General features: G+C 43.6%; 3 protein-coding genes and 1 long non-coding RNA gene across 11 annotated transcripts; 2 read left to right on the top strand and 2 right to left on the bottom strand.

Annotated features, from left to right (window-relative positions):
* Window positions 1–10643: 10643 nt before the first annotated feature.
* On the bottom strand, window positions 10644–16419 carry LOC133369965 (uncharacterized). The gene is made up of 3 exons (XR_009759043.1): window positions 15669–16419; window positions 12351–12588; window positions 10644–11043 (listed from the first exon to the last, which is right to left on the bottom strand). It is a non-coding gene; the product is annotated as an uncharacterized LOC133369965 (long non-coding RNA).
* On the top strand, window positions 15786–119381 carry ZNF609 (zinc finger protein 609). Of its 7 annotated transcripts, none has more exons than XM_061595801.1 (11): window positions 15787–16353; window positions 23300–23406; window positions 35347–36228; window positions 99816–100041; window positions 107600–107687; window positions 109320–111696; window positions 113554–113920; window positions 115351–115526; window positions 115854–116058; window positions 116323–116401; window positions 116972–119381. In XM_061595801.1, the coding sequence occupies exons 3-10, from the start codon at window positions 35479–35481 to the stop codon at window positions 116394–116396; spliced, it is 4263 nt and encodes a 1420-aa protein (XP_061451785.1). In that variant the 5' UTR covers window positions 15787–16353; window positions 23300–23406; window positions 35347–35478; the 3' UTR covers window positions 116397–116401; window positions 116972–119381. The 7 variants fall into 7 exon arrangements, with proteins under 7 accessions (XP_061451788.1, XP_061451785.1, XP_061451784.1 ...); XM_061595802.1 differs by lacking the exon at window positions 15787–16353 and adding an exon at window positions 22036–22262; XM_061595804.1 differs by lacking the exon at window positions 23300–23406 and having other exon boundaries at window positions 15786–16353; window positions 115977–116058.
* Window positions 119382–121503: 2122 nt separating this feature from the next.
* On the bottom strand, window positions 121504–142545 carry OAZ2 (ornithine decarboxylase antizyme 2). Its single transcript, XM_061595807.1, is given in 6 exon segments — window positions 121504–123050; window positions 124815–124900; window positions 130148–130323; window positions 132308–132388; window positions 132390–132465; window positions 142325–142545. Coding segments are annotated over 6 exon segments (570 nt in total). The 5' UTR covers window positions 142345–142545; the 3' UTR covers window positions 121504–122919.
* A 39647-nt stretch (window positions 142546–182192) lies between these two features.
* RBPMS2 (RNA binding protein, mRNA processing factor 2) lies at window positions 182193–236003 on the top strand. Of its 2 annotated transcripts, XM_061595537.1 has the most exons (8): window positions 182193–182539; window positions 217401–217478; window positions 220582–220620; window positions 222043–222105; window positions 223500–223650; window positions 224892–225040; window positions 233916–233983; window positions 234695–236003. In XM_061595537.1, the coding sequence occupies exons 1-7, from the start codon at window positions 182486–182488 to the stop codon at window positions 233976–233978; spliced, it is 597 nt and encodes a 198-aa protein (XP_061451521.1). In that variant the 5' UTR covers window positions 182193–182485; the 3' UTR covers window positions 233979–233983; window positions 234695–236003. The 2 variants fall into 2 exon arrangements, with proteins under 2 accessions (XP_061451521.1, XP_061451522.1); XM_061595538.1 differs by lacking the exon at window positions 217401–217478.
* Window positions 236004–238695: the final 2692 nt, after the last annotated feature.

Below are 238695 nucleotides of genomic sequence, written 5' to 3'. Positions count from 1 at the left end.
GGGCAAAGCTTAGTTGCTCCCTTGATGGAGCTTTCTGGATATTAGTTTTGCGGTGAGCCCCAGGATTTCTTGATGGGCTTCCAAACATTTGGAGGGCAGGCCTCTTTGGAAGTTGCTTGTTACTTCTGCGGCAGTGCACAAAGGAACTGCCTTTTGGGTAACTCCAGTGCTTGGCTTTCAGGGTCTTGCTGAAACTAGCACACCCTAACGACTGCTTTCCGTTTGGGAAGCTGCTGTGGAAACAGCTTCCCAGTTTTTCTGGAGTGCCCCATGAAAAATGGCCCAAGAGGAGTGTTGGCATCATTGGGCACCTACTGAAGAGCACACCCTTGCAGGGGCTGCTGTTGCTGCTGTTCCCCCCCCCTCGTCCGCGTTACCCCCTGTACACTGCCACCAATGAGAATGCAAGCAGTGACCAGAGTGGGGAGATAGAGCAGCATCCTTGCCACACCCTCTCCCCCTTGGCGGTTATGGGTTAGGGACACAGAAGGAAAGGGGCAGCAAATGGGCTGTAGTGATGGCGGCAAGGAGGAGGTTGGCCTGCTCAAAGTCACGCTACCTCATGCCACCCCAGACACAATAGGCAGCTGGCAGTGATCAAGAGTGTAACCGTTGACACACTTTTGGTTTGTGTTGAAAGCTGTTATACCCACATCTCCGAGTAAAGTGTGCAGAGCTGGCCTTTGTTCCTTGCAGAGCCACTGTGCTTGGTCTTATTTCTGGGCACTCTGTTCTGTGCCTGTGTACTCTTGTAGCATCCCTGCTTATCTTAGAAAAAGGCCATAGCTCGGGCAGAGTATGTGCGTTGTCTGTAGAAGGCCCCAGGTCCAATCCCTGGTATCTCCGGGTAGGACTGGAAGTGCTTCTCTGCCTGAAACCCTGGAGAACTGGTGTTCTCACCAGGCATCTTATAGAACTCCAGCTGGTTTCTCTTGCCCTCCTCCTAACTGTGCAGCCTCGACAGTTGTCCCTATTGCCACTCTACCAGAGCCAAGGTTTGTCACCGATGAGGATCATTAAAAGTCATCCACTGCCACTGTATACTTCCAGTTTTCCTCCCAGCTCAGCATTTCTGCCAGGGAATTGTTTTGAGAACTTGTCCCATCTTCTGCCTCCAAGTCTTTGCATGCCTTTTTGCCTCCTCTTTGTTCATCTACTTACAGTTGATCTTGTTTTCAAGCGTACGTCTACGAGACCCTCCTTCTTTTGTCTTTTTCGACACATTCCGACACTCCTCTCTCCAAGGTTCCTCCTTTGTAAAGACCCTCATTTGGCTTATAGGTGTCTTGCCCTGCAGTGTAATTCTTGGCTTTCACCTGTTGAGCAGGTGTGGGCTGGAACCATAATTGCCTGGAAATCCCCTGCATGTGTACACAGCTGATACATGCAAAACAGTGCTGCACTTTTGTGCTAGTGGCAGCCTAGCATCCCACGAGAGAAAAGTTGCTGCTGGAGCCATTGCCTTTCAGAGGGGATGGGAAACTGCCCAGAACACAGGTGGGAGACGTGATCTAGCACCTCCTAGTAGCAAAGGGGCGGATTACTTCTTCCAGTGTGTTTTCTTTTTCTTTGGTAGTTCCATTTTAATCTTGAATGATCCAGTCCTTGAGCAACGGTGTGTAAAAAAACTCTTGGAGTGTGTCCATGTCCCTGTATTCATATGACACAAGCTGGGATTGCAATGTTGCTGTTAATTTCTACCCCAGTTTTCTGTGTAAAATAACCAAAATGGCTTAATGCTTAAAAAAAAAAACCACTGACAGGCAACATTTTAAAATTTAAAGTAGCAAGCAAGCATTTTGAAAAATAGCTGGCACGTTAGACGTCAGCTGGGATAAAAAGGTTTTCAGTGACAAAAACCGGAAAGAAAGAGAACGTGATGGATCGCTGCTGTGTGAGTATTCCAAGGCCCTGTCTCTTGTTCCCATCTACCTGACCTTGTGTACTGATGGTACAAGGAGCTGCTTAGGCTCTCCCAAGAGGCTTGCCGTAGACCAGGTGCTGTTCCTCCAGGGCAGATCCCAAACCTTGTTCAGCCTGTGGGGACATCGGGAACTTTGGGAGAGTGTCATGGGTGCCACCAACAGCTGGTATAGCACAGAAGGGAGGAGAGCCTGGCTGAGAGTCCAGAAATCCCTGCTCGTGTCTCCTGGGTGTCAAGGGCCAGCTAAAGATCACACCCACAGTGAGTGGTTCGGGGGTTACGTGCCCTGCCACCTGTGCAGCCATGGGCAAGCTGCATAGTCCCAAGGAGCCCAGTTGCCCCCAGCTGGCAGTTGTGGACAAGGAAGGAGGTGGCTTGTGCAGCTGTGGCAAGCTGAGCAGGCCCTAGCCAGCTGGGGAGGACTAGCCTCAGAGGGAGGCAATAGTAAACCCCCTCTGAATACCGCTTACCATGAACACCCTATTCACAGGGTAGCCATAAGTTGGGATCAATTTGAAGACATTCCATTCCCTCCCATGGGTGCCACCACAAAGTGGCTGCTGTGGGGCATGGCAAGCTAGATCTAATAAACAAGAATGGATCATCAATTTGCATAACTTTTATATGAGCTCTCCCCTGAACCACCATGAAAAGAATACTTGGTTTCTATTGACTCTGCAATGGCACAAGAATACTGATTCAAGGCACAGATCTTTATGAATTTTACATAGGATGCTAACAAACTCACAGGTTGCAGAACACTTCTGTAGACGTAGAGGTGACCTATGATTTTATGGTGGGTGATAATGGTGGGGAATCCCTTCTCACTTCCTCTCTTGGCTCTATGTACTTTTCAAGAGATTGGTGTAAGGAGACAGAGGGCAATACAGAGGGTTTGTGGATGGTTTCAGATGTGGTGCCTCCTGCCTCAGTGGCACCAGTGGAGACCTCCCTTGGCATCCACAGTAATTTCAGTGATTATTATTATTATTAATATTATTAATTTATCTTTCATGAGGCATCCCATAGCAATACACAATATAATAATGTTAAAAGTTAAACATAATTGCATGTATAAAAACAGTTTAAAACATACATACAATCCATACATACCCAAGACAGATACCATCTGGGATAAAGATTTTAGAAGGCTTGTTGAAAGAGGAATTTCTTCAGCAGGTGCCAAAAAGACAATAAAGAAGGCACCTGTCTCACATGCAGTGGGATGGAGTTCCAAAGGGTAGGTGCTACCACAGAAAACATCTGATTTTGACATCTTGCAGAACGGACCTCCTGGTCGGATAGTTCCTGCAGAATGCCCTCTCCTCCAGAACACAGTGATCGGTTGGGTATACAGCAGCTGAAGCAAAGGAACTGGCAATCCCACCCCATGTATACGGTCTGCCTAGTAAAACATCGCAAGGCGTCACCCTAAGAGTCGGAAACGACCTGCACTACAAGTGTGGGGACACCTTTACCTTTATTCCACCCCAGTGTCTAGTCAAGCACATTTTGCACTAGCTGCAGCTTCCAGGGCAATCCCATAGAGCCCCGCTCATGTCAGCAGTCCTGCCAGCCAGAAACCAGCAGGGAGAGCAGGATGTGATGTTCCTATATATTAGTGTATATATGGTAAGTGCTGGTTGTTTAGAGTATACATGGTAAGTAGTGAAAGAGGAGGGGGAGTGAATGGGCAATAGAATGCTTGATGATTGGCTGAATGTTTAAAATGGCTGACAGTATAAATGAAAGGATGACAGGTAAATCTGGGGGAATGTGAGGTGGTGAATTGTGGAATCTGGGGAGAGAAGAGAAAGAGTGGATTGCTTGGTGGGGTTTGAGAGAGTTGTTTGTCAGGAGAGAGTGAAGAAGGAGGGAGGTGGAGTTCGGATTAGTATTGAGTAAAACCATATGCTTATGTGCCTTAAGAAGAAATCCTGTTAATCTTGTTAGCTTTGTTATCTTTAATAAATACTTAATTTGGTTTACCAAAGGCCTGATCCTTGGCTGGGGTTTCACAGACCAGAAGGGAGGGTAAGGTAATGACCAAGGCTGAAGGGGAACTGTAACAAATGGTGGCAGCGGTGAAGAGAATAACAATACCAGTATTCAGAGTCTCTGGGAATACTAGTATTGGGACGTTACTGGTGGTTGCCTAGCAGGGGGATCTGTTGAGATCTGTGCTAGAGCGGGGAGAGAAATCATAAGAGAGAGCGGTCCGGACTGGTGGAGTCCCTGGTGGTGCCTAGAGACAGGCAGTAACCACGAGCAGGTAGGAACCTGACAGGGAGAGCCAGGGAAGGACGCATCACACAGGACTCAAAATATTCCTTCCCTTGACAACTGCTCTTGCTCCACACCTCATTGTGACATGGGGGGGGGGAATCATTATGCGCACACAGCCTCCATCCTCAGCAACATGCCTTCCCCAGTCTGTGCCACAACTTACCCAGGAAGGCAGGAAATGCCTCTTCCAGAATTCTCCCACAAGACTGGCTGGAGGCTCTCTTGTCAAAGCCCCCACGCCCTGCTGTTGCCAAGTGGCAATACAGTGTCTCGTGGACACCGATATAAGCCTGTACAGCAAAGGAGCTGGTTTGATGCACTGTGAAATACTGCTTTGAATGCGGCTTGGAATAAGTATCTGGGGTTTTGATACCTCCACTTCCAGGAACACTTTTTTGATGTTCTTGTGGTTTATTTGGATATCATCATTGTTGCATTCCCTCCTCCCCCGCAAGTAAGATGGTCTCTGCTTTAAATAACCAGGGGGGCAGTGAAAACGGAAAAGATCTAAACTTGGATGAGATGGAAGAAAACAGACTGACCCAGGCAGGTAGGGTGATGTGGAGATCAGAGCTAGAGTTTGTCCTCTGGCTTTTACTCTACCCCCATCTGCTCTATACATTTAAAGCAGTATCATGCCACTTTAAACAGGCATGGCTTCCCCCAAGCTTGAAATATGTGGAACTGAAACAGCTTAACTTTGGCAGATCATGCCCTCAGAGGATCATTCAGAGGCCTTCCTGAAAACAAAAGTCTTCAGCCTGTTTCCTTCCCACTGGCACCCCCCACCCAAAAAAAAACAGCCTAGGAAATGGGGCATCCTTGAGTAAGGAATTCCATCAAATGGGGCACTTTGCAAAGTTTCCCAACAGATGTTGGGATGCTGTCAAATTAAGTAGGATTACCACATGTCCTGCTTCACAAAGGACAGTCCTCGATTTGAAGGATGTCTGGTTTTAAGACAAGAGTGGGGAACCTCAGCACCCGGGGGCCAAATGCAGCCCTCCACATCTCTCTGTCTGGCCCTTGAGACTCTTCCCCACACTACACCCTTTGCAGCCTGCTGTTGCAAAGGTGTTTAAAACTTTTTTAAATGTTATATTTTAAATTGTTGTAACCCACCCTGGAACTTTATTTATTACATTTCTACCCCGCCTTTCTTTTCATGATAGAAACCCAAGGCAGCTTACATATGGTTCCCAGGCGGTCTCCCATCCAGGCACTGACCAGACCTGACCCTGCTTAGCTTCAGTAGGGAGCTGGCCTTATGTGCCTTCAGACCATAGCCTGGGACCTTTATGGTGAAGGGTAGGTAATTAATGATACTGTATGATTATTTTGTATTGACTTTGTATCAACAACATACATAAGAAAAGATAAAAATAATATTTGTTGCTTCTCCCACTGGCCCTGCCTGCCACTAGCATGTGGCCACTGGGAGGTTGCCCACATGTGCAGCCCTCAGTCTGAAAAAGGCTATCCCCTTTTTTAAGATAAAGAACCCTATGGAAGGAGAGCAGGAGCCTTGGAGAACCCTAATAACCGTGAGCACCTGGACGACACGTCGAGTAGGCATACTAGCCACCTGGTCACAGTCTTCCCCTCTAGGGCGAGATGTATTTTTATTTACATTACAGTAATTCATTTTCTAAATGTGCACGTATCCTTATCTTTTAGCAGGTGCTATTTTTATGCAAATCAGTGCCATGTGGGGTTTTTTATGATGCATTTTCTCTCTTTCATTCTTTTCGCAAAGTGTAAGTAGACACCCTATGCTCTTCTAGGACATTGGCGGAGCAAATAGACGTTTTGCTAAAGTATCTGCTGTAGCACAAAGCACATCCACCCGTGTGTTTAGAAGCTCCATATCAGGATCAAAATCTATTTGGCAGTTGATGCTGTTTTCAGACTATCAGGAAAGACTGGAAGAATCACACAGGAGAGATGCCAGAAGGAGAAAAGTTATCTCGCAAAACGTTTCCAGGGAAAACAATCTGCTTGGATTCCCCAGGATTTGAATTACAGTGTGGAACTACAGAACAACAGGGTTGTGTTTTTTTTAAGCTAGAAAAGGAGAGAAACGGGAGCAGCCGCTCACTTGCTGTGTTGTTAACATCCTCTGTCTCCCCCAAGAAGAGACGGCATCTTCTGAAACAGAATTCCCAGGAATGGAAAATAGATTTACTAGAATGATTAATGGACAAAGCCCCATGGGCAAAATAAATTCCTTAGCAAAGTATTTTCACAGCTGGGAACCAATGTGTAGGCATCTCTGCCTATCTTTCCACGGTGTGGGGACTATATAATGGCTTGAAAAATCAGACTGATCAAGAGCCGGAGTCCCAAAGAGGGTCCCAAAACAATCAGAAAAAATATTATTCTCAGTTTACAGTAGTACCTTTTTATAGGTAATCTTCTTTAAGCTATAGAAATGCCTAGTATGGTGCGTTGGGTAATTCCTTGAGAAGCACAACCTCCAGAACGCCAGAACTAACATCAAAGCCACATTCTTCCTCCCTTCCTCTCTTCTGATCACTTGGGATGAAAGGAGCCTGAGCTCATCAGCTTCCTCTGCAGCCCAGTCAAACCCCTAATGGAGTTGGTTGAGTATGCTCAGCCAGCCCGGGCCTCTGAACCAATCAGTGGATGGGATGTTTGCCAGGTCCCTGCCTTGGTGGGCCAAAGAGAAGCACCTTCCCATAGACATCTACTGCCAGGGATGTTCCCCTGAGGCATGCGGGCCACATGCGTTCAAGTGGCCTGCTATGGTTTTGATACCCGGCACGTTTTTAGGCAAATGCAGGAGTCTCTGTCACTGTCCTGTCCTGTCCCCAGCTCCAGTAAGCACTTCTGTTCTGCCTCCCCACTTTTTTATCTTCTTTGATCCTTTTCTTTCTAATTATCAACAAGAAAACAAAAGGTGGGTTTTTAATAATACTGCAGAAACTCAGTAGCATAACAACAGGGACATAATTTAATTATAACAAGGCTCTTCCCAGTAGTTTATTACCAGCCAAAAAATAATAATGCTGTATTTCTGTTTTGCAGATGCATATTTGTTCTAAGTTTGCTTTTTAATTAATCTCCATCTTGTAATCTGGAAAAAAAAGTTATATATTAGGAGGAGGAATTTTTTTTTAATCTGCTGATAAGGAGGAAAAGCAAATAGACATGTAGTACAGTAGGGCCCCGCTTTACAGCGCTTAGCTTTACGGTGCTTCGCTAATGCGGCGGTCTCAATTAGGTGCAATTAGACTAAAGCCCCACTAAAGCCTAAAGTTGTTGACTAAAGCCCCACTCATACGGCGCTTGTTCCGCTTTTACAGCGGTTTTCGGGCATCGCATGCCATTCTATTTATTTATTTATTTATTTATTTATTTCATTTCTAGACCGCCCATAGCTAATAGCTCTCTGGGCGGTGTACAAAACGAGATTAAAATACAATAAAGAATAAAATCAGTAACAGAGAGGAACACATTAAACTAAATCATTAAACATAAAACATTGAACATTAAAATGCCTGGGAGTATAGCCAGGTCTTAACCTGGCGCCTAAAAGAGAGAACCGTAGGCGCCAGGCGTATTTCCTCCGGTAAGCTGTTCCACAATTCAGGGGCCACCACAGAAAAGGCCCTAGATCTAGTAACAGTCCTCCGGGCATCCTGGTGAGTTGGTACCCGGAGGAGGGCCTTAGAAACTGAACGAAGTGAACAGGTAGGTTCATAGCGGGAGAGGCGTTCCACAAGGTATTGCGGTCCCACACCGTATAAGGCTTTATAGGTCAACACCAGCACCTTGAATCTAGCTCGGAAACAAATAGGTAGCCAGTGCAAGCGAGCCAGGACAGGTGTTATATGCGCAGACCGATTGGTCCTTGTCAACAGCCTGGCTGCCGCATTTTGCACTCGCTGAAGTTTCCGAACAGTCTTCAAGGGCAGCCCTACGTAGAGCGCATTACAGTAATCCAATCTAGAAGTTACCAGAGCGTGGACAACAGAGGCGAGATCATCACTGTCCAGATAGGGGCGTAGTTGGGCTACTAAGCGAAGGTGGTAAAACGCATTCCGTGCCACCAAGGCCACTTGAGCCTCGAGAGACAAGGAAGGGTCAAAAAGGACCCCCAAACTACGAACCTGTTCCGTCAAGGGGAGTGTAACCCCATCTAGAACAGGATAAACATCCACCATCTGAGCAGGGAAAGAACTCACCAACAGTGTCTCAGTCTTGTCTGGATCTATTCAATGAGTTCCGCTTTTCAGCGGTTTTCGCTTTTCAGCGGGGGTCCGGAACATAACCCACCATATGAGTGGGGCCCTACTGTACTGCCATTTATTTATTTATTTATTTATATCCTGCCATTTTTCAGTTACCTCAAGAAACATATAAAGTTCCCCTCCCCATCATCCTCACAGCAACCCTGAGAGGTAGGTTAGGCTGAGAGACAGAGATTAGCCCAAGGTCATCCAGTGAAGTTCATGGCTGAATGGAGACTTGAACCTGGGTTTCTCTGGTGTTAGCTCAATGCTCTTATTTTATCCACTGCACAACATGGGCTATTCTCTTCCAATGCTTTGTCCACAGCTATACTTGTCTGAAATTTGCTTGTTGGTTTGTCTCCAAGTGATATTTTAAACTCACAACAGTGAGCTCCTGAAGCATTCAGAAGAACCTTAATTTTCTCCATGCGATTTAGAGCATTGGTGGAACATGATGGGATTTCATTGTATGGAAAATGTGCTCCATTGCCTTTCTTCCTTAGATCACAGCTCATGGCAAAGCAATACTTGTGGCTCTTGTGAAGCTGGGCTGTTGGTTTATAGTTTTATGGATTACTGCCTGTTCCATTAGTTTTCTCAGATTCTCCACAGTCCTATACACACCCCTTTGCAGGAAGCAGCCTGAGGAGCGACCTTAGCACATGCATTGCATGCAAAAGATCCCAGCTTCAATCCCTGGTTACATTTTAACCAGAGCAGGGAAGAGAGTGCTTTTTATCCCCACTGTAGCTCTGGGCTGAGTGGAAAGGTTCAGATCTCCTCACCCACCCCAGCTCTGTGATGGGGATGAAAAGAGTGCTATCTCTGCATGATATTTCTCCTCAATGGCATCGCTGATGGTAAGATAAAATTGGATGAGGGGCTGGCAGGCCACTGGGGAAGGCTTGGTGGGCCAAATTAGGCTTGTGGGCCAGCTGTTCCCCACCCCTGAGTTCAAAGGATCAGGTTACAGAAAGACCTCTGCCCAAGACCCTGGAAAGCCACTGCCAGACCAAGAAGACAATTCTGGGCTGAACAACAGGCAATCTGTCTGACCTGATATTGAGCAGCTTCCTCTGTTTGTCTGCACCCTCTAGCTCACATGCTATATTTGCTAGAAGAGAGCTTGAGACAGAGACCTACTACAGCCTGAAAGTCAAAGAGCTGATCTGCCAATAAATTACTCCGTGACAAGTCCTGCTGTGCACTGCGCCACAGGTGATTGTTCGGCACTAGAAGCTGGCTGTGATCCCTCTAGGCCACTGATGCCTGCTCTCGACAGCTTGCGATTGTTTTCCTCTGAAATGTCCAAAGCGCACCATGAGCCAAGCCAGTCATTGTCACTTCCCCCATTCACGTAGCTGGGAAAATCCATTTGTCTCAAAGCAAACAAACCCATCGCCTCTTTTAACTTTTCCTGCCTTTCCTCCCATAGCACTAGGAGCCCAGTAAGCACAGCACCTGGCACAGTGGAGAAGGAGGCAGTGATGGCCTCCAACCTGGATGGCTTTGAAAGAGGATTAGATGCATTCATGGAAGATAACAGTACCATAGGCTACTAGCCATGATGGCTATGCTCTGCCTCCACAGTTGGAGGCAGTATACTTCTGAATACCAGTTGCTGGAAACTGCGGGCAGGGTGGGTGGAGAGTGCTCTTGTGCTCAGATCCTGTTTGCGGGCCTCCCATGAGCAATAGGTTGGCCACTGTGCGAACATAATGCTGGACTAGATGGGCCACCAGCCTGATGCATCAGGCTCTTCTTACGTTCGTAATGCGAGTCATCTCTTGGGCATGTGGATGAAGGTGATCCTTAAAACCAGGAATGGGGAATTTGCACCCCTCCGACTATGGCTGGAGTCCACTTCCCACCAACCCCAGCCAGCATGGCCAATGGTCAGAGATGATAAGAGTTGTAGTCCAACAACATCTGGAGAGCCACAAGTTCCCCATCCTTGCTTAAAGCAATACCTACAAACTTTGGATGATGTGCAGTACCCAAAACTTGCAGTTCTTTAATTGGATTGCTACCCTGGGCTGCTTTGAGAGAAAAAGCAGGGTAGAAATTCCATCCATCCATCAAGCGAACAACCAATCAACAACTGTTGTTTTTGATGCAGGTGCTCTAATATGGAAGCATTTATTTATTTATTTATTACATTTATACCCTGCCTTTCTTTTCATGATAGAAACCCAAGGCGGCTTACATTTGGTTCCCAGGTGGTCTCCCATCCAGGCACTGACCAGACCTGACCCTGGTTAGCTTCAGTAGGGTGCTGGCCTCATGTGCTTTCAGACCATAGCCTGGGTCTTTGAATTGGATTTGCAGTCTGAAACATTAATATACAAAGCCCTGAACGTCTTGGGTCCAGGGTACCTTAGGGACCACCTGAGACCTTATGTCCCAGCTCAATCACTGAGGTCATCTAGAAGAGCACTGTTAGTTATTCTCCATGTTACAGAGCCCTGGTTGGTGTCCACTAGAACCCAGGCATTTAATATTGGTGATCCCATGCTGTGAAACACTTCCAACAGAGATTCAGCAGGAACTCTTGCTATCTGCTGCCCTGGGCTCCTACTGGGAGAAAGGGATATAAATCTAATTAATTTATTTCCAGGTGTCTCTTGAAGACTTCATTTACATTTTCTGATCAGCCAGTCATTTTAATTATGATTTTATACTGTTTTTATGGTGTTTTATATTTTATTGTATATATTGTTGTACATTGCCATGTTGTATTGTATGAACTGGCAGTATATAAATATTTTATGAATAAATAAATAAAGTAGGTCTCCCATCTCTGAAATCTGACTGATAACATCAATGGACAACCCATGGGTGCAACCCACAAACTTGTGAGATATGCAAAAAGTCTCACCAAGGGAAGATGGGAGAAAAGACAGAAGAATTCTGTACAATATAAACAGCTCCTCAAGCTTCCAGACTGCTGGCCCCTTCATATTTTTCCATCTAAAAGAGCAACCAAACGTTCTTCAAAGATTACAGAAGGTTCATCCAAAGGAGATTCCTTAAAGTTCCACAAAGACTATAGGAGCCCACCCAGATCAGACCAATAGGGTTATCTAGTCTGGTGTATTTTTCACAGTGGTCAACTTGATCACAAACTGGAAATGAGGCCAATAGCTCTACCTTGCCCTTTTGCTGCCAAACATCAAAAACAAGTCTGTGCATGCTGTAAATTCTATTGTCTTTGTGAAAGTTATCATCTGTGTAACTGACCCTGAGCTTTAGAATAAGAAACTGATTGCAAAGAGCAGAAATGTCCCTCAAAGGATTTATTCAGTTTCTGGCATGAATGTTTGGGAGGGGGGTTATGTTTGTTTTGTGAGGAGCTGTGTGTTTGAGATTTTTTAAATAACTGAAAATAAATGTTTTTCAACTTTAAAACAATGCATTTGCTTTCTATTTTTATGTAAATCATTTAATGTGTTTTTATTGCACCTATTGTGTTTATTTATATATATTTATTGTAAACCACTTTGAGATATTTGGACAGTAAGTGGTCTATAAGTGGAAATGATAAAAATAGCCCTCTCTCCCTGTTATTTTCCAGCAGCTGGTCTTCAGGGGCAGTGTGGTATTTCAAAGTTCCTCAAAGATTATAGCAGATGGAGTTTCATATATTTGAATATTCTCACTTTCTTTCTCTCCTCCCTCCCCCCGAAAGAAAAACTGCATATCTTCTAGAATCCGCCAGTCAACATGGTAAGGCCAGGTCTATTAAGCGGCATCTCACAGCCTCATTATGACAGAAGCCACCAAGTCTCTTCTCCCATTTTTCTTCCACCAGAAGTGCCACAGTTCGTACACCAAAGGAAAAATCTATACAGCTCGGGACCAGGACACCTGAAAGACCGTCTTACCTCTTATACACCCAGTCGATCTCTGCGCTCTGCAGGTGAGGGCCTCCTGCAGATACCATCTTATCAGGAGGTCCATTCTGCACAACATAGGAAATGGACCCTTAGCGTGGCGGCACCTACCCTGTGGAATTCCCTCCCCTTAAATATTAGACAGGCACTGTTACCTTTTCAGTGTCTATTGAAGACCCTCTTTCAACACGGCTTTTAAGTTGAGACCTTATCCCAGTCTGCATCTGTGCTGAAATGGGATTTTAATATATTTTTAAACCTTTTTAAGAAAAGATGTCTTGAAAGCTTTAAAAAAAATGTTTTTAAAGATGTTTTGCTTTAATGTATTTTAAAGTCTGTTTTTATGATGTTTTAAAGTGTTTTTAGTGCTTCTGCTTGCCACCCTGGGCTCCTGCTGGAGGAAGGGCGGGACATAAATCAAATAATAAATAAAGAAATAATAAATATAATGGCAAAAGAATTAGTTTCATTTTGTGCTGCAGCTGGTGTTATTGAGAGGCTTTTGGTTTTTGCAGGGAGGCACGTAGAGGGTGCAATCCTGTACCCACTTCCCTGGGAGTAAATTCCATTGAACTCCGTGAGACTTATATCTGAAAGAACAGACATTAACAGGATTGTGCTGTAAGGCCCTAAATAGACAATACCCTGCTTATTGTGTGTATTGTAGAAACCAGAGCTATACTGCTCCATGCTTTAACCTCCAGACTGGTTTGAAACATTCAGGACAGGCCTTGTCAGACTTCGACTAAAACAGCTACAACAGGCCAAGACAGCCTTTATTGTGAAATAAAATATACTCTGAAAAGCTCTCCTAGCAGCTATGAAAGACATAATGTTCTGCAACCTGAAGGAAAGCTAAGCCAGGACTAATCCAGAAGTCTGATGAAGTTCTTGAAAGGCCATAAATCTCCCCTAGCTACAAAGATGCGCATGCGGCTGTGGGTCAGGCCTGTGTTGTTCCCTTTACAGGAATAAGCAGTTTTATTTATTGCATAACTGGACAGAACAATCTAATCAGCAATCATTTCTTGTAAATCATGCCATAGCACAGAGAGGGTGAGCTCTCAGCTAGGCAATGCTCAGAGCTGATGGTTCCCCTGCTGCCTCCCCCCCCCCATTCCAGTTTCAGGTCTAGAACAGGGAGCACAAATGCAGTGAGCAGCACATGGTGCAGTGTAACATGACATACTTGTGCTGCAGTTGCCACAGGACTGCACTCTGCTCCTTCATGGGGGAAAGGGTTGCTTGTGAAGCTCCCATTTATTTTAATAAGGCTTGTGCTGGAGAAGTTCCTGGTTGACCGAGCCCAAAGGCAACATAGACATCAAAGTGAAATGTCCCTCATTATGTTACTAATTCCTTGTAGAATTAAGCTGTATTTACTAAACCCCCCTCATGTTTTTTATGTTGAAGTATATCACATACAAAAACCATTAATGAAAAATACATTCAAAAGAAATAACATATATTAGCTGCTTCATTACTCGCTTCTGTGCATAATGATGCTCTCTATTACCACCTGTCTACATGTGCCATGCGGTGGCATGCATAGGTATTTTACAATAGTAAAAGAACTGTGCTTAAACAGGACAAGAAAACATTGTCACAATTGGAACTAAATATGCGACCTTACTGAAGAAGAATAATCCTTCTTGCTAAATAAAAGAGGTTAAAAAATAATAAATACAACAATATTGCCCTCAAAGCATATAACTTACAGTGGCCATCTTGAATCTTTATGATTTTATGCCTTCTACATTATTTTTGTAAGCTGCCCTGAGTGCTCTATTACAGGGTAGAAGGGCAGGATAGAAATATTTTAAATAAATAATAAATAAATAATCTCTTAAAAAAACTCCTTTGCACTTGAAATGTAGATGTGTTAGCAATATGACTGCAGTGTCCCTGCAAAGCTGGTGCTTTTTTCATGTTTTGTGAATGATGACCAGTGTAGGCTGGTGTCCTACCAGGAAAGGGAGACCTGGGACCCCCCAGATGTCGTTGGATTGGTGGCTGGGGCCGATGGGACTTGGAGTTCAATAACATCTGGAACCCACAGGTTCCCATTCCTACTATATACCATCGTAAGCACTACTTAACATGCCTAATGGCAAGGCTGGCCCTTGATGTACCGTGGTACAATATGCAGGCCTTGGGAGGAGGTCTTAGACCCCTTACTTTTTTGGGAGCCAGGTCGCAGCAGGGTCCCTACGTCTCCAGTGTCTGATGAGCCAACCAGCATGAAAGGGGAGCGTGTTGGCCATTGAAAAGAGTCCCAGTGAGTATCCATTGCAAGCAAGCCTTTATTGGTTCCTAATTCAAACAGCTAAGACAAGTTGTGGAGAGTGAGAATTCTGTAATTGCAGAAGAGATAGTGAATCATCAAGCAGTTTGGTAGAAGCAGGAGATAAACATGTAGACATTGAATTCAGTAATTCAAGCAATTTCTCTGACAGGGAGAAAAGACTGTCAAATGGTGACAGTGACAGAGAAGCAGAAAGCAGTATTCAAGCCTGGCCAGATCATTCTATAATCATAGATGGGGGTGTGCCTGTGACTATTATGAAGGGAGCCTACACTTCTGAATTTGCTACTACGCTACTGGAAAATATACCGCCACGTTTTGTAGCAGTGCCGCACCCAAGACTTATTTCCAAGAAAGTATGGTTAGAATCAGGCTTGATCTACATATTCAGATGAATCACATAGTAAAGAACTTTAGAGCCTATTTACTATTTTGGACAGCAGAATTTCATGCCCCCACCCCCCACCCCTGAAAGTTCCTACTTGTGCAAAATAGCTTCCAAGTTTGGAGTTCTTCAGGCTTACCTATATTCAGAGTCAAATCTTTCATCATGATTAATCCCAAAGAACACTCTTTTCCTGGTTTTACGCTCATAATAATCACTAACGTGTATTATTATTAATATTACCATGGTTGCAACACTGAACTGATTAACTGCTTAATCAACTAAAAAAACCTTTTAAGCAACTAAAAGGTGTTCCCAACTAAATCAGCAGCAGTGAAGTCCTAGACATGTTCAGAAGCAACTCACACTATCTTCATTAGGTCTTATTCTCTATGGTAAGTGGCTTTTAGGGTTGCAGGCTAGGATTCCCCTTCATCTAGTCCGGGGAAGGAGAACCTGCGGCTCTCCGGATGTTTCTGGTTTACAACGTCCATTAATCTCTAACCACTAGCCATGCTGGCTGGGGCTGATAGGACTTGTAGTCCAGCAACATCTGGCTGCCCACAGGCTCCCCAGATCCATTCCAGCTCGTCAACCTGCTAATCCTACGCCCGCTTACTTGAGAGTAGCCCTCCTCCTTGTACTCCGTGGGGCTCACTTCGGAGCACACCTGCCTTGAACAGGGCGGCGCGACTGGATTCCTCCGAATTGAAGGGGTCGCGGAGTCCAGGCCGCCTCCTGCGGACTCGCTTTACGCCTTTGGAGCGGGGAGGGGGCGTTTCCTCTCTCTTTCCTCCTCCTCCTCGTGTGGGGAGTTTCTTCTTCCCGTCGTCGTTTTACAACTCACCCTGTCTCCTTCCCCCTCCGCCGCCCCCAATCCGCGCCCTTGAGTGAGGCTCCATGCTCCAGGGTTTCCTTCTGTTCCCAGGAGGAGCGCGTGGACAAGAAATCCTCCTCCCGGGTTTTCCCTCTCGCTCTTTAATCCTGCCTCCGCGTTTTCTTTCCACCCTCAGATCCGGGCTTCTGTGCTCCACGCTCCTCAGAGCCCCTCAAGCTCTCCCCCTCCCTCCTTCCTTTTCTGGCGGCGGCGGCCGCGCTGAGGGAGCGCCGAACTGAGCCGAGCTTTGGGATCGCGGCAGCGGCTGCGGCGCGCAAGCCTCCCCTTCTCCCTCTCCTCAGGCACCAGTGGCGGCGGAGATGATGATGGCGGCGGCGGGGCCGGGCCCTTAAGGCGGGGAGGTAGAGTAGCTCCATGGAGGAGGCGGCGGTGGAGGGGCGCGCCCGGCACCGGCCGGAACCCGAGGGTAAGTCTGAGGAGAGAAAGAGAGAGAAACGCGAGAGGCGGCGGTTCTATGTGCGGGGCTGGGAAGCAGGGGGGGTGGAGGTAGGAGAAGCGAGCGCGCTGGGGCTGGGCTCCTCATGGCGGCACAGTAGGCCCCGGCCTGCCTCCTCCACGCTTCTTGTCAGGCAGGAGGAGCGAAAGTCGCCTTTAGTTTGAGGGGGGGAGGGGAAGGAAGAGAGAGGGGGAGGGGACTCCCTCCCACCTCCCCGCCGCCTCCAATCCGAGAGGCTCGCGACCCCCTTGTCCTCCCCCTCAAGTACCTGCCAAAGGGGGGAGGAAGCAGCACCAGCACCATCTCTCTGCCCCCCCCGTTTCTTCTAGGTTGGCACGGGGTGGGGGTGAGGGTGGGGGTCGCTGCCCCCTCCCCTTCTCCCCCTCCCCTTCGGAGTGCACGGCCAGGTCACAATCTCCAGAGGGATTGCCGCGTCGAGCCCTTTGCATCAGGAACAACAAAAGAGTCCGTTAAAGAGATTTAAGAAAATGTGGTGGTGGTGCAAGCTTCCATGGGCTATGGCACCCTTGATCAGGTGCATGAAGCTCCTGTCCGGGCACTTGCACAAAAGGCGAGCTGCGCCTCCAAGCACACCTGGGTCCTCTTCACGGCAGCACCCAGCAACCATGTATGTGGTAGCTCAAAACAGAGAGATGGACCTGCACTGGATGTTTCTGGAGAACCACAAGATCAGAGAGCGTGCAAGTCCAGAGAAGGGGTTAACCTGTTCTGTCGGTTGCAGTGAATGCATACGTGCGGACACACATGCAGGCATCCTTGTAGCACTTATAAAAACTTAAGAGGGATGAATTGTGGCAGAAGCTTGCCTCAGTGAGAGCATGCACAGTGACTTGGCTTCCTTTATGCTGATTGTAGACCCTTTTGTGCACTGAGGGCATGGCTGGCGTCTGCATGAAGCATCCTTAGCCAACTTGCATGTGTAGTCACACATTTGATTAAAGCCAGCTTTGTGAGTTCATGTACCTGTGTGCTGTGATCCCCTGTCATTTGGGGGCGTTTCACAATGACCTACAGTTTCATTGGGAGCATCATGGTCTACTCTTGAGCCGTATTCAAAGTAGATCTATGTGAACAGCAGTTTTGTGTGCGTGGATGTTCCATGTACAGCTGTTGTGAGTTCTGGAGCCATGGTAGGACTTCTTGGAGCCTCTGCAGTTGTAGGGGCAGTATGAAGCATCCTGATGCAAGTGATGGCGACACTTTTTGTGTTGACTGTGCATGCGCAGGCCTGCAGTAAGCTGATCCTAAACACTTTGAAGGTAACAGTGTCTAGGGGCTGCTGTGATGTTAACTGGCAGCTGATGACTCTGTTTAAGCATATCATTGAAACACATTGTGTCAGTATGGAATTTCTACCTAAAGTGTTTTGTCTGACTGGGCATCCAACTCAGAAAAGTTACCATTTGGTAGTATGGTCATTAGGTGATGGTAAACCAGTCTAAGTCTATACAGGTAGTCAAACTTTAGGATAGCATATATGAAGGTATGTTGGAATATTATATGTTGCATACATGACATCTGTTTTTGAGAGAGCAAGGCTGCTTCCAATGTTCTGTTCCCTAGTGGATGTTACTGAGATGCCCTATTTGGCCTGAGAGATAGGTCAAAGTATGCTTGATGTATCTTTGGGCTCTCTGCAGTGTGAGTGATGGTCTTGAAGACTCCTTGCCTGGAAGAAATTGTTACTTGTACTGGGTGAGTGGTTAACTGTAGGCTGGCCACCCATGTAGTAAAAACATGCTGTTGCTTTCAGTATTTCTTTGAACTGTAGAAAACTGTAGATGAATGAGTTGCCTCACTGTGTAACTTACATGTCAATTGTGTTTATGAACAATGGTGCATTGAGAACATGGTATTCAAACCTGTCCTATTCCTGCGGTGTTTCTAGATGTTCTTGCTGCTTCTGTCTCTGAAGTATGCCTGTCTCTACAGTGGGACATGACAGCTCCTTAGTGGTGTCTGGATGGAAAGAAGTGAAGGCAGCTTAGCAATTGCTGGCAGTTATAAGATGAAATGAATGGGCGGGTTGAAATGGCCTGTTAAAATTAATCCAGAATGGTCTGGGTCTGATACCTACTAGGTGCTTATATTTTTCTGCCTACACTTGGGGCTACTTGAGATGGCTATTTGACTGGTGCAAAGACTGTCAAGCTTTCTCTCTTCTGTGCAGTAGTCATCGCTGTGTACCGCAATGTAAAAATCATTTAATTTATATCCTTCACAGATTTGTGGGCTCAACACAGGTTATAGTAAATCCTTCTAGGAATGCATGGATTGCGAACCCCTGCAAGAGATTCATAATCTTTAGGTTATGCTGTAGCCATAGGTAAAAGAGTAACCATGAGTATTTCCATCAAAGCTACTGTTCTCAAGTTTAAATTTGTAAAGTAGGTGGTTGTGATGCCAGTAGCTAAAATCTTACGTTGCCCTTCTGAGTTATATATAGATGTGACCATAATGGAGATCTGAGCAACCTATTACATAGGTTAAGTGACATTTAGCCCACTATTCTATTTCTGCAATTCTAAACACTTTTCCTCTACATTTATTAAGGCATTTGCCCAGTTTAGCATTAATAGTCTGCTTTGTTTTGCCCAGGTGCCTGAAGTGCAGATCAGACCCGCTAGTATTTCTAGGATTGTGTAGGAAATCAACATTACATTAGCTGTCTTTTAATCATTTGGCTTAGAAGCAGCTGTCGGGTTACATATTAGTGTCAATAGTTCATCAATGTTATGCTTGAGTTATTAGAAATTCTGAATGAATGATGTCTATGTGGCTGGGTGACAGTTTCAGGTTTGCCAGTTCAGTTGAATCTTGGAGATTCTTTGTTTCAAGGCAGATGTAAAGAATTCTGTAGCTTTGTGTCTTGCAATGTCCCCATTGTCTGAGATGAGAAACTGCAGACCTTGGATGTCTAATGGCCCTGCTGATTGTCTGGCAGTCTTCCATTTTCTAATAAATATGAAGAGAACTGTATCTTGTTTTTTAAAAATGCAATCTTTGGTTAGCTCTTAATTATTATTCTTGTGTTTAGTTTTCCTTATTAGGATTGTTGAAAAGGTTGTCCATATTTTCTAGGTTCTTGTTTTTATGCTACTACTGTTACTGATACTGGTTGTGGTTGGACAAACTTGGCTTAATGCTAAGATATGAATGAGCCTTTTGGTCACATGCACACAGCCTGTTTTGAGCAAGTGAACTAGGCCGGATATGAAGTCAACTTCAATCTGTGTTTTAATATCCTAGCTTGTTCTAAAACCATTATGATTTACTGGTTAAAATAGAATGGGAAACTACAGTTAGTGGAAGACTTCCTGGTTGGTTTGTTGACTTTCGTGAAGGGGCTTTGTGTGTGGCCAAAACTCTTTAATATCTCTGCTCACTAAGCCAAGAGAATGATCATCCAAAAGTGGCGATTATTATAGATACTTTGTAACCTTCGGTAACGATTGCTAATGCTTATAATGTATGAAAACTACATCTTCATGGTGAGGTGCAATGTGTTCTTGTGTATCTTTTCATTACTCTGGCACAGTAAGGTTGTTGGTGTCCTTTTATGCCTGTATCTGACTCCTTTTGCCTCAGTTATGTGCTTATACTTTAAAGCGTGGCATATAGTGGGTTGCAGTTTCCCCATTTCAATCTGCTTGTAAGTACATGTTGAAACAATTATATAAAATGGCATCTGATTCTTATTCCTGAAGATTTTAATTCTAATGTAAAATAACTTCTCTAAGGGTTGTAGAGGTGATGTTTCAAAGCGCATGGGTAGTATTGGTAAATGTTCAGGAGCATCTGTACAGCTACCTGTTCCATATGTCTTATCCTGACATCAGACTGCTCCTGGGCAACACACTCCAGATTTTGCAGATGCTTGGATACCAGTTCAGAATAAAATGTGCAAGTTAAGCAACTTGATGCAAAGTAAGCAAATTCTGATCAAATATATTGCTGTATTTAACTTCCAGGACTCTAACTTTCAGCGTACTCACGGTGTGGGATTTGAGGGTGGGGGACCGACTATAAGAAATTCTGCCATTATTAGTTGGGGGCAGGCATGCATAAGATGCCAACATAAGAGGTCGCTGTGTTTTCTATCAGGCAAAGCAATCTAACTTGCGGTTGGTGGGAGCAAACCCAGCAGAGGCGGCGCTAGAGGAAAGAGCTGCCACATCTAGCTGCCGCTCAGTGACCTCTCAGCAGGGAGGGCACAACAGAAGGAAACATGTTGTCATTATCAGAGCATACCAGCTGCCATGCTGGAGGGTTGTGGGAGGGAGCCCCTCTTCCAACATACCCCCAGAATGCCCCTTTTGCAGGCCTTCTGCTGGGTTCCCTTACTCCAGTTTGGGCTTCCCTGGCAGACCTCTGGTTCAGCTAGGATGAGGGACTTCTGCTGGCCTAGCTGGAACCCAGCTGGCTCAGCCGGAGGTCTGCCAGATCCAACTTCCCTCAGCCCAGCATAAACAGCAGTTGGATTGTGCTCCCAGTAAAGTTCATTGGTGCTGGAACTAAAATATATATTGGTTCCCAAATATAAGCCATACCTTGGGGTTATTATTTTGCACTATAGGCCAACCTGCTTGTATTTATTTATTAAATACCTTTGTATACTGCTGTTCAATAATGTTTTCTAGGTAGGTAGGTAATAGTCACAAGGATAAACATAATAAAATTAAGAACCACAGCAATAAAGCATTTCTATTATACTTTAAATGACCTGGGAAAATAAAGGTTGTCTTTGGGTGTTAGAAAGATATCAAGCTGAGCTTTGAGAGAATATACCTAAGGTAGGGTGCCACAGTGGGTGCCAGTCCCTCTCTCCAGCCATCATATGCCTTGCCTTGGAAAGTCAGAGCACCCTGTGGAGAACCTCCTAAGATAACCTTGGTGTACAGACAGGTTCATGTGGTACTATGTGATCCTGCAGAGACTTGTAAACTTTGAAGTGTACCTCTGTTTCTTGGTGATAAACTATTTGCTGTTGGGATGCTTCTGGGTAAACATTCACCAGGAAGTCATGCTGAAATATGTTGTTTTTCACTTTGTGTAGCACTCTTAGATCTGTGTATCAGGAGTGGGGAACTATGTCTAGCTGGTAGGCCAGATTCCAAAATTCTCACACACACCCCAAGGCCACTTTTGATAGTTGCCAGATATCATAATGACATCAGAGGATTGACATTTGTCAAAGTTCAAATGAGGTTGCTGTAAGTAGTGATCATCTCAGCAGTGGTTATAGCTATCTCTTTTGAAGATGCACTTTCAATGCCAATCAGCTGATAGGCACTGGGGATGTGCCTCCAGAGAGGCTTGCTCTGGAGAAAGAAATACTCCATTTTAAAGTAAGGATTTTTCCTCTGCAGAGGTATTGTTTGGTTTCAAAGCACTTCCTCTGTTGCTTTGAATCCAAATCCAAACCGCTTCTTCCATCTCCCTTGGCTCCACTAGGGATGGGGAACTCCCAAGTGCAGCTGATCTCATCAAGGCTCCCTGTCAGCACCAGTCAGCTGATTAGTGCTGACCAGGAGCCCTGCTTGCAAAATAACAATTGGGAGCTCACTTTAAGCTCCAGATTTTTCCTTTATAGCCACTTCAGTACCTGTCCCATACTTAATGTAATGTCAGGTATGGGGCAGGTGGGTGTGATTTGTGCCTTGGGGGCTTAATTATGCCTGTGGGCTGGAGGTTCCCTGCCTTTGCTGTGTGTAATCAGTGATACAGCCGGGGTCTCAGTTAGTTTCTAGCATAATGGGCCCCAGACTTGTTGAGAGTGTTTTCTTTTACATTTGAGCGTAGCAGAATTAGAATATGCCTTCTGTCTCTGTCCTGCTGGAGCATACTTAAGATTTCAGGTGAGCTGCTGCTTGAAAGAGTTGAGAATAGATCATTTGTTTGAAGGTGTCTGTCTGGCTTTATGAACAGGTTCAAGCTGTCTTGCTCAATGAAGGGGTGGGGCCTCTTGTGACCTTTGCAGAGGCAGGTGACAGTTTTAACTTAGACCAGTTGCTTTTACATGTTGAAGAACAACAGAAGCTTACTGAAGAGTAGTCCTCTGTGCTTGTTCAGTGGGGAGGGGGGGCAGGAGGCCTGGGCTGGAACCAGGTGATTGCTCGGCTACAATGGAGGCTGCTTTTGTTTGTTTGAAACCTTTTGGTGTATGTACTGTAAGATACAGCTCTTTTGTCATGCTTTTCTCTCCATGAATATTCCCACTTCTGAGCAAGATTTAGCATATCTTTGGAGACTCACTGAAGGATCTGGATAGATACTTCGAAGTCCTTGAACTCTGAATGTATGTGTAAGAGTTTTTCCCCACAAAAATGCCTGAAGACAGACTCTTCTCCTACACACCAGTCTCCAGGATAATGTGCAATGAATGATTGGCTTAAAAAAATAAACACAATTGGCAGCTGTTTGCCAAGATTTGCTAATGTGTTTTCTGTTGCTTAGGACAGCCTTTGCTCAAGTGTTGCCCTGGTGGAACCTGCACATGCAACAAGATATAATTCTCCAATAAACCCCTTCAGCTGCATATTTTAATAGACAAGTTACCGTGTTCAGTTTAAGAAAGGAACAAATAAATATTAGCAATAGTGTGGTGGTGGAGGATCACACCTCTGGGGCCAGTATCAGTTGGGGATCTTGATCAGCACAAAGAACAGCGTTCAGAGGGTTTTGAGATGGGTCCTGGATGTTGCTGATAAGGTTAAAAGGGGAGATAACTGGAAGGGAAGGGTTTGGTAGAAATAGCACTTAAAAAGCAGTAGCCTTGCCACTGGGCACAGTCCTGCAGTAGATCAGTTCTGCGGTCAGGGCATACTACTGAAGGTTGGGCTGTGTGCTTCCACAGTAATGTGCACACTCTTTCTATTTATTTTTGTTCTTTAAGGTTACCAGCATTTCTCTGTGAATCTAATGGAGCCTGTTGAAGAAATCGCCTCTTGGCTTGCGTTAAGCAGAGGTTTCCTTGGGCCTGAGAAATAATCCATCCCTGAAGTTAGTATTGATTTACACTAAGAAATGTCACTTGGTTTCATGGCAGTGTTTGTTCTGGATCACACTGCCTTCTTTCTCTCTTTCTTCTCGCACGCACGCACGCACGCACGCACGCACGCACGCACGCACGCACGCACGCACGCACGCACGCACGCACGCACGCACGCACGCACGCACGCAATTTCCCCAGTAGGAGCCCAGGGCGGCAATTCAATCCAAAAAGCTTTTCCTGTGCCAAACTTGCCAAAGAAAGGCGTTCCCAGAAGGTTTGGTGGAGCCAGTTAAAAGACCCATTTAATTTTGTCAGTTGCATATTGGCGTTACTTGTGTTTGAGGTCTTTGATAGGTGTACGGAACAACCTCTGCTTTTTCAGCAGGTTGAAAATTTAAAATCTTGCATGTATCAAATTTTGACACAGGGAAAGTTTACCATCTTTCATGACAAGTAAGATAAATAAAAGCTGTACACTTCAGATGAATGAATAATATGTAATGTACTTCCACACACACATCTACATTAAAAAAGTTGTGACTACTCTACATTTTTCACATTTAAACACCTCTTAATTTCATCTATGGAACTATTTCATAGTTGGTCACACGGAATTAGTTGGTCACACGGAATTAGTATTAGTTGGTCACACATTTTTGCCATTACAGTAGGGCCCCGCTTTACAGCGCTTCGCTTTAGGGCATTTTGCTAATGCGGCGGTCTCAATTAGATGCAATTAGACTAAAGCCCCAATCATACGGCGCTTGTTCCGCTTTGATGGTTTTCAGGCGTCGCGCACCATTCTGTTCAATGAGTTCCGCTTTTCAGTGGTTTTCACTTTTTGGTGGGGGTCCGGTACATAACCTGCCGTATAAGTGGGGCCCTACTGTATTATGCTTCTTAAATAATTATTTATAACGTACTATTCTGTCTGGTCTCTCTCTTTTTACTTGTGTCATACTGAATGTGTATTAGGACTAGCTGTATGCAGCTGTGCTGCATGAAGAATAAATTGTGATATAACAGTCAAGCAGATTTATTTCATATACATGTTTAATTTCTGCAATATGCATATATTGCAAAACTCAGAAGAGGTTGGCTTGGATGAAAAAAACCTTAGTTCTAGTGTGGTATTGACATATGGGAATAAAAGCTGTGGGGAAAATGCAAGAAGTGGTGTTTAGCACACAAATCATGTTTCTAAGTACTAGATATCTTGCTTGAGGTTCTCCTTCTCTTGGTAAAACCAGGGAGAAGATGTACACAACAAGTACCTGTGTAATGAATAGTGTGTTTGTGTGTGTGTGTGTGTGTGCGGGGGGAAGAGAACAAAAAACATTCATTCACAAAACCCATGAAGGACAAGGTATGGGTTATGTACTGTAACTAGCATATCATATGGAAACTGCTTGAAAATGTATCTACTTCTTTAATCTACCATAAACTACAGTTGTTTGCTCGCCGATAGTTCAGGTTCCTTAGGCCTTACCAGCGCTGTCCCTAAGTGTATGTTCTCTGGACTATGTATTTAACCCTAAATTCCACTGCAGGCATTGGGAATTTTCCATGAATTTGTGAGACTCACTGTCAGTTGTGATGCTTTGGCAGTGATCTGGTGTGGACTGCTCATTCACAGTAAGCCATGCTTTCTTTCAGACTATGGCTTACTGGGACATTTACACAGGGCCATTATAAGCATTGTGTGCAAAGAACAGATACTTACACTGGATACCTCTGGTGTAATACATTCTGTGCCTGGACATGGCGGCTCATGCTGAATCATTAATTGTGTGCAATGGGGCATGAGCACACATGTTGCCATATGTACCATACTTTTAGAGTGGTGGGTTCCCATGCAAATATGGGACTCTCTTCACCTGCCCTACTGTATAGGAAAACCAAGTGTATCCTGTGAACAGGAGCTAAAGCCCTTCCAGGCATAGTATGCAAATAGCAGCCCTGTGTGTAACATCACAGAAAGGTAATTGTCCATGCTTTCTATGTGGAGATGTTTACATGTCTGTTCATAAGTGCCTGGTTATAAATTTCTGTGTAATCTTTTTTTAAGTTGATGCCACAGATGTTACAGCCGCTGCCTGTGTATGATTACAGTTTCCTTGTTAAAATAGGGGTGGTGATGAAAGCCCTTCTTCATCCCTTTAAATCATTTTGGAGTGTCAAAATTGTTTCAAAAACCTTTAAAATGCCACATATGTACCTGTGTGGTCTCTTTAAAAACACATACATACATGTTGATTTTATGGTTACTTCTTGGAAGCAGCATTTCGCAATCCCATATTGGTATGCCAAGTGTCTCCTTTTATCTGGGAAATGTCTTAAAAGGAGGAAACAACACTAACTTCTGTTGCTTTTACTTGAAGCAGAAGTGATTCATGTTACTCTCTGCACATGAAGAGTACATGTTGCTTTCTGTCACAGTGATAAACTCCATATTTGAAGAAGTAATGTGTGGAGCAACCATTTAGCATCTTAAGATCTTGGAAAGGGCAGGACCTATACAACCCCAACTCAGGGAGCTGCTGAATCCAGATTAGAGGGTTGTTTCAACACTGTTGTGGGCAAACCTGCTGCACTGGGGTGAAAGTGTAACATGAATCTTTTCACCCCAGTTTCCAGGCTCTCACATGACAGCAAAAGAAAGATTGCAAGTACAGGTAAATATTCTGCTGCCTCATGCAAAGCCCCATCTACTTCCAGTATGTCTTGCTTAATTAGCTATTGAACGAGTGGAACTGAGGCCATTAGCCAATAAAGCCTTTCATGTTTAGAATCCATTTTTTTCTCCACTAAGGGCAGCAGGGCTGCCAGAGCTGCCTATTTGTTGTTTCCCTGGGGAGGCCTTCAGTCCAGTCTGTCTCCTCCCCAACTACAATGTGGCCCAAGAAGGAGATAATAAGCCATGAAGCAGAGAGCCTCAAGTGTCCTGTCTGAGGATCCTGGCCATGAGGTCAATGTAGAGGTAACTCCCAGGATAGTCTGAGGCTGTTGTTCTGTAGGTGTGCCACTGAACCTGGTCACATTGTTTGTTTTTCAGAGGTTGAAGTTAGAGGTGTTGCTCATGGCTCACTTGGATTGATCAGTTATGTAGTCTGCCGTTATCACGGATGCTTTGAAGTAGGTAAAACAAATTTAGTAACCTTGTAATAATTACTTTCTCCTTGGTATTTACTGGTGTGGAACAGGCATTTACCTTCAAATCCCACAACTGTACTAGGTAGCCACCCAGCATACTAACGTTGCAGGTGGCTCATATTGTTCCCAACAAGGCTCCTTCCCTCCCCAGTTATTTCAGTAGTGGAGCTGAAATAAGTTTGGAACAAGTGTTTTGCATAAATGGACAGGGAGGGAGGGAGGGATGGAGCGAGCCTTGAATAATATTTTTCATTACCTGGTACCTTGTGCTATAAAAAAACTTTATGTGTATGGCCCCGATTGCTTTGTTTTCATTGCCTTTGTATCTTTGTATATTTCCAGTCTTGTTTCTTGGGAACTCTGATTTAAATTCAGTTGTAGCATCTTTAAAAAATACAGGTGGCTCACTGAATCTGATCAGTCTTTTACTACTGATCACACAGACTAAAAATCAGACCAGCCATGAAGTTCTTTTGATTTTTTTTCTCCCACATTTCTTTGCTGCTGCTAAATATTGTTGTGGAGACCAATTTGAAGAGACAAACCCAAAAACACCTTTAATATTTGGATTCTGATGCTTCATTTCAAGCATTAATAGAAGACAGTACATACAATAGTTACTCAATAAATTGCCAACACTGTGCCTGTGGAAGCATGTATTCCCATAGAGGCCTTCTCTGGTGCCAGAAGGGTCCAGTCCACCCCCCCACACCTCTTCCCCCTGCCTGCTGAAATTAAGACTTGAAAGAAGCCTACTTTTGTAGCCCATAGAAGGCTTTTTTCAAGCCTAATTGTTGCTGGGTGGGATGTGTGTGTAATGTGTGAGGTGATCTTCCTGGAGATTTGCACCTGGGAAGAGAAGATTAAGTTTTGCCTCTCCTGCTGCACTCTCCAGGAAGATCACACACCACACCACACTGCTACGGTTCACATTGGGGAGGGGGAGTAAAATCACTTTTTCCAAGCCTAATTGCTCGGGGTGGGTGGAAGAAACAGTGAATATGTGTGTGTATTGTGGTAGTGCATGCATGGTGCCCAGAACCATTTTTCCTAGTTCACAAATGTGCTTGCACTGTGTTTTACAACATTTTATATTCTGGCTATGCATCAGTATTGTAGAGAAGACCTGGGAGTGGGGGGAGGCATTAACAGCACTATTCTGTTGTCTAATACTGTCTGCCTAGGACAGGCAAAAGCTTTTTCCCTTCCCCCTGCCAGCAGACAGTTCCTTGAACTGAAAGCAGCTAGTTAGGAAGCTCCTTTGTGCAGATTTCTCTTCTCCTCTTCTGGCAGCCAGCTGGCTTTCATTCAACATTGTTTTCATCATTGGAGAGAGACAGAGGAACATCTTTAAAAGAAAGCTACAAAAAGATATAGGAGACACTTTTTTTTTTTAAATCCACCCTAACCAAGGCAGCTGGAGGGAGCACAGCTCTGTAGTGTGAGGAGCTAAGAGCGCTGCAACTTCCTCTGCAAAGCAAGATGCATCCACCTGGGTTTAGAGGTAGTGTATCGAGGAAAGCCTTAGGCTGGCTGCCAGCAAGAGATGGTGGGGGGAGCAGCTCCAGAACATAGCAGCTGCTCATGTTTCTGCTCTGACCTCTGGAAAAGTTGGTACTAAATGGACAAGCTGGGGTTTACCAGAGCTGGGTCCTGGGCTACAGGGATTTATTGTGGGCTGCTCCCAGGTCAGGTCTGCTATATTTTTCTTACTGCGACACTGCTGCTTAAAACTTGCCCTGTTCTGCTCCAATTGCTGTGATTGCTCCTGACATTTTCCCAAGGGCTGTCTGGAGCCATAAGGCACATATGCTGTCTTGGACTGATCCCAGTAAAGTGGAGCAGTAATCTGAAATCCTTTTACCTTTGCCATGCTCTGGAGCAGTAGTTGCTTGGTGCTGGAGATTTTCCACTGTTTCTGCTGTTCCTCAGTGCAGGCATTCCTGAAAGTTAATCAGGGTGAAAATTGCAGTCACTCATGTCTGGAAGCAACCAGAGGTTAATCCCAGAACTCTGCAGATTTGAACACATTGGTAGGAAACATTTTCTTTATATGCACTGAATTTTCCTTTGGGTGTCCAATCATTCCCAGTTAGGTTTTCTCTGCGTCTTGTTTCATTACAAAAGGTCAAAAGTAATGCAAGCTGTCATGGCTAGCCTGGGAGCAGCCACTGTGTGTTAAGGCACAATGAGCCCTTTGCTGCATGCTGATCTGTGTGCAGTGCTTTCCTGGGTGTTGCCTGGTGAGATGTGTTAGAGATGTTTTGATAGGGGCTGTGAGTTCAGAGTGAACTGCAATGACATGGCTCCTTATTGGAATGTAGATGTAGTTTATAGAGGTTGCAGCCCTTAATAGAGCTGAATTATTTATGTTGGGCCACTCACTACATGCACGCAGTGTTTCCAAGTGAGAAGCAGTTTCCGTCGTATTTCTGTTCCAAGACTTCTCTTAGAATTGCCTGTTGCAAGATTGCCAAGTGGACAAGTAAATGCATGTATTTTCTGTTGTGTGTGGATGAGTTCTGTGAGGCACAGAGGAAGTGGAAAGGGGCTTATGCATTTGGACTGGGTGTTTTCCATCTGGTGTTCAGATGCCTTTATTTCTTTTCTCTCTAATAGACACTGGAGCAGTGCACCAGCAGCTGAAGACTGAGCTATAATTGCATAATACAAGAACAGGTTGTTTCAGCTATTTGCCTAAGTCAGTGATGGGCAACACAGTGCTCTCTGGGGTGTTCAAAATAATCTTTGTCCTTTGGCCATGCTGACTGCAACAGACAGGAGTTGCCAACAACATCTGGAGGGTATCCCATTGGCTACCCGTGGCCTTAGACATCAATGTGGGGACGGTTAGGATTTAACACACATTCCAGCTATAATTTTGAACAAAGCTGGATATTTATTGGGGTTTGTAGTATAAAAAAATTGAACTTCTGAATTTATTAAAATGGTTGCATGCATGGTTTGTGGTCTTTTTTGTCACTTCCAACTGACACAACTGACTCTGGCATAGTGCATTTACTATAAAGCAAGATAAAATGTTTATAGGATTTTCTGTCCTATATTTTGTTTTATGTGTATGCGTCTCTCACTCACTCAGACACACACACTCATAAACTCTCCACTCTCTCGCACGCATCTGGATGCAGTCTCTGTCTTCAATTAGAAGTACAATGAAGATTGTCTTAGTCAAAGCATCTCCATCTTGGTTGGAAAAGTTCCGTCTTGTCTCCTACATTCCTTTGGGATAAGACATGATGATGTGCCAGATTTAAATACTTTGTTTTTATGTACATGTGGATTGTTTTAATCCCACCTAAGAATCTGAGGAAGGGCAGGATACAGATTTGATAAATATTAATAAATAGTGTATATACTTCTCTGTACTAGTGCTTTCCAAACTTGTTTCCCATGGACCACTTGAGAATTGCTAAAGTCTTGGTGGACCACTTAATGATTTTTTTCCTGCCTGCTGTAGCCATTGCAATGTACTGTGCTAAATGCTGTATAATATTGGATTTTGATTGCTGCTTTTATTTCTAATATATTGCATTTATTGTAGAATAGAATTCAAATTGTAACTGTTCTTCACAGACACGCTGTGGACCATCTTAATGAAACTCATGGATCACAGCTTGAGAACTCCCGCTCTATAGAATTTTGCAAGAAAAAAGGCAAGATACCTGCCCTCAAGGAGATTACAATTAAATTTGGGAGTAAAGGTGGAGATAGACAAGGATAACAAGGGATGAATGTATATGCAGTTCCATGGTTATAGTTGGGGCAAGGATTAAGGTTCAATAGTGATGCAAGTGGAGTTGAGAAATATTTGTCATTTGAGAGCCATCAGGTTTACCAAAATGAGCAGCATTGCTTGGCAGCTGCTCATAGAGTCAAATTAAATGTTTTGCTGCCATAACAAAATGGATACTTAAAAACTGATACCTGATCAAAGGAGCTGAGCTGAGAAAATGTGTACAAAGGAAGCCATGAGGATATCTGAATACTTGCCAACTCTAACATTTGATGAAGCTATAGCGTAGTGGAAGTTAGTCTGTCTTTCAACATGCAAGTGTTGTCTCTAGGTGATATTTATGGCTGAAGCGGCCTGGTAATCACTGGTGAATAGCAGAAGCAAGTTTAAAATCAGTAACAAGATTTCAGTCTTCTTGGCCCTGCACACAAGAAGAATTTGTGGGGTAGTCCCATAAAAGTTCTCATGGTCTTTCCCTCTCCTCCCCTGCTAGGTTAAATCCACTGCATTGTGGCTAGCCCTTACATTCTAAAGAAAGGCCTTTTATGCCTTCCCCTGGGAGCATCCAACAGCTTGTTCGGCCCCTTTTGATGTACACTTGGAAAGCCTTGCCCTGAAGTGTATAGGCTGACCACAGTACTGTGTGCCTGATAGTGTACTGGTGGCCTAACATAGTTTTTATAGGGCAGCTTTGCATGCTGTTCTGTGCATGTGCATTGACATCTTTTCAGTGTCAAGTAAAGGTGAACCTTTTTTTCCAGGAATTTGACAGACTGAGATGATGTCTGTTATTAGTATGCTGCCAGAGCGTCCTGTGGCTGCACCCAGGTGGTGGTGTTCTGTGGTTTTGTTTTTATAGTATGATATATTTGTTTTTGTTTTAACACGGTTAACACTGGAAACCTTTGGGTATCAAACAACTAATAAATCAGATAAATAATGTGAGACCAGCAGGATTGCTCTCTTCGTCTCATAAGAATAGTTTTTTGTTTTGGAGTAATAGTGGTAGGTTTGTGTGGATCGAGGAGTTGTGTAACCACTAGTTAAGATGAGTGTAAGGATGCTGTTTAAGTCTAGTTAAGCTGCTGGTGCAATATGTATAGGAAAAAATCCAAGCAATTTTGGATGTATGCATTAAAATGTATTAAAAACATTATATAGTATAAATGCATTATATAACGTAAATAAATGCTTCTGTCACACTGACTAATGTAGAAATTTGTCTTCTGGAAATCTTCTTGAGACATTCAAGTTGCCTCTTGGTGTAGGTTGTAATTTTAAGTAAAAGTTGTGAAATTTAGTTATTGAAAGTAAGGCCTGTACTAAATCCCAATTTGGGCTTTGATTGCAATGCATCATTTTTCTGTGGCCAGTGTGTATGTGTTTGCTATGGGATTTAACTGCCCATTATTAGTCTCATCAGTAGTGAACATTAGAATCTGTTTGCTCAGTCATGGCTGAGGCCTTGTTCTTCTTCATCTGTCAAACTCCTTACTTACGAAGGAGTATAGAAACATCCTCTCCAATTATAATTTATAGCAAGGACAAAAGTACGGACTTTGGGATTCTATGAAGATGCCTGCTATTTCTCAGTATAACTTATTGTAATATAACTATAGCCCCTGATGTCCACTTCACATTTAATTAGAAAGCTTTATACTTTTCTCAGTACTAAAGCTTTTCCGCATGAAACCAGAGTAGTCTTCATGAGTTGCAAGAATGTATTAAATGTGGGAGGTGATGAGCTGCTTAACTTGGTTTAGGGTTAGGCTGTCTTCAGAGGCCTTAATGAAGTAGTGTTCAGATGTGTCAGTAAGGATAGGTTATGCCTTTATTCGCTATCCAACAGTGCTCCAAAACAGGCATCTCTCAACAAACTATTGGCTCCCAAATGACTTTTCATATGGCATAAACGTTCTGTTGAGCATGATATTTCCTGTTTCAACTTTTTCAGGAGAAAAAGGGGAATTGCATGAGGCTGGTGGTGTTCAAAGAGCTCTTAGTGTGTGAAGGCTAAGGGCTGCTTGCTGTTTTGACTGTGACATGCTCCATATTTGACAATGATAAAGGGAAATGAGACAGACTGATCATTATATGCCTCTAACCTTTCTTCAGACTAGGCCATGTAGGAGAGAGGTTGCCTATGATCTCAGCTGGAGAAATAAAGGCTTAGTGACAGTATCTTAACAAGTCAGGCAGCCAGATCATTCCAGGGAGGCAGGTAGCACTAAGCTGTGGGTTAGTGCTAGAGGGAGTGGACAGCTGACTGCAGCTTCTGAAAGCTGCTGCAGATTCCACAGTTGTGTAACATTCTCCTGATTCTGCACTTCCTTTACTGTTTAGATGAGAAGTCACTTTAAGGGGAAAAAAAATCCTGCTCAAATGCCAAACCTTGGTTCTCCATAATGACCTGTCAGGGAGCAGGTTGTTAGAAGTAAGGAGCTAGGGATTCTCTAGACAGTAGATTGGAAAATAGGTTGGCGACCTTAGCCCTTCAGATGACTTAGTCTTTGGCATGATTCAGTGTACCTGTTTCTGCATATATGCTGTCAAGCTGCCTTTTAAGCCTCTTTTAAAATCACTGCTGGCTTTAAGTGCTTCCCATATGTAAACATGCAGATCATCAGTCTCTTGTGTTCAGCATGGAGGAGCAGAAGACAAAAACACTTAAAGGAGAGCCACAGCTGGCGGGGCGGCCATTGGTTTCACAGGAGCACCTGAAACTACTCGCTGCTGGGGAGAATGCTGTTTCGTGTGTTAATTATCTCTTGTAAATATAATTGCCATATAGTTATCTTGTGGGCTGACTGGCTTACTACTTTGTAGCCTCCAGGGAAATATCCAGTGTATTGAATCTTCATGAAGATACTGTACCGTGTTTGATTGCTTAGTAATTGTAGCCTAGCATAATGGGGGCAACCATGATGCATTCCATGCATTACTGCTAGTGTATCATTGGCCTTTACATGCTGCTTGTCTGCATAGCTCTGCCTATCCTTTCTCCATATGAACCTGCCCAGGCCATATTCCATGCATGCCTTCTCCAAGGGATATTTAGAGGGTATCAGTAGAGAATGGGTCTTTTCAGTTGTATTGTGCACTCATACACACACACATGCACACACATGCGCGTGCGTGCGCACACACGGAAGCTTACATGGCACCAACATGTCATCTTTTTGGTGCCAGGGCAAATACATTTTTATTCTTCCAGGCGCTTGGGCAATAATACTGTTGTAGTTTTGCAGCTATTTTTTTGATGTTCATCCTGTATTGGATATGAGAGGATATTCTTGTTTTATAATTGACTATTGTGTATGGACACTTAGTGTGTAGTATTGTTTTACTGGATATACTTGCTGTGTATTTTTTTTATTTTACCTTTGTAAGTTGCTTTTGAGACTTACTCGGTTGTGGGAAGTGACAAATTAAATTAAGAAAAATAATGTAACTACTTATCTCTTGTAGCCACCAAACTGCATACATAAATTTGGGTTTTCTCTTCTTTCACTATCAGTCTTCGATAAAAATGTTGCTTCCTAGAGCATTGATTCCTACTTTCTCTCCTTATGGCTGGCTGTCCTTTTCATTGTGTGTGTATCTGCCTGTGAACAATTTAGTATTTTGCAATGGATGACCACAAAGCCGTATTCTCATGAAAAGCTGTGTAGCACCAACCTTTAAATACTTTATCGTCACCTCACAGAATAATTAGTTAAGGTTAGCAGGGTTCAGGAATATATACAGTTCTTTAAAAAGGAGAATATTTCCGTTTACTAGACCTTCTTGTTCACTTAAATGCTATTAGAGTCAAAATGACTCCCATCCCCAGGATGCCTTTGTCATAAGAGAGGAAGATCATTTCCTCACTATAAAGAAATGCTGTGATAGCTGAATCTAGTCACTAGTATATGATGGTGGTGTGCCTAATGAGGGTCTGTTAAGTAGCCTTCATGCAGAAGAGAAATGAATATTGTCCAATCCTTTTGAGCCACTATGTTTTTTTACATAAGAGTGTGAATAGTACAGAAGCAAGATTCTTAGCTTTAACAAAAGAATGATGCACACAGAAGGTCCATGGTTCAAATGCTGCCATCTATAGTCAAAAGGATCAGGCAGCGATTGAGGCAAAAGGCTTGCTCTCCCTGGAATCCTAGGGAGCTGCTGCCAGTCAGGATAGACAGTACTATGTTAGATAGGCAAACAGTCTGACTTGGCACCTTCCTTGTGAAATATTGGTTCCCTTTTCAACATATAAATTCAGCTTAAAATTATGACTGCTTTGGACGATGCCCAGTAGACAATTTCTTTCCAAGGCAGTAAGTAACTGTAGTCCTTAGTTACAAGGTATGCTTAATGCTTTGTCTGTTTAGGTGAAAATTCACTTTGAAGTGGGTGACATAGTAAGGGGAGGGAAGCTGGCCTCCATTTCCCTTACAATGAGTAGTGCAATTAGAATTGGTACCTCGACTCTGAGAGAGTCATGGAGCAGAGAAAGTTGATGTATCAGGGTCTAGTATTGGTTGAACAGTGCCAGCTGACCAAGAGCTTTGCAGAGATGCTGAAGGAGGAAAGGGATAATCCTTTGAAAGACTAATGTAAAAGATTTTCAAGGGGTGTGACAATGTAGGGAAGATTGACAAATGGCCCATTGCCTTGGTATCTTGAGATTTGTGGTTGTTTTTCTGTGGTGGTGTGTTCATGCCCATTATTAACTTTGGTGCCTTAATTTGTTCATAAAGAAACTGGTGTGGGGAGGGGAGCTGCACTCTACTATACTTTTACCCCTAGTAAATATATGGTATCATTTTACTGATTTTAATGTCAGCATTGGGACATGGCAGTGTAGACCCCGTGACATTAGTGTAATGCTAAATGAGGAGTGCAAGTCTGGGAGCAAATAAGTATATCCTCAGCTTATCTGCATGTCCATCCTTATGTGTCTGCATGTGAACATCTTCCTATATTTGTTTGTATACTGGCTCTTGGTCCACTTGCTGAGTAACTGCAATGTAATATCCGTTCTTGCTTTTCCTTTCAGCAATTATGTTGTCACCTGGGCGCACCTTGATAACTGGAGGCTTGAGAACATAGCTGAAGCTGCTACTTCATACCCAAAGGCTGAGGGAGCAGACAAGAGGCTTGAACCTTGAGGTGGGTCGTTAACTCTAAGATGTCCTTGAGCAGTGGAGCTTCCGGAGGGAAAGGAGTGGATGCAAACCCAGTTGAGACATATGACAGTGGGGATGAATGGGACATTGGAGTAGGGAATCTCATCATTGACCTGGACGCGGATTTGGAAAAGGACCAACAAAAATTGGAAATGTCAGGCTCCAAGGAGGTGGGGCTACCAGCACCGAATGCTGTGGCGACACTGCCAGAGAACATCAAGTTTGTGACCCCAGTGCCAGGTCCACAAAGCAAGGAAAGCAAGTCCAAATCCAAACGGAATAAGAGTAGCAAAGACAGTGGCAAGGCTGCCCCAGGATCCTCCCTGTTCACTCCAAGTGAAGGGACCAGTGGCAAGAAGGAGGTTCAGGGGCGACCAGGCGATGGCGTGAACTCTAGTGGCCTGGTGGCTGCCATTGCCCCAAAGGGCTCTGAGAAATCAGCCAAGGCTTCTCGAAGTGTGGCCAACTCAAAGAAAGAGAAGGAGGTGGGTTCATCCAAGAGTAAGAAGGAAAGGAGTGAGGGTGTGGGTGCTCCAGCAGAAAAGGAGCCCAGTGTACTCCAACCTCTTGCCTTGGCTGTTAGGGTTGGTCAATATGATGGTGGCCAAGGATCAGAGCCTGTTGCTGCTGCTGAGCAGCTTGGAAGTATAGCTATTGACACAGGATCTGCGCTCAATCCTTTGGGAGTTAAGACGGAGCTGGAAGATGGTGACAATGAGTGCCGACAGCTAAAAAAAGTCAAATCAGAGAAGGTAAGATGTGGACTGATGGCTGGGCTTGGTAGAATGCTGCTGCTGGAAATTATCTCCCCAGTGATGCCAACAACCACAGTGTTCTTCTCTGTTGTAACGAGCATGTTTTGCCCCATAATGTGATGGCCTTGTTGTCGGCCAGGAGCTGAAAATTAAGATAGATTCTTGCATTTCACTGGGAGTTGGCTGATATTAGTACCAAAGAAGTAGAACTGGGAAAGGATGAATCTGCTGCTAAACCTAAAGAGCTGATTTTGCTCTTTGAAAACTAGCAAAAATAAAGTATTCCGTGGAGAACGCAATGACTGTGATGTGTGAGGAGTAGATTGACCCAGGGTTTGCACAGCATGGAGATGCATCAAAATACATGTGGTTATCACATGTGTATGTGAAACGTGCAGTTTCCTACATGAGAATTATATCCATATAAAAATGAATATATGAAGTGGTCCTTGGAAACGTTATCTGTTCATAAGGAAACAAATCTCCATTCATTGTGTGACAATTTTTCTGTATGATCTTGTCCAGCAGAGGCTGTGAGACCTCTTCAGATTCTTGCTCAAGGTTATTTATGGAAGGAGTGGTTTTCATAAGGGCCTGGGAAGTTGGGTCACAACACAATTTCCAAATTTGTTGGCTACATCTATCTCCCATAGTTATACTCGCTTCTAGAACTCATGATTTGCTCCATGTTGGGTGCTTAGAATTGGAGAATCATCTCTTTGTCCATTCTTTTCTGCTCTTGAACCAGAGTTGGCCAGAAAGTAGTCCATAGTCACTTTTCAGTGGAACTCCTAAGGCCTGTTTCCCTGCATTTTTGTCAAAATAGAATTTAAAAATGCTGAATTGGTGTAGATGTTAGTCAGACACCAAACTACTTACCTTAAGCAAGAATTCAGACTCCAGATCCCATAACATAGATGTTATGTTCTGTTAAAAGGTTGTGTGCCCTCTTGCTTTGTAAATTTTAAAACAGATTGGACCAACCCCAGGAATTCTAATTAAAAACAGAAATGAGCAAAACTGAAGTCATCCTTGTGTTGGCCAACCTTTGTGTTAGACATCCAGCATTAGGATCAATTAGCTTAGTACAGTACCAAAATTAGTGATGAGATGATAGTACTGAGGAAATGTTAAGCTGTACTCTCTAATATACCATCCCAGAACCTGTGAGGTTAGAGAATAAATTGGTATATTTGGGTCCTGCAAGTAGCTGTGAAAGCAGTTTTGAGTGGGTCTCTCCTATTCCCAAATGGAATCCTGCCTTACTTGGATTATGTGGATTCAGGATCCTGTACTGCCTCCAATCTGCTTACAACACCTTAGAAACAGGTTGGACTGAAAGGCTTTTGAAAGTTGTTCAGTTGGGCAGAGGCTCTTGGCTACTGTTGTGTTCATCCTTGTAGTTTCTATGACAAATGCTTTTAAAGGAAAATTGGATGTCTCCTTGTTCTGCTGATTGCCCTGTCTAAGTACTGAATAATAAGTAGACAGCGTGGCTGTATTTTTGAGTTGCTGAGTAATTATCTCTTCCCAAGAGTGCTGCATTGTGCCACTTAACCATTCCCACCAAGGCCCTGTGCTATGAGCTGCTTTCTATGCTCACAAGGGTTAGAGAACCAAGTTCCTAGTCAGTATATGCTGATGTGATATGTATGATGGATTCAGAAGGTAGAAACACTCTAACCTGCTAGGGATGACATGGATGTGGCCACATATTGTAAACTTTCATTTTGCTTTGGGAAATAAGATTTGGCTTCTCCCATTGCACCCTGGTTGATCTGTTGCTAGCCAGTTACCAAACAGATTAATGTCTTGGCTTCCTGTTGTGTTTTTATTGTATGGCTTCTCTTTGTGGTACTGTAGGGACCTCTTCTGTTCTATGACAGTGGCTTATTATCTCGTTCAGGTGCTTGGAGAGAATGGAGTCACCTCTGCCAGAAAGAACAGAAGGAATTAACAAATAAAACTCCTTGGGGGGTATTGCAAGGTTTCAAACGCACACTCTATGCCTAGAAGCTTGTGTTGCAGTATAACATTATAAATTCCTGCTACTGCATCCTTCCAACATACCTATAATATACACTTGTCTGTAGTCAGATGCTTAAAACAATGAGCACAGATTCTGTGGAGGAAAGGAGCAGGGTTATGGATTGTGAATAACACTCCAATATTCATGTGGCCTTTTCAGGGCTTTTTCCCTAGAAAATGGTTATGACTAGTGACTTTTCACGGGTCAGATCTGTAAAGTTGATGATGCTGACCCTCCTGATTGCCCAATTATTTCTAACTGGCTCCTGGAAATAGCAAGGGCTTGTGTGACTCTCCAGCGCTGGTTGTTTGAGCTGTGTGACAGTTCATTGGCTCAATTTTGTATGTTAGAGATAGAAACTGAAATGAAGATACTGATGTGGACAGGAGGAAAAAAGAGTGACTACATACTTGAACAAGAATGAAAATATAAGACTTAGGTTTACAGCGAGGAGAGAAAAATCTGGAATGATTTTTTTTTTAAAAAAAACTTGTTTTCATGCTGTAGTGGATTGTTTTTGCTTTTAAAAAAACTATTCAGTGTTGATTTTCTCTGAAGATCTGTCAAGGTTCATCACCTTCGTATCATGGATTTCATGGCAAATGCTGTTTGCAAAGAGAGGAGATGTGCTCTGGTTTTAAGTGCTGCAGCAGGCTATTCATAGTTAGTAACTGAAATCTCTGCATTTTTAGGATACTAGTGTAAGCAGAAAGAAAAGCAGAAAACATGTATTTTCTTATTCTGTTTCCCATTCTGTGGGGCAGAAAGCACTTAGGTGGGTTTACACAGACTAGTATGTAATGAAGGGGGTAGGTGGTTTTGTGTGTGTTTTAAAAATAAGGGAAGAAAGAGGAGCTCTTTCACGTGACTATTTTACTGTCATATCACAGAACTAGCTTTAAATTGCTTTCTTGGTAATGATTGTAGATTAGGGATTTCTTGAATTTGCACCCCAATATTATACGTTATTTGTACACATCGAGAGAGACTGGCTTGTTTTCCTCCCCACCCTCACGTAACTAACTTGTTTGTGCAGAGAAAAATAATATCAACAAATGCATAATATGTGACATCTAGATTCCAAGACTGAGCCAGCTTCTGAAACGAATTCTAGAACTCTAAATTGGCTATCCCTGTCAAATTGAGCATGGGGCCTGGTCCTTCTCCTTTTTATAGTTGTGAAAATGGCAAGCATCAAGCCTAGTATGCTCTGTATGTTAAATAAATCCTGTATTTTTATATCTTTGTAAAATGGGAGCAGCAGTATTTGGAAAGCCCACCACTTTCAGGTGTTCTTGCAGAATCCTGCCTTAACCCTCAGTGAACATATACTAATGTGCAGATAGGTTGGGGAAAGAATAGCAGAAGGTGCTTGTGACTTCCTAAGCAACTTAATTATTTTATTTTATTGGCATCAGACTTCCTTTGCTAGGAAACTAATCAGGGCAGATTGGTTTAGCTCTTGGAAAGTTTGAGAATACAATGAAAGCATAGCATGGGATTAAAATCCATGCAAAAGACAAGTGGAACCGGGTGCCTGAGCTGGAAGTGGGAACAGACAGATGGCTTACTTTCCCACTGCTTTTATAAAATGTCTCTTCATGGTGAAAATTGGGGTGAGAAGATCTAGTATTTACAGTTTATTTGGGGGGGAGGGGTTGTCGCAGAGTTTATCTTCAGTAATAAGTGAAGTCCTTGGGTTTTGCAGCCATAAAAATTGCAGTGGGGGCTGTGGTGGGAGATTGATGAGCAGAGAACTATACCTCACTCTCTTCCCCCCCCCAAAAAAAAGGCTGGAAGCATATGTTATTAATACTTGACCTCTCCTCAAAATTTATTTATATAAAACTTTATTGCAGACGCTTGGCAAACAGCATAATGCACCAATTGGCTGTATGATGGGTGGCAGTGCGTAGGTAGCATTCATGCCTAAACCAGTGCTAGAATAGGACACATCTGTTGGCACCTGTAGGATGAATGTGTTTTCCAGATGCTATGGTTGGTTTTTCTTATTTGTTGCAACTATAGTTTTCTGAAGACATCAAGTTTGATATTATGCAGGAAATGATGCTGCTCTGAAAATGAAGGATGAGGAAATAGGCTTCAGTGGAGGCAAACTACATATATTAGCAAACAAACAAGGGCCTCCCTACACCATGTTTGCCTTGTAATGTAATTGGGTATCGTTCTGCTTTCCCCATCCAGCAGGACTCTTAAGGGAGGATGACGTCCACTGGGGAGTGGGGGAAATGGCTGGATTGGAATTTGCAGGGGAGACTTGGCAAGTGTGGGAAGAAATTATCTGCAAGCTCCCTCCTCTTCATATTTACATTAATTGGTAGACACCTGTTGAGAAGTACATGTTCATTGGTTAATTTTTAGTTCTGCCCTGAGTCCATTGTGTGTTATCTCTGCTGTAATCTGCCCTATTGATTACTTGCACCTTGGTGAGGAAAAGCTGTCTTGGAGGGAAGGTGCTTGATTTCTAAACGTAACGCCACTTCAGTGCTTCAGGTTTTTCCTTCTGTCAGCTTGCAGACTGTGCAGCTGGCAGCTGCTGATTCTCTGGCTGTGCTGCTGCTTTCTCTGATAATAGCACTGGAAATGGCAGCAGCTAGCCAGCTACTGTAGTGCTTGCTGGAGTGGGAGGTGCAGCCCAGCAGACTCTGGCAACTCCATCTATTGTCTGTGTTCTCTGCTGTGCCTGCCTGGTTTGATGCTTGATAAGTGGAGGTGTAGAGGTGAGCAGTGGACTAAATAGCTTCTCTGTTTCAGGTCTCCTCTGGTTTTGTTTTGGTTGAGCATTTATTGTTGAGGGTTAAGGGTATGCTTCTCTGACATTTGGGGTACTAATGTGATGCAACTCTGTGCAGGAAAAAGAGGCTTTAAGAAACCCCTTGTTGAGAGTGTACAATAGGCAGCATGTTCCAGACACAAGGCTCTGAATGCATCCTTTTTACTGTCACAGGCTGGGGAAATTCATCCAAGTGGAGTAATTAGATTGAGATCCAGGAAGACTCACCAAAAAGCCCAGTCTTGCCCGGTCTTCAACTGGGATTTTTCATTTTAACCATCTGTAAGTTATTTATAGGCTTGGTCAGACAGTTGCAGCAAGCCTCAACCTTGCATATTCCCCCTCTTCTATGTGTATGAGAGGAAGAAGCTTTCACAACAAAGTGTAGTTCCCATTATGACTGAGAATTGTGGCTTGTTTTAACCAAAGTTAGTTAAAATAAAAAAGGATGAAATGCAAACAAAAATGTATTTGCATTCAGACTGAACCACAATCTAATGCAACAGGCACTAGTTGCAGCAAGCCTTGGGCTTTCATGCTGTCCTCCCCCCCCCCTCCAGTGTGGCTGGGAGGACTACTTCGAAAAGTGTCCAAAGTGTTTACTTTCTGTTTTAGTTAACTGCATTTGTCTGGCTTGACAAATTTTGATTAACACTAACAATGGTCAAACTTCAAATCTGGATTATGAAGCTGAACTGTTTAACCGTAGCTAGTGTTAACTGCAGTTCCAGATCTTTTTTTTTTTCATTAGTTTTTATTCAAATTTTCAAAGACAAAAAAACAAAACAAAACAAAAACAATTAAACAATAAAATAAAATGTTGACTTCCGGTTTGTCGCAGATCAGTTATAAGTCTACAATATATAACAACCCTATCTCTAAAATTATATTATAAAATCACTTTCCTCCAGTAGTTATCTTAATTAATCCTCAAATCTCATAAACATTATTTTATTCTTTCCACAAAAAGTCAAAGAGAGGTTTCAATTCCTTGAGAGATATATCTTTCAATTTTTCTCCAAATAAACATGTCGCTTAATCCATCTAATTCAAATCTGTTAGGCCCAATAATTTCAATAGCCATTCTTCCATTATCTATATTAATTCCATCTTCCATCTTCAATAATCCTGTTAAGTCCAGTAATTTCAGTAGCCATTCTTCCATTATCAGTATCCCATAATAATCTTGTCATAGCCATAGTCCAAGTAAACATATCAATTAATCCATCTAGTCAAATCTGTTAAGTCCAATAATTTCCATAACCATTCTTCCATTATCAATATTAATTCCATCTTCCATCTTCAATAGTCCTGTTAAATCCAGTGGTTTCAGTATCCATTCATCCATAATCAGTATCCCATGATGATCTTGCTCTCATAGCCATAGTCATATAACAAGAGTCTGATGGGAATTTCCCCCATCACAAATATGTCCTTGCCATCAATTCTGAATATGTTGTTGAAATATTGTTGTAAAGTCACATCTCTGCTCTGGGTGCATCTCTGCTCTGTCACATATTTGTAGTTAATTCCATAAATTTTTTCTATGTCAAGCCCCATCACATCATTCCAGTCAAGAATTCTGAATATGTTGCTGAAATATTGCTGCAAAGTCATATCTCTGTTCTTCTTTTTTACAAAATGCACTGGCTCATCTCTTAAGAGTTTCTCCACTGTCACATATCTGTAGCCAACTCCATAGATTTTTTCTATGTCAAGCTCCATCACATCATTCCAGTCCAGAAAATTATCCAAGACATTGATAACTTTACCACCAAAATCTTCATTAATTTCTTCAGAGACAACGTTGAATTCCAAACAGTAAACTTTATTTCTAACATCCATAAACTCCAAATCTTTTTCCAATTTCACATTTGTTCCAATCTCCAGGGCTTGTAGCTTCCCTATCCCATCAAACTCCTCTCTCACAGAATCCACTATTTCTTTAAGCTCCTGCGTCATTTTATTAAATTCAATTTTCATCTCCTGTCTACCCTGTCTTAGGGTTTGTTTCGTTATCTCAATCTCATCCATTATTTTCTGAAACATAATTTCTTCCATGGTCTCAATCACTTTCCTGGCTGCCATTCTTAAAACCACAGAAACAAAAATTATTTCAGCCACAATTGGGTTAATATTCCAGGCTTGCTTATATCAGTGTAGACAATACAGCCTGCCTTATCTCTATGTGTTCAGGAATACAAAACAAACTTAGTTCCCAACATCAAAACAATTAGTGGCGTCGTGAACAAGCAGATTCGTCAAAGTGAAATAGACCAAAATAAAATTAAAAAAAAAAATCCCCCCCCCTCCTCGAAATAGAAATCCCTCTTCCATTGGTATCTTTAGAATGCACCTCCAGGACAGCTTTTTGCGATAAACAAAGATAAGGTTTTTCGATTTCTTTCCTCCTTAATTTCGTTAGTGAAAGAGAAAAGCCATAACTCACCTAAAAAGTTCTTCACAGCTGATTCATTGACAAATCTCTTTTTTTGCTGCACCAATTTAAATCAAGTGAAAAAAGAAAAAAGAAAGAAGGATGCTTATCTGCCTGTTAAAGTCCGTTATTCTTTAAAGAAAAGATAAACGTGTCGCTGTAATCAGCTAGAGCTTGATGAAAGTCCGTCCGGCATTGCAGTTTGAACCTTCTCTCATAAATAAATGAAATCCAGTCCTCCCCACAAAAACAGGCTTTGTGGTTAATCTCTTATGTTTCTCCCTGCCCGGGAGAAAATCTTTACCAGTCAAAAAGAGCGTTGTGACTGATTTTAAAGCTGAAAAAGCTTCTTCTGAGACAAGAGCTCAGCTCAGAGGCAGCACAGGCAAAGCAACCCTTCCCGGAACTGCAGTTCCAGATCTGAGTGACACAGTAAACCATGGATAGCAAAAACTGACAGTAAGAAGCTTCCAAAGTCTTCCTGGCCACTTGGGAGGCATGATGAGTGATGACCTTACAACAGTTGGTTCATGTTGCAGTTTATATGTAATATAGAAGTAGTAAAAGGAAACAGCATCTTCTAGGTTAACTAATACTTTAAATTTGGTTTTCCACATGAGCTGTTGTAGCTAAAACATTCATCAGCTGCAGGAATGGATAGAAGCAAGGTGGGATAGTCTATTACAGACAGATAGAGTAAACATTGCATTTTCATTTTAAAGAGAATCTACCATACATCAGTTCAGTTCTGTTCCATCCACTCAGATAAGAATTGTTATTTTATATTTGTTATAATTCAGAAATTTTATTTTGTTCCTTAATTAATCTGTACTGTATAATATTTTAAGTAAAGGTTGTTAAATATATATATAATCTACCATATGACTGGTGTTAAATATAGCATGCAAAAAAATGGAATGCAACTACAAACCATGTATCTCTGTAATGTTGCAGAAAGCATATAGTCTCTGTTCAAAGCCAGGTTGACACAATCAAATTTCCATATTTGTTTTACACTCTCATATTACGTTTTCCCTTGCATTTATTTCTCTTTAGAACAGCTACTCTGAAGTGTCAGACTCATGCTGTAGCTGGGGAGGGAGATGGGGCCGCCACCATCCTTAGAGCTGTGCTTTGACAACCCCACTGGATTTTGGGTGAGGAAATTGTCATATCCCATGTGATCTTCGCCATGCCCCCTCCCTAGTAGGTTTTCGCCAAGGATTAAAAACGTGGCTGTTTCAGCGGGCATACAGGATTCCTAGGTAATTTTAGTTTATAACGTACAGATGTGGGTGGGTTGATTATTTGAAGACTGATGTTGGAACTGTATTTATATGTTGTATCTTATTTTAATCTATGTACGCCGCCTAGAGTGGCCGTTCATTCGGCCAGATAGGCGGCCTAAAAATAAAAATTTATTATTATTATTATTATATTTTTAATTTGTGACATAATAGACAATGACAATCTCCATTTAAAGAATGATAGCTTGTTTTAAGAACAGGAGCAATTTAAGAATAAAACCCTCTGAAAAATTCAGTGAATAAGGCAGGGTGAGCCCACAAAAGTTAAGACTTTCCCTGACTGAGGGTGGATTTTTCATGATCACAGTCGCTGTGTAATAAAGTTATCCTGAAAAGACCAGCCTGTATAGTAAGTAACATGATCCTTGAATAGTTAAATATTAGAACTTTTTATTGTGGGCTAGAGTTAGATTCCACCCTTTGGACTTTCCTTTGTTCCGTTTTTTCAGTCAGCAATAAAGTGTGTTTGTTTGCCTGCAGTAAGAAGTAAGAGTTTGTTTATTCTGCAGTTATAGTAATGAGCAGAGTAGGATTGAGTGCTTATTGCTAAAGGGTGAAATAAAGAGATAACTTATAGTGATCTGAAAAAATGACTACCTTAATTTACTCACTCTACTCACATTCATAGTGGCTGTTTTTTCTTATTTTTCTTTACTTGACTGCAAAGGATGAAAACAGCCCTAGAAACATTGCTGTGTACACTACAGTTAGTTGGCTGGCCACCTAGGCTGTCACTCAGGCCTAAATGTCTGGTATTCCCAATATATGCAGCTCAGCATGAGGCCTTTTCAGAGCTTCTGTATAGAAAAATCAATCCACCAACCGGTAAAAAACAAAATCTAGTTGCTTTCTACAACTAGTTTCCAATTGCTTAGTTAATCCTTTATATAGCAGCCAATTAAAAAGTTTCCCTTGATTGTCAAACAGGAAGGAAAATCTGAAGGCCTGAAACAAGACTAAGAAGGAGGGACTCTCGAGGAGTTAACAAACACACCCTAAAGTATTTATTTTCTCTTTGCCCTTCCCTAAACTTGTAGTATCAACAAGTTTGGTTTTTAGGTGGAATCTAAAACTGAGATACCTAATCCAGCATCAAAGCCAAGTTTAGGAGTCCACTGTAATTCATTTCATAAAAATCAGACCACAGGAGCAGACCACAGCAGAAAGGGGACTGTAGCTGTAGGCAAAGTCAAGTATTCCTGGGGATCTCTCAAAAAAGGGTGAGACAATTCAACAGTTTAAATGTCATTCATGTAAGTTAACACACTCTCTAGATGGAGGAGGAGTGAGGGGAAAGGTAACTGCCTTTCTCTTCCCCTTGCCTGGCCCTCATGTCATCTCCACCAGTGAGGAGAGGGGATTGACTGGTGCTGTGCACCTTTCCTGCCCCCCTGCCCCCCCAATTGCCCCACCTAACATGGAAGGCTACTACGTGGCTTTAGGTCCAAAATGCTTACCGATAGGCTGCCTAATTTTGTGTGTGGCTATCTTGATCTTTCCATTAAGTTGGGCTCCTTTGTCTGACATACATACATACATATTATACACACACACACACACACGCTGCCAGAGAGTACATGATATCAGGTTTATACCACTGGTTGATATGCAGGTATATGCACCTTGGTTGGGACCACTAATTGCATTGCTGCTGTTTATTAGATGAAGGGGCACAGTTGGCATTTGGGTCTGGTCCTTAGCTCCAAATCAAGTTCGTGTCTTTATTTACTTAAGGTTAGGGAAACGTCTATATGCATAGAGGCAAATTTACGGAGGTAAATGGAATGTAAGATAGTGGAACAGAAACCTGTACTAAAATTTTGATTTTGTCATGCTGGCTTTGGACAGAGGCGCAAAGTTTTATGCATATTACAGAAATACATACTGTAGTTGGTAGTTCTGCTCCATTTTTGCATACTGTACATAATTGCATACGTTTTCCACTTTGGATCATCAAGCAAAAGGCATTTTATACTCCCAGGCATTTTAATGTTCAATGTGTTTCATTTAATGTTTTTCATTTAACTTGTTGCTGATTTTATTGTAATTTTATTGTAATATTGTATTTTAATCTTGTTTTGTTCACCGCCCAGAGAGCTACTCGCTATGGGCGGTTTAAAAATGAAATTAAATAAATAAATAATAAATAAATAAATTTGGATAGTGTTGAGAGACAAATAAAACAGTAGGACCCTGTATGTGACATATGAGATCCATCACTGTTCAGAACATATTTTTCATGGCTCACATGGACACCAAGGTAAGTTATTCCTGGATCAAATAATTAAGCATACAGATAACCTAATAGTGAACACTGTTTATGAATTTTAACTTCTGACAGTGTAGGTTTGCTAAATCCTATAGGTTTTCTTACTTAGGCTGGATGTGAGAGTTACCTGGCCTGGAAGGAAAAACTTGGATGGTGAGCAAAAACATTAATTAGTCGACAGAGGGCTTGATCAAAAGGAACAGGCCTTACTAATAAATATTAATTGTAGTGTCATTTACATTTCAGCTGACACAGTTAGCGTGCTGGGAGTGAAGTTGGGTTTTTAAAACAGCGAAACATGAAGGCTTCCTCTATGGCAAATGGATTAAAAAAGTAAAACACAGATAATCTTTTAATAGTACACAAGTCTAACCTTTACATTGCAGGGAGAGTCACATCTCTTCCTCTGCTGGTGAAGACAGGAGGGTTTGGAGATCTGGTAAAAACAGACCCAAAATAATGGTGGTTCCGGATGCAATATGTATTTGGAATATTGTCCTCTCTAGCCCACTCATGCAGAGAGTTCAAGAATGGCCTGCTCCTGTATTTATTTATTTATATTTAAAAATATTTATGGCCCACTTTTCCTTGTAGCCCAAGACAGCTTACACAAATATGAACTAGGGAATTTAGTTTATAAGTTTTGATATAGTCTGACCTGATCTGCAACATCTGGATTACATTCCAGAACTTGTATTATCCACCAGCTCTCATTTGATCTGACTCAGTTCTCAGTTTTTTTAAAAAGATAAGGACATTTAGAAACATACATTTTAGAGAAAATAGTTTAAAAATGTATTTGAATCTATAACTGTGAACTTTTGTGCAGATTAAAAAAAAACTGGATTAATGTAGAAACAGGATGGGGCGGTGGAAGTGACATAAACAGAAAGTAACTGATGCACCCATTCCTCATATGAACTTGCCTGACTATTGATCATCATCTGAAGACCTACTCTTCTCCTTTGGTGGTGAGGTGATTGACAACTAGAGATGAGTCTTTAAAGTTATACCGCCTTGTCTCTTGAACTCCCTCTCTTTAATATTCTATCAGACTCCCTCTCAGATTGTTTGTAGGAAACTATTAAATAACTAAATACTTTTGTTTTTAGCTTTTAATGAAGTTTTATGTGTGGAATTGAAGTGGATTTGTTCACTGTTTTTTATCTGCTAATTTTGTGTTGATGGTTTTTATGTTTAGTCACCTCAAGAATCCTTGTGACTGAGAGGGGTTGTATAAATATTTAATATCATTACACGATACTCTTCATAGATGGTGTCTCTGCCAGAGAGCTGTGCAATGCTACGTCTGTAAGTTCAACACAGATCCCCGCATAATATCCCAACCTCGTGTAGTCAGACAGTAATCAGAGATCCTAAATTTTGTGCAAAAGTCTTTGATTCTAACAGCCTAAGCTCAAAGTGTTTTCAATTCCCATAGCTTCACTGTTGTAGTTAGTGTGTACTTGTAGACGTTTCTGTGAGCAAAATGGTATGTGTCAGTTAGTAGAATAACTAGCCCTGCTTATGCTGAAGTAAGTAGTAGCATATTTTCTAAATCCTGAAAGTAGTAGTATGATTTCGGTTAGTCAGAGCATTTTAACTTTGTAGGTTTGTCCTCCTGCTGTTGCTGTGGTCTCAGATGAGGTCTTGGTCAGGTGAAAGACTCAGTTGCACGTACTACAAAGGAAGGCATTCAAGTTGTAAAGATCTTAGTGCTGGGCCCCTTCAGTTAGGATGCTGATACTCTTTGCTGCTAAAGCAGTTGTGGGAAATCTTTGGCCCTCCAGTTGTTGCTGAACTACAACTTGCATCATCATTGGCCATGTTTGCTGGGGCTAATGGGAACTGCAGTTCAGTAACATCTGGAGGGCCAACAGTTCTCCACACCTTGAAAAGGTAGTGGAAATAGAAAGCAGGTGTGTCCTCTCTAGATAGCTGCTTCTAAGTCTCTTAGATGCTTTCTTGAGTCAAATGTTTTGTGCGTCCTTTCAAATAATTTGTCACCTATCATTTCTTGGAGTATTGAAATCCTTAGAATTCTTGAACAGTTTGGAAGTAGAAAGCTATTGTGAAATATCACATGATTGTAAGAGAACAGCAGTTCAGCAGTGCAAACAATTGACTAACCCTTTGCTCCACTTCCTATTCCGTGGAGTGGGATATATGGCATTTATGAAGAGGTAAGAGATGAGAGTCTTGGAAAAAGCACATCTGAGGTGAAAGAAAGCTGAGTATCCTCTTTCCACCTTGAGATGAGGCAGCAAGAGTAGTACCTTTGTCAGAGGCAGTTTTTTCAGCTGTCAACCCCTTCTAGCCAGCCACTTGCTACTAGGGCTAAGGGCCAGCTAGCTAAAGCAAGAGCATTATTAACGGCCAATGTGGCATGCTCATCTTCCTGCTGCATCCCACAAAGCAACGCCAGGTGGCTGCTATGATTGTAAAGGCACCAGAAGCCGCAAATGGGAACTGTATTGGTAGCCAGCAAATGATAAACTGAGATCTTGGCAGCTGCTAGTATCAAGGCTACGTTCTTCATTCCTCCTCTTTTTCCTAGCTTTAATGGTGAGGACAGGTGGGCACCGTCAGCTACCCTGGCATTGGTGCATTCAGTCAGTCAAGGAAAGTGAGTGGCAATCTATGGCAGCTGCACTTATGGCCCTTTTTCTATTTTGAAGGGCTAAAGCCCAGAAAACAGAGAGAGAGCCATAAGTGCAGAGGAATGGTTGAAGGCCTAGCAACGCATTTTGTTGGTTGTCTGATGATCAGAGGGTAATTACTACTCATCTGAGGTAAGTGAGTGACAAATTGCATGTAGTAGCTAATGGATGGCATCTGTTGGAGGGGCCGAAATGGCAGTGAGAGCTGTTATCAAGTTACCAGAGTATTTCCACACATAGGAATATAAGGATTTCGGTTCTAGGGTGGTTAGCATTTTTGAAATGTGCTCAGGGAAGAAGGGGACTTGGTGTTGAAGACTAATCTTAGTACTAGTTCTGCCTCTATGTAATAGTGTATATGTAAGATATATGCAGTAATGTATGAAATCTCCCAAACAAAACTTACTTAAGCTGCCTTTTATTATGTTTTTTATAAAACGCAGTTATGTGTGTACTAAACAGAAGTGTCCTGTGATATCTGTATAGGACAGCGGAGGGGTCTTCGTGGGCCTCCTAATGTTGTTGGACTCCGTAACCTGCATGGTCAATGATCAGGGATGATTGGAGTTGTAGGCCACAGGATCCACTTCTTGACGCGAATGATGGTTGTATTCATGGCTCAGACTGCTGTATTAAATTTCTAACCCACCCTTCCCCCAAAGGAGCCTGCTTGTGATGTTGTCAGTTTCTTAGGGTATGGTGCCTGTGCTGTTAAGCCAGTCTCAGCAGCATGGACCAAAGATTTCTGCCAGGTACTGGAAAGTGTACCTTGGTATTACAGCTCTCCAGCTGCTGCCATGTCTCTTGTGTCTTTCGCTGTGCTTTTCCCCTCTGAGCTATTGTCCTGTTCTCACCGGGCTACTTAAGGATGCAAGAGACTCTCCAGCAGAAACACAGGTGAGGGCAGCACAAGGCCAGTATCCAGGGTCAGTCCAAAGTCAGAATCCAGAGTCTACCTCTACAACCAAGGGGAACAAGCAAGAATTGGGGTCAGAGCAGTACAGGGTAAGAAGCCAAGCAGTCTTTAAACAACACAGGTAAGTGGCAAGACAAGAGACAGGTCAGGGTCCACAGGCAATCTTTAGATGGGACAGGTACAGAGCTGGAGTATAGGTGTTGTTCCAGCAGCCCTTCCAGCCTAGCATTGGGGTTTTTATGCTGGAGCGGCTGAACCACACCCCAAACCTCAGCTGACTCCCATTGATCACCTTCAGCCAGTTCTTTACTCCTGAGGAGTCCAGACCCATAGTCAGGCACTCCTCCGGATGAGCCAAGTCTCTATCTGGTGTTGGAGGTAAAGTCTCTCCCTTGGGTTTGAGGGCTGTTCAGCATCAGAGGCCGAACTTCCCCAGGTGCAGATGGCCCATCCTGGATCTCATCATAGGGACCTGGCCCCTCACCCTGAAAAGGAACGTGAGCCAAGGCTAGGTCCAAGACCGTGAGGACTCCCCTGGCTGGGACCTGACACCTATGCATGAATAAGCTCCTGCTTTGGCTGCCTTTGGAGGACATGCGAAATAGAGTGTTCATTTCCTTATCGTCCTCTGACCCATAGTACAGAGACTTCTATTGCAGGAACCAGGCAAGAACATGGCATACCACCACCAAGAGTCACAGAGGAGGAAATGGGACTTTCTTGCTTAAACCAATGGTGTTAGATTTTGACATCTTGCTGCCAGGGAGGGGGAGAGGGAGAGACTTTGATTATTAAATGTAGTGGGCAGAGAGATTTGCCTGCTTTTGACTCTGGAGGTTTAGAACAGAGCTTCCTTATTCTGATGTGCCAAATTTGGGAGTAGAAGGGTGCTGACAGTATTAATAAACCTGTTTTAAGACATTTTCTATTTTGAATCCAATTCTGCTGTTGCAAACTCCTCACTGTATCAGATAGTTAGCAGTATTTATTATATTTATATTTATAGTTCTGCTTATGGAGCCAACTTTCACTCAGTCTTGACACAGATTGATTAATGCATGCCTGCACTAGTTTCTATAATGCCATCAATGCACATGGCACTGTACAGAAAAATAAATGGGTAAAAATGAATAAAAACATGTCCCTACCACAAAGGTGTACAATCTAAGTAAAAATAAAAAGGGAACATGGGGAAAGGAAAGGGACTAAAGCAGGTAAGGAACAAGACAAACACTTCAAGTACACATACTCTGGCTATGGAGAAATATAAAACTATATACATTCGAACAGGGATAGCCAACATGGTGCCCTCCAGGACTATATTCTGACTGTCACTGATGGGAGTTTATCAACATATGGAGGGGAACACATTGGCTACCCCTGCATTTGAATTTTGCTTGTAATTGGAGAATAGGGGACATATGAAGGCATCTAAAGACTCATCGTGTTAATTCCAGTCTGTTCCTCTTTATTGGTGATGTGTGTAAATTCCCAACAACATGGATGTTTTTTGAGTTGCTTTTCTGATTCTCTGGACCTACTGAGACATAGAGGTGTCCATAGGTAATTGACCATTCCATAATCCCAACAGTTGGCTAACCTGTCTTTCACTGCTACTCCAGTCAAGTGTAGAGATTTTCCCCTCTAATATCATACCAAACTTTTTCCAGTGCTTTCTTTTGCTTTATTTCCAGTTTTCTTGATGGCCATCTCTTCTCCCAGCCCCTCCCAACATAGAATCATAGTTGTAGAGTTGGAAGGGGCCTACAAGACCATTGAGCCCAACCCCCTGCTCAGTGCAGGAATCCATCTTAAAGCATTCCCAACAGGTGGCTGTCCAGCTGCTTTGTGAATGCTGACAGTTCTTCTGCATAAGCAGTAAAAGTTCTGAATCTCTTCAAATTCCTCTTGCATAGTGAGCCTCATTCCTCTAGCTTACTTAATAATGCAAATTCTGCTTCGGAGGTAGAATGTATTTGTGGGCCTGGTGATTTAGAGTTCTATTCCAAACAAATAGCCATTGACCTTCTTCATATTTGCATACCCAGCAGCAGGGGAGCTATTTCCCTGTGGTGTGATTGTGATTCCAAGCTGCTGGGAAATAGGTGGACAGGGCTGACTAGTTATAGGGGGCCAACAAGTTAACTCAGAACTGCACAATTGCATTGGTGTTCCAGAACTTAAGAATTTAAAGGCTGGTTTTTCTTGCTTTGAATATTTTAAGCATGGCTTGGAGAAATTCATGGCAGACATTTGGCTGTCATTAGAAGAGCCAAGTACAGCACTCCTTTATTTTCCGTACAGTTTTGTAACTTGCTGTTTTACATGTTAAAAATGCAGTTTAGCAGTTTGGACTGGACACAGTATGCATGTTGTATTTGTGTGATGAAGTCATAAGAAAAAATTCTGAATATTTAGTATGCTCAAAATGGAGCTGCTTGCTTTCTGAATGACACTAATCATTGTCAAGGAAGGGCTTGATTTAGTTGTCTCATGGGAATACCTGTAATAGATGGGTTTAGGAGTATGCGGGGTCCAAGGCAAATAATTGCTGGAATATTAATTTATTTCTGTGCTGCTATTCAGGTAAAACCTCCTGGAGTAGCTAACAAAATATTAAAAATTATACTACCTAAAAATAGTACAACACAGTGGCAACTGACACAATATAACAATCCATGTTTACCTACTTTCCAAGAAGTGGAAGCCAGGGCTAACAAAAATAGGACATGGCTTGGACTACATTGGCATTTTTGAAGTTCAGAACAGATGCAAAGGGACAAGCTGCACTCAACCATAACCCTAAACTATGACTTAGTGTTATGTTCATGAGCCTTGGACTTGTGCACTCCCACCTCCCATGAGGAGGAAGTTGAAAGAATTTGCTTCTAACTGCATTTTGTCGTTATGTCAAAACGGGGACAAACTGTTTGGTTTAAGCCGGAGGTAGTGAATATGGTGCCTTCCTGATGTTGTTGTGCTACAGCTCCCACAATCCATGCTGGCTGAGGCTGATGGGAGTTATACCCTCCAGATGATGGACTAAATCTGGCTACCCCTAGTTTAAACCATGGCTTGCCTGAACAAACAAACTCAAACCCATGGTTTGTGATCCTTGGCTTATTTGAATACACCTTAGTAAAAATTAACCATGTTCCTGGTAACAGTAGTTAGTGGAATCAAGTGCTTCTATCTCCTCTTCATGGCTGTGGAGGAAGAGTTGGGAAGCAGGAACCTGCACATAATGCTAAACTGTGGGGTTAGCCTTTTGCTCAGCCGGGCCATAGAGTTATTGAGTGAGGCCTGATTGTCTCAGAAGGACTCTGCTTCCGATCCTTTCTACCAGTCAGGAATTGGAGCTAGGCACTTGGAGAGCAGAATCCATTGGGAATTTAATACATACAGGGAGATAAAATTATCTAGGTCAGAATATCGCAGCAAGTAAAATATGGAAATGGGAAGAATGGGTGACTTATTTGCATTTGCTGCCATCTCAATCCTACATGTTTTCTTACACAGTGATGGAAACTTGGGGAGTTGATATTGAATTGGTTGGGAACACTCACAAAATAAATATGAATAGTCAATCTTAGTCTGCACATGTTACTGCTTTCCATGGAGATTAATTCATTTAATTCCCCAAGAACATTAGTTGCCCCTTGGGGTGAACTCCACTTTCTTGCTGGCAAGAAATAGAACAAATTTTCTTCAAGGTGAATTCATGAAGGTGAAATCTTCTACTTTCTAAAGTAACAAAGCCTTTTAGAGTAAGATTTTTAAAATGAAAAATCATGTATTTAATGAGTGTTGAGCAAGCATCATTTGGCATTTTAGCATTGGGAACAGAATCTCATTCCTTCTTCAGTAACAAAGTTCTACAGAGCTTTCTATCCTTACAGCCCCACCCAGTTTTGGCATTTCTAATAGCTCTACCTTACAAGAGTTGAGTAGTGCAGGACCGTCACTTCCCCATCTCCCCCCTACAGTGAAACGCTAGGGCATGCATAATTTAAGCTTGTTTAGGCAAGCAGGATTGGCAAACAACTGTCTTCTCTCAGCCTAGTCTCAATGTGCCAGTTATGTGTTAATGAACACATGATCAAGTGCCACACGCTACAGCTTTAAGCTGCCTCTGGCCAGAAGGTTGAAATGGAAGATGAAGTGCTAAATTGTTTCCCACAATACAGTCTGTATCTTCAGAGAAGACCAAAAACTATATCTCTACCTCATGAATGATGAGTGGAGCCAAACATTTCTAATTCCCAAATAAAATTCTTGGGAGCCTTCATCAAATGTATACAAACTTGAACTTGGCAGAAGGAGTGGCCTGGTTTCACGCCACATTAAACCAGTTAAAAACAAACATGATTTCATGTGAATGTGGAATGTGCTGGTGCATGCTGCTGAAAAGTTCTTACTTTGCTCCTCATCTGCTCCTACTGCTACCATGATGCTAGGAAATGAAGCAGATTCTAGCTTGATTTGATGTCTGGACATGGATTTGTGGCTTTTTCTTCAAACCACAAGCAGTAGTCAAAGGACAAACCTTGGTTACCCCTCGTGGTTTGTTTGGAGAGAAACAAACCACAAGACAAGGTTTGGACATCGCAACAAGCCAGACTTTGACTTTTTTATTGGCAGTGTGGGGGAGGAGCAGAGTGAGAACTTTTCAGCTACATGCACCAGCATGCTGATCATTCACATTAAACCATTGTTTGCTTTTAACTGGTTTACTGTGACATGTGAACCAAGGCACTATGCATTCAAATGCGTACAAAATTGTGGAGCATTTGGGATCTTTCCAGCTTCAAGTGGAACTGCCCTACTCTGTAAATACCTGTTCCTCTTCCCATAACTTGAGATGTAATTTCTCTTAGAGGTACCTTGAGATCTTTTTGTTGTTTTTTCTACAGAATAGCATCACTTCCCTGTCTTTTGGGTGTTTGCCAGAATTGTTACGGCGGTTCTGTACCCATCTGCATCTTTCATTAGTATGCCCCTAAAGATATTGCATTGATGATTTAAAACATCTAGATATTCCTAGCAGTCATTAAGGCAGATGGCTTTTGTTCTGCTTTTTCAAGCCTGCATGCCAGCAGAGGTAATTTTGAAGAAGGGTATGATATGCCAGTAGATGGAAGTGGAAAATTGGTGGCTTTGCCCATGTCTGGGAAATGGGCCAGTACTAGAATAACACTTGGGTTGGCAGCAAAAGCAAAGCATTCGCAGAAGCAGCTGAGAGGCTCTGGCAATTTATTTGGTTCCTGATCAGAGAGGGAACAGCAAGAACACAACATAGGCAGTGCCACCTAAACAAGAGGGCTGCTATGGAGAGAGCCTTAGTTTCTGTCATTCTTTTCCATTATGACAGAGAAAAAACCTCCCATCAAATTCAGCTACTGAAGTTGTGATAAAATATTGGCTTTGGAATTGTATTGAGTCATCTGGGAATTGGGAATTGGGGGGCATCTGAATGCAGTGCCTGGCATAAAAATGGTTCCTAAATATGTGTGGCATTTTGGCGTGGCATTTTACAACCCACCCCTGTTCTCATGGTGGCAGTTCACCTAGTACTGCAAGAGGAGAAACAGACTGCCATGTTTTCCATTTTTCCTTTTGCAGCTTCAGAGCCTGAGTGCTTTGAAGCTTCAAGAGCTCAGTCTCTCTGTTTGGATAATGAGTACTTTTCTTTCAGCCACAGGCTGGGCTATTAATCTGGAAGGGGGAGAGTGTGTAATGTGTGTATGCCCATTTGATCACTTTGGAGGAAATGTGGGATGTAAAAGTAATAAAAAATCTGGGGGCTATTTCTGTTTATTACAGGTGACTGAATGAGAAGCCAAACAAAATTGTACGAATTTAAGGCATTCATATACCACCCTTCATAATATTTATACCAGAGTGATTTACAATGCAGATTTAAAACAATAAGACATACAATCATGTTATATTGATTCACTAATAGGCAAAAAACTTTGTGGTTTAAGAATGTACCTATAGCCTCAGATATTTCTATCAAACTTTAAAAAGCAGAGAAATTGGGCAGCTATAGTGAACGTACCAGGGGAGCGGGAGACTTGACTTCTCCTCTGAGATATTAAGATAGTGGCCTACAAATCTGTAAAAATGCAAACATAATTTGGGTTGGTCTTTCACAGTCCAATCCACTTCCTGATTTTTAAAGTTCGATAGAAACACCTGAGGGTATCGGTATGTTCTTAAACCACAAGGGATTTTTTTTTGCCTGTTAGTGAATTTTCCTGCTTTTTATACTGGAAGTAAGAAATGGAATCCTTTGCAAGTTTGCTGAGAATAGTTTGATCATTTGCAGGCTTATTGAATTCAGTGGGATTTACTCCTGTGCAGTCATGCTTAGGATTTAGATTTCACCAAAATTAAGCAAGCATTTCTTAGTGCAGCACTATAAGGTTTGCAAGATTTTGTTTTCAAATGTGGTTATGCGAAGCACCAGACTGGCGGGGTGGTGGTGGAGGAAGAGTATTGTCAGTTTAACACTGTGGAATGCCAAAATTCCATATGGGCTATAGATACAGCCATAATAATGGCTGTATAATCAGCATTCCTGTCAGTGATTGTTTTTTAAATGCATGAGTGGGTCCCGCTGAGTGGCCACCCCCCTCCATGGTACAGATATAGGGAAGGAGGCAGGTGTGGCCTGGCTGAGGGCAGACTGAATTTGATGGGGCAATGACCCATCTCTAATGGACCAGCCTTCACTGCAGCCAATATTATACACCTCAAATCTGTCAGGTCCCAGCCAAGGGAGTCCTCATCAGGAGGGTCCTCACCAGAGGAAGATGAGGAGGATCTGGTCTTGGACCCAGCCCTTGCTCAGGCTCCATCTAAGAGTGAGGGGTCAGGATCCTGCAATGAGGTCCAGGATGGGCCATCTGCACCCAGGGCAAGTTCAGCCTCCAACACTGAGGCCTGAACAGCCCCCAAACCCAAGGGAGAGACATTGCCTGATGCCAGGTAGGGACCTGGCCCACCTGGAAGAGTGACCGACTACAGGCCTGGACCCTTCAGCAGTAAAGAACTCCTTGGGAGTACAGGTCTCCTCAGGAGTGAAGGACTGGCTACTGGTCATCAATGGAAGTCAGCTGAGGTTTGGGATGTGGTTCAGTAGCTCCAGTATAAACCCCCCAGTGCTAGGTTGGCAGGGCGGCTGGAACAACATCTGTACAGTAATACCTCAGTTAATGAAGTATGTGCGCTCCTGAACATTACTTCTTTAACAGAAACTTTCTTACCAGAGGTAGGAATAACAAGGAAAGAATAGAGATAGGTTCCTACACCACAAAAAAGAAGAGCAGTTCAACATATTTGAGCCAACTTTTATTTATTTATTTATTTATTTATTTATTTATATTTTGATATTTTTAATGAAATATTGGTATACAAACATACCAATACCCATACATATATCCCACCCTTTCTCCCAGTAGGAGCCCAGGGTATATGGATATTGGTATATGTTTGTATACCAATATTTCGTTAAAAACATCAAAGAGGCTTACAGCCATAGAATAAAAACATTAAAAATACCAAAAAAAAAGGTCAACTGTTGCAAAAAAAAGCATTTTTATTCAAAACTAACAGTGCACGTATCTGAAATGAAACAACCAGGTCAGGTAAGCCTTGCGTACAGACCACTTGAAGGCTTCTTCCAAAATGCATCCAGGAATGCCGGCCTTGCTTTTTTTCTTTTATCATGTAGCGTCTTACTATAGCACTCTAAAGCTTTGAGTACAGTTCTCATCTCCGTACACTTGAGCAGACAGGCAAGCGCGCCCCCCCCCCGGTGTTTGGTCTCTCTCTCTCTCTCTCTCTTTTTCTCTCTCCTCCCCTACACTTGAACAGATTCATCTACACTAAACAGTGCTTCCAAGGCACCCAAAGCACTGTTTACTGCGGAGGTGCCTGCACCCATTTGGCAAGGAGTGTCATTCCAGCCATGCCTGAGGAAGCTAGCTCCAGCAGCACAATATGGAAGAAAAGGAGCCACATTCTTATGTCAGTATACACCCCCCTATGGCCCCCACACCCAAAAAAAGACTTTGTTAAAAGGAACTTCTTTCCTGAAGGGGTTGTTAACTGAGGTATTACTGTATTCCAGCTCTGTACCTGACCTGTCTAAAGATTGCCTGTGGACCCCTGGACCTGCCTCTTTGCCTTGCCCTTTATGTGCATTGCTTACAGACTGCTAGGCTTCTGATCCTGGACAGCTCTGACCCCCTTGGTTTTGAGGTAGACCCTGGATTCTGATTCGGAGTGACCCTGGATACTGCCCTTATGCTGCCCTCACTTGTGTTTCTACTGGGGAGTCTCTTGCTTCTTTAAGGAGCCTAGTGAGAACAAGACAAAGTCCTACTTTTTCTCTTCATTATGATGTCTGTACGTATTTCACAATAACTGGTTTAAGACATGAAAATCTACAGTAAGACATCAAATGAAGTATGTCTGGATTAGCTAGATCCGATGCATAAATTTGCTGAAGTTCTAGGAGCTCAATATGAGCCTGTACAAAAAAATACTGCTTGACTGTTAACCAACTAACCAAGCCACCCGGGGCTCCTGCTGAGAGGAAGGGTGGGATATCAATAAAATAATAAATAAAGAAATAAATAAAGCAACTAAAATTATTGGTACGTGTAACTAAGCAAAAATCAGTCTTGGGATATTTGTTTTACCATTAAATACTAGTAATTTCCACATTGCGGAGAGATCCATCTGCCACAATAAAATATTAATTACCTGAACACACAAAGCTCTTAGCGGAAAAGTAAATTTTACATTTTAACCTGACAAAAATTTTGGATTACGTGTATTTAAAAAGTTGCTGCATTTTACAGACTGACCAGGGAAAGAGAACTGTGAAAACAAAATGTTTAAACTATGTGTTGCAACAAAAGGGAGGATATTCTGCAGCAGTCACAGGTTGTCTCCCATCCAAATGCAAACCCAGCGCAGAAGATAGACCACTGCTGAGGAGCCATAGCAAGCTCTAGGGCAGGAGGAGCTTCTTTTGAGGGGTATTTCACTCTTTTTTGCTTTACTGAATTTGCCAGTCATTATTGTCTGGTGTGTTGTCCAAAAGTTTTTGTACTTTATTACAAACAAAATACAAAGTCACAGCTGACTAAATTCCTATCAATTATAAATGTTTTTAAAAATGGACATAAATTTGAAATGAAACTTTGCCAGTATTTTATGAGATGTAGTCTGCAAATTATGTGAAACTTCATAGCATCACTGAGGTTTACAGGAAGAATAAAAGTTGTCCTCTCTGTGACGTTATTAATTCAAATGAAGATGATGATTCTATTGCAGACAACACTTTCATGTAGTCACCCATCCATTTGCTTAGCAAATGGACTGCATTGGGTCCAAGCCAAACAGCTGTTAGTTGGGATTTTAGAACACTGGCCTACTTCTTACTGTGGCGCATAGTCACAGACTCCAATGTTTACTTAAATTCATATAAAATAAAGATTATTTTTTAATTTTAAACTTCTGAAGATGCAGCTGAGGGTATAAAGCAAGGTCACTGATATGTGTACAGCTACTCAAGGACCATGTCTGATTTTTAATGAATTTCTGTGAATTATGAGAACACCAGAAAATAGTCCACCAGGCTTCTTACATTTTTTTTACTCCCATTTTCACTTTAACATGTGGATTCTTGTGTGTGGGGGGAGTTGTTGCAGGGCTATTAAGCAAGCATTTCTTAGTCCAGCAGTATAAGGTTTATAATATTTTGTTTTCAAATGAGGCTATGGGAAGAAGCAGAATGGTGGGGGGAGGGGCAGTATTTTCAATTTAACATGGTGGAATGTGAAAAATCCATGCTATAGTATACAGCCATGACCATGTATGTATAATAGAGTGTTTAAAATAAAGCATCCTTCCAAAACTTAAAATACAAACCATTAAAATACCTGAGAGAATTAAAATGTCTTAACTCTCCACCAAATGATAATACAGTGGATTCCAGCCAAGCCACCTTGATGAGGAAATTCCATAAGTGGGATCCCGCAAACTCATCTTTGTAGCCACTGCTTGATCTCTGATGATAGTGTCATTCTGAAAAGGTCCTTAGTGGAAGATCTTGGTATTCAGGAAGGTTAATATGAGAGAAAGTGGCACTTAGGTATCTGGGTCCTAAGCCATGAAGGGCTGTAAAGGTTAAAACCAGCATCTTGAATTGGGTTCACTAACCAGCTTGGATCTTTCAGGACGGATGAAATATGTTCCCAGTGAACCATCCCCCAACCACCAAACTTTGCTCACAAATGCAAGTTCTCACAGGGAACAAGAACAAATCTGCAACAGAAAACAGCTAACACTAGGTTGCAACCTCCTCCTGCTCCTACATTTCACTGAAAATGATCTTGAATGCATGCCTTCTGAACTGCCCTTAACAGTCCCAGTGGGACATATCTCATAAGCTTTTGACCTCCAGTGACCCACTAACTGAATCACTCGGACCATTTTCATTGTCCCACAATGCAGTAGTGGCCCATGCTTTTTATACCATGTGTATGGAAATGTAGTTCTGTATTAAATCTATGTAACATGTGCATGTCTTTTTTTTAAAAAAAAATCCTGTTAGAACACCTAGGATCATTAATGCAAATTTAAACTGCATCTGCAATTAATCTCCAAGCACCAGGAAGGTATTTCCTGGTTGTGGTGGCTCTCGCTTGCCACCTCAGTGCATATGAATTTATAGATAAGAAAAAGTTCCATTTCACATGTCCCATTCAATATACTTTTTTGGTCCACCTTTCTATTTTTTATTCTCTTATATTTATTATTCTTTTATTGCATTTGTTATCTCTTATTTCCTTTTCAGATTAAAATACCCGAGGTGGCTTGCATCTAAACTTTGAAACAATACATTAAAAAGTAATAAAAACAGATGGGGTGCAGCAAATAAAACAGAAATCAGTAGTGGACTCAGGCATAATAAATTCAGATACAAGTCAGCCTAAAGGCTGGAACAGTAACAAAAAAAGTGTCATTGGAGCACCATTAGGGAGGAGGTCAGATAGATCTTTCGTAGCAGTCCGCAGCCTGGACATGGCAACAGAGAAGGTTCTTTTATGGGTTGTCACCAACAGTACTTAAGGTGGTGGCAGGATGCACAGAAGAGCACCCCTAATTGATTTAAGTGGATGGGCAGGATCTGTGGAAGGAGAACGTTCTAAGTATTTGGGTCTTAAGTTATTTAAGCTTTAAAGGTAATAACAATTATTTATCATAATCACTCTGAATTGTACCCAGAAGTGGACTGGAAGCAAGTGAAGCCTGTGACAAAGAATTTGTATGCTCCAGTACAATTTCCTAAAGCTTTTCCAAGAAAACAGGATTGTTATAATTCTTCCACCTAGTTGACACAGGTGCAGATAAAGAAAGCCAATGTTCACTAACTGCTGGTTTATATTTGAAAATGGTGAGTGCCCCTCCACTACAGGCTACTGGTGTCAGAGAGGGCCCATGTCACTTATGTCAAAAATTCATTCATTAGGATTCCTCCTCCCACTGTGGGTCCTCCATTTCATTTTGGTTTCACTCTTTAATTGAATAGCGTTAAAGGTTGTGGAAGGTCGATTGAGATAGTGACACCATCTGTGTTAACATTTTCATTACCTATCCTAACCTTTTAGGATAAAGAGTAGACTATACACAAGGATGAATGGAACACAATGATGACACAATTATATGGAAACCATTTAGGCTGTAAGCCAGGTGTGGAGAACCTTTGGCACTGCAGATGTTGCTGAACTGTAACTCCTACCATCCCTGGCCATTGGCCATACTTGTTGGGGCCAATTGGAGTTGTAGTTCAGCCAGAGGTTCCCCACTCCTGCTGTAAGTATTTAACAGTAATTGTCTACCTCTTGGAGAGTTTTCTGTGTAGCATGGAAAGTACATAGTATGCCTGTGTGGGGTGCCTTTGCTAGCTTTCTAAATGTGTGTTATAGGTCACATTTTTGCTCTTTGTCATTCAAATTTGGACATTAATTTCTTCTCATGAAGGTGGGCTCGTGGGGTAAATCTGGTATTATTTCCTAAATCTATTGTGGACAGGAGCTTTTTTACAGGCTACAGTTATCTAGCTAGGGAAACAATACTTTTTTGTCAGTGTGTTTGCTTGTTTATGTGTATATATTTTCTTGCCTTTGTATGTGCCAGGAACAGAAGTGAGCAACTGGAGTATATATGGTGCATGAGCTCATGAACATAGCATTTCTCACACTTCGTGTTCCCTGTTGAGACATAAGAATTAGCTTGTTCTCAGTGGCAAAAAGAGCTGTTTTTATAGTGCAGCGCTGCTCTCATAGTATGCCAAATGATGTGATGGACTCGGTCGGATTTATCTGAGTTGAAGCTTGATTTTCTTTTTCACCTGAAGAAATGAAAGGCCAGCATCTGGATCTCTGATGAGTAAACAGAAGCATGCAGTGAAATTGACTTAAAGCTAGTCTGTTTAACAAAAAAAAAAAATCTGATAATTGAGAAGGAAAAGTAGCAAGTAAGCCATTTGAGATAGCAGTGCTAGGTTTCAAGTGAAGGTGTAGCTAGTATGTACTACTTCTGAGTAATATGTAACCTGGGTTTTTATGTGCACAGGTATCTGGAGGGGAAAATGCAAAAAAGGGGAGGATGAGTGGGCACATCCTGAACAAGCTGAGTGTACTTGTGTCCATTTAAATCTAGTAGATCCAATCTTGAACACATTTCTTTGGAAGGAAACCTGTTTATGTTGTGCAATGTGTATCCATAAAAGGTCTGCAGTCATATGGATTCATTTTGAGTGCATATGCATTTTAATGTATTCTTTGTGGAATTTTATTGTAAGCTGCTAAAGGGCCTGGATCACCATTAGGCTGCATATAAATATGAATTAGACACTTGGAGATGTATTTATATCCTTTTGTAATCTACGTTCTCATTATAGAATGAGAAAAGTTGTGAATTGGGTCTGGGACCTTTACATATGCAAAGCATGTGTTGTAAACTGCTGAGCTGTGGCTTGACCCAGCTATGGATGGTTTGCTTAACATTTCCATTCACACGTACACCAGCTAGTAGCATAGGGCAACGTGCACAATGCACATTGTACAATATAATGTGGTGCACAGTGGTCAGAACATGCTTGTCCTAGAAACAACACACCCTTCAAAATTTGCACAGATCCCCTTAATCTCTATCATAATGCCGGTAATAGTGTGCCTACTCTTCCATTTTCAAGCCTCTGCTTAATCCTTTCCTGTCCTTCCTCTATTGATGCCCAGACTTACTTTCTTTTATTTTCTTCTGTCCGCTCCTCACATTCTCCATAGGCATCTTATAAGGACCTGTTTATTTCCGTTTTAGTAACTATTACTGGTCAAAATAAAGTTCCTTCCCCGTTCTCAGTCTGGGCTTAAAAGCCAGATGGTTTCTAAGAAACAGGAAAATACTGTAATTAACCATTTCCAAACTTTCTCTGTAAGCTCTGGACACAAAGATCTTTAAAACTATCTAATATATTGACAATTATATGTGAGGGTTTGCAGGGGGAAGGTTGAATAGATATTTCCTTTGTGTGAAGCATTTGGTGTTTAGTGAGGCCTGCAAATCTTCAAATGGGAGAGGGTGTTAAATTTTAATTTGACTGTCCATTTAATGACAAAACCTAAATGTCCTGTGGATTTGAATAACAACTTGCTTTAATCATATACCACATAGTTAGCCCTACTGTTCTTTGCACAGGGGTTCATCCTTTTGCATCTGTTTTTTGCTTTGGAATGAACTAGGTACCTGTTCTGTAGCAGGATTCCTTTTCACAGGTAAGACTGCGTTAGGTGAAAGAAATCCTCACAAGGTCTGTGGCTTGCTGCAAAGAGTTTCCATTGAAGTGTGTCCCTCCATTTATGGGTCTTTTTCAAATTCCAGCACAGACTCTTCTTTCTTTCCTATATCTTTGCACTTAGGAACAGCAATCCCTTTATTGGAAAAGTGTGTTTTACTCTTGGATACAAGATCATGGAAAAAGTCCTATTGAAACTATTTCCAAATATGTGTTATGTTAGAGCTCTCTGTGTTCTAGTTCTGGAAATGCAGGGTCCTTCCTGTACACTCAGCTAAGCTATGTGTTTACAGCCCTGTCACCCCCTTCCTCCAGACAGTTGCCAAGTAAATCTGTGTGTGGGAGAAAGCAAAAGGCAGCTTAGCTAGTGTTGGAGTAGTTCAGCAAGGGCCAAGCAATTGTCGAGAGAGAGAGACTGCACCAGGAGCTGCCTTGATGAAGGCCTAGGAAGCTCCATTTTGAAGTCTGAAAGGATCCCGCAGGGAGGGGGAGGGGAGCCAAGCAGCTCTTTGAGGTGGTGGTGCTGAACTCATAAATAAAAGCTGTTATGTGAGCCAGTAAAGCCTTTCCTCTTCTTTGGAGAGACAGACTGACCTGGATAATAGTTTGGAGGGTTATTGGAGGCTATTTGCTGTTCTTTTACTCAGAACTCCGGAGTCTATCATATGGTCAAGCATTTTTCTAGCAGGAAAACCTTTCTTCTTGGTATTAACACTAGAAGTACAGGAAACATATATGTGTTTAGTGTTTATGGCCCCTTCAGCAGTAGCTATTAATCTTCAATGCTTTGCAAGGTGCGGAGACGTTAGTAGCTTCAGGAGTCTGGACTCTGCTCCATCTTGGTGAGATAAGGGCTGGAATTCTAACAATTAAAAACCTGACCTCTTTCTTATAATCCTGCTGCATGTGATACTGTTTTCTCCAAAATGCACAGATTGGATGCTGAAACCTGGGAATACTCAAATAATAGGGGCAATTTCCCATATTTTCTTCATGCTCTTTGTTAACCCTTTTTACACACTGTTTTGGAAACTGATTAATTTTGTTTGGTGTGGGAAATGGTCCACTCAAGAGAAGGAACACCTTTCACATTTGGATTAACTCTTAACTTTCTTTTCTTAGCATTAGCCAGTGGAATACTGTGTATTTTTAAATTTTCTGTTTTGGGAGAGGATGTTTCAAGTGCTAATATTTGCATTGATAGTGGAGGGAAGAATTTTTCTTGGTATCTGTGTGTTTTCAAAACTGGAGGCACAGTCGTGTTATCCACATAAAAAGCATAATGTTCAAATTGCTTCTTGAAAGCAATAGAATACTATGGAGTAGTTGTTGTTTTTCATGAACAGTGAGAGGTTTTTGAGTAGAAGAGTTTGGGGTTCAAACATATTCCTGATAACCTCTCCTAATTGCTTCCCTAATGGCTTGAGCAAGCAGGACAATTGTGGGTGTTGTGGAATGGAATAAAATAGGATCAGACACAACTGCAGTAGGAATGGTGTCTCCTGATTTTGCCCAAGCTTCATTCTTCTGCTCCCATCAGCTTTATAGTTGACCCTGGAATCCTGAGACTTGGTTGACTTTGCTGAGGTGTGTAACAGGATCTCCATGAATATGCTATTGTGATAGTGATAGCTGGCATTTTCTATTGCGCCAATCTTTGAAATCAGGTTCTAAAATCTCGAACCTGCAGTGCTAGAAGCATTCAATGGGGTTTACATAAGCAGAACACTTGCTTGTTCTGCTATTCTCATGTTTCTGGTATAACCTCCCCTACCCCACAATTATTAATGCATGTGAAAAGGCCTTCAGTACTTCCATAGATGAAGATCAGTCACTATTCTTGAGTGAGAGGGAGCACCTGTGAGCTCAGTGATAGGGAAGTGTGGGGAGTAGAATGAACAGACTCTTGGTTACAATCTGTTGGAAAGGCAACTGGAATAGAGCACAGATAGTTAGAACAGCTGCTGTTGGGTCACTTTGTTCTAGGGCCAAGAATCTTTAGAGGCAAATTGATCTGTACTGGAACTGGACTGTAATTGTGTTTTAAAGATAGATTTATGATAATTGGCAGTAGGCTTCTTAAGTGGCCAGTGGAGCTTTCAATAGCTGGTTCCTTGCTAATGGGGAAATACTCGTTTTGCCTGGAGTGAAATTCAAATCTCAAGCGAGAGCGGCTCTTTAGATTTGTTTGTGTTTTTGCTGTTTCTTGGTTGGAATCTTGGAACTTTTGATAATACGCTACTTATTTTTGTTTTTAGAAATTCTGTGTCCTGGGGAAGGAGGGGGAAGGATGGACAGCCTACGAACTGATCTAGTTAAGCGAACAGTATTGCTGCCAGTTCATTATTTGGATAACAGTGTAGTCATACAGTAGTTAGCTATCCAGTTTTCATGCTGATACAGGAACTCAGGGAGCTGCTACCACCTTATCCTTTTCGATCCCTGGAGTAGGTGAGAATATTATGCTTGACTCATGCAATGCATGGGGCTCCTGACAACCATTTTTCTAATGTGTGTTATGTATGTAACAGGAGAACCAAGCAGTAGAGGTTTACATGGGCTTGGCCAGACCATCTGAACCTCCCAAGCATTAAGTGGCATTTGTAATAGCCCTGTACCACCTTTTAGGTAAAACTAAATGTGGTACAACAACATTATCATGCTAAGTTATACATTGTTCTAATGTAATGTTGCAGTCCTGAAGATCATGTTTTAATCAGTTTCAGGCGGGAGTAGTTATACTTGGAAGTTGCCACCATTTCTGTGTACTTTTTGGTGCCTGTTGAAGACCTTTCCCTTTCAGCAAGCCTATTAAGTAGAGACCTTATCCCAATCAACCTGTGTTGAAGTTACTTTTAAATATATTTTTAAAGTTGTTTTTAAAATACATTTTTGAGATGTTTTATTTTAGTACTTTATTAAAGTATTTTGCTTATCAGATGTTTTAGTGTTTTTGTTTGTTGCTCTGACTCCTTCTGGGAAGAAGGGTGGGATATAAATTTAATTAAAAAAACAAACCTAAATATCAGAATGGTTGCTACATTTGATGGATTACTGGAGCCTGAGAGAAGCACAGGAGATAAGAGCAGCATTTGAGCAGGGGTCAAGAAATCCCAGAGCTTAACTTTTGGGGGTAGAACATGTCCCTGTCACTTGGAGGGATAAGGCAGGGACACTTTTAAATAAATGGTTGGTGATAGTGAGTGGTTGATAACTTGCTTTTGGACCAAGTAGTTCTGTACTGAATAATGCTAAGAATTTTCTTAACACAGGAAAGCTATTTGGGGTAATGGAGCCTAGATATTTTGCAAAGAGCAAGTTATGCATGCCTAAAATTGGCATAGTCAACACTGGTGGTCATCCAGATCATTGTTCTATCTCACATTTCTTCCATCAAACTCAAGGCTATGTACATAGGATTTTGGATAGTCTCCCATGCAGGCACAGACCAGCCTCAGAACAGCTTAGCTGCTTAGATTATTTGCCTTTAGACCTTGGTGATACCATGTATCCTTAAATACGTTTTTTCCCTTTGTATGCTTGCTCTAAAACAACTGGCTTATCTTTAAAGTGCCTAGGTTCGGGAACATTTTTCCCCTCTGTAAATTGCCTTCTCACCTCTGATGCTGTGTAGTAATCTAAAGCGTGTGCTCCCATTGGCCCAGTAAACTTCCTTGGCCAGCACTATGCTGTCCATCCTCACACTTCTACACATTGCACCTTCCTTACTCAAAACAGACTCTGCTCTTTTCCTGCTGTCTCATATTCTTTTAACTTTCTACCTTTTGCAGCTCCTTTCATAACGCACAGGTCATTATCATTTTGGCCACAGTACTTCCAGCACCAAAGCTACAGCTAATCTTTCTCTTAAATCCATTAAGCTATCGGCTAACAAATCCCTCCTCACAGTTTTACTGCACAAGTCTTTGCTAGGAAAAAAACTTGGCTTCAAAACCAGGGATGTATTAGCCTTTCTGGGTACTCAGTCATCAGCTCCCACCCCCACCCACCCCCCGGTCTTTTCTATGCTTATGCTGTGTTAGCTGTCTGGCACAGTCAGTTGCTGGCTGGCCAGAAAGAGTGTGCCTCTAACATAATCTTAAGTGCCAGTGTTATCTCACTTTCCTCTGGGGAACGAACTGAAATGTTGAACTGTCCTGTTTCTCGCATGGAGTCAAGTTTGTCAATGCTCATGAGCTGCTAAAATGCAGTTTCTTGGGGCCTTCATGAAAAGGAAGCCTATCAAGTCTGCAGCATTCCATTTGTCCAGCCAGTTGGGTATTGGCTGATGAGTGATGGTGAGTTCTGATTTCTGGTAGAGACAGAAACTAGTAACTACTGACTTTGAAAATATATAAAGGAGAGCCACCATGTTTTTCTGTTCCTCTAGCCTTTTGTGCAGCCTGAGATCTTTGCTCACTGAGCATAGCCTAACCTAATTAAGCCTGTGTGACAATTTTCCCTTGCTGTTCTATTAAGACTACAATTCAGTGCTTTTAAAATCTTGCCCAGCTAAACTCTTTTCTGTCCCTGCCTCTTGGAAGTGTCTGGTTCTGCTTAACACCCAGCCTAATAAAGACTTTGTACTTGAAAGTTTACTTCCTAATAACAGTATTATCTTACTCTTACTAATGGCCATATAGTATTAGTGCTTTCTGATAACATTACTGGGTTCTGCAGATGTTGGGTCAGTCCTGGTCTTTTAAAGTTGGAGTGGGTTTCTTGGAAGAGATGTTGAGAACATTAATAGCACACCACATTTGAGAAATGAGATAACTTTGGGGTAACTCCGGATCTAAGTAAGGCCATTAACAATGCCACCCCACTGAACTATGACCCTTTCCCTGCTCTCCTACTCTTTATTGCTTTGTTCCTTGTAGTTAATGGTTAGAATAAGTGGTGAGTCAGTTGGCTGCATGTGTGTGCCTGGTTTAGCCAATTACACAAGGCACTTTAAAGGAAGTGCCTTGACTGGAGTTATGGATTCTTAGTCACTGCCCTTTATGATCTGCTGGTAGGGAGGAACTTGCCATTGTCCATTTACAATTCAGTTATCAGGATGTTGTTTGCTAAGCATATTGCCAGCACATATAACATCTGTTATGTTGAGGTAATTCCATAAGCTATGTAAGTTTTCTCCATAACATTTCTGGTAGTTTCTGTGGTGTTGCATGTTGAGGTATCAACAGCCTTTGTTGTTATGTGCCTTCAAGTCCCTGTGGCGACCCTATGAATCAGCAACCTCCAATAGCATCTGTTATAAACCATCCTGTTCAGATCTTGGAAGTTCAGGTCTGTGGCTTCCTTTATGGAATCAATCCATCTCTTGTTTGGCCTTCCCCTTTTTCTATTCCCTTCTGTTATTCCCAGCATTATTGTCTTTTCTAGTGAATCGTGTCTTCTCATTACATGTCCAAGGGATAATAGCCTCAGTTTCCTCATTTTAGCTTCTAGTGATAGTTCTGGTTTAATTTGTTCTAACACCCAATTATTTGTCTTTTTTGCAGTCCATGGTATGCGCAAAGCTCTCCTCCAACACCACATTTCAAATAAGTTGATTTTTCTCTTGAGCGTCTTACTCTTAGGACTTGGTTTGTGGAATTGTTAATGAGGTAGTATGTGAACATGAGTTTTGGATTCTTCCCATTGGATTATTCTTTATTTGTTAATGGAGTACAAAGATGATGAACTGATTGATATCTATGCCACTCAGAAGATCATTATTTGGTAGAATTGTGGTCAGAGTTGTGTGTCCTGTTCTCTCCACCCCTCCCAAATCTCCAGCTTTGGTTCTTTGTACTTTTAAATAGCTTTGTTGTACTTGTAAAATCATTTTGTGTTCTACTCTTCTGGGCGTAGCCCACCCACAGCAGCTCACAACATCATAAAATAGTACATATATAAAACAATATAAAAGACAATAGTGTTAACAAATTTTTAAAAACCAAGGGCAGTTTTCAAAAATCAATATAAACTACCACACAAGCACAGAACCATCTGTACTAAAATAACAAATTCTGAGAACAATCTTTAAGGGCCCCCAAAGAGAGGTTCTTAAGGCCCGCTTAAACATATCAACAATGTTGAGGTGATATGTATCTCTATAGGGAGGAAGTTGCAGAATATGAAGGCCACCACAGAAAAGGCTATGTGTCTTGGGCTACCTGAATTCACCTGACCAGCTGGAATGGACATACAAAGCAGAGCTTCCAAGGTAGATTTTAATAGGCAGCCTCATATTGGTGTAGGTGGTCCAGTTCTTAGAATACTTATATAAATACTACAACTGTCCAGCATTTATATAGCACACCATTTATTTCATTTATAACCTCACTTTCTTTTGTGAAAGCTGCATATATAGTTTCCTCACATGGTTTCTCCTTCAGGTACTGATCGCCAACATATCTGATTGGCTTCAGCATGGATGTTATATCAAGTGTTGTGTCATGGTGAAATTGAAAGGAGGCCTGATTCTTGTACGGCTTACATCAATCCAGAAAGTATTTTTCTTTGTTGCTTGAAGTATTGTACCTTGTTTTTTAGGCCACATCTCATGTGTTTAGCTCTTGGACCTTGCTTTGAGGAAGCAGCACCAACATCACAGAAAATAATTTGACCGTGCCAATTGTTCATGGTTCACTAGGGACTATGCCCATGTTGTCAACAATTGTCTGTCAATAGATGTGGAAAGGTCAGCAGGGCTTCCTGATAGTCTCCAGACTGGGGGAGGTGAAATGGAAAAAGCAGGTGTATAGATGGATTCTTCTTTTCTGTTTCCTGTCCTCAGTTGGTATGTGTTGGATGTATTTCAGATTTCACAGTATTGATGAGTTAAACAGCTCACAGGCAGTAGAGATCAAATTTATTCTAAAAGGGGTTAAGTAGAGAGAGGAAGATAGCTGATCCTGTTTTCCATTTGAAGTAAAATGAAAGGAATGTAGTAGTCTTCCTTTTCCTTTATTGGACAGGCTATGTCTCCCCTCTACTTCATATCTCAGTAGCCAAGCCAGAATAAGTGGTCATCAGGACCATGTACCTCTCCTTGTCCCTGAACATCTTGCTGTGCTTCTGCACAAGGTGAGGCATAAGCCCCTGCTCTCTTGTCAATTAATTAGATCTTGAGCAACATAATCCCCTCCTCCTTATCCGCTGTTCCACATTTAGAGCTGGTCTTCAGAACTGTTCTGCCCACCCAGACTTCCAAACTTAGAGCTGGAGAAGAGTGGGTGGGCAGAACAGTTCTGAAGACCAGCTCTAAACATGAATCAGTGGGTGGGGAGCTGGGGATTATTTTGTCAATAAGTGGGTGGTGGACTCTGTGCTTCTCCACTGCAAGCCCTAGCCTTCAGTTTGAAGCTGGAGAGGGAGGTGGGGATATTTTCTGTTGTTGTGCCATGCTGAAGCAAGGCAAATACTGTTTCTGGCAGTTTTCAGTGGAGATAATGAGCTTCCCTCCCCTTATTCAGGCAGATATGATTATTAGACAAGACAAGTTCCTGGGCTTTGGGGGTGGGCAAGAAATGGAGCTATGACAGACTTTGATTCCAATCTAATTAGAGCAGTGTAGTACACAACTAAGCAGGCAAAGCCTAGAGCATGGAGAAATTGCAACAGGTGCCACAAATGCTTGTAACACAGTAAAGAGGAAAGCAGCAGAAGCTATTAAACCATGAAGGAAAGAGTTAGCTGCAGTCTCAGTGAATCAGATGGTGGATGATTATTACAAATGCTTCCCTATCTGATATCTTCCCTTCCTTCTCACCCAGCTTGTTCTGTTGTGATCCGATATACACTTAGTCTTTGATTTCCTCTTTTTCAGGCTGACATTTGGCTCTGAAAAAGCCTTTCTGGTTGGAAGTAGAAAGCCATATGATGGTGTTTCCTTTTTGACAGAGGCCATGACTAGTGTGGAAAGCAGTGTCATAGACTGTGTTAAAAGGCTATTCAGGATCTAGAGCATGGATAGCCAATGTGGTGACCCCCAGGTCTGTTGGGCTACATATTGTGTTTCTTGTATTACAATATGAATACTATGGAATTACAGTTGCTACAACAGACAGAAAAAAACATTAAGTGAGCTGCCAAGACTCTCCAGCAATTTTCAAGTGGTCCTTGGGAATAAAAGATTGGGAACCATTGGTGTCAGGGTCTTAAGGGTCTCCTCTCAACGCACTAGGTTGGTTTCCTTCAGGGCATATTGCATGGTTTCTTTCCTAACATTCATCCATTACTGTTTACCTTCCCTTCTCTGGATCTCTGTCTACAACTACTGATGCAATTCAAGCAAGATGTGTCTGCAGTCTAAACTCTACTGTCATGTCTGCCTCCTGGTCTTACACAGGTTTTCCTTTAACATCCTGACTGTACGCTGCCAGTACCTAATGGTAGTGGGATTTGTTTTTGTCTATTTAAATGATTAGAACATCTGAAGCTGCAGACATGCAACCCAAAATAGAGGTGCCTCCTGTGGCTATAGGAGATTGAAGTACTGGCATTTTTCTGTTCTTGTGCTTGCTGCCTGTGCCCTTCTATCCTTCTCTGTTGATCTTGTGCTTCTTGAGCTGAGTACTAGTAAGGAAGATACTTCTAGACCAAAAAAAGCAACTAAAATGATAAAGGTGTTGGAGCACTTTCCTCTATGAGGAGACGCTAAACGTCTGGGGCTTTTCATGATGAATAAAAAGATAATTAATGGAGCTCTGTGTGTGGATTGCAAGTGGAGAATTATTTTAAAACTTCCCTTAATAGATTTTGTTCTCATTTAATAACATTAGCAGCCTCAGATTGCTGGGTGCTACACAAAAATTAAAAAATACAGGCTGTCTATAGGCTTGTAATGTAATATACATATACATAAGGAAAGAAAGTTGGAGATGGAAGAGGAAAATAAGCAAATTCAGATACTAATTCTTATTTAATGGCCAGACAGGAATAATCACTAAGGGAGACCGTTCTGGGAGGGGAGGTATCAAATTGCACTTGGGCCCAGCCAAGATGATGGCATCTTTCTTGCTGACTTGCATCTCCTCTAATGCAGACAAATGTAAGGGCTGAAATGAAACTGGCAGTAGAATAAATGAGAGAGTACTTCACACAATGAATAATTAATTATCACAGAATTCCATGCCCTAGGAAGTGACGGTGGCTGCTGATTTAAATGGCTTTAAAAGGGAATTAGACAAATTCATGGAGGATAGGCTATTGATGCTATTAGACATGAAAGCTAAACACAACCTCCATATTCAATGGAAGTATGCTACTGAATGCTAGGCATTGGGGTGGGTAGAACAGCACAGCAGGCAGGACTGTTGTCTTCAGGCTGTGTTTGTGGGCTTCTTGGAAGCATCCAGTTGGCCACTGTGGGGAAACAGGATGCTGGATGAAATGAACTCTTGATATGACCTAACAGGGTTGTATTGCTTGCTTGCTTTTTTATGTATTTGTGGAATTTCTAGACTACCCCTTCACAATTTGGCCCCAGGACAGGCATAAAACATCCTTAAAACAATAACAATAAAACCAGAAATACACAATACAAAATTAAAACTCAGTAAAATAAACAGTTTCATTATTATATGAAAGCTATTGCTCTTCAAAGGAGAATGCCCTTGATATTGAGTGGAAATGTCAAGGCATTCCAGTTCTACACTTGATATTGTTTGGTCTTTTTACCAGTGCCCATATATGGCAGTATGAACAAAGCAGTTTCAACCAATCAATGTCTTAGGTGAATGCTAAACTGCTTCATGCATGGGGAAGATGATTTCAGGATGCTTTTTCCTTTCTGTATTCTGCTTGCTGAGAGCTGGGTTGTCACGGGGAGTTGTTGTTCACAGGTTGATGGTATTTACCATAGACTCTGAGGGTCGCCTGAATACTCTGGGGGATTTTCTAGTGGATAAAGCTGACAATTCTATCAAGTCTCTTGTTTTGCTATGGAATTGCTAGATGAGGCAGGCCATCGACATGAACTCTCCTGACTGTCTTCTCTGATGCTGCAGAGCCTCTTTTGCTCTGTAATATTCCCAGGAGCTTTGGACGATGAGGTTTGGCCTGATGATGGTTGGAGTGCAAATGGAAGTAAATCTCACTGTGAAGCTAATTGAACAAGCATTAGAGCACATAATCATGCCTGTTGTGTGGTGGACCCCTTGGTGGCCCACTGTTACTCTTTTGCAATGCTCTTTGAGGATAAAATGACTGGTCTCTGTGGAGACCTTGATGCAGTTTTGAGTGCATTCAAGTGAGAAATCCAGTGCTACATATAGTTCAATTTTGTGGAATCCATTTCAGTTTATGCCTCCTGATGAGGTGGATATGGTACTTGCAGAAATGTGGCTGACCATCTGTCCTGTGGACCTGACCTCTTTTTGGCTGAGTAAAACTAGCCTGGGGTGTCTATGTGACCAGACACGTTTAGTGCTTATGTAGGGAAGAGATGCTTACTACCCATAAGGTGTTAGTAGTGTGCCCACTCCTGGGGGAAAAAGCAACCTTGGGCATCATTGTTTTAGATAACTACTGGCCAGTTGCTCAGAACCCCTTTTTGAGCAAGGCACTTGAGAGGGTCATGGTGGCACAACTGCAGCCATTCTTGGCTTTCGGATTGAATTGACATTGGTCTTTCTGAATGATTACTTTTATTGTGAGAGAGATTGGAGAGTGTGACCCTGTCACTCTTACTCAGTTTCTCAGCAGCTTTTGGTACCATCAACCATGGTATCCTCCTGGAGTGGCTCTGCAAGATGGGAATTGGGGGCAGTGTTCTTCAGTGGTTCCATTCCTACCTGCAGGGTCTGTTTCAAAGAGTAGCATTGAGGAGCTGCCTGTTAGCTCCCTCACAACTATGCTATGGGGTCCACGGGATGGCATATTATCTTCCATGCTTTTTAACATCTATATGAAGTTGAGTGCCATCATTAGGCTATTTGGAGCAAAGTGTCATTAGTATGTGGACACATGGAAAACACTTCCAATTGGTTTCCAGTGTTGTATGCTGTTCGTTTTTTTTATTTTTACAGGCTTTTCCTAAAGGTTGAGCTAATGCAAGGATAGAATCTGATTCCTTTTTTAAGAACTGTTTTATCTGTTTTTAATTGTCATTTTTTATTTTGTTGTATACCACTGTAGTATTTTGTAATGTTTAGTGATTTATAAATATTTTAAATAAATTTAACATCTGTGACATCTGTAAGTGTGCTGGTCAGGCAGACTTCTGGCTGTCTGGGTAAACAACATTCTTAGAGGGACTATATTCTTGCTGAGTCTGGGAGGTCTGTTTCATGTTCTCTGCTAATGCAGCCTCAGTCTGCTTCTGGCAAGTGTTCAGGCAGTCCACTTCTGTGCCAGTAATGCTAGCAGGCAGCTCTATAAGCTTCTCATCAGAAAAATGGTCTTAGGCAGAAAGGCTGTGAACTGCTACTCCAGTGCTACCTGTAGCAAAAATGGATGGGAGGGTGTTGGTGATGTGTAGTGCCTTGTATAAACCCCAAGATTAAACAGGGTGTCTCTATGTTTACCTGAGACAAGGTGTGATCTCCAAGAGGCCATGAGTCAAACAGGGACCCCCAAAGCCTTGCAATGCTCTTTATCAAAAAATGCTGCAGACTTCTTTTTTTGCACAAGCAGTAGAACCAATCTTATGGGAAATGCCTTTGATGAGATGTGAGAGGGGTGAAGGAGAGAACACCCCTTTATGTTACTTGGGTCCATATTTTAATAAGAGGGAAACTTTACTAGGATTCTCCAATTACAGTGCTTTGTTGGAGGGATGTTTTGCCTCATGTGCTTGTTGCACTTTTGCAAATTCTGGTTCTCTACAGCAGGAAGCGTAGAGTTCTGGTGAACTGGGTGGCATCCTTCTCTTCCTCCCTCCTTTGCCATCACTTTGCAACAATAATATATAACACCTCACCACCTTTCTATGTACTATGTACCTGTTCCTGCAGAGGGAGTGTAACCCCATCCAAAACAGGTAGCTGACATATATATCCCAGACAGTAGAGCCAAGCCCACAGAGCCTCTGTCATACCACAATTCAGTTTCTGTTCACTGGTCCTCACCCAGCCCAGTTCTGCTTCTAGACACTGGCTCTGGGCTTGCCCTTGATTCAAATGTCACAAAAAAACAATTGGGTCCAAATCTTCTAATGACCACTCTCAATGGCTTCATATAGATGGGGGTCAAGATAGTACCCTATGGAGCCCCATAGTATAGTTGCTAGTTTTAGGACTGGTGTTCAAGGGCAATTTCATTCAGTTTCATTCTTGTTGTATTAGCTTACAGTAGAGCTTTATCCCCATCTTCTTAAGTCTGGGACGTGTGCGAGCCTTATTTTAAGAATTAAAGTGAGTTATTTTATCTATGTTCAGTCAGCCCTGAGTTGTGTGTGTGCCCCTCCATGACTGCTAAAGTGAATTGCTTAAACTCTGCTTGTATTTGTTCATGATCACACCCAGTTTAAGCAGCAGACAAATGTATCTGTCCTCCTTTGTGTGTGATCATGAGACACATGTACCTATGGTCCAGGCAAACTGTGTGGTGCCCTGGCCCCATAGCTGTCAGTGTATCTGGTGGTGACAATGGCAGAGATGTTGGCCCCAGCATCGCTGCCCATTTGAGTTCTTCCCCAACCAAACTTGAACGTATCTTCACTATTGCAGGCAGAATGATGTTCATCAGCAGTCCCCCCCCCCCTGAGGTTAGCAGCACCAGTAGTGGGAGCACGCAGTGGAACATGTTCTCGAAACTCTGAATTGCCAGTGGATCCAAGTATACCATCTGCCTGCATTGCAGAAAGCAGCTGAGCAGGGGGAAGGTTCCAGGGCATTAAACTACCAACCAACAGCCTTAGAACAAACCTGTGCAGACAAAACAAGTTCCTGTTGCTCTGGAAAGAGGCAGAGTCCGAGCAGTCAGGCAATAAGAGCACAGGACGAAGTGAGACCTTCCTCTCTTAGTCTCAAGCTTCCTCTCCCATCCTAAGAAGCAGAAGAAGGTGCAGCTTAGTCATGTAACTATGAAGGATTTGGGGTGAGGAAAGCACAGGGCTACAATATGGAAGGTTCCAACACCAACCCAGATCACCAACCACATTGGTGAGATGTGAAGTGTACAGTAATAAACGGCAGAAGGAGCCTGTGTTGGTCAAAGGAAGTTTGACAGAAATAATTAGTCCACCAGTAACCTTCCTTCAAACTTGTTGGTGTCTCCATACATCTGCCAGTGCCAGCTCCCTGCTGTAGCGTTTTCTGTGTCACCAGGCACCTGACACCTGCCTAATCCTCAAATCAAAGCACTTTTCTACTCTGTGCAAAGTTCTACAGAGCTCACTCCAGTTCCCCCAAACAAAATGATAGGGAGAAAAGTTAATCATCTCCGCCACCCAAAATCAATTTTAAAGACTCCTAGAACAATATTCAGTCAGTCACTGCCTCTCAGCCTCAGAGGAAAGCAATGGTAAACCACCTCTGAATACCACTTACCTATGAAAACCCTATTCATAGGGTCGCCATAAGTCGGAATTGACTTGAAGGCAGTCTATTTCCATTTTTAAGTAGTTTCTGTTTTACCCCTCCCAAAATGTAGGCTGCCCTTGTAGGAGAAACACTGCAGCTATCTTGAAATTTGGTAGACTTCACCCCTCAAAGGATGAATATATCTGCAAATATCATCAGGCCAGAAATAAAGTTACTTTTTAAAAAAATGAACATTTAAATATAGCCAACAGAAATGCCCAAGGACATATTTACTTGCAATTTGTCAGGCTTTATGTACTTTGGAGCAACTACTGTGCTACATGCTACTGTGTTTATAAGTTTCATCTACTTATGTCCAAAGTAAAAAGAAAAAGAAAGTTAGAACTGTGTTTGACTCTTCATAATAGTGAATGGAAGGAAAATGGAGCTTCATTTGCCACAAATCAGATTTGATCCAGACCCCAATTCAAATTGGGAGCACCATGAAGCACTTCAAGACAAGTCGGCTTTTCCTGAAGTGCTGAATCAATACCAAGTTATGCCACTATACATGGCAAATGTGTAATCTGTAGTATATAATGTGATTTTTATCTCTGTACATTTCTTCATCACCTTATGTTGGGGAAGTGGGAGCTACTGGAGAATGATCCATGAAATCATTTTCTATCACCGACATGCAATCCTATTTTAGCTTCTCTAGGACTAAAATCTCTCTGTTCAGTGATATGAGGGAACTGTCTTGTAAATGCAGTTTGTCCACAGTTTAAGGCAGTCTTGCATATTTTGGAGGCCAGGAGGATATGAACAGCCCCCAGAAACTGCAAGTGAGTACACAATAGGTGGCAATCCATATAATACATGGCCAAGGGAATAACTTCCTTTTTGCATTTCTGCCCCTCACAAACCTCCAGAAAGCTAGTATCTTTGGCATGTTCGGCTGGATTTCCTTATGCACACACAGAAAATGAGACCTGAGGCCTGTAGTGCTTAGAAGCGGTCTGTCTGTTCCCTCCCTTTTTTCTTTTTGGTTCTCTTGTGAGTGACTCATCTCTACTTTCTTCTGCCTAGAATCCTTCTCGGTTGCTGCTTGGATGACCTCTACCTACATCTACGTTTCTTTTCAATGCTTTCCATGTGTATATGCTGATCACCACCATTAAGTTCTCCTTGTCAGTCAGTATTACTCTTTGGAGCTGTATTCTCAAAAGAATGCAAATTACTGGATGCTGTTTAAAGTACAGAATAACCAGACTGCCCAACCTAGAGATCTGCAGTGGAGGCCTTTCTTGTTGTCTCATTGTATGATGGGTTTAGCCCTCTGGGTGGGCATGCAAATTAGGGTCTTCTCTGTTGTAGCACCCTATCTTTGGAATTCCCTCCCCTAGGAGGTGTGCATAGCCCCATCACTGGCGCAGTTTCAATGCCATTTCAAGACCTCCCTTTTTACTTGGGTGTTTGGTGAGAATTAAGTGGAAAACCAAGTTGATTGACAGTAATTGCTGCCAATACTGTGTTTTAATTGGCGGATTATATTGATTAATTGGTTTTAATGTATACTGTGAACTGCGTTATGATATTCTTAGATGAAAGGCAGAATAGAATCATAGTAAATAATAAACTGAATATTCAGGGGGCATATTCAGGCATATGAAGAAGCTGTGACTCATATAGGTAGCATCACTTGTTTGGACACTTGAAATGCCCTCCATCCTTGTGGGGAGCAAGCTGGTTAATGCATTGGGAGTTTTAGGAAAGGCACCATTGGTCAGGAACACTGACATTTTCATGACAAGCAAAGAGGCTGCACAAACATTTCCCTTGGAGAACCTGTGCACTAATTTCCATAAAACTAATCACAGATGATGGGAGAATGATTTGTGAAGAGTTGTAGTCTTTGCCCGGGGAGCCCTCAAAGCATTGTATATTCATATGGGGAGGCAGCTGTTTCTTAACACACTTTGACTGGCGCAGCTCACTTAGAATTATTTGTTGTTGTTTTTGTATTCATTTCTCTTAAAAGAGACAGTTTTTTTAACATCTTACATGAACGTTGGTGATATGAAGAAATAGTTCTGCTGCATCATTGGGCCACTGTAAATGTTGAGATTACAGATCATTTATATCCTGGAAGGAGTAATAAACGTTATCTTTATTCCCAGCAACTTCTATGAAGTAAAGCACTTATGAGTGACACGGCAAAGCCTTTGGGTTTGAATCCAAACCTGATGTTGCCATGTCTATGAGCAGGAAGAGCAGCCAGTAGTAAATCTCTATACCTCAGCTATCTTGGATCAATAGGTGAATATGTATTTAGTTCTCATCAGTAAGCTGAATTTCTCAACCTGTTTCCAAAGCCATGAGACATTGCAGCAGGGAAGGTGTAAGGAGAGAGAATCCCTTCCCTTCCTAGACCACAAGATAGCCCACAGAAAAGGGGTGAGGAGAGAGGGAAATTATTAGAGTTGATTTAAGATTGAGAACTGAGACGTTTTATCCAAAGAGGTGCCATCCTTCACTAATACTGGCCATTCAGTCTCTTCCTGTTCCAATTGTATTTAGTGTCAGATGGCAGTAAAACCACCAGGAACAATTGCCAGGATCAATCTATTTCTCACAGTTCCAAGAAGCCCACCTCCACATTGCCAAAATGCACCTTTTCTTGTGCTGCTTTAAAATAGATTAAATAGTTGAATTATTTTCAAAGCTTGCTTTGAATTTCTTCACTGGTACTATTCTCAGTCATAATGGTGCTGGGAAATGGGGCTACATGCACCATACCCCAAGTCACTGGCAGCAGTGCCGGTCCTGCCCCTACTGCATCATAGGAGACCCCCATCTCCCACTCCATCTTGCTAGCTGCTGATGTAATCAAGAAGAAGTATGGGTCAATTCCCAGGAGTATTCCTCTAGCAGTGCAATACTGAGATGCTTCATAAGGCAATACAGGGCAGGACAACCTGAGGCATCTTTGCTGGTCTGAAGTACTTCATCTTCCCCATCTGAAATTGTGCCTGAAACACCAAGGAAAAGTATGGGTGTGTGGAATGTTGCTTATCACCAAGCACATCTGCTAAGCCATCAGCCTCAACTTCTAGTTTCCCTAGTTTGTGGAGTCTTAACTGTGATCTTAAACCAGCAATTTTTTAAAATCATTGAATTTCTCCATTTTTTAAAAAAAGAAAATGTATTAAAATATTAATGTCTGTTAAATGTGAAAGTAGCTGCTTCGTAATGATTCACTGTTGAATGTAATTAGTAGCTCTCAATTATATGTGTGCTGCCATTCACAATCCAAACAGTACACTGCAACCTGTTGTGAAAGATAGATATAGCAGACTGAAATGCAATTCTCAGTGAAAAAGATTTGGTCTAGAGCCTAACAAAAATGCTTATTTTAAATTGCTAACCACATGGCATCTTATTTTCGAAAAGAGAAAAAAGGAAAAAGTTTAAATCTCATTATGTTCACTAGGCTAGCATAGACAAATCTGGTCCAGATCTGGGAGCCAGGCCAAAAAATGACAAAGATTGCCTGTATGGGCTCTCTCTTACTCCAGATCAGAGGGGGGGGAATCAAAATCCCCCTCCCTTGTTAGAATCTGTCATACCCGCAGCACTCAGGATCCTTAACAAGTACTATGTCTGGTATGGAACTGATGCAATAGCTGTGCAGTATTTTCAGCTTATGGAGAAACAAACACCACAATCAAGGCATTGCCTGTGTTAAATGTGTGCAGATAAATATATAGAGCCCTCTATGTTCAGGAAGACTTACTTCAGTATATTCTTTTACCTCCCTACCCTCTCTTGATCGCTGTCTGGCAGACTGAACTCCCTTAGGTCTAAAACATTACCCGACTCTTGCTTCACTTGACTTCTATCCTCCCTGAGCATGAGAATGGCACTGGCCATGATAAGTAGATCCCATTGACAATGAGGCTACTGGGACACTTTACACCTACATTTTTAAAAAAAAAATCCTGAGCAAATCTTAATGAAATTTAGGCTCGTTAGGCTATGCACTTTTCTAGCTCTTTAACTTCTCTCTCGTAATCAGTGATGGGGAACCTTTCGCCCTCCAGATGATGTTGGACTCCCAACTCCCATCAGCACCAGTCAGCATGGCCAGTGGTCAGGGATAATGGGAATTGTAGTCCAGCAACATTGGGAGGGCCAGAGGTCTCCCATCCCTGCTCTAGACCTTGCCTAAAGTAACCTTTTTGAACTCTTGGGCACATTGAGAAATGTAAGAAACTGTCTTAGACATCAACACAAAATGACTGCCGGAGTTGGGCCTGACTAGTCACAAAATGACTGCCAAGAATGGGCTAACTATCAGTCAGTTCCTATTTGTTTAACTTTTGATCCACTCATTTTCTTTCTGCCAGCAACCCCTCCCAATACATACACACCCTTTCTCTCCCAGAGATGACAACTACAGCAGTGTATGTTTGTGAATCACATGCCATGTGTTTAACCAGTTCAGTAGTCAAACCACTGAACCACTCTGCCTCTCCGCTCTGCACTGTAAAGCTGGCAAGCAGTATAATCTAGTGGTTTGACTATTGGATTGATTAAACACATGGCATTTGGTTCACAGAAATACATTCTCACAATTGCTATCTCTCCATATGAGCTACTGTATTGGTTTGCTATTTGCTGTGAGATTAAATACTAGAATAGTATCCTCCTAATGAACTTCCTAACCTGGGGGAGGGGGTTCAGTCTGGAATGATCGTTTGAGGGGGGCAGGGTGTGTGGGGTCTTTGAGTGTGGGCAAGATACTATGTGTTGCGGAGGAGATTCATTGTGGAGCAGGATGTATAAAAATAATTTCAATGTCGGTCATTTAACTGCTACACCATTCTGTCATATAGGTCATGGGGGGCTGTGGGTTGTGGTCCCTTATGACAGTTTGTGAGGTTAAGAAATGTGTCCAGGCCCCCCAAAAGGTTGACAAGCCCTCATTTAACCACTGCATCATTGTGATATTTCATAACTAAAGGAAGAGGCATTGGGTATAGTATCCATAAGGTGGCTCCCTCTACAAACACTACAGTACTGGCAAAAATTTATCTTCACTTTTGCTTTCAGTCATGCACAGCACTCTTTGGCCAGAATTTGTTTTAATGAGGCAGGAAAATCATAAGAACTCTTGAACTGCTGATCAGACAGAGCTTCAGTAAACCAGTGGAAGTGTGGGCGCCTCAGCAAGCCTGAATAAAGTCCATCAGTAGTTTTCACCAAAATCAACAAGAAATATGTTATATGCTTTCTCAAAGGAGGGGAGGTTTCAGAGTGTCAGTTTTCAGCACTGTTTAACGCTGCTTCAGTGGAAATTTTTATCGTATCAGTTTCAAATTTGGCACATCAGTGATCAAGTAGATCATGTGTGCCCAACAGATGGCATTGTTGTAAGATATAGAATTGAGGTTTATTATGAGAGAACCTTATTTTTGCTACTTGTTTGAACAACAGGAGCACCCTGTGCTCCTATAATAAAGGTATTGTAGTAGCCCTGTCCAGCCCTGCTCTGCTTGTTGCTGCATCTTTCATCCCTCCTTTCTCCTTTTCCCTACTTGGGGAAGGTTTGAGACATGCCAGCTACCAACTAACCGCTTCCAGCAGGAAAGAGCAGAACCCTTTCCTTGGGGTTGAAATGCCAGGCTACACAGATCCCAGTTGGAGGTTTTGCTGGGCATATTTTTTCCTTTTCATTAGGTGTTTGGGGAATGCTTGAGAATGCTAGCTTTATTGTCACTGGCAGGAAAGACTCTGACCCCTCATATTAATTAATCGTACTGTTGGTTTAGACTTTTGGGGCTGGGGGTTCAATAGCCAGGCTGTCACAGACGCGATTTTGGATACTGTTAAAAGACCCTGACTATAACTTCTGTTTGTTTTTGGGTTCTTGAGTATAGATATGCACCTGGGGTGGGATCACTTGGGGAAAGCATGGGGGAGGCAGTTGCAGTGGTCCAGGATATGTGGGAGGTATGGTGAAAGAGGAGAGGCAAGCCAGGTAAGGGGCACATGACACGGACAGTTGGTGGTTTGCAGCTGTGGGCTCCTACTGGGAGAAAGGGTGTGATATATACAAATAAAGTAAATAATCCAGATAAGACTGAGGCACTTTTAGTGGGTGGTTCCCTAGACCGGATGGATGGGGCACGGCCTGTTCTGCGTAGGGTTATACTCCCTCTGAAGGAATAGGTTTGTACTTCTGAATCCACTACTGTAACTTGAGGCCCAGGTGGCTTAAGTTGTGCAAAGTGCCTTCCATCAGCTTGGGCTGGTGGCCCAGCTACATCCCTGTCTGGACAGGGATAGCCTAAGTTTTCTTGTCTGCGATCAGGTAGCCTCTGTGTTAGATTGCTGCAATGCGTTATATGGGTCTGTCTCTGAAGATGCTTTGGAAACTGCAAGTGGTGCAGAACTCAGCAGCTAAATTACTGACCAGGGCAGTTGGAACACATAAGACCAATTCTGGCACGGCTGCATTGGTTACCGATTAGTTCCCAGGCCAAATTCAGAGTGTTGGCTTTGATATGTAAAGCCTTATGTGGCGCAGGACCCCAGTACTTTGAGGACCTCCTCTCCCCACATAAACCCAATCCAGACCCTGCGTTCGACTTCTGAGGCCCTTCTCTGTGTGCGCCCTCTGGAGGAGGAGGGTGGCAACTCAGAAACTTCTCAGTGGTGGTTCCCCATCTGTGGAATGCTCTCCCCAGGAACGCATGCCTGGCACTGTTACTGTCTGTCTTTAGATGCCAGGTAAAACCATTTTTATTCACTCAGGCCTCTGCAGTTTAATTTTCTGTTTGTTTTTAGTCTGGTAGGGAGAAGCTGGATTTTGTTCTTATGTGGTCTGAGTATTTTAGGATGTTTTTATTGTTTTTATATTTGTTTTTATTGTTGTAAGTCACTTTGAGTTTTCAGTTTGGAAAAAAAAGAGACTAATAAACAATAATAGTATTATTTTGGTATTAATTTGTATATAATTTAGGAAAGTTGCAGCATAATTTCATATATTTCTACTTAGAAGTTTTAGCTGTACTTCTGGTTAAGAGTATAACAAAATGACAGCCTCATTGTCTTACCCTTAGATCAGGAATATGGCAACATGTAAAACATGAAATTAATATGAGCTATGTGGGTCACCTCTTGTTCTGTCTGTTCTTGTAGCAGACTGAAAGTCTGTGACAAAGAGGTTCTTCAGTATGTCTATGAACCAGCCAGGCTCATAGAAATAGTGTTGTGAAGTATAAACAAAATCCACATCCTCAGTAGGCTGGGGATCTGAGACAAAGCTTGGAATAAGCATTTCTTTCCTTTCCCACCTTGTGCTAGAGTAGGGATGATGATTGTGTGGTCCTCCAGGTGATGTTGGATACAGCTTCCATAATTCTTGTCTGTTGGCCATGTTGGCTAGAGCTGATGAGAGCTGGGAATTCCACAACACCTGGAGTGTCACTGGCTCCCTATCACTGCACTATATGAGTCTAAAATCCTGGTTGCTTGAGAATTATACAAAACTGGCTCCCCCCCCCCCAATCTCTCCCTATCAACATAAAATCTGTGTAATTATTAATTACATAATGCAGAATTTTTCAGAGAGCAGGTTTACATTGGACCCTCAGCTACATTTCAAGGTAACACATGCAAATGTCTGATAGTATTTGCATGCGAACAGGAAGTATAGAGGACACAGTAAAATATGGTCTTGGTTTATCACTGAAATCTGCAGCAATTTCCAGGCAGCATTTTTAGAAACGTACAAATCTTGTTTTCTGCATGCAAGATCTTGGTTCTTACATTTGCAGCACTCAGGTTTTAAAAGCTCTCATTGTGCATTGTAGTTGTTGCTCTGTGTTTTTTATTATAAATGTTTTAGTGTAGCAGCTTGAAGCACACGTGTAGTTATTAATCTGACGTGCATTTGGTAGTCTTGCACTTTGGAAATATTTGCTGAAAAAACAGTGTCTCTGCTACCTTGAAGGGAAAAAGAACATTGATGCATCAGGAACTCATTTCTTAGGTATATGAAAAGGCTGGTCTATTGACTAGAGCAAATGTGTGCTGAAAGAAGGCAGCAGAAGTCTTTACAAGGAAACTTGGCCATCACTTTCTGAAAGGGGCCATCAGTTGACCTGAGAGTCATCCCACCAGCCTGTCCTATATTTTCTATATTTTCATTATATATTTTGGTCCATTTGTTTTACTATTTTAAAATGATAATGTGCCTTGGCAGAAAGACAGTATTTAAATGCAGAGAGAGAAAGAGAGAGATAATGGTGTTTCTGTCTTGCTCTAATTAGGTAAAGCAGTAGTAGTGATAACATGCAAGTCAGCATGTTAAAGTACATTTCAGTGATGTCTGGGGAGGTACTGCTATTTTATATACTGGGTTGTATTCAACTAAGTTTTACTTAGAGTAGAACCATTGGCCTAATCAATGGATCTAAGAGAGTTGTTTATTAATTTAATTGGGTCTACTCTGAGTACGACTAGCACTGGATGCAACCCTTTATTTGCACAAATTGTTGTTTGGTGTTATACAGAATCCAGAAATGACCAGCTGCCTAAACAGAGAGATTATAGTCTCTGAAAGCAGAGCACTGATCGACTTGATGGCACATAACAACAACAAACAACATGGGACTGCTGGTAGGAGGAAGTGCAGAAGTCGGTCTTGCTCCTGAAAAGGCTCGGAGCACAAACTGTGGGGCTTGGGGAGGGGTACCAGCTTGATGAGAAGAGTGGAAGGCTGTCCAAATGAGAGTTGCATGGCAGCTGCATGCATCTGGCAAATTGGAAGCCTTAACTAAAAGGGCCAGGAACTTGAAGAGTGAATGTGGTTGAGGGCTGGAGTGTTTACTTTAGATGTGGGAGATCCAGGTTCAAATCTCTGCTGAGCAGTGAAGCTCACTGGGGAATCCCGATTAAATTTCTCCATTTCATCTATTAGGGTGATTGTGAGGCTAAAATACAATGCTGAAAGAAAGGCAGGATAGAAATGCAACTCAATTCATTGGGATATGATGCAGACACTTAAGAAAGGGTTACTTGATGGTGATGGATAATGACAAACTGAATTGCCAGGAGAAAAGGTAGAAAGGAGCAAGTTCTAGCTGTATTGCAACAGACTGAATTTATTTTAGGGACTTTGCTGATGAAAATAAGTGTGGTGGACGTGAGGTAACTTGACAGGAGGGAATACTCTTTTTGTGTACCTTTGTACAGACCATTCAGTAGCTGGGAAAGAATACAGGCTTCCTGAATACTACTCCAGTTCTTTTCTTCTGCATCAGAGGTCATCCTTCTATTTTTCCTATGCACTATGTGTACACCACAATGCATAATTAATTTATAGAATTTGCAGCAACAAGATATGGTGATGGCCTCGTTTAATTGGTTTTAAAAGAGCTTTAGATAAATTGGAGGACAGTTGTATTACTAGTCAGAATGACTATATGCTGAGGTCAGTAAATGGTGTTTGGGCTTGATCACCAGGAATTAATTCTACTAGCCACTGGACACATGATAAAAATGTTCCTGAGCCACATAGGAGCATCTTTGCTTTTGCTAACCTATGAATAATTCTGCATGGAAGCAGGCATGTTAAGCCTTCACAATTCACAGTCATCTGGCCTCAGAGCATATTCACTTGCCAGAATGAAAAACATCCATTTCCCTGTTGCGTTGGTGAGTGCTTTTGTAGAAGGTTGGTTTTATGGAACCTCCAGGATTAGTGTGCTGCTGAATACCAATTGCTGGAGAATAATAGCAAAAGGGAGTTGCTGCCTTCAGGGCAGGTGCTGCTAGCACACTTCGCAGATGCATCTCTTTGATATCCCCATTTGGCCCAAGCGGGATGCTGGACTACGTGAACCTTCAGTCTGACCCACTATAGCTGTTCTTATATACAAATTTGAGAATATATGTTTGTTTGCTCTCCTTCCATGTTTGCCCAGTTAGTAGCTCAGAACCGCATGAGAAACCAACTGATGTTTTCATTGCAACTTAAAATAAAAAGTAGTTCTTAGAGAAGAAATGAGAACAAGCAAACACTCTCCTCCATGGTACATAGATTGCAAGGGCTGGAGCATGCATATAATAACAATTTAGAGGCTTTAATATTTAATAGACTGGAAGAAGACGTCTCTTCTTGCCTGAGGGATAAATGGCTCTGAAACATCTTGTCTTCCCCACTTATCATATCTGAAATGCACACATCTCTTCCCTCAGAAACCAAGTATCCTCTAATGTCTTGCCATACCTGTGTACAACATGTGTGCAAACAATTGCAGCAATATACTGTTCTAGTGTGTTCTCTCTAGGTCTTTACTTGCGTGTGGCCCCATGTGGAAAAACCTTATTTGGATATGAAGCAATTATATAGGTATCAAAAGAGTTCTCAAGGACCTTCTCATGTCAGAGCTGTCCAGGGTTGATAAGAGATTATTTTTAATAAGAATTTTAATATGTTTATATCAGATTATAATGGTTTGGTGATGCTTAATTTGGTCTTTTGTGGTCATTGAGTTAAAAGACTGCTTCGCTATATAAAAACAAACCATTGCAGTGGGGGATAGGGGAAGTACCTTCCTTTCGAGTCAATTAATATTTGAAGTAAAATACTGGCTGCACACTGATCATTTGTGTATTTTAATTGACTAGATATTCCAGGCTAGGGACTGGCAAGCCATCGTAGTGGATGGAATCTAGTTCTAAGAAATGTCACCAAGTATTTCATCAGGATAATCCATTGACTGCCCTTGGTGATTTATCTCCTCTTAATTTACCTGAGCTCTGAAACTTTCCTGAGCTCCGAAACTTACTCATAATAGTACCTTTCCTCAAGTCATGAAGATTTGAGTATTCCAGCCACCCTAACATGCATTCTCATCTCAAATAAAAAGCACTAGTATGAGTGGAACAAACTACTAATCCATTTCTTCTGGACAGTTTGAGGGTGTCAGTCTCCAAGTAAGTGGCCTTGCTCAGGCACATGTACACAGATGGTTACATCTTTATTTTGAAACTTATTTATTAACCATACAGTATATGTGCTTGTAATTAGTTGCCATTCAGCTGTTGTCTATGGACTCTCCTTAAGCACACAACTAAGGGGTTAAGCTATCTTCATTTGAGAAGTGAGCAAAGTCCTTTCAGTCCCAAAACCCAAAATGCTTTACTGTAAGAAAAGGAAGAAATATAACATAGGAAACTAGGAGCACATAAAACCAATTACTCTGCACTTTTGTCTGTAGAAAATGGACCAAAGTAATATTTGTTTATAAAATAATTTATAAAACTAGGAAAAACGGGTTCTACCTAGAAACAGCTTTCATCAGAGAGGGAGGGAGGGAGACCATCACATGCACTGGAAATCTCTCTCTAGTGCCATGCAAAGCTCAACTTGAAATGGTTATGCAGCTTTTGAAATGTAAAATAGGTTTTCCTTCCCCCTTAATCCATTTGTGCTTCCACCAAGAAATCTGCAGTTGGACAGAAAAGTTCATTCTTCGTGCCACCCCTGGAGATGTCACATACTAGGGAAATATATTATATGAGTTTGGGTGTGCTTGACAGTGCTTCCTCTCCCCCCCCCCCAAATCCTCTTTCCAGTATTGGCTGATAAGGAAAAATGTCTGAATCAATATTCTTTATAAAATGTGTGCTCTCCACATATGACACTTAAGTTTAGACACAAGTTAAATATCAGTTGCTACCTGGATATAACCTGCTTCTGCTTAATTGTTATAAGAAGCTAACATCTCTGTGGGGCTGCCCTTGAGGTTGGTCTGGAAGTTGCAGCTGGTGCAAAATGCGGTGGTGAGACTGCTCACTGGGGCAGGGTATCGCCAACATGCCACCCCGCTGCTGAAAGAATTGCACTGGCTGCCTTCTAAACAATGTTTTTAACCCTTTTTATTTAAGATGTTTTTAAAGTTGTTTTGTTTTAATGTATTTTAAGGCCTGTTCTTACAATGTTTTAATGTGTTTTTACTGCCTTGGACTCCTGCTGGGAGGAAGGGCGGGATATAAATTAAATAATAAATAAAAATAAATAAATCTCAAGGGCATATAAGAGTTGGACATATTTTAAATGTTTCTTTGGACTCTTCTTCAAAAGGAGTTAAGACAAACATTTTACATATATATAACTCATGCATCTATCAGAAGAGTAAAGTGAAACATGAATCTATAGCTACCAGTAACTGTATAGGGCTTAGTTACCTCCAGTAACTAAGATATTGGCCCTGGCTGTTAGCCCAGCTTAAAAGAAGTCTAGACACCATGCTCTGGACACACGCACAGATGGCTGAAATAGTTCCTGCCTTGTTGAAAGCCTGCAAAGTGACAACTTACAGGTCATGCTGGCTAACTGGATACTGGCCCAAGCACTTGGCCTAAATTCACCCTGTCATCCAGAAACTTTGCAGCTGGTCCCTCCGAATCATATTCCTCCATAGCTTGATAGCCCCAGCCAGCCAGCAGTAGAGAAATGGTGGTAATTTCAGGACAGCAAAAGGGAATACCTTCTAATTTTGCTGTTTTGAGTAGCAAGTTGGAGAAAATAATTATACATTAAGGAACCACATCAGTGTTATACTTTTGGAGACCAACATAGTGTACACATCTTTTTATCCAGCCCAGCCCCACTCATCTTGCAGATATCCAACCCTCGGCTTTGCATTTCTCTAGGCAATGGGAATAGTGCAAAATCTGGCATTGCGTATGTATAGTTGTCGGCTGAAAGAGATAGATTCAGAGCAACCTCCATCAAGGGTACAAAGAACTGAGGGTAAACTATAGGCATCTCCTGGACAGTTTGATAGCCATTTTGTATAAATTAATTACGTATATCTCCTCCATGATGGAACTCCCTCCTTTCCTCTCTGATAGAACTTAAAAGTCATTGAAGATACTTTAGCATACCATGAAAGTCTTTTGAAGAAGGCAAGTTAGACCTGTGCCCGTGCAGAAAAATGGCTGATCTGCAATGCCTTGCTCTGCATCCATGCAGGGAGTGTGAGGAGTCTTCACCTTTAGACCAAGAATGGGGAGCAGAAAAGGAACAGATAGCAAGATGGGAAACATAATTTTCCATAGCTGCCTGCACACGGACCCCTCATCTTCACCAGAGTATTTTTTGGCCCCAAGTACAGGAGATGTTTCAGAGCTCCAAGCAGTCAAATGGATTCTAGGTTGCAAAGGGAAAGCATCAAGGGATTGCTTCATTCAGCCATACCTTTCCTGTGTGTTCGTGTTCTCTGAGATGCTCACTTCTCACCTTCACTACTTCTTTCTTCCTAATTTTGAAGGAATCAGTTTCCTACATAGTAAGCTAACCATCTGGGAAGCAGAATGAATTGTTTGTTACATCATGAAAAGGGTTTCAACTCTGACACTTGGCACCAACACAGAGCATCATTTATCATTAGCTCTGAAGTGAAAGCCAGAAAATTCTGGCTACTGGCCTCCTGTGATGGATACATTTTGGCCACAAAGGTGATTCTAGTCTTTCATGAGGGACACTGTAGGTGCTTTGTGCTTGCTTGTGAAATGTATTTGATCCAGCACAGCTCAAAGTTTGAGTAAACTTTATTTTTTGAGATGCAGCCAGCTCAGAGGTTTTTGCATTTGCCTTTTATTCCATGATGTTTACTGGCCTTTACTAGGGTTGATCTTGACAACTCTGGCCCTTTCAGTAGGAATAGTTGTGACTGCTGGAGCCAGTATACTTGCTAGAATTGTACAACCTGCCCCGTCTCACAGGCTCTGAGTGATTTCATGTTGTTAATTAACTGACTGGCTTCACTCCTGCAACTCTTGATTGTAAGAATCTTAATTCTGGTCTGTCCAGAAGGACAAGGAAAGGCATAAATAAATCTTGAACTGGGAGTTCAGTCCATATTTAGAGGATTGGCTGCCTTGCATCCTTGCACATAAGGAGAGAATAAGGCACTGGGTGGACCTGGTCCTTACTTCATCATTAATTGTTTGTTTGGAGCCAAATGTCATTCCCTAGATGCTAACATAAGCTCTGCCATCAATGTTAGAGGGCAGAAGTTGGTTTGTTGCTATCAAAGGGCACTTCTGATTGGCTTGACCTCTTTCTATCTTATTGGTACCAGTCTTCACTAAGTGCCCTGCTGATTAGTGCCTGGTACTTCTCAGCTACATCAGGCTTGGAGAGGTAGCTGAACAGGTCGATGTAAAGGCCTTGGTTTTTTCATTGACCATGTACTCATCTTCTTGGGGTATTCATTCTCTTGTTCCATTTTGATGTCTTTTGTGCTCACTCTTTGCTGGGTGCTCAGTCAGATTTTATACCTCTTGCTGAGTTGTATCCTAAACAGCATTGCTGAAAGTGATAAGCAGAGACTGCTTTGGAGCAGGTATGATAATGATAACTCTTCTGACAAAAAATATAGAGTGACTGCTTCTTGGGGGAGATAGTGTTTGACTAGATCACTGATGTGGAACCTGTGGTCCTCCAGATGTTGTTGGACTCCTGCTTTCATCAACTCCAGCCAGCATGGTCAGTAGCTAGGGAAGTTGGGAATTGTAATCCATAGTCCAGGAGCATCTGAAGGGTCACTAGTTCCTCACAGACTTTTTGATCTGATCTAGATACCCATTCCGCTGAAAACAGAATATAAAATGAACACTAATTGCAGCTAAGACTATGATGCTACACATTAGCATTATGAGACAGATTTCTTCTGTTCTTGGGGTATGCTGTTTGGAATATGTGCTGTTTAAGTTTGTTTGGTGAGACATTGCTTCAACCTCATGTGGCTTAGGAACAGTGTAGTCACTAAGGTTCAGTGTAGTGCTGTTGGAGTATCCCTGCTGTAGGGGAAAACATTTTACTACTTCCCATTTTACTACTTAGCGATGTCTGAACTCCAGAGTCCAGACAATAGAGAGCTAGGCATGTGGGCCAGATCATGATGCCTTAGTGTGCCAGGATGTTAATGACACCAGTAGTACATGGGTCAGTTGTAACTGCAGTATCAGTGGTGGAATCAAAGGAGAGGCTGTTGTGTCAGGGGGCCTGATAAGGATGTGTGACTGGGAGTTTCATTGAATGGTCTCCTTGGTGAGTTTATGAAGTAGCCGAGCCACTGCTGGATAATTGAGAATCAGATAAATATACATAGGAGTATATATCCAGAAGGTTTTTGCCTTTGTTTATAGTGTGTGGTGCCTTTGCTTTTATAGCGTGTGGAGCTGGTAAGCATTCTTGATTCCTAAGGATTTGGTACTTTGCCAACTTCAAAGAAGCTGTTGCTAACTAGCTTTGAGGATTTATGAGGCATTGCTTTAGCTCAGTTCAAGGTGACAGCCCTCTGCGCTCTCATATGCTGTTTTCTGTGGGCTGCTTTTACATGTTGATTTTTTTTCTTCCTTGGGGAAGAGCATGTAGTCTGTAACTTTTTTTTTTGCTTCTTAGGTATCTACACCAAGAAGCTAATTCATAACACAATCCCCTAATATAGAACATCTGTACGGCACTAGAAGATATGAAATCCTTAACCCTATTACATTAGTAAGCACTCTGTTGATCCCTCATTTTGGGATCAGATAGATCCCATTTAAGTCATAGTTTGTGTTTGTTGGGTTTTTTAATGAGATGTATTTTACTCCAGTTTAATAGGAAAATCCATAAATTGAGGACTAATGTATGTCAATACATTGTCAATTGAGGATTAATGTATGTCAATACAGGGATACTGTACAAGGGAGATATCTCAAGTCTGTGAAGACCCTGTGGACACACAAATTCCTGATATCTTAGTCATGCACTCTTCCCCTCAATTTTGTTGCAGGTAGTATGTCTCGCCTGGCAGTGTGCTAGCGGCATGTATGAAGTTATCAGCCTCTGAAAGTCACCCCATTATCTACTGGCTAACAATGAGAAAGGAAGCCTGCATGTCGCATTCTTTTACTGTAAATGATTGTCTGCATTTTCCTGCTAGCAAGTTGCTTTAGGGTTGTGCAGTATCTTTCCTGCTGGATTCAGTGTTTTTAAATTTATAGGATTTGAAAAGACTCTACAGAAAGTAAAAGGAAAGGGGTGTTTAAAAATTAAGCACCACTTGGTATGATGTATCTAAAATGTGTAACTAGGGAGTAATAAATTCTGAGTACATTGCATTGCTAGCATGCAAAATCTTTGTAAATACATGAGAGGTAGCTTTCTTTTCAACACATCTGCTTCTCTATGCCAGATGTGGTCTAAGCTTGGATGTTTCCACTATGTAATTATCTCCTCCAAGTTGTCTTGCTGCTGGCTTCTTTGAGTTAATGATGAGAACCTTTCCTAGGGACTGTCTACAAAGAGTGTAAAAGACTGGCTCCTGTTTTTTTTACTTGTGTCAAAATAATACATAGGTTTTTGGGATAAATGTTTGGAGTCTGCTTTATTTTTGGAGCACTCTCATCTATGGTGTTAGAGTAGGCAAATGATCTCACAATGTCCTAGGGTTCTTCACTTTGGTTTGGTGTTTGTATACAACAACATTAATTCTAAACAGTTGTAATGAAAGAATACTACAGTGAGGCAACATGGAAATATAAATATGTGAATGATAGTCTGGAAACGTAACAGTTTTTATTTTTTAATTCCTCATTATCTTTGCTTTTTCAGAAGCTCAGACACACCCCAACATGAAGTAGCTCCTGCAACCCCATGTGGTTTAATTGGTAGGGAAATGAGAATGTACTGGGAAAGGATCTCTGGGGAGAATGGCAGGGCATGGGGTCTGAAGGTGCCTGCTTTTACATGGCATATCTACATCTGCAAGTCTTTGAGTAGGAAGCCCTCATTCCTGCCTTGACTGTCAAGGAGTCCACAAACTTTGGCTGGTCTTGGTAATCAACCTTTGTTTTTAATAACCAGCAAGGTTGTGCCCTTTTGCTTCTTCCTCCACAGAGGCAATGGTGTTTTTGTCAGGGCTGTGGAATCGGAGTCGGGAGCAATTTTGGGAGGAGTCGGAGTCAGTAGAAATGTACCGACTCCGACTTCCAAATAAATTTTGATTGACAAGAAGCAATTTTGGGTGGAGTCGGAGTCGGACAGTAGAAAAATAGAGGAGTCGGAGTCGGAGTTGAAGGTTTGGTGTACTGACTCCACAGCCCTGGTTTTTGTGCCCATTGAATGTGTTTTACAGGGAAGAGCAGGTGGTGTGTGTGTGAAGGGGGTAATGACCCTTCTAAGCCATGACGCTGATTCTGTGTCCCAACCAAAAAACACACACCAAAGCCTGGCAGCATTTTGAAGTGTCACTCCTTTCCTACCTCTATTGGCAATGGCTCTTTTAAAAAAACTGCTGCTGCTCTGGTGGAGTAGATAGGATATTTTCCTTGATGATTGCCAAAATTAAATTTATAGTCACCAGTGGCAACTGCAATAAGTTTCCCATGGGGAACTGTTAGAAGAAATATGAAGAAATAGGAATTTGTACATTCTAGGTCCAAAAAGACTCCTATCACTGAGTGGGCCTTACATCCCTTGCTGTATAGTCATGAACTAGTGCCTGAAACTTCAACAGGTCTTGGAAGTTGGTGTAGTTGGGGATGGGGGAGATGCAGAGTTTTTGACATTCTAACGTACTGTCACTGACAGTGGCAGATGGACATATTTTTTGAAACTTGTGCTCTGCAGCCCAGCTTCTGCACTTGCCAATAGTTTTCATTGCATCTCTGGCTCTGGCAGACCATCTGTTTGGATCTTGAGCCTAGAAGGAGCTTTTGCACAGGAGGAGAACACAATGTAATTACTACCTATGGGGAGATTAATGATTCCCAGCTCTCTTCATTCCCCATCAGTCTGCCTCTCTTGGTTTATGTTGAATAAATGCTCCACTCTTGTTTGCAGCACAGTAACCTGAAGAGATGCAGAGGCTTGCCAATGAGAGATGAGTAACTCTTCAGGTGAAGCAAGGCTGTAATTTCTTCCTTTTCTCCTAGTACTTCCTCTGAAATGTACTCTGGTCAGCAGGGTATATTCTCTGATAAGCCTCTTCAGGAATTCTCTCTGATTCCTGTTCCTTTCTTCCCTCCCTTCAAAAGCTGCAGGGAGGATTGAGCTACACATGATTTCCCTTCGTTCTCCCTCAGTTCTTGTGCTCCGACATCTGATAAATGACACCACGTTCGTTCCACTGCAGAGTGAAATATGAAATCCCATAAAGCCACCTCACTTATTAGATGGTTCTCAGCAAGCTGCTTATTATGCACTGTGGCATAATGCAGATTACAAATGTGACCAAATGATAATTAGCGAAGCTGGAGTGGCAATTAGCGTTCTTCTGCTGAGTGCTGATTACCTTTCAAAGTAGAAAGCAGCAGCAGAATTTGCAAACCTGCAACTAACACCACGATGTGCCCCAGATTTGTCTCCAAGGATACTTTGTGGTGAAGCAGTTTCCATCTTCCAAGATGAAATGACTGCCCATGGTTCCTTGCCAAATATTTTGCTTTAATATGTGAGAGGAGGTAACATCTGTGCAGGATTAGAGAACAGGGTTTTCTGGAGCAGCTGGTTAGTTCCATTCTCACAAGCAACAGGTAGAGGTGTCCAGTGTCTTCTCCAGCAATGTGACCTTGATCCTTCACTGTCATTGCTTGGGACTCTACCAGTGAGCTCTTCAGAGAGCATCAGTCCAGATGGCAGAAATTCTGGGAAGTGTGAACCTACCATATTGAGGCGGAAGATGACATTCTCTCCTAAGGTTATCATCAGAGCTGTCACTAGAACCAAGGGTGAGGCTGCTGTCTCAATAATCAAATTCTCTGTTAGTCTGGATGAGGGGTTATGCAGCCACTACTGAAACCTTTTCTTGCACCTGTACTGCTTTGAAATCCTGGCAAATGCATAGTGGAAACCCGTTTCTTTTCCATCTCCTTGCAGTTTTAAGCAGAAGGCTCTTCCTAAGCTTGAAGCTAAGTGAATTGGCTTGATTCTACAATTGTAGTCATTGGGGTAAGGGCCCTTGCTTAGCAAAATGTGGGAGATATACATACCCCACAATGCGCATTAGGCTTGAGAGGGAAGGGAGGAGTCTCATGTTACACTGCTTTTGCCAGGAAATACCACAGAGATACAGCTCAGGCTCAAATGGCACACCCTCCGAAGCATGATTTACAGCAGTGATGGCTAACTTGTGCCATTGAGATGTTGCTGAACTACAGTTCCCATCAGCCTCAGCCAGCATAGCCAGTTGTCAGGGATGTTAGGTGCTTTGGTTCAGCAACATCTGAAGGGCCACAGGTTAAAAAACCCTGTTTTAGATGATTGTGAACATGTTTTGAGTGTTCACTCATATGCTCTCCCTTCCATTTACTGGTTTACTTAAACCATTTTGTCATGAATCAGGCAAACTATAGTTGGCACTAGCTTCCAAACCATGGGTTGAAGTAGATTGGAAACTATGGGTTGAAAGTTGACACTAACCATAGTTACCTGATGTTTTGAAGGGTTATATGAAATTAGCCTAACTGGTTTAATGTTCTAAGACTATGTAGGCAACAGCCTATGATCAGCTGTGTGTGAAATGTATTGAGAAAGTGGTAGGTATATATAAACCCTAGATTTATATAGCCTTACTCCAGATGTGCTTATTACCTGTGTGTAGGAATTTCCCCCCCCACAGGAGAGCATTTGTTGTGAAAGTGAGAGCTGAGGGCACTGGTACAATCAAGCTAAGGCTTATTGCTTCTGAGAGAACTAGGCCATAGGCTTTGCTATCTGCCTGGCAGATACATCCAGCTCAGTCACTGCAAATTAAACTGGCATCCAGTATTTAAACATTGATCAGATTGGATTTGCTTTGTTTGGCTGTCCAGAGCAAGGATGTATGCAGAATAAGGAGCCAAATGCAGGCAAGCAGGCAAAAGACACTCTGGGTGTTTTGTTCTGCTGTGTTAACATGACTGGAAGTGAAAATCCATCCCTAGAGCTCAGCATTGCCCACGTTCTTGGGCGCTGAACCTTGCCAAAGGGGAGGCAGCTGTTTCCCTCAGTTATTGCTTGGGCGATGGGGGACATTTAATAAGATTGTGTGCACTGAAGGGTAAAGGAGGGCTTTTGCCGCTGTCTCCTCCAGCAGAAGCGCTAGCTGACATAACAATCTCCCCTTCCCACCATTTTCTTACTCATCCTCTGGACACAATTCTACCTGAGAATTAAAGGGGGCTTCCTATATTTGAAATGATATTGTTCAACCCTCCCCTCCTGAGACTTTGTTCTGGGAACACTGTAGAGATGTGCTGGGTAAGCAGCACTGGGCACACAAGCTTCAGCTTATTCTATTTCACTGCATTTAATTGTTTTATAAAAAGATATAGCTAGCTGTGTGTGAGAGAAGAAGGGAGAATGCAGCGGTTAAGGAGGATTATCTGACAACTGTTCAAAAACCAGAATTAGTTTGAATGAGAGTGTGCTGCTCTTGGCAATAATGTTCCATAAATAACTCCTGATTTTATGGACATGAATGCCCATGGGAAGGAGGGTATGCAGGGTATCTCCTGGCAAAGCGGCTTAGAGATTTCTGCTTTTGGTTCATCTGAGACCAAGAAAGGCAGGCTATAGTCACCAGCAAACAGGCACATTTCCCAAATAGACAGCTTGAAGGCTCTGTTCCCCTGGCTGGAATGTATATGTGCTTACCAAGAGACACCCAGGGCCATCACTTGAATGTTGAGTGGCATGTGGTACAATTTTTGAATTAACTTGTTATTTGAGGGGCAGCAAAAGCCAAATTGGAAACCATTGTATCCTGGGAAGACTGCATTCTGTATGAGCAACCAGCGTCCTTGTGCTGCAAATCCTCTTTCAGGGTATGATTGAGGGATTTACTTTATAAGGTGGCTACTTAAATTGGGAGAGGGTAATAATTCTGTTTTGAAAAGAGATGTGCAGGATAGATAAGGCCCTGAAATTGCCTATTCTTCATATGTGACACATGTGCCCTGCATATTAGTGTTGGTTTTCCTGCTCTTTTGGGTAGAAATATGATCACTTGGTGGCAGGCTTCGGGGCATGGCTTGTACATCAAATCCTGTTTCTATAGAATAAACACGGTCTGATAATCAGGCTGACTTGGGCCCAGTTCTCACTGAGGTGGTAAACCTATGTATAGGTTGTACTACATCAGACTGCAGATGGAGGGCTTATATGATTGAATGTTCCTCCCCACAAAAATACCCCCCCAACTAAAAACAACACTTAAATATCAAGGAGGAAGAGGTGTAGTCCAGCCCTCAACCTACTGTGGTAGGACTTGTGTGTGTAACATTCTATCCATATGGTCTCGCATATGGAGCCTGGAACAGGCTTACTACCTTTGTGAGAACTTGGCCTTGGTCTCCTTTCTAAGTAGGTTAGGAGGTACACCAGGGAGATGGCAGATGGGGAAAAGATTAGGTCTGTGTGTTTAACTGAGAGGAGTTTGTCTTGGAAAGAGGCTAAGACTTGTCTATGCCAGAATTCCAGCTGTGTGTGAGCTTTTCCAACAGATGGGTGCAGTGACAACTCCAGCTAGTCAGACCTCATTTGTTTGTAAAATGCTGTAATAGCTATGCGTAGGTTGTGGTGGCAAAAATCTCCTAGATTTTGTTCTCTAGTAGTACATGTATTAGATAAGAACTTGTTATACCTACTTCTCAAGATAAGGATCCATTAAATGGCAGGCCAGCCTAGTTTGGGGATGTTGCAGGCAGAGAGAAGGGAGACCCAGTTGCCTTCATTCACCTGTATTCATTTGTTGTAACTGCTGCATTTTCTCTTTTTCCAGATGGAGTCTCCAGTGTCCACCCCTGCAGTGCTACCATTGCATCTTCTTGTTCCTGTTGTCAACAGTGATATCTCATCACCATGTGAGCAGATAATGGTACGCACTCGCTCTGTAGGGGTGAACACCTGTGATGTCGCTTTGGCTACTGAGCCAGAGTGCTTGGGCCCCTGTGAACCTGGCACCAGTGTCAATCTGGAAGGCATCGTGTGGCAGGAAACAGAAGATGGTAGGTGTCCTTCAGTATGCTTATTTTTAGATCAGTGCTGGTCAACTGATGGCTCAAATGCAGTATCTCAGCCTAGCTGAATTTTGTGTTGCCTTTCCCAAAATGAGAGTGGACCCAGAGGCACACTGCTCTTAATCCGGTTGGTATCGTTCTTGTCACTTTGCAAGTGGTGTAGCTCAGGGTAAAAGCTGCCTCCGACAAGGCTCCCCTCCCTATGCAAAATGAAAACGCGCTCTAAAGGCTTGTGGGGTGTACTCACTATTCTTGTATCCTGTCTTCTCCTTCAGTTATTATGCTCCTTCATAGCAAACCTGTACCTGGGTACCCCTGTACTATACAGTTGCCTTGATTTTGCTGTTCTGGATCCCTAAGTTTAGGCACATGAACGTTTTTTCCCTCTTCGCTTTTAGAGTGAGTGTTTTGCTCTGTGTTTCAGAGCTAAACATGTAGGGCTAAAGCATCTTATCTGCTATGAATTTGCACCTTGTTTGAAGTCTGCATTCTGCCCACTTCCTGACCTTGTCTTTTTCTAAGCCCTCTTTCTAGGCCATTGTTCAGATTAGTCTCTTAGGTTGGAGGCAGAATTGATGTTTGCCACATGTATAAATGTGCTATATTTTGGGAAAACTTTGACTTCAGCTTCAAAATACAATGGGTGCATCTCCTACCCCTGTGAGGCAGTGCATGCTCTGCTGCCACCACTACCCCATTTCCTTCTCTCCTGAACAGGTGTGTGATTCACTTACACAGCCAGCCGGTAGGAACTGGGAGGTTGGTGATCACCCTGAGTGAACATGATGCAAGGGCAGTGTCTTGCTGAGATAAAAATACATTTCCTTGGCCTGTTACATATCCATCTTGATGCAAAGCCAGCAGAGTGGAATTCACAGGTTCTAAGCAAATAAATTTTGAGAAGACAGCCCAACAGGTGCTCTTTCCCAAATTGCTGGATCTGTACACTGGTATCTTTAGTGCCTCGTGTGGAAATCTACAAATAAAAACCAAAAGAGGTGATCAGTGAGCATTGGATCACCTGTTCTTTGTTTTTTGTTAGTGGCTTCCATTTAACTTTTCTTTTACACTGTTCTAGTTAACAGCACGTTAGCCTGCAAACTGGTGTGAAACAAGAAATGAATAAACCCATTCTTTTTCTTCTGTCACAGAAGACTAGACTTCAGGCTAGAAGATAGGTCTGGGTCTTCCTTGTTGAGTAGCGGCAGTTTCCAAAGACTGGGTTCCAACTTACTGACCAAGAGAGAGGGCACAGCCCACTAACAAATTGATCTGCTTCCTGGTCCATCGGGATTCAGTTATTGCATCCTCCTAATAAGCCCAAATTTTCTCATCCTACCCTAATCCCTGAAATAGTTGGGAAATTTTATGTGCTGATAAAGGGAGAAGTGGAAAGTCTTCCTTCCTTTCATATTTACCAGACATAAATCAAGGCATGCCTTGGGGCCCTGGCCCTCTGGAATGTCAGAATGCTGTGGAGCATGCCTGTTATTTCACTGGGTTCTGTGGTGGTGACAGAAGTAATTATGCAGTTTGCATCTCATGATGTGCTGATGTCCAATCCTCCTCCTACATGTGTTTCAGAGAAAGCTACTTTAGGAGGCAGATGGGGTGTGATAGCTGTCCTATGCTGCTGGCTGCCATCCCTCTTGCTCCTGGGTTTTAATGGTTCTTTCAGCCTGCCCTTTAATGTTAGTCTCTTTTCTTTTTCTTTTGAACAGCTATGATTTCAGGTCTTGGGTAGGAGGTATGTGATTCCTGCAGCTTAGCTATTTTTAGCCTGTACTCATTCAGTGAATGTGTGCAGAGATCTTGCCTGCCAGGCTACTCCTGGCTGCTGTCAGAAGTGATGACTTTCTCACATCAAAGACTGTGCATCCTTTGGATCAGTTTGGAACTATTGCACCATTGACTGACTTAAGTGTGTAGGGTTTGGTTGATGTACATAGCAAAAGGCAGCTGCCACTCTCCCTTAACAATGGATTTCAAGTTACCGTTTACTGGTTGAGGACATTTAAGGACATTTCTCTTACATAGTGTTAGATGCTGAGCCAAGAAATCTGTATTATGAATGGCAGAATTTATTTCCCTCAGCCCCAGTTGTTATGAAAATGGATTGGATTTTTTTAAAGAAGAATAAAAACCAGCCCCATCAGTCTTTTGTTTCTTAACATGTAAGACTCTCATGAATCCCAATTCTCTTTTTAGTTTGTACAGTGCTGTTGCTGCCTAGTGTCCTTGATTGATGCTGCCACTTAGTATGGCAGTTGGTAGTAGTCAGTCAACATCAAACATCAAGGTATAGTAACAAGGCAAGGAGTGGCCATCTTACTATTTCATGAGGACAGATAAAATCTCTCCATAGGATTGCAGCAGGATTGACCAGTGCAGGCAGGTGGCAAAGTGGAGGTTACCCAATCTGCTACCCTCAGTAACCATTAACTAGCAAGTCTAGTCTATGAGAACATATTTTTTAAAAAGGCTCCCTTAGCTAGTTTCAGGTTTGTTCATTCACTTGGTTGTCTGTGATAAGTAAAAATCTCTTTCAGGTGGCTTGGCAGGGAAGCTGAAAAGGAACTGGTATATTATCTCCTGACAGGCCTCTGTGTCACAAATGACTAATGTCTCTATTTTTGTGGCTAGTTGAACCACTACATTTTTTGTGTATGGAATTGTTTGCATGGTTGGGCTGCTCTCTGCTTTTGAGGCTGTCAATTTGTGTGAAAGTTGTAGCACTTCTGCCTGCCTGCTGTCTGCTCCATGGGCAGCTGTTTCCTGGCCATCTGCTTTTTCTGCTTAGCACGGCAGCAACCTTCTAGCTGCAGCTTGTTCCTTCTGCCTGCCTTTCACAGGAATATGTTGTGTTAAGTAGTTTTACGGACATTTTAAGGCATTTAAGACAGCTGTCTTAGCAGTTTCCCTAATTCTGTTAGGCGTGATTTTGATCTGCTGGGATCATTAAGGGTACTAATTATACTGGAATGCAGTACACCACTTGCTGCCTTACCAGGTTTAAATTTCCTCTTGCTGTGATTAATGCCACCTGGAGGGAAGCCTGATAACTGAAGAGAGCCTTCAGTCTCCCTGGACCTGCTCCTTGTAGGGGATGTCCACTTTCAGTCACCCCCTAAAACTGATGATTCAAGCACCATCGCTACTCACCTGGGAAATATCTCAGCCAATAGCAATAGTGCTTGGAGCTAAAAAGCTATTGTCTGACATAGAGATCTTCATAGCAACAAGGATCACTGCATGGCAACAGCAGCTGCTGCACAAAGGAAACGTCAGGAGCATATTTCCCTGAATCTTGCTCCTTTCCTTTTATCTTGAGGTTTTGAAATTCCTTTTTTATTTTGAAAGGTGTATATATATATATATATATATATTTAAAGATAACGGGCAGCTGAGGCAGTCTCTGGGTGGAGGAAAAAGTTGATGCCATTATGGTGCTTTGCTACATATGAAACCATTTGCATTTTGCATCTCTGAATTCCACAAGAAAATTCAAATTTAGCAAACTGAGTTGCTGTATGTAAATGAACACATGAACACACACACACACACCCGCCTGCCCATAGGGGCTAGTGGGATGATAAACTGTGGGAAATAGAAAAGGATAGTTTGCTTGAAAGTGAAATATTTGGAGAGGAGGAAAATTGTTTCTCAATTGGAGGAGACTTGGGGCTAATTTTAAAAAATGAGAGGAGATGTGCAGGTAGTATATATTTATAGCTATAACTAGATACTTGACAAAATAATCCTGCAGGTTTACAATCCAGTAGATTGTAAACCATGAGGAAAAAGGGGAAGGATGAAATGATAGGCTTAAAAGAACCAAAGGAAATGTGTGTGTGTGTGTGTGTGTGTGTGTGTGTGTGTGTGTGTGTGTGTGTGTGTGTGGACATTCTGCCTTTAAATAAATGAATGAAAAATTCAGTAACTTTCAAAACGTTGGTAAAAAGGCACCTGGGAGGGGAATGTGTATCATTTATCCACGTGAGCGTTCAGAGCCTATGACACTTGTGCAGTCACATTCCATGCAGCAGTCACAAATGGGGCTAGGGAGAAGTGTGTTTTTCTCCATATGTGTCCCAGGGAAATACATTATCCTCACAACAGAAATGCTTCCTCGGGGAATCCTGTCTGGATACCCCCACAGCAGCTGAGTTACAGCTGCATATCTATTATGTACAAAAACAATAGCCTCAAAAGACCCTTGATCTGAAAACCATCTCTGCATCTTAACAGTTGCCTTCTCTCTGCATCTGAGTTTTCCTGCAGTAAAAGGGTCTCTGATCGATGAATCCCATCTCAGCGACTGGGCTTGTGATTTTTAGATGAGCTGCTGCTGCCGCCGCCACCGCCCCTCTCTAGCCCTATAAAAATGGGGATTATTTTCCTGACTTGCTTTTAGGAAGCACTAGGGAAGTGCTTAGGAGTAGCATAAAAGCAAGGTTACTGCCAGAACCTGGTAGGTTTGTAATGCTTTAATAAGGTCTCTCCTCCTGTACTATAGTATTTTTGAATGCCTTAATCATAGTTGGCTCTGGATTGCTAGTGCTGGCTGAGCACGGCCTTTCTCCTCCCTTCCCCAGCAAGGGTGGTTCTTCAGAGGCAGAGGCTGCCTCACAAATCATCTTGCATTTCACAAAATAATTCTGAGTGTATTTGCTGGGAGGGAATTTTTGTGTGTGTGATTGATTGAGGTAGGTTAAATCTAGGACACGGTGTGTCGGGCAGGAGTTACAATTAGTCTTGTGCTTTGTTTGGTTGCCAGAGCAGCAGGCAAAGGGAGGGGGCAGTTCAACCACCACTGAGGTCTCTGCTTTACAGAGCTCTTCATCTTTCTCCTGTGATCATGGCAGCAGGCAAGCTGCCAGAACGTCCTTCCTAATCTGACCTGCCAGCTCAGAGATGGAAGCAGCTGCTGGCATCTTGCCACGCAATTAACTTGTAAGGCTCTGCTGGAAAGCCGTGTGTGAAGCCTGAGCATAAAGTCTTTCAAAGCAGCCTTGCATTGAAGAGCTGGTGCCTGCTGGATGATGGTGACACCTGCAGGAGGATAGACTCTGGAACATCAGGAAGGATGTTGGGGGAAATGGGAAGTGGTGTTGGCAGCAGATGAGCCAAGATGCTGAGAGCTTTCTGAGCAGACAGGGAGCCCAATTCTGTTCATGGGGAGACGAATCTGTTCCAAGCTTGAAACGAGATCTGTATTTGCCTTCAGGTATAGGATGTGAACTCCAACTCTCCCATTTCTCTTACGAGTCAGGTTATGTGCCCTGCTTCCTGTGCAGCCGTTGGCAAACTGCATAGTCCCAAGGAGCCCAGTTGCCCCCCAGCTGGCAGTTGCGGATAAGGAAGGGGCTGGCTTGTGCAGCTCTGGCAAACTGAGCAGGCCCTAGCCAGCTGGGGAGGACTAGCCTCAGAGGGAGGCAATGGTAAACCCCTTCTGAATACCACTTATCATGATATCGCCGTAAGTTGGGATCAACTTGAAGGCAGTCCATTTTCCATTACTGACTCATAAGGGGATTGTCCTTTTATCCGATGACTACTAAACTTACTGAGGAGTCTTTGGCAAGCTACTTCATCGAATGCTTTTTGAAAGTCCAAGTACACAGTGTTGACTGGAATACCTCTATCTGTATGCTTGTTGACACTCTCAGAGATCTCTAAAAGGTTAGTAAAACAGGACTTAGTCTTACAGAAGCCATACTAGTTATTATTTAGCAAAACCTATTGTTCTGCATTATTGGTAAGGCATGACACTATGAGGTAGAATAAGAGATGCGCAAAAATGGAAGGCATACAGAACTCTGTATGCCTTTTCCTCTGTGTGCATGTGGTTAAAGGACAGATTAAACTGTTGAGTGTATTTTCAGTTTAGTTTACTTACATTTTGTGTTATGTTCCTAACTAATGCTGTGCTGTTCATGGGCTTCCTAACTCTTCCTATTCTCATTTTAGATACTAAGCTAGGCCTTTCAAGGTATTAGTTTGATATGTCTTTCCTTTATTGTACTTTTTAAAAAATGCTTCCTCTTTCAGGCTTTAAAAGACTGACAGACAGTCCCTTTTCTGACTTCAAGAGGCAGGAGAACGTTATAGTTCAGATTAGGATTTGGCTCAAGGGAAAGGCCAGTTTAACTTCCTAGACCATTTTTGGGTTTATAGTTGCTGGTAATTATGGGTCAGGATTGATGCAAGTACTCCAGACACTGTCATTCTGGGCTGCTTTAATAGTTATATTTAATTTTAAGCAGTGCCCTCCCCCCCCCCAATTCTTAGTCTGTCTGTTCGTCTATAGTCGCACTTTGCAGCATTTCTTCCTGAAATTGTTATGTGCTGAGTGTTATCTTCCTCAGATAACAGTACCCTTTTTAGTGGGCCTGGACTGGTATATGTAAGTTAATGATGTAGTGGTCAGACTACATAATTATGGGGAGGAAATGCCCACTTTAGTTCACTCTGCTTATGACATGAGATTATTTAGCGTAATTATTTTGTGATGGACAAGTATGTAAACCAGGATTTGAGCAGCTGTGGGGAATGTCTGATATGTGGGCCAAATGTGACCTGGCAGACTGTTCCATTTGGCCCATGGAGGCCATTTTTGTTCCTCATCTGACATCCTGTGACATCAGGTGTGGGATAATTAAAAGTCACAGCAGACAGATATGCTCCTGATGGTTCATTTGCAGCAGGACTTGTATTTGGCAGTGTTTAATTTTGTGCTTTGTGCAAGCCCCAACTGCTTTCCGGCTGGATTGGATCCACCTGACATTATGATGTCGGATGTGTGACCCCATCCATTGGTTGGATGCGGCCCATGAAGGGCTTGTCATTTGTGATTCAGCCCTCCAGATGAAGGTGTTTCCCCATCGCTGGGCTTGATCCTTCTGTAAATGCTTGATCACTTCTCTGTTTTGGCGAAATCAAAAGAGGTTAGTGGACACATTTATAAATTCTTGAATTGTTCAGTAATAGAGCTACTTGTGGCACTAGCCTTAGGCCAGCCTGACTGTTTGACAAAGAAAAAATTAGGTACATGCATGTTTTGGAAAGGTGACGGTACCTCTCATATTAGATCTAAACAAGTACCCAGAGGCAAGTGTTGGCTACAGTTATGAATCCCACCCCACAAGAACACCTATGTTTCCTAATAATACTGATTTGCGCATAATTAAAAGTATGGCCAGTGCATTAAATGAAGTACCATCTATGGCTATTCGTCATTGATTTTTTTTTACATGTTGCAACAATATGACAATCCTGACATTGAGGACATTAATGAATGGCTTAGCTATGTAACCAGTAGGGTGTGAGTCTTCAGCTGTCTTGATGGCCAAAGAACCATGTGAATACAAAGCCCCAAGCAAGTACTACCTGAGGCTTTGGTAGCTGTACTAAAGTGTCTACACCCACATGTTTTCTGACCTTGAGGCAGGATGTTTATGCATTGTGGCTGAGAATTGTAGGCTAAGGATGGGGCAATATTTGCATGAGATCTCAGTGTTCACAATCCTCCCTTTTGCTCCCACAGGCATGCTGGTGGTGAATGTCACTTGGAGGAATAAGACTTATGTGGGGACATTACTGGACTGCACACAACATGATTGGGCACCACCCAGGTAATGCATATGAGAAAGAGGCTATCCTGTAGTGTGCTTGGTGGCTTTCTCCTCTTGTTCATTAGCTGCCTGCCATGTGGGATTCTGCTAGAGGACAGATACTTGGATTTTGAGCAGCACTGAGAGATTGTCATATATAAGGCGAAGGGAATACATAGGCCCAGTGGTGTCTGGTGCCCACTGGAGCTGGTAGGGCAGAGGCAGGGAGCCCAAACAGCAGGTAGAACCAGAACCAATGACAGGTTCTACTAAATATGTTTTTGTCCCCATCCTCCTCCCTGCTGAGTTCTACACAGGCAGCACTGAGGCAGAGGAGGAGGAAGCTGGCAGGCAATGCCACAACCTGAGCTGGTTGTAAGAGAGAAGGCAAGCAGGTGGGGGCTGGCTGAGGACAGACTGAAGTTAATGGGACAGTGATCCACTTGCCTTAATACACTTCAGTCCCCAGATGTTGTTGGACTACAAGTCCCATCATCCTTGGCCATTGACTAAGCTGGCTAGGGTTGATGGAAGGCGTGGTCCAACATCATGGACCCAAGGTTGAAAAACATTGGCCTAATAGACCAGCTCCCTCTGTATAGGCCATGTCTCATTCCAGCTCATCTCCAGCAGGCTAGTATTAAAAAGTAAAGCAGATGCCTTCCTGTGTCCTAGTCAGGAAGGATGAATCTGATTTAAATCTGGAGCTAATCATTTTCCATTTTCTGATACAGTATCCTAATATACTAGAAATATGGTGTTAACTGTAAATAACAGAAACATCTCAAACCAGGAATTTCTGTATCTGCCATTCCAGTATCAGATAAACCTTGTCCAGCTTTCCATGAATTCTGAGTTTCCTCCTATGCACAAAAAGCATTAACTTGTCCATTACAGCAAGTTCTAAACATTTATTCAGCCATTCATTTTCATCAGGAGGTTGTGCCATTTTCCACCTTCTGGCTCATATGATTTTTACTGCTATGATCATTATATCTACCAGCAATTTAAAATTATCCAGAATAACATTTCGAATAACCTGAAAGATTATCTGCATCAAAGTTGGTTCAGTCTGACATTTTGGCAGTCTTTTCTTGAAGCAGGCACTTTCACTTTGTAGGCAACTTTCCAATTGCCATGCGGGTTGCCATTGACACAGCCTCTCCCTATAGATACTGAGTTCACCTACTGCATCTCATCTTCTTTGAAAGAGTTTAACTGTTGCACTCTATTGATCTACTTCTTAGGAATTGGAGATGGTCAGCTGTTCATTTGGCTTGAGTGCGCATCTTGTTTAGCCGTTGGGGAACATTCCTTTCCAAGTTTAAAGGCTTAAAATAGACACATGTTAAAAGCTGGAAGTCTCAAGATTCTAACTAGGTCCCACAGGGTGCTAAAAAGAACCCCAAGGACCATGAATCCCCCCCCCCGATTTAGAAATCTGTGCAGTTACTCCTTCTGTTTGCCTGCTCCAAGCAGGCCCAGCCAAGAAGGTGTATATAGGAGCCTTGCTGATGTGCAGGAGAGTTGTGCCAGAGGCTCTAGTATTTTCTCATCCACTTTGTGGTAGTGTTGGAGGAAAACTCTAGGCGAGAGGGAGGGGATGACTTGAAGGCTAACTCTGTTTCTAAGCTCTGTTCTGTTATCTCCTAGGTTCTGTGATTCTCCCACCAGTGACTTGGAGATGCGTAATGGTCGAGGGAGGGGAAAGCGCATGAGGCCCAACAGTAACCCCCCCATGAACGAGAGCACAGCAGCCTCTGATAGTAAAGGAACCAGCAACAGCAGCAAGACTCGGGCAGGGGCCAATAGCAAGGGACGCAGAGGCAGCCAGAACTCCTCAGAGCACCGCCTCCCACCCACTGGCACATCTGAGGATGTCAAGGCCAGCCTTTCGTCAGTGACCAAGCGGAAAAGCAAGCCCCTTTCTGACATGGAGGTGAATTCCAGTTCTGAGGACTCCAAGGGAAGCAAGCGTGTCCGCACAAACTCCATGGGCTCAGCTGCCACACCTCTGGTGGCAGCGGTAGCAGCTGCTGCAGCAGCAGCCACAACAACAATTAAGGTGGAACCTGCCATTCTGGACAGAAACTGCCCCTCCCCCATTCTCATTGATTGTCCCCACCCCAACTGTAGCAAAAAATATAAGCACATCAATGGACTCAAGTATCACCAGGCTCACGCACACACAGATGATGATAGCAAACCTGAGGCTGATGGGGATAGTGAGTATGGGGAGGAGTCATCTCTTCCAGCTGATCTGGGCAGCTGCAATGGTGCCTCTGGTAGCCAGAAGGGCTCTCTGTCCCCAGCCCGATCAACTACCCCGAAAGGGCGGCTGATAGAACCACACAGCCCTTCACCATCAAGCAAGTTCAACCCCAAAGCTGCTTGCAAAAAGAAACTGGGTGGCGAAGGAGACCCTGACTCTGGTGCCCTGTCCAATGATGGCTCCGAGGATGGCCCTTTGGTAGCTGATGAGACAAGCAACGATGGCTTTGAGTCAATAGAGAAGAGAAGCAGTGACAAGGAAAAAGCTAAAAAACCTGTCAGCGTCAAGCCCGAGAAGATATCATCAAAGAGCATCAAGTCTGCCCGACCCATAGCCCCAGCCATCCCACCACAAATCTACACCTTCCAGACAGCCACCTTCACTGCTACCAGCCCTGGCTCCTCCACTGGCCTCACCACCACTGTTGTTCAGGCCGTGGCCAACAGCGCCCAGCTGAAACCCATCCAACCCAAGCCCACTGTAATGGGAGAGCCTTTCACTGTCAGCCCTGCACTTACTCCTGTCAAGGACAAGAAGAAGAAGGACAAGAAGAAGAAAGAGTCCAAGGAAACAGAGAGCCCCTTGACTCCTGGGAAAGTATGTCGAGCTGAGGAAGGCAAGAGCCCCTTCCGAGGAGAGCCCAGTGACCTTGGAGCAAAAGGCGAGAGCCTTTTGAACGGCTCATCTGACCCCCATCAGAGCCGCCTTGCCAGCATCAAGGCTGAGGCAGATAAGATCTACAGCTTCACTGATAATGCCCCAAGCCCCTCCATTGGGGGCGCCAGCCGTCTTGATAGTGCAGCGCCTGCACAACCCATGACCCCACTTCACGTTGTTACTCAAAATGGTGCTGAAGCTAGCTCTGTGAAAACAAATAGCCCAGCCTATTCTGATATTTCTGATGCAGGGGAGGATGGTGAAGGCAAGCTGGACAGTGTGAAGACGAAGGACCCAGAGCAGCTTACCAAGGAAGGGGCAAAAAAAGCCCTCTTTCCCTCCCAACCTCAAAACAAGGACTCTCCCTATTATCAAGGTTTTGAGGCGTATTATTCTCCAGGCTACGCACAGTCAAGTCCTGGCCCCATTAATTCCAACAGCCAAACCACCCTAGATAGTCAGGCGCTGAAACTAAAGAAAGATGAGGAGCCACCAAGCCCAGAAGTGAAGGTGAAGAATGAAGCTTGTGAGGAGAAGAAGGCAGACTTGGGTCCTTCCAGCCAGCAGCCCTCTGTCATCCAGCAGAGGTCCAATATGTACATGCAGTCTCTATACTATAACCAGTATGCCTATGTGCCTCCTTATGGCTACAGTGAGCAAGGCTATCATGCTCATCTCCTCAGCACTAACCCCACGTACCGGCAGCAGTACGAAGACCAGCAAAAGCAGCGTCAGAGCTTGGAGCAGCAGCAGCAGCGTGTGATGGACAAGAAAATAGAGCTGGGGCTGAAGGAGAGAGAGGTGGCGCTCAAGGAGGAATGGAAGCAGAAGCCATCTCTCCCTCCCACTCTGACCAAAGCGCCCAGCCTGACTGACCTGGTCAAATCTGGACTGAGCAAGGCTAAGGATCAGGGGAGTGATGTGGCCAAGTCAGTTATAATTCCCAAGTTGGAGAATTCCTCAAAGCTCCAAGGCCAAACTGCAGAAGGTCTCAAGGGGAAGTTAAGTGAAAGCCTTCTGGGCAAGGAGACAGCAGAGCCGAAGGCAGGTTTGGACTGTGGCAGGCAGGCCGAGGTGGACCCAGTACTCTGGTACTCACAGGTAAATGGGAGCGGGTGTATCTGGGTGGTTGAGATGGGGACAGCCACAGCCAAGGCAGCGAGCACTCCCTGATCTTCTAGTTCAGTGGTCCTTAACCTGGGGTGCACGCACCCCCAGGGGTGGGAGAGACTTTTTCTTGGGCTGCAAGGTGTTGTTCAAGAGATTTTGGAAAATTGTTGTTTATCTTAGCTAGTTAGGCTAAAACACACATTAAAATAAAACAAACTTAAAATTAAATAAACTGTATTTTTTCAGGGGATGCGAGAGCATATTTTGGAAATCCAAGGGGTGCTGGCAAGTGGAAAAGGTTAAGAACCACTGTTCTAGTTCCTAGAAAGTGTCTGCCTGTTCTCGGTAGAGCCAATTTGCAAGGGGAAAGAAAGGAGAAGTGCATTAGTTCTAGTTGATGCTTGCTTAGTTTCCTAGCTTTCTGAATCTTGGACAAATTGCATATATATGAATGTAAGCTACTTAATGAAATTTGATTCCTGGTGGTTGTTTTTTGTCAGTGTCTGATGCTGAGCTTTAGGCAGTAAAGATGATCTCTGCCAACCATGAGTTTACGTATGGTACTCTAGCCATTTTTAAGTGGCTGTGTTGATTCCTGATAATGGGCCAGTGTTTCCTAGCTGTCTGATTGTTGTACTGTTCCTTTTTGAAACACAAGTTCTTTTGGAAATGCAGAGGAGAGGGTTTTTTGGGAGATGAAACCTGACTGTTCTGTAGACCAGTGCAGTAATACTGAAGAGGATAGGGCTTCAGACTGGTTCCAGTATACAGTGCCCCTTGATTGAGTAAGGCACAGTTGTGGGGCCCAGTGGCTGGACATTGGAACCAAAGGTACCCCACTTAGCTAATTCTCAGTGTAGTGGCACAAACTGGATTGGGGACAGTGGTAGACTTCTGGAATATAGAGGTCAGTTCTTGGTGGATATTGGCCTATGGGATGAACATTGCTGGCTTCTACGCAGATTTTGTTGAGGTTCAGAGAGACATTTTGTGGAACAAAAGAGGTTTCACCCAGATCTCTGGCTGAATGACCCATATGTTAGTCCCTTTCCCCCTCTCTATCAGTAGAGGATGGTCAGGAATCTTAGAAAGCAAAGATCAAATTGTGGTGATTAGCATGGATGAGGCTGGTGTCAGTTGCCACTGCCTCTGTTTTGGTCAGCACTGTGCACTGTTCACAGTGTCATACAAGAGGCTACAGAGAGCAAGATTCTATGGGTAAAGGGAGAGAGGGATGACCAGTGCTCTTCTCATTCTTCGTTTATGTTACCTCTCATTCCCATGCCTTTGCGGTCATCCGTTCCTTACTCATGATGAAGTAGGGTCTTCATTGCCAGCAGTGGATGAACTGACAAGTTGCTCTTGAACAGGAATAGTTGCCTGGAGCTAAGGGTCTGCAGCTAGACAGCGACAAGGACTATGAGTTGTGAAGCTTTTCCCTTTATCTGGCCAGATCTTCCAAAGCTGTCTTCTTGTAAGATTGTTGGAATAGCTTGATGCTCAGTCTTAAAAACAAACACCTAGTTCTACAGCTAGAATCACAGCAGCCCACGCTGTGCAGTGATAACAAATTCAGTAAGATGATTCATCAGAGATGAAGAATGAATAATGAATATTTACTTAAGTTTGTGCATAACTTTTATTTCAAAATTTGGGGCAATAAGGAGTGTTAAGTTCTGGACAGAAAAAGCACAGTTTCTGGACAGAAAAAGCTGTAGGGCAGCAATAGCAAACATTTGAGGGGAGATTTGTAGAGCGCAGAAGCCTTGCTCGTTGTTCTTGCAGTTGTCCAGATCTGGGCTGTGGAACTTGTAGGCACCTGACGCCCTTGACTGTGTGTTGCTGCAGGAGGCCGAGCCCCGCATGTGGACCTATGTTTACCCTGCTAAATACTCCGACATCAAGACGGAGGACGAGCGGTGGAAAGAAGAGAGGGATCGGAAGTTAAAGGAGGAGAGGAGCCGCAGCAAAGAGCCCCTTGCTAAGGAAGATGGGAAGGAGAGCACGAGCTCCGACTGCAAAGTGCCCTCCAGTGAGGAGTCGCGCTTAGTGGGGAAGGAAGCCAGACCCAGCGCTCATGTTCCAGTGTCTTCACCCCTCAGCCAGCATCAGTCCTACATCCCTTACATGCATGGCTACTCCTATAGCCAGGCATATGACCCCAACCATCCCAGTTACCGCGGCATGCCCACTGTTATGATGCAGAACTACCCAGGTATGGGGGCTTGAGGTGGATCCTGAGAATATAACAGAGCTGTATAAACCATAAGGGGTGAAATCTTGATGGACTTCTTTGGGGAAGGGGTTGTCATTTCCATCCTTGGAGTAAGATGGGAATTGGAAGACTTGTGATGGCTGGAGGTTTGGGGGTGACTGTGTCAGGTGAAGTGTAGTGACTACCCCAACAAGAAGATGCAGAAATGGGAATCCACCTTATGGTGCATTTGGATTAGACTGGGGTGGGTAATCTATGACCCTCCAGATATTGCTAGGCTACAGCTTCCACAATCTCTGACCACTGGCAATGCTGGCTGGGACTGATGGGAATTGGAGTCCCAACAACTGGAGGATCACAGGTTCCCCATCCCTGGATTAGACTAACAAGAACGTTTCAAAACCAACAGTACGATCTCAATGGAAAGTTACATGCAAGCTTGTTCCACTATGTTCAGTGTGTTAACTCCGAAAAAAGTGCATGTAACCTATATGGCCTTTCCAAAAGAGAGCCTGTGTAATAAATACAAATTTCAAAATGTAAAAAACATCAAGAATGTATAAGCCTTTAAAAAAAAAAAAGATCAATGATCATGATTGTAGGATTTCTTAAAGGATTTTCCATACATTTAGTCAGGAAAAGAAAATTAAATTAGCAATATGAAACTAGATTTAAAATTCAGATGCAAAGAGAGCTTATTTAAAACATTTTCCTTAAATAAAAATCCTTTTGACTAGGAACACATATACCTAATGTTTCTGTAGCAAATCTGGATAATGAAGTTATTAGCATCCCATTGAAATCTCTACACCATAGAGACCGCACTTACTATCAGCTTCCTCGGTGAAACAAAATAAGTACGCTAGGACCAAAATGAAGAATGCATACTGAAATAGAAACCCCCCAGATAAGCAAGTTAGCCATTTACACTGATAACGTTTGAACTTTAAGAAAGTATATACATATATACAGGCCATCTGCTCTGGGTGGCAGTGGATCTCCAGGGTGTCAGGCAGAAGGCTTTCTGAGCTCTTGGAGGTGCTGGGGACTGGACCTGTGACTTTCTGCATGCAAGGCATGGGCTTTGCCATCGAGCTGTTCGGTTTTTTAAGGTGGGGAGTAGGTAGACTTGTATATATTTGCTTTGTACAGTTTTGCTGATGATAAGGCAAGCAATGCTAGTTAGTAGGAATGGGCAAGAAAGTGTGCAAGGTACACTAACCCCTCCCACAATTACTGGAATTCTAACAAGTGGTCCTTTTGGCTTCTGAGTCTTCAGATATAGCAAAGGCTGCTTTAAACGTGTCTCTGCAACCAATAGCATCTAGCAACATCTCTCCTCTTTAGAGGATTTTTAATGGGAGTTGGTCTCTCTAATAGTTGTTCTTCCACTCCAAGTGGGAAAGCGCTGATTGGCATATCCTCCACAGGCTCATACCTGCCCTCCAGCTACTCATTCTCCCCATACGGCAGCAAATCCTCTGGGAGTGAGGAGAGTGAGAAGTCCCGAGCCAGCCCCAGTATCGGCTGCAAATCCAGCTCTGAGTCCAAGGCCCTAGACATCTTGCAACAGCACGCCAGCCACTACAAGAGCAAGTCCCCAACGGTGAGTGGTGTGCAGGAATGGGAAATGTATATTCGGTGCTATTCTTGGCGCTGAGCTATTCAGTTGTAAATGCCATGCTTTCCAGGCTGGCTCTGGAACTGAGCGCCAAAGCACATGGGCTGTCACCAGGGAGTCCCTGGCTGCTTGTTGCCTAGAGAGAGTTGTTGCCGAGAGAGAGAGTGTGTGTGACAGCTTTCAGGGAAGCCACAAAAGAGCTGGCTTGGCCAGCCTGCTGCTCTTGCCTCATGTAGGTACCTGACTGGCGTGCTCCCCTTGCAGATTCACATCTGGCCTTTAGCATGTCTTTCTGTCTGGTTACTTTTACAGATAGGCGAGAAAGCCTCTCAGGAGCGTTGTGGGGTGGGAGGAAGCAGTGCAGGCTGCAGCAGTGTAGGGGGAGCCAGTGGTGCTGAGAGAAGCGTTGACCGGCCGCGCTCCTCTCCTTCACAGCGTCTGATGTCCACGCATCACCACCACCACCACCTGGGCTACTCGTTGCTACCAGCCCAGTATAACCTGCCCTATGCAACAGGTGAGATTGCACACGGGGGATTCGGTATAATTTGTCTAGGGGATTGCCCGGGGGGGGGGGCAGGAATCCAGAAGCACTGTTGCTAGGAGTTGGGGGCTGAGGTGGTGGCAAAGCCAAGGGGCCCTAGCATTCGTTAGCAGCTCTGCTGCCGCCGCCCCCTTACTCAGCCATTGAAGCTCTTAGCTGAGGTACTGTGAAGCCTGAGCCAGTGCTATGCTTGCCCTCTCACACTCCTCTATGCACTGTAATTCTGCTTCTCTACAGGTCTTTCATCTACAGCCATTGTTGCCAGTCAACAAGGCTCTGCTCCTTCCCTATACCCCCCGCCCCGGAGGTGAAAATGGTAAGGATCTCCTCCTTGTGCCGTTGGCTTTTGGGGTGGCCATGAAGAGAGGCAGTGCCACAGGCCTCCAGGCAGAGTGGATCTCTTTCTAAAATTTAAAATAGTCAGCTAGATGGGTGTATTATGATTTGCAACCAAGTAAGTTAGAGGGATTGGTGATCCAAAGTGCCATACAGAGGCTTGTTATGCATCTTGCAGCCAAGTGAAATATGCACAGGCCCGGGTCACATGCAGCTCCGTTAATGACTTTCATTCCTACACCGGTCCCCCCCAGTTCTCTTTGCCCTCTTCCTTGTTGCCTCTCAGTTATGGCCTGTAGCTATACAGTACTGTATATATATCTCCTGTTGGTCCTAACCCAGTATTGTAAATTTCCCAGCTGTGTCATGGCTACAATGTAGTGTTATGTCTCTTCTCTGCAAGAAATCTTCTGAGTCCAAGCGCCTCTCCAACGGGATAAAAAGATCACAGGATAAATTCCTAGTTCCTGGTTGCTGTTGCTCCAGCACCATCATGTGGCTGTAACTGAAATTGCTGGAGCAGTTACTTTTCTCCTTTTCTTTCCAACAGGACACATCATGAGATTGGATAATCTAGGCTATATCAAGTCATGTGACTGGCTCACATGAGGAAGAGCTGGAAATTACATTAGACATCAGTTGAATGGTGTTGATTGTTCTGCTTGATGGTCCTGCCATAATGTGAGGCAGACTCTGCCCCCTCCCCTACCAAACACAAGCTGAGCCCTGTACGTGTGAGTTGTGGAGCTGGGACGTTCAGAAATATTTATTCGCCTGGCTTGTGGCTGACTGGCCAATTTCCAGAACTCCTCTGGAGCAGGGACTTTGCAGTGGTGGGTCAAGCAGTGTGGCATCAAAGGACATTTGGAATGCTGGGGTGGGAAGGGATGTTAGCCCTGGGATCAGCCCATGGCTCTCCTGCTCCTATGCTGCAGCTCAGATGGCTACTCGGGTGTTGGCTGAAGGTGAAGAGAAACGTCCAGATTGGCGCATTTATACTTGTGATACGTAATCATCTGGCACAAGCACATAGTTGGGCACCTGCAAAGATGACCACAGGAAAGAGATAATTCTGTTGCTTCAAGTTGGTGTGGAAGCGGGGGGGGGGAGGCAGCAGGGCCTGCAGTGAGCACAGGCTAGTGATGCGCTCCTTTGCCAGAAGCAATTCTGAAATTCTGTAGCACTTTGTCTCTAGGACCGCTGCTCCCTCAAAGGCCCTCCCTCCCATTTGCTGTTTTTCTGACACCTCTCCCTGCTGGCAGGTCGTGTGTTGCAGTGGCAGATACTACTTTGCTCTACAGCACAAAAAATACACCCAGTTCTGCATAAAACAGGGCCTTTCAGCAGGCTGGCCCTGCTCCCATTGGGATGGGTCTCCACTGCTGCCCAGCAGTTATCTCTCAGCTAGAAGGCTCCCGACTGCCTGGCCTTCCTGTCTTCCCCAGCCTCAGCTTTAAAAAAGAAAAAAAACCACACATTTTTTCCATAACAAAATAACGTGCTGATGGGGCTGGTTAAATTTCATGCATTTCTTTATTCTACATGCCTGCAAGATCATCCCTTCCCTGGAGGGAATGAAGGGATAGATGCCTGGGCCTGTGAGATTTGAATATGGAAGCTCTTGGCCTTGTGTAGATGGAAGAGCAGTCCTAGCAACTGGCTGCGCACTTGTGAAAACTTTCTATAGCTGCACGCTCTACTGGTGTAGAGCATTTCTGCTGTTTGCCCAAGGCCATCAAAAAGTGACTTCTTGTTAAATGTCCCATGGGTTTTGAGACTTTGCTAGTTCTAGTGCAAAGGAAGACACACACCCTGCATCACAGGAAGATACTGCCCATATTTATGGGCATTTCCTGCCCCTTTCCTAAAGGGTAGCCAGCTTGAATTAGCAACCCCGGAGGGGGAGGTCTTTTATGCCTACCTGGCTGGTTTGTACAAAGCAGGTGCTGTGTGTCCCAGCACTGCAAGCCCCCAGCTCGGTCTTTCTGTTCCTGTCTGTATGTTGTGTGAGGCCACCCTTTGCCTCTTGGACTTTGTACATACTGTAAAAAGGAATTGTTTGAAATCTGTTGTTGTTTTCCTTTTTTCCCCAACTTCACAGGGTCTCATATAGTTCCATTCAAGTAGAAATAGCTTGGGGGGGGGAGAGCCTTATTTTATTACTGTATTATGATCTTCTAAAAAAGCACATGGTGACCTTTGACTCCAGGAAGAAGTGTGCTGCAAATACCATCTGCCATTCCAGATCCTGCCACTCAAGCACATCTCCAGAGCTATCTGCCTAGAGGAGCTACTCAGTGGTGACCGACTCACAGGAACTGCAATGGGAAAACCTGAACTTGGGGATGGGAAGTGTACAGGGTGCCTTGAAGAGTGTTTTTCTCTGAGGTTGCCACCTTTCTTATCACCATATTATCCTTTTACTGCCTTATTTAAGCCAGCTGAGATGAGGTGCCAGGGCTGTCACAGGCAGGTACAAAAATGGTTGTCAGAAAGTGAACTTCCAGGCTGGTATTTAGTGGTGAAAAGGAAGTGTGATGCCTAGCTGGTCTGAATGGATTGGTGCCCCCTTTACCTCAGAGTATTGGGAAGAAAGTTTTTATGGGAGTACCAGCTTGTATTTCTCTGTTTCATTCCTCAAAATTAATGCAAATGGTTTTAGGAAGTCAGTTGAGCCTCCTGTCTTCAAGCGCCCCCCCCCCAAATTTTGTTTGGACATTTCTGACCTTGTAAAATGTCTGTCTCAGCCGCAGAGTCCTTGACCTGTCTGGTGGGACTGCAAAGTCATTTTGGTTTTGGAGTTGGTGTGCCAAGTTTTCATTTAGGATTTCCCACCTACTCTCTATAAAAAGTGTATATTATTCCCTCTTGTTTTTCTACACGCACACCCCCACACCATCAGTGCTCTGTGCCTTTGTATATAGAAGGCCATGAGAGCAAAATAAATCTTTAAGAGACTATCACAGACAACAGTTGGTTTTTCTTTTTGGTCTCTACCTCAGTGCTGAGCAGTCTCGTTGCCTTTTACTTTTTTTTTTTTTACGCTGCCCTGGTCCCATTAAACTGGTGCCAGTATACAGTATTCTGAACCTTGCTCTGATAGATTAACCCTATTGTCTCAACACTGTGTACTCAGTGCTAAAGATATGCTGTTATATGTGTGACCTGTATGAATTAGGCAAACTGTGTGACTGCATCTCCGTTGATTTTTGCTGAATTAACTCTGCTATTACTCATGGAGATTAAGGAGCAATGCAGGGTGCTGACCACTGGATATCTTTTCAGCTCCTTTTGTGATTGCACTAAATTGCCCATACACCACCTGCAGTGAGAGGTAAAACCTTTTTTAAAAAAATGCAAGCATTTCAAACTCTGTAGTGAATTTACAGAATGTATGCAGCCCTGATCAGGGTTCTCTGCCTATCTTGAATCAGTGTTCTGCTAGGCAGGCAGGCCTCACAGCTAAGGTGACACTAAGCCATTTTAAAAAATATTTTTCATTGCATCTTCAGTGATAAAAATGTGGGGAAACTGGGATAAAGACTAATCAGATGCTCTATCAAAATGAAAAATTGCTTTCTGGACAAAGGTAATGTAGGAGATGTTATTGAGCTATCTAATACCAGCACCATGGAGGAAATCATAGTAAATGGGGAAACTACATAAGAGCTACATTTTTCAGAGCTGAGGTAAGTAACAAGGGAAGTTTTGTAGAGATCACTGTTAAGACCTGTCAAAGTATTTTTATTGCTGACCTGGGGGCATCAAGCAGGAATGTGCTGAACCTTGCAGATAAAATTATATACAATGGCATTAGCTCAGGAAAGAAGTATTTAAAGAATTACATTGAACTAACTACCATTTTTTAATCTAGAAAAGTACAAAGGTGATAAAGCTTGCACTGGGAATTCAGTAGCACTGAGACAAAAAAAATTCTCTGTGAGGAGTAGGTTTGTTAGAAGTAGGAAGAAAAAGAAATTTGCCGATTATAGCCATAGTGCGAAACTGGAGACAGGAACAGGGCAAGGAGGCAAAACACTGGTGAGGGAGCAGGGGAAAACTTTCCCCCTTGCACAACAAGCAGTTGTGTTGACTGAGCTGTATCTTAATTGCTAGTTGTGACTTTATCTTCTTGACCAAGCTGCTGCTTCGTTCTAGTGAGATTTACCTCTGTGTGGTTCTGGTCCTGTGCCTACACACACTGGCTCAGAGATGGGGTAGAGTGAAAGTGCAGGGACTTGCGTTCAACCTGGATTACATACAGTATGTACTAAGTACTTAGCAACAAGGAGAATTGGGAAATTATCTAGCCTATTGTAACATGCCAGAAATGTCAGGAAGTTGTCGGTGGAGAAACAGTATTTTCTGATTGGCTGGTTTAGTCACATGTAAGCAGAAGTACTTTTAAACTACAAGGTCAGTGAGTCACTACTGTAATGCCACTGTGAGGAACAAATGCAGTTTTAGAATCTAGCTGACCATAAATTGCCACTATCACTAGCAATATTGTCGTTTTTATGTACCAAATGCAACAAGCCCACAAGGGAATAAAATACAAAGTGAATGGAAATAATTTTTAAATGCCCAGAATGCATTTTGGAAGTTTTGGCAACCAGGGGCAGGGCATTCTGGAATAGGGCCTCAACAGCAACATACAAATTGTTTCATAAAGGAGAATAATTTGGCAAGTTTTCCAAGAAACCGTGCCTTCTTTTCCCTTGGCTGCAAGAAATAGGGTGAATGCAAGTATGTTCACGTATGAAGTAGTAACTTGCTGCAAAGCGTGGGAAACTATCGCTAAGCAAGAGTCTCTTCCCTGCTTACACATTCTGTTTACCAAGTGCTTATAGTCACACATAAGCAACTATGTACCAAATTGTCCGCTGTTTACACTGTGTTTTTCCCTCACCAGTGACCATCAGTGTTTGGACTACTATTTGTAGCCAGATCGTGGTAGATCAGAAAAGGATTGAATTTTTCTCTGATGCACTGATAGCACCAATTCTTAGCCTTACAAAATATACAGGATATAGGTAATCCTGATGAACTCATGCCATTAATATAATACCAGCATCCATGAGGTGGGAGGAGACAACTTCAGTTTATTTCCATTAAGTTCCTCTCCAGAGCTTCAAAAGACACTTCCCATTTCAAACAGTAGCCCCTTACCTGCAAGGTGAGAAACATACTGGCTGCTTCTGGGGTAATACCACCTATGAATACTAAACAGCAGAAATAACAGATGCCTAGCTACTAAAAAGGAAGCATATTGCACATGAATTCCCTCCTAGACTGTCTGTAGCTTTACTTTTTGTAACAGCCTGTTAACTCATCCTCAGCATTGGGATGACATAGCAAAAACCAGTATAAGCAATTTTGGATAATGTTGTTCAAAGCTGACATCGGTTGAATAGACAAGGAAAGTGTTGGAATCGGTATATTATACATGAAACTTGAAGGAACTGGCTGTTTAAGAAAATATAAGCAGACTAGTTGTCATCCAGTATCCACAAGGAAGCCATTCGGAGAAGGATGGGATGAAGTTTTAAGCGCCAACCACTTAAAAGTTTCCTAAGAATTTATTCAGCATTAAGCCTTGCTGCATACAGTGGTGCATAATTCCTAGTGGGAGGGCATAGGATTGCAGTCTAAGAATATTCAGATCTAGTTATGAGCATCCAGCAATCCATTACTAGAGGTTTCTGAATAAACTAGCTGCATGGGCATCTTAAGTTGTGCCCCTTCGTTCAAACTCTCCACTCAATGTGTTTATACCCACTTCCAATATATACTGCAGTGACAGAACTATCATAATTTTTTTGGGGGGGGGGGTGCTTATGCAGTTCATTTGCTCTAAAAAATCAGGGTCAGTTTCACATACGTGTTTTTGAATGCCCCTTTTTATTGAAAGCTGCACTAATGCAGTGTTAATACTAACCTAATAAAGAGGCCAGAAAGAGCACAAACTTTTGAGAAACCCACAATGTTGGTTACCCCAGTGGTGCCACCACCTATGCTTTGCCAGCAGTGTTAATGTTCCTCATATCCCTACACTCAAAGTATGCCCCTTGCTTAAGAATCTGAGTGAACATAAAAATATACAGTTATTTAAAATGAAAGCCCAATAACCAAATGAACGGAAAGCCCAACACTAACAGGTCAGGTCTGTGTCCCTCTTTACCTCTGAGCTCCTTGCCCATTGAGTGGCTGAACAGGGCGTCTCTCCACTAGGCTAACCAGCAGACAACAGAGCTGTATGAAAGGGCTCCATTTACCTTCCATTTACTATTGTGCGATTACATGTGCAGACTTTATATTATTCACTAGGTAACACATTTCAATGAAAAAGTCAACTCAGAAGATATACAGGTCACTATAACAATAAGAAATGCAGTTTCAGTCCAGAAGAATTTTGTTTTTCCTTTCCTCAGAAGAGGAGTTTTAGCCCCCTCTTGCCTTTGAAGCATGTTTGGGTCCCACTGAAGTGCTGCACTGGGTCTAATCATCATCAGAAGAGACCTGATCCAGGGGGTATACCATGAACAACACATCTGGTCGTGATGGGACACAGGGATGGCCAGGCCTCACAATTTCAAAGCCCAAAAAACTGAATGTCTTCAGTAATGGAGCTGTAAAGACAGATTGACAGCATCAGTTAGGAACAGGGCTTGTTTACACTCAACTGAGTGTAAACTCCATGAATTTAATTGTATACAATAACAGTCTGTGAGGATTTCTGAAAAAAAATGTGTTCCTTCACTGGTTCTGCATTTTCTTCCATGTCTTGTCATATCGCATGTCATTTTTCTTGTCCATTCTGTGCTGCAAGTGTGTTTATTATTGGTTCCTGGTACCTATTATCCTACCAAACAATACCTCAGTGGCATTTCTTACCCCTCTCCACCCAATGATAAAAGTTATGCTAAAAGAAAAAGCTCACTCAGGTGGTGGTAAGGGTAGCCAGATGCCAAGTTACTATAACTATAAGCCAAACCATGGCTTATCTCCAGGTATTGCAACAGCAGGGTGACCAGCGGGAGGAACAAAGTGGACAGAACTTTTACTGTGAGTACCTGCGTGCTTGCTCGTTGATATCCAGCCATGGTTTTGCTTACCATTACGTGCAGACCAGGATCTAACAATTACACTGTCTGATGTATTCCTGTTTTTACATGTTAAGTTTGATTTGAAATTGGCCATCTAAATTCAAGTCTGAGAAGACCAGTTCTAGAGCCTGATTCTAGACTTCTTCCAACAAAGAAGTTTCTCTTCTCAGAACAGCTCTTACCACTATGTAAGTAAACCCCTTTGCTTCTAGAAAAGCTAGATCACTAGGACCAGCTCACTCCACCAACATAGGACTAGAAAAAAGAGACGCAGAAAAAGGATTTGCAGTTTCGCCTATGGGTACCATGACTGTTCCAACACAAACCTTCAAGTATTAATTACATGCTTTACACTGAACTTTCTTGATTTATTTATCTGTGGATGCTTAATGCATTTTCTTAAGGTCTGGAAGAGGACAGAGGTTTTAAAGGCCAGTTCATCAGCCTCCTGTAAACATGATCAGTGCCTGGGCATCCAGCCAAGAAAAGCTACTCCACAGTCCTGTAAAGCTAACAAAGAGAAAGTTGCTGCTTTTCTCATTCCAACCAAAGAACTGTAGTACCGTGAAACTTATGTAGCAATTCTATGTATGGATAGTAAGGAAAAGTCCCCCTTTGAACACACTGCGATTTGCTTTCGGATAAATGTGCACAGATTTGCACTGTTCTCCGATATCTCAAAATGGAAATGGGCTGCCTTCAAATCTATCCCGACTCAGGGCGACCCTACAAATAGGGTTTTCATGGTAAGCGGTATTCAGAGGGGGTTTACCATTCTCTTCCTCTGAGACTGCACAGAAAGTCATGCAATCCAAGCAGCCAGACATAAGGGTCATGGCAGCCATGGTGGTGGCTGGTGGCCATTGGGACGGGTAGGATGGAAGACAGGAAGTTCAACAGTAGGTGGCGCCAGAGCCAATGATGAAATGAAATTGACTGCCTTCAAGTCAATTCCAACCCTATGAATAGGGTTTTCATGGTAAGCGGTATTCAGAGGGGGGTTAGCATTGCCTTCCTCTGAGACTGAGAGGCAGTGACTGGCCCAAGGTCACCCAGTGAGCTTCATGGCTCTGTGGGGATTCAAACCCTGGCCTCCCAGATCATAGTTCAACACTCTAACCACTATGCCACACACACACTAATTAAAAATACCAGACATGGCAAGAAGGCTCACTATAGAATGGCTCCTGCTGTAAAAGCTACCCTAAAAGGGCTACAGCATGAGCTATGTTTGCTACTGTGCAAGCTCCAAGGGTGGGGTGGAAAATATGGGGTTAAAGCACTAACCTCTGTCTTCTCTGCTTTTTCGGAAGCAAATAAAGACATAACTTGCTTTCATTTTTTCTTCAGCAAATTCCAACAGTGCTAATAATCTGCCAGGAGGGAAGAAAAAGAACACATCAAACTGATACAATCTCCCCTGGCTAATTTGTTACCTTACTACACTGGTCTTCAATGTGACTGCCACTATCCTCCACTCACTATTTTGCCAGATTGGCAGAGAAGACAGAAGTGCCGTGAAAAAAGCTATGCTTGGGGGAGTGGAGGTCAGAGACAGGAAGGCAGCAGACAGAGGAGGAGGAGGAGGAAGTAAAAAAGTTACAGGTCCCATGTTGATGTTTGAAGCTAAAGTATAGAAAAATTAAAGAGATTAGTTGACCTATCTAAGCATCAGAACTGTTATTACCACCAAATCTTCAACTTCCCATGGAACCTCCCTAAGTAATAGTATCCACTGCATAGGAAAGTCTTCCCCAGACATAAATGAATATGATTGGAAGCCAAGGTCATTTTGTTCTGTAAAGCCAGCATAGACACACTTTATAACCAGAAAGGGTATAATAATGCAAAGATCAAAGAACACCACCACATAGATGTTAATTAAATTAAATGGCTAAGGAAAACAAAAGGGCTGGTGCTTAAAAGATGTTATCATGGCCATCGGGCAAGCTTCTTGGGGGAAGGTATTTCATAAGCAGGGTGCCACCACAGAGGAGATTCTCCCTAGTAACCACCCGAAGCTCACTTAGATTGAGGGAAGAGGACAGAAAAATAGGGAGAATACAATTTAAATTGTCTCCTGACACATGCCAAAATGCTACAGATCAGTCTACCACGGCAACAGGATGGTCTGAGCCCTACCACTCTGCACAGCCACTGATTTAGCAAGCTGCAGTTAAAAATTAGGCTTTAAACAATGCTTAAGCGAACAATGACCGCAAGAGCGGAAAGAAGTAGCAAGCAGAGATTGTAAGGGATTTTGTTAATATGATAATGATCCATTTTCATTATAACTTGCAAGCTGCTTATTTTAGCTAGCTAAAAATAAACAGTTGTGCAACTACACTTAAACCATGCTGACTGTGGAAGTGCCATCAAAGAGTGGTGTTAGAGGAAGGGGTGATGAGTTGATACATTTATAAAAAGGAAATACAAAGGCTAATTTAGCCCTTAAAATGGTGTTGGTGTTATATTTGTTTGGATATAAAATCATCCATGTATTACAGCCCATGTGCAGAAGTACTGGGAGCTCAAATAAGATAAAAGGGAATAAAATGCCAACATCTGCAGGAAAATATTGGGGGATCAGACATAACACTCCTCCCCCAGCACACGTTCACAACTGGTGGGTGCTCATTTCTATATTTGTTTCCCTCGGCTTTTGTTTGCTGCCCTGGGCTCCAACTGGGAGGAAGGGCAGGATATAAATCTAATAAATAAATAAATAAATAAATAAAAATTAATAATAATTAAAACAACTGGGGGGGGGAGTACAAAGCTGAAAATATTTTCATGAGTGCCTGTTTGAACACTCTCTTCCCAAACCTGGATTTTAAATGCTTGAGTCATTATTTCAGTTTATCCAGCAAGTGGAAACCAAGGATAGAGGAAGAACAGAGATGACCATCTTTGGTCTTGTCAACAACGGGCCAAATCCAATGTTGTATGAAAGCAGGCTTCTGCTTGCACAAGAAGTCTCAGCCTCCCCGCCCGAGTGCACCTCTACAATCTGTTCATCTACCCTCCGGAGCAAAATTTACAGGGAGGAAAAAATGGTGAAGACACATTGCACAAGCAAAGTCTGTTTTGCTCACACAGACTGGATACAACTCAAAACATTTACTGCCTAGTATATATCAAAGTATGGGCATTAGTTCACATATTGCTAATTCATACAATCAATTCAGCATCTGTCAAAATGGGTAGATCCCTTAAGAACAAGAGACCTCACCAGCATGATAAACAGCACTCTGGCACTATCTCTGGTTTGTATCTAAGTCCTACTCGGAGCAGACCCACTGAAATGAAAGTCTTAAGTTAATCATGCCCATTAACTTCAATGGGTCTACTCTTGAGTAGAACTAGAGCTGGATACCACCCTCTTAAGTTTATCTATCCAAGGAAAACACACACAAGCAGCATTAGATGGACTTGTTTTCAGATGCAAAATGTAGGGAGACACCATGAACAGATGTTTATATGTTAATGCTCAGAGCTGGGTTGCTTGGTTTTAGAGGCGAGTATAGATATAGTGGGCATAACTATCTCTGGATACACATCTATAGGAAGGGCATACTGGAGGTGGTATCACTCTGTACATCAAAGAGGACGTCCAACAAGCTAGAAATGTCAAAAGGAGCTGACTCCTACACAATTGCTTTAGGCGGTGATAGTGGGCCCCAAAAGTATTTTAATACTATGGATGTACGATCAGCCACCTGACCAAAATACCCAGGGTAATCTTAAGATGGAGAATGAAATCAAGGAGGCATGCAAAGGAGAAAGTGATGTAGGATAATGGGTGACTTTCCCTCATATAAACTAGGATAATGAATGTTCCAGCCACAACAAAGGTAAAATTTCTAGATATCCTAAATGACTGTGCTCCAGAACAGTTGGTCATGGAACAGCGGGGAGGCAACCTGTGACTTACATCTTAAGTGGCACCCAGGAAGTGGTACAAGACGTAAGTGTTGTTGAACCGATTGGGAACAGCAGTTATGGTGCAATGTAAGTGCCAAGAAAGCCCAACCTAGTCACACTTGACTTCAAAAGAGGATTTTTTCAATAGATGATTGGACTGGTTAAAAGAAAGTTGAAAGGAAAAGTGAAGAAGGTCAAATCTCTCCAAAACGTTTGGGATTTGTTTAAAAACTCAATATTAGAAGCTCAGCTAGAATGTATACCGCAGAACAAGAAAGGTATCACCAGGGGCAAGAGGATGCTAGTGTATTTAACAAGCAGAGTCAAAGAAGCTATTAAAGGCATCACAACTTCCTTCAGAAAACGGAAGTCCTGTCTAACTTGAGAACGAAAAGGAACACAAACTTTGGCAAAAGAAATGCAAGTAAGAGATGCAAAAAAAGAATTCGAGGAGCACATTGCTAAACATATGAACGCCAACATTTCCAATAATAATTATTGAATTACAGTAGAGGCAGGAAAAAGGAAGTGGTTGCACCTTTGGACAACATAGAGTCAAACGTATACTAAAAGAGGAAAAGGAGATTGCAGAGAAGCTGAACAAATTCTTTGCATTTGTCTTCACCTTGGAAAATACAGGGCTGATCACTGTGCCTGAACTAACCTTCTCAGGAAGAGTGAAGCAAATTGTGTCGGCAAGAGACAACGTTCTAGGCCTTGTTGACAAATAAAAAATGGACAAATCATCAGGTCCAAATGGCATCCACTTAAGAGTTCTCAAAGAACTCAAATGTGAAATTGCTGATCTAACAAAACATGCAACTTGTCCCTTAGATTGTCCTCTGTATCTGAGGACTGGAAACTGGCCAATGTAACAATTTTTAAAGAAGATCTAGGAAAATACATGCTGATTAGTTCAACATCTGTCCAGGAAAACTGGTGGAAAGCGTTATTAAAGATACAATTACAAAGCATATAGAACAATAAATCTTGCTAAAACAGAACCAGCATTGCTTCCGCAAGGCTAAGTCCTGTCTTGATAACCTTTTAGAGTGTCAACAAGCATCCAGACAGAGGTGTTCCAGTCAACACTGTACTTAAGACTTTCAACAAGCTTTTGATAAAGTCCCTCACCACCTAAACTCCTGAGTAAGTTTAGAAGTCATAGGATAAGAGGAGAATCCTCTGGATCAGTAACTGGTTAAAGAACACGAAGCAGAAGAGCAGGAATAAACTGATAGATCTCCAGAGGGAAGACGAAAGTGGAGTTAAAGCATCAGTACTGGGTCTTGTGCTTTTTAGCAGAAATGATCTAGGGGTAGCCAAGCTTGCTGACGATACAAAATTGTTCAAAGTGATTTAAAACAAAAAAGAATGGCAAGGAACTCCACAAACGTTTCTCTGAAAACTGGGTGAACAGGCATTAGAATGACAAATGCAATTCAATGTAAGCATATGTAAAGTAATGCACATGGGGGCAAATAAATCCTAACTTCACCTATCTGGTAACGCGGTTTGAACTGGTGGTGACTGACCAAGAACAAGACCTTATGGTCGTAGTGAAAAATTCAATGAAGATGTTGACTCAGTGTGCAGCAGCTGTGAATTCCATGTTAGGAATCAATAGTCAAGGGATTGAAAAAAGCCCTGCCAATATCACAATACTGGTATACAAACATATGGTGTAACAACAGTTGGAATACTGCATACAGTTCTGGTCACCTCATCTCAAAAAGTATGAGGTTCAGGAAAGGGCAACCAAAAAGCTCATGGAACTGGAGAGGAAAGTACAGCATTTGGAACTTTTTACTTCAGAAAAAAGGCTAGTGGGGAAGCATGACAGAGGTGTAGAAGATTAAACATGGTATGAAGAAAGCGGATAGGGGGAAATTGTTTTCTCCCTCTCTCATAATAATAGAACCCAGGGCCATCCAGTGAAGCTGGATGTTGGAAGAATCAGGACAGACAAAAAAATGACTTCTTCACACAGTGCATAATTAAAACTATGGAATTCACTCCAACAAGAGGCAGTGATGGTCACCAACGTGGATGGTGGCATGCCTCTGTGTACTAGTCACTGGGGAGAAGAAGCGAGGAGAGCGCTGTTGCACTCAGGGTTGCTAGTGGATTTCCCATAGGTGCCTGGCTGGCCACCATGGGAACAGGATAAACTAGATGGACCTTTGGCCTGATCCAGCAGGTCTGTTCTTATGTTAAAACTGCCCTACTAGAGGCCTTCTTACTACTAAAATTTTGGTACTGAAGCCTGACCTTTTATTGGGTCAGCAGGGGGCAAGAGAACCTTGAGAGAAAATCTTAAGTTCTAGGCTGGACTGCATTCTTTTGTTGCATATTAAACCACCTGTAATAAAACAGACTCAAGATTCACAATACTAGTTACAGAGCTGAAAGCCAAGGTTCAAACTGACTTCATGGGAAAGTGTTTACTTGAAACAGTTGGGGACATACTAGGTTGGCGTATACTGAACTACACATCTAAGATTTTGACTACTTTCCATCAATTTTTCTATGCAGCTGCCATTTTAAGCATTGTACTTGTACAGCTGCTTAGATCTTCTTCTTGATATTCTACACATACCTATTCATCTTCTAACCATTATCATGATACCTACAGACCCACACACTTAATCAGACAGATGTTTAAACAAAAAGGTCTATAACTGCTGATCTCTTACCCTTCTTTACTCCCATCAGCTAATAAGCCATCAGGGATTTCCACAAAAAGACTCTGATTGGATAGCACTGCATCCCAGGAGGAGATCTTTACTTCCGTAACTTTGTACTGGAAGTGGACAATGTGTGGTTTCCCATCGTGCACTGGAAGATCTTGGTTAACAGTGAGCTTCTCATCCTTAAAGAGTCATAGAAAGAAGATTTAAAAGTGTTAAAACACAGTAAGTACCAATGAGAATAGCATGTTCCGTCATTGTTCTTCATTACCATGAGGAATCATACCTAACAACACTCTCAAAACAACTGCTGACGTCAAGAGTGCTTCAACACAATCAGAACATTTATTCAGTTACAGCTTGAGTTAAGTTTAATAAGAGACTATTACACATGCTGTCTTCAAGGGCACAGTCCAATCTCTGAAGATTGGCCATTTTGATCCCCAAATCAAAAGTCCTTCCCTCTGGGCAATCTCCAGTTGGGTATCCATAATCATTAAAAAAAAAAAAAAAGACTGTTGCTGACATACTCTGTTGTTCACATACTCTGAAAAGCTTTTTTTGCCCTAAACTACTAAAAATGCTCCTGAAGAACTTCGTTTTGTGACATACAGAATTGCACAGGGAACGCTTTAAAACTCTGGTTCTTCACAAACACACACTGTTCTCTCATTCACTTTGGTCAACTCAGGAAGCAGAGACAGCAGCTATAAAGCAACTATTGTCATCTATTTAAAAACAAACAGCCAAGCAGTTCTTTTCTTGATATCTTGACTGGATACAGAATATGATCCAACTCTGAACCTCAAAGTTGTATACATTTTAACAGAATCTGAAAGGTCCTATTGTAAAACAAAACTGACAGAATTCCAAACTAATCACTTCTGTAAGTTTAAAATATTGTACTATCAACTAAGATTTCTTTAACCAGATGACAGCCCTAACTTTTATCCATTGTGTGACACATATACTGGTATTCTATAAAGAATACTTGTTAACTATATTTCATATATTCAATCCCAGCCCTTCTCACTAAGTTTTTGTAAGTACAACACACTGAACAAAATGGGGATTGTAACTGTGCCAGCATCTTCAAAAGACAGGAGGTTGTGTCACAACAGGATTTAGATGAGTTGTGTGGGGAAGAGAAGTATTCTGCTCTATAAAGGCACAAATCTACAGAAACCACTTGCAACTGAAGAACCGCTCAGTTCAACATGGGAGGCAAAACATCACACCAGCAGCACATGATAGCAGGCATTAAAGATTATTAATAGTCAAACAGTACTCCTTGCTAAAACCAACAGAGGAATATGAATAGGCTTATTCTGCAGCAGAGCTTCAACCCTGTCACTTCCTGTTTAACACTGGCTGGTGCTGCATGTTTGTGAACATAATTCTTCTGCTCCTAGAAAGTAGAAAAAAGCAAAATTTTGCAGACCAGATGGCAAAGGCTTGAGACTTCCTAGTCACAGTTTTATCAGGATCCACAATACAAAATGAGGACAGTGAACAGTTCTCAACCAGCCAGGATCATCTGTGGCTACTGGCCTTTTTAGATTAATCCCTGGGTTGCCCTGCAGCTGCCCAGCCTTTCCAGTCTCTTAATTTGTAACAATGGAAAGTAACTCATTTGCATCTTTCTTCCTTCTTCCTGGCTGCAGAACATTCCGAAACCTGTCCCGAGTCAATACGCTAGCTTTGCAAGTGTTATGGAAACACAGAACTCTGGGGAGAAGAGCGGTTGGGCAATTATTTACAGCAGCCCAGAGGGAGAATTGGAACCTAGTGTTGTTTTCGCCATTATATGCACTCCAAATCAGAGAGGCATTTTACTATGTTTCCTAATTTGTTGCATTATGAAAGCAAGCACCGGGGGGTGCTATGAAAGGGTACCAAAAGTCCTTTATTTGAAAAGATAGCCAGGGCTATTGGATAAAAAAATAAAGAACACCAGAAGTAATATGCTTCACTTTACTTCAGAGCTCTTCACAGTGAGTAAGAATATCCACTGTGTTCTCTGATGCTCTTCTTCTGGAACATGAACATATTCTCTCAAAACAAGGCCCATTTAACAGCATCCAAAGACAACAATCATCACCCCACCTCACAAAAAAGCCACACCATACAAAGGAATCTAGCGTCTAGACATGAAACTAGACTCACCTTATATATCAAAGCTGAGAGAGAAGGATCCCTGCCAACCCCTCGCCCACCGGGGATCTTCGACAGTGGGTGAGGGGCATCAGGAGCACCACAGAGGCCCTGGGACAATGTGCCTGCAGCACTGTAGTTGTGGGCAGCTACTCAAAGGCAAAATACTACTGGAAGAGAAAAAAGAGCACAAGGTTAGATTTACAGTGCCTGCCAGGATTCAGGTGAAACTCAGAGCACGCCAGCTTGCTGCCATAGTGTAGGTGCAACTCATTTTGGATAAGCAGCTCTTAGACAGGAGGCAGAGGAAGTGATTCCTACTGAATAGTTGGTGCGAGCAGCAAACTTTCTACTAGCAGGAATCCCAGATGACTAGAAAAACATGATCCGATGAGCATACGTTTCGCCATCCATAAGCTTATCTACTATAAATGTGGTCTTTGTTTCCTTTTTTTTTTTTTTTTACAGGGAGGCATAAGAGCCAAGGGAAAACATGCCAGTGCTCTTTCAGACAATTAGAAGTTAAACCTAAATAATGCAGGTGCCCCAGATGTGGGGACAGTTCGAATCTCCTAAAATAGGTATGCCTTAAAGAAGGCTATCCAAGAATGCAGACAGATTATTCAAAGAACTAAACAAATTTTCTCGCCAAAACTAGCTTTTCATCTTGAAACACCAGAGAACAGAAATGTTGATCACTCATTACCCAGCACACAATGAATACATTTGTCTCTGCACCCTTCTACAAGTTTTTCAGTGCTTCTTGCAACATCTGAAGTAGTTCTGAAATTGAGAGTCTTCCATCTTCACTTTAATAAAATCAACAGCCCTCTTCCTATTTGTAATTTTGTCATGCTAAAGTCACCAAAATGATATAATTTGTATTTCTTTCTAATCAACCTTTCTTCCAAATCTGCCTCCATGTCTAGCTTGCAGGATCAGCAATGTTAAAGCATCTTGACAGGATTCCAGATTGAGAGATGTCCAAGATATCGCGTCTCATTACACCGGGGGGGGGGGGCACATTACCATTAAATATTCACTACACACAAAAGTGACTAGCAAAGGTAGTAATTACTACATTATGACCCACTTTATGCATCTAATAAAGTGGGCTCTAGTCCACAAAGGCTTATATGGCAGAAGAAATGTTAACTTTTAAGGTGCCACAAGACTGTCACTAAGAGACATGAATATGGGCTTAAACATTTCACATGCAGACATTTCACAATAGCAAGCAATTGACATTACCCCTGCTCTTTAGCCACTGCCCTCAAAGAAAGCTGCCCCGGATGACCCTTCAGCCTTTTTGGCAGACTAGGCCCTGACATAATGCTATGTAAAAATAAAAATACATGGCCAGCAAGATACTATGCTTTAGCTAACACAGCTACTGTACTTTTTCTTCCCTCAGATATTTCATGATGAGAAACTCCTCAGCCCCCTTACTGCCCCATCCCACTGGGGGGGGGGCTGTCCCCATGTCTTGACACAGGAAGAATTTATGGAGCAAGAGCCGGCCTGTGTTCATATGTTCTACCTGCAGGAACACATCAGGGGATGCCTTGGGGGGGGGAGGGTTGAGAGTTTTCTATTCCTGCCACACACGGGCACATGCATACTGCATGTCCTATGATGACATAGTGTTTTTCAGTTATGGTCTTGTACAGGTGCAACAAAGAGGAGTCTCAACCCTGGCACTGAAGATATGATGCCAATCAACACTGGCCATTCCAATGCACACTCTGTCTCAACTCATTTGGGCTCCATCTAATACCTGCACATATACAGCTGGTTAGCAGCAGGGGCTGCACTTCTAGCTGAACTGGTGAAAGGACACTTGGCATCCTATCCAGCCCAGCCACTTCGACATACCAGATAGGATTGGGGCCTTTCCAGCAATAGGGTACTATACTTTCCCCATATGCTTGAACTGCTTTCATACATTATCTCAATTATCCTGACAAGACTGTAAGGTAGGCCAGATGTTTATCATCTTCATTTTACAGAGTGCTTTTTTAGAATGAACAGAACAATTCCTTCCTTCCAGGTAGGCCAAAACAACCCCATATTAAAGGGACACAAGCTCACTTAAGCCCATGGGACAAATTAATTGCTCAGCTTTATATAAGGAATTTCCAAGCTTACAGATCATGCTTTTAACCACTGGAACAGCACTGGCTTAAAAGGCTCTGAAGGCATATATATACATATTTTGCATTTCCTAAAACTTTTGGGTAAAATAGGCAATTTTTCAATCATTCACTCTGTGCTGTAGTAAGATTACTTTCTATCTGAAAACTTCCCAAACCAGTTCCCACATGTCTACACTGAAGGGAGCTGCACATACTTTATAGCACTGAGCAGAGCTCGGATTCAACAAGTTTCAGCTAGAAAATGCAGCCCTCACATGCCAATTATACTAATTTCCAATACTGGAGCCCCAAGCTAACATATACCCTGAACAGCCACTAATTTACTGGAGCAAAGTTACATTGACTATACGCCCCCTCTAGCACCCAAGTGAGAGCTAACTTGGAAGTCAAATAGCTTGTTTGAAACAAACAAGCATTCTTACAGAAGTTAATTCTGCCCAGGGAGACTGATCCAAAACAGCTGTATTGAAAGTGTCAGCAACTGAGCCTGTGTACATTAACTTAGCTTGGGTTCATAGCCCATATACACTGCAACAATTAACTGACCAGCAGCTCTTCTTTTGTGCTGGTGTCTGGTAGAGACGGGTAAGGCACAACACTTGGATGTGCAACTCCTCCCATCCCACCCCCCTTCAGCCTCCTAATATGGCTGGCAGATGTGCTTGTTTTCACCTGTCAACAATACAGTGTTATTGCTGCTGGAGGAAGCTTGAATAATCAAGTGTAGTGGTGAAAATCAAGATTTGTTTTCCCACAGAAAGTAGTTCATTTTTGAAACACATGGTCCTATCAACAGCCTTGGAGGAATGGATTTATCTCATCGCTAACTAAAGATGGGCAGGTGCTTACAGGCACACATGCCTGTACCCTATATGTCCCTGCAGCCCAACAAAGGGTAATGTGGCACCAAATAAAAGCTGAATTCTTTTACTGTATCAGTTATGCAAATACGTACATCTGCATATTTTGCAGAATAGTCTGTATCTGTCAGGCATGGGGACAAACCAAGGGCTATGCAGAGCAATGAAGCTCCACCATCTGACCAATGGGAATCTTGCTCAGCCCTCTCTGGCTTCAAAGAGTTTGCCAGGAAGGCCCATAAGCATTCAAGCCTGCCTTCACAGGCATAAGAAATAAAAACATATTTTGAAGGAAGCTGAAATTCACTCAGTCTTTGTGCTTTTACAGTGTGATTGCAAAATTCACATAGCATCGAGTTTCTTCAATAAAAGGCACACAACACCATGGCTGTGAACCTGTACCATCTAATCTGCAGTATGTATCTTCATACACCTTCATAACTTTAAGCCAAAAAAGTAGAACTCCATGACTAAATTCAAAGTGCTGATTTTGACCTATAAAGCCCTACACGGCATGGGACCGCAATACCTGGTGGAACGCCTCTCCCAACACGAACCTACCCGTACACTGCGCTCGACATCTAAGGCCCTCCTCCGAGTCCCATCCCATCGAGAAGCTCGGAGGGTAGTGACCAGAACCAGGGTCTTCTCGGTGGTGGCCCCCGAATTGTGGAATAGTCTCCCCGATGAGGTACGCCTGGCGCCGACGCTGCTATCTTTTCGGCGCCAGATGAAAACCTTTTTATTCTCCCAGGCATTTTAAAATGTATTTTAATAATTGTTTTTATAGTGTATTTTAAATAGTATCTTATTATTGTTATATTTTGATGTTGCTTGGTTTTTGTTGCTTGTTGTTTTGATTTTTGATTCTGTTATATTTACTGTATCTATATATCTTGCTTGTTTTATCTTTTATGTACACCGCCCAGAGAGCCTTTTTGGCTTAGGGCGGTATATAAATAAAATAAAATAAATAAATAAATTTACACTGCACACTCACCATTATAAAACCATAGAAAACATTTCTCTCACTAGTAGAAATAATGGAATACACTTAAATCACAACTTAAATCACTCTAAGGATAGGGATGGAATTAAAGGGGTAAGATCAAGCCATCATTGCCCAAGGTAGACGCACATTTTCCACCTGGTCAAGAAGGCACTGTAGTGTTCCAAAAGAAAGTCTGCAAAACTTGTTTGGCCAGAAAAATAAATAAATAAATCGCACTATCTTCAATTCTCTGAAAAAAGTAATGTTTGTCTACAGCCTAAATCTTAAGTCACACAGTGCTGATCTGCAATTAATACAACCATTTTCATGCATCACAAGCCTACTCTACTCAACTTCAAATCCCTCATGTTCAGATATTGGAATCAAACAAATCAAAGTGAAACATTTATCCATGCCTTTAAAAAAGTTCCATATTCTGAAATAACCAAGATGATAGAACAATCTGACTATGCTGCACTTGGATATTTGATTGCACAGATTCATCCCTGCTGACAATTAACCTGTCATCTGATATAATGGCTCAATTTGGGAGAGGTGGGAGGTTAAGCATTGCTTCTCCAAAGGAGGATTTTCATATCATAAAACAAGGGGGAGAAATTCCAACACCCCTGTGAACAAGCAAACGTGAAATAACTGGGTCGATAAGAACTGGTAAAAATGAAAGCCTGATCAAAGACTGCTCGCATCACATTAACTGGAAACGACCAACTGGCAGAAAACAGCACACAGCAGAAATTGTGTGCACAGCATATACAAAGGAGCCCATTAAAGGGGGTGGGGGACTGAACAGAAAGTTCACAGGAGCTCCATTCCTATTTAAAATGGCCCTATCAGGTGTTCAGAAACTCATTCTGGGATATAGCATCATGCACAGGAGTAAACTACAGAAATAACTTAATTAACACAGTAGCAGCAATATGTAAACACAGAAATCAACCATCCACCAACTAATTGAGACCTAGTTATCTGACTGGAAAGAATATGGTGCTATCCAAGGTAAAAACGGACATGTGTAGGCAAGTGGACTAGTAAAATGGGGGACTCGTTTTCAGGGCTGTTTCAATATTTTTATGAGCAGCTCTTCTCCTTCCATGCTAATGTAAATAATCACTATTAGATAATAGCAGAAAAAGAACATTGAGCCTTTTGTTAACACTTAGGAAGTGCTAGCCCCATAATGAATGAAAGAAAGGAAGGAGGAATGGTTTAGGTAACTGATAAAACACTGTAAAGACAGTGAAATTCTGCACACATAGCAAAATGCCACTGAGTCAACTGTGAGACTTCCATTATGGAATGACCAATAATGACTAGATAGTTAAAGTAAACAGAGATGCAATTGTGAGCTTCACGAACATCCTATTTTTCTGCTACCCATTTGGTGAGGACCTGCAAAGGTTAGTCACGCAAACAGGTTGTGGTATTTGGTGCAATGGTTTTTAAAGAAAAGAATGAAAAAACTAAGCCTGCCTGCCTTGCAGTTTCTTCAGAAACAGCAGGAAGGAAGGGTGACATCAGGAGTCTGAAACTGTGCAGTCCATCAAAAGAAAAATTAATCCATAGTCCCGAGAGAGCCAAATACTTTTGGTGGCACCAGTGTAGACATTCTGAATATTTATAATTTTATGCTAACTTTTGAAGCAAGCCCTATCCGTCCACATATGCAATGTAGCCACCCATTCATATCTGTTTACCTCTTAGTACAAAAAGAGTCCAGGACAAAAGTCCCATCTATGAATCTTAAAGAGCACAAATTATACAAGTTTCCTTGCATATAGATACCCAACATGGAGCACAGAAGTGGTGAGTATACAGAATTAGAATCAGAGTCAGAAGAGACGTTAATAAGTCCAACCCACTGCTAATGCAGGCAACCTGCTGTTACAGCATCCCCCATAGGTGACCACCAACCTCTGCTTAAAATCCCTAACAAAGGTGAGTCCATCACCTTCCAGAACAATTTATTCCAGTGTTGAAAAGCTCATAACTTCAGGGACCTCTTCCTAAGGTTGAGTGGAAATCCCCTTTCTTGCAATTTGAACCTGTTGGTTCAAGTCATACCCTTTTCTGGAGCAACAGAAACCAAATTTGCCCCACCAGGGATGATAGAGTGTGGAATCTCAGGCCAGGAGGCTGAATGTGGCCTGCCAGCCCTCTTTATTGGATCCTCAGGACTCTTCCCAGACCACGGCCCCTCTCCACAGGCCACAACTCTCATCACTCCCTCCTTGAGCATTGTTGCCTGGCTATGTGTTCTTGAACTGGGATAACGTCTGCCTGGATAAGGACAGAGATATTTGTATGTCTGTAAGTACATAGAAACGTCTAACTTTTGCATAGCTGGAATACAGCTTGCTATATACAAATGTAAAACTCACATCTGTTGCTCCACTAACTTTTGTCTCTGGCCCTGCCCAGTACTAGCATGCGGCCCCCGGGAAGGTTGCCCATGAGGGAAGGGGATCCTCAGTCTGAAAAAGGTTCCGCAACCCAATCTATGTGACAGCACTTCAGATATTTGAAGACTGCTATCATAACGCTCCGTAATGGTCTCTTCGCCAGACTAAACATACCCTAATGGTATGCAATCCACAAACAGAATTGATTTTGAACTATCTTTTTGTTTTTTTTCTACCATTCCAACACCTACTGATACATCTTTTCAAGAAGAGATGCAAGACAGCACAAACAAGCATATTTACCTGAAGATGAAAACTAGGCTTGGCAATCAGCCAAAATAGCAAAAGAGATTAGTCATACTGCCAAGTAAAAATGCATTTTAGAATGCAACAAAGTTTTGTGATGCTAAACTTGATCTTTTTACAACAAGTATATTATAAAAACAGGAAGTCTAAAATTAGCTGGATCTTACACTTTGAAGAGAGAGTGACACATGCAAGGCAGATTGTTCATGAACTCCAGTGAATGTTAAAGAGGATCACCACACTTCCCTATTGCTGACCTAATTTCTAGATCTCTAGATGGATAGAATTCCTTGTTTACATAACACAAGAGGCCTTGTGGATTGTGAAGTGAATTTTAAAAAACATCCTGATGTACATGCATCCTTATTCAGGTTTGATAGTTAATCAGTCCAATATTGCAGTTTGCAGTGCATTCCCAATAAAGTTAAGTGAAATGACTTTAGAATTGGATGTACATTTACAGCTGTATGTATGTCTTGGCCAAAGCTAAGAACTCCTTCCCTGGAACGCCTGTAAACAAAGGGCCTTCCTGTTTTGCAAACCATCTAGTTTTTCCAAACATGCATTGAAGCATTTGCCAGCTCAAGTGACAATCTGACTTTAAACTGTTAACTCCCCAATTCCAAATTAGAAACTTATATTTTATTTTGAAGAAAAAGAATCTGCATTTCTGAGAAGGCTGTTTCCAACAGCATTCTAATTAGTCTGATCTCTATACTGAAATCTGGGCTTCACTGCCTGGTGGACTACTCATACACTGACTTTCCTAAAGTAAGACTTACCTCCCCAAATGGCATTCTGCCTCCTTTGATTCACCTTAGACATTTTTTTGTTTTGCAATTACTTTCAATTCTACATGTGCACACATGTACAAATTCAGAGCCTCCTTAAATAGTCACTACTGGGGAATCTATATGGTATATAAGAGGCAGAATCTATACGTTTCTATCTACTAAAATGCACACAGTGTGAGCGGCTCTACTGTAGTTTGGAAGATGGCTAATAGCTGAATGGAGACCAGTTTGATATGAACATGCCAGGGGCCAACAGTGAAGCTCACTAAGTGACCATGAGCAAGTCTATGGGTAGAGACACACTTACTGTTGTGCCGGTTCCAGCATGTCTCCAATTGTTTTCTGAAAACACAGGCACACAACGCTAGTCAAACTCCGCCCCTTTTTACTCTAAAACCTGGTTGGATCAGCTCCAGTGTTTTTGTTGCTTTTTAATTCAGCTTCAGACAGATTTCACAAGTGATTGGTAGATCAACGTGTTGCCCCTCCAGGTGTGGCTAATGGAAATACTTTGTTGTAGGCTCCAGCAGAGACAGTGATTGGCCCAACACTTTGCTGCGGGGGATCCTGGAAGATCTAAAGTCAGAGGAGGGCAGTTTCTTTTCAAAAAGCAGCTAGAAAAACCACTCTCGCTGCTTTTGAACCTAGTGTGCCTGTCTCAAAGACATCTGGCATAGCACAGTGGGGAGGAGAGCCTGGCTGGGGAGGATTAGCCTCAGAGGGAGGCAATGGTAAGCCCCCTCTGAATACCGCTTACCATGAAATCCCTATTCATAGGGTAGCCATAAGTTCGGATCAACTTGAAGGCAGTCCATTTTTTCATTTCATGCCTGTCTCAGCCTAACCCTTCCCATAAGACAGTCATAATGTGCTTTGTAAACATTCTGTTTAACCTGTACAGAACCCCTCATCTTTAAAGGAAACCTTTCCAAGTTTGGCTTTCCAGTAAAACCTATCTTCTGCAAACACCATTCTTTCAACAGATATTGATCATCTGAAGGTACTCCCAAAAGCAGCTTTGTTTTTCCAGGCCAGCTGACAGTTCTCCTGCATTATTCTCCTTAACAGAGGCACCAACAGGTGCTAAAGTAACAGTTTGGTGCACCAGAGCTCAACCAACTCTCAAAAAGTTTGTGACAGCTAATTGCAGTTTGACTCCTGACCACTCAACGCAAGCAAAAGGGGGGAGGGGAATTGTCATGCAAACCAGAAAAGAATTGGTTGCTGGAGCCCATCTTCACCTTCCTAGCACTGAAGGGTGACCCCACTAAAAAAAACCTCCTGCCCTAGTATAGCTGCCCAACATTTGGGATAATCCTGGTTTCTGCACAACTCATTTGGGCATCCATCTTTCTGAAACACAAAATGCCCACAGGCAACACAGCTAAGCACTCTGAAGCTATCTGACAGTCTTACAACCATTTTTAACGCAGTTTGATTGATATGCTGTCACAAAACTTCAGAAAGTGGGCTGAACAATGGGACATCAAACCATGGTTTGAGCATCTGGTGGAAGACTCCTATAGCCACACTAGACCTGTTTCCTATACCAATTTCCTGAAAAGTAAGCCCTATTGATTTTAAAACTATTCCTCCCAGTATGCTTAAACTTATTCTAGTTTGTTAACCCAGATTTGCATCTTTATTAACATACCAGGAGCCGGCTCTGAGAACAGTCTGGAAGCACCTGATGCTTCAGTTAAACTAAGCAGATGTGAATATGATCAATCCTTTGATTGGGAGGCTGCAAGGGAATCTCATATTAGAGCTGGATAAGTTACACTGAGGTTTTTCATTTTAATTTTAAAAAGCATACCATTTAAAAAATACAGCTTCACTTCATGGATTGGGGATGGGAGAGAGTAAAGATCTTGGCGGAGAGAGGGGGAATCCTCTTTGATGGCAAAAACGGATGCAGAAATAAGACGGGGGGAAGGCATGCAGTAAAGCACCCCCTTTGCAACCTCTACCAATTAACTAGAGGAGATTGCAAGGGGAAGAAGAAGAAAGTCCGATGATGATGATGATGACATCAAAGCACCCACCACCCCTTTGCCCGACACTTCTGCCTGGTGATGGTGGTGTGGACGTGCAAATTCGCAGCGCGCCCTCCCCGCCCCTTTTGTACAAGCGCGTGCAAAAACGCCCTGTGTATTTGCTACTGCTGCTGCCACAAGCCCTCCCGGGGCGGGCACGCGCCTGCGCCCACAAAAAGCAAACAACCCCCTCCCCCATTTCGTTCTCTTACTCCCGTCTGCCCCTCCTTCCCCCCACCCCCGCCAAGCCCTCTTCCATTTTGTGTCACGATCCAGGTCTATTCGGGGGAGGGGGGGCGCTTCCCAAAGGCGGGCCACGATCCTGAAGGAGGGCTGCGGCGGGACAGCCAGCGAGGAGCGAATGAGAGGCGACGGGGAAGCTCGGTCTCTCCCTCCCGTGCCCCTTCCCGGCCCGGCCCCGTGAGGTGAGGTAGGCCAAAGCCTCTTCTTCCCCCCCCCCCCGTACCTGTCCTGGGTGTTTATCATCCTCGGGGCTCGGCAGGACGGACGGACGGACGGGGTGGGGGAAGTCAGGAGGAGGCGCTCGCTCTCGGGCCTCACAGCAGCTCCTCCCTTCGCGAGCGCCCAGCTCCGACTGACTGGCAAACCAAGACCGCGAGCCGCCGCCGCCGCCGCCGCCTATGATGCCTCTGACCGCCCCGTTGCTCATCTGCATAGCCACGCCCCCTCCGCCAGGCTGCCTGGGAAACAGGCCGCTCGAAACAAAGGCAGGCGGGCGGGGGAGGGGCTCGTGGAGGAACTACCGCGGGCGCGCATAGTGCGCAGGCGCAAAAAGGACATGAGCGGGTCAGGGGTGTATTTCTCTCGCGCGCGTTTCCCAGGAAGTTGACAGGCGGCGTGTGGATCACGCGGGGGAGGTGGAGCATTTTTTATTTTTAAAGAGTTTTTAAGATATGCTTTAGGCTCCTACTGGGCGGGATATAAATCTAATAAATAAATAAGAGTTTAGCTGTCTTGCAGGATTATGTACTGTATAACAAACCTTTGGTTAGCACCTTATATCAGTTATTGTTACTGCTGACCATGCGGTTTCTATCCCGTATTATCAGTCAAACAATCCACCACGTCGGGTTACAATTTATTTATTTAACTCTAGAGATTAATTTCTGAGCAAATAAGCGCAATATAAGGTTGTTTGTGTGTGTGCAACAGCTCAGTCTTGTCCAGTACATGTTTGTGCAGAAGCAAATTCCATTGAGTTCAACGGAACTTGCTCCCCGGGATTTTATAGGATTGCATACTCAGTGGTTGGGTGGCCCTGCGATCTACTTGACAGAGAACAATCCTCTGTTTGAGGGTGTTCTCTGCTTTAAGGGCTGTCCCGTCCAAGTCCTGTTTAAAGATTCAGAACGATATGAAGAGAGAGCAGGGAGCTGGTAGTTGCCCATCAGCAGTTAGCATCAGGACAGCTCATGGAGCAGGCACAGAGATTGCAGCCTTCTCTGCTACAGTGAGATGGGCGGTAGATCTTCTTAAGTTAAAAGGTTGTTTTTTTCTAAATGTGCATAAATACATAAATTAGCATGTGCAGTTTTTATTTTATTTATTTATTTATTAGATTTATATCCCACCCTTCCAGTGGGAGCCCAAGGTGGCAAACAAAAGCACTAAAAACACTCTAAAACGTCATAAAAACAGACTCTAAGATATATTGAAACAAAATATCCTTAAAAACATCTTTTTTTAAAAAAAAAGCTTTTAAAAATGCAACATATGGAGGGCCACCGGTTCCCCAGGACTGCAAATCATTGTTTGTGATGCAGTTCATCCTTGTTGGCAATGGGTGAGTGGCCACCCCACTTTGTACCACCATCACCATCCCGTCTTATCTTTCTTTGCAGCTTAGTTAGTACCCCCAAAAGCCGCCTGGACTAAGGTGGCAATCCTGTGCACATTTACTTAGGAGAAAGATCCACTGAACACAGGCGGACTGACTTCCAAGTAAACATACATAGGCTAGTACTACATGACTGCAAAGCTGTGCATACTTAGCTTTGTACAGGCTGGGGTTTTTTTTCTGAGTAACGTTGCATAGGATTAAGTTGCACGAGGTGACTCAATGGCAGCATGTTGCCCTTGGGAGGCCACAGGCTTGTAAAAAGGAAAACCAGGTGGAATGTGCAGCCAAAACATTGTGTGGATTTCAGCAAGATGGTGGGCTGTAGAAGGGCTGCAGGCTGGAATTCACACTTGCTTCAGGGAGATAGCAGGAAATGGAAATGGACTGCCTTTGAGTCAATCCTGACTTATGGTGACCCTATGAATAGGGCATTACAGGATATGCACTGATTGTCACACAGAGGAGGGCAGGGATCTCTTCTTGATCGTCCCAGAGTGCAGGACACAGAATAATGGGCTCAAGTTGCAGGAAGCCAGATTTCAGCTGAACATTAGGGCACACTTTCTAACTGTTGGAGTGGTACAACAATGGAACCAATTACCTAGGGAGGTGGTGGGCTCTCCAATGCTGGAGGCATCCAAGAGGCAGCTAGACAGCCACCTGCTGGGTATGCTTTAAGTTGGATTTCTGCATTGAGCAGCCGGTTGGGCTCAATGGCCTTACAGGCCCCTTCCAACTCTACTATTCTATGATTCTATGACTGTGTTCCAACTCCACTATCAAAGGCGGTATGCCTCTGAATATCGGTTGCTGGGAATTGCAAATAGGGAGAGAGCCGTTGCACTCAGGTCCCGCTTGCAGGTTTCCCACGGGCATCTGGTTGGCCACTGGGAGAACAACATGCTGGACTAGATGGGCCTCTGGCCTGATCCAGCAGCGCTGTTGCTCCTATGTTCCAACCCTGGCATCCCAGGAAATTGCCTGGGATGCCTGTCCCAAAATCTGACCCTGGGTGTAGGCTTCTCTGTGTCCCCCACTCCATTGCCAATTGTGTTGCACAGATGACTTTCCTCCTTGAGGTTCCCTCCCTTTCTTATAAACTGCGGTAGCCACTTTGGTTCATTTCTCAATAGGCTTTGGACAAAACAGCTGCTCACTCGCTCTAAAGGAAGTCAAAATTGAACTGGCATCCCAGTTCAAACGAAGCCTGCGACTTTCATTCTCCTCGCTCTCCTCCTAATTTAACATCCTTATTAGAGGAAGAGCTCTATTTATATTGCTCAGGAAAAACAAAACCAGCTGTTCCCACAGAGGCTGCTCCTCTGGCTGATTGTTACTAGGGGAAGTTGGAATGTTCTACATATTATTTTTAGGATTCACATGGGGGGGGGAATTGTGCTGTTTCATTTCCAATCACAGGGAAGTAAGAAAACGGTATCAATGAGACATGTTTACTTGATATCAGACATTTGTCTGTTTCATACTTTGCAAGAATGTTGTTCTGAGGGTAAATCGAAAAAACCACAAGGTGGAATTCTCTCTTCCGACTGCACCACAACTTTTAAACATACAGAAGACCTCTTGGAGGCTGGGCCTGGCCTCCCAGAGGTGTGCTGTATCTTTAAAAGTTGTGCAGGGGGAATGGAGAATTCCACCTAGTGGTTTTTCCCATTACAGAGTTGCAAGAACACCTGCACTTGGCTGACTTTCTCTTCTCCTAAAGATACAGGTTCAGTCTCAGGCCATGGATCTGGCAACCCTAATGCAAACAGATGCTGAGCAGGGCTGGTGCGCTCCAGATGTTCTGGAGTACAACTCCTATGTTTTGCATATTTGATGGGAATTGTCCAGAACATCTGGAAGATGCCTTATACTGAGGTCAGACCTTTGGTCCATCTCGCTCAGTAGGGCACAAGGTTGAGGATGACCATCCCAGAATATGCCCCTTGACTTTTCTGCAATATGCAAAAGCTTTTTGGCAAGAGACAAAGAATAAATGCTAGCAAACAAGACTGTGAGGTTTTGGGGCAGAGGAGGAAATAAGTGTGGCAACTTTGGATTAGTGACTGTGCTGGGCATATGAAGGTTTTGGCACCAAGTGCTGAGGTTTAAGAAAGTCTTTCATCGCTTGCATATGATTTATTTTTTACTTTACTGATTCAGAAAGATTTATAAACTGCTTAATCAAGGAGGTCTCTAAGCAGTGCACATTCTAAAACTGTCAGTAAAACACAGCCAAAAGCTATAAAACTATTAAAAATATGTAACATAATTACAATTAAAGCACATACAAAATCAGTAAACCTTTAAAAATGAATACAGGTAGCTAAATTATATGTCTGGGTAGGATTGCTGAAATAAAACCATTATTTAATGGATCAAAAATTCTGGAATCTAGAAATGTATACCAATGAAAAAAAGATTTTAAGAAAGAGGTGGAATGATATATAGAGATTAAAAACTCTGACACATTGTGGTTTAAATGAGAAATTGGATTTGCTTTCTTTTTTGTAAAACCAAGGGATTTGTTGATAATTTCAACACTCCTTTTCTTTGTTTCTGCCATGTCATCCCTAAATTTTAAATTTGTATGTGTTTTAAATTTGTATGTTTGTTTTTGATGTTTTTAGTTGCTGTAAACCGCCCAGAGAGCTTCGGCTATGGGGCAGTACAAATACAATAAATAAATAAACCAAAAAACCCTTGAAACTCTTAATTTGTATCAACAACACCTGCTTATGGTTTCTCATAAAGAATGGAAGCTTTTGGACAGTAATTTTAGGTATTATCAAAGACTGTATGACTGTATGCAATCATACAAGAGATCTCAGATTTATATTTCTTGTTTGAACTGAGTAAATAGAAATGTATTTTTAATATTAAATCCTTTGTAACATTTTGTTTTTAAGATAGTTCTTTTTGGGGTGTTTTGCTCACTACCTTTTCAGCCCCTGATGAAGGCTTGACGCTTATACACCTGAAACACATTTTGTTCTTTGATAAAATAAATTACTTATATCATCTTGTGATTTTTTCCACTTTTTTCCTCGTTTTGCTGGAACAAAAAACAGTTTTCAGCAGGCATCTAAAACAACACAGCAAGGGCACCTGCCTAATGTTAACAGGCAGGGTTTTCCAAAGAATTGGTGCTGCCATGCTGAAAGATTGTATTTACTTTCCTAAAGTAACTTCTGGTCCTGGGGAGACCATCTTCTTTCTGTTGAATGAAAAGATGATTATGGGCAAGAAGAAAGGCATACAAAGGCCCAGGGTGGGGAAGAAATTAGATTCAGCTTGAATTTAAAGGTGAATTTACCTAATTTACACATTCCAAAACAATGTGTGAACTGAAACACAACAATTGTTCAAAATTCACTTACCAGATTTTGCAATGCACTTCTCCAGCCAAGTAATAGATACAAAAATGCATATGTTAGTGAAAATAATGTACAAAAATGTGTTGTGTTGTGGGGATTGCTTTGCAAATATGTGTATATTAGGCAAAATTGCATGCAAAAATGTGTATATTAGGGAAAAAATTGACTTAAAAGCTGATTAGTTTTCATGAGGAGTCTTTTTTCAATGGCAAACTGATGTGGAAATGTGGAGAGCCAAATGTAAGATTGGGAGAAGAGATACTGGCAGAAATCAAAAGACATATTTGTTCATCCCTATAGGCCAGAGTGAGTGGAGGGAGTCCTATTTGTTGTTATTTACCCACGCACACACATCCATACACACAGCTCATTAAACCTGCTGCAGACTGGAACTAGGTGTGTAGAGTGTAGCTGATTGATTGTTGAATGGAACACCCCAAGGAAGCTCTCTCAGACCTGGGTGCGTGCCCATAAACCTTAGACTCTCTAGAGTGAAGGAGTAGGGTGAGGCTGGCAGGTTCAGGGGACCCCCTCTTTGCTGTAATTTGGGGGTGCCCTGCAAGTTTGTTTGGGCCCTGGGTGAGAGCCAGGAGGCTGAGAGGTGTTGGGTGAGGAGGTATTTTAGAAGGGGAAGGAGTTACCATCTGTACTCAGTGATAGCACTGAAATTGTTATATATTTATTAGTATTGTATGAGTATTGCAATGGTGTGTGTTGATGGTTTTATTGTATATTTCTATAATACTTGTTTTTAATTTCTTGTACACTGCTTAGAGATGTATTATATAACATGGTCTTTATTAACATAGAAATGGGCTAAAATTAAAATAAAGCCACCCTTTTGCACAAGGCCAGTGATTTCTTTCTGTTAGCAATTTTTTTAATCATTCATTTCTTGAACCCAGCAAAGCCGAAGCAAGGGCTGAGCAAATTCCCCCAGGACCCCAATTCTTGCTGGCGGACACATGGATGGGCCACAGTGCAAAACATAAAGGTCAAGTGCCTGCTTTGAACGATGCTAGCTTGCACAGAAAGTCATGCAATCCAAGCAGCCAGACAAGAAGGGTCATGGCAGCCGTGGTGGTGGCTGGCGGCCGTTGGGACTGGTAGGATGGAAGACAGGAAGTTCAACAGTAGGTGGCGCCAGAGCCAATGATGAAATTAAACTGACTGCCTTCAAGTCAATTCCGACCCTATGAATAGGGTTTTCATGGTAAGCGGTATTCAGAGGTGGTTTACCATTGCCTTCTTCTAAGGCTGAGAGGCAGTGACTGGCCCAAGGTCACCCAGTGAGCTTCATGGCTCTGTGGGGATTCAAACCCTGGTCTCCCAGGTCGTAGTCCAACAGAGACAATTCCTTCTCATGTTGTCTCCATCCTCTTTCATGATGAATTCTACAAAGGCAACACTGAGGCTGAGGAGGACGAAATTGACAGGCAGTGCCATCCCCTGGACTGGTTGTAAGTAAGAAGGCAGGCAGGTGGAGGATGGCTGCAAGCAGAAAGAGCTTGGTGGGGCTGTGCCCCCTTTGCCCCAATGGACTAGCCTCCACTGCATGGCAATAAGGACATAAGAAGCGCCCTGCTGGATCAGGCCAGTGGCCCATCTAGTTCAGCACCGGATTCTCACAGGGGCCAACCAGATGCCCGCTATGGGAAGCCCGCAAGGAGGACCTGAGTGCAACAGTGGTTTCCCTACTTGTCGTTCCCAGCGAATGCTGCTCAGAGACATACTGCCTCCAACAGAGGAGGTAAAACATTGCCGTCGTGGGCTAGTGGCCATTACTAGCCCTATCCTCCATGTGGCCGCAGAAAACAGCGATGAGGGACTGGATCTTCGCAACAGCTCTGATGCCTCCTCTTCAGGCAACACTGAAGAACGGAATGGAAGTGAAGGAAGCCAGCACAGGAGAGCTGAACATTTGGACTCTCTTTGGCTGCAGCTGTGAGATGAGTGCATGGGTTGGCTACCTGGAGGAGGAGGAGGAGGAAGATGGAGCGCTGAATACCAGAAATGTGTCTTAAGGGTGTTGCTGCAGTGCAGCTCTTCTCTTCCCCCTCCCCCCATCATAATTTCTGAGAGTCTCTTCCAATGGCCTCTTCCTGGCATCCCCCCAAAGAGCTGCTGCAACAGGAAGGGCAACAGGCCGTGGGAACAGGTCCTGAGAGGCAGCTCCCTGCAGAGACCAGAGCCAGCTGCTTCCCCTCCTGACACCTCCATTTTCCCAAGCTCTGTTCTGCACGGAAGTCAGAAACAATATGCCAAGCCTGAGCCAAGTGCTTGCAGCCCAAACAGATGCAAAATAAACGCCTGCACTGTGCTGCGCATCCTACTTTGCACTCAGACGCGCATGCACGCACCGTGCCTAGACCCTGCACGCCTTTCGACACTGCATATACCAAATTTATTATTCATGCCAATGTACTCACTGGAGTAGCCAACACCTGTTTTCCATCCATGGTCACCGCTAAGCATGTTTTCAGGAGGTCTGTTCTGTACAATGCCAGAATCAGGCCTTTAATGTGGTGGCACCTATCCTTTGGAACTCCTTCCTACTGCATATTAGACAGGTGCTTTCTTCATTGTCTTTTCAGCACCTGGTAAAGATGTTCCTCTTTCAACAAGCCTTCTAAAATCTTTATCCCAGTTGGTATCTGTCAGTCTTGGATGTTAATTGATTTTATGCTGCTGTTATTTTAAACTGTTTTTATATTTATAACGTTTTAAAAATTGCTTTTATAAATGCAGTTGTTTTAACTGTTTTTATATATGTAAATTTTATATATTTGTTCTCATAATGTAAATCTCTTTGAAATGCCTCTTGGGAAGCTATTCAATAATAATAGCAATAATAACAATAGTATTAACAATAAACTTACTTAACAATTGTAGCCTGGGCAACAATCCAAAGGGGAAGGGCCATAGCTCAATGATAGAGCATCTGCGTTATATGCAGAAGAACCCTGGTTCAATCCCTGGCATCTCCAGGTAGGACATGGAATGTCACCTGCCTGAGACCATAGAGAGCTGCTGCCAGTCAGTGTAGGGAATACTGACCAATGTTCTGACTCATGAAGGCAACTTCCTATCATCCTGTCATAGAGTTGGAGGGGGCCTTTTAGGCCACGCCCAACAGATGGCCGCTCAGCCTGTGCTTGAAGACCTCCCTCCAGGGAGAGCCCGCCATACTTCTAAGTAATTTATTCCATTGTTAAACCACTCTTACCGTCAAGAAGTTTATTCTAATGCTCAACCAAAATCTACCTTCTTCAGTGACAGCAGGTGGCTCCATGGCACTGGAATCCGGTCCGGGTTTTAGTCCAAACTTTCAAGGAGTTGCTCAAGGTGCTGAAGTGGATTCCACTGCCTCACTGACATGGAGCCACTAGCCACCACGGACCCTCTTGTAACCAAAGCCCATTAGATCTAGGCCTCCCTTGGGAACAGCAGCAGAGAACAAGTTTTTGTCCTCTTCCATAGGACAGCCATTTAGATACTGGAGGAGTTCTTCATCTTCTCTCTTTGTCCTCTCTTCTCCAGGCTAAACCCACCCTGTCCCTTCAACCTTTCCTCATAAGACTTATTTTCCATACTGTTGACCATCACTGTTGCCCTCCTTGGAATCCATTCCAGTTTGTCTTCTTAAAGTGGGGTACCCAGATCTGGATACAGTACTCCAGATGACATCAGACTAATGCAGAATCAAGTGACTTGAAAACTACAGTTCTATTGATGCGGCCTAATATCACATTCACCTTTTTTTCAGCTGCATCACACTGCTGTGCTGACTCATATGCAGCTTGTGATAGACTACAGTGCCAAGATTGCCTTCATATTCTTGCAATTTTTTTCTTAGATAGATCACTTTGTATTTGTCTCTGTTGAATTTCATTTGGTTAGTTTTGGCCCAGCTTTCCATTATTTCAAGGTCATTTTGGAATGTTACTCCTGGCTTCTGAGATGTTAGCTATGCCTCTCAGTTTTGTATCATCTGCAAATGATACTGTAAGTACTGCAGAGGTGGGGAACCTTTTTTTCAGCCCAAGGGCTGAATTCCCTTCTGGGCAATTTTTCAGAGCCCACATGCCAGTAGTGGGCAGGACCAAAGGCACAAGTGGGTGGCTTATAACAGATGCTATTGGAGGTCGCTGATTCATAGAGTCGCCATAACTTGTAATCGACTTAAAGGCACATAATAACACAACAACAATTGCATGCCCTGAATGAGGGAAGCTTTCAATCTGAGCATGTGTCTACTATTTGCCAGTAGATGGCAGCACAGGCTTTTGCAGCAGAAAGTCTAGGCTATGAGTATTTGCAGCTGTTGCACGGGACACAGGGATGCTCTTGTGAAGAGACAAATAGTTTTGAGACTGGGCATCCCTCATTTCTTGCGATTGCAGATCTCCATGGAAAGCTGTCCTCCTGCCAACTAGACAGGGTAGCATAAAAACATTAGAAGAGTTCACCTGGATCCAAGTGAACATCTATTCTAGTCCAGCATCCTATTTCCCCCAGCGACCATCTAAACATTTTATTTTGTTTACTGCAATTATTTATAGCCCACTCTTGATACCAGAGCAAGATACATGGCATAAAATGAACAAATAATATAATAATCAACGACATATTCCAGCTCGATCACTGAGATCATCCAGAAGAGCTCTGTTAGTTCTTCCCCATGTTACAAAGATCCAAATGGCCTCAACCAAAAGTGGAACATTCAGTGTCGCTGTCCTGTGCTGTGGAACACTCTTCTGGCAGAGATTTGGCAGGCACCATCACTTTTGACTTTCAGGCATCTCTTAGTTGTTGTTGTTTTTAATGCCAACAGTCTCATGCAGTTGTTTAAATTTTTCTTGAGTAGCCAGTAGGGATGAGTGAGATATTTGATGCAGTTTCCACTTCAAGCCAAATCTATCAAATCCACACTTTTTGAAACAATATGAGAACCAAACCACAGCCATCCTTACTTCACACTTATTCACACTTATTTTAATATTGTAATGCAGTTTGCCAACAATGTTTGCAAAAATGCATATGTTAGTGTTCATCAAAGTGAACATAGTGAAAATAAAATACAAAAATGCCTTATATGAGAAGAAAATGCTTGAAATGTACATCAGTTAAAACTGCCTACAAAAATGTGTTTATTCAAATAAATTTGCACTAAAATGCTAGAGAATTTTCATGAGTTTTTTCTTTTAAAAAGTCACAGATTGCTGCAGAAATGTGGAGGACTGAATTTAAGATTGGAAAAATTAGCAATGGGGAGAATCAAAATTGCAGAACTTTCCATCCCTAGTAGCCAGTCATTTTAGTGGCTGCTCTGTCCTGCAGTAAATAGGTTTTAAAAATGTTTTTTTATTGCTGTGCATCTCCCCGATATTTTATGAGGGCAGTTTATGAACACTGCTAAAACAGAGTGGGTTAAACAGTCACCTGTGTTTAAACCTCCTTAAAATGCCTGGACAAATAAATAAGTTTTGACTTGTGGTCAAAATGAGTCAGGACCAACCATACTTCCTGATGACTAATTTACTGAGCATTTGTTGTGATTTTGCGTGCACAAAATGTGCATGAAGGTTAGACTATATCTGGTCTTTTCTGAGCATTTGTTCTGATTTGTTTGCTGGGAGGTTCTACGACAATAAGCATTCATCCTGAAGTCCTAGCCTTCTTCTGATATGAGAGGGCTTCCTGTTCCAATTGAGCTTGCATTGAGCAACATCATCTTCCTCAGCTCTGGCATTGTCATGATCCTGGGGTCCGATTCCCTGTTCTTCAGGGGATGAGGGCATTTATTTTGAGAGAGGGAATTGCCCTCAGAGCCAGTCCTAGATGTACATACTGAACCAAAAGCACTGGTGCAAGAAGAGCCCATTGCACCAGTGCCCCTCCAGTCAAATGAAGTTGACTTGTCCTCCTCTGACTCTGAGGACCCCAGCTCAGAAGCTGTAGTGGAGGCACAGTCTCCACCACTCAGTCAAGGTCAACAATTGCTAAAGCAGGCTGGGCTCCTTTGAATGAAGAGGCTTCTTTCACAGAAGGCAGAACTAACTACTGAAATAGAGCTATAGCTCCGGACTGGGGAGGGCAGCTGTGAGAGAACTAGAAAAAGTCCTCAAATGCAAAGATGTATAACTGAACACTATTCAGACCATGGTATTCCTGATCTCTATGTATGGATGTGAAAGTTGGACAGTGAAAAAAGTGGATAAGAGAAAAATCAACTCATTTCAAATGTGGTGTTGGAGGAGAGCTTTGCGCATACCATGGACTGTGAAAAGACAAATAATTGGGTGTTAGAACAAATTAAATCAGAACTATCATCAGAAGCTAAAATGATGAAACTGATGTTATCATACTTTGGACACATCATGAGAAGACATGATTCAATAGAAAAGACAATAATGCTGGGAAAAACAGAAGGGAGTAGAAAAAGAGGAAGGCCAAACAAGAGATGGATTGATTCCATAAAGGAAGCCACAGACCTGAATTTACAAGATCTGAACAGGGTGGTTCATGACAGATGCTCTTGGAGGTCACTGATTCATAGGGTCGCCATAAGTCATAGTCGACTTGAAGCACATAACAACTGAGGATGACTGCAGCTGAAACAATATTTGCTCTTATGGAGTCACAAGCCTGAGCCCTGCACAGAGCTGCATGCAGTGGTCCAGGGTACCACTGAAGCCTCGCATCTGTACTGCTCAGGCTGTTGCTCAAAACAGAATGGGTGTGCTCCTGTATCATTGGTTGTTCTCTGATCCTGAGTTCTAGCTTGCTTCTGCCTCCTGGTTTGCTCTTTGGTCCTGATTACTGGCTTTGTCCTATGATTCCTGGCTCCCTTCAGACTGCTGCCCATGGCCCAGTCCTGTCAATGACATACCAATTCTGTGCATATTTACTTATGATGACAGGCCTATCAATGGCTATTATTCATACAGGTAGACATTGAACTTCTGTGTTTAGAAGAAAAAACATACTTTTGGTTGTCAGAGGCTTAAGAAAAACAAACAGGATAGACAGTAATTATTTACAAAAGCAGTGCAGCAGGAAAACAGCTGCAAAAGTTATTAAAATAAATGCTTTATTATAATAATTATAATTTTAAAATAAATGTTTTAGAAGTCTCACAATGTGGTACACACATGGGGTGAGCTATGGGTCATCTCTAGATTGTCAGTATTGAGGGAGGGATTCAACCATCTACCAGAATGTTAGGTTTGCACAATTAAAGTGGATTGAAGTGCTTTGATGCCCTGGCACAATAAATTCACTTCAAATAACAACAGACTTTTTGCAGTTCGGAAAGTGACAGGGGAAATGCACTGAAAAATGTGGCATTGAATAAATGACTGACGGGAAGACATATACACACCTCAGCAAGCAAATCAGGAGTAATGCTCAATAAGCAGGTCATTTGCAATGGATTGTGTTATTTGTTGTCAGTGATGTCACAGGTACTGTCCAGTACCTGCCCTTAATATTCACGCAACCACATTCCACATAGCTCTCTCTACAACATCAGCTGTGGAACAACATTTTCCAGTGTGAGCACCAGGAAAATGTGGCATTCCCAAATCAGATGTGCTTTCTTGAGAGAAGGCTAGATTTTTGTGCAACAAATGAGCACCAATTGCATGGTTGTTGCTTGATAGTGTGAAAATTGTCTTTTCTGGTTTGACTTCTTGTTGTTTTTAAAAAGCCTAAGCACAAACAAGAAGCCTTGGAAGTGAGGGGCTTCAGGAAGGACTTACGCTGGCTGTACAATGATCTTTCACCCAGGAAGCAAGTTCTGGGTCTGGCAGGACAGCTTGAAAGGTTGGAGACCTGTTCATTTAACTGTATCAGCTGGAGAAAATTCCAGGCACGGGGAATGCAGCTTTTGCTCAGTGAGGCGAGGGAGCTCAGAGCAGGGTCTAAGTGCTTTGTGGCTGCTGGATGATGATGTGATGTGATGGCTGAAGCCAGGCATGCAGGTGGAGACTCCACTCAGAGGCTGCCACTGAGATGGGGGTGGGGAGAGGTCCTTAGTGTAACCTCCCTCACAAAGTTGTTGTAAGGATAAATGGCAAGGGGAGAAACTTAAGGAAGCAAGAAGAGCCCTCCTGGACAGGCCAAAGGCCCATCTAGTACAGCATTCTGCTTTCACAGTGGCCACCCAGATGGCCACGGGAAGCCTACAAGCAGGACCTGAGCACAATAGCCCTCTTCCCAATTGTGATTCCCAGCAACTGGTGTTCAGGGGCATATTGCCTTGGACACTGGAGGCAGAACATAGCCATTGTGGGTAGAAGCCATGGATAGTCTCATAGATAGAAGGCAGGGAGTCCAACAGTAGGTGGAGCCAGAGCCAATGACAGGCAGACCCAGAGCCAATGACAGGTGGAGCCAACCACTTCTAGTTTTGTCCCCATCTTCCTCCCTGCTGAGTTTCCCAAAGGCCAGCACTAAGGAGGAGGAACGTGATAGGCAGGGACACCCCCTGAACTGATTGTAAGCAAAGAGGCAGCAGGTGGGGGCTGGCTGATGGCAGACTGAGCTTGGTGGGGCAGTGCTCTGCTTGCCCTAATGGACTAACCTCCGCTGTTCCTTCTATTTCTGATGTTCAGGCTGTGAGAGCCGTTCCTTCTGTAGCCAAAATGGCACAACACACAGAGAGAGAGAGACATGAAGGAGATGTATCAGCACGCTATGTACTTTGAAAAAGTACAAAAATATGTTTTAGGGAAACAACCCTAAGGAAGAACCCCCCCCCCAAAAAAAAGCCCACTGAGGACTGAGCATGCCGGCAGATTGTTGGGGAGGGAAACAGAAATCTAGAAGGGGAAGAAGGAATGGAAGGCAATGTCTGAAATCCTGAACAGTAGCACTTCACACTGCAACATTTTGTTGCAGGTCCCACTCGTCAATCAATCAATCAGTCCTTCTTTACGCTTTGTCCTCTTCTGCTGTCTCTTGCAAGACATGAATAGCAGAAAAGGATGCTCCAGTGCAGCTCAGCACTTGATGCTGTTCCAAAAGTGCTGCTTCCTTTCTCCCCCCCCCATTAAATATACTACCTGACGATCCAACAATGTGAGAAGGCAATAATCTGCCGAACTGCAACCTCCAGCATTGTTGCACAGAAGATATAGGGCACTTTCCTATACTTGTGCTGCCTCTGTAGTCAGAGCTAGGCTGAAGGTCAGGACAAGAACGTGGAGGGTCCATGTGCTAGACGCCTAGCAGCGGGAACACTCTGATCTAGCCTCATTCCTGAAAGCAGCCAGCCCTGAAAGCTTGGGGGCCTGTGCCCTCCTGCAAAACAACAGAACAGATCCTTTTGCTTCTCCTGTGCTAGCCAAGCAGCAGCAAGCTCAGCCATGTTGCACAGCCAGCAATGGGAACACGTGACTCCCTCTTCCTCCACGATAAGCCTCTGGGGAGGAAGTGGAGGCAAGGTGAGGATCCATCACTATATCAATAACTGTTGAGTGATGGTGAGCCCCCGTCAACCACCGAGAGAAGAGCTGAGACAATGCAGGCGCTGCTGGAGTGGCAAGCGGAACCTTTTATGGGCACGAGGGCCTGGGCAGGAGCCCTTATCTGTCCCCCTCCCCCAGGGAATGCAGCCCACTCCACTTTCTGCTGCTGCCAGATAGGACTGCGGAGCACACCCTTGGCACTTCCCTTCTCCCCAGCTGCCTGCGACAGCGGTGCCGTCCACAGAGAGAGGGGGGCTCAGCCTCTGTTGAACTCAGATGGTGCTCATGGGCCTCCACAAGAACCTTTCCAGGGTGGGGAGGGGGTGGAGGCAAAGCAAATGCTCTAGATAAACAAACAAACACAACTAGATCAGAGAACATCTGGCAGAGCTTGGAAAATTTACTTTTTTGAACTACAACTCCCATCAACCCAAGCCAGAATGGCCACTGGATTGGGCTGATGGGAGTTGTAGTTCAAAAAAGTAACTTTTCCAAGCTCTGCGGCTACCTGAACTGTTTTCTACAGAGCAGCAGCCACTTCTCCAGCAGCAGCCACTTCTCCAGCAGCAACCACTTCCCCAGCAGCAACCACTTCTCCAGCTTTGCCAGGGGAGACCAGCAAAAAAGACTTTAAGGCCCATGGTGGCTGGTTTCCATTGGGACAGGTGGGGCGGAAGGCAGGGAGCCCAGCAGTGGGTGGAACCAGAGTCAATGGCTGGGCAGGCTGCAAATCACAGTGCCAGTGTAACCCCAGCCTAGCCACCATCTTAATTTCCTCAGAGGCCTAAATTTGTGTCTCTCTCTATAAATTGGCATATGCACATCTGATGCACATCAGTTGTGGCATGAGCCTTTTAAGTACCTGGCAACCCTCTGGCTGCGCTACAGCAAGATACGTCTGCTGTGTAGCTGCCGACAAAGTCTCCTCTTATCCATCGTGGGGAGGCAGAGACTTGAACTGGAAATTGCACTGGGAGACCAATGCACTGTGAAATGTTCTTGCACCGCACCAGAAGAAACAGCCAATATAGCTTATGCCTTAAGGACATACACACACAGACAGCACACTGCTTTTGCGGGTCAGCCCTCAAGTGGTGAGATTGTTTGCCCAGCCTGACAATGAAATATTTAGAGTAACTTAGAGCCATTTCATGTCCCAAGTAGAAAGATATGATGAATATTTCACAAGCTGCATAGCTCTACAAATCCAGCCACATGATGCAAAGGCTTCTTCTCAGAAATGTAACCTGAACATTCACCAGGCCGAAGCGTCTGCATGGCCAGTGGAGGCTGGGCTGTTGGGCAAGTGGGGCACAGGCCCCCAAACCTCTGTATGCTTTCAGCCATCCCCCATTTGCCTGCCTTCTTACTTAACAACCAGTCTGGGGGGTGCCGCTGCCTGTCAATATTCTCCCCCTTACTCTCAGTGTTCCCTTTGTAGAAGTCATCAGGGAAGAGGATGGGGGCAAAACTAGAATCAGTTGGCTCTGCCTGTCATTGGCTCTGGCTCCACCTACTGTTGGACTCCTAGTCTTCTGTCCTACCAGTCCCAATGGGGCACCAACCATCACTGCCCACAACAACACCTCCTAGGATTCTTTTGTTCTGCTGTGTGCCTCAAATGGCTGGTGGGCAAAGTCCACATATTTCTGTTTGGCCTTCAAACTTGGGGCCCCTCTAGATGCCCTTTTGGGTGTGCATTCATGACTGTTTGTGCTCGTGATGGTATCGGGGCAGTTATATGTGATCCCACTTTCAATATTGTTGGGATCTGCAAAGGTTTTGGGTGAACATACTGCTTTGGTTTTAATCTATGGATGTCCCATAGCTTCCCGCTGAAATCCTGTAACATCTGACATCAAAAATGTTCTAGGGGAGGGTGTCCATGTTTGTTATGCTATATTATTATTATTATTAACATTTACATTTACATTCCACCCTTCCTTCCAACAGGAGCCCAGGGCAGTAAACAAAAGTGCTAAAAACACTCTAAAACATAAATACTGTATTGCCCTCTAGAGGGGTACAGCAAAACACCCTTAAAAACATATTAAAACAAAAACATGTTTAAAAACATGTTTTTTTAAAAAAATGTTGAAAACATTAAAAAAAACTTGAAAAGCATCTTTAAAAGAATTCCAGCACAGACAAAGACTGGAATAAGGTCTCTACTTAAAAGGTTTGTTGAAAGAGGAAGGTCTTCAGTAGGCGTGGAAAAGATAACAGAGGTTATTATGCTATAGTGCCAGAGTACCCCTCTAGAGGGCAATAATGCTGTAACATTGGAGAAGCATAGCAGAATAACTAATAAAGTGGGATGATGGGTGAACAGTACAGTATAAACGCACCACTAATCTGCTGTTATTGCATCAATGACACATTGCAGAATACGCATGCAAAAAAAAATCCCACCAGTCTGAAGGGGCCCAGTGTTTGGCTTCTGGGAAAAGACTGCTCAGCTTTGAGGCCATAACCTCAAAACAGCCCTTAATGAATCAATTAAAACTCATTGGATTAACTAACTAAGGTTTATTTAATCGAGCAACAGACATGATTATGGGAAGATCTTTTGTGGTGGGGGGGGTTGGCCTCCTTTTTGCACCTAGGGGGTCCTTGGACTAGTTGAGCCTCTAAGCCAGGAAACTGATGTGCACAAAATCATACATGCCGTTGATCAGATAACTTTGTCTTTCCCTTCTTTTAAGAAGTTGGCAACATGTGAGAAAAACAATGAAGACATGTTAAAAGAAGCCAGCAATGCTGCCACCATAGGCAGTGTGTTTAACAGGCCAGGAAGGTCCTAATAGGTTAAGGCTGAGAGAAAATGGTTCCTCGCCTAGTAAGGAACTGGCTTGTTCTGTGAATTCCCCTCTGTGGGTTCCCTCCCTTGAGTCTTGGGCTGCTGCTCAGCTCTCCCTTCTGTCTCTTGGGCTTTACTATTTAAGGCAAAACTCTCCAGACTCTCAGTCCATCTCCATCCTCTTTTTTAAAAATAACTTGCTGGGAATAAACAAAGCACAGGCCTATAAATCAGGTATTCCCAAGCTGTGCCCAGCTAAAGTACACGGAGAAATGGAGGGTTTTTTCCCCAAAAAACCAAACACGCTAAAGAGGATAATTTGCTACCCCCTTCGCTATGCTTTCTCCAGCTGCAATTAGGATTGCTATTGGACAGGTGAAGCCACTTCAGTGAATGCATTTCTATGTGGAAAGGGTTTTGACCTGTTGAATTTCTGCATGGCAGAAATTGTTCTGCGAGTTAAGTGCCTAGGTGGCTTGGCTGGTATGGGGGAGGTGTTAGCTCTAATTTGGGATGGGATTTGCCTAGGGCAGGGCTATGGATGGGGGAGAAATTCTCATTTAAAGGCGAACCTGCCTAATTCACACTTTCCAAAATAAAACGAGAATTGAAACACAGCCATCTTTTGAAATTTGCACTTCTCTGAATTTTGCAATGCAGTTCTCCACCTAAGTAAAGTGTAAACAAAAGCATATACTAGAATAAAGTGTCTATAAAAATGCATATATTAAGGAAATAACATACAAAATGCATTATTTTAGGGGAAATTGCAGACAAAAATGTGAATATTAGGAGAAATTTGTGTTAAAGAGATCATGGCTTTTCATGAGGACTTTTTAAAAATTACAAACAGATGTGGAAATGTTGAGAACAGAACTGAAGCTTGGAAGAATTAGAAACTGAGAAAAACCAAAACTGACAGTTTCACCCATCCCTAGGTAGGGCTCACTAACCTTTTCAGGCCTATGGGCACATTTGGATTTTTGAGAAAGTGCTCCTCTCTCCTCTCCAGGATTAGCTCACCCCCAAGAGACAGGAGAGAAGCACGCACGCACACACACACACTTTTTACTTTTCCAAGGGATCTGCATAAAACTCATATCCAGTAGAAGTAATCTGAGCACTGAAAAACACACAGAGCTGGAAAAGGAAGTGAGAAAGAGAGCAGTGGTTCCAATTTCCTCCTTCAGCAATATGTACTTTTCATGAGAGAGAAAAAGGTAACCCCACCTCATGACAAAAGGGCAGTGGGCAGGGAGGGGAGGTCCAAGGCTCCACGGGCACCAGGGAAGCTGGTGACCCCTGGCCTAGGGTGAATACTCTTCCTCATTACAAGCAGGTTTACATATTATCTGACAGCAGCCATTATGTTTGTCTGTGGCAGAAAGTGGAAGAGAAGGGAAGCAGAGCCACTCCATCAGCTCATCTGAGAAACCTTTGGGGGGAAAAACTTTTCCCAATTTTTTTTCTCTTGGCTGTGCTCTAAGATTAAGCTCCACATGGTGAAAAAAAGAAGAAGAGATAATTGTGGGGGCAGTCATGGGTGGAGGAAAGGATCAATGCCTCCTTTCTATCCTCTATTCTCTCTCTCTCTTTTTTTTTTACTTTAAAGTGCCCCTTTCCCATCTTTATACCATTTTGGCATGATCCAGGTTCTAAGTGACGCAAGGGTTGTGCTACCAGTCCATCTCATTTATTCTTAGTTTACTACGTTTATTAAAAGAAGCTCCCAAGTGCCACCCAGTAAGCTTCATGGCTGAGCAGGGAGTTGAACCGAGGTCTCTCTGTTCCTAGTCTGATGCTCTAACCACTACACTGCACTGACTCATCTCGTTAAACCAGCGGTGGCTAACCTGTGTAGTCCTCCAGATGTTCCTGGACTCCAGTTCCCATCAGCCCCAGCTAACATGGCCAATTCTCAGGGATAATGGGAGTTGTAGTCTATTTATTAATTAAATTTATATCCCACCGTTCTTCCCAGTAGGAGCCCAGGGCGGCAAACAAAAACACTATAAAACATCATAAAAACAAACATTACAATATATTAAAACAAAACATCTTTAAAAACATATTTTTTTTATAAAAAAAGCTTTTAAAAGCCTCTTAAAAAGCAATTCCAACACAGACACAGACTGGGATAAGGTCTCTAGTTAAAAGGCTTGTTGAAAGAGGAAAGTCTTCAGCAGGTGCTGGAAAGGTAGCGGCGATGGTGCCTGTCTAATATTTAAGGGGATGGAATTCCAAAGTCTAGTAACATCTGGAGAGCCACAGATTCCCCACCCCTGAGTTAGACTCTCGAGGCAAGTGGTGGCAATGGGACACCTAACGTAGCGCCATCTAAGCACCTGGCAGCCAGTATTGACACAGCATTTGCCTCTACAAGAGTGCTCTCAGAATAACCTCCCTGGCTGAATATAGAAGTGGAAAACCTGGTGTTAGAATTGAAAATCCACATGCTGGAATGATCTTTCAGCAGGATGCAAAGTCCGTGTGGGTTCTCAGTTCTGACATCATGCTTCCCACATTTTCTCTCCTGTGGGAATCATTCTGAGAGCATTCTCATAGACAAGGACTTTTCCTTGGAGGAGACTTGGGCCTCTAGCACCATCATCTGTGTTGTTGTGTCATGCACTCCCCTGCCCCAAATAATGGGAACTTCCAAGCAGCCGTGAGGGACTCTGTTTCCTTTAGAGAAAAGGGACCACTGGAAAACTTATGCTCACAGGGTTATTGTGAAGATAAAATGGGAGGTCCTATTATTATATGTTGCGGGTGGGTGGGATTAAGAGCTAGTTTTGCACCAAAAGAAGTCTATGCACTCTGTACACTCTTTCTGCACTTTATGTATGCTGGCACTTACTTTATCTTATTTTGTCATTATGCTGCTGCTGTTAAATATGTTTTATAGATGCACCTGAAATGAGCAGATAATAGCATATTATTAGTCTCTTGTATCTTGTTTGTGTTGAGCTCTGGAGTTTATTGCTGGGCTGACATATGAATAAGTTGATCACTGCTGCTTAATATGAATGGCTTATGAATTGTATTTATAGTAACTTTTTATGTTATGAATGTTAGGTGATTTATGTACATTATGTTGTTTATTATCTCCTTTAAAAAAAAGAAAATAGCTAATATTCCTTATGTTTTGGAATGATAAATACTCAAGGCAATCCATGTTCTACCCTATGGCGCTTTTCATTTATTCTAAGTGTTCACATATTATATTTAAATATTTGTAGCTCTGTATACATACTGCATAAACTATATGAACTATCCTTTAATAAAGGTGTATATAATTTTTTAAAAGTTGTTTAGTGTGTCACTATGTTGTAAACCTTTTGACAAAGGGTGGTATATAAATTTCTTACATTAAATAAATAAATGAATAAAATAAAAGTAAGTAAGTAAGTAAGTAAGTCCTGACCTGGGGAGAAGAACCGATGATCAGTCAGGGTGGACACAATTACTTCAGAAACTTAACGACTCTGCAGGATTGAGGAATCTTTTTTTCTGTTGAGAGCCACATTCCCTCAAAGACAATCTGTCAGGAGCTGTATGCCGGTGGTAGGTGGGGCTAGAAAAAAGCCCAAAAAAGGCAGGGCAGGGCCTCGCCGCCCCTCACGCACACACATATTACATTTAAAGCTAATTCAAAGCACATGACTTCCCCCAAAGAACTCTGGGAACAGTAGTATACTATTCATAGAGCTATAATTCTGAGCAATCTGAACTACAGTTCCCAGGATTCTTTGAGGGAAGTCATGTGCATTGAATGTGGGGCCTTTCTTTCTGCCACCATCTTTCCCTCCATGTTTCCTGTCCTGCCCGGACTGGTCAAAGACAGACGCAGACATGTGGTTGTGCTTTTCTTTAATAGAAAGTTTCAGTTCAGAGTGCTTCATGAATCAGTTTACAGATTACACAGGATTCACCATCATTACTAGGAATAGCTAGGCACGACTTCACTGCAGTAAGATGTCGTCGCAGCAATTAGACACGCTTCCTTACCAGCCTTAAGTAAGGGGGGGCGTGAGAAAAGTGTCACTGTTGGTAGAGTGCGCACATGTGAGCGCTCCTCCTCAGAGGGACAGTGGGAACTCTTTCAACCTGCTGGCACCACAGCCTATGTGTCCGAGGTAAGGGCGGTTGGACTACCTCAGCAAGGTCCTCTTCCTCAGGAAGGGGGCTGCAAAGCAGCAGGGTGAGCAAAGAAAAGGGATGAAGGGAAGGTGGAGAGACAACTTCCTGACCGAGCTGCACTTTCTGAACGGTAACTAGATCTACAAGGGCAGAGCTGTCACTGTCAGCGAAGCGGGAGCCTTCAGGCTCAACTGCGTCTGGAGGCACGTTGCTAGTGCCTTCCCCCATGACCATGTCCGACTGCTCCACGCCGCCACCCCCATCGCTCCATGACCATTCCACAGGGCTCATGACATTTCCAGGCCTTCCTGTCCAGCAGCACCTTGGACAGCTCCTTCAAAGTCCAGACTAACACCCACAGTGGATTCACTGCCCCACTGACATCAGTCACCTGTCAAGTCCCAGCTAAGGGAGTCATTGTCAGAGCAGTCCTCACTGGAGGAAGACCAGGATGATCTGGTCTCGGAGCCAGCCCTTCCTCAGGCTCACACCATCTGCATGTGATGGTGTAGCAAGAGAGTCTCTAGGGCAGCCTTTCCCAGCCAGTGTGCCACCTAGTGTTGTTGGACCACAACTCCCATCAGCCTCAGCCAGCATTGCCAATGGTCAGGAAAGATGGGAGTTGTGGTCCAACAACATCTGGTGGCCCACGAGTTGGGAAAGGCTGCTCTAGGGGATCACCCGCCAACTCCAAGAACGATAGAAGAGCCTGCTGGATCAGGCCAAAGGCTTATCTAGTCCAGCATCCTGTTCTAACAGTGGCCAACCAGATACCTATGAGAAGCCCACCAGCAGGCCCTGAGCGCAAGAGCACTCTTCCCCTCCTGCAGGTTCCAGCAAGTGGTATTCAGAGGCATCCTACCTCCCACAGTGCGGGCAGAACATAGCCATCAGGGTTAGTAGCCATTGATAGCCTTATCTTCCATGAGTTTTTCTAATCCTCTTTTAAAGCCATCCATGCTGGTGGCCGTCACTGGTAATTTTAGACTCCAGGCTTAATGGTCTTTATTGTGATGGTTATTAATTTTCTCCAAAATGTAGTAAGCTATCTGTGCAACATTTGAGTGCCCTCCTGCTGAATGGGGCCCTGGACTTAGGCTGGAAAGTCCTACCCTGACCATTGGGGTAGGTGAATCTGTTTTGGTTTCTCTTAGTTTTTCCACTCTTAAGTTCAGTTCTCCACATTTTGCAAGCATCAGTTGTGAATTTTTTTAAAGTCCTCATGAAAATTCATCTGCATTTTAGTGCAAATGCCTCCTAATATGTATATTTGCATGTGACTTTGCCTTATATACACATTTCTAAAAAGCATGTTTTCCCTAATATTTATATTTCCCCCTAATATAATGCATTTTTTAAAATTTGTTTGTTTGTTTGATTTATATCCTGCCGTTCCTCCTGGTAGGAGCCTCGGTTGGCAAACAAAAGCACTGAAAACACTCTAAAACATCATAAAAACAGACTTTAAAATATATTACAACCAAAAAAATTAAAACATCTTTAAAAACACTTTAAAAAGAAAAGCTTTAAAAACATCTTTTTTAAAAAAGCTTAAAAAACATATTAAAAACCAATTCCAACACAGACGAGACTAGGATGTGGTCTCTACTTAAATTTTTGTATACTATTTTCACTAATGTGTACATTTTTGTGCACACTTTACCTTAGTATATGCATTTTTGCACACATCACGGGTGAAAAACTGCATTGCGAAATTCAGAGAAGTGCAGACTTCAGAGGCTATGCTTCAGTTTGTGTATTGTTTCTGAAAGTGCAAATTAGGCAATGTGCCTGTAATTTGCCTCTTCCATCCCTTCCCCACTGTACCAATGGGCTAGAAAGCTGGCACAAAATGGGAGGCTATCAAAAAGCAGCATTCATCCATCTTTCTAGTCGCATAGAAAGAACCCCAGAGGGAATGGAGTTGAATACCAAACCTTGATGAATATGCTGCAATGCTGGCCAGAATGGAGTCTGCAGCAGCATGGAAGGGCAGATCTGGAGACCATCAGCTCCACGCTGTCACCACAAAAGTGCTATGTGATGAAGTGGAGTCTCATGTTATCTGATGGCAGCTGCTAATAGCATAACTGTCTGGGCAGGAAGGAATGCAAGAACATGGTGCCATGACCAAACAGCTCTCCATGCCATTTATAGAGGTAACCAGTTTCCTATACAAGCTGGGGTTTTCTCTCTTGCAAAATGATGTTTGGGTACATGTGAGATTATAGTTGTAAAACAGAAATGGGGAACCTCTGGCCCTCCAGCTGTTGTTGGATTCCAACTCTATCTGTCCCAGTTATCAGGGATGATGAGAGCTGTAGTCCAAGGCTATAAATCTATATGCAATAGGGGTTCTTCTTCTTTTATTTCTATTACTACTACCACCAGAAACACAAGACACACATAAATCACTTTTAAACAGTTGTAGACTCTCAAATGTAATAAATCAACACATGAGACAGTTAATATCAAAACATACAGATAAACATGTACAGTGTATTGATCAATTGTGCATTCCAGCCCTCCAGTGGGCAGAGTTAACAGTACTGTTATAGGACCCGGAGGTTGGTTTGGATGATACTTTTGGGTCCCCACGAAGCCTGGAATCTGTAGAAGGAGGAAATACTAGAGCGGCCAAAGTCTGTTAAGCATCCTACCTGCATGACTAAAGAATTGTCCATGTTGCTGAACAAACAACTAGGTGGGGATGCTTCCAGCACCTAGCTGGAGACCAAGTCATTCTAGAAATAGGACAACTACAGGCCAGAGGCTTGCCTTTGTCTAGTTTGGTCTGGAGCTAGAAAAACAGAGTCTTGGCTTGAGCTGTGTACACACAACATTTTATTCTAGAATGAGTAGAGACTTGAATACTTGTTTTTTTTCGCTGTAGTCCACAGGCAATCTAATCTATTGCAGATTTTTTTGCTTCTTGAGAAACTGGTTTCATTCCAAAATTAAAAGAGGGATGGATGAACCCCCAGGGGTCGTTTTGTGCTTGTATATGCTGGTCACCCCAGTGTATGTGGTTTATGAGGTTCAGTAAGCCATTAGCTCCACCCCGTGTCACCACTTTCCATCTGGCTCCAGATGCTTGTGGCTTGGGGTTCTAATAAAAAAGAAAATAGATCCTTCAAGCTTCAGTTCTTCCTGGGCTTGCATTAGATTGCACATTCTAGCCAGTGAAGACTGGTTGCTTCGAGGCCAGTGAATCTGCTATGGGTTGCTTTCAGTACCTTGGACAGCTCCTTGAAAGTTCGGACTAAAACCTGGAGCAGATTCACTGCCCCGCTGACCTCGGAGCCACCAGTCTCCACTGATTCCAGCTACCAATCTAGGTCGTATATTCCTATTACAGAGATGCAGGAAATCTGCAAAAAAATTAAAATAAAATCAGTTTAAGCATCACAGATGTGAAAACTCCCAGAGACATGACATAGGGTGCTTCCAGACAACCTTTTTATTTAGTATTCATCCTGATTTGTTTCCAGAGAGATTAGATGAGGCTGGTTATTTAATGAGCATTCATTCTGATTTGTTTGCAGGGAAGTTAAGTTGTGAACACACTAGTCGCCAGAGCAAAGTGTTTCCATTAGCCACATCTGGAGGGGGAACGGGTTGATCTGCTGATCAGATGTGAAATCTCTTTGAAGCTGATTTAAAAAAACCATACACACTTGAGTAGATCCTGACAGGTTTTACAGTAAAAAGGGGCAGGGCTTGACTAGCGTCATGTACCCCCATTTTCAGAAGAGAGAGATGGAGACGCACTGGAACCAGCAGAAGAGTGAGTGTGTTTCTACCCTTAGTCTGACGACTGTTGCATCAAAGCAAGTGTTATCCCACGCTTTCCAGTGCACGCCCCCGTCACTTTTCCTATTGCAAAATGTCCAATCTTTGGGGGAAGCAGGTTTGTCACACAACACCACCCCATCTACTATATATTTGCGAAACTTGTTTCTCTGTTTGTTATGCGTTTGGACACCTCTTAAGATACTGTAGCCAAATTTTGCATCATGGTTTCTGAGATCATAGAATAGCAGAGTTGGAAGGGGCCTATAAGGCCATCAAGTCCAACCCCCTGCTCAATGCAGGAATCCAAATCAAAGCATTCCTGACAGATGGCTGTCCAGCTGCCTCTTGAATGCCTCCAGTGTCGGAGAGCCCACTACCTCTTGAGGTAATTGGTTCCATTGTCGTATGGCTCTAACAGTTAGGAAGTTTTTCCTGATGTTCAGTCGAAGGAGCAGGATTTTGTCAAATAACAATTGGATGTCATTTTGAGGCAAGACGGCAGGCTAGACCTTTCAAATTTGCACTGGTTTGCTGGTTTCTTAGAATTCCCAAGTAACGCCGGATACAAGGCTGCTAGTCAACTGTAACAGAATAATCTGAATTTGCCAGTATGTGATTGAGTCCCACCCAAAAATAGCTACGCTCTGGAAGTGTCCATAACACAACCCCAGCCTTCCTTTCAGCAGCCAGTGTCACTCGTGCATTTCCCATCATAACATTTTATGCTCTCCAGTATTTGCCCCATAGGATACTGACTGCTCTCCTGGTCTAAGGATAGAGCAAGGGAGCGTCTTTGCAAAATTGCCAACCAAATGTTTTTAGAAGAGTTTTTATTGGAGATAGAGGATAGTAGTCATAAATGAGGTTTCCAAAGGGAAATATCTGATGAAAGTCAGATTTCCCCCATCTTATTGCCTTTTTCTGGTTGAGATAAAAGTAAAACAGGTGTGGAAGGAGAGAAAGACCCCTTTCTACAAGGTTTCCTGTGTGAGAAATGCATTTTATGATGGGGGAAAAAATCTAAAGGGGATTCTACCTCTCTCTTTTCTAAGCTTTAGGTAAAAAAATTATTTCTTCTCCAGCCCCAGACCTGCATTAGAAAGGGAGTCTTTTCCTCCTCCATGCCTTCTCAATCTAAGTGCTGCGGCGGAGGGATTAAGGGAGCTTCTTCACAGCCTACCGTAGGTGAGCAAGCTGCAAAATGTCACGGCTAATCAGGAGGAGGACTGAGGGGAGGACAGCCACATCTGCAAATGCTCAAAACATGTCTAAGATATTGGGTCAAGGGGGGGAGGAGTGGAGTGGGAGGGATCTGTTGCTGGTGCTGCTGTTTCTGCCTACTTTAAAAATGTGTAAGGTCCCAATCCTAGGGACACCTACTTGGGAGTAAGTCCCACTGAAACCAATTGGACTGACTTCTGAGTAAAGGCATGTATAGGATTGCACTGCAAGTAAGGATGGGCAAACCTGTAGGTTTCGTTCTCTACATCACTTTCTGATTTTTTTAAAAAAAGAAGTCCTCATGAAAATTCATGAGCATTTTGGTGTGAATTTTTCTCAACATACACATTTCATATGCAGTTTTTCCTGATACACACATTTTTTTGCAAAGCAATGTCTCCTAATATAATGCACTTTTTCATGTTATTTTCACCAATATATGTATTTTTATGCTTGCTGTACCCTATCTGCATTTTTGTTCACATTCCCTGGCTGGAGAACTACACTGCAAAATCGGGAGACCTGTGGGTTTTGAAAGATGGCTGTGTTTTGGTTTGTACCTTGTTTCAGAAGGTGTGGATTTGATAGGTTTGCCTTTAAATGTGAATTTGTCCCACACTCATAACTGCAAGAGAACTGTTATTTGAAGTGTCTCCATTGGAACTTCTGCAAGAGCCTCTGCTCCCAACACAGGCCAAGACCTCAGGACTCTTGGGTGCAATTTTTTTCTCTAAGCAGCTCTAAGCTGCAAGGGCAGCATGTCATTCTATTCTAAACAAATGCTGCTCTTATCAGGAAGAGCTTGAAATACCCATAAAAGCAGATTTGTGTGATGCTTTAACATATCTGGCTTCCTGGCTTAAAATTGGCCTCCAAGGAAGGTGGATGAGAGGGTTTGTCGGGGTGGAATTTTTAGAAAACAGTCACTGAAATCCCAGGGGAAAAGAAGTATGTAACTGAACCATGTTTGAGTCTGGATTCAGACAGGCAATCAGGTTTTTTTCTGCTTTCCTCTGTACTTGCAAGCTGGAGAAGAAAGTACCTCTGAACACATGCAGAGTGCCTCCCTCAGCACCATGTCATTGCAGTTGGCCTCCACACTCAAGGTCAGCTCCGGATTTGAGGGGACCCTGGGCACAGTGTCCTCTGATGGGCCCCTTCCTCTCTCAGTTGGCCCTGATGGGCTTACCTCACTGTAGTGGCAGCACTCTAAGCTGTGCTGAGGTCTAGCTCTATTGTTTAATTTCCCACAATGCATTGTGGAAAGTTAGCAGTGTGTGAAGGCTCTTGGCTCGCAGTTAGGGAGGGGGGAGAAATTTATTCAGTTTGCATTTCAAGCCAAATTTATCAAATTCACACTTTCCAAAACAATAGAAACACAGCCACCCTTCAAAATTTGCATGCATCCAAATTTTGTGATGCATTTCTCCAGCCAATGTTTACAAAAATGCTTATATTGGGGAAATGTGATAAAAATTAATATATTAGTGAAAATAGCATTCATACAAAAATGCATTATATTACATTAGGAGAGGTTGCTTGCAAACGTGTGGATTAGTCAAAACCGCGTACAAAAATGTGTTTGTTAAGAGAAATTCGCATTAAAATGCTGAAAAAGATTTCATGAGGATTTTTTAAAAATGCACATTGCTGCAGAAATGTGGAAAACTGAATTTAAGATTGGGAAAATGAGTAAATGAGAGAACTGAAATTGACAGGTCTCTACTAACAGTGCCTTTCAGATGCTCTATCACTGAGAGACAGCCGTTTCTGTAGCAAAGTGAAGCAGGCTACTTCAGGCAGTAGAATCTAGCAGGGTAGATGAAAGCATGGACTGATGTCCGAATGGTGCAACAAGACTTTGTTGGCTCAGCCAGGGTGGGGGTGGGGATTTGATCTTCCGTTTCAGGTAGCAAAATGTGTTGGCTCACCTCCAGAGTGACTGTTTTGCAGGAAGGATTTGCCTAGTTTGGTTTCTGGAAGCTGATCTGGACTATGTAAGAGATAATTGTTATTATTGGGAATAATCTTGTCTCAAATGGTCATGACCTGATCCTGTTTGATATAACTAGACTGCAGCTAAAGAATTTGGGTTTGTTTGTTTTTAAAGTCAGATTTCATTAAGAAAATAGGTTGCTTAGTGAGGTAAGATGAGCTAGAGAATACTGTGGTTTTAAATGCTGGGGATAACTGAAATTTCTGGGTTGTACTACTCAGATTAATAGAGATTATTAATTCAGATCCATTAATTTTAATGGGTCTTCTCTGAGTAAAACTTAACTGGGTGCAACCCTCTTATGTTTTTCACACACATTCCTTTAATGCTGAACAAGTTTTATAGAACTAAACTGAAAACACAAAGAAAATCACTGAGGTCATCTTGTAGCAAAAATGGGAAGGTGATTTAAGGAAATATACAGGGATGGCACAAATGAATGAGTTCTGAGACTAGCCTAGTTAAGTCTGCCTAACGCCTCTTGCTTTCCATCTCAAGGCTCTTGCAATTTGCAGACTTTGGGGCTCCAGTTTTCTCTCCCCCTCCCCTTTGCTCAACACCTAGTCTGGGTCATCTCCAGACTGTCGGCATTTTTAGGAGGGATTCTGCCACACGCTGGAAATTTAAGTTTGCACAGTTAAAGTGGATTACAGAGTTCTGGTACAACAAATCCACTTAAACAAGATACTTTTTTGTAATTAGGAAAGTGAAGGGAGAAATAAAGAGTGTGGGATAAATGACTGATCGAAAGGAAAACATATAACCTCCCTGGCAGCAAATCAGGACAAATGCTTGTTGTCGTATAACTTCTCCTGCAAACAAACCAGAATGAACGTTGTATAAAGAATAGATGTTGCATCACCTCTGCATAAGCTTTGCACAACCAAATCAGGACGAATGCTTAATAAACAGGTTGGCTGGAAGAGCCCTCAGTTGGTCCTAATAAATATATTACTTATTGTGGTTTTTTTCTTACTGCTTTGTGATGCTGTGACATTTAAGACAGCAGAGAAACAAGGACTGCTTCAGCCAAGAAAAAGGGGTGCCTGGAATTCTCAGCTACAGAACCCATACTCATACCTATTTATTCATTTATTCATTTTTAAATTTATATCCTGCCCTTCCTTTCAGAAAGAGCCCAGGGTGGCAAACAAGTGACAAAACACCAAAAACATATTTAAAACAAAACATATCAAAAACATGTTTAAAAACATCTTCAAAACAGTTCCAGCACAGATGCAGACTAGGATAAGGTCTCTACTTAAAAGGCTTGTTGAAAGAGGAATGTCTTCAAATACTTGGTTTGCAAATTTATTTGCTACCTGTATCTATAAAAAATAACAAATACTGACAGTCAGAACTGAAAAAGAGCCCTGCTGGATGAGACCAAAGGCCTGTCTAGTCCAGTATCCTCTTTCCCAAGTGGCCAATCACATGCTTCCAGGAAGTCCACAGGCAGGGCATCAGGCCAACAGCCTTCTTATTGCCCCACAGCAGCTGGTACTCAGAGCCAGGGCTGGCGCCAGGCACCACTGGCCCCTTGGCCACCAGCCTGCCCCAGGCCCACGCCTGTATGTGCCACCTACCTCTCCTGCTGTGGTAAATGCTGGCCACACAGCATGTGCATGCCTGCCATCAACCAAGATGGCGGCAGGGGCATCAGTCCCTTAGGGAAGCCTTGGCTGCCATTTTGGTTGATGTTAGGCATGCACGTGCAGTGCAGCCAGCATTCACCCCAACAGGAGAGGTAGGTGGGGCATGCAGGCAGGCATCGTAGGCCTGCATGGTTCTATGGGGGGTGCCTGAGAGCTCCCTCTCTGTGATCCGTGGCAGGGTCAGGAGCCAACACTGCCACATATTGTGGAACGGGAACACTCCCCAACCACCCTAAGGAGGGGCCCCTCTGGGCCCTCACCCAGTGCCCAACCTGGCCACCCTCTGGCGCCTGCCTTGCTCACAGCCATGCTGCCTCTGAATCAGGAAGCATGTAGCCATCATGACTCGTAGCCAACAACCTACTCTAGAGGGTTTAAGATTAATTTAGACATAAGAAGCTGCCCTTATACCCAACTCAGACCACTGGTCCATCTGGCTCAGTATTGTTTACACTGACTGGCAGTGGCTCTCCATACTTTCAGATAGGAGTTTTACTTCAATTACTGGGAGGAAGGGTAGGATATAAATCAAATAATGAGATAAATACATAACAAAATAAATGCTGAGAGTCCTGTCTTTTGCTTTTACCCATCAGGGAAAATCTGAGTCTGGGAGCTAGAAATGTGGAGCACTCCACTTAAAGCAGACTGCATTTTATATAATGTTCATCAGCAGCATTTTCCAAGTAGCGGTAGTAGAAAAGAGATGTTTGCTAGCTGAGTGTTAACTTTGGTCAGATTGAATTGCAAAACATCAGGCCTGTATGCTGGCACCTCTAGTGCTGAACTGCTCCAGAGGAATGGGGTAAGAGGCAACATTTCCCTGCCTAGATAGATCCAAACATGGCTTCCCTCACGCACAGGCACAGCCCCCATTGACCGTCTCCTGACCTTTCCTTGCCTGGGCAACAGCTAGCTTCTCTTGCTCCTTTCTCCGTCTATGTGCTGCAATTTGCTCTCAGCCTGTTTGTTTAGCTGCTTGCCTGCCTCCCTGCCCTTCCACCTGCATGCCATATAAAGGCGTCATCTCTGACCCTGTCTTTATTGCACTGGACTTGGGTGGATCCACTGTGCAGGGCCATAGACGCTTTCTTCCTTCTGGAAGCAAACACCAGCTCTTGATCCCGTCTGGATTCAATTCATCTGGGACCCTGATTAGAGGGTCCTCCAAGGCGACCCACTTATTGAGCATTCATCCTGATCTGCTTGCACAAAGTTTAGCAGAAGTTGGATTATATCTGGCCTTTATTTGTTTTTGTTTCTTTGCAGGCTGGTTAGATTACAGTGAGGACTCAACCTGCATTTATCCTGATTTGTTTGCAAGCTGTTTATACGTCATCCCGTTCATCATTCGTTTATCCCACACCTTTTTAATGCATTTCTCCAAACTGCAAAAATCTGGTTCTGTTTTAGAGTGGACTTGTTGCGACAGAGTGCTTTCATTCATTTTAATTGCACAAACCTAAATTTACAGTATACTTTTGAATCCCTCCCACAAAATAGTGACAGGCTGGTGGTACCTTAAGCTGCCCACCAAATGCGATTTTTCCCATGCCTCTTCCAGCTTCCCTCCAGCACAGGCTGTGCACGCACTCCTGTTTGCTCCGCATCCAGTGTGCCCCCACCTCTGATTTCGGAAGCAGTGTGCACATGACGTCAGCAACAACTATCCATAGCTATTCCTGTCTTTCACACGAAATATGGCATTTTGAGGTGTTTCCCCCCAATCCAGCTTCAATCCCAATTGAGAAAAAGAATGACTTAGCTGTGTTTGAAGCTGGTAATTTGTACTAAATCTTAATGGTGGGATCGGAGTCACCTATTGCACATTTCTTCTGTGGGGGATTCCCTGTTGGGAAGAGCAGCTGAGCGCCTATGTGGTCAGCAGAGGGAAGGGCAAGAACGATGTAAAGAAATCCTTCCCAGCTAATACGTTGCTGGAAATGTTTGAGCCAAAGCAGCGTGCCTCTGAAATGGCTGCTGCGTTACTGAGTGGCAGTTGTACTTCCAGACCATTGCCCCTCTGGCCTCATTCTCATGGAGGCAGCAAACCTGTATGTGGGCTGGACTACTTCAGGCTGAAAGAAACAGTGCACATGGCTGAATCCTCCTCCATATACAAATTATCCTGCAAATATAGCACTAGGGGCTGCTCCAGATGACTTGTTTATTCACCATTCATCCTGATTTGCTTGTGCAAAGATTACAGAGTGGTTAGATTTTATGCTTTATAGCGCATTTGCTCTGATTAGGGATGGAAGGCTCTGTCAGTTCCCTCAGTTCTAATTTTTCCAGTCGGAAATTCTGTTCGGAAATTCTGTTCCCGACGTTTCTGCAGCAATTTGCAATTCTTTTTGGGCAAAAAAATCCCCATGAAAATTCTTCAGCATTTTAGTGTGAATTTCTGCTAATAAACACATTTTTCTATGCAATTTTTGACTAAGGTAAACATTTTTGCAAGCAAATTCTCCTAATATAATACCTTCTTGTATGTTATTTTCATAAATATATTCATTTTTATGTACGCTTTCTCCTAATATATGCATTTTTATAAAAATCGTTTAGGTGGAGAACTGCATCACAAAATTCAGATAAGTATGAATTTCAAAAGATGGTTCTCATATTGTTTTGTAATGTGCTAAGGATAGATTTGGTTTTAAATGTGAACTGAATTAAAATTCTCCCCCAACCCTAGTTCAGATTTGACACAACTGAGTGCAAGCGAGATGAATGTATGTGTATGTATTTAATAAATGTTATAAACCATTTAATAAAAAATATCTAAGCGTTAAGTTGTGCAAGAGTGCAATGCCAATCAAATTACCTCTCTTCTCCCTTGCCCACTCTTGGACAAAATAGCTATTCCTTCTTAAGGATGTGCCTGCTGTGCAGAATATTTTTTTTCCTATAGGGGAAGAAAGAGGGTAAGAAAGGAAAGAAACCCAGAAATTCTTTCTGAGTATAATTTTTAGGCAATGGCACATGAAGGCACAAGAAGCTACTACTTTGATAAAGCTAAACAGGGTCTGGTCAGCAGTGCCTGGAAGAGAGGCCTCTCAGGAACCACACATGTATGGAGTTCCATGATGGAAGAAATGCCAGAAATAATTATTTGAGGCATGTCTGCAGCAGCATATATTTAAGCCAATGTCAGCCTGTTATTTAGCTGCTTAATTTTGAGAACTTCCTACAAAGAACCTCAGGATTGGTAGCCTTGTGGGGACACCAAGAAATAACTGTATAAAGATCCTGAGGCTCTTCATGATATTACAATTCCCAAGACATTCTTTGATTGGAATTAATTTTACAAATAAATAAATAATTGCAATGGATTAGGCTTATTATTATCAATTATTATTATTATTATTATTAATAATAAATTTTATTGCATTTGTTGCCCATCTTTCATCCAAGGAACTCAGGCAGTGTGCCTGATTTTCTCTCTCTCTTTTTCTCCCCCACCCCCTACCCATCTAGTGACTGCCCTAAAGTCAGTGAGCTTCCTGGGCTGAGGGAGATTTGAACCTGGGTCTCTATGGTCCTAGTCCAACACTCAAATGACTACACCGCACTGGCCTCCATATGTATAGTTACGAACCCCACTTGAGGATGTACTGTACTCATGCACAGAGAAATGCTGTGGCACTTTTCCCTAGGTGTCAATTGAGGATTGGGCTGTGGCAGGTGGGGGGAGGCTGTATTTTAAAAGTGCAAAGGATAGATGGAATGGAGCATTTGGCTTTAGGGCTGTGGGCAGACTAGGCTATTTCCCAAGGGAGAATATCCTGCTTCTGTCACCGGGAGCCATCTGGTAGGTGCAATATACACACGATGGTAGGATGTGTCATCTCCCAAGGCAGGAATAAGAGCTGAGATAATAATTCATGCTGTGTTTATTGTGCAGTTGAATAATTTCACAAAATAAATAGGTGAAACGTGACAGCTGGGCCTTTGTTACCACCCCTGAAAAAGTGGTGACGGAGGTCATAATTGTTGGGAATAAAACACCAATGCATGTTACAAGTGACCTGAACCAGTGGGAGGCAATAGACAGGAAGGCAATCTATTCAGCTGATTCCTCCTCTAAAGGGTTTGTTGGTTTTGTAGGCTTTGCTCCTTCCCTTCCTCCTCAGTTGTTCTCAGTTACTTGCACACAGGAGAATTTTCCACTTGATTACTGTGCCCTGGCCCTTAATTCAAGCCAAGCCTCAGCTTAATCAACTTCCAGCACCAAAAACTCATCTTTGGCAGATGTGAAGTAACACAGAGAAAGTGTCTCTGAATATATGTGTCAGGGCGAGCCCTGTTGTGTGGGATGGTGCGCCAGCCTGTTTCAGGGGGTATCATGGGAGTGCTGAGGGAATGAGAGGTGAAGCCAGAGATTGTTATCTGAATGGTGCAGCAAGACTTTTTCAAGTGTAGGCGGGGAAGCATTTAGGCTCCACTTCAGGAGGCAAAATCTCCCAGGCCAGCTCAGTGACCTTTCCCTCCCACATGACAATCCCCCCCACATTCCAGTGCATTTGGGATTGGGGGAAGGGTTTGCAGTCAGAGGATGTGGGTTTACACTGTGAGGCTCAGTCCTCAGTATTTTACTTTGGAAATAAAATCTTCCCCGGAGCTGCCAGTCTGGCATGCTGCAGAAAGTGAAACTAGCGTGGCAAAAGGCAGAGCATGAGAATGAATGAGAAACCAGGAATTAAATATTAAGTAGCATTTTTTTAAAACTGCTGTGTGTTGTGTGTGCAAGCAGCTATTGTCCTTTTTGGTGGTTTATGTGTGTGAGTGCCCACTTACAAGAGTGCTTGTATGAAGGCTTGGGATGATTTTGCCAGCGCATGCTAACAAGGGCATGAGCATGTTGCAGTATAGGTCTTCCGAGTGGGACAGATGTGCATGTCAGTGTGTCTTCATTATCAGCCTATGATTTTTTAAAAAATATTGTTCGTTTTTAAACACAGTGACAAAACAAGAAACAATTTAAACCAAGGTGTCTCGTACCATACCTAAATGCAAATACACTTCAAATGGTTTACAGGGAGCAAAATAAAAAAGCTGTCCAGCTTCCACCTGGCTGAGTGCAAACAATTTGCGCAGAAGAACACTAGTTCAAAATGCCAGCTGTGTATCTGGAGGATGCATAATGGACCTTTCCCAATTTGCATAGACCAGGAAGGGCCGCCAAGAGCCAGGAAAAGTGTCTGCCTTTATCACTCCCTTACGTAGTCTATTTTGCTGAGTTGATTTCTTGAGAAGCCCCAACATCTGCCTATGATTTTATAGCAGGTGTGAGAAACCTCTGGCCCTCCAGATGTTGTTGAACTACAACTCCCATCAACCCTTGCAAACATGGCCAATGGCCAGAGATGATGGGATTTGCTCGTCAGCAACTTCTGGAAGGCCAAAAGTCCACCACGCCTGTTTTACAGGGTCTCTCTGAGTGAAAGTGGTCTGCCCCTTCAACTTCTCAACTCACTTTCTCCACTAGTTTGGAACTGGCTAGGCCAGGCAGCATTACTCAGAGCGGTGCGCGTTCAGTTTGGCTCAAGAGCCTTGGGTTGCTAGCTTCTCCTGCATGGCCTGAAAATGTGGAACTATTCATTGTACTTATAATATTAACATTTAAGAAAACCTGATGCACTCAGCATTAAGAGATTCATAATGATCAAGCAGCTTTCATGTACGGAGCATATTTGATCTGTAGAACTCCTTGCTACTGGATGCAGTGATTACCATAATTTTTTTAAAATAAAAAGGACTAAATGATCATTTCAACGAGGACAGGAGCTACCAACAAAGGCTGCTAATCTTGGCATATTTAGGATCCATATGCACTGGTTCCAGTAGGCAAGGGGTGGGGAACCTGTGACCCTCCAGATGTTGCTGGATACCAGCTAATATAATCCCTGGAATTAGCTATGCTGGCTGGGGCTGATGTCCAACAACATCTGGAGAGCCACAGGTCCCACACCATGGCAATAGGTTTTCCACCATGTGGATAACGTGTACACTGGTGGTTCAGTCTAACATGATAAGGAAATGCATTATTGAGACCAGAAGGTTCCCCCATCAGCTTGCCTGAGCCTTGGAGGAGTACAACAAGGAATATAAGCACATGCCAGCAGTTTGGGCTGTTATAAGGGGGGGTATAGTCGCCCAGGGTCTCAGGGGGTCTTAGACCCCTTACTTTGTTGAGAACAGGGTCCCTATGTCTCCGGCATCCTGCGAGGCAATCAGCATGAAAGAGGAGCATGTTAGCCTCTGAGAAGAGTCTTCTAGCATGCTTCCTTCTCCTTTCCTGGTGACTGGAGCCAATCAGAGTGAAAGGAGGTGAGTCAGCCACTGAGAAGACTCTTCTCAATAGCAAACACTTTCCCCTTTCATGCTGATTGGCTCCTAGGGACGTCTGTGGTTGTGGGGGAAGGCATTAACAAGGATCTCCTTCTCAACCCAGCAGAAAAAAGGGGGGAGGGGTGTGTGGCTGTGACTAACATGAATTTGCACTTCTGAATTTGCCACTACACTACTGGTTATAAGTTCCTTTGTCCTGAGACCCAAAGCAAGATGGATTGGACCTCTGCTTTCACACAGGGTTGTGCCAGAGTCAATGCACCCTTAACAGGGGCATCCTTTTAGGAGAAAGTGTATGATACAAATTTAAATAAATAAATGATGAGAGTAAGAGCATGAGAAGAGCCCTGCTGGCTCAGGCCAGTGGCCCGTCTAGTCCAGCATCCTGTTCTCACATTGGCCAACCAGGTGCCCATTATGGGAAGCCCACGAGTAGGACCTGAGCGCAAGAGCACTTTCTCCTCCTGCGGCTTCCAACAGCTGGCTCCATTACCTAATACGGTACTTGATTGTCTCGTTCACATGTTGAATTTTCAGGTGCAAACTTAAAACGCATAATGGCCCAAAGATTCGAAAGAACACTCAAGGAGAAATCTGGAACCGCACAATAAAATCCCCTCTCGGGTCCCGTTGAGGTTTTGTGCTAGAGAGTAAACGGCAGGACAGTGGAGACTAGTACTATGAATGGATGTGGGCACAATCGCTCCCGCCCCGCTCCGCCCCTCCTTCAGCAGTGACTGACTGGGGTCTGTTTGTTCCTCCCAGGGGTTAGCCAGGTGGCGGACGCCGCTGGAGACTTTGCAGCCCCTGACGCCGAACGAAGGCCGTGAGGTAAACGGGAGACGTTAAATAACACCACGTGGGTCGGAAGAATGAGCACGAACGGAAGGGCGTTAAGGCGGTGAGGGCTATTTGGAGTGAAACCCTTTAAGCCCCTGCGGTGCTTACGCGTCGTACATTTAAAGTACGTGATTTCTCTACAAGGAATCCTGGGAAATGTAGTTTACCCTTCACAAAGCTACAATTCCCAGCACGTTGCACAAACTACAGCTCCCAGGATTCTTTGGGGGAAATCATGTACTTTAAATGTATGGTGATGCCTACTTTTTGACTTTTTAAAATTGATTTATATTTTAGTATTGAATTTATATCCCGCCTTTCCTCCAAGGAGCTCAAGGTGGCCTACAAACATGCTTCTCCCTTTCCACCAGCGGTTTAGTGGCAAATTCAGAAGTGCAGGGTCCCTTCATGATAGTTATAGCCACACCCACTTTCCCTCCTCTCTCTTGCTCTTCCTGTAGTCTCAGAGACCATACTCCACTACAACAGAGGTCCCTAGGAGCCAATCAGCATGATAGGGGAAGCTTGTGTTAGCTACTGAGTAGAGTCTTCTCAGTGGCTGACTCACCTTTCATTCTGATTGGCTCCAGTCAGCTCCAAAGGATACACTTCCTTCTCACTTTGATTGGCTCGTACATAGAGACCTGGCTGGGGTCCTGCTCCCAAAAAAGAAAGGGGTCTATGACCCCCTGTGACCTAGCATGGCTACACCCCAGCATCCCTATTTTATCCTCACAACAACCTCCCTATGAGGTAGGTTAGGCTGAGAGACAGTCACTGGACCAAGGTCACCTAGTAAGCTTCACGGCCAAGCGGGGATTTGAATCCTCTGTGATGGTATACGTCTAAAGACCGGACTCCAGAAACAAAATGACTCCGTGTGGCCAATGTCCTCTGCAGCTTTTGGGTCGCTGGTTGTGCTGTGGTGGCACCAGAACCAAATATTGGAGAAGTGGAGAGAGGGGCCCAAAAGGGGCAAAGTGACCTTGGATGAGTCACAGTCTCCCAGCCTAGCCTACTTCAGAGGGTTGTTGTGAGGATAAAACAGCAGGAAGGAGAGCCATATATACGCCACCTTGAGCTCCTTGAAGGAAAGGAGGGATATAAATGTAATAATAATAATAATAATAATAATAAAACCCTTCTTATTTTTGTTTGTATTTTACTTTCATGTAAACATGCTTAAGATGGCAGCCTTATTTTGAATTCTCAGTGTATGGTACAATTCTGATCTGTAAATGAAACATTTAAAGGGCCTTCAAATTACCACAGGAATGCAGGAACAGTGTGTGTATGCGGGGTGCTTGGCATTTTTCTCCCTCTCCGGCTCCCTTCCAGGGGGGAGTTCTTTGAGTATCTGCAGTTTGCCGTAGGTAAATCCTCTCTATGTATTTTATTTGTTTATTATTGCATTTGTATCCTGCTTTGTACATGGTTCTCCCCCTCCTCATTTAAACCTCACCACAACCCTGTGAGGTAGGTTAGGCTGAAGGGCAATGACTGGCGCCAAGTCACCCAGAGAGCTTCTTGGCTGAGTGGGGATTTGAACCCTGGTCTCCCAGATTATTGTCCTAACCACACTCTAACCACTTTACCATACTGTCTCTAGTAGGGTGGTTGTAGAGCTGCTGGCTGCCGATAAGATCCCTAGGAATTGGCAGTTTCCCGACCCTGCGGTCCCCAAACCAGAAGGGTTTCCCTGTCCCGTCGGCAGCAGTGTAGCGGCAAATTCAGAAGTGCAGGGTCCCTTCATGATGGTCACAGCCACAACCCTTCCCTCCTCTTTCTTGCTGCTGGGTTAAGAATGAGATCCTGGAAATGCTGTCTTCCACCACAACAGAAGTCCCTAGGAGCCAATCAGCATGAAACGGGGGAGTGTTACCTACTGAAAAGTGGCTGACCCCTCTTTTCACTCTGATTGGCTCCAATCAGCAGGAAAGGACAAGGAAGGATGTTAGAAGACTCTTCGCAGTGGCTAACAGACTCCCTTTCATGCTGATTTACTTGTAGGATGCTGGAGATATAGGGACCCTGTGCCCCCCAAAATAAGGGGACTAAGTCCCCCTGAGACCCCACATGACTATACCCCTGCCCATCTGGTGGTCCTCCCCCCCCCCCGAGTACAATTCAGCTTCGAATTTAAGCGATTTGAGACTCTGGACTTCAGGATCTGATGGCGGCGGAGGCTCCTTTGATGGCACTCTGCGTTGCTTCAAAATGCGCCGCCGCTGCGGTTTGGGGAGGGGCTGTTATTCCTGCTCCTTCTGCTGAGGAACGGGGTCCCTGGCCGAAAGCCCTGCCTCGACGGCACCTCACAGGTAGGCCTGCCCGCATGTATAGCGCGTTGCTCAGGCCCGCCTGCCTCTCCAAGCAGGGAGTGACGTGGGAGTGGGAACTTGGACGCGGCTGCCCTCGGGAATCCCTCGGAGGAGAGCAGCGGGGCGAGAGAAAGCGCGCCCGCGCGCGAGTCCTTTAAGAACGTTCAACCGGGAGAGTTCATCAAAGTTTAAAAAGTTTTACGGAGGAAGGAGCAAAGGGAGGGGGGTTGAATGAAAAAAATGACGCCCGTCGAGGGCCGAAGAAAGTTTGCAGCCGGCGGCGGCAGGGATTGGCTGGCGAGTTCCCCTGGCGACGGTGATGCGAGGGGCTGGGCTGTCGGCCCCGCCCCGGCCAGCCCCGGCCGGGCAGGGCGCTCCCTGTGGGTGCGTGCAATTGAAGAGCAGAGGCGAGAAGCGCGAGCTGCGGCGCGGGGCCCGGCAGCAGCTGCAGCTCGTTGGCCCCCTTCGCCGCTCATTGGCCGGCGGCGTTCGCCAGCTGGATGTGAGTCTGGGGCGCGTCAAATAAGCCGCACTTCCCGCCTCGCCCACCTGCACAGCACCAGCGCACGTCGGGGGCCCCTTTTGTCCTGTCCACCCCTCGGTCACTTTTCCCCCCCTCGGCTCGCACCAGACACCAGCCCCACTTCAGGCTCGCCTAGGCAGTCCCTGGGCCCTCTCTGCTCCCTTCTGAGGGAGGAGAAGGAAGAAGCGCAGCGAGAGAACGAGGCAAGGCGGCCGCCCAGGACCAGCACGCGAGCTCCCTCCTTGCTTGCCTTGTGCCCTTCCCTGCGCCCACCATGAGCAACCTGCCCAAGGAGAACGAACACAGCAGCAATAGCCTGGAAGAAGAGGTAGGTTTTGCGCGGGCTCCCCGTCGGGGATGCGCCGTCCTTTGCCTTGGCCAAGGGCTCCGAGCTCAGAAAAGGATTGGGTTTTGTGGTTAGAGGGGTGGGTGGCTTACTCTGGAGTTTTCCTCTGGGTGCGAGATGCCTCTGGGTGTTGTTTCTGCTTCCTGAACACCTTTGCCCAAATGTTCTGGGACCCTTTAGTGGGGTGGGCAGTGGCTCTTTTGTGGGGCCCGCATGGGAGTGGACAAACATGAAGGCATCCCTTTCTCTTCCTAGGAAGGAGAGCTGTTGGTCCTGGAAGCCTCTCTGCTTATGCTGAGGGTTTCTTGAAACCTGGCCCCTGTCACTGTGCCTCTATTCCCTGACCTTCTGACTTAACCTGTGGCGCTTCTCTTTAACTGGTAATGGGCAACCCAGGCCTGAGAAGCAAAAGTCGCCTTTGGATCCCCCACTGCATTTCCTACTCATAAAAATCTTGCATTGCCTGTTAAAGACTAGATGTCACATGGGTGCAGCTGCTGGTCTAGAGCTTGGCTTTGGACCATAGTGTAGCTTGGAAGGAGCGGGCTGATGCATGGCTTTCCTTTCTGTCTGCTCGAAGAGATCTAGACGTTGCTTGCTTCCTCTTGTGTAGTCCAAATGCAGATGCAGGTGTGAATGTTTTTGAACTTATATTCTTATGAACATGTTATAATAAATCCAAAATAAACAAATCAGCTAACAAAACGAGTTATTTCTGTATCTTTTAGAAATTAGAAACATTCCTCTGTGAGAAGTTTTAGTATCCTGGTTTGGAACTGGGAAATCTTTGGAAGTGGGAAATCTAACACAGTTCAGTTCAAGACAAGAGAGTGAAGGGGTGGACTGGCTGATCCCTTGTGACTTCTGGACTTGGCTTGCAAAGGGAGCTTGATGCTGGCTTCCTTGATGCTGGCTCTCTTTTTCCATCCAGTCTCCTGCATACTTGTTTTGTCTGCAAGACCACCTTCTTGTGACCATCATAGACTTCAGGTTACATAGTCTCCCTGTTACATAGCAGTGGGTGCCCTGCGAAATTGCCTATTTGTAGCATGTTCAAGCATTTTCTATACCTGTTTGTGCATAATAAGCAGCTTGTAACACAAGCCGTATCAAGCTGACTTTTTCAGTTAGGGTTCAATTGCCCCCATTTGGCATGTGTGGCTCTTGAAATACCAAGGCACCTCCATTCCCCTTGGACTGCTGCCGTCAATTGCTTGTCACAACCCCCTCCCTCTGAAAAATAGCTGTGTAGCTTTGTTGGCGCAGAATGGCGGCCATTCTGGTCCTAATTCCTTCTGCACTATAAGAATGGTAAATGCTCAATACAGCAACAAGAGAGCTGATCTGTTGGTAATACTTTGCTTATGCTGCAAACTGAGAAGGATGGTGGTTTCTCCCCAAAACTCTTTATCGAGCCCATTCGTATGTGATATGCCTCAATAGTGTGGCTGTTCTCCTTTGGTGTTCTGTCCTAGCCTAGGTAATGCTGCTGCGGAAGTATTGCACAGTGTCTTAATTCTATTGAAACAATAGATGCTTGCATGTTGTGTGGAGGGCTCCAGGGCCAATTTGCTGATATACCCTGTGGTGCATGATTGGTTGCTTCCAACACTTTCTGTGTCCCAGCTACTTTACCCATGTGAACTGGAGACAGAAGTATCTCCCTTTGTCCCCAGTGCAGCAGATCATTGCCACTTTCTCTCATTGCAAGGTGTTTATGTAGGTAGCACAGAATGGTAGCATGATGGATTGGGTTGAAACCCATTGGATACCTCCAAAATAGTCTGATATAACTGGAAGGTCCCAGGCTGTGGTCTGAAGGCACATGAGGCTAGCTGAAGCAAAGCAGGGTCAGGTCTGGTCAGTGTCTGGATGGGAGACTGCTTGGGAACCATATGTAAGCCGCCTTGGGTTTCAATCATGAAAAGAAAGGCGGGGTAGAAATCTAATAAATAAATAAATAATTTGAAGGATTCATTGAAGCCTTGAGCTTCCATTGTAAATGAGCGTAGTGGCAGGTCCTAGGTTAAATTTCCAAATAATCCTCCGGGCAATTCAGAGGTCTCATACTAGACCACTAATGTGTTATGCGCAGTTCTGATTATATACCTTTTGTCTTAGAACCATTTCTAGAGTAGTCTTAGCTACATTAAGGCAGAGGTTCAGAGGAGGGCAGCAAGGATGATCAGGTGACTAGAAACAAAGCCCTATGAGGAGAGACTGAAAGAACTGGGCATGTTTATCCTTAAGAAGAGAAGACTGAGGGGAGATATGATGTCGCTCTTAAAGTACTTGAAAGGTTGTCACACAGAGGAGGGTTCTTCTCAATCATCCCTGAGTGCAGGACTACAGCCAGGAAGCCAGAGTTTGATTGAACATCAGAAAAAACTTCCTAATTGTTAGAGCACCATGACAATGGAACCAATCACTTAGGGAAGTGGTGGGCTGCCCCACACTGGAGGAATTCAAGAGGGAGCTGGACAGCCAACGGCTTTGTATGCTTTAACTTGGAGTCCTGCACTGAGCAGAGGGTTTCCTCGGTGGTCTTATAGGCCCCTTCCAACTCTACTGTTCTGTGTAAGTAGTTGTCCCCTGATGGGCTACTGGGCTGCCTAGTGTCCGCTGGTTTACTGGGATTCAAGCAAAGAATGCACAACTAGGTGAACCTTGATCTGATTTTATTTTTATTCAACTTATATAAAGTGGCAACCATTAAATGCACAAACTGTACAAACTTAAATGAGTAACAAAAGTTAATATATATATAAACTTGGGTTACTTGTTCCTGTGTGTAATATGATAAATGAAGCTATGAATAAAATCAAGAGATGTTCAGTCATATTATGTCAATGTAGACTTGTCTAGTCATTTAAGTAAAACTTCCCAGCGTCGTCCATGAGTCTGAGGTGGCCTTCACCTGTGATTTCCAGTGTGTCCATATTAAGTGGACCTTCCTTTGATCCACCAAGGCATTTGTATATTGCCCTAAGTATGCACTCAGATTTAATTTATCCTAGATTAGCTATGCTGCAACTGCTATGAATGTGCCCTCTTTCTCTGCAAAGCAAACCCATTGGAGGGCACAGGGATTCTAATAAATATTAAGTGGACCACATAAGACATACTTTATTGTTGGGGTGAGTTACCTTGCCATGTATGATTCTTTAAGGGGAAGGGTTGTAGCTCAGAGGGAGAGCATTTGTTTTGCGTGTAAAAGACCCCAGGTTGAAGCCACAGCAACCCCAGGTAGGCCTGGGAGACAGCACTGTCTCAAATCCTGGATAGCTGCTGCCAGTCAGTGTACACCAGGGTGGGAAAACTTCTTCAGTCTTGAGGGCCACATTCCCTCCTGAGCAACCTTCTGGGGGCCATATGCTAGTGATGGATGGGGCCAGAGGCAAAAGCAGGCAGAGGAACATATGAAAAACTTGCCTTTGTACGGTAGGCTGGTTTCTACACACTCATAGAGGGCTCTCTATTCTCCATCCTGATGATCGAGAGGGAGTTTCAGGGTTCGAGGACACATTCAAGCCAGGCAAAGCATTTGAGGTGTGAAGTAGGACCGGTTGGGTGTGTGGCTTGGGAATAGGAGGTGTGGCCTGGGGAGGTTCTGAAGGCCCGACAGAGAGGTCTGGAGGGCCACATTTGGACCCCAGCCCTGAGATTTCTCATCCCTCGGGTAGCTCATACTGAGCGAGATAGACTGGTGGTCTGACTCGGGTATAAGGCAGATTCCTATGTAAAGTGTGTTTGGCAAAGATAGTTGAGAGCCTCCTGCTTCAATTGGGCACATGAATGGATCACAATATGGCTTACTGTCATATGCGCTGTAACTCCCCCATGCTTACTGCTAACAAAGTAAATAAATAGTCCTGATCGTGCTGTTCCAAAAAATTGTAGAAATCGAGAGGTCAAAACTGACAATGTTTGAGAATGCTCTTCTCCATCTAAGTAAAAAGTGTGTATTTGAAGGGAGGGGTGAAGTATGGAAATAGCCGCTCCACTGACCAGTGGAGGCTGGCCCATAAGGGCACCTACGGCACTGCCCCACCAACCTTGAATCTGCCCCCATCCAGCCCTCACCTGCCTGCTTTCTTACAACAACCAGTGCAGGGGGTAGCTGATGGCTGTCAGCTGCCTCCTCCTTAGTGTCAGTGTTGCTCCTTGTAGAACTCAGCAGGGAGGAGGACGGGGGGGACAAACCTAGAATTGGTTGGCTGTGCTTGTTCTTGGCTCTGGCTGCACCTGCTGTTGAGCTCCCGGCCTTCTGCCCCACCAGTCCCAATGGGCACCAGCCATCACTGCCACTTATTGAAGTACCACCGTCAGGTTTTACTTGACTAAATGTAAATGTACTGCCTTCAAGTTGATTCCAACTCATGGCAACCGTATGAAGAGGGTTTTCATAAGGCTGAGAGGCAGTGACTGGCCCAAGGTCTCCCAGTGAGCTTCATGCCTATGTGGGGATTCAAACCCAGGTCTCCCAGGTTGTAATCCAACACCTTACCACTATACCACACTGGCTCTTTTACTTGACTAATGTGGTGTAAAGAGTGTGATTTCATGACTGGCGCTGTGATTGAGGTGCTGTGCAGTCAGACTCAGCACTTTTCATTTAATTTTATTTCCAGGGGCTTCCAGATGTTGTGTGTTAAGTGCATTGAGTGTAGCTTATCCTGTGCTATAATAGTGGATAAGCAGTGGGATATGTCGCTGTGTGTGTGTGTTCTTTGTACAAAAAAGTTGCAATACCTTCCAGTAAACAAAAAGGCCCCAAATGTGGCTTTCGCTTGAGAGAGAGAAAAAGCCAGGGTCGCATGACAACTCTGATTTTAAATCCATGAAGCCATCCTTTTCTCCGTCCTGCTGCAGAGATTCTGCATGTGTCACTGGATGCTTTCAGCTTGCCCCTCCCTGACTATGCAGTTAAATGATGATGGTCTGACTCTAACTATACGATGAAAGATGGGAAGACTAGCTATGTAGTCACGCTGCCCTCCTAGTTGGCTGCTGTAAGAAATGGGATGTAAGGCAGGATGGGTCTCTGGTCTGGTGCAACAGTGCTCTCAGGTACACTAAGCAAGGGGTCCTAGGAACCACAGTTTGGGACCACCGGTGATCTGCAAGCTTCATACAGGTGGACCGCAGCATGTCTGCATTAAATATTCACACTGATATTTAATCATGTTTTTGTTGCTTCTTTTATTTCTTGTATTGTATTTTATTGTGTTCTAGCTTGAATTCTATGGAATGCAAATTGTAATACGATATAAAGAAGCAAAAAAACCTGTACAGCACCTAGAACAGTGCATTACAATTGCTTACAAGAGGCAGAAAAACCATCAAGTGATCTGCCAAGACCATCAGCAATTTTCAAGTGGTCCATGGGGGGCGGGAGAGAAGGTTTTGGAACCACTGCTCTAAATGTCAGAGGTGAGTAGAGCTGCAGTTAAGAACCTGGTGCTCTCCAGATGTTGTTGGATTCAATTCTCCTCAGCCCTAGCCAGCAGGGCCAATGGTCAAGGATGGTGGGAGCTGTATAGTCCAGCAATATCTGGAGGCCACAGGTTTCTCACTGCTAGAGTAGAGGGGGAGAAGGTAGCTGAAGTTTATTTCGCTCTCTCTCTGTATATATGAATGAGAGAGGGCAGGCCTGGAACTCCAAGATACCTTCATGAATAGAGAAGGTCTAATTCAAGCTTCAAACAATGTGGTCACCCAAGATGGAGTTGCATTCATAATTCCAGAAACGATGGGATTGATCATGGTATTCAGTATGTTTTAGATAAGGTCGCAGTCTTAACTCCACTTACCTTGCTAAGAGTAAGTACGATTGAATTTAATAGGACTTCTGAGGAGATGTGGTTAGGATTCCCTGTAGTGCTGATGTAGTGCCTGTGGGTGCCAGTGTGCCTGCCAGTACCTTCTATGGCACCCATGAAAGTCTTAGTAAATATGCTCTCCATAATCCACAGTGCTCAAGAGGCTGTTGCTCTTTTCAGTTCCTGCTTGCACTGGCTCAGCCTTTCCGACACTGAACATGCTGCAAAGAGCTTTTCTTTGCGAGCAAATATGCTGGTGGCAGATGTAAGTGCCTTACCCCCCAAGATGGGATAATTGATGGGAGGTATACTGGCACCATTTTGTGGTGGCGTCTTTTGCATTATGCCATGCCCCCTACTTGCAGCCATTTTGGGTCTGGTGCCCATGTCACTTTCTCAAAATTTCTGATGTTCCTACTAGCCCAAAATGGCTGGTGACCCCTGCTGTAGTGCATCTGAGAATATTAATTGTTTTACAGGGTATATAAGTCTTGTTTCCTGACTGCATTGGGGGCAGGGGTGTTTCAGTTGAGAAGGGTAACTTTCTCTCATCTCACAATGAAGCAATGGAAATGACCCTGTTGCAAAGAAGCCCGCAGAGCCAAGTAGCCACCCTGTCAACCATGTCTTGATAGATGCTACAATGTAACTCCCAGTAAAGCAAGTTTGAGACCCATAACCTGGTTTGGCTGAGTTCCCCCTGCGGGAAAACAACAACAAACCAGTATATAATTGGCGCTGGTGCTGAATACACAAACTGGCATGTGAATCTCTCTCTCTCTCTAGAGAATACATTCCAAGTGTCCTGTACTTGCCCCTTGTGATATTTATAACCTTTTAAAGGGACTTGGCTGATTAAATATTTTTTCCATTGCCCCAGGAAATGAGGATCTACTACCGAAACAGTTAGAGAGGGAGGTAAATCTTTGCCAGTAAGAAAAAGTGCCTTGTATGGAAAGAAATTTGGGATAGAGGTACTCATGTTTGCTCTTGCTGTGACAAAGACTCTTATGGCATCTGCGAGATTGATTTAAATTACTGTGGTCTAACATAGCTTTTGTGGACCAGAGTGTTGGATGGAGTGGAGTTTTTAGAGCCTTCTCCGGGTGCAGAAACGCATTATTTAACAACACAAGGAAAGGGTTTTGTCAGCAGCATTGTTACCCTGGTTATGGAATGCCCTCCCTAAAGAGGTTTGCCTGGTGGCTACACTGCAGTTTTCTGGGCCTTAAGATTTTTATCTGTCGTTGTACTTGTTATATGCTTTCAATTTGATTTTGTCCGCTAGCAGCTGCTTTCACCGATCCATTTTTTGACGTTCACAAAAATATAGACATTAATATTGATGAATTAAAAGCAGAGCTTGGAAAAGTTACTTTTTTGAACTACAACTCCCATCAGCCCCAGCCACCATGGCCACTGGATTGGGCTGGTGGGAGTTGTAGTTCAAAAAAGTAACTTTTCCAAGCTCTGAAAAAAGGAAATATTTATAAATGAAATATCAAGAAATGAAAAATATCAATAACATTATTATTCTTAATATTGACAGACTCAACCCTGTTTCTGAAAATGGCAGTGGAAAATTGCTACATAAACATCTGTTCTGCAACGATAGAGAATAAGCGAGTGAATGGGAAATTTGGTATCAAATCTGAATTGGGTGGAATTCTAGACATCCCTAGCCATGATATATCTCTTCCTGTGGAAGAGTCTGCTCACTTTATGCTTTCTACAGGAGGACAAAAAGAAAGGGGATAAGAATGAGAAAAGAGATGTGTGGTGACCCCAAGAACGTAAGAAGAGCCTGCTGGATCAGGCCAATGGCCCATCTTGTCCAACATCCTGTTCAACATCCTGTTCTCACAGTGGCCAACCAGGTGCCTGTGGGAAGCCTGCAAGCAGGACCTGAACACAAGAGAACTCTCCCCTCCTGCAGTTTCCAGCAACTGGTATATTGCCTCCAACTGTGGAAAACTGTGGCAGCATTGCCCACTGGACTGCGTCCTGTCCATTCTGTGGATGAAATACAGCAAGATGTGTATACTCCAAAAGTGCTATACCTCCTCCAGTGTGCAGGTGAATAGCCTTCCACTGTGAGATAAGGGGGGGAATGGCCAGTTATTTAGTAACACTAAGAGCCCTCTGTCTGGAAGAACTCACACTCTCAGTGGGCTGTGCAAGGTGGCATTCTTTGATTGTCTAGGCAGCAGCAGCAGAGTTTATGGTCCCTGAGCATCTTTCAGAAACTATGTTGGGGCTAAAGTAGAGACAAGGCTCACAAACAAGTCTCTTTATTTCCAGGCCTTGTATCGTTAGCCGACAGTCAGAAACACAAGCCATTCCACACCAAGTTTGTAGTCCAACCTTCCTCTAACAATCTTTGTATAGAGCTACTGTAGTTTAGCATAGCCAATGTGATGGAAGTGAATTTGTCCTCTGCTGCAATCCTACCCCACTTACCTGAGTAAGCCTTGTGGAAATCAATAGGAGAGGGATTTGGAGCCTTGTCCACTTGAGGGCCACATGGCTTTCTCCACAACCTTCCAGGGCCTCATGACAGTTGCAAAAGTGGGCAGGAGGGATGGAATCATCTGTCAATTTTCGTGTTCTCATTTTTCTAGTCTTAAATTCAGTTCGACACATTTCTTCAGTAATTTGTGATTATTATATGTAAAAAATCCTCATGAAAATTCTTCAGCGTTTTAGTGCATATTTCTCCTGCTAAATACATTTTTGTAAGCATTTTTTATTAATGTACATGTTTTTGCAAGCACTTTCTCCTAATATAAGACTTTTTGTATGTTTTTACTAATATATTTATTTTTATGCGCATTTCCCCCTAATATATTTTTTGTAAACCTTGTTTGGCTGTTAAACTGCATTGCAACATTCACACAAATGTGGATTTCAAAGAATGGCTGTGTTTTGGTTCTCATATTGTTCGGAAAGTGCAGATTTGATATATTCAGCTTTAAATGAGAACTGAATCAAATTTATCCCCTATCCCCAGCGGGCAGACCAACAGTAGGCACCTGGTAGACTTCCATCCAGACAAGAAGCATGATCAGAGTTCAAGGACACATTCCAGTTGAGCAAAAAACACTTGCGTGTGCAAAGCAAGGTTGGCAAGGGGTGTGTGGCCTTGGGGAGTCCTGAGAGCCAAATGGAGACATTGGGAGAGCTGGCCTTTCCCATCCTTGCAGTAGGACTTTGAGCAGGCGTGGTTAGGGTGGTGCATTAGTGAATTTCATGGCTTAGTTAGGGGTCTGAACACGGATCTCAAAGTCTAAACGCTTACGCTTTCCCGCAAATCAAGTTTGTACTATTTCAGACGCCTACGGCCGTACTACCCTGAACACGCCCAGTCTCGTCTGATCTCAGAAGCTAAGCAGGTTCCGGCCTGGTTAGTACTTGGATGGGAGTCTGCCTGGGAAAGACAGAAACCCCAAGATCTACCAACCAGAGCCAGGCGCAACAGACGTTCCAGTTAAGGGCGCCTCTGAACACATGCTAGGCTAATTTGAGTGGCAAAACTGAACTGAGCTTGTTATCTTTTCACACAAATCCGAAGATGTCATCTCAGACTAAGTTCAAGAAAAAGAGATCATTGCAGAACATGAGTAAAAGAAATGCGTGCCCAGTTGGTGCAACTGTCCAAAGGCCTAGAACAGCAGTCTGAATCCCGATTGCAGCTACTGCAGGACCTCCAGGAATTCTTCCACAGAAAGACTGAGATTGAACTGGAGTATTCCAGGAGCTTGGAAAAACTAGCGGAAAGATTTTCTTTCAAGATTCGCAGCTCCAGGGAACATCATCAGTTTGATGTGCAAACATTATAACAAGTGCAATAAAAGCTGCACTGGCAGTTAGAACTACCAGGAGGCTGGGGAAGAGGACCTGCTGTCATCACTCTCCCCAGCACTTTCCTTGTTGCTGCTGTTGGTCTCCTCTGGAGGAGAGAAGAGGGAGCCAGCCGTAGGTCATCTAGCCTGGTCCTGGAAAGTTATAAGCATGTGAAATATATATATATATTTACTAGCATGCTGGGAGCTGGCAGAGGGTTGGAGAATTGCATTTCTGTGATGGATATGGATCAGCAAGAGGACTTCTCTCCTTTAACAGCCTTCTTGGTTCTGGGTGCAGAGAAGGGCTAGGGGTGCTCCTCCCTTTCCACCAGCCTGCTTGCTTGCATGCAGAAAATCCCTGATCACATATGGCTACCAGGCAAGGGCTTAAATGCAAGGCTAGTTTATTTATTTATTTGTTTGTTTATTAGATTTCTTAGTCGCCCATCTGGCTGGTTGTCCAGCCACTCTGGGCGATGTACATAATAAAAACATATAATTACATTAGAACATTAAAATCAACAGTAAGTAAAACCTAACCCACCCCAAAAGCCTGCCTGAAGAGCCAGGTCTTCGAGGCCCAGCGGAAGCTCATCAAAGAAGGGGCATGGGGGAGATCATTTGGGAGGGAATTCCACAAGGTGGGGGCCACAATTGAGAAAGCCCTCTCCCTAGGTCCTCACCAGTCTAGCTGTTTTAACTGGTGGGATGGAGAGATGGTTTTTTGAGGCTGATCATCATCGGCATCGCTGATGATGCTGTAGGCGCTCTTTCAGATAGACTGGGCCAAAACCGTGCAGGGTTTTAAAGGTCATAACCAACACCTTGAATTGGGCCCGGAAAAGAACTGGTAACCAGTGTAACTCCTTTAACATGGAGTTAAAGTTAACCAGTGTTAACTCCTTTAACAATTTAGAAGCATGAACTTCCAAGTCTGCAGCACTACCTGCTTAGGTGGCTATCAACCATCTAAGCCAGGGCTGAGCTGAGGAACCTGTGGCCCTCTCCAGATATTTCTGTAGGCAGTTTTGACTAATGCACACATTTTTGCAAGCCGTTTCTTGTCATGTAATGCATTTTGTATGTTCCTTTCATTCATACATTCACTGTTATGCACACTTCCCCCAACATACGCACTTTTGTCAACATTGTTTGGTTGGCAAACTACATTGCAAAATTTGAATTAGTGCAGATTTTGAAGGATGGCTATGTTTTGGTTCAAGTGGCTTTTCCTGGATTTCCCTACCTCAAAATGTGTGACTGGGTGTTCATGAAGATCTAATACAGGGGTTTGCAAACTGTGGGCCCTGGACCACCAGTGATCTGTGAGCTTCATTCACGTGGCCCACAGTGTGTCTGTGTTAGATGTTCATATTGGTTTTTATTGCTGCTTTTATTCTGTATATTGTATTACAATTTGAGTTCTATGGGATGCGAATTGTAATACAATAAAATCGAGAAGGAACTGAAAGGAGCAATGCAAATGCATCTAAAATTCATACAGCATCTAGCACAGCATATTGCAACTGCTATAACAGGCAGAAAAATTGAATGGTCCACCAAAACCATCAGCAATTTTCAAGTGGTCCGTGGGGGAAAAAGTTTGGGACCACTGATCTAGTATATATCAGCAGAGGGATCATTTAGCAGGGCTTGAGTGCATTCTGGGATTTGGTATAAAGGGGTGCGTCATCCTAGAATCTGTCTTTCCTCTTTAAGAGCGATGTTCAGTAATTATGGCTGTAAAGAGAGACTTGGAAAGTGCCTGGTCAATACCAGCTGCAGCAACTCAAAACAAGCTTCATTGCCTTGAATGCTTGTGCTGCATATTTTAGGCAGGTCATGGAATTTGGCTTTTTCTTGGTGCAGAATATGATATCTATACATATATCTGTCTATGTGTTGGTGCAGTGTAAACAGCTCTGCCTTGGGGAAAAGTTGAAGCACCAATGCAAAGTAGGCTGTTGCTGCTAAACCTCACTGCCCACATCAGTTTTACCAGATTCCACCTTGCCTGGAAGTCTAGGATTTGCAACACCTTAGAGTTAAAGATACAATTAAAGGAATCTGCTGTCCATTTCAAGGAACTCATTTTATGAAGACAACAGTTTGACTTTGAAAGTATAGAGGGACAGGATTCCTTATTCCCATGCTCATGCTGAAGTTCAAACCCTTTCCTTTGCCTTCCGAGTGAAAATGCCTTATGTGGAGTTGGTGACATTTATTCAGTATTGTGACTAACAACATCAGCCTGATTTCTTCTTAACTGGAAATGCTGGGAATTAAATCTGGGACCTTCTACGTACAAAGTACATGCTCTGCTAGTGGGGAATGGCTATAGCTCAGTTGTCCAAGCATCACTCTCTTGCTAGAAGCTTATATATCATTAGTCTATGCTCATATGCCTTATTTCACAATGCATACAACTCATTACAATGAGGGAGGCTGCTTGGGATAGAGATGTGCTAGAATTCAGCCCAATTCAGATTGGGTACTGAATTTTCCCTGTACAAAGATGTGTCTTTTGCCCATCTGGTGACATGACTTGCTACAATGATGCTGCTTGATGCCCTTCCAATTACCCTATGCTGTTTATGTGGAGCCAGTATCTGGATTGGTGCTAGTATCGTGATAGCCATGTAGCAACCATGTGCCAACAGTAGAATTTGGAGTAAACAGACTTTGCTCCTAACCCTTTTGCACTTTGATGGATGCTTGTTCCATCTGATGTACAATCCTTATTGTTGCACTTATAACATTCAAGCTAGCTGGCAGTTCAGGCGCGACATTGTTAGGGTATCTTGGAGGCAAACTCCTTCCTGTTATGGGATTGTTGCTTATTATATTGCATCCATTGGGTTATTGTGTTTTGGCCTACTGGCAGTTGTGCTGCGGGGTGCCACAGGGTACCATCTTGTCCCCCCCATGTTGTTTAACATCTATATGTAGCCCTTTAGAGCGGTCATCAGGAGATCTGCGGTGAGGTGTTAGTAGTACGCTGACGATACCCAGCTCTATTTCTCTGTAATATCTGAATTAGGAGAGGCCGTGCAAGCGCTTGGCCGCTGCCTGGACTCGGTGGTGGGCTGGATGAGGGCCAATAAACTAACTCTGAATCCTAGCAAGGTGGAGACGCTGTGGGTTGGTGGTTCCCTAGTTCGGATAATTGGTCAGCTGCCTGCTTTGGATGGGGTCGTACTCTCTCTGAAAGAGCAGGTCCATAGTCTGCGGGTGCTCCTTGATACATCTTTGTTGCTAGAGGCCCAGGTGACCTCAATGGCTAGGAGTGCCTTTTACCAGCTTCGGATGGTAAGACAGCTGTGGCTGTTTCTGGACCAGGATAGCCTGACCACTGTTGTCCATGCACTGGTAACCTCCAGGCTGGATTACTGCAATGTCCTCTATGTGGGGCTACCCTTGAGATTTTTCCAGAAGCTGCAGCTGGTGCAAAATGTGGCAGTGAGACTGCTGACTGGGGCAGGGTATCACCAACATGGCACACTGCTGCTGAAAGAATTGCACTGGCTGCCCGTTAGCTTCTGGGCCAAGTTCAAGGTTCTAGTTTTGGTGTACAGAGCCCTATACAGCTTGGGACCAGGATACCTGAAAGACCATCTTATATACCCAGTCGATCGCTGCACTCTGCAGGCAAGGGCCTTCTGCAGATACCATCTTATCAGGAGGTCCGTTCTGCACAACATCGGAAATGGACCCTTAGTGTGGCGGCACCTACCCTGTGGAATTCCCTCCCCTTAAATATTAGACAGGCACCATCTCTGTAATCTTTTCGGCGCCTACTGAAGACCTTCCTCTTTCAACAAGCCTTTTAAATTGAGGCTTTATCCCAGTCTGCATCTGTGCTGGAGTTGCTTTTTAATATGTTTTTAAACCTTTTCTTTTTTTAAAAAAGATGTTTTTAAAGCATTTTTAAAAGCGTTTTTAAAGATGTTTTGTTTTAATATTTTAAAGTCCGTCTCATGATGTTTTAACGTGTGTTTAGTGCTGTTTGCCGCCCTGGGCTCCTACTGGGAGGAAAGGCAGGATGTAAATGAAATAATAAATAAAATAAATAAATAAAGCCTGGCTCTTTTACTGAATGACAGGAGAGGCTGGGAGCTGTCGCAACGAGCAAAAGCTGTGGTCATGAAGACCGTGCACTCTCAGGCATTTGGAATTCCCTGGCAGATCTTGGGATGAGATTGAAAAGGGCCCTTCCAACCTGGAGGCTGAGAGCAACTGAGGGTTGGAACTGTTTCATGGAGGTCATTTTGGTGTCTTCTGTGCACCCTGGGAAGAACACGGAAGTCTTGAGTTCTGCCCAGCCCTCGTGTTCAGAAACCTCCAGTTCTGAAAGCCATGATTTTCCCCAGCCTCATTTTGGTCCTCATTGCCTTAGCTGGACCTGCTGCCACTTTGAGAACAAGGATAGGGGTGCATAGGAAGTGGCCAAGCTCAGCCACCTTCTCTGTAACTCTAGGGTTTGCTGCTGTTGTTGCCCTGCCTTAGTAACAGGCAGTAGCAGATGGACGAAACTTGAGTGTAAAACATTAACTAGATTAACTATTTCTCCCTCAACTTGGTAGAGGAAACAAAACAGAGTTGCCCTTGGCCCTACCTACAAGAGTCAACTTTGAAAAGTCAAACCTTGCAGCAAGTGAATTGCCACTGCAGCCTGGCCAGGTATTAATCTCTGCATCTTGGGTCACATCCACACCATACGCATTAAGCGCTCTTATGCCACTTTAAACAGTCATGGCTTCCTCAAAAGAACTGTGCTGGGAACTGTACTCTGTAAAGAGTCTCAGAAGCTTTAACAAACTACACTTCATAGGAGTCTTTGGGGGAAAGCCATGACTGTTAAAGTGGTTTTTTTTAAAACAATATGTTTTTAACCTTTTTGTAAAAAAAAAAAAAGTTGTTCTGAACGCTTTTAAAAAAATGTTTTGAAAGATGTTTTGTTTTAATGTATTTTAAAGTCTGTTTTTATGATGTTTTAATGTGTTTTTAATGCTTTTGTTTGCTGCCCTGGGCTCCTACTGGGAGGAAGGGTGGGATATAAATCAAATAATAAATCAGTGAATAAATAAAATAATTCAAAATCCTTGTATAATGGGATGGAGGATTTGTTGTGTTTATTATCAAAATTATCAATGTCGTATCACACCTTAACATGTATCTGATTCTGATAATGCCTTTCAATACTTTGAGTTTTTGTGTTAACTTTTCCAGGAACAAAACTTTAAGGTGCCAGTAACTCTAGTGTTGCCGCCTTTTAAGTCTTTCCAGTGTTTTGCCCATGTTTATTTATTTATTTATTTATTTTATTAAATTTATATACCGCCCGACTAGCAATAGCTCTCTGGGCGGTGAACATGACAATGTTTGACGAGCAGCCATTAATAAGCAGCCTGCCAGAGCTTTATTCCATCAAATGTTAATACTACTAGAAGCCCGGGGTGTACATGCTACATGCAATAATAATAGAAAGCACGTACCATAATGCTAATTCTCCCAAAGTGTGCAAAGGAACCACAGAGAAACTCCTTTTCAAAGTGCAAAAGTTTTTGAAGGAATTACCAATTATTGTGCAAAGAATTGGTAAGTTGTTGGGTTGGGGAAGGAGGAGCGATGCTACAAGCAAAGTCTTATTCTGATGTTTGAAGCCCCTCTCCAGCCTTTGATATCTTGTTGAGAGTTCAAGCTCTCTACTAGAGGCATAAGGGCTAGCAATTTTGTTGCTGTACAAGTGACTAGGAATGAGATCCTTTGACTGGTATTGATTTGAGTTTGTTCTTTGTCCACTAGCTGCTGCTTTTGCTGAGCTGTTTTTCCCCTCACAAGAAATATTAATATTGATACCGATAAATGAAAGGAAATACTGTTTGAAATTGTATCAATATTTTAGAGGATGTTTATAAAGAAAACCCATTTTCAAAAATAGCCATGGAAATTTGCTGCAGAACAATTGAATCCACAATAGAGAGAAATAATGGAAAATTAGGTACCAAATCCAAATTAGGCGGAATTCTAGCACATCCTTACAAGTGAGTGCTAAGTTCTGTGTTGTATATTAGATTCCACACTTAGGATGCAACCTGAATATGTGAGACATAACAATGTAGCTGACATTTCAGGAGACAAAGTTGAAGCCTGTTCCAAGATGATGGGTCTAAGAACTGATGTTCTTATTGGTTACTGCTGATATTAACATTAGACTAAATAGGGGTGCAGAACCTGTGGTCCTCAAGATGTTTTGGACTCCAGCTTCTCTATCAGCCCCAGCTAACATGGGGCTCATCCAGACGACTGCAAAATGTGTGACATGACCGCTTTGTGTTCTCATTATTTTTTGGTCGTCCTGATGACGCCGAGTGCAAAAGCGCGTTTTCGCACGGTTAAATTCGCTTTCGCACAACCGCGGAAAATGCGATACACTTTTTAAAAGCGTGAATCATCCGCGGTTCCTTCGGCCGCTTGGACGCAATACCGCGGATTTAAGAGATGACGCTGTTGCATGGGCGGTCCTGGGGCGGTTCCCCAGTCTCCCTCCTCTTTTCCAGCCAATCCCGTCCTTTGCACGTTTGCGCTTGTGTGGAAACGTCGCCCGGGAAAACGTGGCCAATCAATGCTGTTGGATATACTGCGCAGGTGCAGAAATGCAGGTTTGCGCAGAAGCAGGAAGTCATGGTGGAAAAGCTGTTTAACCGTTTTGGATTAACGTGATTGCAGAAATGCAAGAAAGCATATTTGTGAAAGCAGCAGAAGGAAGGGGAAACTGGAAGGGGAAACACAAATCACTTTTGCGCCCAAATTATGATGTACTTGCAGGGGCTTATAAATGGCTGCAATAGGGAGTGTTTGGCAAGCCGAAAAGGGAAATATCCAAGAAGCCGCTTGCTAAATGGGGTAACTTTTCTGCTTTACCATGAATGCGCATTTCTGCGAGACTTGCCAAGCAGATATGCTGCTATAGGTGCTCTGTCACAGAGCTATAGCCTTTCGCCCATAGCAACGGAATTAGCTGCGATCCTGACTTATGGCTAACTGTAACCAGAGGGAGTGTTTGGCAAGCTGAAACGGGAAATATCCAAGAACTCGCTTGCCAAATGGAATAACTATTCTGGTTTACCACGAATGCGCAGTTCTGCAAGACTTGCCAAGCAGACATGGTATAAAGTGGGGGACACCGTAACCATAGGTGTTGTTTGTGTGCGATGAGAAGCTGGGTGGGCTGTGGCGTGTTTCTCTCCTTTGTAGCCGTGCAGCCTCATAAGCCGCTTCCCGCTCTTGGGGCACCCCCCATCCCCAGATGAGTGGCTGGACAGCTTCCCCCCTCTCTGCTCATCAGCTGTGAATTGGGTTTGTGTGAGGTACTTTGGCGGGAGGTTTGAATCTCCTGAGTGAATTCCTTGTGCTGCCCGATCCCGGCTCATCAGCTGTGAAGCAGGCGTGTTCACGGCTTTTAGGGGGGAGGTGCGAATCCCCTGCCTGAGTGGGTTCTTTGTGCTGCCCGCCGCCCTTTCATCAGCCACCTATGATTTTGCCCAGGGCCCCACAGGCTACGGGAGGACTCGTGGCCCCCTCCTCCAAATTTGGTTTGGGCGCCATGACCTCCATTGCGCCCACAGGAAATTCAAACTTTCGCGCTTCCGCGTTCAAGCACGCATGTGCAGAACTGATAGCAGTGGAAGGGGAGAGGGGAGCAGACATCATATTTTCCCAACGAATCGGAACATAGTGGGATGTGTTGGGGGCATGGACAGGAAAAAAGTGAGAAGATGCCGCATGTTCGGGCTGCGTGTGCGGCCGGTAAAAAAGCGTGCTTTTAATATCAGCAAAAAGCGGGAAAGGAGCGGGAAAAGGGGCAAGTGAGGACTCTCAGCTGACAGAGCGGGTATGGAAAACCTGGATTATCCCGCTCCGTCTGGATGAGCCCATGGTTGATTGTCAAGGGTGATGGGAGATGTTGTCCAACAACATCTGTAGGGCCGCAGGTTCCTCCGTGGGCAAAAGAGGGCTAATTACTTGAGCAGTTTCTTTCCAGTGATGCAAACCTGGTTTCATATATTAGGGCACAGCTCTTCCAAACAAGGCAGGCTAGAAATGCAAAGCGTGGTTTGGCTCGACTGGAAATGGGGCTCAGATCATCTTTAAAAATTTGCCATGCTCCATTGTAATCCAGAGCAGTGAGTGGTCTTGTTGGCTGTAGCACAGCAGCTGGAGGCTGAGGTCTAATTTACCAAAAGCCATCATGCCACCTGATCAGAGTGTCATCCAAAGGTTTTGTGTGGTTAAGATGAGTATCTTGCCTTTACTGCCAACACTGAAAAATCTTGTCCCAATCTAGAATGCAATTTGGATACAGGCTCAGTACGCAAAGCAACGTTTCATTTTCTCTTCCTTTCTTCCCCTCGCTGCTTGCCTACAAATGATGACCATGTATGGAGTAAGCATGAGCCACAAAGGGCATGAGACTCGCTTCAAAGGGCTCTGCTTAAAACTGATAAAGCTGTCTGTAAATGCAAGTTCCTGAAGCTGTTATCCTCATGGTAAGTGTACACATACAGCATCCTAGGTAGCCAATGCTAAACGGATGCCATTGCTTGTGCCGGTGTCGGAACCTTCCAGCTGAGAGCAAGAAGTCAAGGAGAACACCCCTCACTGCATCAGCTTGTTTAAGGATAAATGGATGGAGGCAGAAAAATGGTGTTACCTCTGGAATTGACTTCCCTAAAGTTAGGAATGGAAGGATCTGTCGATTTTGGTTCTCATCTTTTCCAGTCTTAAAGTCAGTTCTCCACATTTTTGCAGCAATTTGAGATTTAAAAAGAAAACCTCATGAAAACTCTTCAGAACTTTAGTGTGAATTTCCCCTGATAGACAGTTTTGTATGCATTTTTGACCAGCATGCACATTTCTGCAAGAAATTCTCCTAATATAAAGCACTTCTGTATGTGACTTTCCCTGATATAAGCAGTTTCATGCACACTTTCCCCTAATACATGCATTTTTTAAATATTGGCTGGTTGGAGAACTGCATTGCAAAATTTGGGTAAGCGTGAATTTTGAAGGATGGCTGTGTTTTGGTTTTTGCATCGTTTCAGAAAGTGTGAATTGGATAGGTGCTGTTTTAAATGTGAATTAAATTTCTCCCCCATCCCTACCTGATATGACCACCACTGATCATTTCATGCTAAACCTCCCTCCTTCCTTCATGCTATGGCTGTTGCAGACAGAAATTGCATACATTTCTCCGCTATCTGTTTTGCGTGTGTCAAGATGCAGGTAGGAGCAGACTGGGGCAGCACCTTTGGCCCAAATAATAGTGCCTTGTCTTTATTTCTTTGCTGTGGTTGCCCTGCACTTTCCCATTAAGGAACTAGTAGTAGTGCTGTACTTTCAGTCTGTGATGCATGGCTCTTCTGTCTTCTCTCTCCTCCCTCCCCCCATCCCTGTGGTTGCAGAGTTCAATGGCTTTTAATTTCAGGAGCAGGAAATACTGGATTAATTGCAGCCCCCTTGTTCTATCTTGATCCTTTCCTTCATTGTCAACACTGAGTGCTCCTCTACTCTTATTTCTGAGAATTGCTTGCTGACGTGTGCAGGCAGTCCTCAAACAGCAAGAGACCCCGGTGCTACAGGGGTGATTTTGCTTCAGCTCCGGATTAATCCCTTTAATAATATAAACATATCTGGTCAAAGCAATTTGCTCTGTGTGTGTGTGGAGGTGATCATATAAACAAGCTAAAGCATGTAGCTAGCTATGAATTTTCAAAGTGTCTCTGACTTAAAACTTCTGTATGCTCAAAAACGTAGCAGCGTTAGGGATCAAAAATCTTGCCTCGCTTTTTCTTTTCAAATCTCCCCCCTGCTAGGCTGAGTTCTGTTGCTGTAGGGCAGTCTAAAAATGGCAATATCAATGTGAAGAAAGTTCTTGCCTTCTTGCCCTCTTCCCCAATTTGTGGACCTCCAGATACTGTTGGATTCAAACTCCCATCAGCCCCAACCAGGTTGGCTAATGCTTGGAGATGATGTTAGTTGTGGTCAATGGTCACTTGCAGGTGACCTGTTAAGAATTCATCCTGATTTGTTCACACAAAGTTTGTGAGGCAGATTAGATTAGTTCAGCTATTCACTGAGCATTTGTTCTGATTTGTTTCTGGGGAAATTAGATGACTTTGAGTCAAGCAAATTTATCCCACTTTTCCTTATTGCAAAAATGTTCAGTTTGGGAGGTGGGGAAAGATGGTTTGTTTGTGGAAGAGCTGCAAATCTCCTTTAATTGCACACCTGAATTTGCCGGTATGTGACTGAACCCCACCTCAAAATGCTGACAGTCTGGAAGTTCTCCAGGTCATCTCGAGGGCAGCAGATTGAGGAAGGTTGCTTTATTTATTTTATTATTTATTTATTTATTATTTGATTTATATCCTGCCCTTCCTCTCAGCAGGAGCCCATGCCTTTATGGCAAGAGCTTGGCTCTAGACTTCAGCTGGAGAACTCATCCTGGTACTTCGCTTGATGAGATTTATTTGCCTAGCGTAAAAGTCAAGTACCAAATAACCATTGCTAATCAAAGCTGACCAGCATCTAGGTGTCGCAAACAGGAAGCGGTTAGCTGTAGTACCTGTTGCCTTCTTGACTTAAATCGGTAGCTTGCTCCATCCCAAAGGCTTTGAAATGGGTAATTCACAGGGTATCCCATTTGGTGGGGAGATGAGAGGGTGTGTTTTGCAGTGGCTGTGCCCCAACTTTTGAATGCTCTTATTCTTTTGCCATGAGGCATAGATTTTTGTATTTAGAGAAGCTTTTTGGTTAACAGGACAATGGGTAGATAAAGTCGTATTCCCTGTAGCCCAGGAGATCCTAAACTGTGGTCCGTTGACCATCAGTGGTCCATGAACTTCACCTGGTGGTACGTGGCATGTCTGCATAAAATATTCATAATGATATTTAATTGTATTTTTATTGCTGCCTCTTATTTTTTGTGTTTTATTCTTTTACAATTTCAATTCTGTGAACTACAAATTGTAATACAACAAATATAAGGAAAAAATGATAAGCAATAAAAATACAACTAAAAGTCATATGGCATCTAGCACGGTGCATTACAATTGCTACAACAGGCAATTTTCAACGGATCTGTCGGTAAAGAAGTTTGAGAACCATTGCTAATAGCCGTAATGTTTTTAAAAAATGTAGTGACCTTTCTTGGACTGCTTTTTATCTATGTTCATCTTTGCTGTACTATTTTTCTATATTTCGCTGCCTTGAGTGACAACTGGTAGAAAAGCAGAATATAAATTGTAAAATCTTTTTTGGTTTCAATTCTCACCAAGGCAGCCGCATCAGGACTAAAAGTAGAGGGGTTCTTGATTTTACGCTTTTCAATAAAAAAAAAAAATTAGAAAACTATTTTGGATAGAAGGCTAGCCTAGAGCAAGGGTTGCAGGACTCAAAAGTACAGAGGCATGAGCTTGCTTTGAAAAGCTAACTGTTTCTTAAACAGAATCGAACTCAAATTCATAAAGGGTTGTTCTTGCATTAGAAGGGCTCTACCACAGCAGCTCTGCAAAATTTCCGATGCAGGAATACAGGAAGGTGCCTTATGCTGAATTAGACCGTTGGTGCACCTAGCTCACTATTACCTGCACTGACTGGCAGTGTCTCTCCAGAGTTTCAGGCAGGGAGTGTCTCCCAGGCCTACTTGGAGATGCCAGGGATTGACCATAGTACCTTCTGCATGCAAGGCAAATGCTCTGCCACAGAGAGACGGCCCTTTCCCACTTGGCTAATTTTCTTAGCTGTTTCTAGCGAATCTCTCGAGCATCTTTGGTTCAAGTTGGGTTGTATCAACCTCTATGGTAAACAACTGAGCCCTAATATTAGCTATTCACTCATGTTTGGTTTTTCTGGCTTCACCAGTTCTATGGCCCTGAGCCACCCACACCTGTGTTGCTGCTTTGAGGCAGGCAGGAGTTAGGCCCACTCATGGGAATAGTGGTCACAGCAGGTTACATTCTTCTTCCCACCCCTCAAAACACTCAGATTAGTCTGGGTTCAAAAGTATTGCCAAAAATTGGGTGATGAAGCGGCAGATGGCTTGAGCTGGGCTAGACCAGCCTACCTTCTTTTTCTGATTTACAGAGATTAATGATGGGGGGTTCTTTTTTCTGCCCCTTCCTCATGGCTCGCAGTGATATTCTCTCTCTCCCCACTGCCATGACCCATGCATATACCTCCACATGCCTCTGAATACTTGTTACCTCATTTCCTGCTATTGAACCCCTTGCTGTAATAAACCATTCTCTATGTTCTGTTCTATACTCTGGAAGAATGTATCAGAGTGTCGTCCTTTTGAAGAAAATAAAGCAACATGTATCTGTATGGTGTTACTGTGAGTGCAATAATTGTGTGTGTTGGTGCAAGGTTTAGATTCCTGGCACCAAACACACAAGCAGCCTTGATCATAGGATATCTTGGCCAATGTGCTTCCTGTTCCTCCATGTGAGAGCCAGTGTTGATCTTAATTTTCCTAGTGGCTTGGAGTGCTCACTTCCTGTTCCAGTCATAGTGGTTAAGCGTGGGTGCTGGAATAATCGTCTTCCTTGCAATAGGAGGAAATGTTTGAAAGGCAGGCTGCTTTAAACCATCCCCCTCGCCCCAGGGGCTAAGGGAGCATGCGTCTGTCTCCTCCCTGCTTTCACAGTTGGATTCCTTCTAGTTGATGGTGGCAACAGCTATAGAACACGTCTCTCTATGAAACTGCCTCCACTCTCCTGGGGGTGTCTGCACTCACTATGGGGCCCAAAAGTAGCATGTTTTTCTAGGGTGTCTATGTGGGGGAAGTGGGCTCATATCTGCTGCTCTTACCCAGAAAGTGTTAGGATGCTATTCATGGCTGGCTGCACAAAAAGGCTTGACTGTCGCAAGTTGTAAAGGCAGAATGTGTGCTGTGGAGCATGCTTGGCTCCCCATACAGCAGTAGGGAGGGTGGGAGGCTGCCCCATATTGGATGCAGGGAAGGGGATGGTAGCGCAGATGCCTGATCAGTGTCTGTTTCGGTCCTTCCTGTATGAACATGTTATAGCATTGGGGGGCTGGTCTGTGTGATGTCTTGGGATCCCCTCCAAGCCTGTAACTTTGTAGCTGTAAGGTTGGGATTTGTAACAGAAGGAATCTGCTGACCTGGTCAACCAGTTCCTTTGTTAATATAATGGGCCTGGCCAAGTCTGTCAAGTGCTCCCATTAACATGTCTGAAGACTTGGTCAATAACAGATGCATTGCCATAGGGAAAAAATGGGTGATGATGCTCTTTCAAGGCGGTAGTTCTCCCCCCCCCCTTCACTTGGTAGGGCCAGGAGGGTTTTGGTGTGTTTAATCTGATGTGGAACTGGAAAGAGAGGGACTTGGGACCTGAAGCATGCAAGGCATGTGCTGTACTACTGAGCTACAGCTCTTGAAAGAGGAGCATTAAAATGATTGCCCTGGGTGCACATTCTCTGCCATGAGAGATCAGCAAACACAGCAGCCACTGTCTCTTTGCAGCTAGGGGAATGGAGTAGTTCTGCAGAAGCTGTGCCCGTGCTCTATTTGGCAGCAGTGGGAAAGAGCTTGGGTCACCTGGAGACGATTCTTAATGTTTCCCAGGTGAGTGCTTCAACAACAACAACAATTTATTGTACAGTCACAGACCCGATAAAACAAATAATCAGATAAAAGAAAACAGTCCATAAAACATATAAAATATAAGTATGACTTTAAAATGGAACATTACAGTTTGAAAGAGGACCATCTTGCGTCGTCTTTGAATGGAAAAAAGGAGCTACTAGTTCTGTGGTCAGCTTGTTGGTATCAGCAGACTGATGTTTCAAATACCAGTCTAAAGACCTACCAGGAAAGTTTTCCATAATAGGACCAAGGAATCTAGTACCTCCTTCCCTATAAAAGTTACAAGCAAAAAAGACACGAGCCAGGTGAGTGCTTTCGAGGAGTGCTACCAGGTTTGTGGAGCCACTTGCCTCCTGCACCACCCTGGCTGCTTTGCTCTTCTCCACACCATAAGTTTATCAGGAAGTGGCAAGAAGGGCTGCCCTCTTTCTTGAATGTTTAGAGGTCCCGCTGTAAGCTGGGGGGATGAAGGTGGCAGACGTCGCTGAAGCCTCAGGGACACTTAACTACACAGTGTGCTGCCTGACATCTGTGAAATCTTTAAAAAGAGAGAGGAGGGAGTTCTGGCAACCGTTTTCAGACCCAATCTACCTATGCAAGTCCCTGACACCAGGCCTGTTTCCTCCTGTGCCTTTACCCTCATCTGCCAGTCTCTAGTCGCTTGCGGGCCACCTGGCCTGCCAGGGCCCACGCTCTTTTCCCTGAAGTCCAGCCCTAATGGTGCCACTGATGTTTATGGGGCTAATCTCAATTAAGAGATGCAAAAAAGCACCAGCCTTTTTAAAGGGGTGTGTGTGGATCATTTAGGGGAAACGGTGACACTCTTTTAACTGGTTTGGAGAGTTTGGCTTTTCTGAGTTTTGCTATTCAGATAATTTCCTTATGCAGATTTATATGCTGCCCTTTGCACAAGATACAGGGCGGTTCACAGCAAGACAAATATTGTATGAATTGTACATCTTTATCTAAAACAGCTTTTAAAAGTACAAAACAAATCACAGAAGAAGAATTACTAATGGAGGAAATAACAGCAGCAACCACCAAGCGCCTGCCGAAAAAAGATGTCCCGATGTCATCCTTCTGGACTTCCCATAGGCAGCAAGTTGGCCACTGTGCAAATAGGATGATGAACTAGAAAGGCCATTGGCCTGATCCAGCAGTCCTTCTTGTGGTCTTATATCCTTAAAGGTGTAATTTATCTCTCCCTAGTTTTAGGTGGTTAGTTGTGGGGACAGACACACCTCAATAGGGAGTTCCACATAGGAGGAGCCATTAGTGAAACGGCCCTTTCCTCGCCTCTCATATCTTGTACTGAGCAAGGACCATTGGAAGAGCATGAGTATCTGCCCAAAGGTTGTACTGACCAGAAGACAGCAAAGACCCTGGATGTGGCCTTGCTGGAACAGAAGCCTTGCTGGACATCTCTACTCCTGTGATCTCTAGCCTTGCTTGATGCCAAGAAAGTCTTGTCATTATAAAAGAGTGAGAAAGCACAAGGGATGGAAATCGAAGCCTGAGGAGGAGATGCCTTGGCAGTTGCCATTTTTAAAAGTCCTTTTAATTTTTTTTATCTTTTTTGCACTTGAGGATGCAATCAAATACAGTTAACACAAAGAACCATGTATCAAAGTATGCTTCCAGATAAGGAGGTATTGTGGAATTGGTGCTGCGCATGCATACAAGCTTTTTGTCAGCACATACTTGCTAACATTTCCTCTTGCCATAGGAAACATTAAATAAAAATAACCCTGTATAATCTGCAGTCGCTTCTAGTGTGGAAGCTCAATGTGTGTGTGTGTGATATGTATATACTGTATGTATGTTGGTGGGCAGCTTATCACATTGGTGTCTCTATTGCTACACCTCTATTTCAGTTTGCTCCTCACCTGAGCACATATCCTAGTCGCTCTGTTTCCGGAAGCCCAAATGATGACTGTGCCACCTGCTGAAGGCACATATGAATTTCAGCAACCATCAGGCCAGTGGCCCATTCAGTTCAGCATCCTGTATTCACAGTGGCCAACCACATGCCCATGAGAAGCTCGCAAGCACAACCTGGATGCAGCAGCCCTCTCCCCTCCTATGGTGTCTTGGAGCTGGTATACAGAGCCAAACCCCCTCTAACCATGGAGGTAGAACATAGCCATCAGAGTCAGTAGCCATTGATAGCCTTATCCTCAATGAAGTTGTCTAATCCTCTTTTAAAGCTGTCCAAGCGGGTGGCCGTCACTGCCTCTTGGGAGAGTGTATTTGCTGCATGAAGAAGCAAACCCAGTTCACAGGAGCTAGTCTCAACAGGTGGGGGACTGCCTTAGAGTCTGTAAACTTCCAGTACGTCAGCACTTTTTACAAAAAATTGACACAATTTTAGCTAAACATCTTGTGCAACACCTCAGTATTAAAAATAAACAAAAGAAAATGGATTCTTCCCCCATCGAAAAAAAGAACAACCTTCCATTTTGCCCATTCTAAATTACTATAGCTAAGGGCTGGTAACGTTTGCTTTTGCACACTTCTGGTAGGGAAAAAAGTTTAAAAGGTGCATGTGCATATGTACAGAAATACCTGTGTACATGTCCTGTAATGGGAAAAGGTAATAGAGAATGGGGCAGAAGTGATTATGGGGAGGGCCAGAAAACACCATGGAAATATGTTGTTAAGGACTTCCCACTGGTATGGATAGAAAGTGAAATACCTACCAAAAAACCCCTAAAACGGTGTGGATTCATGGACGCTTGTGTGCCAACCACACAGAAGTCTGATTTAAGTGACCCATATGTGCCCTGGGTGGAAGCATCCAAAGGGTCGAGTAAGGGTCCCTCCAGCCTGGTGCTTTCCTTGCAGGTGAGTTGTTCAACGTGTTTGTCACACAATATGTGAATTTATTCTGCTTCAGCTTGTTCTGTGATGCTTTCCCGGTGCTACCACACTGTTGCTGTCCAGAGGGGCTATAGTGCAGCAAAAGAGGGACAATAATAAACCAGAACACTTGCAGTATAGTTACAGAATTTTAGCTGGAAGTTACGGGGTTTGCATTGACTGGAAATGAAGCATTGTGACCACCCCAAAAGTTCTGCAGGCACAAATGGTGTCCCTGACAGCAATATGAGCCCAAATCATGAATGCACAATGAAAAGGCATTCGAGGGGGGGAGGTGCTTAGAAGAGAAATGAAAGATGGAGACTATATTCTGTGGTACAGATTAGGATGTAACATCTGAAGAAAAAATAAGCATATATAGAAACTTACAAGGGGTGTTGGAAATTACTTCAGGCAGTAAATGATAAATTAGTCTAGTATATATTAAGCTTCAGCTTCTTTGCTGTCCTGCAAAACGCTAGAGGTGCCTGTAAACATTAAAAATGGCCATTTTCACAGCAATATGTCTGTCACGTGGGTCATCTGTGTCCTTGAACCAAGGATGTCCTAACATAGCCCTTGCTCAGTCACTGCACTGTCCAATTTGCCATTTTAGTAAAAGGTCAAATTCCTTTCCGTAACAGCTGGACAAGCATGTTCTGTTATGAACATGGGACTTAAATGTGTCTGCTGTACTTTCTCTGAGGTCGGCGGTTTAGGAATATGCTATTAGCAGCTCATCTTTTGTTTTTGAAGTTTCCAAATCTTCCCATTCCTACAGTTTGTTTTTTGCAAGGGCTGTGTGTGTGTTTGCTGCCCAGTGCCTTATAAGTCCGGGTGTTTAGAACTGACTTGTTGCAGCACAGCATTCCATCTGGCTCACGTCAAGTGGCTCCAGCTGCATGTTATCCTGTGTTCTCTGATAGACCAGACAAAATGGCACTGGAGAGCAGCAGCAGCAGAACCTTGAGTTGCAGGCTGTGTCCAAACTCTGCCCCAGTTAAGACGTGACTGTGAACGAGTGCTGCTTTAGCTCTGTTTCAGGACCCCAGGTCTCAAAAAGGTGTAATGGATACGCTGGATGGCTTTAAAAGATTATTAGACAAGTACACGGAGGATAAGGCTATATATGGCTGTAAGCCATGATGTCTATGTTCTGCCTCTAGGGCAGCCTTTCCCAACCAGTGTGCCTCCAGATGTTGTTGGACCACAATTCCCATCTTTCCTGACCATTGGCAATGCTGGCTGAGGCTGATGGGAGTTGTGGTCCAACAACATATGGAGGCACACTGGTTGGGAAAGGCTGCTCTAAGGTCAAAGGCAGCATGCTTTTGAAAAGCAATTACTGGAAAGCGCCAGAGGGGGGAGTGCCGTTGCATTTGGGTCTTGGTTTTGGGCTTCCCATGGGCATCTGATTGGGCATCGTGAGAACAGGATGCTGGATTAGGTGGGCCATTGGCCCGATCCACCAGGCTGCTCTTCTTATGTTTATAACGGATACTGTCAACTCGCAACAGTGCTTCAGCAAAAACCTCTGATGTATAGTTCAGTATGCAGGAGTGATGATCCCTCAGTAGTATATTCTTGGTCCCCAGTACATGGGTGACCGGTAAAAATTTCTTTGTTCTACAGCAGGGCTGGGAAACCTATGGCCTTCCAGATGATATTGGGATTCCGAGCTCACATCAGCCCCATCCAGCATGGTCAGGGATGGTGTCAGTGGTAGATAGGGATGGAAAGATCTGTCGATTTTGGTTGTTTCAGTTTCTCATTTTTTCCAGTCTTAAGTTCTCGGCATTTCTGCAGCAATTTATGATTTTTGGTTTTAAAAAAAAAATCCTCATGAAAATTCTCCAGCATCAGTGCAAATTTCTCTTAATAAACACATTTTTGCAAGCAATTTCTCCTAATATAATACATCCGCAGCCTTGGGGTCATTCTAGACTCCCAGCTGTCCATGGAGGCTCAGATTTCAGCAGTGAGCCGGGCGGCTTGGTACCAACTACATCTGATACGAAGGCTGCAACCCTACCTTCCTGCCCACCTACTCCCACGGGTGATACATGCCCTGGTCTCCTCTCGCTTAGACTACTGTAATGCGCTCTACATGGGGTTACCCTTGAAAACGGTTCGGAAATTACAATTGATACAGAACGCAGCGGCATGGTTGATTAAGAACAGCCGTCGTTGTGATCACATCACTCCGGTGTTAGTAGATCTACACTGGCTACCAATTGTCTACCGGGCCCAATTCAAGGTGTTGGTCTTGACCTTTAAAGCCCTATACGGTCTCGGCCCAGTTTATCTGAAGGAGTGCCTCCAGCATCACCAATTATGCCGCCTGATGAGATCAGCCACACAAGACCTTCTCTCGGTTCCACCAGTTAAAACAGCAAGGCTGGTGCGGACCAGAGAGAGGGCATTTTCAATTGTGGCCCCCACCCTCTGGAATTCCCTCCCTTTTGATCTTCGCCATGCCCCCTCCCTAATTGGTTTCCGCCGGGCCTTGAAGACCTGGCTGTTCAGGCAGGCCTATGGGATTTCGGGGATGGGTTAGTTGTTAATGTTGGTGGTTTTATCTATTTTATATTGTATTTTACTGTATTAATGTACATCGCCTAGAGTGGCCGTTAATTCGGCCAGATAGGCGACTCAAAAATAAAAATTTATTTTATTTATTTATTTTATGTTACTTTCACTCATATTCCTTTTTATGCACACTTCCCCTGGCATGTGTGTTTTTGTACCCGTTGTTTGTCATTGGGGTTTGGTGAGCTGCATTGCAAAATTCAAATGTAAGGGTGAATTCTGAAGGATGGCTGTGTGTCGGTTCTCATATTGTTTTGGAAAGTGAGGATTTGGTCTTTGGCTTGAAATGTGAACTGAATCAAATTTCTTGCCCCTTCCTAGCGGAGAGCGTCTGCTTTGCATGCAGATCTGTAAGCTATCTGTATTTAGGTTGTACTGATGTCGCATACAATTGCCTTCCCTATACAATTTCTGGGTATTTTGGGGACTATAACTGAGTGGTAGAGTATCTGCTTTGTGTGAAAGGTCCCAGGTAGGAGAGCCCCTGTGTAAAACCTTGGAGAGCTGCTGTTAGCTGGTGTAGACAGTACTGAGCTAGATAGATCGATGGTATGACGCAGTGTGGCAGCTTCCTGTGCTTCCAATGGCTGAAGATTTGGGGGCTGCAATGGTAAACCACCTCTGAATACCTCTTACCATGAAAATCCTATATGAGTATATCCAAAAAAATTCATAGGGTTGCCATAAGGCGTAATTGACTTGAAGGCATATAACAAGAAATTAGAAAGTTTATAAAACTGCATGGCATGAAAGGAGTCTTTTGTTCCTGTTCCCATTACATTAGACTTGGAAGGGAGGTCCTGAAAGAAAGTGATTTGCAGGGTAGGTTCAAGGCGTACTTTTTCATAAATGGAAATGTATAGGTGGCTACTAAACAAGGCGACTTTACAAAGGATTGGACAGATTTATGGCGAGGCATATCAGCAACTGTTAGCTATGCTCGCCAGATAAAACCTCGAGGTGCAGAGATAGTGCAGATAAATGGCAGGGAGACAGGGTTGCTCTTGTGCAGTTGGAGGCTGACCACTGTTGGAAATGGGGTGCTAGACTCCTGGTCCGATCATGCCGATGTGTCTGAGAACAAACCAAAGTTGTGGCTGAAGAAAAAGGGAAGCTGCTTTCTTCTGAGTCAGACCATTGGTCCTTCTAGTTCAGTGTTGTCTACAGTGGCTCTCCAGGGTTTCAGACAGGGGTCTCTCCCAGACCTTCCCGGAGATGCTGGGGATTGAACCTGGGACCTTCTCCATGCAAAGCAGATGCTCTACCACTGAGCCATAGCTGCTCTTGCTACTGCTGCATTGTTACTCTGGTCCTGTATGCTTTTGCAGATGGTTTCGCAAAGCAAAGAGAAGATGCAATTGAAGTGTGAGCAGCTGGACAGATTTAAATGACTATATCCCTTGATTTTATAGCATTTTTTATTCTAGACTTAGAACCCACTGTGAGGGCAAATCACCAGCTCTGAAGTGGCCCATTAAACCAAGAACAATAATGTATTCTTTGTGTGTTTGCACGCATCTTGGGCAAGGAATGTCTTGTTTTCTCCCCACCACCACCCAAAAGTAGATTCAGTGGTGTAGATCCCATTTTATATATCACACTTCAGCTAGTTTCTAGGGTGCACTTAAAAGTAATTTTAGACTGTGGGTTTATCACTGGCCCTTTTCTTTAGATCAGGTGTGGGCAACCATTGGCCATGCTTGTTGGGGTTACGGGAGCTTAGTTCAGGAACAGTTGGAGTGTCAAAGGCTCCCTACACCTGATCTAAAGAGAATTATGAGGTAGAGGGCCCCATGCCTGCTTTAGATGGTAATGTGCATTACTTCAAAGTGTAGGAAGCCAGAGGCTGCTTCTCATACTGCTGTGTGGGCTTGGGACGCCTGTCTAGATGGCACCACTGCCAAAGTAACTTAAAATCCTCTGCAGTCGAAATGAGGAAGCTAAGGATTTGGGAGAAAGCTGCTAGTTTCCCCTGCTGCTGCTGCTGGTATAATGACCAGTACCTAGAACCGAACAGTGGAGGCTAGTGAATCCAGTGCCAGTGGGGCGGTGAATCCACTCTAGGTTTGGAGCTGTCCAAAATGCTCAGCACCTTGGACAGCTCATTAAAAGCTGAGACTAAAACCTGGAGCAAATTCACTTTGCCACTGACATTGGAGCCACCAGAGAAAGGTAGGCGTTTGGCCTACTTTCAGTAACCTCATGACCCCCTTTCCTGTTTCTTGCCATGCGGGCCCTTCCCTAGCCATGCTATCAAGCATGGGTGAAAAGCAGCAGAATGACCAATATTTTATTTAATAAAATTTATTTACCGCTTGATTGCAGAGAAAGCCTCTAAGCAGTTTACAAAAAAACACATTAAAATTGTCAATAAAAGGTGTAAATAAAATAATAAAACAGGTATTTTTTAAAACAACAACTCTCAAAATATAATAAAATCTACAATTAAGCTAAAAAAATGATTAAAACACGTCAACTTCTGTGTGTCTGGATAGGCTTCCCTGAACCAAAATGTCTTTAGCAGGCACTGGGGAAAAAAGTACAGCAAAGGCACCTGGCTGATGTCAATAGGCAGGGAGTTCCAGAGTATAGGTGCTGCCACACTAAAAGTTTGACTTCTTACAAACTGTGGAATGGGTATTATGTAGCACCTGTAACAACGCAGATTCTGCAGACACAGGGTAAGGAGATCCCTCAAGGAAACTGGTTCCTAATTGTTAAGGGGCATTACACTGAAGGCTAGTTCATCCCAATTAGTTTGGAGAGAGATTAATGCTCAATGAACAGGTTGTCTAGAAGTGCCCAAAGACCAGATTTTGCAGTGTTACACAGCACTACTTGCTGAATGTAAAAGCTGTGAGCCAGAGTGTACAAACATTGCATGCGTGTTTAAACCTAAGGTAGCTTCTTATTAAGTTGTTGTGTTGTGTGGCTACTGTTGGTTGTCCTAAGCAGGGCCAGCGCCAGAGGGAAGCCAGGTTGGGCCCTAGCTGAGGGTGGCTCTCCCATTCTGTGATCTGCGGCAGGGTCGGAGAGGGAGCTCCCAGGCACTCCTCCCAAGAAGACAGCATGGGCTTTGATAAGCTTGCACACATGCCCCACCTACCTCTTCCATCAGTTTGAATGCTGTGTGTGGATGCCTGCCATCACCCAAGATGGCAGCGGAGGCTTCTCTAAGAAGATGACACCCCTGCTGCCATCTTGGTTGATGGCAGGCATGAGCGCTATGCGTGCACATCATTCACAAGAGGTAGGTGGCACGCGCAGCTGGGCTTATGAGCCCTGCGCCACTTGTATGGAGAGGTGTTGGGCTACGGCAGTACAGGCCTAGGGCAGGCTGGTGCCCAAGGGCCCAATCATGCCTGGTGCTGGCCTTGGTCCTAAGTAAGTTGGGAGCACCCTAGGAATGTGCTTCAAATGTGTGGCGTGTATGCAACCTCTATTTCTCTGGCAGGCTTTCTATGCTTTCTCATGCAGTCTGAAACTGCTCAGTTTCTATGATCGTATATTTATTTATTTATTTATTTATTTATTTATTTTATTAAGCTTATATACCGCCCGACTAGCAATAGCTCTCTGAGGTATGAGGTTAAATGACCCAAAATAGGCACTGGTGATGGAATTTCTAAAGCAGATTTCTTAAACTCATATGCTAGTTTAAGTACCTAATTTCCTAAATTTTCTGTCACTCTGTGAATAGCGTCATAATGCTTCAAAAGAAAGAAACCCATCAAGGCAGACAATGTCTATTCGCTCTTCTTTGATTCTAGGGCCATCTTATAGATCTTGCATTATTCTACAAACATGTTGTCCACACTCTGTAGATTCTCATGCTACTAGTGTGTGGTTGTATGGCTGAGCAGGAGAGATCTGCCAGTGATTAACATATCCCAATGCTGAAAAGTACGCCACAAATGTCAAATATTAAGCCTCCAACATGTATTGTGTTTTCAAATGGTATTTATAGTTCAGCAGGGAAATCTGGTTCCAACTTGTGTGTGAACCTGCCTTGGTGGTGACTATTGACCCTATTTCTTCTCTAGGTATAGTGGGGGGCTAGCAGCATCCTAATAAACACGCTACGTTTAACCCACTATTTTTCTTAAGTTTTTAGAATAAACATAAAGCTGTAAAAGAGCAACATAATTCTGGGATCATTTTTTCAGGAAACTTCTAAAATTGGGGAACTAATTCAAAAAACACCCGAGTTGGCAGTGTTGAGTTTATTCACTAACTAAAATCAAGATGCACTTTGTTTAAAAAAACAAAACACTGGCGGGCTTCTTAATGGGGCAGCAAAGACTTTGATAGCCAGATACTGGAATGACTTACATGGGCTCTTTTCATCAAAATGGTGTAACAAAGTTGGAAGATAGCTCTTAAATGGAAGAACTAACTCAGTGTCTACAGATGGCAGAGGTTAGAAGAAAAGACTGCTCAGCGGAATGGTGGGCATTCATCTCCTACAGTGGCATTGCTACACCTGTACCTAAAGCATTCAACAATATGTGGGTTTTCTGTAGTTGTGGTTGACACCATCCTTTCCGAAGCCTTGGATCTCCAGATGTTGCCGCACTAGAGCTCCCATCAGCTCCAGCCAGCATGGCCAATGGTCAGGGATTATGGGAACTGTAGTCTAGCAACATCTGGAAACCCAGTTTGGGAAAGGCTGGAATTTACTATGTGGAAATGTTACTTCTCCTATAACTGCCAGTTACTTTGGAGTTAAAGTAGGATTTGCTTCATGGTTATGAATTTTGTAACGTTTGTATAATATTCCGGCTTGCTGCCTACGTATGTAACAGTAAGGGTAAGTGCTGTTTGTCTGGTCTTGGAAAATGAAAAAATACATAATTACAAAAATAAGTATGAAACAGTTGATAGTGCAAGCCCTCCCCACTTTGGATGTGGCCATCAAAAGCTAGTCCTGATCCGGTAGAGGGAACTCCTTTCAACAGAAACTTCTCTTCTAACTCAACCTGGTCCAAGCCATCTGCCAGAGAATTAACAATTATAGGGAGCTTGATTGTCCACCAGAGGAAGCAGTGACCAATCCAGATTGTACCATATTTGACAGTGTGACCCAAACCCTCTTTCTAGAGAATGATTGAGGTGGCAGATCAGGGAGCTACTCGAAACAGTGGCGGCTGGTGGTTCCATGTCAGTGGGACAGTGGAATCCGCTCTGGGTTTTAGTATAAACTTTCAAGGAGCTGTCTAAGATGCTGACTCCGAAATAGGACAGCTCCTTGGAAGTTCAGGCTAAAAACCAGATCAGATTCCACTGCCCCACTAGCATGGAGCCATGAGCCACGACTGCTTTCATACTAATATAAAAAGAATCTGGATCAGAAGCAGCCTTCTTCATAAAGAGAGGAGGAAGGATGCAAGAGCCCAAGGCCGCTTCCAGGTAATAGACTCCTATGCTACCCAATCACTGCAAGTTACAAGAGGAATTGCAATTGACTTGCTGCTAGTGATGGAAGGATCTCCCAATTTTGGTCCTCACAGTTTATTTTTCTAAATTTAAATACAGTTCGAGTTTCTGCAACAGTTAGTTTTTTTAAATCTTCATGAAAACTCTTCAGCGTTTTAATGCAATTTTCTCCTAACATGCTTTGTATATAGTTTTGGCTAATGTGCACAGTTTTGCAAGCAATTTCTGTCAATATAATGCATTTTATGTTGTTTTCATTAGCATGTTCATTTTTATGCATACTCTGCCCTGATATATGCCTTACCCATGAATGAATTTGTGGAGAAATGCTGTAAGTGTGTGTTTGTGTTTTTAAAAAAAGATTATATGACATCTGTGACTGCCGTGAGGCCTTGTATTGGTATATGGGTGCAAGCCGTATTGTATTCGGTGCCCGAGCCTGCCAACTGGACCACCTCCCCAGGCTATTAATTCTTGGATATCCTTCCCAGAAGGATTGCAATCCTGGATTTTTCAGTCAGTTGATTTGATGCTTGAACCTTGGACTATGACTAATACCACATCCAATCTCGTGGTATGCTGATCTCTAAACCTGCTTGGCATTGTCCCATCTCTTCTAGGTACGAACACTTTTTGTCAGTGGTCTTCCTGTGGATATAAAGCCCAGAGAGCTTTATCTGCTTTTCCGGCCATTCAAGGTGAGTTGTAACAAAAAGCAGAACCAGCAAGCAAATGTGTGGTGCTTAAGAGATGCACATTCCTTAGTCTATTGGCACAAGTGCCCTCTTGGCACAAGGTTACCAGTGAGCAGGGATTTGACCCTCAATCTCTCCCCTCCTCAATCCAACTCCTGACCCTCAAAAGTCATAGCATTGGAATTGACCTACAAGGTAATCTAGTCTAACCCTGTACCAATGCAGAAAATACTGCTATAACACCCCTGATAGGTGGCCATTCACCCTCTGCTTAAAAACCACCTTCCTAGGCAGCCTGCTCCACCGTTGACCAGCTTGCACTGTCCGGAAAGTCCTCCTAATACTTAGTCAAAAGCTTCCTTCTTATAATTTGAACCTGTCTAGTTTCTGCCCTCTGGAGCAACAGAAAGAGTTGCTCTGCCCATGGGATAGGCCTTCAGATACTTGGCAGTGGCTGTTGTATTGCCTCTTCCTCTCTTCTCCAGGCTAAGCATAACTGACCCCTTCACAATCTTACTTCATATGACTTGGTGCAAGTCCCATACGCACTGAATTATTTGTTTGGATTGTTGTAGTGTGTTTTGGAATGAATTGACATTGGACTGTTACTGTAGTGCTGTATCGATATACTTTTGCTGTTGTGTTGTTAGATGCTTTGGGTGCATTTGTGTGGAAAAGCGGCATACAAATTGAATAGATGAATATATAAATATAAAGCACTCTGGCTATATGCCTCTATGGAAGTTCTGAGGGTTAGGCTTAAGATGCTTTGGGAAGAAGTGGCTGGTCAGCCTGGAAGGCTTTATTTATTGTTACATTTATATCCCGCCTTTCCTCCAAGGAACTCAAGGTGGCATACACGGCTCTTCCCCTCCCCATTTTATCCTCTCAACAACCCTGTGAGGTAGGTTAGGCTGAGAGACTGTGACTGTCCTCAGCTTACCCAGTGAGGTTCATGGCTGAGTGGAGATTTGAACTCTGATTTCCCAGGTCCTAGTCAAGTACTCTAACCACGATGCCACACTGGAATTTAGGCAGCAGTCAGCATACTGGCCCCAAAGATCTTGGTGAAGAGCAGACTTTGGGCTGGGCTGGGGAGCCTCAAGTCTGGGGGGAGGAGGGCAAATACAGTCCTCCAGGCCTCTCTATCTAGTCCTTGGGGCTCTCTCCAGGCCATGCCCCTCATCACCCTATCCTTTGTTCACTAACTTGCTGGAATGTGTCCTTGAGCTATGGTGGTGCCTCTGCTTGCCTGGATGGATGTGGGTGTACAGGAACCTCTGACTTTTGCATGACTAACGCATCCTACTGAACAGAATTACATCTGTTGTGTGTAACCCTGGGGAATTGCTCATGAGGGAATGCAATCCTTAGATTTAAGAAAATTTCCCACTCCCGTGCCAAATCATAATGGAATGGGGCATAGTCTTGGTCAACTTCAGAGGTATGTACAATCTGGTAGTAAAGAGGACTTGGCTCCTACTTCTTCACTCGCCTATTGCTGTGCCTCCCATTCTTGTGGGTGCAGAATGTGTTGCACCTTTGCCTATTCTAAGCAAATTATGTCCTCTAACCTTCCTATCAATTGCTCATTCCGTGGGAATAGGATTTAGGGAGCCTTAGCCTGTCTCTGAAGCTAGTGAGTCCTAATGAGAATATACCTATTCCTGAAGATCACCAACACAAGTGGAACAAGGACCTTTCATTCCTTTGCTGCTTCTGAATGGATGTGAGTATTCCAAATGGACTGCACCATGTTGTGTGGAACCTTGCACTGGGCTTGGTGTGGCATAGCAGTTAGAGTCTTGGACTGGAATCTGGTCGTCGTGGGTTCGAACTCCCATTCAACCACAAAACTCACTAGGTGACCTTGGGCCAGTCACTGTTTCTCTCAGCCTAACCTAACTTGCTTTCACAGGATATAAATGTTGATGGAACTTTAACTCACAAAAAAGTGAAGGCGATTGTTTGGTGTTCCTCAAATTTTGTTGTATATCTTCTGAAAAAATGGCAATAAACATTATTTAAATTAGCAGCCTTCACTTTTTTGAAAGTTCAGAGAATATCTTCTGATGGCTCAAATGAAGCAAGTGTTAGACAAGGCTTCTAGGTGGGGCTCTTGTGCTTTGGACATTTACCTCAGGCCCAGGTTCAATTCCCAGTATCTCCAGGTGAGGCTGGGAATGTCCCTTTCTAAACCCCTGAAGAGCCACTGCCAGTTAGCATAGACAGTATTGAGCTAGATGCCCCAATGGTCTGACTCTGTATTGAATATTAGGCAGGCACCATCTCTATCTTTTCAGCGCCTTTTGAAGAGTTTCCTCTTTCAACAAGCCTTTTAAGTTGAGACCTATCCTAGTCTGCATCTGTGTCAGAATTGTTTAATATGTTTTTAATAATGTTTTTAACCCTTTTTTAAGGTTGTTTTTAAAAATGTTTTTAATGCTGTTTTGTTTTAATGTATTTTAAGATCTGTTTTTATGATGTTTTAAAGTGTTTTAGTGCTTTGTTTGCCACCCTGGGCTCCTGCTGCGAGGAAGGGTGGGATACAAATAAATAAATATTGACAGTTTCCTATGTCCTTAAGTGTGTGTCGCCAGAATCCTCCCTGAAACAGGGATGGATCAAAGGTGGTGTGCTATAGCAGGGTAGCTGCCTTATCAAGTAGGGTGGCAACGAATTGCATCTAATCTTTAGGGATGCAGCAGTAGCTCAGGAGAGTGTTTTCACTGCACGTAGAAGGTCCCCAGCATCTCCTAATTAACAGGCCTTCTAATAGCAGGATTAGGAAACGCCTCTGCCTGATTCCCTGAAGAACAGTGGCCAGTCACACAACACTGGGCTGAGTGTGGCGATGGCTTGACTCTCTATAAATCAGCATGGAATCATGATAGGGCATGCCCCATCCTTGCTGTGGACGGTGGTGATGGAGGGAAAGCGTTGCTAACATAGCAACTGCATCTTAATCCGGCTTGGTTCGCTGGGCTGCAGAAGTATTTCTGGCACTCGAGATGCGCTGTTAAGGCCACTGAACTGGCCTTGCAGCCTTTCTTTTTTTCCCTTTTAAGGAACCCAATAACTAACTTGCTGGCTCCTCTCTCATCAGGGTTATGAAGGATCGCTGATCAAGCTAACATCAAAACAGGTAATGCCTCCCTTAGCAGCTGGCGGCTGGCCAGGACTGCCTAACTGCTTCAGATGTGGATCAGATGCCCTAATTAGGAAGAGGGAGGGAGTGTGCAGTTGCTAGCCCTAGGATTACAGTATAGGGGTGAGCAATAATGTATACTCAGTTACAGCTGATGCTTCCGTGAACCCATCTAGAGGCCTCTCTGAAGGCTGTTCAATCCTATCTGTGCAGGCTGCCACTTTCTAATTTTCTGTATGCTGCGATGGGCCTTTTAGAGACTTTTTGTGCCTTCTGGGAAAATCATTGCTCTAGTGTAGGGATGGGGAAACTGTGGCCCTCCGGATATATTGGACTTCCAAGATCCATCAGACCCAGCCGGCTAGCTCCGCGATGATGGAGTTCAGCCAGCAATCTGGAGGGCGGTTGTGCTAGCTAATGCAAACGCGCACCCGCAACTGCCAAGAGGGCAGGGCAGAAAATCTTATTTTAAGGGATCCTTAAGGGATCCTTATGGAATTTGCTCCCACAAGATGCAGTAATGGCCACCAGCTTGGATGGCTTTAAAAGAAGATTAGACAAATTCATGGAGGACAGGGCTATCAATGGCTACTAGCCATGATGGCTGTGCTGTGCCACCCTAGTCAGAGGCAGCATGCTTCTGAAAACCAGTTGCTGGAAGCCTCAGGAGGGGAGAGTGTTCTTGCACTCGGGTTCTTGCTTGCAGGCTTCACCCCAGGCACCTGGTTGGCCACTGTGAGAACAGGATGCTGGACTAGATGGGCCACTGGCCTGATCCAGCAGGCTCTTCTTATGTTCTTTATGCTAGCTAGTGCTGTGGAATACCCTGTTGGATGCACCCAAAGCTAGTCTGCTCCAGTGTAGAAGGAAAAGTAGCAATGAATATGTTGGGCTGGCCTAAGCAATAGCACGTTCTTCATGTTTTCCGTCCTCTGTAATGGAAGCATGGTGGACTTGAAGGTGGAGAAAAATTGCACTGGGGCTCCATGTCTCTTGCCAGGCTGCCTGTACCAGCCATCTGAAGGGCACCTGGAGAGGAATTTTGCTCTACCGCAAGCTCTGTTCAGCCATCCTGTCAAGGCAGTTAGTTCCAGGCATGTGTGCACATGTAGCCAGTGCCCAGGGAGACTGGTGGGGCGGAATGCAGGGAGCCCAAAGGGTGTGTGGAACTGGAGCCCATAGTAGGCAGAGCCAGTTCATTCCAGTTTTGTCCCCCATCCTCCTCCTGCCTGCTGCATTCTACACATGCAACACTGAGACTAAGGAGAAGGAAGCTGACAGTTAGCACGCCCCCCACCCCCCTGACCTGGTTGTAAGAAAGTAGGCAGGCTGAGGTTGGTGGGGCAGTGCCCCACTTCCCCAGTGGGCCAGCCTCCACTTCATGTAGCTCAACCCATGTGTGTGTTTTTTCTCCTCTAGCCAGTAGGCTTTGTTACTTTCGACTGCCGGTCTGGTGCTGAAGCTGCAAAGAATGCATTGAATGTGAGTATTGAGGACCTTTCAGTGCAGGTATTTGTGAAGCCTGATTGCCAGAATGACTTGGGTCCAGCATGCTGTTCTGTCCCAGACCATGTGTAGTAACTTGGCTGAATGGAAGCCCTGCAGATCTCCAATGTATTTGGAACGTATATATTGCAGTGAAGTGCAGAAATAACTGGTCTGTTAAGAATGGTAACTGAAAGAACAAACTTAAGGTTTATTACTACAAAGAGATAAAGTCATATATGCTGAAGCACCCATGCAGCCGGCACTCAGGGAGCCATTACTAACTGAGAACAAAGACAGGAAGAGAAGGGAGGTAGGGGAGGAGCCAAGGTTGCAAAAACAACAAACACTGTAGATGAGAAATCAGCAGAGAGAAGAACAGACTGTCTTTCTGTCTGTTGTCCCCCTACTAGTTCAGGCCCCTTTTAACATTCATTGGCGCTTTACTCCCGATACGGAGCTCATACGATGATGATTATGACACGTACTTTGCTGTATGGTACAGCAAGTTAATCCAGGGTTTGAGCACTGCAGGGCATTGCTGAGCTGGAATGGTTAATGGTATGTCACACCTATTAAGCCCAGATGACATGGCTACCACATGCTTTCTGCCCCTTCAAGGGAAAACCTAGGGATCTTAGGAATGCAAGGGAGAACCTAAAAATTGTCTCAGGTATGCTGACAGGGAAGTCTTCGTTTCTTGGCTCTCAGCTGCCAGTTAATGTAACAACCTTAGAGTAATGCTGAAAAGGGCTAACCATGTATGTCCATCTACATGGACCACAAAGGCCAAGCAGGAACAGATTCATTCTTTGTTAAGGTGACTACAAAGCAGGTGACTCCAGATGAAACTAGCGAGTGAGTCACTTGCTGAAGCCATAGGTAGGTGGTTTTGGGCATTTGCAAGAGTGATGCTAGGAAGCGACATCCAAGGCCGTACATTGAACCTAAAAATGGTGCGTTCATGCTTCTTATTTTTACTTGCCATGAATGTTTAGAAGTGAAATTGAAGAAATCACTGAGGTCTTTGGCGGAGTCACTGTTAGTGGTCCCCCATGGCTTGAATGCATGGCTCATATCCACCAGAAGCCATGTGTTCAATATTGTGGGCCCAATTTTACGGAACTCCCTTCCAGTCGAGGGCAGACACCCCCCCTCTCTGCTGAACGTTTGGCACTTACTGAAGACTTTTTAAAATTACAGCAGGCATTGCAACTGACTGTTGCCATAAAGTGGTATATAAATGCAAATATAGCTTCTCCTTCCCAAGATTTTGCAGTAAGGCAGCTATTTGCTTTGTGGATTTTATATGCCACCCTTCAGCCAAACTGTTCTCCAGGGTGGCTTTCAAGAAAATTGAATTTGTGTTTTTATTCTTTTTTCTGCTGCAGGGCATCCGCTTTGACCCAGAGAATCCCCAGACGTTGCGGTTAGAGTTTGCTAAAGCCAACACCAAGATGGCCAAAAGCAAGCTGATGGCTACGCCGAATCCCTCCAACCTCCACCCTGCCCTGGGAGCACACTTCATTGCACGGGACCCTTGTGAGGAGTTGGGTGGGGTGGGAGAATGGGGAAGAGGGTCTGTGTTGGGGTTTGGTGCTCTAGATGAGGGGCAGACCTTCCGTTTCCTCCTTTGCCTTGAGTTGCTTCTCGCACATCGCATGGCATCAAATCTCTTCCCAGTAAACACTCTTGGAAGCAGCTGCTGCCCATCCCAGCTCCTTTGGGAAGCAGAGCTTTGTTAATCAATTAATTGTTGCCTTTGTTTGAGGACATCTCTTTTTGTGTTAAGCAGATTGACTTAACAAAACATAATACAAACGGATAAAATCAGTGCAGGTCTTGGTGTAAACGTGAGTCATGTGACAGTGACACATGCATGTTTTTACTATTTAAATGTGAGAAGCAACTTTGGCAACGTTTCTGCCTCTGGTACTCGGGGAGGATCTGAGAGAATTAGAGCCCCTAGATCTGCCTTCCCCAACCTCCAGATGTTGTTGGGTCTGACTCCCGTTAGCCACCACCCTGTCCGGCCAACGGTCAGATGACAGGAGGTGTAGTCCATAAACACCTTGAGGGTAGCAATTTGGGGATGGCTGCCCTAGATCCTTCCCTCTTTATTTGTGTGTATGTGTAGGGTAGGAGGGAGCGGTACGCAGAGGCTTCTGTGGCTTCTCTGATGGGTGGGTGTTGCAGGGTGGAAGCCCTCTGGCTCTGAATTGGCTACAGAATGGCACGTTCAAGGCGATTGGCTGTGATGGGGTGTGGGCATCTGTGTGTCCTTGTGTGGATCCGCATGAGGCATCTTGCCTTGTTGCCCTTTCAACTAGAGGTGCTGCTGTCCCTACAGCAGGGGTGGGGAACCTCAGGCCCAGGGGCCAAATGTGGCCCTCCAGTCCTCTCTGTTTGGCCCTTGGAACTCTGCAGGCCACCACCCTCACTTGTCCCGAGTGCTTCTCCCCCAGCTGGAGCATGTCCTTGAACTCTGTTCATGCCTCTTGCTTTCCTGGATGGAGGATAGACAGCGGTGTATAAGAGCATGTGTAGAAACTAGCCTGCTGTGCAGAGGCAAAAGCTGGCATCCATTGCTGCACCCACTTTTGCCACTGGCAGATGGCCCCCTGGGAGGTTGCCCAGAATGGAATGCAGCCCTTGGGCTGAAAAAGATTCCTGCCCTTGCCCTACAGGATCCAGCCTGTTTGGTGTCTTCCCCTTGCAGTGCCGTCCACGGCATAACTGGGGCAATAGCTAACCTGCCGTTGCTCTCCACCCCCCATGTCTAGATGACCTGACTGGAGCAGCCCTGATCCCAGCATCTCCAGAGGCATGGGCCCCCTACCCACTCTACACCACGGAGTTAACCCCTGCCATCCCACATGCTGCTTTCACATACCCAGCTGCTGCCGCCGCCGCTGCTGCTCTTCACGCTCAGGTGAGTCCATATTGCCCACCCTTCTCCACTCCTACAAGTATCAAGAGACCTGTGCTGCCAAGGTGCATTGTGCATACTTCCCTTCACATGATGGAGCACTTCAGTTGTTGGTTTGGGTTGCAGCCACTGAACTGTCCCCTCCTTCTCCAACAGAATTGCCTGGACCTCCCTCCCTGCCAGTGTAATTGCAGGAAACCTCTGGACTTGGAGCCTGGCTGAGACTTGATAAGCTTACCAAATCATAGTTCCCTTCTGCTTCTCATCCTGGCAATATTGGCTTGCTAGGGAAACCAGCAGAGATCCAAGTACTAAGAGAGCTCAGTTTGGCTACAGTGGAGCTGAGCTATGCTGGCTCAAAGGAAAGCAACCTATAAAAAGACACATGTATAGTAAGCCCTTCAACTGCTAGCCTTCTACAAGAGTGGCAGATCTGCATTAAAATAGGTGGTCTGGTCACTGCCAGAGCAGTGAATAGAGAGAGGAAATGCATGCTTGTATTGGCCTGTTAATGTAGAGTTCATGAAAAGGAGCTGACCTAGAGTTTGAAAGGATTGAAGTGAGGAAAGCTGACATGCAGATGGAGATGTGATAGGTCTGGGAAGTGCTTGCTGGTCTGCTGGAGGCGTCCCAAGTAAGGGCTAGAGTGCAAACAGCCAAAGCTCTCTAACTTTGGCCAGCCTAATGACTTGCATTGGACTGATTTAATATCGCTTCCTTTATAAAGGGGAAATAGCTGTTAACCTGGCTCAACAGCCTCCTGATGCTCTTTTATTGCCTCCCATAGGATAGCAACCTGGCTTGCTTCTCCCTCTATAAGGGATCCCAAAGCCTAGAAGAGGTCTATTATGCATTGTTCTTCAAAGGCTGAAAAGTTGATATGAGTATGTGTGACATCCTAAATCTCAGGCAAATCCCTCCATGCAACTCTTAATGTGCTTTTACCTCCCCAGCGTGCAACTCTTGCCCACTCTCTGTGTGCGTGTGGTGCTTCTATACCAAGCACATGAGGTTTATAGTATCTATAGCAGGGGTTTTCAAACTGTGGTCCATGAGCTTCAATGCAATGGTCCACACTATGTCTGTAAAAATACAATTGCAAATCGTATGACATCTAGCACAGCGAATCACCATCGCTACAACAGGCAGAAAAACCATTAAGTGGTCTGCCAACACCCTCGGCAATCTTCAGGTGGTTTGTAGGGGGAAAAGGCTTGGGACTCGCTGATCTATAGGATAAGATGCATCTTGGCTACATGGTATGGCTTGTGCAGACAGAGTGTGCAAAAGCTGAGGGCCGCCTCCTTGGGAGAGATCCATGTGGACTGTGACTGGATGCAACTTTTTCCCACTCCTGTGAGATGGGGCAATCAGAGCAGTGGTGTCTTGCCCCCCCCTCCTCCTGTCCACTTGGATTTATCACTCCCCAGCCTGAACCCTGCAAGTTTGTACTTTGAAACGAATGAATGTGTTACTAATAAAGTTCTTTATAGAGTTAAACATTACTTCATCCCTCCTTACTAAGCAACTGTCAGTGCAACATTCCACCCAATACATAAGGCTGGAATCCTGATGTGTCATTGTAAGGATGGGAGAGGTTTGCTGTTGGGCCTTGGAACCTGAAGAGATTTGCTAAGCCCTCCCAGCTACATGGTTAAACCAGCCAGTCGAGGTTCCTTGGGGCAGTGTCACATAGTAAAACATGCACAGATGCTGTTCCTAGGCCAGTCACCATAAATAAGGCAGCCTTTCTTTACAATAATAGTGTGCTGAATTTGGTCTCCCAGTAGTGGTGCTGTTGGGGAATGAAACCCCTACACAACTTAAATGCCACCCTGGGCTCCTGCTGGGAGAAAGGGCAGGATATAAATCTAATAAATAAATACTTGCTGCCATACCTGTGGCAGCTTTAGTGCCATCTTTCATCATTGTCCTCAGTCACATGGCAGATCCTGGCCAACCAGAAATCACATAGTGTTACAACATCATCCCATTCACTATCTAGTCAAAATCATGTTTGTCTACGTGATGCTGCTGCTGCTAAGGGCAAACGCAGCCAATTCAGAAAAAACTTGCCCTCACTTTAAACCCTTCTGCACAATCGTCAAGGAAATGCACATGAGACATTGCATTCCCTCTCTTTCAGCTCAGCCCTAGTCAGAATTGGCCATGGGCAAAGGCCCATGAAGGGTAGGCACGTGCCAATGGTCACAAAGTTGCTAGAACATCTCTAGGACTGATGTTTCCTTCTACTGAAAACACAACCCTTTGTTCTGGGGTGGGGAACCTGTAACCCTCCACATGTTGTTGTTCATCAAGTTACATCTCCCATCATCCCTGCCTGTTGGCCAGGCTGGCCAAGGCTGATGGGAGTTGGAGTCCAACCACATCTGGCGGGCCGCAAGTTCTCCACCCCGTCTTAGCTGAACAAACTGATGAATGACAATGCCAGAAAGGTCCATGGCTTTGTTCCTGTACAGTCCTACTTGCAGTCGAAGAAGAAAGGAAGCTCCGGGCCTGGCATCTCTGTTGATTGTTCCAATGGCTTGCACAGCGATGGTTACAGATTCTGTGTCTACCATTGAATGCTGATTCCTCCCCTGCCCCTTCTGCCAAATCTCCTGGTGGGATCTTCCTACAATGCCACAGGTTGCCATGTTCAGTGGCAGCTGTCAAATTGAATGCCTCTTGCTGCCCCCCCTCAAAAGTGGCCAACTGGTGGTTGAAATGATCCCTCCTTTGATGTCTTCAGTGACCTGCCGCCAGGATGCCTACGCAGGCCAGCCCTGGAGCTCAGAGCTGGCCCTGGAGGTGCGGGACACCCATAGTCCTGGCTCTAGTCCCTGCTAGAGTGGAGTTGGCTGTTCAGCAGCTTCATTCCTAGAAGCCTTTAAGGATGGTGGGCCCCCGTCTCTGGAAAAAGGCTGGTAAGGTAAAATAATCTCTCTGCCATTTTGGGCACAGTGGGGTTTTCCACAAGCTTTTTCTTTTTTATTTTTCTGCCCCCATCTCTTCCTCAGCAACCCAGTGCATGGGCCTCCACGCTATCCACACCCCAAAAGCCCAGGCGGAACAAAATGCCAGGTGTATTTCTCTAACCCACCTCTTGCCAACTCAGCACACATGACATAGCACCATAGCATGGCACCTCTTGTGTTCAGAGTGCTCCCCTTGATCAGGGATGGTTTGGTCCTGCCTGTGGGAGGGAAGGAGCCTCAGCGGGGGGGAAAATCCTGCCACATGGTGCTGTCGATGGGGGTGGAATGGCTCCCTACCACCTATTTCACTCACCACAGTCACGTGGTGGGAGGGGGGAAGATTGTAGTAGTGGCAACAGCACACACAGATTTAATTTTCCCCGCACAGTCAACTGGCGCACTCATCAGTCACGCTGTGGACTCCGTCAAGGAGGGGGAAATCCATCCTTTACAGGAGTCTGGAATATCCTTCTTCACACTCTTTCCAAGTGTAACAGTCCTCTTTTTTTTAAGTTTTCCTTTTACTGATTCACTTTAGTCTGATATTGTTTATATATTATGCGCAGCAGGAGAACTTCATGGGGAATGGCTGAGGAAGGTACTGGAAGAAACTGACGTAGGAATGAGCAAATCTTTGTTTCGTTTTCTCTTTTTCCCACTCTTAAGTTCAGTTCTTCATATTTCCACATCAGTTTGTGATTTTTTTTTAAAAAAGTCCTCATGAAAATTCATCAGTATTTTAGTATGAGTTTCTCTTGATACTGTGTTAAATTGTGTTACTTTTTTGCCTAATATACACGCCTTTATAGGCAATTAACCCTAGTATGTATTTTCATTAGAAAGCTTTACCAACATATGCATTTATGCACATTTTACCCTAGTTAAATGCATTTTTGTATCTGTTACTTGGCTGGAGAACTGTTTCGTAAAATTTGGCATAGTGCAGATTTTGAAGAGTGGCTGCAGTTTGGTTTGTGTGTTTCAGGAAGTGCGAATTAAGCAACTTTGCCTTTAAACGTAAATGGAACTGATTTTTCCCCCCATTCCTTGGTAGAAGTTAGGGCTGCAGTGTTAGAAGAAATAGGTGCACTGATTTGAGCAGCAGATCTTAAAAACGTTTTAAACTGCAAGTGCTTATAAAAACTGCAACAGGCGAGAACACCATCTTATAAGACATTGTCCTTTATGTAGGAGAGAACACTTCTAAAGATGATGCAGGCATCTTAAACAGTACACAGCTTGCTTCAGAATTGTTTTACTCATATGTGCAAATGTAATCAATTGAGAAGGATCATGTGATGACCATTATCATGCAAGACCGTGTAGCGAAGCAGCTGGCTTGCTACATTCCCGCTGGAGAGAAACTTCCATAGTCTCTCCATCTCTTGAGCTGGTCAACAAAAATCTGAGCCACAGCCTGATGCACAAATATCTCATCTTAGCACAGGGAGCGAGCCAGCCGCTTGCCCTTCCATTGGACTTAATGTGCACCTTGGGTGGCTGCATATGCGCTAGCGGACCCAGCAGTTAAGGGTTTTCTTTCCAGGGTTAAAGAGCACTCTGCAGCTTGGCCAGGGAAGCTTCCTGTTTCCGCTCAGCTGCTGAGCAGAATGGACAAAACTAATTCCAGATGTGCGGGGGAGATAGATATAGGAATCTGGGAAATGCTTGTGCTGCAGCTTGGGAGTGGCGGGGGGGGGGCAGGGGACAGGAAATTCAAAACATGGCAATCTTAGTGGTGATCAGCTGGGAGAAGTAAATGCAACTTAGCTTGAAGGGAAGGATAGAGGAAAATAGAACACGGCAGGTAAGGGCCAGAGCAAGCCATGGGGGCAGTCTGTGCGGATGTTGGAGCTCCAAAATGCAGGGAGGGAGGCAAGAAACCCAGTCTCCAAGGTGGGGGCTGAGTGCAGAATAATTACTTTTTTGTACATTAAGTAGTACTAGTGCAGAGGTGGCTTAGTCCTCCCGAGCAGCTTCCGTGCTAGATCACGTTCACACCATACATTGAAAGCACTCTTACACCACTTCAACAGCCATGGCTTCTCCCAAAGAATCCTAGGACTTGTAGTTTAAGGGTGCTGGGAATTATAGTTCTCTGAGGGATCTCCTAACAGCTCTCAGCACCCTTAACGGACTACAGTTCGCAGGATTCTCTGTGGGAGGTCATGACTGTTAAAGTGGTATACGGGTATTTTGAATATATGATGTGCATGTGACCTAAGTTGTAGCATGTCTCCAAGCAGAGGCTGAGCAGCCATCTGTTGGAGATGCTCTAGCTCTGGATTTCCTGTATTAAATAAGTGGTTGAACTAGATGACCTTCAGGGACTCCCTTCCACCTCTGTGAGATACTCACATTAAAAGATCTGTTCTAACTGCTATCTTGCATCTGGGCTCTTGCCTCTCCTGATAATTGCCCTCTTGACTCCTAAAGAGGCTGCTGTTCTTGGTGTCTGTGCAGCGAAAACAAACTTTATATTTACTGAGGCCCTCTAGATGTTGGGCTGCTGCATCCAGCATAGCCAATGGTCAGGGATGATGGGAGATGTAGTCCAGCAACATCTGGAGGGCCACGGGTTCCCCACCACTGATTTTTCAGATCATGGTTGTGAGATCGGCTCGCAACCAAACAAGCAGTGGTGCAGCCCAGATGCTACCTGTGGCCCCGACTATATTGCCCAAGCCCCCTAACCTCTCAACATTTCACAGGTGTAAAAACAGCAACTCTCATCTATTGGATATCTCTCTGTTCTCACACAAAGGGTCCTTGTGCACAAGCCTCACATGCTACTGCACATTTCCAGGCTCTGTAGAAAGGGCCATAGCTCAGTGGCAGAGCATCTGCTTTGCATGCAAAAGGTCCCAGGTTTAGTCCCCATTATAGGTAGGGTTGGGAGAGATTCCTGCCTGACACCCTAGAGAGCCGCTGCCACACAGTGTAGACAACACTGCGCTAGATAGACCCTTGGTCTGATTCTGTATATAGCAGCTTCACATGTTCCTACAGCTCTTTTCTGCCTGCTTTGTTCAATTACTCTAAAGCAGCCTCTTCCGGGTGCCTACTCAGAAAGATGCCCGGATTACAAGAAAGAGGGCCTTCTCGGTAGTGGCCCCCGAACTATGGAACACCCTTCCTGACGAGGTACGCCTGGCGCCTACTTTACTATCCTTTCGGCGCCAGGTGAAAACCTTCCTCTTTGCCCAGGCATTTTAATATTTTGAACATTTTAGTATTTCAGTATTTGTATTTAATGTTGTATTTGTTAGTTATATGTTTTATTTGTTTGTTTAATTGTTGATTTGAGAATTAGATGGTTTTTAATATTGAAATGTAAAGATATATTTTTATTTGTTGTACACCGCCCTGAGAGCTTTGCTATGGGCGGTATAAAAATTGAACTAAATAAAATAAAATAAATAAAAAATTCTGCACCAGCTTCTGAAGCAGAGGTGTGTACCCAAGAGAGAAAGCTTCCTGTCACAGCTTAGTCATTCCAACGAGCACTTTAAGTTCTTGAAAAAATATATATCTTGATGGATCTGGTTGTACTTGTGAAACAGCTGCCACTTGAAATGTGGTTGATCACGTTCACTATGCGGCTAAGTAGTTTCAGAAGCAGGAGACATGGAAGAGGAAGCAAGTGTACCTGTTGCCCAGTTAGCTCTTTTTTTTTTTTTGGAAGGTCAAATAGGAACAATTATTTACTAGGGATTTGGTGCTAGATAAGGAGGACCGCCTCTGATCAATGGGGACAGATGGAGCGTGCGCAGTCCTTTTGGGGTGTGCGTGTGGAGGGAGGGGAAGCCACGAGGTAAAGCATCGCTGCAAAGTTGTAACGTGGGGCAGGGCAGAAAAGAGCACCCTGAGGTGTTAGAGTAGTAAAGGGGTGGCTTCTCTGAAAACCAACTGTTATTTGCCTACTTATTTGAGCCTTGGAATTGTCAGGTATCCCCCCTTCCTTGGACAAGCCTCTCTTTATGGAACACCTTTTTTAATCTAGCGTGCTACACTAGTGAGTGACTACTGGCCCCCTTCTTGCATTCTTTTTTTTTTTTTTTTTGCTTAGCCCTTCCTGTTAAGGCTTTGCAGTTCCTTCATGCAGTATTTGGACAGTGCCTTTCTCCTATTGCCTCACCCCTATCGCCTCACCCAGGGATGTGTTTATGAAGAATGGGTGGATTTTTGTACTATGTGCTTATGGGGAAGGGCCATAGCTCAGTGCTTGAGCATCACGGTCCAGGGATGGTGTCATCCAGGGTTGTGGGGGATCATAGACCCCTTTTTTGGGAGCAGGGTCCCAACCAGGTCCCTTTGTATGAGCCAATCAGCATGAAAGGGGAGTGTGTTAGCCACTGAGAAGACTCTTCTCAGTAGCTAACACAGCCTCCCTTTTCATGCTGATTGGCTCCTGGGGCGTCTGCTGTAGTGTACTGTGAACCTGGAGATGACAGAGAGCCAAGGAGATGAAAGAAAATGGAAAATGGGCATAGCTGTGACTATCATTAAGGGACCTTGCACTTCTGCATTTGCCACTGCACTACCGTCGAGGTCACAGGTTCAATTCCTGATGTCTCCAGGCAGGGCTGAGAGAGACCCCTGCCTGAAACCCTGGATATCTGCTGCCAGACAGTGTAGCCAGTGCTGAGCTGAATAGATCAACTGTCCGACTTCCTAGACTAAAAGGAAAAGCTGTGAGAGAAGGAGGGAAAGCTATTGCAAACCATTTGCCTGGACAGGTTTTGTATTACAGTCTAGTAGTAGGATGCTAATAGGGCATAATTGGGGCAAGGACATGGGGGGAGAGTAGATTGTATCAGCTCCCTGTGCTATTTATGATGAACTGAATGTAAAAGTCTGTTGCAGGCACACCTTGATGACATACACACCATACATTTAAAGCACTCTCATAGCACCATAATAGTCATGGCTTCTCTCAAAAAACCCTGGGAACTGTAGTTTAAGAATACTGGGAATTGTAGTTCTGGGAGGAATCTCCTAACAACTCTGAGCACCCTTATTATTACTTATTTAGTAAATTTATATCCTGCCCTTCCTCCGGAAGGAGCCCAGGGCGACAAACGTAACAAAACAATTTAACAGCAACAAAAAGAAAAGCAGTTTTACAACGTTCTAAAACACAGTTACAGTTTAAAAACATTATTCCATCCAGTGATCTCCAGGGTGCCAGGAACAGTCCCTTTCAGCCATGAAATGCCTGGGTCAACAAGCAATGGTTTCAGCTTCCTCCTGAAAGTCAGTGGCGGGACAGGGAATTCTACACCTCAATGGAGGACGGAATTCTACAAACAGGAGCCACCACGGACCCTCCTAACAAGTCTCAGCAACTCCTTAAATTACAGTCCCCATGATTCTTTGGGAGAAGCCATGGCTTTTACAGTGGTATAGTGCCACCCTGGGCTCCTACTGGGAGGAAGGGCAGGATATAAATCTGATAAAAATTAATAATATAATTAAAAGAGTGCTTTAAATCTCTGGTGTGGATGTGACGCTTGAGACAGCTATTGCTCCCACCAGTATGTCATTTTAGTGGCAAAACCTAACAGTCCGGCAGGTTGTTCTTCAAAAGTGATCTCTAAGCCTCCTTAGAATTGAAGGTAAGGTGCTTTCAGTGGCTTGGTGGGCAGTGAGAACATCTTCTGGGATCCTACTTTAGTTACGGATTTAGCTAGCTCATGTACATCTCCCTGTCTCAACTATTCAAAAGATCACATGAGCAATCTGTGATGAACCAGGCCTGTTTTCCAGAGTATCTCGAGCAAGGATGAACAATCTGGGAGATGTATCTGTTGGAGTTCTTGGGAGCACTACATGGGAGCACTTGCCTGCATGGGATGCACTGATTTGTTCCTCTATCTTATCCTGTCACTCTCTTCTAGATGCGCTGGTATCCTCCCTCTGAAGCCACCCAGCAAGGATGGAAGTCTCGTCAGTTCTGTTAGTTTTAGTAAGTATCTGGCTTGAGGCATGTTTTGAGCTGGCAGTGGGGGACTGTCCTCAAGCCTTGAAACTCCGCTTTCTTTTCTCTGTCATAATGATCTGAAGCAAATTCTGCCTCCTAACCTTTCTTGGCAGAGACTGTGAGATTGCTAACCATACCCCACAAGCAGGTGTGGGGAACCTTGAGCCCTTTATCAGCCCACACAATCAGGGCCAGCTACAGTTCCCAGAAAAGTTTCGCAGTCAATCTTTTTCCAGGTAACTCTGGGAATTGTAGCTCTGTGACAGGAATGAGGATCTCCCAAGAACTCCCAGCAACTCCTTAACAAACTACAGTTCCCAGGCTTCTTTTGGGGAAGCCATGACTTTTAAAGTGGTATTGTAGAGCTTAGATGTATGGTGCAGGTGTGGCCTTTAGCACTAGTTAACAAGCCACAGTCTTCCATTTTTGCAGTCTGATCCCCTCTCTAAGCAAACAAGCTGTGACTACAACGTGCCCTGCTTAAGAAGGGTGAGATGGGGAAGCAGCAGTGGCGGCTCCTGGCTCCATGTCAGTGGGGCAGTGCAATTTGCTCCGGGTTTTAGTCCAAACTTTCAAGGAGCTGAAGTTTGGACTAAAACATGGATTCCACTGGCATGGAGCCACTGGGCCGCTGTATGATAGTGGTGGGCTGTGAGGAATGACATATTCAGTAACGCTTTCTCTTCCTTTTTCAAGAGCTGCCTCTTGGCTCACGTTTCCCCCTTCTTTGTCTCTCCATGGAGCGATGTGCCAGGGATGAAGTAGTCTAGATCGCTGGAAATCTTCCCTTCAAATCCTTCCTGTGGATGCCAGCAAGGTGCCCAACTGCAGTAACTTGCCCTCCTTGTGAATGAAGCTGTGGACTTCCCTGTCCAAGACTGAACATAAACTGCCCCCCTACCTCCCCTCACCCCGCTCAGCAGATTGCATGCCCTGTGTTCTCTCTGCCTGCCGGCCTGCTTCCCACCCACTCCGCTAATTCCTAGCAAACTCCCATAGCTGAGTTTCTTCTCCTGCCATACTAAGGCCTAGTTTAAGAGAACTAGTTTTGGTGTCAGACCTATTTTTTTGTTACCAACTTTGCTGTGGCACCAAATGTGGTCTAGCGGTGTACTGTGCAATATCCAGGTTTTTCTCATCCTAAACATCGTTTATGCAGTTCCGCTGGAGGAAGCGAAAGACAATCGATCAGTTTTGCATGTTTTCTGGCATGAATTTAAAACACTTTAACTTGGTGTGTGTATGTGTGAGTGTGCAAAGCTTGTTTTTGTTCTAGCATTTGTGTAACCATAGCAGCAGGTCTTGGCCTAGCTATTGATCACTGAAGTTTTTCATCTTGCTTCTGTGAAGACTGCTTCTGAAAAACACTACCCTAGTTTTCCCCTGCTTTTTTTCTCCAGGCTTTCCCGTCCATTTTCTGCTTTGACTAGAATTTGAAAAAAAAAAAAGTTTCTTCTCAAAAGTACAATGCACTGGGTTTCTTCTCCATTTTGCCCTTCTCCAGTTAAAAGTCAGGGTTGTTTTGTGTTTGTTTTCAGTCAGACTTCTATATATAGTACAGCTGTAAAATATTTAACCTTTTTCCCACATCCCTCTGATTGCAGAGAATCCAGTCTTGCCAAATAATCAGCCATCCTTATGGGAATACCGAACAAAGATGTACGAGTATTTTTGTACCATGTGTAATAAGGAAATATTTATGCATCATAAAATATTTTGTGGTTTTTGTGCAATTATTATTATTATTAAAGAGAAACTGTAATCTGTATGATAATTTAAATGTTTAGTTAAAAGCTTGAAGAGAAAAATACTTTTTTCTGTAACTGATTCAGTCAGGCATAGTAACAAGAAGTTGTGCAATTTTTGTTGAAATTTTATTGCTTGGTATTTGGAAGTGCTTTAAGTATTATTGGACCATGGCTGTCTTGCTTGTATTAAGATTCTTGAGAATAAGTTGCTATATCCTATGAGAATGTGAAACTGGATAATATATGAACTGTACTCAGTGGCGTGTTGACTCTTTTCTGTGGTGGTGGGGTTAGATGTGGTCACCTTCTGCTCACAAGCTTATCTTGGTTTAGCAATGTGCGTGTGTGGTCGTTACTCACCATTTGTTGTTGTTATGTGCCTTCAAGTCGATTACGACTTATGGTGACTCATTTAAAACAGTATCACACTGTTTTAAACAGTCATGACTTCCCCCAAAGAATCCTAGGAACTATAGTATTGGGAGCTACAATTCCCAGAGTTCCTGTAGAAGAGGGATTGATTGTTAAACTACTCTGAGAAAGGTAGCTCTGTGAAGGGAATAGAGGTCTCCTGACAATTCGTAGCACCCTTAACCAGCTACTGTTCCCAGGATTTTTTGAGGGAAGCCATGACTGTTGAATGTTCCCCCTGTTAAAGTGATATAATCATGCTTTAAATGTTTGGTGTGGATGGGGCCTGTATGTGTGTGCCTGATCTTGTGGATTGGCCCTCCCCTAAAGCCTCATCTTCACTGTGGTGGCAGATCTCTGAGTAGGACATGATAGCCAGTCAAAAAGCCCATACCAGAGACATTTGGAGAAGAACACCATGTGTAGATATTTATATAGTGGAAGCCTCCACCAAGCCAAAATGGAGGAGCTAGAATGCTTGGTTGTGAAGGAGAACATATGTTTAGTTGGCATAATGGTAACCAGGTGCAGTGGAGAGAACCAGTGTAATATGGTTGTCTCTGGATACAAATTAAAGAACAAGAAAGGGGTGCATAGTTAATGCAGAAATCCCAAAAGGCACAGATTCCTTCACAGAACTGCTGGGAGTGGCAATACTAGATTCTGAAAGTACTCTGATAGCAGAGACATGAGGTGGTATTCAGTGCTAGTTCTACTCAAAATTAGACCCATTGCGGGTTATGGACATGGCGAATTTGGTTCATTAATTTCTATGGGTCTACGTTGAATAGGACCTAGTTGATTACAACTGATACTATCATGTGCTCTGCCCTAATCAAAATACTCAGATAAATTTGAGACAAGAGAATGAAATTGGGGAGGCTTCCATAGCAGGAATGTGTTATGGAAAGGGGTGACTTGAATTTAATTAGTCATAGATTGGACAAATACATGTTCAGGTCACAACAAAGAGCTAAACCACTTTTTTATAACTTCAGTGACTTAGCCCTACAACAGTTGGGCATGCAACTTATTAGAGGGGAGGTGACCCTGGGTTTGTTCCTTAGTTATGATCAGGAACTGGTAGAAGGCATTTATTGTCGAAATGTTGACCAAGGTGCTATTAAATGTAAGTGGACAATTGCCAAACAAGTCCAGCACAGTCAGGAAAATGAAGAGATTGGTAAAAAGTTGAAAGGGAAAGGAAATAGCTCCAGAATGTTTGGAGGTCATTTAAAGCTGCAATAATACAAGCCCAGCTGGAATGTGTATTGCAAATTGGAAAAGGTACCACCAAGTCTAAGATGATGCCAGTGTGGTTAGTGAGCAGAAGAAGGCTTCCTTCAGAAAATTGAAGCCTTGCCCAAAAAGACAACAAAAAGCAGCACAAGTTGGCAAAATAAATGCAAACAGACATTAAGGGATACAAAAATATTGAGGAGCATTTAAACAAACATTGACCAGCAACAACAAAAGTCCTTAAATATATCAGAAGCAAGAAACCAGTCATGGAGATGGTTGAACCATTGTATGACAAAGAAGGAAAAGGGGTGCTACAGAGGAAAAGAAGATGGCACCTGGCTTCACTGCAGAACAGCTTTGGGGACCTTTGTTCCTCCAGATGTTGCTGAACTACAATTCCCTTCATCCCTGATCATTGGCTCTGGCTTCTGGGGCTAATGGGAGTTATAATTCAGCAACATCTGGAGGGCAAAAGGTTCCCCACCCTTACTGTAAAAGGTGCATGGCAGTGCCTGAACTGATTATTTTTGTGGAAGGTGCAACTTGTCCATATAATCACCCCTCTGTGTCAGCGAACTGGAAAGCGGCCAACATAATCACAATTTTTTAAAAGTTAGCAAGGGGGAATCCAGCCTATTACAGGTCAACTATCTTAACAGCTGCTCTAGATAAGTCGGCAGAAAGCATTATTAAAGAACATTCAAATATGTAGAAGAAAGTCTTGTGGAAGAATCAAGGTAAGTCCTGTCTTGGTAAATTTTGTTTCTTTGAGAGTATCAAGCGTGTGGCTTGGATTGATTAAGTAGATACTTGGACTTTCAAAAATCTTTTTGGATGATATTAAACAAAATTTATTTTTAAAAAAAATCTTTTGGCACAGCCCTTCACCAAAGGCTCCTGAATAAACTTAGCAGTCATGGGACAAGAGGACAGGTCATCTTCTGGATCAGTTAACTGGTTAAAGAACAGGAAGCAGTGTAGGAATAAATGGACAGTTCTCATAATGGAGGCATGAAAGAAGGATCTGTATTGGCACCAGTATTTTTTAACTTAAGTGATACAGGGTAAACAGTGAGGTGGCCACTTTTTTTGTTAAGCAAAGGGACTGTGAAGAATTTCAAAAGGATTTCTTGAAGCTAGATGAATGGGTATTAAAGTAGTAAATGCAGTTTAATGTAAGTAGAAAGCAGCCAACATGGTGCCCTTCACGTGTTGGGACTACAACTCCCATTATCCCTACTCATTGGCCATGCTGGCTAAGGGTGATGGGAGTTGGGAGTCCCAACGACATCTGGA

This window comes from Rhineura floridana, chromosome 14 (genome assembly GCF_030035675.1).
Source record: "Rhineura floridana isolate rRhiFlo1 chromosome 14, rRhiFlo1.hap2, whole genome shotgun sequence".
NCBI classification, from domain to species: domain Eukaryota; kingdom Metazoa; phylum Chordata; class Lepidosauria; order Squamata; family Rhineuridae; genus Rhineura; species Rhineura floridana.
This window is presented reverse-complemented; position numbering and strand designations above follow the sequence as displayed.

What these genes read in the sequence shown, in the direction of transcription:
- ZNF609 (XM_061595800.1), top strand. Translation starts at nt 35,479, where the DNA reads ATGTCCTTGAGCAGTGGAGCTTCCGGAGGGAAAGGAGTGGATGCAAAC. An exon ending in GTGGCAGGAAACAGAAGATG is followed by an intron (nt 100,042 to 107,599) that starts GTAGGTGTCCTT and finishes TTGCTCCCACAG; the next exon opens with GCATGCTGGTGGTGAATGTC. An exon ending in CATGATTGGGCACCACCCAG is followed by an intron (nt 107,688 to 109,319) that starts GTAATGCATATG and finishes GTTATCTCCTAG; the next exon opens with GTTCTGTGATTCTCCCACCA.
- RBPMS2 (XM_061595537.1), top strand. Translation starts at nt 182,486, where the DNA reads ATGAGCAACCTGCCCAAGGAGAACGAACACAGCAGCAATAGCCTGGAA. An exon ending in GCAATAGCCTGGAAGAAGAG is followed by an intron (nt 182,540 to 217,400) that starts GTAGGTTTTGCG and finishes CATCTCTTCTAG; the next exon opens with GTACGAACACTTTTTGTCAG. An exon ending in CTGCTGCTCTTCACGCTCAG is followed by an intron (nt 225,041 to 233,915) that starts GTGAGTCCATAT and finishes ACTCTCTTCTAG; the next exon opens with ATGCGCTGGTATCCTCCCTC.